At 45.4% G+C, this 253564-nt stretch overlaps 10 protein-coding genes across 19 annotated transcripts; 3 read left to right on the top strand and 7 right to left on the bottom strand.

The window, feature by feature from the left end:
* Positions 1 to 3632: 3632 nt before the first annotated feature.
* Trpv1 (transient receptor potential cation channel subfamily V member 1) lies at positions 3633 to 29629 on the bottom strand. Its single transcript, XM_027922654.2, has 15 exons — positions 29316 to 29629; positions 28395 to 28561; positions 28167 to 28319; positions 27528 to 27668; positions 27065 to 27363; positions 26115 to 26294; positions 22857 to 23015; positions 21352 to 21447; positions 19836 to 19906; positions 12632 to 12797; positions 12170 to 12236; positions 11165 to 11484; positions 10091 to 10218; positions 9530 to 9645; positions 3633 to 4513 (listed from the first exon to the last, which is right to left on the bottom strand). The coding sequence occupies exons 1-15, from the start codon at positions 29600 to 29602 to the stop codon at positions 4341 to 4343; spliced, it is 2523 nt and encodes an 840-aa protein (XP_027778455.1). The 5' UTR covers positions 29603 to 29629; the 3' UTR covers positions 3633 to 4340.
* An 11170-nt stretch (positions 29630 to 40799) lies between these two features.
* On the bottom strand, positions 40800 to 68351 carry Shpk (sedoheptulokinase). The gene is made up of 7 exons (XM_027922686.3): positions 68142 to 68351; positions 60242 to 60383; positions 54288 to 54471; positions 53558 to 53710; positions 52626 to 52801; positions 48294 to 48494; positions 40800 to 42435 (listed from the first exon to the last, which is right to left on the bottom strand). Exons 1-7 carry the CDS (start codon positions 68301 to 68303, stop codon positions 42023 to 42025), a joined length of 1431 nt encoding a protein of 476 aa, XP_027778487.2. The 5' UTR covers positions 68304 to 68351; the 3' UTR covers positions 40800 to 42022.
* A 131-nt stretch (positions 68352 to 68482) lies between these two features.
* On the top strand, positions 68483 to 86418 carry Ctns (cystinosin, lysosomal cystine transporter). 3 transcript variants are annotated; one of them, XM_071603362.1, is made up of 12 exons: positions 68483 to 69069; positions 70189 to 70268; positions 75164 to 75242; positions 76471 to 76555; positions 80792 to 80895; positions 81019 to 81150; positions 81838 to 81937; positions 82026 to 82145; positions 83508 to 83678; positions 84605 to 84722; positions 84998 to 85112; positions 85464 to 86418. In XM_071603362.1, exons 1-12 carry the CDS (start codon positions 69050 to 69052, stop codon positions 85579 to 85581), a joined length of 1242 nt encoding a protein of 413 aa, XP_071459463.1. In that variant the 5' UTR covers positions 68483 to 69049; the 3' UTR covers positions 85582 to 86418. The 3 variants fall into 3 exon arrangements, with proteins under 3 accessions (XP_071459463.1, XP_027778391.1, XP_027778390.1); XM_027922590.2 differs by lacking the exon at positions 85464 to 86418 and having other exon boundaries at positions 68484 to 68871; positions 84998 to 85431; XM_027922589.2 differs by lacking the exon at positions 85464 to 86418 and having other exon boundaries at positions 68484 to 69069; positions 84998 to 85431.
* A 1115-nt stretch (positions 86419 to 87533) lies between these two features.
* On the bottom strand, positions 87534 to 92774 carry Tax1bp3 (Tax1 binding protein 3). Its single transcript, XM_027922591.3, has 4 exons — positions 92630 to 92774; positions 89345 to 89464; positions 88849 to 88926; positions 87534 to 88544 (listed from the first exon to the last, which is right to left on the bottom strand). Exons 1-4 carry the CDS (start codon positions 92666 to 92668, stop codon positions 88407 to 88409), a joined length of 375 nt encoding a protein of 124 aa, XP_027778392.1. The 5' UTR covers positions 92669 to 92774; the 3' UTR covers positions 87534 to 88406.
* A 127-nt stretch (positions 92775 to 92901) lies between these two features.
* Emc6 (ER membrane protein complex subunit 6) lies at positions 92902 to 93780 on the top strand. Its single transcript, XM_027922592.2, has 2 exons — positions 92902 to 93026; positions 93213 to 93780. The coding sequence occupies exon 2, from the start codon at positions 93261 to 93263 to the stop codon at positions 93591 to 93593; it is 333 nt and encodes a 110-aa protein (XP_027778393.1). The 5' UTR covers positions 92902 to 93026; positions 93213 to 93260; the 3' UTR covers positions 93594 to 93780.
* Positions 93781 to 95677: 1897 nt separating this feature from the next.
* Positions 95678 to 111300, bottom strand: P2rx5 (purinergic receptor P2X 5). 3 transcript variants are annotated; one of them, XM_071603631.1, is made up of 13 exons: positions 110880 to 111300; positions 107843 to 107993; positions 107125 to 107196; positions 106800 to 106875; positions 106615 to 106711; positions 106257 to 106337; positions 105818 to 105950; positions 105154 to 105287; positions 104553 to 104646; positions 104367 to 104432; positions 102218 to 102300; positions 101286 to 101567; positions 95678 to 99885 (listed from the first exon to the last, which is right to left on the bottom strand). In XM_071603631.1, the coding sequence occupies exons 1-13, from the start codon at positions 111014 to 111016 to the stop codon at positions 99816 to 99818; spliced, it is 1476 nt and encodes a 491-aa protein (XP_071459732.1). In that variant the 5' UTR covers positions 111017 to 111300; the 3' UTR covers positions 95678 to 99815. The 3 variants fall into 3 exon arrangements, with proteins under 3 accessions (XP_071459732.1, XP_071459733.1, XP_071459734.1); XM_071603632.1 differs by lacking the exon at positions 107843 to 107993 and adding an exon at positions 107994 to 108158 and having other exon boundaries at positions 110880 to 110962; XM_071603633.1 differs by lacking the exon at positions 101286 to 101567.
* Positions 111301 to 117463: 6163 nt separating this feature from the next.
* Positions 117464 to 184857, bottom strand: Itgae (integrin subunit alpha E). Of its 3 annotated transcripts, XM_027922573.3 has the most exons (31): positions 184778 to 184857; positions 162587 to 162707; positions 154145 to 154227; positions 152857 to 152924; positions 152362 to 152479; positions 151989 to 152132; positions 151469 to 151584; positions 150758 to 150909; positions 149757 to 149910; positions 148698 to 148848; positions 148164 to 148231; positions 147146 to 147281; positions 146631 to 146773; positions 146204 to 146344; positions 145349 to 145573; positions 144175 to 144305; positions 143079 to 143209; positions 141654 to 141817; positions 140311 to 140439; positions 137266 to 137339; positions 133772 to 133904; positions 132011 to 132109; positions 130933 to 131012; positions 130191 to 130265; positions 129588 to 129651; positions 129398 to 129505; positions 125948 to 126001; positions 125567 to 125662; positions 123996 to 124091; positions 119092 to 119202; positions 117464 to 117841 (listed from the first exon to the last, which is right to left on the bottom strand). In XM_027922573.3, exons 1-31 carry the CDS (start codon positions 184830 to 184832, stop codon positions 117746 to 117748), a joined length of 3516 nt encoding a protein of 1171 aa, XP_027778374.2. In that variant the 5' UTR covers positions 184833 to 184857; the 3' UTR covers positions 117464 to 117745. The 3 variants fall into 3 exon arrangements, with proteins under 3 accessions (XP_027778374.2, XP_071459844.1, XP_071459845.1); XM_071603743.1 differs by lacking the exon at positions 125567 to 125662; XM_071603744.1 differs by lacking the exons at positions 151989 to 152132; positions 152362 to 152479; positions 152857 to 152924; ... (1 more) ...; positions 162587 to 162707; positions 184778 to 184857 and having other exon boundaries at positions 150758 to 150904; positions 151469 to 151565.
* Positions 126191 to 129149, top strand: Haspin (histone H3 associated protein kinase). The gene has a single exon (XM_071603746.1). The coding sequence runs from the start codon at positions 126191 to 126193 to the stop codon at positions 128519 to 128521; it is 2331 nt and encodes a 776-aa protein (XP_071459847.1). The 3' UTR covers positions 128522 to 129149.
* On the bottom strand, positions 182194 to 215041 carry Ncbp3 (nuclear cap binding subunit 3). 2 transcript variants are annotated; one of them, XR_011705111.1, is made up of 15 exons: positions 214822 to 215041; positions 212866 to 212931; positions 210636 to 210741; positions 199013 to 199138; positions 196698 to 196826; positions 196398 to 196474; positions 195164 to 195272; positions 192718 to 192817; positions 191996 to 192099; positions 190011 to 190308; positions 187773 to 187927; positions 186356 to 186517; positions 185399 to 185561; positions 184778 to 184940; positions 182194 to 184075 (listed from the first exon to the last, which is right to left on the bottom strand). XR_011705111.1 is itself a non-coding variant. In XM_071603747.1 (14 exons), the coding sequence occupies exons 1-14, from the start codon at positions 215002 to 215004 to the stop codon at positions 184832 to 184834; spliced, it is 1887 nt and encodes a 628-aa protein (XP_071459848.1). In that variant the 5' UTR covers positions 215005 to 215041; the 3' UTR covers positions 182194 to 184831. The 2 variants fall into 2 exon arrangements, 1 of the variants encoding a protein (XP_071459848.1); XM_071603747.1 differs by having other exon boundaries at positions 182194 to 184940.
* An 8474-nt stretch (positions 215042 to 223515) lies between these two features.
* On the bottom strand, positions 223516 to 249912 carry Camkk1 (calcium/calmodulin dependent protein kinase kinase 1). 3 transcript variants are annotated; one of them, XM_027922576.2, is made up of 16 exons: positions 249428 to 249912; positions 242819 to 243220; positions 241856 to 241903; positions 241362 to 241415; positions 240909 to 240960; positions 240536 to 240669; positions 240028 to 240064; positions 238813 to 238834; positions 237566 to 237654; positions 234161 to 234360; positions 231753 to 231806; positions 230829 to 230902; positions 228944 to 229031; positions 228591 to 228719; positions 228115 to 228218; positions 223516 to 225506 (listed from the first exon to the last, which is right to left on the bottom strand). In XM_027922576.2, the coding sequence occupies exons 2-16, from the start codon at positions 243176 to 243178 to the stop codon at positions 225434 to 225436; spliced, it is 1518 nt and encodes a 505-aa protein (XP_027778377.2). In that variant the 5' UTR covers positions 243179 to 243220; positions 249428 to 249912; the 3' UTR covers positions 223516 to 225433. The 3 variants fall into 3 exon arrangements, with proteins under 3 accessions (XP_027778377.2, XP_027778378.2, XP_027778379.2); XM_027922577.2 differs by having other exon boundaries at positions 249605 to 249912; XM_027922578.2 differs by lacking the exon at positions 249428 to 249912 and adding an exon at positions 244219 to 244236.
* Positions 249913 to 253564: the final 3652 nt, after the last annotated feature.

The raw sequence follows: 253564 nt of genomic DNA, 5'->3' as shown, positions 1-253564 counted from the left end.
GCAAAGATAGAGAGCAATAAACTTGAAAACTGCTGAGAGTAGATTTTAATGTTGGCACCACAAAAAATGGTAAGCACATGAGACGATACAACAAATAGTTTAATTTAGCCATTCTACCATGTATAGATATATCAAAAGATCATATAGCAACATAAATATATACAATGTACACTTGCCAATTAAAAATAAATGAATCCGGGCTGGGGAGTGTAGCTCAGAGGTAGAACACATACTTAGCATGCCTGAAGCCCTGGTTCAATCCCTAGCATAAATGAAAAATAAATAAATAAAATATTTAAATAATGCAGATACATAAATCAATAATAACATCGTGTAAAACAAAGATTTTTTTGTTTTATTTCATTCTTTTTGCCATTTTGCTGTATGAGAGTATTAGCAAAGAAAAAGCCCAGAAAATTGAAAAAGAACATGACCTGAGCAAAAATATAATATACTAAAATGTAAATACATACAACACATTGGCTACTCCTGTTAGATTAAAAGAAAACATTAAAGAGAGAGAGAAAAAAGAAAAAGACTGTTTATTTCACACTTATTAGAAAGGCCAAAATAAAAAATGATGACATTGAATGCTGGCGAGGATATGGAAAGAGAATTCCCATTTATTGCTGATGGGAATGTATAATGGTCAAGCCTCCTTGTAAGACAATTTGGTGGTTTCTTACAAAACTGAACACGCTCTTACCATATGACCCAGCCATGGTGCTTTTCCATATTTGCTCAAAGCAGCTGAAAATTTATGTTCACACAAAAACCTGGATGTGAATGTTTATGCAGCTTTATTTGTAATTGCCAACCCTTGGAAATAGTCTTTAAGGAGATGAGTGGAAAAATACACTGTGATACATCCAGATAATGGAATAACATTCTGTGCCAAAAAGAAATGAGCTATCAAGATACAAAGGAAACCACAGTGCATAATACTAGTGAAAGATGACAATCCCAAAAGGCTATATAGTGTGTAATTCCAAGTACATGACATTCTGAGGAAGGTAAAACTATAGAGACAGTAAAAAGATTAGTGGTTTCCAGAGGCTAGGGGAAGGAAGGATGAATTAAAGGAGCACAGAGGATTTTTAGGGCAGTAAAACTATTCTGTGTGATGCTGTAATGGTGAATATTTATACTTATATGTTTGCCAAAACCCAGAGAATGTACACCACCAAGGAAAAGCCTAATGGGCTTTGGATAATAATGATGCATCCGTGTAGGCTCATCAGTTCTAATGCAGGATGTCAATTATAGGGCAGGCTAGGGGGAGGGATGGGAGTACCTGGGAAATCTGCTCTTCTGCTCAATTTTGCTATGAACCTAAAACTGCTCTAAAGATGGTTGATTCATCTAAAAAGAAAAAAAGAATGGGCCAGATGCAAGTACATCCTTATTTAAATAACCCTAGATTTATACAAAACATTTTAATCATTCGTTTTGCAAAGGAATGCAATACAGGATTCCTTCCAGTGTGAGTAAGTCCAATTTGCAGCAATTTGTAGACATCTGACATCTACACATTTTTTGAGACAGGCCTACAGGTAAACACATCCGGGGTCCTTGCTCTCCCTTCTGACCCGGGCATCAGTCAGCATGCCCCAGGGGGGGCTGACACAGCAGTTTAGTCTGGAGTCAGGTTGCCTGGGTTCAGACCCAGGCAATGCTGTTTACTGGCTATGTAACCTTACTAATTGTTGGTGCCTTGATTTTCTTATCTATAAAATGGAGCTAATAATAGCTTCTTCGTGAGCTGTTATGAGGCTTAAAGGGTAACACACACCAAGCACTTTCCTCTGTGCTCCATACATGCCATCAGTCTCTATTCCTCCTCCACACACACCTCACTTCACCCACAGCACCTCAATGGGCAGCCCTCAGACTCCTCTGTGGGGCACCATGTGTAGAGCAGAGGTGACGCTGGAGATCATGGAGGAAGAGCCTCAGAATTTCCTCCAGATTCATCTCTCATGGAGTGTCCAAACCCAGCCCTAGCTAAAGCCATACATCCTTTCCTGAACCAATCAATGTCCACCAATTTCATATCTAAGCAGCTCATTCCACAATCCACAGATATTCACACAACACACACACATCTAGGATAGATCTCGCTCCTGGATCATTTGTTTAAGTTCTATCCCATAAAGGAAGATAATAGGGGAACACTTTCTGCTTCAAATATAAGCCTGTTGCTCTGCCACTGCAACTTATTTTAAAACTGATTTTTTTCCCTTCCTCTTCTCCATTTCCTCCTCCTTAATCATGGAGGAAGAAAGATGAAGTTTCCTCCACTCCTAGGCCAAGTTATCTGTCCTTCAGCTCACAACCCATGCACCACAGACCGCAAGAGTGAAGGAATGTGTATTTCAGCGCTGGCACCAGCAGGTCTGAAAAAAAACAGACTAAATTCAAGTCTACAAATGAATTATGATTCCCAACAGGGCACAGCTGGAATGTAGCCTTGTATCCCTTTGATAAAATCCCCATGTCCCCTGACAGTTCAAATCACAGCCTCTGGGACAGGCGTGCCCTGTGTTTCTCCTTTGCCAGGAAAGCAATGAAACTTCTTTTTCCTTTTTATCAAACCCTCAACCTCATTATTAGATAGGCACTGGGGACAAGACCAAGCTTTCAGTATCAGGAAGAGTTAGTAAACTTCATTATAAAGGGCCATATAATAAACTCATAAAGGATTTATGAGTCTCTCAGTCTCTGGCAAATACTCAATTCTGCATTTTTTGACAAATGCAGTCATAGATAGTATATAAATGAAATTTTATGAAAATTTATTCATAAAAACAGGTGCAGGCAATAGGTAAACTATGGAAGCAACTTAGGTGTCCTTCAATAGGTGAGTGAATAAAGAAAATGTGGTCTATATATTCAATGGAATAATATTTAGCTCTAAAGAAGAATAAAATATGGCATTTGCCAGTAAATGGATGGATTGGAGAATATCATGCTAAGCAAGATAATCCAATCCCAAAAACCAAAGGCTGAATGTTTTCTCTAATATGCGGATGCTAATTCACAACAAGGCAGGGGGCACTAGAGAAAAATAAAGTTACCTTAGTTTAGGTAGAGGGAAATGAAGGGAGGGGAGGGGGAGGTTTTGGGAATAGGAAAGATAATAGAATGAAACAGACTTATTGCCATATATATATATATATATATATATATATATGACTACAATATGATTCTACAACATGTGCACTCAGAAAAATGAGAAATTATATCCCATCTATGTATGATATATCAAAGTGCATAAATGTATTCTGCTGTCATGTATGACTAATGAAAACAAATTTAAAATTACATTTTAAACAAATTTAAAATTTAAAAAAAAAAACAGGTGCAGGGCAGATCTGGCCCATGGACCATAGTTTGCTGACTATAGTGTTTGTGAGGTAACATCCTTGCCCATGGGTAACAACTAAAGAAAGACAGAGACTCCTGCCATATGGGGTAGTACACACACACACACACACACACACACGCACACACACATGCATATTACATAAACAGACTACACAGAGCCGTGTACTGTGCCAGTCCAACACCTGGCACAAAGTTCACACTTGTTATAACACGTATGTGTGTATATATATATATGTATTTATTTATTTGATGGATGACAAAATGGATGGGGTGGAAGCATTTAGCATTGCAGGGGTGCAGGACTGTGATCATTGGAAACTTCCCTCCATGTGTCCCTTGGAACATGGTTCTGGGCTTTTATCTGAACAACAATAGAGCTAATATTTGGGGAACTTTGATATTTCACCCTAAAAAATAAAGACACTCTTGGGACATTCTGCTGGAGTTAGGAATGGGAGAAGCATTCCCCACCTTCTCTGGGGATCAAACAATATCCCCCAATGAGACTGCTCTGGGCGGGTGAGATATTAACACAATACAGAGAGTAAGAGCTTCAGCTTTCAACATCGAAGGAAATGTTCTGTTCTCATCAAAGGTGTTTTTATGGACTCCATTTATTCCCAGTAACATGAAGATCAAAGGCAGCAAGGGTCTAAGCTATGTCCAAGTACAGACTTACCCTTCACACTGTTTAATGAAATCAGTGAGAAGTTGAAAGGCAGATGGCTTCCTGTTTGAAGATTCATCTGGGACAGCGGTGGGTGGATGCATGTCTCTCCCCACACACCCAACCACACTTCCCACAGCAGGTCCAGTGCAGTCCTAGGAATGTGCCTGAGCAGGCCCTGAGAGGGTCACACTGCTGACAGGGCACTGGTGTTCCCTGAACAGCCCCTCAGTGGCAGTGGGGCATCAAAAGGCCCAGCATGGAGAGCACCCCAGGTGGGGGTCCCTCACTTCTCCCCTGGAGCCATGGAATCCTTGAAGACCTCAGCATCCTCTGGCTTAAGGGATCCTGCAAAGTGCTTCAGATGAACTTCCTCCGGCTGCGCATGGTGCCTATCTCGAGTGCTTGCATCCCTTAAAAGGGGAACCAGGGCAAAGTTCCTCCAGTTTCTCCCTGAAACTAAAGGATAAAACATCATTGCTACCTTGCATGCAGCAAGACAAACACACATTCACTTTGTGGCCTCACTAATCTCCAAACAGAAGGAGGTCTGGGCATGCTGATGCTTCCTGTGGTTCCTGGATCAGTGCAGTTTTCTCTTCCCTCAGCTGCTCAAGGAGCCTCGTCCATTTGGACAAGTAAGAACCACATGAGAATCCACCCAGGGAGACTCTGCCAGCTTCCATTTATTCCCTGCCATGGTGGGGGATAGAGGAGGCACCCAAAGAGCAACACGGGGCATGAGTGGCTCCACACTGGGTCAGCTCTACAGTAATGAACACCAACCAAAGGATCGGTATTTAGGGTCCAGGACTCACCAGGGCTTAGAAGATTAGGAACTATGCTGAGGAAAACATGTAACACTGGGCCTCAAATGGGGAACTCAAATATGGTCTGAAATCCCAGGGAGCTCCTGAGGAAGACCCAGTTGTCACCCCCATGGTCACTTCTACCCTCTGATCACCTCAGAGGAATGACAGCCAAGAAAGCCCTCTTATTGGCCACCTAGAATCTCACCTCTCTGGAAAACCAGCCTGAACTCACACATATCATCCTCAGGCCACGATGTAGGCCCCTGTGCTGGTATCCAACACTGACCACAGCTCAGAGGCATCAGGCTGCCAGAGGCTAGTCACACTGTGACTACTCCAATTGAAGTTTCCAGACCCTCAGGCTGACACTGGCTTGCAACCCCAGTCTGATCCCAGCACCAACTGCTGATGAAGGATTCTTCAGGGAACCCAGGCATAGAAGCAGGAGGTACATTGTAAGACAGGCCAGGTGCTGTGAGACAGGCCAGGTGCCATGGGGATACCATGGCTTGGTGGTGGGGACACCCAGCCTCAGCACTATCAGCCTAACCCCAGTTCCAGGTCCCTCAGAAGATGAATGGGCCTTCCAATGTTGCTTACCACATTTCTGATGCTAAGACCCTCCACATGTTTCCCTAACTTTTCTACTGGCCCTTCCCTCCTGCATTCCCTCACCCCTTCCTATTGCACACACTGTTTGGTGAGGAAAGAATCCTATTATCTGAAATAGTTGGCTATTCTCCTGCTACAAAGTAGGAAGCAAAATCCTCAAGGAATATTCCCTAATTAATTTTAAGTGGAAAATTAACCGCCCCCCATCTCTTCTCCAATTAATACAGATGTGTGCATCCCTGTCACAGGGTCAATGTCTTTATTAATATCACAGTGAATGTGCAATGTTGTAAACAGCCAACAATGTCATGCAAACACAATAAAAATCATCTGCAAAGTGAAATGCTGCATCTTCTAAAAGATATGGATTTCATGAAATCAATAAGAGTGATATTAAAAACTGCTCAAATCACATGCAAAACCATCTTCAAATAGCTCCCCAGCAAAATTAGTGCAGCTAACAACTGAAGAAGAGATAATCGTCCTAAGTGTTAGGATGTGACACAGGAAGTCCTTCCAATTAGACTCATAGGAACCTCACAGGACTATAGGAGACCTGTGGGAAAACTGATGAAGCACTTGAGTAGTTTTCCAAAAACAAGCTTTTCTTGAAATAGTTCTCTACTTCCAACTATAATGCAGCATCTTGTACCAGATTAGCCATCCTGCTGTAGACAACTATAAAACTGGGCAAATACATGCTGCAAAGGTGTTTGAGTTCGGACAACAGACAGTGAAAACCTGTGAACCTCGAGAGAAGTGAAATTCACAGGCAAGCACTACCATCGCCATGACTATCTGCTTAGAGACAATTTCCCCATTTACAGTGCAGTGAACGGCAATCCCAGCAGAACATGGAACTACCCCTGAGCTGAGGAAGAAGAAATAGGAGTTTGGGGCAACTGAATCAGGTAGACTCCAGGAGGCAGGCATAGGAGAAGAGGAAGAAGGAGTTATGGGGTGGAAGCTCAGAAGGCTTTGAGGTGGCTGGTTCCCCAAAAGTCCTTGGCTGAGATCTGGGCTGTGCTTGCTCATGAGCCTTACTAGAGAGTGGCAGCTTATGGGGTTGAAAGTGAAGCAGAAGTTGGGCGCATACCTTAATCCCAATCATTTGGAAGGCTGAGGCAGGAGGATCACAAGTTTAAGGCCAACCTCAGCAACTTTGCAAGGCTCTGATTCAAAACACAAAATAAAAAGGACTGGAGGTATAGCTCACGGGTAAAGTGCCCTGACTTCAATTCCCAGTACAAGGAGGTGGGGGCAGACAGAGATATTAAAGGTTGAGCAATCCTGGGGAGATATTGCCTAATACTAGGGGAGCCCAACCAGAGTGGAGAGGTCTCCTTACCTTCCTTTAAATACTCTGAGTATCAAGTGAAGACACAAGACAGGTTCCATTTAAAAGTAATGGCCATGATCTAGACTGAGCCTACTCAAGATCCATACTAACAAAATCTAAAACCAAGCTTTAACAAGATCCTCAGTGAAGACAAATTTCAGAGTTTGAGTCCTACGAGTTCAATGGGCTTAGAATATACTTTGGGATTTTCACAAGAATATACTTTGGGATTTCCACAGATCTGCCATACCAACATTTAAAATTAAGCCTACACAAATTCAAGGTGATTCCTTAGTAACTGAACCACTAACTGAATAAAAATTCAATATTCTTTAAATGAAGGTAATAGAATCTGGAGTTCGCACAGTATATTATCTACAATACCCAGTGTACAATTTTAAATATAAAGTATAAAGAGACAGGGGGGATGGAGAGTGGAGGGGGTGGGGAAGGAAGAGGAAGAAAAAATGTAGCCAGCCCATAGTCAGGAAAAATAGCAGTTAAAAGAAACTTACCCCAAGATAACTCAGATATTGGATTTTGCAGACAGAATTTTTAAAGAAGCTACTATAAATATGTTAAAATAACTAAAGGGAAATATAGTTTTAATGAGGGAATAGCTAGGGAATCTCAGCAGAGAAATGAGAAATATTTTTAAAAAATAGAAATTCTAAAACCAAAAAGCCCATTACTTGAAATATGGAATTCACTAGATGACATTAAATGCAATTTGGAGATGGCTATGGAAAGGATATTAAATGTGAACATGGATCAAAATAAATTATTAAATATGAGAAACAAAGAGGAAAAAATGAGTAATAATAAACAAAGCCTCAGATCTATAGGACAATAGCACATGGTCTAATACCCATGTCATTGGAGTCCCAAAAATAAAAGATAAGGAGAGTCAAGCAATGTGTGTAGTTTCTCAGATTTAATTAAACATATTGATGTACAGATCCAATAATCTCAGTAAACCCTAATCAGGAAAAAAAGAAAAACAGAGAAAATCATACTTACGTATACCTTAGTAAAACTGCTGAAAACTAAAGATAAAGAAAATAATTTAAAAGCAGTGGGGGATAGGGAGCAGGAGGGACATACTACATACCCGAGAACACAATCAAATAATGATGACTTCTCCCAGAAGGCAAGGCAAGTGAAGAAACAAAGTGTTGAGATAAAAAAATAAAAATAAAAACCTGTTAACCCAGACTTCCATATCCAGTGAAACAAACCTGAGGATGAAATAGACATTCTCAGGTAAACAAAAGCTGATAGAAAACAAATCTACACTGACAGAAATTAGACAGTTCCCTAGGTTGGAGAGGGTGAAATAGACTACCCAGAAGGTAGTCCTTGAATTTGAAACTGAAAGGACTTCAGGGTGCTTTCTGACATGATGGGAAGGCTCTATATCTGGAGTAGGGTGGTGGTTGACTAAGTGCGCATGTACGTTTGTCAAAACTTACAAAACTGTACATTTAAAATGTGCGTATTTTAAGCTGGGTGCAGTGGCCCACCTGTATAAATACAACTCAAACTTTGTTCTATATAAACTATGTCCACTTCATTTTTAAATAAATGTCCGCAGACCCTGAATTTGTTGCTTACTGTGAAGTGCTTACCATCAAACTATTAGATGGCTTTGCTTTCTGGTCGTAATTTTCCCCAGGGTTTTTGTTGGTTCTTTCTTTATTTATTTTTTTCCTCCATGTGTACCCTTTTCTTAACCCCGCCACCTGCCCCAGGCTTCTGTGTAAAGGAAGTGTTCCCATGTATCTGTCTGTGTCTTCTAGCCTCACAAAGCTGTGACAGCACACATGGGCTATGAGGAGCAGAGCCAGGGCATCCCTGACCCACTGACCATTCCAGGGAGTGGAAAGTGACCTGAGCTGCTTCCTCTGGGCACTGGGGACAGTGCCTGGGCCAGGCTGGCACAACCAAATTGCTGGAACACCAAGTGCTCAGCTGCACAGGCATATACCAGGGCATGTAAGAGCACCCACAGCTGAGTGTGTGTGGATGGCTGACATTTGGGACTGAGATAGGTGGGCTCTCAGGGAGACAGAAAAAGAGACCCTTAGTAGACACACATCCAGATTTAGTTAGATCAACAAAATACCACAGTGTATGTTTATGGCAGACCAACCAGAACAAAAAGCATAATCAATTTAAATGTCACCAGAGTCAAAGACCTACACAATATGTCCACAACTGATTTATGGCTAGACTTCTCAATCAATAAGAAACATTCTGAACCCCAAATAGCAAGTGATTCATATGGGATTTGATCTTCAAAGAAGCTTGCCTGAAAATCTGTACATTTTTTCCCAAAAGAATCATATATATCATCAGAGGACTCAACCCTGGACCCATCATTACTCTGCTCTTCTCTGAAAGGCATCCGCCCCTGCCTTTGGTGTGTGGATACATTTGCTGTCCTTAAATAAATCTTTGCTTGTGTCTTCTTCTAACATATTCTGGAATTATTCTCACAGCATAAATCAAGAACTCACCTGGGCTGAGTTCAGATCCTACAGCCTCCTTGGAGGGACCTCCCTGGGCCTCTGCACAGTGACAGGGCTGTTACAGAGCCCAGGTCCTTTGAGGGGGTAAGAAAGGCCTGCAAGGAGTAGGGGACCCACCTGCCCAACATCAGGCCACCAGCAAAGGGCCCCTCCACACACAGCATGGACCTGCATGCCTTACCTCTGCCTGACCTCAGGGAGAAGCTCAGGGTGCGCTTTACACCCTCACAGTTGCCAGGGTCCTCATTGATGATGCCCACATTGGTGTTCCAGGTGGTCCAGTTTACCTCGTCCACCCTGCAGGGGAGGAGAGAGGTCAGGGAGCTGGCTGCCTCAGGGCCATGTGCAGCTTCCGGATCCCAAAAACCCACTGATCTGAATGGAGTCACAGCTGGTGGAGAGGGCCTACTTTTTGGATAGCACCCCCTCCCTAACCATACCATGAGGCCCAAGGACTTTAACTATTGGATTCCTGCTCCTGGCCTTCCTCACTAGGTGGTCCCTTCTGGACATTTCACATTTTCTAAGATTTAATGTCTGCATCCCTCTTTGCTGAGATCTGAGGTGGATCTCCTATGCCCACTGCTAAGCTCTGGGGTCACCCTCATACCTACAGCTGGCCTACAACAGGTCCCAAAAGATCCTGAGGCAGCCTCTGTACCCACAACTGGCTCCAGGAGGGCCCCTGGCACCCATGACTGGTCCTGGAGCTCCATGGCTTTCACTTCTGCCTGGGCGTTACCTGAAGCACCATCTGTAGTCATCCTTGCCGTCAGGTGTGTACCCCACCTGCAGCAGCTTGCCTGAGCGGAAAGCCTTCCTCATGCACTTTAGGAAGCTCTTCTCCGTGTCCAGGATGGTGATGGCTCTCTGCAGGAAGACACAAAGTGCAGAGAGGCAGAGGGCTCATCAGGGACCACTCTGGCTGCCCATGCTGGATGCCAGGATTCAGCCCCTCCAGAGGCTCTCCCTGTCCCTGATGCCTCCAAGCTGGACCTCAGGGACCTTCTACACTAGGTTTGTCTCCATAGCATGGCAGGTGCACACTCCAGGAAGGGAGCTCAGCCTCCATATCAGGGAGCTGGGATATGGAGTGTCCCAGACCCTTCCCTGAGGAGCTCATGAAAGGACAACCTAGGGTGATAGTTAAGAGCAGGACCTCAGAAGCAAGAGCACCTGGTCTGAATCCTTGTTCTGCTACTTACCAGCTGTGTGGCCTGGAACACAAGTGGCTGACATCTCTGTCCCTCAACACCTTCACCCAAAAATGGGATAGTAATAGAATCCACTCCATTGAATGGGAGAATTAAATGAGATCAGGTGAGCAAAACACTTAGAATAGGACCTATCATTGGGTAAATTCCACTTAATAAGAGTGATTTTTTTTTTTTTTTTTTTTTTTTTTGCAGTAGTTGGGGAAGAAGGTGTGGACCACAGGGCTCAGACAGGAGCTCTTGGAGCTCTTCCCCATGTGAGCTGCACCCTGAGTCTGATCTCCAGTGTCTGCCCCAGATCAAGTTCCTCTGTGGTGGACACCCCACAGGTTTGAGCACTCCATCTCCTTCCCTCCAGGGCTGCCCCGTCCATGGCCAAACAACATCTATGAACACCCGCTAAGCTAACCCAATGCTGTGCAGCCCATGCTCAGCAGAGAACCCTGTGGGAAGGGCATCAGCTAAGGGGTGCCACTGCTCATCCCTGGCCTGGCTGGGCTTTCCACCCCCATCCCAAATACCACAGGAGCTCATGTGTTCAACTATGTGACAGCCAGCAGACAGCCACAGACACCTCCTAGCAGCACACCCCACTGACACACCTGCAGTTTCCAGATGTTCTTGCTCTCCTGTGCAATCTTGTTCACGGTCTCCCCCATGAGGGCGATGAGCATGTTGAGTAGGAGGATGTAGGTGAGAATCACATAGGCCAACAGCAGGATGATGAAGACAGCCTTGAAGTCGTAGTTCTCCGTGAACTCCAGGTCACCCATGCCGATGGTGAACTTGAACAGCTCCAGGCACGTGGAGTATAGGCTGTTGTAGCTGTCGGGTGGCCTGCAGCCAGGAGCCCGCCACCTATGTGATGTGTACTCAGCCGGCTCAGAGTAATTCTTCCCATCCTCGATCAGTGTTACTACCGCTGCAGGCCATGGAGAGAATGGGGGAAACTGGATGGAAGCCAAGTCCCCAGGTGCCCTGACATACAGCCCTTACCCCAGGATGGGTTTGCAGCAGGAATGCTGCTCAGCCATGAAAGACCTGTGTGTGTGGTTTTTTTAAAGTACTCCTTCTTCTAAACTATCAGAAAATTGTCTTAATATACTGCTTTGTTATAATAAGAACTTTATCATTATGTGCTAGAAAAATGTTAAATGTACAAATCAATGTGTACTTGTGAAACTTATTCTCGGGTTTTGAAGCGTGAGGTAGGTGTGTGTGTATGTGTGTGTCTGTGTGTGGGTGTGTGTAGGTAGATAGAGAGTGATTTTTAAATTTGGTAAAATTTGGGGGATCTGGGTGAGGAATACAGATAAGTTATTGGTACTATTCTTAAAACTTGCCATTAAGTATGAAATGAAAAGTTGGAAGAAATGACTGAACCAAAATGCAACGTCACTATAGGCAAACAGCACTTCCTTCCTCAAAAACTACCAAAGCCATCTTATGAATCCCATTTCCAAGTTCTGGGGCTCATTGTGTGTTCTTTGTCCATCCACCCTATGACCCACAGGCACACATCTGTCCATCCCACCCAGCCCGTGGCAGAAGCCTCAGGAAATCAAGGTGAGCTGGAGCCCTCCACCAGCCCCCACCAAGCCCATTACCTGTGGAAAACCCGAACAAGAAAACGAGGTAGACAAACATGAACCGACACAGGTCTCTGAGGATCATCTGTGGGAGACAGCAGACTTATCAGAGGCAAGTCCAGGCCCTGGGAGGAGGCAAGGGAAGGGCCAGGCCCTGGGAGGAGGCCTGGAGCAGAACCAGGGAACATGCAGGAGGCTTAGGCCTCTTTAGCTCAGGTGTCATAAGAGACTCATCCGCCCTTCCCCCCATGGCTGTTGCTCCAGTCAGGAGAGGGGAGCCTAGGATGCAGAGGGGTCAAGTTTCAGGGAAGCCCCGGCACCCAGGACAATCCAAACTGCTTGATTCTTCAAGGATGAGCTGGGAGTAAAACTAGCAACTCCTCAGAAGATACCAGGAGGCTGGACAGAGTCTATGGGACAGTATTTCACCCATGTGGTAAATTGGTTCTGAGGAGAAACCACTTGATTATGGGCACGCACCTTCTCGATCATGACAGCATAGATGCCCATCTGCTGGAAGCCACGGGTGTAGTAGAGCATGTTGGTCCAACCCATTGCCAGGGAGAACACCATGGAAGCCACATACTCCTTGCGGTGGCTGAAGTACAGCACCACAGATCCCAGCATGAACAGGGACTGCACAAAGCTGAGGGTGGAAGAATAGGAAGCTCTGTCTACAAGTAACTGGGAGGCCTGGCACCCCAAGAACAGAAGTCCTCAGGCTCCCTGAAGACTGAGACCACAGGTCATGGAAGGAGCTAAGGCAGGCTGTCCTGCTTCCTTTAGTCCATGTATTCTCAGGGGGAGCAATATCACCACCCCTAAGGGGCAAAATTGATTGGGGGTGGAGGGTCTCATCATGTATAAAGCACGGGTATAAAGTAGTACATATTTTCCTTGATTTGTGATGGGGTTGCACCCTGAAAAACTTGTCATAAATTGAAAATGCATTGAATATGTCTAACCTACTGAACATCATAGCTCAGCAACACAGCACACTGAAGAGTCATGGTGGTTTCCTTTTGTGATTATGGGTTTGACAGGAAGCTGAAGCTCCCTGTCACTGCCCAGCATCATGACAGAGTATCATATGGCATATGGATAGCACAGGAAAAGATTCAAATTAAAAATTTAAAGCACAGCTGGATGAGGTGATGCACACCTAAAATCCCAGCTGTTCAGGAGGCTGAGACAGGAGGATCTCGAGTTCAAAGCCAGCCTCAGCAACTTAGCAAGGCCCTAAGCAACTCAGCAAGACCCTTCTCTAAATTAAAAAAAAGGGGCAGGGGATGTGACTCAGTGGTTAAGCACCCCTGGGTCCAATCCCCCATACTAAAAAAAATAATAATAATAAAAATAAAGCTCAGTTTCTGCTCAATGCATATGATTTGCATACCATCATAATGTCAAAAAAATTTTAAGTTGAATCACTACAAGTTGTGGACCATTCATATATAAACAGACACATAATAATGGTGTTAAAATTTCATGTGGGGGGTGGGAACTTAGTTATGAAAAATGTCTTCAAAAGCAATAATGGAAAAAAGCTGAGAAACACTGCTTTAGCACAACAATCTTCCTGCTTAGTCCCCAAGAACAAAAACCTCATGGGACAACTGATAACCTAAAAGCCTAAAGCCTATGAGGAGGGACAGGCCATGCTCTCCTGAAAACCCATAGCAGGGTTTCTGGCCACACCCTCAGACTCAGCAACAGAGCCAGAGAAAATGTCCCTCAGGTCCTTAGTCCAGTGGACAAGGTGGAAGACATCTAGGTGATCCTGTCATGTCTGTTCTGTGGTCCCTTCTTTCTTATTTATCCCAGGTCTCCTTGTTCCTCATGACCTTCTCCATGAAGTCCTCCTGATTGCACTTACACAAAAGACCACAAGGACAGCCTCACCTCCCATGTGTGTGAGAGAACCCAGCAAAAAGTCTCAACTGTGCTGAGATGGGTCTGCTGAAAACTGACATCCATAAAGAGGCTCATTAAGTGGAATCTGTCTTCTAGTTCAACTGCAAAGAAAAAACATTCCTCAGCATTTACAGAACCCTGGGCCAAATGAGAACTGATGCCAGAGGAAATAGGTAAAGGATTGTCTCTGATGACAAATGGTTTTCCCACATATGGATATGAGGAGCTAGAGAGTCGTGGACAAATGGAAAGTGACTTAGCAGACCCAAGAACCCAAATACAAAGCCAGACATGAGAAAAGCTGAGGAACAACACTTTTAACCTTCAAAAGGAGTTTCAAAAGGCTTAGAAATCCCCAGAGGGGGTAAAGAGGGCCCAAAAATAAGACTGGAGGCCTAAGAAAATAAAACAAAGGGTCTTTGGACCCCAGTTCACCTAGCACCATTGAAAGCATTGATATGTTACCAAAACCAGGGATATTGTGAATTATATACAATACAGGTAACAGAAAGCCCTTTTTTCCCCACTCAGCTCTTGGGAAGCTTGCAGCCAGACTTCTTCCTTCCAGGTAAAAGATTAAAAAAAAAAAATGTCCTATGTGAAATTTGACAAAACCAAGAAGAAAAACTATTTCTAAATAGACTGACTTGTTATTCTCCAATAAATGGTTTGTCTGGATCAGCTGGCTGTGAAGCTCAGAATTGATACTCCCATCCAACATTAATAACTTTCAACCATGGAAGGGGTGGGGATCTCTTGAAAATCAAAAGATCAGTAGAGGTAAGAGACCAGGGGGTAAGAGGCAGTGAGGAAGGGGAGAAGTGCTGGAGAATGATATGGGCCAAATTATATTGTTACATTGTGTGCATGTACCAATATGTAGTAACAAATCCCATCGTTCTGTACAACTATAATGCACCAATAAAAATTGTGGAAAGAGAAAAAAATAGATTTAACTTTTTTTAAAAAGAGACTGCAACTACCTTTCAATTCTCCACTCTTAGTTATAAGCAGATGTCAAGAATTTCCAGATGTTCTGAGGACAATCTCTAATATAAAAGAGAGAAAAAAACCCAAGCAAACAAATGGAAAATAACTTTGAGTAAAGAAAAACTATAAAAAAAAGAAAAAAATTTTCTAAAACAATTTGTTTAATAGCCTCAGAGAAACAAAGAAGATATCACATCCATCAAAGAACAGAGTGCTATAAATAAGGAATGAACAGAATTTTTAAAAGACCACTTAGAAATTTAAAACATGATATAAAAATGATAAACACACTAGAAATATTGGAAATTAAAGTTAATTTGGATCTTCCGGGAAGTGGAGACAAATATAAAGAGAATGCGAAATTAAGAAAATTTAAGAAACCTAATTCAGAGATAGTTCAGGAGATTCAAAATATAAATCATAGGAATTCCAGAAGAGAGACCCAGAAATAATTCAAGATAATACCCCCAAGCAAGAAGACATAAATTTCCAGATTGAAAGATCCCAGTAAATTCTAAAAATACTAGATTAAAAATCAACACATCTGGGGTTGGGGATATAGCTCAGTTGGTAGAGTGCTTGCCTCACATGCGCAAGGCCCTGGGTTCTATCCCCAGCAACCCTCCCCCACTCAAAATCAACCCATCTGTGCCAACATTAGTTGCATATAAATTTATAATCAGTAAAAAAAGAAGAAGAAGAGGTTGGCACCATTGTCAAATGCTATAGAAAAATAAGGTAAATTAGAATTGGGGATTTGACAATTAAGTAGCAAGTGAATTTAGATCGATTTCAGGTAAGCATGGGTAGAAGTTGGCCTATATGAAACTGAGGAATGAGGCAAGGAGGTTGTAGCTTTAGAGTTGTAGAAACCCCAGTGTTGTATTACATATTTTGGGGGTTTGTCCATGATTCCTGGCTCATTAACTCCTTCCAAAAGTGGGTCATAAAAATCCTTATCTTCCCCTGCTTTTCTGTCTTAGATCTGGTCGTAAAGAAATTCTCCAACCTACCTTTCTCTGATAGTCATTCCAGAGGACTCCTGTGCCATATCCTGGAGAGAGGCCAAGAAGAATTTGAAAAGGCCCTTGCTGGCTTTCCCCATCTAATCTATTAGCAGTAGCAATCACGCCTATATAGTGAGGTCTCCCCAACCACCACCACCAAAAAAGGGAAGAAAAACTAAAAGATAGTGTTCTGAGTGCATCCATGAAGCCGAACACGTGGAAGCTTGCAAGAGGGCTGAGGAGAGTTCATCCATATGATGGGAAGGTGGTGCACCCCAACTCCAAAGAGATGAGAGCTCCCAGGCTCAGCCTGTGCATGGGACCCTTTCAGACCTTGCCCTGTGTATCGCCATCTGGCTGCTTATTTGTATCCTTAAAAGTATCCTTTATAATACACCATTAAGTATTAAAAAAAATCAACCCATCTAAAAATACATCATTAAGTTTTAGAACACTAGGAACTAAAAGAAGATGCAATCGATTTACAAAGAAAAAAAGCAAAAACATCTTAATAGAGGATCCAGAATGAGAATGGTTTCATCTATAATACTGGAAGCTAGAAAACAATGGAGAAATATCTTTGAGTTTTAAAGAATTTTATACCAATCAAATTATCGATCAACTGTGGTGATATAATGCAGACATGCAAGATTTAAAAGAAATTTTACTCCTTTCTTGTTCACCACATGCCTTCTCTCCTTGGTTCAAGATGTTCTCTCCTAAAACAAGGGAATAAACCATGAAAGAGGGAAACATAGGGTTTGGAAAATAAGAGAGACAATTTAGGAGAGAAATGAAAGGGCTCTCTCTAAGGTGACAATGAGAGAATGGGAATGATGTGACCCGAGACTCAGGTACATTGAGTGCTGCCATCTCTGTGTGTCCTCTACCATTATACCACCTTTTCTTTTTCTTTCTTTCTTTCTTATTTTTTTTTTTCCTTTTTTGTACTGGGGATTGAACCCAGTACAAAATCACACAGGGGTGATTTACCACTAAGCTACAACTACAGTCCTTTTATTTATTTATTTATTTTTGACAATGAGAAAGGCTGTGTTTATTCATATGCATTCCCTCATCAATTCATAACTCCTGCCTTTTAAACTTCGAATAATACAAATATAATGTTATTTCCTTTGGTTACAGATAATTCCTAAGACATTAGGAATACTTCTTATAGGAATTTTACCAGGGGAATGTCAGTGACTGAAACAGGAAGGCTGGGAAAGGCTTAATTTATATTTCACATACCACTCCATCATAGATGCCCTCACAAATACAAACTATTTACATATATATCTAGCAGCAATATCTAATATAATGTAAATTAATGTAAAAAGATCATTGAATTTATCCTCCATGCAGACATTCCCAAATTAACAGACATTAAAAAAATACCTACCAATATGCATAATATTGAAAAGTGATTCTGATAATGTGATTTATGGGACTGACTTTGAGGAAAATCGTACCAAGAGTCTTTTGGAGGTGTGGGAAGAACACACACACACACACACACACACACACAAACTGAACAAGTGAAAAAGAAGATCACTTTAGAAGAAGCAGAAAAAAGAAGAAATATTATGAAATATAGTAAAGCTCAATCATAAAGAATATTTACAGAGGCATAAAAATACAAACACTAATTACAACAAACAAAAAATTAAAACAAAAAACTCTTCTATAACCACACTGGAAGAATGGAAGAGGAAGCAGAAGGGAAGAAAAATGATAAATCCTTGTTGTGGCACTGACAGGTGTGAATGGTGGGAAGACACAAGATTCAGAGAATAATTCTATAAAATGGGCCCATGGTGCTGAGCCCCACATGCTTTCTTTTCCAAGATGCAATGTACCTGCAGCCCTGCCTGGCCTCGGTGGACAGGCTATGTCTCAGTCTGCAGGAGAAATGCAGGCTCAAAATAATGTTGATAAGAGGAAGCCAAGTTACCCCGAAGGAGGAGGCTTTGTGACCAGATCCTGAAACTCTGGAAGGTAAAAATAGTTCCTCCTAGCCATAAAACCTGTAAGAATGTATCACTAGGAATCCAATTAGAACCAGTCAGCATGGGCCAAGGTGATCTAGAGTTGCCATGACAGTGGGTACTTGAAAGTCTGATATCACCCTGCTGTCAGTCAAAAGTCAAAAGGTGGACATGGGCAGGACTCTCTGGAAACTTCTCTGGGATCCCCAATAAAACTGAAGGGCAAAAGAGGAACATTGTCCCTTTCCTCTCTGAGACAACCCACTCTCTGCCTTGAGACTGTTCCTTTTTCCTTCTCCTACCCCTTCAATAAACTCACTCCTGCTACTCTGAGTGACATGTCTGAAATCTTTCTGACTTGATTGCAAGAATCAGGTTTTGAAAAGGGGTCCTTGAGCTGCCTCCATTTCTTAGAAGGCCCCAGCTCCGTAACATCCTCATCTACTAGCTGTGTAAATGCCAGAAGAAGGAGCCAAAAGAATGGAACGTGCTTAGGGAAGGAGGATTACAGAGAACAAAAATTAGAACAAGAAATTCCTATATTAGATTATAAGCTTTTTGTACTAGTTTTTACCTATATTCAAGAGAAGATTTGATAAAATAAAAATGTTATACATATATATGTAATATATATTATATACACAAAATATTACATATATATATATATATACACACACAATGTGTGTAAACACACATACATTTATGTATTTTTTAACATAATCCCAATGGGTCTTTCTAGGAATAGGTTCTTGAGTTTATTGTCATAACCCTACATAGGAGAACATTACTCCTCTTAAGCAAATCAGTATTGTGCTAACCCTATAGACCTTGAATTTGCCCTTTGGGGCTAAAAAATAAGTATCTCAAGATTAGTGGGAAATAACAGAGTTTATGACCCCTAAGTACAAGCTAACTTACATAGGATTAGAAACCACCTCCTTGCTCTTGCCAGCTATGAAGTCAGAGGCCCCAGGAATGAGAGCAATTTGGGAATGGGAAGAGAGGCTGGGAGCTGAGATCCCGGGAGATGGGACCCTCCCTGTCCAAAAGGCGCCCACCCACCACCACCACCACCCGTGCATGCTGCTGTGTGGAGATTCTAGCTTATTTTATGAAGGAAAGTGGTTCCCTGGGACATCTACATTGTTTTATAGCTGCCTTTGTTTGTCCATCTCTTCCTAAAGCAGTGACTCTCAATAGGAACAATTCTGGCATGTACATCCCATACCAAATGAAGGGCCTTTGGAAATATCCACAGGCATTTTTGGTTGTCAAGGCTGGAGGATGGGGGAAGCTACTGGCTTCTAGTGGGTAGAAGCCAGTGATACTGTTCTGCAATGCACAGGACAGCCCATTCCCCACCACAACTGAGAATTATCTAGTCCAAAATGTCAATAGAGCCAGGTTAAGAAGATCTGCCTAAAAGATGTGATATTCCTTGAAGGCAGGAACCATATCTATTTCATCTCAGTCTTCCAGTGCTAACCCAGTGAATGGCAGAGGAAAGGACAAATGGTTGGAAAAGTGAACAGGCACATCTAACTTAGACTCTGTCATATGACACTGTCAGTCAATCTCAGTAACTGGTACTTATCTGGCACAGAAGGAAAACCCTTAGTACTCATTCATCCCACAAATATTTACCAAGTGCCTTTCATAATTGCTACAACATGTTTAGCAAGGCCCTACCTTTATGCCAGGCCAGGTGCAAGAAAGAGGATGAGTGAGAATGGACTTCTGTCACCTCAGGGACAAAAGAGGTATAAGAGTCAAAGTGTCACTTACAAAAGCATCTCACTGTAGCTATCCACAAATAAGGTCTTCATAGATGGTCGCCTCTGCAGGAAATATTGAATCTGCAAGTGAGAAGACAGAGCAAGGTCCCAGGAAATGTTAGATGTGACTCAATGAGGAGCCCCCAGAATGCTTCCTAAATGCATCATAATGAGACACTGGAGTGTGTTAAAACAGAGATTATGAAGAGTGGAACAGCATGGCTCAGGCTAATGGGGTGACATTATGTGACTTGGAGTGATTTGTTTTAAAAATATAGAGTGGAATTACAACTATACCTAGAAGTAAATTCAGGAAGGAAAAAAAAATCACTAAAATGATATCAATCACTGGGATTTAAAGGAGAGACTAGGAAATTTTTTTTCTAATTGCTTTTTTTCTTACTTTTCTTTAAATAAACATTATAGTTAAACTGTTCTATCCTGCCTCCAGTGCACTTTAATCACCAGATTAGCCACTGGGGCTGAGAGGTCCCCATGAGGACACACACACACTTCCACCTCCTCCCACAGCTTAACCCTCTGTTTGTCATGCTCACGCTCAATAGCTGCACCTGCTGCTGTGGCTTTATACTTTATTATAATACATACTCTGTGAGAAAAGAGAGAGTGTTGTTTCTGCAAAGACAAAGTCCAGTGGTTTGTAAACACTCCATAACAGTGCATCACCAATAAAGCAGAATATTTTAAAAGTAGATATAACTTAGACCAAAAAGACTAGAAGTCAAAAATTATAATCTCAAATTCTGCATTCAGATCTCTTGGTATGCATCTAAGCTCCTCTCTATTATGAAAACATAAATGATATTTTCATTATAGGTTTGGCTTTTGCAGGCACGGTGACATAAAATTCCAAACCATGGACCTGCATCCAAAGAAAAGCCTGCTGCTATGTGAGAATGGCCAAGGAATATGTTTGCATGAGTTTGCAATTAAAATAAAGTAGTTCTGATATATAAGTAGGTCCCCTTCATTGTTCTGAGCTTTAACAGACTGTTTGATGAGTTAGACTATCAGTTATGATCCTATTACTTAAAACATTTCCACCCTATACATGTAATTAAATATTATATTCAAGCTGGGTGTGGTGGCACATGTCTATAATCCCAGCGAGTAAGGAGACTGAGGTAGGACGATTGTAAATTTAAGGATAGCCTCAGCAATTCAGCAAGGCTCAAAACAACTTAGCAAGACCTTGTCTCAGAATAAAATGGATGAGGCTCAGCCCCTGAGTTAAATCCCCAATATATATTACATTCAGTGGGAGGCTGGCCAAGGAGAACCACTACCTTCTATCTCAACAGTGACTGCCCTGGGCCAATGGGGACAGGCAATCCCTGAACCCAATCATCAATGCCTGAAGGAACAGCTTCATATGCACACCCTCAGCAACACCAGCCAGGCCATTATGAATACAATAAATAAAAAGGTGAGTGAGTGATGAGCAATTCCTTTGGCTTTTCATCTCAGTGATAATGAAAAGTCACAGTGTGGGAAAGAATGCTTACCCCTCGGAGAAAAAAGTAGACTCCCCCAGATACAGACAGAATCTCTCCAGTGACTCGGAAATAGTCTCCAACTGTGTTTTTCAGCTTGTAGGGAGGCTGTGAGGTGCAGAGAAGTTGGTGACTCCATTCACTCATTTACTCGACAAACATTTACCAGGTGCAAAGCCCTGTAATTAAGACCCAGCCCCTGCCTGGGAGGCACAGCCTCCAAAAGGAGAGACATAAAGATAATGCATTATTATTATGGGGACACCTGCAAGGAGGCCTCCCTGTGGGACCTGATTTCTCCACAGTGGCAGAGCCCAGGTGCTAAGTGAAGCATGTGTACCATGCTCTACTGTCTCCCAGGCAATGTCCCTGCTCGGAGCTCTGCTTGGCTGGGAGTTGTGTGATGGGACATGAGGAGACATCTCACAGACCCAATGCCATATGAATCCTGCTGCCTTCACTGCCCAGGGTGCACACCTGGTCACCCAAGAGTGTCAGAGTTTTCCAAGGATGAGGAGAGAGAAACCATCCCCCACACACCTAAGTGTGCAGTTTCCACCATTTTCTGGAGTGGATGTTTGATAAGCATTATTAGTTCACTAACTTGTCTTATTAGTACATTTCTCCTTTCTTTTAAAATGAAGTCATTAATTGTTCTTAATAGGTGGATAGAAATCAGGCTTCACCTAACTATGAAACTGAATTTTAAAACTAAATTTAAAAGCAAGATGTCCCAGGGGGCTGGGGATGTGGCTCAAGCGGTAGCACGCTCGCCTGGCATGCGTGCGGCCCAGGTTCGATCCTCAGCACCACATACAAACAAAGATGTTGTGTCCGCCGAAAACTAAAAAATAAATATTAAAAATTCTCTCTCTCTCTCTTTAAAAAAAAAAAAAGCAAGATGTCCCAGAAATAAAAGCAGCAAATTAAGTGTTCTGGGTATTAAATGAGACAGAGTTTCAATTCAAAAACTCAATGAAGTTCATGGCTCTTGATAGAAGTAAAAAAAATATATATCTGGTTTTAAGCTAACTTGATGGATGGCCCAGGGCTGACCAGAAGAAGTAACACAACTGCACTTCTTTCCTGATCTAGGAAACAAATTAGGAGCCACAGAATGCATAAAACAGGGCAGACAAGCAGGGTAGCAAGGGTGTGAGGCCTTCTGCCATCCCAGGACCCTGGACCCAGTCCAGGGGTCAGCTGCTTCCTGACCTGCATTCTTTCTCAGTATCCCCCTCCCAGACAATCAGGGACCTTAGTGGTTACATGCTCAGCCTCCCAGGACCACAAGGCTAAAGGAGAGGTGCCTAGATAGGAAAGGAGTGGGTGCCCAGGATGGCCTGGGACAGGGAAGACTGAGCCCAAGGAAATAACGACCTGTGGATGATCCTTCCACCACTCCAGTGAGCCAGGAAGGAGTCCAGGGCAGGTTCTGGCCCAGAACATGAGGGTCTTATAGGAATGTCCACATCCCCACCCCGTTCCCACCACCAAGGCCCACAGTTAGGCCGCACCAAGCCATCCACAGGCCTATAGTAGGCAGCTGTGGTGAAGACGATCATATACAAGCAGTAGACAAAGAAGTTGAAGTAGAAAATGCGCTTGACGAATCTGTCCCACTTGTCCTGCAGGAGTCGGTTCAGAGGCTCTACCAGGAGCATGTCATGGCGATTCTAAAGGAGCAGAAAGAAGCAAGGGTTACTCCCCCACCAGGAACTGCCTTACACCAGCCCGTGGCACACTCACATCCATGTCACCCACTTCTCAGACCACCCAGCAGCTGAGGGTTACCAGAGGTCTGAACTAGTGGGCAGCCAGTGGGCTGGCTGGCTTTCCCACCCTTGTGACCTTGGTGTCCCCATGTGTACTATGAATGAGGTGAAAATGGACACAACCTAAGTGCTCACTTAAGGAGCCACAGCATTGCTCAACATTCTGAGTCCATTATCCCTGATGACTTATTCCCGAGACCCTTTATCCTTACTGTTCCCATAAAAATGGGAAGAAGCTGGTTCAGGCACAAGGCTTCTGGGGGGAGAGGCTAAAGCGGGGCGGGAAGGAACCTCTGGATTCTTCATTTCACACATTTCCAGCCCTGGATCAGGCAGGGGTGACAATTGCACAGGAAATGTGAAAGGACCTAGCAGACCCTTCTAATAGCAGGAGCCCCATGCCCAGATACTGTCGTTACAAGTATGCTTTGAGGCAAGTCTCATATCCAGAGACTGTTAAGGTTGAGGTGTCCTCAGGATATATGAGCCAAAATCAGTCATCCTGACCTCTCCCAGGCCATGGAGGTCAAGCCCCAGCCCAATGTTGAGCTCTCTCAATGTGGTCCCTGTTCAGTGTCTTCTTGAATACCTTTGGAAACAGAAAGTTCCCTACTCCCTCAAGAAGCCTATGGAGAAAAACTAACTGTAGACATCTATTTTTGGAGTAAAGTTGGCCTTCTGTACTTTCCACAAATGATCCCAGCTGTAGCTGGATGGCCCCAGGACAAGCCCGCACTCCTGGCCCCCGAGAGTCTTTGGAGACATGAAGATGTCAGAGGTAGCCCCAAAGCCATCTCTTCCCCAGGTCAAACTTCTCAGTCCTTTTTTGAAGCCATTTCCTCTCTGGACCACCTCTCTGGGAACTCTTGCATCTGAGACTCTGAGACAGAGGCCAGATCCAGCATGGTGGCCCAAGTGGGGGCCAAAAGGGCAGAGCAGGGAAACTTCACTTTTGCTGGACTCTGCTCCTATAAATATACCCTATGAGACACATGGCAGCCCTTCATTGCTGACAGCAGAAACTCCAGCCCCCAAGTCTGCTTTAGGAGCTTGAAGTATCACCTTAGAAAGAGGAGACAGGTAAGGTGGCTTTTCAAGGCAGTACACAAGATGGCATTGAGACCTTCATTTGGAACCAGAATAATTAAGCAAAATGCCATCCTCACACCTACACAAAGACATTCCAGATAAAGTGCCAAACATAAAATACCTATAAACAAGTAAAAAGAAAATATAGAAAGTATGTGTATAATCTTTCAGTGGAAAAGATCCTCCTTAAGTAAGTCACAAGAGAAGAAAAAGTCACTAGAGAAGAAAAAAGCTGACCAGTCTGACCCTATTAAAATGAGAACCTTTTATAAGAAAAGGATGCCATAAATTAAGTTAAAAGCCAAGAGACAGACTGGGAGAAAATAAAATACTTACAACACTTCCACAGAGAAAGGATTGATTCATTATTAAGGATAACATCTATAAACCAAAACAAAGGAAGCAAATGGTCCCATTGAAATTACAAAGGACTATGAATAGGAAATCACCAAAGAAACATGAAAGGTCTATAAACACATAAAAAAAAAATGCTCTAACTCATGGCAATCAAGAAAATGAGAATTCAGATATCAATGAGATAGCATTTTTGGCTCCATGGTTTTAAAACTAGCTTTTAAAAAAGATTGCTTAGCATGATGCTGCACATCTGTAATCTCAGTGACTCAGGAGGCTAAGGCAGGAGGATCAAAAGTTGCAGGCCAGCCTTAGCAACTTAATGAGACCCTATCTCAAAATAAAAAAATAAAAAGGGTTGGGGATGTGGCTCAGTGGTAAAGGACCCTTGGGTTCCACTCCCAGTACCAAAAGAAGGAGAAGGAGGAGGAGGAAGGAGGAGGAGGGAGGAGGAGGAGGAAGAGGAGGAGGAAGAGGAGGAGGAGGGGGGGAGGGGGGGAGGAGGAGGAGGAGGAGGAGGAAGAATGATGATGATAATATGCAGGTCAGCATACAGTTGTATATCTACAGGTGATAGACACATCCATTGATTCAGTAGCTATGAAAATATTAAGTGAACATACTTTTCAATTTGGCAATTCCAATTCCACATATCTTTCATTGAAAATATCTTAAGCCTATGGCCAAGTGGCCTGCAGCATTGTAGTAGCAAAAACTGCAAATAACTCAAATATCCTTGTATGGACATTTACTCCTTACCCCTACTGTGAATACTAGGCCAAAGTATAGACCCATATGTGCTAGATATAAAACTATCCACAAGACACAATTAAGTAAGAAAATTGTGGGGGGGGGGGGCTTTTCTGCTTCAAGATTATACACATATCCTTCTATACTTTCTTTTCACTCCTTTATATTTCATGTTTGGCATTTTATCTGGAATGTCTTTATGTAGGGATGAGGATAGGATTTTATTCAATTACATTTTGGCCTCAGTGCCAAAATGTAATTAAATAAAATAAAATGAATAGTCCATCCTGCCCACTGCTTTGAAAAGTCACTCACCTGCTTCCTATATCTGAGGTGATGCTCTAAGTTCCTAAAGCAGACCTAGGGGCTGGAGTCTGCTTTCAGCAATGATTTCCATTTATGTAATTAAAATGAAGCTATGTGTTTAGAAAAGGAGGATTGTTTCTACTATGCTCTTCTGAAATGTTCCTATTTTTCTGGTATAAAAATCATCAGGAAAGCATTTGGTAGAAAAGAAGGAGGAGATGAGGCTACAGGACATGGGCCCTGGGCAGTAGGTTTTCACCCTGAGAAACCAGGTAGAGGGCTGGGGATGTGGTTCAAGTGGTAGCGCGCTCGCCTGGCATGCGCAGCACTGGGTTCAATCCTCAGCACCACATACAAATAAAGATGTTGTATCCACCGAAAACTAAAAAATAAATATTAAAAAAAAAAAGAAACCAGGTAGAGCCAGACCAGGGCTAGAGTGAGGCTGGGTGCAACATAACTGGAGCCCTCCCTGGCTGGGTGTCAGTCCTGGCCACTCACAGGGGTCTCGCTGCTGCTGTAGGCGATCACTTCCAGCACTGAATTCTTCTCACAGGTATCGATGCAGGACAGGTCATAGAGTGAGGAGTGCACGGGCCCATAGGCCCACTCGGTGAACTTCCTGGACAGGTGTCTGCACTCAGGCTCCTGGATCTCCCTCTGGAGAATATAGGCCAAGACCTGCGCTGGGCGTAAGAACAGGTTAGAAACCAGCTGGGAGCCCAGCTCCACAAAGGCTGCAGCTCCGTGCAGTCAGTCCACGAATGCTGCTGGGAAAATCAATCTTTTCCCACCCAGGCAAGCCCCCACCTGCTCCTGACCACCACCAAAATGGACCTGCTGTTGCCTCAGACTCTAGTGGCAGCCACATCAGACCCACCACATCTGGGCCCCTAGTTCTACCATCCCTCAGTGAAGGACAGCCAGAAAAAAGAAAAGAAAATCGAAGAAATAAAACCAAGGGCATAAAGTCAGACTCCTATGAGGCTCAGACGAGCATGGACAATCTTGCAGAATGCCCTGGTATTGAGAAGCCCCTTTCCTCCAACTCCCAAGAGCCCCAACCCTTCCATCAGCCTTCTATGGCCTGGCATCATCTATATACCCCCATTGGATTTGGACTTGGCCTACCCGAAACCATCCCCTCAGGGCATTCCCTGTTACCATAAAACCATGCTTGCCATGGAAAAAACACCAACAGCAACTTTTTCTTTCTCTCCCTAGTTTCCGCCAACCCTATCCCAGTTAGGCCCCAGCCCCACCCCGACCCCAGGGAAATGGAGATACTGAAGAGTTGGAAATCAGAAACGGCCATGTCTGCTTTGCTGGTTTTGCTCAGCAGCTCACAGTCTCTCTGACTTACTCTAATAGCCCCATGGGCACACACCATCCTCTCCCACACCACCCACACCTTGAGCTGTCCCCAACTCAGGATAAAGTTCCCTCCCTACCCCAATCTTCCCACTGCTGGCGGCCAGAGCCAACGGTGTGAGCCCCTTCTTGTTGATGAGTTCCTCCAACTTCAATGTAGGGTGGAGCTTGGCTCCCAGGATCAGGATCTCGTTGTACATGCTCGTCACAAACTTGGTGTTGTCGGCCGTATTGTCTGCTACCTCCACCAGGGCGTGTAGCACCGTGTTGCCAACTGAGTCCCTGGCGCTGATGTCGGCCGGCTGCCAGGAATTCTGCAGCAGGAACTTCACAATGGCCAACTGGTTGGTGCACGCAGCCAGGGAGAGGGGCAGCTCACCTGCAGCCAACACGGAGCTCATGGTGAGACTGGTGGTCCCTGAACCACAGGGCCTCCAACTCCCTCTGCCTCAGCCTCTGACTCTGCCTCTGCCTCTGCCTCTGTCTCAAACATCCCATTAGCAAAAGTGAAAAAGCCAAGTGTCTGCCATATGGCATTCCTACCAAAGTAAAAGCCAGGTCGCCCCTTGGTTTTCTTGAAGAAGTCCCCATTTGCAGCAGCCTGGACATCTGCTCCATTCTCCACCAGGAGGGTCACCAGTGCCATGTTCCGCCTCTCAATGGCAATGTGCAGTGCTGTCTGGCCTGTGGAGGATGCTCACAGTTGGCTTTGTGATCATAGTCCTGTGGGGGCTGGGACAGGTACACCCAGGAAAGGGCCCTGGGCAGGCAGCAGCTGCTACTGAAGGAACAGGACAGAAAGTATGTCAATGACCCCTCCCCACCCCAGAAGACCAAGCCAGGATCCTCAAAGGAGACCCAGGAAGGTCTTGAGACAGGATAGAGACTCCTGAGAACAAGAAGTACCAGATTGCAAGGTACAGTTGTCAAAACTGCCCAGGGGCAAGGAATGGTAGTAGAGAGGCCAAAGGTCATGACTTCCAGGGCCAGGGACCACCAAATCAGCAGGAGGGAGGCAGGGACCCCAGGGCCAAGGGAGGAAACTGCAGAAGATGAAGGCAGCCATCAGAACCAGGAGAAACCAACAGTGGCTGGTACAGGGAGTCAGGAGCTCAGGGGAATAAGAGCCCCCCTCTGGTTCCAGGTGGACTGATCCATGCCCAACTCTGCCACCCTCCTCACCCTTGTAGTAGCTGTCTGTGTAGCTGGCATTAACAAACTCCTTCAGGCTGTCTGTCTGCCGGGCAATGTCCAGGAGCAAAGAGATGGTGTCATTCTGCCCATTGTGCAAGTTGAGCATGGCTTTCAGCAAACAAGTCTTTCCTGTCTCGGGGTCTGAAAGACAGACTGAGAGTCAGAGCAGACCTGGGCAAAGGGCCCCTCCCAGGAAGCCAGCCCTCTGAGGTCCACCTTTGAACTCGCTGTCCGTGAGGCGCTTCCTGCTCTTCTGGAGGAAGGGCAGCAGGCTCTCCAGCTCCTGGCAGTTATTCTGAGCAACAGCATCAAATATACTCCTGCGATCGTAGAGCTTGAGGGGCTTCTCAGCACCAGCAGAGACAGAGTCCTGGGACAGCTGCCTGAGGACAGATAAGGCCTTCATCACATACCTTCATGTCTCCTTGGTCCAGGGGCATTTGTAGCTTGCCAGGAAAACATGACCAAACCCCAAGGCAAACCAAAAGGAAAATATATATATATATATATATATCCCAAAGTCACACCTCAGCTTAGGTGACCTTCCAGGATTCCAATGTAGCAGGGACCCTTGGTGTATGTGTCTCCCTTCTGTCCCCACACTGTAGGTGTCATTGATAAAGACTTCACCACTGCCACCTCCGCTAACACCCAGCTCATTTGCTTCTCTGCTGGGGCTCAGGGGGTAGTAACCTGGAGGGCTCTGGAGGCAGGGGTTTGCATAGCCCCTGCTAACTATAAAGGCATCCTACCACTGCCCAGAAATCAGCCAGCCTGTGAGTCCTCCCTGCCTTGCTCTGGAGAATACAGGAGGGCTGATGAGCTTCTCACTGGAGCTTTTTTGTCCTAAAATCTCCTGACCTTGAGTCAAGTGTCTAGGGCTGGTAAGCATTCCAGGCCTGAATTCCTAGCCATCAACGGACAACTAGGATCAGCATATACACCAACAACAGTAACCAGGAGTCCCAGGGGTCTTAAGAGTGCAGACTCTGGGGCAGACCACCTCCCAAAGCTCTTCAGCTTCCCAGATCTGTGGCCTTTAACCTAGAAGTAGGACCACTTGACTTGTATCCATGATTGGGCCTGCTGCCCCTAGAGCTGGTTGGGACCCTGGCAGGGAGGGGACTCTAGACTTACCTGGCACAGGTGAGAGCATCCCCAGGCCTCTGGATGATGACAACTGAGCTGACTGTGATGGTTGGGCAGGAGGCCAGCTCACCTTCCTCATAAGAGCAATCCATAGGAGATGCTTCCTCCGAATCACCCTTCCCAAAGAGCCGAGTGCGGCTCTTGGTCGTGGAGAAAATGTGAGGCTTGGCTGGAGATTGCTTGGAGTTAGGGTCTCCATCAGGGGGGTCTGGGCAGGAATCTTCGTGGGGTGGGTCCTCAGACTCACCTGAGTCTACGTTAGCCCACTTCTTCATCCTTGCCAGATCCTCTGTGGATCAGTATGCAACCTGTGGACAGCCCCAGAGATGGGGTTTGTTTGCAGCTTGACTGCACATCCTCAGCCCCTACCTGCTTTCCTTATCAGGTTTCTTGTGAAGCAAGACATCCCAAAAGTTCAACCATTGCTTCCCCCAGCACCCCAGAACTAAAGATTTCGGGACTGTACTTCCCACCCCTGGACCCCAGGGTGAGCAGCTCACAGGCTCAGGGCTTGGGGCAGAAGGATCTCTCCTCTGGGATTCTCTAGGCTCAGTTGGCTCATCCACAGAATGAGGATGAGTACCACTGCCTGACTCCCTCCCCTGATCAGAACAAAAGCAGCCATCAAAGTGGTTGTTACCAACTACATTCAGGAAGGAGGTCGGTCGGTCATGAGGAAATCTCAGCCCCAAAGAGTCAAGTGGTCTGCATCCTGGAACAGGGTGACACCTACTCTCTGCACTAGGCATCCCTCCTACCTCAGGTGCCCAGGTGCCATATGCACCACCTGCCTCTGCCCTTCAGCCTGGCCGCCACAACCATTGACATAAGAAGGGGCTTGTCTACGTGTGTGCACGCACTCAAGCACAGGTTTTTTGTAATTTTGTGAAATTAGTGTATTTCAGGCATCCTTGCCTGCACTTTCAGACATGAAGTGATTTGGGGCTTGTGGGCCCTCCAGGCCTGAACCCCAGTAGATAAGCTGTCTGTTAGGGTCCACACATACAGCTGTAAGCAGGTGCTCATGCTCTTGTCTACCTCCTCCCTGCCTTTATTTCCCATGCTTCCTTCCCACCCAGCTGGGCATCCTACTCCCTGATATCCAGGCCACCCCATCCCAGGGGTCTTTGCTCCTATGGGGCCTCATTTGGGGTGCTCTTCCTTTCTTCTCCCCTCGCTCAAATCCTATCATCTCTTAGACAGACTCTCCCCTTGAGATATGGTACTGATACAGCCTGCACAAGACCTCCTAATCCCTGCATGGGTCATGCCCCTCCCGACTCCAGAGGGCCTGGTTCATTGTCCATTCATGCTCATAACTTTAGCCCAGTTCAGCACATGGTCCACAAATTCTATCTGTCACTGCTTTACTTCTCCTGAACCCTGCAGACTTCTCCTGGGCAGAGACCTTGCCTGATCTGTCCTGTTATGAAAAGGCTGTTCTGGTCTCTGTGGGAGAATTGAGAACAATTAGACACAGAGCCTCTTTATTTTTATTTCTGCAGTGAGTTGGGGAGATCAATATTCCAGCCATGTCTGGGAAATAGCCACTGAAGGACTAAGAGGCAGCTCAAGTCCTGCATTTTCAAGTGAAAGTTCAACAGTGAAAACTCAGAGCATGTGGCCAGGCCATAGCAATAAATCAGCTATGATCTGATGCCCAGATCATGTTAAACAAAGTGAGCCCGCCTCATTGCTCTGCAGCTTGTAAACAGAGCAGACAGCCGAAGACAGACAGTCCACTCTCCTTCCCCTGTGGTCTGCTCTCAGGAGGGCCTGAGTCTGTCCCTAACTCACCCATGAGATAGAACCCTGTAGCAGGGAGTGTTCCCTGCCACAGAAAGCCCCCTTACAGCCACTCCCCCACCTGTTCATCCCATCATTCAACCCATCTGCTGAGCCTCCTAGGGGCCCAGCTCTGTGCTGGTGGGTCTAAAAGGAATCATGTCCCATGGGAGACAGAAACCAGAGTCTGCCTGGGACAGGAAGGATGGAGGTGCTGAAGGAGGCTTTGAGGAAGAAAGACAGACAAGGTGGGCCTGGAAGGAAAGCAGACTGAACAGAGGCTGGGGAGATGGCAGAATCTCAGAGCAGCTGAAGAGCAAGTCAGAGGGACTATAGGGCAGGCTGTGGGTTAGAACCTGACGGCTGGAGGTCTCGAAGGCCAAGAAAGAGAATGTGGACACGATTGTGTGGATGACAGGAAGCCACCAGTAGCTTCAAAAGCATGGAGACCTGTGCTTTCAGAAGATAACTTTCTGTCAAGGACCATCCATAGTATAGGAAGCCTGTAGTCATTTAAAAGGCACAGGAGACTGAGAGTGTAGCTTAGTGGTAAAGCATAGTCTTAGCATGAGCAAGGACATAGGTTCAATACCCAGCACTAAATAATAATAATAATATATTAATAAAAATATAAATAAATGCAAATAAAAGGCATAGGAGGAGAATGGGAATAGGAATAGCCAGCACGTTTGAGCATCCTCCATGCACAAGGCAAATAGCCCTTCTATGCCCTTTACCTGCATACACTCAATTCTCCCAAGAGCTCTCAGATGTATATTTCACAGATGTGGAAGCTGAGGCCCAGAAAGGTTATGTTACTTTCCTGAGATCACACAGATAGAAAGAGGTGGAACCTGGATCTGATCCCAGCTGGCCTGACTCTAGAGCATCGCCAGTACTCAACCACCTCTTTGAAAGGCTTGGCATTCTTTCTCGAACATTAAACTCAGCCCCAGACCCCACACCAGAAGCTCGGGGCTGATCAGACCAGGAACTCCCACCCCTGGGGCCAGGTACAAGCCCTAAACTTGAAGTACTCTCCCACTCAGACAAGCATCCTAAGAAGCTCAAAACCCAAAATGCAAATAAGACCCAGGTCACATCCCATGCTAGGCTCTCCCTGGACTGTCCATGGTCTCCTCTTGGGTAAGGCTGGCTGCAAAAGAAAAAAACTAATCCCTGCCTAGCAGCACCTATTAGCAGGAGTCTCCATGAATCTTTCAGTGATGTTGTTGGTTAGGGGCTTTGTCTCTCCCTCTGACTTGTCCCAATTTAACCAAACCTAGTAAATAGGAAGCAGCCCATGAGGTACTGCCCTTCAGTCCATCATTTGTGATTATTCACAAACCATTCAATTGCTACTTGAAGCAAGATAAGCACCAAATAAGCACCAAATAAGCACCACACACACTCTATACATAATTTCCTACTGGAATCAAGCTTCTCCCAGGAATGAAAAGGAGCCACTTGCTATAGGGTGGACGGAGGAACAGGGACAGGATAGTCTCACTGCCTGGCCTGGGTGTGCCCTGCACATGAGTCCCACAGCAATGCACTTGTCACATAAGAACACTTGACAGTGATCACGGGGGGTTCCAACTGTGTTGTCTGTGGACACACGTTGGTCTTCTAATGGAAGTGGGGATTCTGGTTTATGCCAGATTCACAAATTCATCAAGATGCACTAAAAGATGGCCCTGAAAACCAACCCTCCCAACCAAGACCTGGTTTGACCTCTGGGTCTCCCTCACCTCCAGAGCCAGACAGGACACTGCCCCTCACCTGGGAGAAGACTCCCTTTCTCCATCCCCAACACAGGCAAGGCGTCTGAGCAGAGTTCTCCCACTTGTCTCTCTGCCCAAGTCATCCATCCATTGGGAGCACCTCCCTCCTACCACCTGTGACATTCTGAGAAGCTGGGACAACGCTGGTCTAGGACCCAGCACTGTCATCCTCACCCCCTCTTCTGAACTCAGCATCTCCCCAGGAGGGATGGAGAAGTGAAGGCTCCCTAAACCAGGAATGAAAAACAGAGGGGCTCTGTCAAGAACAAAGAGACAAGAGCCAAGACAAGACCCCAGCCAGACCTGCACCCCTCCGGCGCACAGAGAGGGCAATGCCCCGCAAACCTCCAGCCACAAACCTCCAGCCTCAGCAGCAGCTGCAGCCTCCTCACCCAACACAGAACAAAATATAACATTGATAACAACAGCGCTATCACTTACCCGGTGCTTACGATTAGCCAAGCTGAGTGCACAGTAATTTTACTTCAGCCTCACCGTGACCCCTGAGGATGCAAAAGAATAAACTAATCCCTGCCTAGCAGCACCTATTAGCAAGAGTCTCCATGAATCACTGCTATTATCCCCATTTTTTAGATGGAGTAAATGAGGCACTGAGAGTCTGGTTTAATTGCCCGTTGTCACACAACTGGCAAATGGCAGGGCCCAGCTTGGCCATTCTAAAAGCTAACATCTCCACTGACCATCAAATAACAAAAGGGACTTACCAGCTAGACTCAGGCACACTGCAGAACCGGTGGGTGCCAGGGAGCTCAGTGACAATTGCTACTTGAAGCAAGAGTTGGGCTGGTGTGAGGGTCCTTGGCTCCTCCCTGCCTCTGTGAGGGTCCTTTGGCCCCTCCCCAGGACGTACTGCAGGGGTGGGCCGTGGGCACACTCTGGCACTCAAGGAAACATTTCCAGCAATGGCAGCAGCTGCTGTTGCCACGGCTCTGATTCCCAGAGGATCCCAAAGCTTTTCCCATCATTTTTGCCCTTTTTCAGAAACCACTTAGCTATTGCCCCTCCTCCAGCCATGCCAGGGCCACAGCGCACTTAGCTGCCTGCAGAACTAGCCCTACAGCTGTGACCTCAGCTCTCAGGGAAGGAGAACACTGCTCCACCTCCCAAACCCACCTTTCCTGCATATAGTGGTCAGGGAAGCAGCTCCCCAAACGTACCATCATAACCAGTGGAGTAAAATCCAGCAACCTGAGTCTGCCCTGTTTTTAAAATGAAGAGGGAAGTGGCGACTGGGGAGGCTAAGGTAGGAGGATAACAAGTATGAGGTCAGTTTCAGCAACTTAGAGAGACCCTATCTCAAAATAAAATAAAAAGGGGTAGAGTTGTGGCTCAGTGGCAAAGTGTACCTGGACTCAATCCACAGTATCTCACACACACACACACACACACACACACACACACACACACAAAGAATAAAGAAAAAGGAATGGAGCCATCATGTTACCCATCACACAGCCCTGGCCTGGCATTTAGGGACCTGTCTTGAGATGCTGTGAAAATTTGACCCAGTCTCTGTTTCCTTTAGGTCTCTCACTTCCTGTGTACCTAAACCAAGGGTGGAGACTGGGGTTCGGGAGGCGTCTAGGTCTGACAGGTCCCAGCTTTTCTCAACTGGGGTTATTCAATGAACCCCAGAACACAGAAAACTATGACAGCCTGTTTTTTCACTTCCACTAGTACCATCTTAGATGCACAGAGGACACGTTCATGCATCACCTACAGTGAATTAAGAGAACAATTGGATGATTCTCTCCCAGAATCTGGCTGAGAAAAGCCGCAAAGACTTTCTGGATGTGCACACTGGCCACAGACGAAAATGCCCTGCTAAGGTCACTCTAGCAGCTGCCCTCAGGAACCTGATAGGACTCCACGGTCAGACATAACCTGACATGAGCAACCACATGCCTGTTGCAGCCGTACCTGGAGAAGCTCGAGAGCTCTGACCCCTGAGTCAAGGCATTAAAGTACACTCGCCCCCAAGGGCTCTACAGGACAGTTTACCAAGTGCTTTCCCAAACCTGCTCTCCCAGGCCATAGAACAACCCCGGACAATTAGAGGACAGAGGCTGTCATAACCAGTTTACAAGTGAGAAATCCGTGACACAAGCAATGAGACAATTTTCCTGGCCACACTGCTGGCCTGGGTGTGAAATCCAGGCCCGTGCCACCCTGCAAGGCTCCACACCTTGCTTAGACATCTTTTCCTGTTATATGTATCATTTCAGTTTCAATCCATATGATCCCCATAGGTAGTAACATACATAAAACCTAAAACTATATCAACCATTTTTAAGTATAAAGATGTGTGGCATTAAACACATATAGCACCCTCCATCTCCAGAACCTTTTTCATTTTCCTAAACTGAATTTCTGAACCCATTAAACAACAGTTACCCATTGTCCCTTCCTCTAGCCCCTGACAACCTCCTTCCTACTTTCTGTCTTCATGAATTTATCTATTATCCTTCTACAAATCCCACAATATTTGTCTTTTTATAACTAGCTTTCTTCAATTAGCAGACTTCATCCATGTTTTAGCATATATCAAATTTTTCTTCCCTTTTAAGGCTGAATAATAGTTCATTCCATACCAGTTTGTATATCCATTCATTGGTTGATGGACACTTCGGTTACATCCACCTGTTGGCTATTATGAATATGGCTAATATGAACATGGGTGCACAAATTTGGTTCCTATCCCTACTTTTGACCCTTGTGGGCACACTGCATGCCCAAAAGTGGAATTAGTACACACACACACAAAAAAGACTCTCCAGCAGTGACCCCTCAACTCACGGGTCCTCAGGATCCTTTTCCTTATAACCATATGAATCAGAGCAATATCCAAGGAAAGAGAAGTTGACACTTCTCCTCCAGAATCATCCCCTTAGCATCCAATGTGACTTCGGCCTCCACTGAAGACAGCACCCATGGCCCAACATGCACCCTCTGTTAACAGAGCCTTCAGATTCTAGCATATCTCCCAGAGTCTAAGGGCCCTGTGCACACTCCCAGGCCTGCAAGAGACATCCTGGCCCTCCTCCTCCCCTGGCTGCTTCTACTCTGTTTCCATGGACACCCTTCCCCATCATGATCTTCCTTTACACAAGGAGCCACCAGAACCAAGTCCTTCCCCTTATCTCCTCCCAGTTCACATGCCCTCCCTAGAAACCTTCCCTCCTCCCCAGGACCCATCTGACCTGCAACTCTTTCATCCAGGTGTCCAGCCCAGCTCTCTCCCTGAGCTCTCTCCTTGCCTTGTTGAATCTGCAGGTGAGGACCACAATCCCATTCCCTCAAGATGGACTCTTCCTCCATCCACGTTCAACTCCTTCTGAGCATCCTCCCTGCCTATAAAGGAATCAGCTTTCTTCTGGTCACCAAATCTGGTGTTCTTTATCACCTTCAACCTCTCTTCTCTGTCTAGGCTGTGTTTATGTGGCTCACATCCATGTCTAATTCTACCAAAATGGTGGCAAATATTTATTTGCATGTATAGAATATGCCATATTGGGATAAGCACTTTATATACACTATCTCACTGGACACTCATAAAAGGTTTTGTCCTCATTTTATAAATATGAAAATGAAACACTGGCAGGCCCCATGACTTGCCCAAGGACAGTAGTGGCTATACTTGTGTCCTCAGGAGCTTCCTAATGCTTGAATAGAGATTTCACCTCTCTGCTTTTTGTGGCATGCTGTTCAGAATCTTAAATAGCTCCAAGGCAAGAGAAGGTTTTCGTGCCACCAGCCTTCTCTGGACCTAGCACTGAGCCTTGCCTTAAGCAGAAGGCAGGAATTATTTATTGGTATGGCTTTATCTGAACAACACCTGCACTGAGTGGTTTCATTAGACTTCACAATACAGTTAGCATCTTAGCAATCATTGTGGTTTTGGGAGGTCATAATTTGAAACTTGGTGTTCTTGGACCTATATAACAATGCACCCTTAGAAATAGATCATGTTTTAATGATAACTTCTTGGAGGAGGCTGCTTCTCTAAGCTCAGGATTGATGGTGACAAGGGGCAACACCACAAAGCAACTAGAGGACACACCAGCAGATGGTTGGCCAGATCAGGTATGACAGATGCTGAAAGCCACTGATGACTACCATCCTCTTTTAGTGCTACCACCATGGGGTACATTGACCTACGCTGAGCTACTGACCCCGGTCATAGAAGCCAAATTTCTTTTCTTTAATCCATCTGGGTTCCTCTCAGATTTGTGGTCAGACTTTCTGACACTGTTAGAAACTAGCAAATTCCCATGTGCTGAAAAAGACTGATTATCACCAAATTGGCAACCTTCAGCCTGACATCTCCAAGAGGAGCCAGGTAGAACCAAGTGGTGTCAGTCCCAGGCCCAGGCAGTAGTTAAGACACCTTGGCAGGCGCCTCTATCTAACTGCCCAAGGACAGTGACAATTCTACTCAGCTTGTCTTGAACTTGCTGAATCCTGTATTGGGATTTAATTTTCCTGACTTTTCTTTTTTGCTTCCCAGATTTTAAACAACTTCAGGAGTCCTAGATCCAGATGGCAAACAGCAAATCTGGAAGAAAATTACTTTCCTTCTGCATTTGGTCTGTGTGTTATCACTGTGTGCCTATAGCATGTGTGAGGCCCTGGGTTCAATCCCTGATGCCAAAAAAAAAAAATGTTAAAGACCAAGTCAAGTGGAAAGCAGGGATCTGTGAGTTAGCATCCTCCAAAAGTAGATGGAGCTGGCCATCTGAGCTGGAGGGGATCAGGCACCTGCTCAGTACTGAAGACAGGGGCATTATAGAGCTGAGTCCCAGTGCAGGGACCAGAAATGAGAGGTAGAGGGCAGCTGGAGGGTCGGGGAATGGACTGAGATTGAAGAAGCCCAGCTGTGTAGGATGCCAGCTACATAAACTTGGGGTGAACCTGGCTGGTAGCCCCACTTCTGGGGCTACTTCTTCATACAAAAATGGGCAAAAGTAGCTGCCCTGCCTGGTTTGTGGGGATTTCTGGGGTTTAATAAGGATACTGAGTTTGAATGGGCTCTGGGAGCTAGTAGAGCACAAGGCAGGCAGGAGAGGTAATTGTTCTCAGAACTACATCTGCCGACTGCTGAGCTATATCCGGCCATTAGCTTGAGGTTATGACTAATTGTTTTTAAATGAAAAAAAAAACAAGATTTGTTTAATGTTTCATGAGTCAGGCAAGCAAGCATCTCTATAATGAGAATATCTCACCGTCAAAGATGGTCTGGCCATCTACCCATGACTGAGACAAGAGGTCAGATGGGACTCTCTTTCCTGAGGGCCCTCCATGTGCTTTGGAATCCCACAGCAGTACAATAGGGTGAATAAGATGGTCTCTTCTCTCAAGGAGCCCACAATGGGTGAGCAGAGAAGACCTGCACAGACTGGCTGACACCAGGCAAGGCAGGGCACTCAGTAGTTGGCACAAGCCAGGGGCCTGGTGCCAACAGTGAGCATTGACCAAGGTTCTGGATTCCAGTTGTAATCCAATGACAGATGTACCACCAGGAAGACAGTGTGCAGTAGGCAGATGACATTTGGGCATGGCTGTGGACAAGGTATAGAATTTTGCCTTGCAAGGAGGACATTCTAAACATCAACTTAAGTTAAGGTACAGGAGGACAGGGTAGAGAACACCCAATAGGGACTCTGCCCTAAAGGAGCTTTCAGTCCACTTTAAAAAAAAAAAAAAAAACATGAAAGCCACATAAACATGAAGTGGATACATTCAAAAGGGTATGTGTCATTCCAAGGGTGTGTGTCAGGGGAAAGGGGAACAAGCTAAATGGGCTGGAGTTCCACACCTCTGCTCTGTACTGGGCCAGGCTGCCCTTCTCTCTCCAGGCCATTTTATAGCCTCCTCTACTCGGCTTCTGCCTCCTCTAACACCTACCCTCCAATCCAGCACCCACACGATCAGTTACATTCCTAAAGACCTCCAAAGTCTGTTGATTTCAGGACAGTTTCAAAGCCCTCAACCTGACATCCAAGACCTCCTCAAAGTCTGGTCCACACTTCTAACCACAACTCCAATGACATTCTTTTATTTGCCCTATGAAAAATTTACTCCAGATGATATCACACCCTGGTCACGTAAATCCTTTAATATAAACACATTCAACTAGCCTGACCCTTCTGTCTAAAATGCCAAAGACAGTGGGCTCTAGGGTTTGACTCCTGGGGTCTCAGATAAGTTACTTTTAACTCTGTGTGTCAGTCTCTCCCTTTGAGAAATGGGGATGATAGTACCCACCCTCAGGGATTCTTATAAAGATTAAATTAATTCAAATAAGTGGAGTTTAGATCAGTTCCAAGTACACAATAGCTACTAAAAAAAAAAAAAAAAAAAAAAGGTTAACTGCTATTGGTGTCAATAAATTGAAACTTTTCAAGTTCTAGTTGTGTATCACCTGCATGGAGGATGAATTGCTCCTCCTTCTGGGCATTTGGGTCATTGACACAATGTTTCATCCCCTTGTAATAGAAATTCAACAACATACCTGCCTACTGGACAGAACACACAGCCCCCACTGGGTGCTCCATAAATGAGAGCACCTCAGAGCCCACTAGACTAGTCTGGTCTGTGTTGGGAGTAGTAGAGACTTCTTGGTCTTACTGTGGCTGTAGCAGTCAGGATGAACTAAGGTGCACTATTGTAACAAACATCTCCCAAAGTTCAGTGATTATTTAAAAGGATTATTTCTCACTCATACTATGTTCCCCTCATTGGTTGGTAAGGACCTGACACCACGTTGTCCTCATTCAGGGACCCAGCATGACAAAGCCTGCAGTCTCTGGAACACTGCCAGTCATTTGTGACAAAGAGAAGAGAGTGTGACAAGTAACACATTGGCTCCTAAAGACTTCTGCCCAGAAGTAACACCCCTCTGTTCCCATTTCACCACCCAAGCAAATAGGAAAGTACAACTCTACCAAGAGCCCTTAATACCAGGATAGTGAGGAGGGCACAGTGATGCACACCTGTAATCCCAGTGACTCGGGAGGCTGAGGCAAAATGATTGCAAATTTGAGGCCAGGCTGGGTAACATAGTGAGACCCTGTCTCAAAATTAAAAAAATAAAAATAAAAAGGGCTAGGAATGTAGCTCAGTGGTAGAGCACCCTTGAGTTCAATCCCCAGTATAGGGGAAAAAAAAAACACAAGGATATTGGCATGCAGCCCTAATCCTGAACAGTAGCCTCATTCATTACTTGAGGAGCAATGAAGAACAAGCTGGTTTCAAAAGCCTACTGCCACCTTCTGGGAATAGGGCAAAATCAGTAAGTGACTTTGGCTGGAGAAACAAAGCCCTGGCTTCTGTGCTCTATCCCTCTCCCCCACAGAGGACCCAGGCCACATGCAGTTGAAGGAGCAATAGGACTTTGGGTTGACAAGCCTCAGCCTTCAGGGGTAGACTGGACATGTGGTCTGGAAAAGGGAAAGAGAGTTCTATTGCCCCACTGGTCACAGAGTGGGCTGTCTGGGCTTACAAAGCACCCATCTAGTGCCTAATCTTATATGCTCCATCCATAGTAGCCTGAGCATACAAGACAGGCTGCCTCCCTGAGGTATGAGGACCTGATTCCTTGGACAAACGTCCCTCAGCTTCACCTTCTCTCTCATAAGGCCCTCGATGGGAGACCGGGTCTCACTCATCTGACCGAGAAACATGATCCAACTTGTGTAAGAGATCTGCACCCACCTGTCCTGGTAGAAGCCTGGGAGGCAAGGCTGGGGCAAGGCTGTCTAGAGGACAACCTAGAGAGGATACCCAGAGCTTTGTCATCCTCCTGAACCAATCTTTGTGGACATGCTGTAACATACACTCTTTCCAAAGCTGACAGATGTGTGCTTTATTAACAGGAAAAGGCTCTGAAAGAACAAGCTTTATTTAGTATCTGAAATGCAACAGTATCACCTGGCAAATTTACCTAAGGGCTTCTGGCAAGCATATGACTTGTAAAATGACATTTACAAAGAGACAACATGACTGCTTCCCAAAATCATGGTTGTCTGGTGCCTCAGAGACAGGCTTGCCTAAGACTGGGATCCTTTGGGAGTCTGGGAGTCGATGCAATGGCCCACTCCTAGAAGCCATTCCAAGGCCATCCCTTCCAATAATGGGAGGACTTAAGATGTTCTGTAGGGAGGCCAACTTGATCCTGAGAAAAGGCCAACTTTTCTGCTGAGTCAGGAATACAATGGGTCAGCAGGGTCCAAACCGAGGGAAAGAAGGATTGGGGCAAGCAGGATAAGAGTGTCCTCTCTAATAAAATTGCCACTCCCCTTGGACAAAAGCAAAAACATGTGGCTATATAGACACAATCCTGAGAAAGGGTCTTGCTGGAGCCTTGTCAGCTTCTTGGGGACAATGTGCCAGAACAGTGCTAGCCACAAAGCTTCCATCCCCCTTGCTGGTCATGCCATCTGTTTCTTCTTTCCTGTGATATATCTTCAAGCCAGTTCTGTTGTGAGGATTCGGGGCAATTCCAGGGTAGTAGGCTTTCCTGGGAGTGCGTGTGCATGGCAAGAAAACAAGCTCAAGCCTCTGCATCTTCATCCCAGCCAACCTGCTTCATAGTGGGTCTGATCCAGACAGTGAGACTGGGGGTGGGGCTTACAGTCACATCATACAACCCAGGAGGAAAGGACTTTTCCAACAGTGCAAATCTGACTCAAATCTGGACTTCGTGTCTCTAAAATCAATCCAAAAACTGGACATGAGAACAGTCTCCTTTGTTTAGTTGGAGCCATGACCACTAGACATTTTGGTGTCTGAAGGCACATGTGTTTTCTCTCTTTCTACAGATGATCACAGATGAGCCCCGCCCCTCACACATACACATTTACATTTTCAACCAACTCTCAGGTAGGTCTCTTTCAGAAGGTGCTAGTTTGGGATCTTGCTGGTGACTCCTGGCCACATTACTAGAATATGCCCTTGAAGGTAAATTCTTGGTCAAGATGATGCCCTGAGATGAAACAGTTTAAAATCTGCCCACATAATTGTCCAGGAAAAGGATGAGCCAGAGATCACATAGTAATGTTGATTAGGTAAAATTCACAATGGTCCTTTAGCCAAAGGGTCTGCTGATTAAGACTCTTTCTGGTGGAGGCTCCTCTGTAGCATGACCAGAGCTGCCCCAACAGCTGCATCCACGTCCTGCCCAAAGGACATTGGCAAAGGGAAGGCCCTCTGCACCTCCTGCTTCAGCACCTCGTTCCTGGACAGCGCACTCCCACTCCCCATCACCCGCTCCACGCCCCACTCTTTGAGCTGCTGCACTGGAAGCATGGAGTGCAGGTTCTGAACAATGCCTCTGCACAGGGCCCGGGTCACATGCCCCAGGGAGAGGTCAGAGGAGGAGATTCTGGTCACTGAAGCCAGCTGGTCTGGCAGGTGCCTCTCCCCCAACACTGTTGGGGTGATGTTTAGGCAGGTGTCTCTCTGCTGTGCAGCTGCCTGGATCATGCGTGAATACACAGTGGATTCTTCAACCTCCAGACCTGCCAGAAACAGGAAAGATCTGTGTGAGCTTATGCAGCCCCTGGATGAAATATAAAAGTTCCCAGGGGATAGGACAGGTCTACTTGCAGGTGTTCTTCTCACTGCAGCTGGAAGTTTTGGGGTTCAGGGACTCACACAGTTTGGCTAGCTAGACTCTGCCCTGGATTACAGCCAGCTGTCTCCCTGCAGCCGAAGTCAGACTTCAGGGAAATATCTTTTCAGTGTTGCTGTGAGACCTATCCCTAACCTGAGCATCATAGCCATCACAGAATTATGGAATCTTTGATCCCAAGAGGGCCAAATGCATACACTAATTAATAAGTACCATCAAAGCCATTGATGGCTTTGGAGCCATTAGCAACACCATAGCAATCCCAAGATCCCAGGCTGATCACAATCTAGGCCACCTTCAGTATATGTACAGGGTGCCTGAGGCCCAGGGCACCCTGGGCTTTGATCTTAGGATCACTTTGGGGGCTGCATTATAACTCAGCAGTACAGAGGTTACCTAACAAGCACAAGGTCCCAGTACCACAAAGAAAAAGAATCACTTTGCAAAATCTCTAAGTTGCCATTAAACCAGAGAATGCAAACCAGCTTTGTTTTTGTTGTTATTATTACTATTGGGGTTTTTGTTTGTTTATTTTTTAGGGGTTTTTTAACTTGTTCTAATTAGTTATACATGAGAGTATGATTCATTTTGACACATTATACATAAATGGAGTATAACTTCTTATTCTTCTGGTTGTACATGATGTAGAATCACACTGATCATGTAATCATATATGCACATAGGGTAATAATGTCTGATTCATTCTACTATCATTCCTACCCTCTTACCCCCTCCCCTCCCTTCGCTCCCCTCTGTCTAATCAAAGTACCTCTATTCTTCCCTAGCCCCACCTTATTGTGAATTAGCATCTGCATATCAGAGAAAACATTTGGTTCTTTGGGACTGGTTTATTTCACTTGTATGATATTCTCCAGTTCCATCCATTTACCAGCAAATACCATAATTTCAATCTTCTCTAAAGCTGAGTAATATTCCATTGTGTATCACAATTTCTTCATCCATTCATCTGTTGAAGGACACCTAGGTTGGTTCCATAGTTTAGCTATTATGAACAAACCTGGCTTTGACAAGAAGAAAGTTGTGCAGACTGGGGCTCTCTTCTAGTTTGGTCCATTGCAATCCCCTGAGAAGCTTTGAAAGCACTGTGGGCCTCATCTCCAGATATTCTGATGTAACTGCTCTGGGATACAACCTGAGCACTGGAATTTTTAAACACCTCCCAAGTAATTCTAAAAGGCAGCCAGGGTGGAGAGCCACCAGCCTAGACTTATAGGTCCTTTCTCCAAACACTTAGGGATCTTATTAGAATAGAATGCAGCTCTGACTTAGCACACTCTGGGTAGACCTGAGATTGAGCATTTGTTAAAAGCTTCCAGAGAAAGCAGGTGTTGCTAGATCTACTCGAGTGGTGCTTATCAGCAGACATAGGTATCAGAATCATGGAAAATGCCCCCACCCCTCACCCCTACCTCAAGCTAAAGAAGTCAGCATTTCTAGGCATAAGATAAGAATGTCAGTATTCTTTTAAAATTCCACAATTATTTTCAGTGTGAGGCTAATGCTGAGAACCACTAATCTGGAGAGTCACAATGTACTCACATCACCAGAACATTTAACATATACAAAATCAACTGCACACACTCAGGAGTTAGAAATGATTTCAATATCATAGGCAACTATTAAAACTGATCACCAAGAATCCTAGTTAAAGATGCAGAATGAATATAAGTATCTTTCCTCCTCCTTTAAGAATTCCACTAAAATATCATCAATTTTTTTTTCAGTGCTAAGGATTGAATCCAGGCCTTGGTGCAAGATAAGCACCCATTCAACCACTGAGCTACATCCCCAGCCCCAGATTTTTTTTTTTTTTCTTAATGAGAAAACAGAGGAGAAAAAAAGATGAGGAATGAGAGATGAAGACCCTTATTTGAGACAAGCAGATAACAGAATGAAAACTGACTGTAGAGCAGAGGGAGCTCTGGCCTGGGAATCTGCAAAAGGAGGTGCTAATAAGAACTAGTTCCTCTTCCATAAGAACTGGAGCCTGGGAGGCTCAAGATACTTCAGAAGGCAGAGGCACATCAGGGCCAGAACAAAAAACCCTTGAACCTTTCTGCACCCCAATGGTGACTGCAGCTCAATTATCCCCCTTGGGAGAACTTCATGCCCAAAAAGCCTTATCAGCCCACAGTTGAGAAGTACACAAAATTCAGGCCCTGGCATGGCCTCCAGGTGCTTTGCATACTCTGCTGGCCTCATCCTGTCCCACTCTTCCCAAGAGGTTATAGGCCCATGTATATGGCTCCAGAGACACCTAGCCAAGTGCTTCACAGTCCTGTTTGCTGCCTGTGGGCTGCACCAGGAAACTCCCCCAAAACTTACCAGGCCACACACAGTTCCAGTGAAAAAATCTGGTCCCCAAACCAAAACAAAGACTGGAATTTCTCAAATGCACATAGAGGTCATGTTTTGTGGTACACACCTATAAAACCATCATTATGGGAGGCAGAAGTAGGAGGATCACAAGTTCAAGGTCAGCCTCAGAAAGTTGGTGAGGCCCTCAACAACTTAGCAAGACCCTATCTCAAAATAAAAAGTAAGAGAAAAGGGCGGTGGATGTATCCCATTACAAAAAAAAAAAAAAAAATAGAGTATCTGTAATAGTTTAAGGTGACTACTTGTGAGGTCCAGGGCTGCAGTGGAAATAGTGGGACAATTTTTCCTCTATAAGTCTTTTTATATTATTCGGTTTTTAAAAATCATATTCATGGGGTCAGTGATAGAGTTCTTGCCTTATATACCCAAAGCCCTGGGTTCAATCTTCAGTACTGAGTAAACAAAAAAAATTTTAAATCATGTTTTTGGTGAATAACCTGGTAGGTATGTGCAAGTACATAAACTGTAGGCATGAGAACTTTGGAGGGGAACTGCTGGATCAAAAGAAATGAACATAATAGTAGAAATTTCATAATATTAACCTTCAAAGTGCTGCCTGTTTCATCAAAGTAACAGTAATATGCAAAAGAATCTCACAGAAAAATACATAAACATTACCACCTCTTTCAGAGGTAACCCTCAGGCATTGTACCAATTTATATGACCACATATAAATTGTAATCCCAGCAGCTGAAGAAGCTGAGGCAGGAGGATCGTGAGTTCAAAGCCAGCCTCAGCAATGGTGAGGTGCTAAGCAACTCAGTGAGATCCTGTATCTAAATAAAATACAAAATAGGGCTGGGGGTGTGACTCAGTGGTCGAGTGTCCCTAAGTTCCATCCTCAGTACCCACCTACCCCCCAAAAAAAACACCATAAGAGTAACAATCTCTCCACACCCTATAAACCATTGTGTGCTATAGCTTCTTTAAAAAAACAGATATAGAATGAAAAAAGAGCAGAAGGAAGAAAAAAACAAACCAATCCAATAGAAGGCAGGGAGGCTAAGGAGATGATTAAATGCAATATAGACTGGATCATGGAACAAGAAAAGGACATTAGTGGAAAAAACTGGTGAAATTCAAATAAAAAGCCTCAAGTTTAGTTTTATGGGATTTTTTAAGTCATGTGATTGTATTTCTTTAACAAAAATTTGAAAAAAAATTAAGGGAAGGTTAGAATATACACAGAGTTGTCTTCTTCCCTGGGAAAGAGGCCATGATCCAGGCCTTTGATCAAGGTTTGGCTACATAATTATAGAAACTTCATAAAAGGCTACATTACATAAAAATACTAACATTGAAAGCACTCCTGTTTCATCAAAAATGAGAGACATGAATATATAAAAGGATCTTACAGAGAAATAAATGAAAAAAATCAGCGTACTTTTCAGGGCTAAGAAAAATAGTCCCCTGCTCACAACTCAGTGAACAATTAACAGACCCAATCCAATTACACCAGTATCTAGATGCTGGCTCGCATGACTACATGACTGATTCTGCAACTTGAAAAACCTTTCCTGAGTTCTTTCCATGAAGCATCACTCAAGAGGGCCCAAGCAGGGAGAATTTCCCCTGTGATCCTAATGTCCCTGGCCATCCTGAAAGTGTAACCAGGACTTAGAAAGGCTGTCTTTGCTAAAAGCTCTCTTTACTTGGGCCTGCAGAGCCCCAAAAGGTAACTGAAAACAGGATAAAGCTTGGCATCTCTGCCTTCATTTTGTATTCATCTTAGGTCCCTGCTCAGCTCTGCATCTAGGAATATTAATCATTGAAGGAGTGTTCATCTAAAAACTAGTAATATAAGGTTTATTGGCCCTAAATTTACCTAACCTACCTCGTCCCCCTTCAAGACTGAGACAAGATTGGTAGCTACCTGTTGCAGCCCAGGAGTGGCACCTAGAAGTCTTCATTCCTTATCCTACACTGTCCAAGAACAGCAGGGGCAATAATCTAATGTAACTAAATTGTCTCCTTCCAGGATCACAGATCCTACAGATAAATATCCTGCACCCTGCAAAGTGTCCTCCCTCCGATGATAAGGACTTCTCCAGAGCCACCTGGCATAAGCAGAACTGAGAGAATAATTGACCAAACCACAGTTTGACCAAGACTGCTTAACTGTGCATATCTCTCACTCCTGCCCCAATTCTTCCTCTGTAGCTCCTGTTGACACTCCACAGACAGGGCTAGGATGCTGGATCCCATCTTTGCCTTCCCAATATGTGGCCATATTGAGTAAGTTCTTTTCCTGCATTTCACCATAACCTTTTGTTTTTGGTATTTGGGGCAAGTGGCTGGACCCAGTTTGTTGGGACCTCAAAGTCAGGCCTTTGGCCAAGAATTCCAATAACAAAGGCACAAATGTTAGTCAGTAGCATGTTGTACAACCAGGAGGAGCTTCCCATACACTCTCTGCTGCCTGGACCTTGCTTTGTTACTATGTTGGATGTTTCCTACTAATTTTGAACTCCTCCAGGTGACCATTACATCTGATGGTCATTATTTCCCTAGATCTTGATGGCTTATCAGATATGTTATATCTACCTTAAGTGTTTGCAAAGCAGACCTCTTGTGGAAGAATGAAGTTGCACGTGTCATTGTCCATTAAGAGCAGAGAAAGACGTGTTGAATTCTCCTCAGGAGTAAGAGAAGGGAGTAAGAGGGCTTCAGAGTCCCGAGGAAGCCTTCCAGAGAGACAGGAACTACTCACTAGTACTATGAAGATTTATTTTATTTTATTTCTGGTGCTGGGAATTGAACCCAGGAGAACTTTACCACTGAGTTACATCCCTAGCCCTTTTATTTTATTTATTTATTTATTTATTTATTTTTAGATAGGGCCTTGTTAATTGGCTGAGGCTAGCCCTGAACTTGCAATCCTCCTGCCTCAGCAGCACTGAGGTATGTACCACTGGGCCCAGAATAGGATTTTATTACATTGTCAAATACCAGGAGTCTTTTTGCTCGTGTGTCTGATCACTCCAGTTCAACTATCTGAAGTCATTATAAGGAAAACCTTAAATGCAACATATTCAGAGATTTGGGGGCAGAAAAATGAAGAAAGCAGAGCCAGGAGAAGCTAGGAAAGCTGTTATAATACTCCACAGTCAAGGCAAGAGGAAAGGTGCCTCCCACCTGCTGCAAAGAAGAGAGTAGGCAACAGCTGTTCAGAGAAGAGAGGGAAAGAGGCTGCAAGTTCAGAGACCCTAAGGCAGAAAGGAATATGCAGGAACCTAGATAGGTCTGGAACCTGAAGCCAGACGCTGAAACAGCACATTAAGCTCCAAGACACAGCCATACAAAAAAATGAGCAGAGAACACACCACTGTGTGGGCCACGCCTTACCTAGATCTGCCATCCACTGAACCAGCATGTGGACAAATGTGGCCAGCACATTGCCCCCATTGAGCGATGCTGCTACCCCCAGGTAAGTCCTGTCGAAGTATGGGAAGTAGGCGACTGGGGCCGCAGGGTCTGGGATCTGCACCGGCTGGAATCCTGAAGGCATGGAGGCCGCCAGTTGCACGGAAGTGCTGATATTGAGAACTGGGATCCAAAGAGAGCAAAGCTGAGGTCTGTTGTGTTAACTCGGGGGTCACAAATCATAAGAGGACAAAGGGAGAGTGTGGCGGTTTTAAAAATACATCCACAAATTCTTAGATACTCTTCAAGAGGTAGAGGCTGACTCCCCTCTCCCTAAGTGTGGACCTGGCATAGTGACTCGCTTCTGACAGGTAAAATAAAGCCAAAGTGACAGTGTGTGACTTTTGAGAACTAGTATGCTTAGGGGCCAAACTAACTGAGGTCAGCACTACCAGGGAGTCAAAAGCGATAATGGTATACTGGTTTTTAAAAGGAGTCACAGGAAGCTAATAAGCTTCACTTTTCGCTACAGTGAGCCTCCTACCATGACTCTAAACCAGAAGCAACATGCCCTCTACCCATGGAAGGGGATAGTGAAAGGATCCAAGCAACACTGCCCACAGACAGGTCACAGCTGAGCACAGGCCAGCAGCCGCAAGCTGGAACCAGAGGCTCCAACCACCTCAGGGAAGAGGAGGCCTTGCTAGGGTTTGAATGTCCCCACAATAACATAGGCTAGAATTTAATCCCCATAGTGAGATATTAAGAGAAGAGACCAGGGAGGGGCTTTACCATGTGATTGGATAATGAGGGCTCCATTCTCATAAATGGACTGATCCATTCGTGGGTTATGGAAGAAATGACTTTGTTATAAAAAAGAAGATCTCACTATGGCTAATTTGTTCTATCTCTCCATGTGATACCTCCACCATGCCATGACCCAGGAAGAAGGACCCCTCCAAATGCAGCTCCTCAATTTGGACCTCCCAGCCTCCAGAACCATGAATTGAAGAAACCTTTTCTTTTTTTTTTTTTTTGGTACTAGGAATTGAACCACCCAGGAACGTTCTATCACTGAGCTACATTTTGAGACAGGATCTTGCTACACTGATCAGGTTGGCCTTGAGCTTCAGAATCTCCTGCTTCAGCCTCCGGAATAGCTGGGATTACATGCATTCGCCACCATGTCCAGCTAAACCTTTATTCTTTCTAAATTTCCCAATCTGAGAGTCAATTGTAGCAACAGAAAACAGACTAATATGGGTCTAATCCTAACCTTCTTCCCATTGGACTAGCCTCCCACCACTTAGAAAGCACATGGGCATAGGGGACTGCCCTGTGAAGAGAGTACCGCCTAACATAAAAAAATAAAAAAAAATTAAAAAAAAAAAAGAGCCAGGCTCTTTACAGGCACCATCCCAAGGCCACAATTGCCCTATGAGAAAGGTAATGACTGTCATCCTCATTTTGGATAATAACAAATGCTCAGGGAAGAAACTCACTGTCCAAATTCACACAAGAGGAAGTAGAAGATCTGAACTCCAGAGCCTGTATGAGCTCACTGGGATTCTTGTTTTGAGAGGAAGGAATATAAGGCAAAGATGGTATATACTGGTTTAAAAAAAAAAAAAAGTCACAAGATAAACTTAGCATGTTTTCCTGGGGCTTTGATGTTGCTGAAAATTTTGAAGTAAAAAGGTGGTTTTGAACTTTTTTATCTGAAAAGAGTTTATCACATGTATGTACAAACAAAAGGGACAGTCTCCCCGTCAGCTAATCTTGTCCTTTTTCCATGTGCTGGCTATATTGGTAATAAGTACATCAGAATACCTTGCCTCAAAATGTCTGCATCTAGCCGGGTGCAGTGGTGCACACCTGTAATCTCAGCTACCACCCCATTCGGGCAGGCCCAGGTGATACCCTAAACCAGGGGATAGGCAAATTATAGCCCACAGGCCATGACCAGACAACCACCTGTTTTTGTATGGCCCAGCAACTAAAAATGGCTTTTCCATTTTTTAAATAATAGCTTTGTAGATATGTAAATCACACAGATTTACTGTAAAACCCACACTGTTTAATTTTTTTTTTTATTTTGGGGGGTTTTGGGGGGGGAATCAGTGCTGGGGACTACATGTAGAAGCTAATCATGTGTTCCACCACTGAAATATATCTCCAAAGTGAAGTGAAGTGGCACAAGCCTAAAATCCCCACAACTCAGGAAGACACAAGTTCCAGACCAACCTGGGCAACTTAGCAAGACCCTCAAGCAACTATCTCAGAGTTGAAATTTAAAAAAAAAAAAAATTGAGGGCTAGGGATGTGGCTCAAGCGGTAGCACGCTCGCCTGGCATGCGTGCGGCCCGGGTTCGATCCTCAGCACCACATACAAACAAAGATGTTGTGTCCGCCGAGAACTAAAAAATAAATATTAAAAAATTCTCTCTCTCTCTCTCACTCTCTCACTCTCTCTTAAAAAAAAAAAAAAATAAAAGGCCTAGGGATGTAGGTCAGTGATAAGGCACTCCTGGGTTCAAACTCCAATACCAAAATAAAAAAAATATTTTTAAATCCCCAACCTCAACCAAACATGTTAGTGCATGCCTATAATCCCAGCAACTCAGGAGGCTGAGGCAGGAGGATCACAGTTAGAGGCTAATCTCAGAAACTTAGTGAAGCCCTAAGTAACTTAGTGAGACCCTATCCCAAAACAAAAAAATCAAAAGGGCTGGGAATGTGGCTCAGTGGTAAAGTGCTTCTGGGTTCAATTCCCAGTACCAAAAAATAACAACAAATCCATCCTTTCAAAAGGTATAAAATTCAGTGGGTTTATTCACAATTGTACAATTGTGATGTTATGATATACATTTGGGGGTTTTCATCCACAGCTCTTGGCTCATAACTCCCTTCAATAATAGGCCATAGAAACTAGAATTAAAGAGTTTTTCATCCCCAGGGTGAGTGATAAAAACTCTGTATTTTCCACATTTCCCTGACCTACTACTGTGTCTCACAATAGATCATAAGACTTTCATTTCAGAAACAGTCCTGCCCAAACCTGGGAGCAAGGAATGATGCACAGAGAGACAAAGAAGAATCTGAAAAGATGGATCTTGCTGGGTTTCCCCACCTAGTCTCTAGCATTAGATACACATTTATTCTCTAGGGAGGGGGAAAAAAGGTCAGGTTCAAAGAGCTTCCAGGACTGAACACTTGGAGGTTCCTAGAGGGTGGCACACCAAAAAAGGGCATGGAACCTGCATGTCCCTTCCTCCGTGCCTCACCCTATACATCTCTCCATCTGTGATATCTTTTGTGTTATCTTTTATAATAAACCAGCAAATATAAGTTTGCTGTCAGCATTTCAAGGAAATTAATTGAACACAAAGAGGGGACTGTGGGAACCCCAGCCAGCTTTGCTGGGTCATATGGTGGCTCCATGTTTCACATGAGAAACTACCAGACTGCTCTCCAAAAGGGCCACACTATTTTACCATCCTGCTAGCATGTTCTCATATTTTTAAAATGCTTGAAAAGAAATCAAATGCAGAATATCTCATGATACATAAAAATTCTATGAAAGTCACATCTCAGTGTTTGTATGTTCCAATATGTTACTTGGAACACAACTGTGCCCATTCATGCTGTGTGGCTTCTCTGAACCCCAATGGCAAGGTTAAGAGATTATGTTGTCTACACAGAGGAAACATTTACTCTCTGACCCTTTTCAGCTTGCTAACCCCTGTCCTGACTACTACCTCCACCTCACTGTGTTTCTCTTAACCCAAATTCAGAAAAGATTGTGCACCTCTAATCAGATCTGACACAACTTTCACTGACAAACTCATAATAACAACAATCCTATTCTACTTATCTATTCTCTCTCTCTCTCTCTCTCTCTCTCTGTGTGTGTGTGTGTGTGTGTGTATATATATATGTATGTGTGTGTTTTACTAGAGATCAAACCCAAGGCCTTTCTCATGCTAAGCACATGCTCTACCATTGAGCCACAGCCCCAAACTTATCATCTATTTCTTGGCCATATAGTGCATAGAAAGTAGCCAATTAGAGAGAGCCACTTCCCTCACCAGGCCACAAAAGGTAAGCACAGGGATAGAACTTGCCTGCTGGCCTATAAGCTTCCTGAGCAGAGGGATTCACCTGCAAAGATGAGGGTATTTTTCATCTTTACAGAACAACAGGATCCCCTAGGATAATAAGGATGGTAAGTTATAGGCATCCCTCAGGCCCTTGCTCAGAGCAGGTGTTTGGGAAGCACCTGTGTAAGTTTAAGAAAACAAAAAGAAAACTTACCAGCATCTGTCCTTTGGCCCATGCAGGAGTAGACAGAGGCCTGTAAATCACCCATGGCCACACCCACCTGCGTCCCCTTTGGGATTTCAAACCAGGAGTGGGAAGTTCTTCCTGCCACACTGCCTGGCTCAGCAATGTTGGGGAGCATGTGGACAGGAAAGCCCGAGACCCTCAGTCTGCAAAACAGAAGTGGACACCTGTATTTACCTGGCTCTCAGCTTTCTGCTTTTTGTTGTTTCCAGGAGACTTATCAAGGGAACATGCTATAGGTCACACATAGGAGAAGGAAGAATGGAAGCCAGTATCATCACAGACTTCCTCTTGAGCTTTTTTTGAAACCATGAACTTGGTTTTTGTAAATAGGGAACAAAAGCTTGGAATGCACCTTCCAGAGAAGAAGAAAACAACCAGTTTAAATCACAGCCATCAAAAAGGATGCAATCAGAGCCAGATTTTATAGCATTCTGGCCCCCTGTGTTTGAGGAGAACACAAACCCTCCACAAAGGGAGGAGACCACAGTTTCAACACAAAGTTAGCGTTGGTTAGCACAGTCCAGACCAAAGTCAAACCCACCAGCCTCTTAAATGTCAAATGCATCCATCACTCAGGTTAGTGAATATAGGGCTGCCAAAATTTTATAAAACATGCTAGAAAGTTCTTTACCTGAACTACCAGGTACTTTTTGCTTTTATTTCAGAGCTCAGAATTTGGGCCCTGAAGGAAGTAAACCTATAGGCACCGGACTTCTGTACCTGAAAAGGTAAATGATTGTTGAAAAATAACTTAAAATGCATCCCTCCAGACTACCTCCCATTCTTAATCTTATTTTAAAATGTATCAAACAATGGAAATTCCAGGTAGAAAACTCCAAAGAAGTTCTCACTCAGGAGGTTCCCTTCAGCCTGGAGCCAGCCTTTGAGGTTATACTCACATCTCCAAGTTCCAGCTTTGGCCCTGGGTGTTGAAATATCCCCAGCTAGCAGCATTCTGATCAGACATCAGGGGTCTTGGCAAGCCACACAGCATGGCAACCACGTAGTCTTGGATGGTGCCAGCTGCATCGTAGGACTTCAGGAAGTCTGGGCTGTTTTCACACCAAAAACAATTCAACTGGGTCTAACATGGATGCAGAAACATGTGCTGCACCTAGCTATGGACATTAGAAACTGGATTTGGTATAGTCGAGGCATAGCCACAACTCTATGTGCTGTGGCTCATGTTTAGCTGGAGCCCTGGGGTTAGGACCTCCCAGCTGCTCCAAGCAAAACCACCCAAGTCAGCCCTAAGGGGGAGGACTTGGGGAACTTGGGTAACTGCTATGCCTAGGAAAGCAGGACATGGTCCTGCTTTATTTCAGGACCTGAAGCCCTGACCCTACTGTGAACTCAACTTGGCAAATCATTTGCCCTCTCTGTCCCCTCCTCTCCCTCTCTTGATTAGAACTGGATAACCAATAGTGAGCCCTCTGCAAAATGAGCCATTCTGGATCAGATCCAGATCTGTGACGGCACAGTATGCCAGGCCACACTCACCAAAGCACAGTCTATCAGGTGGAGAGATGCTAATCAGCAGGAGGTTCGGCCTCCTGTCATCCCCCTAGAAATCCGCCACTGTCATCCCCCCTAGAAATCCACCACTGATTCAAAGAAGAGTTGTCTTACCTATTTTTCAAAAGCCAGAAGATGGTTGCACAGCCAAACCCTGTGGCCACACTGAGGTGGGACTCTGGCTGGGGCAGAGAAGCCAGGAACTCACTGCTACACCGGCCATCCTGCCATGTGACCAGGTAGCTCACAGCTCTGGGCTTGAACACAGGAGCAGCCTCTCCCTCTGTCCAGACACAGCCTGGAACAAACAAGATGACCAAAATACAGAAAAGAGAACCCAAGTGGGCAGCAGCATGTCCTTGAGACGTCTCAGCTGGTGAGCTTAGGGTACAGGCACTTGCACCCTGTGGCAGTGCCTGGCTCACCCATGGCCCTGATATCATGGCTCTGTAGCCTTAAGCAAATGATGTTACTCCCTCCATTTGTCTCACTTCTGTTTCTTTTCCTTAATCTTTAAGTTGATATTATGTATCTCCCCACACCCCAAAAGTTGTTTGGTATACTCCCAAGTCCCCTGGTCTCCACAGTCTTTCCAACTCTCAGCATGATGATATTACCTAGTCTTGATTCTGAATGATTATCCTTTGATCTTAGCTAATTGATTTGGGGCAGGGGGTACTGGAGATGAAATCTAGAGTCTCACATGTGCTAAACACATGCTCCACCACTGAGCTACATCCCCAGTCCTGAGCTAATTAATTTTTAAACATCAAATTCCACTAAGAAATCTGACCATCTATTATACTTTGCATCTGGACTATCCCCCAAAAGGCTTGGTCTCCAGCTGACTGTGCTATTGGGAGGTGGTAAAAACATTAGGAGGCGGGGCCTTGTTGGAAGGGGTTGGTCACTGGAGGTATGCCTTTAAAGTACACATTTTTGTCCCCAGACCCTGCCCCCTGACACACTTATAGCTGCAATGAGGTGAGCACTGCCCTCTGCCACATGCTCCCTACCATGATGTTCAGCCTTACCACAGGCCCACAGCAATGGGACCAAATGGCCATGGACTAAAACCCTGAGCCAAAATAAACTTTTCCTCCTCTAAGTTGATTTTCTTTTTTTTTTTTTTTAGAGAGAGAGAATTTTAATATTTATTTTTTAGTTTTCAGCGGACACAACATCTTTGTTTGTATGTGGTGCTGAGGATCGAACCTGGGCCGCACGCATACCAGGCAAGCGCGCTACCGCTTGAGCCACATCCCCAGCCCCCTAAGTTGATTTTCTCAGGTATTTTATCACAGTGGCAGAAAGTTGACTAACAACACCAACTTTACTTCATTTATATTCTGAAACATCTTCTGGAATTTTCTCTGCTCTTATTTAAATAAATATTTCATCTAAAACTGTTTCCAGCCCAACTGGGTAAGGTGGCATACAACTTTTAAACCCTGTTGTTCCTTTATATAACTTTTGTCTTTCTTCTCAAATATGGAATGTTTCCCATGCCACCATGTAATATGAATACAACCACTGCTGCAGAACACTGGCATAAGGTGCCAGTCCAGAAAAGTTAACAGCAATTGAGGACACCCCAAATCTATTAGATGGAGGTAGGAATCTGGCTACCACTGAAAAATGGAGCCTGCCATGAGTCTAGCAGGTCAGATGTCACAGAAAGCTATTTTCTGGCTGTCTGATCTCAGATCCCAGATTTGGAAACCAAGGCTGTTATATTTTCCTGTAAATTCACTCACCAAGAAACAAAGAAACTTACCTGCCCCTCCCCACTTAGATCCAGGTCATGCAACATCCATTCATTCATTCATGCTTATGTGCCTGACTGTATGATATAGTTATTGAGTATCTAATGTATATTAGGTGCTGGTTCTAGGGTCTGAAAATATAACAAGGAAAAGTCTTCACAAAGCTTTGTCTTCACAAAGCTTATATGCCAGGGCTGGAGACAGAATATAAATAAGCAAATGTACAGTGCCAGGTACTTTTACTTTCTATGAAAAATATGCAGCAGGGTGAGGGGAGAGATAGTGATGATTGTTAGGGGTGGTCAGGGAAGTCCTCTCTGAGGTAACATTGGGGGAAGGAGAACGTGAATGGATTAAGGGTGTAAGTCTTTAAGAATAGCAAGGGATACTTGTTGCAGTTGAATGGAACAAGGAGGGTAAAGGACCTTGTCAAGCAATCTCTGGTTAACATTCCTGGCCAATACCCAGCACAGCAGGGAGGCATGTTACAGGATCTTGTACCTGCAACATCTTCTTGGTATCATATTAACTTTCACCTGGAAGCAGGGGAATAGGGTGGGGATGGAAACAGGGAAGGGGTCCTCCTGAGAATAATCTACCCCACAGCTGCATTTCTACCTAAATGTAAACCTGGGATTCTTTTTTTAAACCTGGGATTCTTATCCCAGCCCTAAAGCTGGATGTTTACAGTGTTTTTTTTTTTTTTTTCTCTCTCTCTATTTGCTTCCAAAACTCTTTTGATCCCATTTTTAATTTTTTTCAAACTATCATAAAATAAATAGAGTACCAGACAATGTTCAAAGCACTCAAAATATTAATTCATTTAATCTACATGATAACTTTATAAGACAGGATCATAATTTTCCCCAAATAAACAATGAAGAAAATACACATAAGAAAATGAAACACAATGTTTTCAAAATTTGCCCAAATTTAGATAGTCTATTCTAGAATTTGACATAATGGAGATCTCATTTTCTTTCTATATTTCTTTTCTTCTTTTTTTTCCTTGAATAGAATTGATACATTTTTAAGTTTTTGTTTGTTTTTGAAGTAGTGGGGATTAAACCCAGGGCTTGGCACGTGCCAAGCAAGTGCTCTGCCACTGAGCTACATCTGCAGCTCTTTTTTTAAAGTTTTTAATGGCAAAAGTGATAAATAAATACCATACTTATTGTTGTCCACAACATGTTCTTGAGTTCTTTGTCAATATGGCTTGAGTGTATTTTCCTCTTTTTAACTACTGCATATGTATGGGCCTACCGGCATTTATTTAATTTGTCCCCCAGGTAAATGTCACATTTTCACTATGGTGTAAAGGAGGATGCAGTGAAGGACCATGAGGGTGCTTCCTCGAGGACATATGTGTTCCAGAACTATTCCTGGACAGGTTCCAAATAGTAGAATTCCTGAGTTATAGCTGTTCCCTTATTTTAATAGTTCCTCCAAAATAGCTCTCCTAATTTATCCTACATCAGGATTTTTAAAAGAATTAGTTTTTCACTAGGCACAGTGGCTCAGGCCTGTAATCCCAGCAACTCCAGAGGCTGACACAAGAGGATCACAAATTCAAGGCCAGCCTCCTTGGCAACTTAGATAGACCCTGTGTCAAGAAATTAATAATAAATAAAAGGACTGGGGGTGTAGCTCAGTAGTACAGCACCCCAGGGTTCAATCCCTAGAACCTAAAAAAAAAAAAAAAAAAAGAACCAGTCTTCTAACCATTTTCACAATTTTTTTGGGGGGGGGGATACAATATTTATTTATTTATTTTTATGTGGTGCTGAGGATCGAACCCAGTGCCTCATGTATGTGAGGCAGGCATTCTACCACTGAGCTACAACCCCAGCCCCATTTTCACAACTTTTGATGTTTCCAAATTTTTTTATTTTTCACCATCCAATAGGTGGAAATGACTTCTCATTGTTGTTCTCATCTGCACTTCCCTAATTTATTAATGACATGGAGCATCTCCTCATATGTTTATCAGCCATCATATTTCCTCTTCTAGGAATTGCCTGTTGGGATCCTTAGCCCATTTGTCCTCTCTTTGTTATTGTTTCTTTATTTATACTGATATCTGTCCTTCATCTCCTCTATATTGGCAAATATTTCCTCCAGTCTGATGCTCGCCTTTTAGTTTTGCTTTATGATCCCTGTTGTTCTCCTGCTTTTACTGAGCCTGAAAATGGAATCTGAAAACAGGCGTAACCACAGGACTCTCAAGAAGATATTCATCACTCCCTCCCCTCCAACTTGCTGGCCTATGCCCTCGTGGAAGCACTTAGCTCTCTGCTCAAGTTACTGGTGCCCAACTGTGCTGGCTATGTTCTAGAAGGTAGAGGTTTCATCTGCTCATTTCTATATCTCCCTCAGGGCCCAGCACAGGGCCTTGTATGTTGTGGATACTGAAACCAAACTTAATTAAGGCTGCCACTGAACGGGAACAACTTGATCCCAAGTACAATTTCACTCAGTCCCACTAAGCAGGAATCATCACCACCAAACAATGTCTTTCCTCCTTCCCAGAAACCAGCAGCAAAACAAGGAGATGCTGGGCTGGCTCAATGAAATATTAAGAGTTCTTTCCAACAATGTGGCCGATGGATGGTTTGTGTGGTTGGTACAAAATCTAGGAGACGGGCAGAAAGGAAGATGTGCGACCAGACCACAATCATTACATCTCTGCTCTCTTCTTTGGGAAGGGTTTTAGTATTAAAAGGACATTTATTCTCATTAATGCAAAATTAAGGAGTTTAAAAAGCTTTTACAACCTAGACTCCCTCGGAGAGGTCGGCTCCAATGCCCTAATCGGCCTTCTGCTTCTGCCACAGCTTGGAGCCAAGTGGCTCCCATAGTTTCAAAGAGCCTGACATCAGGCACACTAGGAAGGGGAAGAGAGAGAGATTATGTTGGCTTCTACAGTTCCCCTCCCTATCCTGGGCAGTTATCAAAGGATGTCACTAGACCCCAGTCACTGACAGGCAAGTCACCAACCACTCACTCAGTCCACAGCCACCCTTTTCTGCCTGAAGAGTCAGAAACAAAACAACACCTGGACTCAAATGCTGATTTTGTTGAAACCAGATGATAGGTATGTGTTGGTTCATCATACTATTCTCCCTATTGTATATTATATAAATTGTTTTTAAAACAATTGAATGCCTAGCATAACAGGGAGGTCATGACTTTCTGTAGAAGTCTAATCCTTCCTGGGACATTCTGTTGAGAAATCCCTCCCTTTACTGAGTCATCATGTCCTCCTGGAGCTTTGCTCCTCCTAAAGGCCTTTAAAAGCTCAGTGCCTGAAGACAGACAGACCTGCATGCACAAAATGGAGTCACTGCTTGCGGCCATATGACTCTGAGCACATTATTCCAGCCTCTCTGAACTTCAACTCCTCATCTACACAATGGGGACAGTCACGTTCCATCATAAGGTTGTGGGAAAGATCGATGAGATCATGCAGATAAGGTCCTTAGCCCAGTATCTGACACGTGAAGTGCTTCTTGTTGCTTTACTGGCTTAGTTTCCCCCAGGAACCAAACAGGTCAGCCTCCTCTGCATTTTGGCAGACCTATATCAGATGATACACTGAATAAAACTTTGCAACTGAGCCCTTAAAAAGAATACTCCCTAGAATTTTTTTTTTTTTTTTAGAAATCATCAACATCTGTGGTTATGTAAAGAACAAAATCTATGCCCCAATTCTAAAGAGTTTCCTCTGTGTCTTGACATCTCACACAGTAACAGGTAATCTCTTGGTTGTTAGCACTAATGTTCTGAGACACCAACACAAATAGAGAGAGAGGGGCTGGGGATGTGGCTGAAGTGGTAGCGCGCTCGCCTGGCATGCATGCGGCCTGGGTTCGATCCTCAGCACCACATACAAACAAAGATGTTTTGTCTGCCAAAAACTAAAAAAATAAATATTAAAATTCCCTCTCTCTCACTCCCTCTTTAAAAAAAAAAAAGAGAGAGAGAGAGAGAGAGAGCTGCAGAAAATCCACTCTGCTGAAACCTACAAAAGAATCACAGGAGACTCATTCTTTTCTCCCTGTCTGTTCATGGATAGATAACGTGCAAATGACATGCAAGTGGACAGTTCACTTCATTATACATTTGAACCAAACAAAATGTACACGAAAGACAAGGAATATTATGTGCTATTCCGTTTTGAGAAGCAATAAACTATTCCCATAGCAGAATAACCTGATGCTGCTCAAAGAGGACTTCATAGCACTTTTCTCATTTGGTAAGTGACTATCAGCAGCAAGAGATCATCCCCTGAGCCCAGCATACCTTGGCCTGTTTTCCAAAATACGACGCCATGCATCTGTCCTGACACTCCGATGGCCCTAACTTTCCGAAGCTGCTGCTCGGGAAGGGCAGCAAGGCATTCATTTAGGGCTTGAATGATTCTACTCACATCCTGCTCCCGCCCCTGTAAACAGAACAGGACAGGTCAGGGACAGACAAAAGGTCAGGGGGAGGCGGGCAGGCCTAAAGGATTTCCTGGAGGATGGCTGCCCTGCTCATTCCACTGGGGTCACTTCCAAGACATGCTGAGCAGCCCTGGGTGAAGGCTGGGGGTGGGAGGTTAGGACTGCAGCTGGCAAGAAACCACACTCTGGCTTCACATATGAGACGCTGTTGCAAATGAGGTTTACCATATGGCTCAGGCTCTGCTCTTCACCATGGGTCAGTCTGAGCTAAGAAAAGCACTCCTTCATGCCATCAATAGGGAAAATCACAGAAGGGTCTTCTTTACAAGGCATATGGGGTGGGCTGGAGGATGCAGCAGGGAGGAGCCTGGCAGGTGTAGGAGCTAAGGGAAATTTCTCTTCCTTTCCCCTCCATTCCAGAGTAAATCGAAGAAAATGCATATGGATATGTTAATATGCAAAAGAGAAAAATCTCAGCGTGGAGGAAAATGATAGGAGTGAAAGTACCCATGAGCCCACCATGATTCAGAAGCTTGTGTACCCTTTTCCTATAGGAGAGGAGAGAATGGGAAATGCAGACAACTTTGAGAATTCTTAAATGATAATTAGGAGGCAGACAAAATTGAGCTTGTAAAGTGATTCTCTTTGGAATTTGAATGAGTCCAAGGGACAGACATTTTCTAGTGAGGTCTGTTTAGTCCTCAGTCTTCTTTTCTGGGATAGATGAGATTTCAGGTAGGGATGGGAGGCAGTTCTTACTCCTTAGCAGTCCTCTTGTTTGTCTGGTTGGTTGGTTGGTTGGTTGGTTTGGGGGGGTTTTGTTTTGTTTTTGAGATGGGATCTCACTGTGTTGTCCAGACTGGCCCTAAACTTCTGGGCTTCAATGATCCTCCCCACATCCTGCCTAAATTTTATACATCTTGAATCAGGGTTTGGGCAAGTTCAGATTGGGTCTTCAGAGTCATATGGGGAAACACATTTTGACATCTTAAAGCTAAAGAAAGGCCAACTCCAATCCAGCATTATATCCAAACGGTTGGAATTACAGACATCATTATAGCCATCATGGCCTATTCCAAAGTAGGCAATGAGGGGATGCAAACCTAAGAAATCTAGTCACTGTGACCACTTCATTCCTTTGAATTATTAAGTCCCTGTCAGACTGTGACCCCAAGGTCACATCCCATTCTAGGAGATGTCTAGAATACTAGGGCTCATGTTAAAGTGCTTTTAGTGCCTTGGGCCTTTCTTGACAGCATCTTTCCTAGTTGGGGTTCAGAGAACGATACCCCTAGATATGGCATTTGGGGGCATACTGAACAAAAAATGATCTAATTTGATCAAAAGGAAACAAGAAGGCCTTAAAATCAGGTTCAGAACTCAATAAATTTTGCTGGCTATGATGGCACACATCTGTAATCCCAGCAACTTGGGAGGCTAAAGCAGTAGCGTCTTAAATTTGAGGCCAGCCTGGGCAACTTAGTGAAACCGTGTTTCAAAATAAAAAATAAAAATAGCCTTTGACGTAGCCAGTGGTAAAGTACCCCTGGGTTCAATCCCCAGTACCAGGGGAAAAAGAAAAGAAAAAGAACTCTCTAAATCTCAACAACACATTCACTTGGGGAAGTAACCCAAGTAACATCATTGTTTTCTTGGTGAATAAGTAAATTTCAAAGTAGAAAGAGGAAAAATTAAATGTATATGCATGTTTAAAAGAATCATACCACCCAGTATGGTGGCACGCATGTAATCCCAGCTACTCTTTGCTTTTGCAACTTCTGAATCATTCATGCTCTACCACTGAGGCAAGAGGAATGTAAATTCAAGGATTATTAATATTTGTGCTTAAGAATCTTGGTGTACTTAGCATTTAAGTAAATTTATATTTTTAAAGGAATCTGGCCTTCATAATTACAATTTAAAATGTGCAATCAAGTAACTGATCTAGATTTGTGATTATAAATTCAAATCTCACTACTTATAAAAGGATTTGAAACATATAAGAACATTAAAGTTCACTTAGGTATATATCTAATTTATTCAATTTATAAGAATAACTTAGATATTCTGAAAATATTTAAGACAGACAACTTGTGAAAATAAAAAGAAAAATCATAATGAAAACAACATTGAAAAAGAAAGAAAGTAACATTGAAGGAGATTTCCAAAGCCAGACAAGAGGCCTTTGGAAACAGGACTTAATGTTCAATTTAAACTCCTGCCTATCAGTGGTAGAGTGCTTGCCTAGCATGTGTGAGGCACTGAATTCGACTCTCAGCACCACATAGAAATAAATAAATTAAATAAAGGTCCATCAACAACTAAAAATTGAAAAAAAAAAAAAACACCTCCTGCCTAGAATGACAAGTTGGTCACCTTCCCCCTTGTACTATAGATTCTATAACAGATAATTAATTACATTGTGTCCAGAGAGTCAAGATGTATACTGAGAGGAATTGAACTCTTATTACGTGGACCTTTTTACTAAAACATAATCATTCTTTTCTTTATCTTCTACCAGGCACCTAGCCCCTGTCATACAGCACTTGTTCTTCAATTTCAATAGAAATTCCCTAAAAAGGAATTTTTTTCTTCTTTGCACTGTCTGCCCATTGGAACACTGATTCAGAGCTGTGTCTCCTGAACTGCAATTCCTGTCACCCCAAATAAAGTCCTTTGATTTTGCAATTTCTGATTTGTTCATGCTCTACCACTGAGCTCCACCCCAGTCCAGTTTCTGAGTTTGAATTGTTCAACAAAAGCAGTCCCTCAACAAGAAAAGAGACCAAGTATATGACTGCAATTTAAAACATCTAAGGGGGCTGGGGATGTAGCTCAGTGGTAAAGCACTTGTCTAGCATGTACAAGCTTGTCTAGCCCTGGGTTTGACCCCCAACACCACACAAAAAAAAAAAAATTATATACATGTTTAAAATGTTCAAAAATAAAAATAAAATAAAGGAGCCAGGTGTGGTGGTGCATGTCTGTAATCCCAGCAGCTCCGAAGGCTGAGGCAGGAGGATCACAAGTTCAAAGCTAGCCTCAGCAATGGCGAGTCACTAAGCAACTCAGTGATGCCCTGTCTCTAAATAAAATACAAAATAGAACTGGGGATATGGCTCAGGGGTTGAGTTTCCCTGAGTTCAATCCCCAGTACTCACCCACCTCCCAAAATAAAATAAAATAAAGGGCTGGGGTGCAGTTCAGTGGGTAGAGCACTTGCCTAGCATGCGTGAGGCTCTGGATTCAATCCTCAGTATTGAAAAACAGAGTAAAGCGAAAGGTTAGACTTTTTTGTTGTTGTTGTTTCTTCGTTTTCTTTTTTTTTTTTTTTTTAATGTTACTTATAAAAAGAACTGATACATTTTTAAATGTTATTAGTGGAATAATCTTTACAAGCTAAATTTAAAAATTTAAGAAATAGTGTTCCAAATTTTATAAATTGAATATTTTTATCTCACTAAAAATAAACTGTTTCTGGCACACAAAAATTACCTCAAGTCACAAAATTAACTTATATTTAACAACTGGAAGGATCCATGGAAAGTTCAGAGAAAGGGAAGAGAAATGTGACTCAGCTTTCAATAAATATCAGTTCTTTGGGCAGCTGAAAAAGTCTATGATTTTGGAAAAGCATCCAAAGACCTTAAGCCCCTCAGGTCCCTCCAGGGAGTGCAGCCTTCCCCTCCTTGGAACAAACCTGCTGACCTTGGTCAGGGGCAGTTTTTGGCCCCTAATAAAGATGAACAAAGAACAAAGAAGGAAGTCAAGGAGGAGTAGGATGGGGGAAGGAGTAGAGAGGGAACACAAAGCATTTTCCTGAGGCACAGCCCCAGATCCTAACAAGGATCCTTTGTATATGGAAGGGACAACAGGCAAACTGGCAGAGAAGTGAAAGACAGTGGGACACAGAGGAGGACCATGGCTCTGCATGATCCCCAATGAGGAAGCAAAAGAGCAAAGGGGGAAGAGGAAGGAAGGAGCAGGAAAGAGACATTTGTTTAGTCCTACACTGTTCAAGAGGGCAGCCATTAGCCACATGTGGTTTGTCTGAATTGAGATCTGTTATAGGTATAAAATACACACTAAATTGCAGAGTCATCGTGAAGAAAAGAATGCATGATATCTCATTAATAAATTTCTATTGATTATTACACGTCAAATATATTACACACATTAGTTACATAAAATATGTAATTAAAATTAATTTCATCGGTTTTCCTTTTATCTCTTTTAACCAGACTACTCAAGAACTGAAAATTACCCAACATGGCTAACATTTGTGACTCACATTTCTATTAGGCAGTGCTGGTTTAAAGAGTCCCCACATGGCCATCAGATGGTACATCATCCCAAGATAGAGAAGCCACTGTTTAAAATGGGTCCAGGGTGGGTGAGTTGTGAGGGTGGAAACAGTGGAGGAGGGAAACAGGCTGGATGGGATCAACACAAGGAGACAGTGTTCTGCAGTTCCAGTTTTAGGGGTGAGTGTGCTCTGGGGGTAGCCCTTGGATAGACAATGGACACACCCAAAGTATAATGGAAAAGCCTTTGCCCCCATTTCTTGGTTCAGAATATCAATCTGTCCACGTCCACATTAAATCCTAAAACTTTTTTTTTTCTATACTGGGAATTTAATCTAATCCAAGGACACTCTTAACACTGAGAAGGACACTCTAACACTGAGCTACACCCTCAGCCCTTTTAATTTTTGTTTTTGTTTTTGTTTTTTTTTTCTTTTTGTGAGACAGGGTCTCACAGAATTTAACAATCCTCCGTGGCTGGGATTAGACATGAGCCACCATGCCCAGATAAATGCAAGGACTTAGAAACTTATTCAGACACACACACCCCTTCTGAAGAGCCTGAAGTCCAGAGGAAAAATAAATAAATTTTAAAAAATTTTTTGTAGTTGTAGATGGACAGAATGCCTTTATTTTATTCGTTTATTTTTATGTGGTGCTGAGGATTGAACCCATTGCCTCACACATGCTAGGCACACATGCCGCTGAGCTACAGCCCCAGCCAGAATCTCTGTATTTTGACTGGGTGTGGTGGCACACACCTGTGATCTTAGCCACTAGGAAGGCTAAGGAAGGAGGATCACAAGTTCAAGGCCAGCCTCAACAATTTATGGAGACTCTCAGCAACTTAGCAACTATCTCAAAATGAAAAACAAAAGGGGTTGTAATTATGTAATTAAAATTAATTTCATCCGTTTTCCTTTAAAGAGTCCCCACATGGCCATCAGATGGTATATCATCCCAGGATAGAGGTTGTATTTCAGTGGTAGAGAGCCCCTGGGTTCAATTTCAAGTAGTAGTAGTAGTAGTAGTAGTAGTAGTAGTAGTAATAATAATAATACTTGTGTTTTAAATTGTTAATACCTAAAATCCTGATCTTCACCACATAGCTGCCAAGTTTGACCTTGTTATACACAGTACTTAGTGATGAGTAAAACAGTACAGACATGCCAGGCAGTGGCACGTGCCTGCAATCCTAGCAACTCTGGAGGCTGAGGCAGGATTGCAAGTTTGAGGTCAGCCTGGGCAACCTAGCAAGGCCCTGTCTCAAAATAAAAAATAAAAAGGGACGGGGGTAGGGCCGGGTGTGGTGGCACACACCTGTAAGCCCAGGTGTGGTGGGAGGTGGAAGCAGGATGATCGCAAGTTCAAAACCAACCTGAGCAATTTAACGAGGCTTGCTAACCAATTCAGTGAGACCCTGTCTCTAATAAAATACAAAATAGGGCTAGGGTGGCTCAGTGGTCGAGTGCCTCTGAGTTCAATCCCTGGTACCCAAAAAAAAGGAGATGTGTGTATAGCTCAGTGGTAGGCCACCCCTGGTTTAAATTCCCAGTACTGAAAGAAAAATGTACCCACACACAAAAAAAAAAAATACAGCCATCAGATGTTGCTATAGATTGGTGGTTCTCACTCAGGGGTGATTTTGGTTCCCTGGGGACAACTGGCAATGGGAAGACATTTTTGGTTGTCGCAATGGGAGGGGGGAAGTGCTACTAGCATCTAGAGAGTTGAGACCAGAATGCTACTAAACATTCTAAATACATAGGACTGTTCTCAAAACAAAGAATTATTCAGCCCAAAATGTCCACATGCCATGGTTGAAAAACCTGCTGTAGACAAAATCCCAGCAATGCAGTTTTTCTCAGAGCACAGCTCATATGTGGAGGATGTATGGAGGGTGCTACTATGGACCCCTCCCCCAAGTGCCTCACTGAACAGGTACAACCTGCTGGGTTTGCCTGTATGCAGAGAACAGCCTGCTGAATGCTGTGGGAAAAGGGAAAGGTTTTTAACAAGTGGCCCTATTTCAAGAGGAAATGGCACCCCTGAACCCCTTTCCTGCAATCCCAACTTCACTGTCCACTCCCACAGGATCAGAGCCAACTTTGCCTCTATTTCGTAGTCCATGAAGTAAAATGATCATTCTAAAACACTCTGCTACCCCAACCAAGCTAGTTTTGAAAGCCCCTATAAAAACACAAAGTGCTCCTGAAATCCTTTACCCTCTGAAATGCGGCAAGCAAGAGCTTATGAAAAACAAAGCTCTTGGGGATGGGGCTTGGCTCAGAAAATTGAGGTTTCTGGCTGGAAGGCACCGAAGAGGTCACTTATTTCAATTCAGAGAACAAGCTGAGGCACGGAAAAAAAGTCAGAGGTTAGACAGAAAAGCTCCTTGATAGTAATTTCTACTGTCAATTGACTAGACATAAAGCTAACTTTTTCAGGAAATGGACAAGATCCAGTTTGGTTTGTTTTGGGTTTTTTTTGGGGGGTGAGGGATATTATCTATTTGTGGGTGTTTGTTGTTGTTTGTTTTTATAGTGCTGGGGATTGAACTCAGGGCCTTATGCCTGCTAGGCAAGTGCTCTACCACTGAACATCACCCCCAAGTCTTTTTTATTTTTATTTTTAAACAAGGTCTGGCCAAATTTCTGAGGCTGGCCCCCTGAGGATTACAAGCAAGTGCCACTGTGGCCAGTTTGAACAGGATCCAGTTCTAAGGACTGACTGATCCAGTTTCTTTTTTTTTTTTTTTTGATCCAGTTTCTTAACCCACCTATATATCCCAACAGAGCCCATTATCCTGTTTCTACCGAGTAACTCCCACAAGCCATTAGCTGTAGTTTATAGGTATCAAGCTAATCCTTTTAAAACAAACATTTTAATAGACTCGTCTTTCAGTGTCTAACTGCTCTGAATTCTTTTCTCCAGGTGTCTCAGTCTTTGGGAGCTGGGAGACTATTGCTGATAAGTGTTTTTGAGTATTTAAATTCACATTTGCTTTTACAAATGTAGGTCTGATTTCCAAAGGACAACCTAGACTCTGCCCTAGGCAATAAACTGATTCCTGACCTTGAGGGCACGGGACAGAGGTGAGGAGCAGAGAGCAGCCAGAGAAACTGGGACGCCCGTGGGTATTCCATATACACAGGAAAGCGACTCCTCGCAGGTCAGAAAGTGGAGGACAGAAAGCACAGATCCAGCGCCATAAGCAGGGCCCCCAGAGATTGCCAGAGAGTGGGGAGGTAGTTGCCAACAGGTGGGAAAGCTCCTGGGACAGGACTGCAGAGCTGCTGCAGACAGCGAGGCCCAGACAAGTCAGGCGGATGTCAGCCAGGCTGGAGAGGTCAGGGAGACTTCTTTGAGGGAGGGGGCTTCCAGGAAGGCCTTCCTGAAGAAGTGGGGTGTCAGGAGCCTCTCGGAGGCGGCGGCTCCAAGGCGCTGCCTCACCTGGGGCCCGGCCGCCTCGCTCTCGGCCTCCGCCCGCGAAGCCCGCGCGCAGCTCGCCAGTACCACGAACCCGGACGGGTGGCCCGGCGCGGCCTCCAACAGGGCCACCTTCACGGACGTGGTGCCCAGGTCGATGCCGAGAGTAACCAACCCAGAGGCCATAGCGGCGGTAACCCGGTGGCTCCAGTTTCTTAACCCAGGCTCACTCTTCACCCGGGAGGGAGGAGCCGGGGCGGGGCTTCGCCTGCCAGTCTTTCAGCCACACTCAACATGGCGGCCTCTTCTCTTCCCATTGGCCGAGGACTCTCACGCCCTCCAGACGGACCCAGAGGGTTCCGCCCTTAGGGCAAAGGTTCGGGGACTGGATCGTTGACCCAGCTTCTCTCCCTGAAGCAGCACAGAGTTCACCTGTAAACCATGCAGGCTCCGAGAGAAATGGCTTGACTTTCCTTCACACGGGAGCCCCCATCTCTGCCAAGGCCTTTCGCTGTCCCCTTAACCCTTAACCCAGCTCTGGCCTGCTGAGACGTAAAAACTACAACTTCCAGAGGGCCTTGCGCGGAGATCTGTCCTCCATAAGTCAGGTGGCTCAAGTCAGGTGACAGCTGGGCCCGCCCTCACACAAATTCTGAGCGGCCCGGGGAATCGGGTACCTTCCCAAGCGGCACCTGGCGCGAGGTTGCTGCGAACGGTGAGATCGGTCCCCGGAGCCTAGGAAGCTCTCTATGAGGTGAGAGTCGGCAGGACCTGGACAGCCTCCCATTTCCCAGGCGGACCCCCTAAGGCCTAGAGACTGGCACAGCACGTCAGCTGGACAGCCTGCCGCGGATCCAGCCCCCTTAGCCGCGCCTGGGTTCCATCTCCTGTCACCAGTCCTGGCTTGGTGACACCGGACAGACCTAACGTTGATGGGAGAACTCGGGTGGTGGTGAGCGGAACCTGGGACACTGGGCTGTCGGGATGGTGTGTGGATGACTCTACCTTAGAGTGCTTCAGTCCCCTTCCCCGCCTCCTGCTTCGCTGCCGCTTGAATCTGGGTGTGCAGATCGCTTGAAGAGGGCAGACGCTGAGGTGACCGTTCCAGGAATTCCTATTAATTTGCCCAGTGCTAGTCTCCGGGGCAGTCAGCAGGAGGAAATCCCGACCCTGCCCTCTGGGGTTCTCAAACTGAAGGAAGGGAGGACAGCTGAACCCTTGTGAGAGCTTGCTAGGTGCCCTAGGGAACAGTAGTAATTGCTTTACATCATTGTTTCTCAATCTGTTTACCCTTGTCAACCCACTCCCACCTTCAGATTTTTAATTGTGCTGATAAACTGTACTTGTTTATATATTATGGCACTTGGGAGGACCAAAAAGCAATGCATTATCTTAGGGTTGTTTGTTTTTTTTTTCAACATCCCCAGAAACCAATTGTAGCCCCCATCGAGAATTCATGCTTTACATCTCATATCATTTAAATCCTATGTGGTAGTGAGATTAGATAGTTAGATTATCAATCTGACTTTTAAGCATTTTAATCAATTTATCTATCAGTGTCTTTTTGTCTTTCCTGGAATCCTTCCTGCTGAGTGTCTCAGCCTTTGGGGATGAAGGACTTTTGCTGACCAAGTGTTCAAGACAGTCTGTGAAATGAGGAAGAAACTGGGTTTTTTTTTTTTTTTTTTTGGAGGGGCGGGGGGAGCAAGAACCCTAAAGACAATAAAACTGAATTCTTTCTTTCTGTTAACTAGGTTGCAAAAAGCAGTTGAAGAGGGAAAAATTAAAGTCTGTGTTCACTTCCTCAGGGTGGGACTTTACATAACCTTCTAAGCTGTTCCGAGCTGGTTTCCCCATATATCAAAGAAAGATAAGTCCTCTTCTTTCTTCATAGAAAGAAGGATCCCCTTCTCTGAGGTTGTGGTGCAAAACCCATGAAGTCAGAAATGTGAAGTGAAAGTCCTTTTATGGGCCATTCCATGCCATGATTGTGGGAGCATATCATCTTCCTAAAGCTGAGCTGATTCATCCTTAACATGATGTTCTCTTACTGTTTGTTTTTTCTTCCTAGTTCTGCAAAATCAAAGAACATGATAAGGAATTGGCTGCTTATTTTTATCCTTTTCCCCCTGAAGCTTGTAGAGAAATGTGGTAAGTTTAAAAATGAGTCATCAACTTTTAAAAAAGAGAAACAAACAGTGAGTAACCTGTCCTCTTTGTCACCGAAGGTCTACTATTGTCCAGGCCATGCATATCTGCCTGCCCTTCAGCCACGTGGTCTGCTCTGGGGCCCAGGAGTTTCACAAAGAGCCAGATGTGTCCACAAATAATTGTCCTTCTTCCCTCAGGTCCCTGTTCCCTTTTCCACATCACTAAAGTCAACAGTTGGTTCTTAAAGTCAGATTGTACAAGTGGTTCTCAAAGTCAAACTGTGGAGTTCCAACAAGCTGAGATAATATCTGTGAAAAATGACTTAGGTTTATACCCCATGGACCTCACCAAGAGAGTCAGGTGTTCTGGGAGACACTGGGGAGCCAAATGACATGGCCACCTTATTGTACTTGATCCTTCCAGATACAGACACCTGAGGAGTCTTCCTGACATTACCTTGTAATAAACTAAAACCTTTCCCTTAGAGAGGATCAGAGGACCAGGGAATAGCAGCTAACAGGGATAGGGGGACCACAGAGAAGCAGCTGGTATCAGGGTTTGCATGTCTTTGTAGGAGGGACCTTCGAGTGCTGTGTCAATTCTAGCTGTTCTCCCACTATGCAAAGCATTTCTGAAATTCCATCCAATGAAAAACTCTGTTTAGCACTCCACGGGTGCCAGTCCCATTATTTTGATCATTAACTTGGCTGTTGTTAAAAAGCAAATGCATCTTGGGGCTGAGGTTGTAGCTCAGTGGCAGAGCACTTGCCTAGCATGTGTGAGGCACTGAGTTTGATCCTCAGCACCACACACAAATAAATAAATAAATGCAGATGCATCTTGAAATCCCTGACTAAAGGGGCTGAGGATATAGTTCAGTGGTAGAGTGCTTGCCTAATATGCACAAGACTTTGGGTTTAATTCCCAGCACTGTGAAAAAAGAAAAAATCCTTGACTGAAGATTTCAAGTGAACTGGTACAAACCATGCCAACCCTGCATGTATTTTCTTAGAGCTATGCGTAATGGTTGTACCATTAAAGTTATCTAGCCTTTTAATCTCTGAGGAAACAATGGTCATCTGATCAGCTTTGTTAAATATTGGTCATGTTACTTTGTGGTCACATCTTGTTGATAATTTGTGAAAAGGGAAAGGTCCCTCTGATCATGAGGTCCATTGTTTCTCAGTAGGGATGCCAGAGCCTCACACCAGCCATATTGAGAGAATGGCTCTCTGGAATTAAGGTTAGAGTGTGAGTGCATGTGTGCATGCACATTGAACCTCCTTTTGGTAATGCTAGTAAATTCCCTTAGCTAAGAAAGAAGAGAAAATTAAGCTTCCACTACTCCAGTTATATAGAGGGGAAACTGAGGCCAAGACAGAGTAGAATTCAGAGCTAGAATGAAACAAAGCTAAGACTTTGCTAGGATCTCTACTCCATTATATCACTTTGCCTCCTTTCCTGAATGTCATTATGAAAGAATAGTGTGAGTTACCATAAAATCAAGCACCTGGAGCTAGATTTCTAGCTGATTCTGCTGTACCCTTCTTCTGTGCTTTGAGGAGTGATCTTAGGACTATAGATGAGATGAGTGATCTCCAGAGTATTTATCTCTGACTTCTTTGGGTGGAATCTAAGGCAGTGCAGCCTAGCAGCAAGAACCTGAGCTTTGGATCCGACCATTCCAGGTTTGACTCCTGCCCCCACCATTTTTAAACTATATGGGCAAGACACCTTCCCTCTGAGAATTTTCAGCTTTCTCATATCTAAAGTAGGACTGAAAAAATGCCTACCCCTGACTGGCAATATAGCATAGTGGTATATTGCTTGCCTAGTATGCACAAGGTCCTGGGTTCAATCCCCAACACGACAAAATCAACAAATAAGTAATTCCCTTTTCCACATCAAAAAATAAATGAGCCGGGCACCATGACTCATGCCTATAATCCCAGCAACTTGGGTACCTGAGACAGTAGGATACCAAGTTGGAGGCCAGCCTCAGCAACTTAGTGAGGAAGGCCCTCAGCAACTTAAAATATCTATCTCAAAATAAAAGGGCTGAGGGTGTAACTCAGTGAAAGTGCCCCTGGATTAAATCCCTAGTACCAAAAATAAATATATAAATTAATTATATTAAATGCCTGCTCCTTGTAATAATTACAAAATGGGAGTTAAGAATATAGTGGACTGGCTGGCATGAAATTAGATGAAGAGCAGGAGAGGTCCCAGTAAGTATTAGTTTAAAAAAAAAAAAAACAGAGCCTGTTTAGTGAAAACTGAGGTGGATTCACTGTGACTCCTTTGGTAATTATGATATGGTGTCTAAAGGCTCCCACCCCAGAGCGAACCTTAAGATGTACTTTTCCAGGTTATGGTACCAGCTTCCTGGCTGCTAAAATGTCCTGGGCTAAAATGTCCTGTAGTTTCAAAATGATGATGATGATAGTAACCAATAATTATTTCATATGCAGGTCAAGTGGAAAGCATGTTACAAACATTACTACCTTTTATTTTCACAGTGATCCTTTAAGATAGGTCTTGCTATTTTCCCCCATTTTACAGATGAGGAAATGGAGACTCAGAGAGATTCAGTACCTTACCCATGATCACATAGCTAGGAAGAGTCAGAGCCATGGTGGAACTGTGTGATTTCAGAGTGTTAAATACTGCTGTCTTTTGTGGTGCTGAGTGAGGGGGACATAAACATTCTTGGATCTGGTTCCTTGAGAGTTCATAACTTCCTCCTTTTACATGCAAAGTCTGTGAAAAATCTAAGGCCTTGTGGATCTCCCACTCACTCTGACCACTGTTCCAAAAGAACCCTAGGTACCTAGAGGTATGGGTGGCTGCCTGATGTCATTTTTAGTACCCCTGTCCTGAGCAGTGGCTCTTTATGGGACTTGGTTATCTGGTGTGGTCCTCAGTTCTGGGTAAAATGAACTGCACCACCCCAGTTTGCAAGACCAGAATAAAACCTCAGATAAGTATCAGAGCATTGGTGCTCCCTTCTGCAGCACATATACTAAATTGAAATGATATCAGAGCAGTGAAAATGAAAACAAAAAGTGGGACAGAGTCACCAAATTGCCTCCAGGTCCTGAGGCTATAGTTAACTATGAGAGGGACCTCCAGGCATTGTGGTGCACACCTGTAATCCCAGTGGATCAGGTGGCTGAGGCAGGAGGATCATGAGTTCAAAGCCAGCCTCAGCAAAAGCAAGGCACTAAGCAACTCAATGAACCTGTCTCTAAATAAAATACAAAATAGGGCTGGGATGTGACTCAGTGTTAAGTGCCTATGAGTTCAATGCCCATGAGTTCAATCCCCAGTACCCAAAATAGAGAGAGAGAGAGGGAGGGACCAACATACTATGAGCAGCTTGGCCTCTACAAGGACCTGAGGGAGCCAGGCAAGAGGATACTGTAGATCACAGACAGTGGGCATCTCAGCTGGGGGATTTTCAGACTGGAGGCAGCCTTCATCCACATTCCTAGATGAAGGGCTAAGAGGTAGAAGTAATCTCAGATGTGATCAGAAAGGCTCCAGGTAGCAGAACTGGACCCAGAAATGTGAGTTTCAGGTTGCCTGAGCACCTTGGAGAAGATGAGATGACTCTCCCTGTAGGTGTCCAGGCAGGGGAAGAAGAACTACCAGGTAGGAGTATTGAAGAAGGAGAATCAACAGAGGAAGCTGAATTAAATTTTAGTTCTCAGTTCTTCATTATCTGCCTTTAAGGAGTCTGGGTAGAGGAGACCTGGGCCCTGCTTGCAGGCTCTACCCCTACAAGAACCATCTTCATCAGAGTTGAGCACCTGCTCTCCCGTTTGGGTGCCATTCCCATCCCAATTTAGATTCATAATCATGACCTCTGGACTGCATAACCCTAAGGTCTGTGAGACAGGAAAGGTGAGATGGGGAGGTTATGGCATAATGTTTTAAGCACACCTGGAGTGGAGGTAAGGGCAGGGATGAGGAGGTGGGCTGCCCAAAGAACACAAGAAGAGCTTGAAGAGGCAAGTTTGGTCATGTTCTGAGACCAGGGTACCCTGGGGTAGTTGACCTCCCAAGGTGATTTTTTTGGTTGTTGTTGTTGTTTGGTATTGGGGATTAAACCCAGGGTCTCCTGCATGCTAATCACGTGCTCTACCATTTAACTACACACCCAGTTTCCCAAGGTGATTTTCTAACACCCAAACGGGCTTCCTCCCTCATCCTGGAAGCACCTATTTGTCTACCTTATCTTGAGTTAACATCTTAATGCCAAGAAGAAATCCTTTATGATGAAAAATGTGTATCTTTAACTATTCTCCAGTCACTACCTTATCGCCAGCTTCAGGAGGGGGATCCATGCATGGGTTAAGCTGAATCAATAAGGGATTGTAAAAGGGTTCTTTAAAACCATGTTAGCTGGGCCCCATGCATGTCTTGAGACTGCAGAGAGGGGCTGGACCAGTTCTTCAGGATTATATAACCTTATAAAGAAGAGACCCCTGTGTTATCCATCTGAAGAGGTGGTTCCCATTCACCATTTATAATCCCAAATGGTGGCATGAATTCCTTTGTGGTAATTTTGGAGCTCCGTGCTTGTAAATTGTCTCCAGGTAACTAAGCCTCAGGCCCTCAGAGCCTGTCAGAAGAGGAAATTGGGGAGAAAGCTCCAGCATTTCCTGCTCTGGCCTATGGCACCTTCTGTCTCTGTCTCTGGCAACAGATGTGGAAGGAGCATAATGAGGCCCATGTATCCAGTCCCCTCATGGAGCCTCCAGTACCTCCCTCTCTTCACTTAGAAAGTAGGATGTCAGTGATCAGATGTCAGGGGCCCTTATGCCTATTTCTTCTCATGGGCGTGAACACTCTGATCTGATGACTCACATCATTGACTTGGGTCCTTCCAGAATCGACTGTCAGCTTCACCGTGCCTCCTGTTGTGAAACTGGAAAATGGCAGTTCAACCAACGTCAGCATCACCCTGGGGTAAGTTGTCAGGCCCATTTTTGTCCTCAGCCCCACTTGTATGGGCCCTACAGTTAGGTCAGGGCTGACTGGTGGTTCAGTCTATTCATATTTCAGAGGTGACGCTTTTGCCTCTTAGTTGGAGGACAAGCCATAGAAACAACAGTGATACTAACCCTGGGCTACAGAGTAGCATCTCAGTTGAACCCCCAGACTGAATCCTTCCACTAGGAGGAAGAAGAAGGGGTGCTTCTTACCAGAGACACAAGCTTTTTCTCCCCATGTGGAGAGTTCTAGAGTAATGAACAATCGATGACAGACTTCAAGACCCTTTCCAAGACTAAATACTTGAAGAGATCCCTGAAGGTCAAGGGGCAAGAAGCTGAACTACTGATTAGTCCTGCTGAGGTTACTTCCAAAAGCAGAAGTGACCATATGGCATAATCCCACTCCTGCAATGCTCATGCTTGGCCTTTGTCGGAGACTCTTACTTGATGACCCCTTCAAATTTAGGCACAGCGGTCTTGACCTAGTCTAGACTGTGCCAGAAAGCCCACCTCTCCCTTTGTGCCCTTAGCTACTTCACCCTGTTCATGCACCCCAGTTGTGAGGATGCCCTGAGTTGAAGATCTGGAACCCTGTCCTTTTTTCTTTACCTTTCCTGGGAGGTATGGCTCCCAGTTTCCCTTACAGCCCTGCCATTTCATTTCCAATTCCTATCATTCCTGCACGTCCATACCTTGTAAATGTCCCAAGTCATCCTTTAACCCCAACTCACCCCCTCTAGAGTCCCTGAGTGGCTTATGGCTGGCCTCTCAATTAACTCCAAGCCTCTACACCCAGATTTGAGGTCCCTATGGGCTGTTCCCCAAGGGCCCTCATTTCCTTCAGTCAGATTCTGACTTTGTAACCAAATCCTGCTCAGATCTGACCCTTTCTGGGAAACCTTTCCCACTGCCACAGGGAGCCTCTATCTTATCCATCTCTGGATGCCTCCCAAATCATTCACAGTCAGTTTGCTACCTTCTCACATTCTCATCCTACCCTGAAGGGACATCTAATTTTCTGGTAAAGATAGAAGACACCTAAGGAGCAGGGATTCCACCTCTCTACCCCTCAGGGTTGAGCACGTAGCATTTCTTATTCCTGATTACTTGAGAAATTAAGACCTGGTGCAAAATCCAGAGGGTTGGTTGAGATTTCACAGTGTCCAATTTCTCAGCAATAATCAGACTCTTGTCCTCCACAGGCAGCCATTAAATGCAACCTTGGTGATCACTTTTGAAATCACATTTCATTCAAAAAATATTACTATCCTTGAACTCCCTGATGAAGTAAGTAACAAATCTAACTAATGGGAAATGCTAAATAACAAAACATGTTGTAATTAAGAGTTTGTGGCTATGGGTCACCTAGATTGTCCCTGTTTCATCATTCCAAAAATCTGTGACTTTTGTTTTCATCAGTCTCTTTGGGGATGAGCATTTTATGCTATATAACTTTGATTAAGAAGGAGATAGGAAGAAGCCAGAGGCAAAAGTGGTTCTGAGAATTAGAAGTTCTTAAGATAGTTTTCTAAGGCCTTACTACTCAAGAATATTCATGAACCAGCAGCATTAGTCTTGTTTAAAAATCTTTCAGTTGTTCCAGGCATGGTGGCACCCACCTGTAATCCCAGCTACTCAAGAGATAGGAGGCCAGCCTCCACAATTTAGCAGAGCCCTAAGCAACTTAGTGAGACCCTGTCTCAAAAGTAAAAAAATAAAAAGGCTGGGGATGTGGCTCAGGAAGGAAGGAAGGAAAAAATCTTTCAGTTGCTGGGGCTATACTCAAGTGTTAGAGTATGTGTCTAGCATGCTGGGGCCCTGGGTTCAATCCCCAACACCACAAAAATAATAATAACTTTTTAGAAACATAAACTCTTAGGCCCTATCCCAGATTCAAAGTGTATATGTTAGCAAGGTCCCCAGATGATTGGGGTCCACATTAAAGTTTATGAAACTTTTTTAAAAAACATTAATTTTTTTAGTTGTAAGTGGACACAGTATCTTTATTTTATTTTTATGTGGTGCTGAGGATCGAACCCAGTGCCTCACGCATGCTAGACCAGCACTCTTCCTCTGAGCCACAACCCCAGCCAAGTTGTTCATAACATGAGGCACTATGTTCAATTCTCAGCGCTGCATATAAATAAATAAAGTCTGTTGACAACTTTTAAAAAAAAGTACATTTACTCTTAAAAAAAATGTTTATGAAACTCTCTTCTGAGACACTATTGAGTGGATATCATTTGTAAAACCCAGTTCCAGAGGCTGCCTGGGATAATAGTAACAATTATTCAGAGCTTTATGTATTTATCTATTTGTATGTACCTTGTTTCCTCCTTACCAGGGATGTAAGCCAGTTGCCACTCAACTAGATAAGAATAGGGAGGCAGCAAGCCAGGCGTCTTAGCTCACGCCTGTAATCCCAGCAGCTAGGGAGGCTGAGGCAGGAAGATAGGGAATCCAAAGCCAGCCTCAACAACTTGGTGAAGCCCCTACCAACTTGGTGAGAACCTGTCTCAAAAAATAAAAAGGGCTGGGAGGTGGCTTAGGGGTTAGACCCCTGGTACCAAAAAAAAAAAGAAGAAGAAGAATAGGGAGATAGTAACTCAGGAGAAATAAGGGTTTAAAAATAAATTAATTTTTAAAAAACAAGATGAATACAAATCAGTTAGGATGAATAACTTCTGGAGATCTATCATGACTATAGTTAATAATAAGGTATTATGTATAGTCGTGCACCAAATAACCTGTTGGTCAACAGAGGACCACGTAAAGGACAGTGGTCCCATAAGATTATACTGTATATTGGGCTGGGGATGTGGCTCAAGCGGTAGCGCGCTCGCCTGGCATGCGTGCGGCCCGGGTTCGATCCTCAGCACCACATACAAACAAAGATGTTGGGTCATACAAAGATGTTGTGTCTGCCGATAACTAAAAAAATAAATAAATATTTAAAAAAAAAAAAAGATTATACTGTATAGTGTGACAAGTTAGCCATCTCAACTCGTATTTATCCATTCTATATTGTTCATATAATTATAAAATTGCCTAATATGTTAAATCAGAGCATACCCCATTATTAAGGAAGTCATGACTGTGATGGAAGACTGTTAAGAGATTTTAAATGTTTCCACCTTAAAAAAAAACAAAACAGATTTACACCATAAAAAAAGGATAAGTGCGGGTATGGTGGCACACACCTATAATCCAAGCTACTTGGGAGGCTGAAGCAAAAGGATAGCAAGTTCAAGGCCAGCCTGGGAAACTTAGTGAGACCCTGCCCCAAAATAAATAATAAAAGGGCTGGGGATATGGCTCAGTGGTAGAGCACCCCTAGATAAATCCCTAGTATCACAACAAGAACAAAAAAAAGGAGGCTGGATATGTTAATTAGCTAACATTGTACATATGTTCAATTTTTATTTGTCAGTCATACCTTCACAATGCCAGGGAGGGATGCAGGGCTGAGCTGGAAGGCCCTGAGGCCATGGCGGGGAGGTGTGGAGGTGGACAGCAAAATCAGTGGTGAGGTCCAGTATGCAAACAGTAGTGAAACATGATCAATCTCAAGAGTTGGAGAATCTGGCAAATGCAGCACTGCTGAGAGAGGGGCTTCAGAGTGTCCCTTTAAAGGGATCCTATGTGAGAGGAGACCTTGATCCCTTGATAAGGCATTAGCCTGTGCCATTTCTCACAGCTTACTGCCACCAAGGGTCCAGGGGCAGCAAGCAGTACAAGAAGAGCAGCTGGTTCCAATAGCAGGTCTGAGCAGCCCTCTTCATCCACAGATCACGTTTAGACTCTGGGAGGAACACACTACTTAGTTTAGGGCAAACATCTACATAAGAGTAATCCTCTTTTAAAAGTAAATGGAAGCCACACAGTATCAAGCTAAAAAGGCCGACACAAAAATCATGGGCTGTCGGATTCATTGTATATAAAGTACTAACAAAGTGACCATATGGTGTCAGCGGTTACCCTTGGGGTCAGGAGACCAAAGAAGCGGGTGGTACAGGGCTTCTGGGGTGTTGTTTCATTTCTTGATCTGGGAGCTGGGTACATTCTGTCTGTAGACATTTCATCCAGCTGTGATGTGTGTACTTTTCGGTATGCGTGTTACAGTTCAGTTTATTAGGAAAAAATTCACAGTAGGAGTCAAACAAGCCATTTGTATCAAATGACCTTTGGACACTTTTCAGACTCTTGCTTCACTGGCCCCTCCTCATCCAGCTCTTACCACTCCTGTCCATTAGAAGTGACATTAGAAGTCATTGATTAGAACCTGGGAGTTGGGTTATCTAGAAACCTGTTCTGTGAGCCTTGGATAAGGTCATTCATCAGGACACAGCACAAGATCGTTTATAATGTCTGACTTGACCACACTGTGAGGATTAAAAGCAATACCAGCAAGTATAAAATATCGGGCCTAATCATTTCAGTCTGCCTTATTTTGGTTGATTTCTGATTCACCAATTTCTCCCTGCCTAGTTCCAAAGGGATTTAATGACCACTTACAAATATATAAACAGCACTGCAAATGAAGTGACAGGAAAATAAAAGAGCTAAGAGCGGTGCATGTCATCAAATTTCCATTTCAAAGTCAAACTCAGAGATGTAGGGGGTTTGAAATGGTTGTCCTGCTAAAGTCCCCTGATTTCTGGTGCTAAAACCAAAAAGCCAGTGCCTCAAGGGTCCTTATTAAGGAGCCATTATCAGCTAACATTCATGGAGCTGTATCTCCATGGAACCAACTATATGGGTTGAGGGTAGACCATAGGTCTCACCCAGGGAACAAACAGATTGAGGACACAGGAGACAGTTTGGTTCACTAAAGATATATCACCCTGTTCCCTGCTACCCTGGGATGGGGGGATTGAGAGCAGATGTTGCAGGCAGGCCTCCAAGTCCATTTTCCTGGAGCAGCACATTAGGCAGAAATGTGGTTAAGAACCTTCATGTTTGTCAAGCATTTGATTTGTTCACTTGGCAACCAGGCAAGGGGTAGGACAGACATCCTCTTGTGGATCTTGAGGAGTCTAATGATGATGGAAATACATGTAACACAACTGTCAGAGTACAGCATGAAAGGAAGCACTCACTGTTTGCCATGTGTCAAGCTTTGTACTGGAAGCTTTGTGGACATCATGTCATTCACAGAAACCCTGTGAGATAGTCACTTATGTTATTCCAATTTATAGATAATCAGACTGAAATCAGAGCATAAATAACATGAGTAGTGAGAGAAAGAAAGTCATCCCACCCTCCCTCAGAATTGAGCCCTGGAAGGCCCTGAGGACCAGTCCATAGTTCTGCTCAAAGTCAAACACAGAGATGTAGGGGATTTGAAGTGGTTGTCTATCTCAACATTTCTGCCTTTTTTTTTTTTCAGCAAGCTCTTTGAAGATAGGGACCATCTATGATGGACCTTCTCCTCATTCCCTCATTTGTAGGCTGGTGTAAGACACTTGGTGAGACCCTAAATAATTATATGTGGCCTCAGATCAAATTAAGTCTTTCTAACAGGTTGAAGTGCCTCCCGGAGTGACAAATTCCTCTTTTCAAGTGACTTCTCAAAATGTTGGACAAGTGACTGTTTATCTGCATGGAAATTATTCCAATGCAACCAGGTAGGCTAGCCTCCTCCCTGGCCACATGGGCCTTGAGGAAAGGGAGGCCATGCTGGGCAGAGGGCAGAAGGGCTTTCTTCAGAAGCCCAGCCTTAGCTCATCACATCCCAAATCCCTTTCTAGCCCAAGGATACGCTTCTTGGTGATCCGCAGCAACACCATTAGCATCATAAACCAGGTGATTGGGTGGATCTACTTTGTGGCTTGGTCCATCTCCTTCTACCCTCAGGTGATCAAGAACTGGAGGCGGAAGAGGTAACCTTCTAAGCTTTGCCTGAGGCCTGTGGGGCAGTGAGAAGGGGCATTCCAGTGAGGCTGCAGTTGGTGCTGCTTCCCACTCTTCCCTCTGCTCTTCTCTGTCTGCCTTCTCAAGAAGGTTGTCCTGATGGGAAAGTCCTCTCTAAGAGCCTAGGTAGGAGTCCAGTGCTGAGCATTGGTCCCTTAGCCAGTTCAGTCCCTCCCTGTGGAAGCAACAAGATGGGCTTCTCAGCTAAGAATGGACCGGGTAGGGGAAAAGCCCACCCAAACCTCCAGAGCCCTGGAAGACTGAGGTGTCAAGTCACTCATCCTTCAGTCCTGGGGACGAAGCACTCCCACCTGATTTTAAAGACAAAAGTGAAAGTGGGCTTGGGGGTGCATCTTCATGCAGCAAGGACACAAGCTCTGCTGCAGTCACCCTAGCCATGGGAGCCTCATAGCAGAGAGTCAGCAAGGGCAGAGGTACTTCTGCAGGAGGCCTCCAGGATCCCCTGTGGGAGCCAGGACTGGAGGAGCAAGTGAGGGAGGAAGGGAATCGGCACCCAAGAGGACAGGGGTTGGGTGGCATTGACTGTGGAATATTAAAGAACCAAAGAACAGTGCTCTCCTCACACTTCACCCGCTAGGAGCTCCGTCCCCTCCCAGGTCTCACCCTTCCCTTCTGCATCCCTTTGCCCTTGGCAGTGTCATTGGTCTGAGCTTCGATTTTGTGGCCCTGAACCTGATGGGCTTTGTGGCCTACAGCGTGTTCAACATCGGCCTCCTGTGGATACCCTACATCAAGGTATGACACTGCCTGTCCCCCACGGCTTGTCCAAGCTTCTTGCTGACTACCTGCATCTCACCTCCCAGCTTCTCCCCACCCTCAACAGGAACAGTTTTTCATCAAATATCCCAATGGCGTGAACCCTGTGGACAGTAATGACGTCTTCTTCAGCCTGCACGCAGTTGCCCTCACCCTGATTGTCATCGTGCAGTGCTGCCTGTATGAGGTGAGAGATAGGGCCTGGCAGCCAGGCCCACCAGGAGCTATCCCAGCCAACACCTGTCCCAACCCACCCACATGCCACCTGCCATTCCTACCTGCCACTGGATAGAGATGCAGAATCCTCAGAAAGGAAACATAGTCATTCAGCATCTACTTCCCAGGCCTGGATAATGGATCAGGCCCTGTGCCAGGCACAGAGAACACCTAGTGAGTTCAAGCCCACAGGGCTCCAAAATCTTTTATGAGGGACACAGAGAAAAGCAGTGACAAAACATCAGGCTGAGAGCTGTGTGGATCAGGGAGCACAGGAGGCAGAGTAGAGGCCCAAAGCCAGCCAGGGAGGAAAGGGAAGGAGGGTGATGAGGAAATGATTCTTATTGCGGTTCCAGGGTGAATGACGTTCTGTGTTATTAAAGGGGAAGATGGGGTTGTCATTCCCCATGAAGGGACAGAACTTTGGAGGCTGAGGAGCATTTGAGAGGAAGTATAAGCAGATGGGTGTGGCCAGGGCTTAGGGTGCCAGCTGGAGAGTTGGCTCCACAGAGGTTAGGAGGAGCCTAGGATCAGCCTTGTTGGAGGCCCATTGGAGTCTAAGAGTCTCAGCAGGGAAGGGCACAAAAACCCCTGAAGTGACAGCTTTGTTTTCATTTCCCTGTGGTGTGTCACCTCCTTTGGTGAGTTCTCTTTACACACTGTTCAGGGCCCACAGAGGGGCTGTGTGGCCCCCGTCTTCACGAACCTTCTCAGTTTTCTTATCCTTGGCTGTAAAACTTTGGTGAAGAAGGCCCACTTGGCACCATGTCTGGAGAAAGGCTGGGGTCAGGGCAGATTCCGGGAAGAAGGGAATGTCCAAGCAAACCCCACTAGACCTAGGATATTAAAGAGGTTCCATCTGGTCATAGAACAGGTCGAAACCTGGGCTAGGATGAGTTGCTGGGCTTCCGGTGTTGGAATTTACATCTTTAACACCCTTCACTCCTTTTGGAATGAGCTTAGAGGCCACCCAGCTTTGCAAAGCAGAAACAAAAAGTAGATAGAAACTGGAGACTGCAAGGTAAAGTTGGTGCTGGGGATGGGATCTCACAGCCTGGCAGCTTGGGACCTCATCCCAGCCCAAGTGTCAACTTGTTCCATGTCCCAGATGGAGCCTGAGGATCCCTGGTATCTTTCCTACATCTCACCTTTCACTGAACATAGCCTCAGTGTAGGCCTCCCTCACATGGGCTATGTCAATGCCAGGCTTCCATCTCCAGCTCTCCCCTTCAGCCCACTCTGCACCCCTCCTTCATGGTCATCCCCTCCTGAGATCCTGCAGCAGCCCCTTGTGCCCCTATCTACAGCCCCATCCTCTTTGTCTCATCCTCAGCGAGGCAGCCAGCGTGTGTCACGACCCGCCATCGGCTTCCTGGTACTCTTGTGGCTCTTCGCCTTCATCACCATGATTGTGGCTGCAGCTGGGGCAACCACATGGCTGCAATTTCTCTTCTGTTTCTCCTACATCAAGCTTGCTGTCACACTGGTCAAGTATTTTCCACAGGTACTCCATGACCTTGCTGCATTATCATAAGGCCGATAGTGTGAGAGGTGAGAGGTCCTAAGCTCAGGCCCTGCTCCCAAGGCAGCTTTTGCCAGGGCATGGAAACCAGGGTGGAAAACCTCAGTGGAAACTAGTGAACCCTGGGAGGTAGGGAGCCCCAGTGGAAGACATTTAGGAGCATCTGGGACTGCATAGGTAACAGCAAATATGGACCCTGACTGGGAGAGGACCACCAAAGAGGCCAAGACCTCCCTCCCATGTGGTACCAGTCAAGGAAGCCCAAAGAGCACCACGGGTTTGGAGGAGGGCTATGGAGCCTAGGCAGGAGGAAGAAGGGAATGTCCAAGCAAAACCCACTAGACCTAGGATACTAAAGAGGAGCCCCGGAAGCCCAGCATGGCTCAGATGGGAGTTATTTTCACTCTATAGATGGGGAAACTAAGGCAAGGAGAACTCGGTGATTTGCCCAAGGTAACAGCTCTGATGATGGAGCAGGTATTCCATACCAGGAAGCCAGGCTCCCAGCCTGTGTTGTTAAGGCACAGCACAAGTCCATGCTGAATACAGGGACAGCTTCATTAGAGATGGGAAGAAGAATCAGAGTTGCTGGAAAACCAGGATAGGGCTTCATCCATGGGTAGGAGTAGAGAAGGCAGCGGCTGTTCTCCCTCCCTCCCTCCAATGAGTTGGGAGGTGCTGGAGTGAAAGGAAGGACTTCAATTGCCGTGCCTGCAGATGAAACCCCAGGACCACCCAGACTGTTCTTTTGGCTGAGGCTTGTCAGAGCCTAAAGGTCACCATGTTCCTTGGAGCCAAGGCTTAGGCACAAAAGTGGGATGAATCAGAGCCACCCTTGTTTAGAGTGGCAGACATAAGGCATAGCCATCCAGCCCCCTCACAGCCCTCCATCTGTCTGTGTGACCCAGGCCTACATGAACTTTTACTACAAAAGCACTGCGGGCTGGAGCATTGGCAATGTGCTCCTGGACTTCATAGGGGGCAGCTTCAGCCTCCTCCAGATGTTCCTCCAGTCCTACAATAATGGTGAGTCAGCCAACAGGCTGCCCCCACCCAGTGGGTGTAGACACAGGGTAGGGTCAGGCTTTGGGACCCACTGCCCCCATCCCCAAGCCATAGCTACTCCCAGCAGCCTGGGGATTCCAAGCTCATCCCAGCCTACAAGGACAAACTCACCCAGGGGCTTTGCAGCTAGAGAATTTGCAGTCCTGGGCAAATGGGGACCCCCAAACCCCACATGTGCCAACTGCCACAGGAACTGCCAACCTAAAACCAGATTCTGTCCCCTTGACTATTAACAGACCAATGGACATTGATCTTCGGAGACCCAACCAAGTTTGGACTTGGCGTCTTCTCCATCTTCTTTGATGTTGTCTTCTTCATTCAGCACTTCTGTTTGTACAGAAAGAGACCAGGGTACGAGCAGCTGACCTAGCACCCAGAGACCTAGTGTAAATGGCCAAGACCCTGGGCCCTGGTGGGTAAGGCTGCACCCAGCAAACACCAGAGAAGAGGTTGGTGTGCAGGGCTGGCTCGGATGTGCTGACAGAGGAGAAGTGCTCTCTTCCTCAGGGCCAGTGCCTTAAACTCAACCAGCCTGCCTTCATCCAGTTCTCTCTGGGACAGACACCAGACTCTGCTCCAAGACTGAAAGCTAGACCTCAGGCTGTCCCTCCCAGCCTCCCCAGAAGTCTCAGCCCCTCCCAGGCCTCAAGGGCCAGGCATCTGGCCTTCCTGCATCTTGATGCTCCATCTTTTTTCTTTAAGGCTTCAGGCAGCATACACAGGTCCTGACAGCCATCTCAGGTGGAACTGGGTGCAGAACTTGCAGCTGAAGGCCTTTCCCCAAACAACCAATGTTTCTGGGCGCACCTTGAAGGGCTGACCTTGCAGCCAGGAGAGCCAAGGGCACTTTGCTGCCACTGCTGTGTTCCCAGAGACCAAGTAGCCAGGTGCTGTGGCCAGTGGACTCAAAGGTGCTGGTGGCGGAGGGGAGAGGATTTGGGGGTTAGGCCTTGGGGTCCTTTGTCTGAAGGTCCCCAAGACTCTCATTCTACATAACTCAGATTCTACAACAGCAGTACAGATGGCCCCAGCCAGGGCCTGGTGAAGAGGATTTCTGAACCTTGAGATGCCTGCCAGATCGATTCTGAAGTGAACTGATGCCCAATGCCCTCTGGAACTTTATCATACAAAGTCAGATACCACACTAACTCCATTCAGGTTTTTTGAAGGGATGTTATGGAAGTGGCATACTTTCTTTTGTCCTCTCTCCTACCTCCACTTTTTGAGTCAGATGGGGCTCCATCTGAACCCACAGTGCTCCTAACCCAGCACCTGTACAACAGGACACACTCTACCGGCCTGTGCCTTAGAGGCCTGTCAGACCTACCAAGTGGTAAGCATATTTCCCCCAAGGGGAGGGCAGGCCCCCTTCCCTTTTCCCAGGCCCCTGAGATGCTCTAATTTGGGGGCTTCAAAGTAATTGATACTATCTCACACAATGCTTGTGGGCATAATCTTAATCTCAAACCTCCTTCCCTCCCACCCCAACCTATTGTCCTTCCTAGGGCAGGAAGGGAGGGTCCCAGGATGTGCCTTGAGTTTGCTGGCCCACACATTTTTTACTACAAGGCCAATGTAAGCGGCCTATATCCTTTTTGTTTTCATGGTGCTTGTATCCTTAATTAAAACCTGGCTTGTTTCTTTCTGCACACTCAAAGCATTTGCTAGATGCAGAAGGCTGCTCTGTTGGCCTTTAGAGCTAAGCCCTGGGGGCTTAGGGAGTTGGCCTTACTGACCTCCTGTAAAGAAATGTGTAGGGCCTAGGAGATCACTGATCTGAGGTGGCTGTGTACTGACCCTGCGCTTCATTGGGTATGCCCTCTTGGGGATATGCCCACTCAGGGCCAGGTAGGTATGTCTCGTGGGTCTCATATGCCAGTACTAAGGTACACCAGCATGTGCAAGCTGCAGATGTGGGCAAGGGTTTGTTAGAGGTTTTTAAGGGCATGACTTCACTGGAATCAGGGAAGTAAAGGTCTTATTTTCCAGATTATTCTATCCAACTGTAAGGAATTTAAGGTCTTGTTTCCCTAGAGCAGAAAATGTAGCCCAACCAAACCTATAGACCGGTTTTATTTAGGCCACCCAGAGATTTTTATAAAATATGTCCTTGGGTATTGCACTTTAAAAATAGGAGATTTCAAATTCTGGACTTTTCTTCACAAATCTGATTTGGCAATATAAGGTGGATCCAGAAGTGGCAGCACCTTCTCAGAGCTAGTAGGCAGAGGACTAGACACTGCTTACTACCTAGCTAGCTCTTGACTTGCGGAAACATCCAGGGTTATGTCCCTGGCTGTGGATCAATACTGTCTAGAGTCTCAGGGGCAGATTCTTTTCCCATGAATCCTAGAGTGCCCATGAGGCCCCTCTCAGGTGGGAACTGAAGATAGGTTACACTGAAGTACCCCCAACTTCCTTTATGTAACCTAGCTTCACAGTGACACCCCAGGTTCCCCACCTTAATTGCAGTGAAGGTATACCCAGACACAGATGTGGCCTTTGCCACATACAGGGTGTTTCCACTGAGGCTCCACCACCCATCATGGTATTAGAGCTGGGACCAGGGCTTCCCCTATGCCAGGAAGCACTTTACCACTATACCTTCAGCCCTCACTAAAGCTTCTAAGGCAACACCAGCCACACACTTTCCCGGGCAGGTGGGCCTAAAAAGAGTTGGGCTTTGTCCCAGAACAGTGGGAGACATGTTAGCCATCCTTAAAACCAAAGCACTTGTCCCATTCCACTCCATGTCTCAGCAAGGATCCCTCATGAATTCCAGCGTTCTTTATTGGACATGAGATGTTGGGTGTGGGGCAGCATCATACTGCCCCATTTCCATGGTAACCAAAGTAAGGCTGTTCACGTGCTAAGAGTAGTTGCTCCCACATGTGAATTAGTAAGCTAGACTCAAAACTACAACTGGCATCTCCAAATAGTAAGATAAAAACGCTGTGTATCAAAGTTGTGATTAAAAAAATACAAAAGTTAAAACCACGGGCATAGAGAAAAATGGCAATCCTGAGAGCTGCCCTGAAATGTCAGCTTGAACCTCAGCTAAATCCTGTAAGTAGGCAAACCCTGGGGAGGCCAGCACCCTTCAGGGAAGTGAGGGTGCATGGGAGGCTACCAGCTGCCATCCAGATGAACCTTCATAGTGCCTCCAGGAGTGTGGGGGTCTAGCCCCCCACTGGGCAATGTCGGGGTGGACAGCATGTGGCTTGGGCACTGTGGAAGTGACATAGGAAGGCAGGGCCAAGCCCTGCAGCCAGGGCAAATCAGGGAAAGCCAGCCCCGAGTGGCATTTCCCAGCTTTGGCAGCTCTCAGAAAGTGGTGTTTTCTGCTCACCCAGGCACTGCTGAAACAGCAGTGGGCTGAGCTTTGGTCATCGCAGACTGGCTTCACTCAGCTCCAGGCCCTTGTTTCCAATCCTCAGTATCCCAGAGACAGACCTGGTCCCAGAGCCTCGGGCTAGAGTGGGAGGGGAAGCAGGGCTGGCTCAGGCCTCTGGGATCAGCTGTCGCCCTTCTGAGCTGGAACCCAGCACGCAGCAGAAGCCAGGATGGAGGAGCAGAGAGAGCGTGGAAGTGGTGTCGCTGTACAAATAGGCAGGTAGGCACAAGGTAAGGATCACAGGAGGGCTGCTAGGACAGCATGGACTGCTGCACAGCCTTCTGCAGCGACTGCCGCGTCACCAGCAGGCGCACCACCTCCTCTGAGCGCTTAGTGAGCCGTTTCCGGGCCTGGTCATGTGTGACCATGGTCATGTCCCAGCCATTCACCTGATCCAGGGAGAGAAAACAGCCCACCTCAGTTCCTTGCTTCCAGGATCAGCAAGCAGAGAACTATGGTGTACCCAGGCCACCCAAGCAGGCCCCCAGACCAAAATCTCCAAACATGGAGATGTCAAGCACTAGAACTGAGTTCAAAGAAGAGCCTTTTGTCTGTGGGCCATACCAGCATGACTTCCAGTTGGCTTCGGTGAGTCCCTCTCTGCAGGAAGGCTGGGCCAATCTCTCCTAACCCCATGTGCTTCAGCCCCCTTGGTCCAAACCTTAATCTCTCCTCCTCTGGGTCACTTGTTACCTGCATGATCTTGTCTCCAATCTGCAGCCCAGCAATTTCAGCAGGACCTCCTTCAGACACACGTGTGACATAAATGCCCTGAAAGAGGGAGCCCAGGTCAAGACCTATGGTCACTGGACTTGCCCCTTATCCACAAGGCAGAGCCTAACATAACATACTCCCAGCCACTCCTCTCCCTGGGCCCAGCCTGCCCCCAGCACATTCCACCAGTGTAGACTGTGCCAGGACAGCCAGGGGGAAAGCATGGCTACCTAGGGATGTTCCAGCCCCTGCTGATGACCACCTCCTACTTTTCCTGGGCTGTCTAAGCAGGCCTTCCTAGGGCTGAGAGGCCCACTCCCCATCCCAACCCTTCCTTTTCCCACCATATCTTGACCTCTATCAGGATTGTCTGAGAAAAAGATCTGCTCCTTCCATACAGGCCCAGGAAGCAGAGACCCACCATCTCAGGCCTGTATGCCCCATGGAAAGGTCACAGGACCTAGTTCCCTCTCACCTTGTCTGTCTTATCTTCTGAGAAGGGATTTTGAGAGGGATCCTGGTCAATTCCACCTCCAATGCTGAAGCCCAAGATTAAGTTCTCACCTTGACGCAGCTTGTGAATTTCAACTCTTTGCTGGCAAAGGTAAAAAAAAAGCATGATGGGGTGAGTGGAGAATGAATCTGAGTCGGAAGCAGCAGCCTCAGGCTGCTGGGTCACCTCAGAGCTATGCCAAGGGGTGGGGCCCAATAGGGCTGGGCTGCAGATTGGAGATAAGATCATGGGGCCATCAATAGGAATCTAGCTGGTCACCAGCCTGGGAGGCTGGAGAGTTGGGACTTAAAACTTGGCAACATGGACCCACCCACACAGCTCTCTGCCCTGTCTTCCCCCTACTTCCCCAGCTTTGGTCACCATGTGTTCTAAACCCATTCTGGCCCAAGAGTCAAGGGTGCTGTGGCTGCCATGGAAGAGAGGTCCAATTTCCCAGGGAGGGGACCCACAGGGCAGGAGAGTCAGGCACAATGCAGGTACAATAAGGCAGCTCAGGTTGCTGAGCCAGCACTGTCAAAGGCAAGACATTTAGGTGCTCAGGAAAAGTAGAGAAGATCAAACTTGCACCGAAGGGAAAGGGCTTCCTTCCTAGCCAAGGGAAGCAGACCAAAGGCTTGAAGGTCTGTGAGACCAAAGAGTACAGGATGAAGATGTGGAACTGCGAGGTAAGAGGCTACAGCCGGACCAGGACAGCTGTGGGATGCAGACCTCTAAGACTATTCCTAGATGGGAGAGGGGGGTCCCCCCGAAGCCCCAGATCTTGCTCTTGTGCAGGGTTGAGGATAGTATTCTAGCCCCCCCCCCACCATACTCAGCTCCCCACCTTTCAGAGCCCTATGCAGGTACCTTCCAGTCACTAGATCCTGGGGACAGAGATTAACCAAAAGTGGAAAGTTCTGGGGAATTTTTTGTTTGTTTGCTTTGGTACCCGGGAGTGAATTCAGGGGCACTTGACCACTGAGCCACATCCCCAGCCCTATTTTGTATTTTATTTAGAGACAAGGTCTTACTGAGTTGCTTAGCGCCTCACTTTTGCTGAGGCTGATTTTGAACTCGTGATCCTCCTGTCTCAGCCTCCTAAGCCGCTGGGATTACAGGCGTGCACCACTGCGCCCAGCCCCAAGATGTAAAGTTTTAACAGGAAGAACGGGAAAAAAAGCAAATGGCAACTGGATCTGGACCTGGACCTGGAGAGGCTTCACAAAGGGATCATTTGTACCAGGCCTTAAGGAGGTGATGAGCATTGTGGCCACCTGACCGTGAACCCACTGGAGCACAGAGAATTTAGGGAATAGGGCAAGGCATGATCACATTTGATGCTAAAATGGCCACTTAGGTCATAAGTAGGAGAATGAATGTGTTGTGTGAGGTGGGTAGGGTGAGCATAGAGGCCAGAGGACATGAGCTACTTGGAAACTGAAATCCATAGACTTGATGACTGTTCATCAGGGAGAGGAGTCGAGCATCTAGCCATCTAATCTGGCTGAACACAACTATCATTTCAGATGGGGATCTAGGAGGAGAAGATAAAGTTTGAGTGCCAGAAGCCACCCACACAGGTGCCCAGAAGACAGGGCTGTGAAGCCTTTGCTCCACATGGGCAGAGGAGGGACCAAAATGGCTGTAATTCTCAAAACTATATGGGGGGGGGGGGGGGGGCGGAGGGCAGGACTGGGAGAAAAGCTTCCAGAATCCTTTCCCAATCCAAGACATAGCCAGAGAGGTTAAACCCCACCCACCATGTTCAGGCATGCTCCTGGTGTTAGAAGAATTGGACAGTTGTGGTCCTACACTTTGAGGAAGAACCTAGAACCAGGCATGACATGAGGGAAAAGGAGCAGGAAACACTATCCCTCAGGCACATTCACCTGGATCCTCAAGTCTAAAAGTGTGAGCTCCTCCAACCCACCTCCAAGGTCAGAAAAGAAACAGAAACCTGTCACTGACTTGCTGGGAGAAGTCAAGCAGTTAAGGTGGCTCTCTGGCTCCTCACTTGTGTTCCCTGTTTTCCAGCTAAGAAGCAAACCTGGAACCTTCTTTCTGGGGAAACTAGGGATCTGGAAAAGTCAAGCTGGTGCAGGGTAAAACTAGGACAGCTGGTCCTGCAGTCCAGGCTTGAGTTGCTGCTCCAAGTTCACCCTCACATGCTATCTTTATCAGTGGCTCCTTTGCCCCACCCTCCTGACTACAGAAGCTCTCCAGCACACCCATCTGAGATACCACCTCCAGTCCCTATGACTCCAAGGCTGGAACTTTTACTTAACTCCTTGCCTGCCGGGAAGGCATTTCTTCCCATTTTCTGAAACCTCTGGGAAGCAGGGTGGGAGGGCTTCCTTTATGGCTGGGCACGACCGGACTTCTCTCTAGGATTCGATTTCCCCACCTCTACCAGGGAGTTGGCTTCCAGGATCCAGTCAGCCGGGAAGCTTGTGCCCAGGTCTAGTGTCCCAAACTTCCTTTCTCCTTCTGCCTATTCTAAATGCACCCAGCATCCAAGACAAGGCAAGGAGGTGGCCAGAGGCCTGGGCTGAGTCCAAAGGGTGGTCTCGGGCCTCCAGTATCAGGTGAAGGACCTGAACTTTGCCCCAAGGGCTGAGGTTCCAGGGAAAGTTGAGAGAAGGATCAAGCCTGTTGTATGAGTTTCCGCTCTGGACAAGGCGGCGGGTGGGTCCCAAAAGCGAGGCTGGATGGGAAGGGGTAAGGGGCTGCTACTGGAGGCTCTGTCCAGCCCCACCCACCAAATCTCCCTCCCATGGGAGGCAACCGCGGAGCCAGCTGGAGCGGAGGAAGCGCTTCCTCATTCCAGAGGCTGCGACTCACGAACATCGGAGCCGGAGCCGGCGCCCGCCCCCCGTGGCTGCCCAGCTGGGGACAGGGAGGCCCGGGAAAGGGTTTTGGTTTTGGGTTGTTTTTTTTTTTTTTTTTTTTTTTCCTCCAGACTCCGTTGGGCGAGGTCTTTCTACTACTAGTTCTCTCCACCCCGGTCGGCTGAAAGGAGTCCGCCAGACGGCGGCGATGCACAAGATTTGGCCTCTACCTAGGTTTTCGGGAGGCTCTTGAGTTCCAGCCATGTTTCTTGGCCATGGGAGGTTGCAGCACCGCTCCGGCAAAGCGAGGGCCGGAGCTCTGGCCCGCTATTTGCAGGAGCCCCCGGTTCGATGCTTTGTCAACCTGTTTGGGTGTCAGTTTATCGCTCTGAAAAAATGAGGTCAGACCAAGCTGAGGAACCCGCGCGAGCGCACTCACCACCACGGCGGTGACCGGCTGGCCCGGGATGTAAGACATCTCGACCCGATCTAGCAACGAAGTACAGCTGAGAGAAGCCCGCAGTGAGAATGCCAGCGGCCGCGCCCTCTCTGGTTAACAAAGGCAGCCCTACTTGGTCCGCCCCCTCATGAATTGTTAAGAAACCTCCAGCCAATTACCCACCCGAGCGCTGTTCGGCTGTCGGAAGTCCCGGTGCGTACGTAGAGAAGCGGAGAGAGGGCGGAGCGTGGCCGAGGCGCAGGCGCAGGAGGGCGGGCGAGCTGTGTGCGCATGCGCAACCTGAGCCATCCCAGTAGCCTCCAGCACAAGATGGCGCCACGGGAATCTCTACCTCGACCTGTCTGAGGGAACGCTAAGTAACGCCGCCGTGTTTCAGGTAATTGCGAAAGCCTGGCCGGGGGATGCAGACGTGCTACCGGCCAGAGCCGTTAGTCTTCTCGGCGTCTTTTGAAGGTCCGAAACTCACAAGTGATGCCGGGTCTCGGAAGCCCGGGGGTAGGGGGCGGTGTGAACCCAACTTGCCAAGCTTCAGGCGCCACTAGTAACTTGGTTTTCTCCGCAGCTCTGCCTTGTTCCACGAGAAAGCAGAGGCTGAGCCCCGGCGGGTGCGATGGCCGCGGTGGTGGCCAAGCGGGAAGGGCCGCCGTTCATCAGCGAGGCAGCCGTGCGGGGCAACGCGGCCGTCCTGGATTACTGCCGGACCTCGGTGTCAGCGCTGTCGGGGGCCACTGCCGGCATCCTCGGCCTCACCGGCCTCTACGGCTTCATCTTCTACCTGCTTGCCTCCATCCTGCTCTCCCTGCTCCTGATCCTCAAGGCGGGAAGGAGGTGGAACAAATATTTTAAATCACGAAGACCTCTCTTTACAGGAGGCCTTATCGGAGGCCTCTTCACCTACGTCCTGTTCTGGACATTCCTCTATGGCATGGTGCACGTCTACTGAAATGAGGGCAGGGGTGACTTTTTTAAAACATCAGATTGGGAAGACTGTTGCCAGAAATTAACACCGTGTAGACTTACTTAGTTTTTAAATTGTTGAATTCGCTGCTTGTTCTGTAACGTTATAAATAATTTATATCTGAAGACAGAGAGCCTGTAATATTCTTCAGATTAAATGAAGTGTGAGACACTTTGTGAAGTTCTTTCTTGTCTTAATGTATAGTTTACCAGTGGTGCAAAAAGTCGCCAAGATTGACTTCTGGAGAGCAGGCCTTGGGCCATAGTCTGTAATTTCCCTGCTTACATGTAGGCATTTCAGAGAGGGGCTACTAGGGCTACTTACTGTTAACATCCTGAGAACGGATTAACAGTGTGTTTTTGTATTTTTTATGACCTTTATTTCATTTAATTCTAGCAATAACATGGAGGTGTTACTGTTTTTCCTGTTAATGAAAAATAGGCTCAAAGAGGTTAAATATCTCTGCCAGCGGAGGCTCAGCTAGGAAGAGGCAGAGCCAGGATTCAGATGCAGTTCTCTTAATTTGCTTTTGCAGAATTGGATGAGTATTGAGTATATTTTTTTCACAGCCCAGTATTCCCTCCAACTAGCCACTCCTTCCAGATATGAATGGAGTCATGTCAGTTCAATTTCACCTAGTCACAGCTAGTTGTCTTTCCCATAAGAAAAAAATAAATTCATGCATTTTTTAAAAGAATACGTCTTGTGAGGATTAAACAGATTGGACTTCCAGCTAAACTCTGGGGTTGTTGAGGGTGTAAACGCCTCTGCCTATGTGCTAATCCATTATTATTCTTTTTAGGAGAATTTTGAAATATATGTCTAATTGAGAAATAAATATTGCAGTGGAGTTTTAGTAATGGACATGTTGCTTGTGGAATTTATAGTCTAATTAGGGAAATTAGCATTACCTAATTTCACAGATATTTAAGTTAGGTAAGTGCTATGAAGAAAGTAGATAGAATCCCCAAACCTAGCCCAGGTTGGGAATGATCAAGGAAGCCTTCTTTAAAGGAATAACCTTACATCTGAGACCTGGAGGTTGAATGTCAAAAAAGGGGGGGGGGTGCTTTTACAGAAAAGAGTCCTGGGTAGACAGGAAAGTATGACCTAACTCTGGAGAGGAAAAGAAAAGGCCCTGAGGTAGACCTGGAACAGATCCTGGAGCTCCTTAGTGGGCAGTAAACTGCCTGATCATAAGAGTAACTGTGGAGAAGGCTTAAGCTTTAATAATGATGTGATCAGATTTGGGGTTTTTTTAAAAAGATCAGTTTGAGACCAGAAGAGGATCCAAGAGCTTGAATCCAAGACCTCTTCTATAGACCATAAGTGGCCCATGGCCAATAATGGAAATGAATCTAGGACTCATACCTGAACTCCATCTTGGGTTCCGATCACTTACTTGAGCCCCAAGCCAAAAAATTGAGCTACAGCTTTGCTTCTCTCTTCCAGTGAGCCCTCTCTCTGCCCATCACTGAGAACCCTCACACTCATGGTTTGTATAGCCCAGTCCTCTCAGAGGCTTCTCTGAGTGAGAAGGGAGGGTTCATTCCTGATGTAAAGTAAGGAGGAAGCAGAGGGGTCCTGCTGTTGGAGGAAAAGAGAAGGGATGAGGGATCTGTGGGCTGGTTTACTTAACCATTTCCCTACTGTTGGGCAGTAAGTTTGTTGGAAGTGTTCACTATTAAAAGAAATATTGCAGTGAATTTCTTCACATTTAAGTGATTTGGGGGGAATTTAAGCTCCTAGGACAGAAGATAACTTGATTCCAAATGCTTTCCAGAGTTTTATCAAATTGATGAAAAGTACCAGTTTTATTAGTGCCTTCCTAGTCTTAATGTTTATTCTTTTAAAGAATTGCCAAACTTTCGTTTGAGTTTCTTTGCAAGATAACAAGGAGCATAATGTATTGCTTACTAACTTGTTTCTTGTATCTGCCTCTTAATCTCGCCTTCTCCTTACATTTTCCCCTAAAACATGGGTAATCGTGAAGATATGAAGGGAAAAAGAATCAGGACATGTTTAAAATTGATACTTTTTATTGTTTGAGAACCAAATAAAAGTGTCAAAAATACATATATTGGGCAGGTCCCGGAAGGTGCTTACCACCTTGCCCCTTTTAACTCTGTCCAGCCTAAAGGGAAACAGCTGGCAGTACAGTATAGTCTTTCGGAGAGAAAGCGTTTCTGGATGCAGTGAAGAGTTTCCTCTGAGGAAACTCGCATCGCTTGGGAGGTAGTGGATTGGAAATGGGTGGAGCCCTTTTCCATAGACTCAAGATGTCATTCCAAGTAGGGTGATTTTAAGAACTCTACAGGGCATAGTAGTCGATCACTGAGGTGCTCAGAGATACCTAGAAAAAGTAACATTCTCCCTATAACAACTGATTCCCCCACTGAGAACAGAAGAACTGATGAGGGTGGGTGGGGGTAAAAAGGCAGCCATGACTGTTCAGTGTTAATGACCCCCAGCATCAAGAATGGAGGGACTTCGACCTTTCCTGGCTGATTCCCATGATGTCACTATTAATAGCTCCCAGTGTGTAACTAGTATGGCGCTCCCAAAGGCATGGGATAATAATTGTTAGGAAAATAGTTGATGAGCAAGTTTAAGCTAGGACCTAGAATATCAGAATAGGAAGGAGCTCTCTTGGACCAGGGATATAGCTCAGTGGTAGAGTGTGTGCTTAGCAGGCACAAGGGCACTGGGTTCCAACACCAAAAAAAAAAAAAAAGAAGAAAGGTCTTAGAGCTTGAACTCTCATTTTTCCAATGAGGCAACCAGTGCCTAGAGAGAGAGGGATTTTCTCAAAAGTTTGGAAGGAGCTCAACTTCCTGCTTCACTTTTCTCCATTTAAAAGCACATTTCTGTAAGATTAATGAGCCGCCAACTCTTACACCAAGATTATGCAGAATGTGGCAAGCCAGAGTCTGCAAAAAGCAAGGCAATTCTGGCAGGAATGTACAGTGATGTCCAGAAGCTGTAATGGGCTCCCTGGTCTTTCTGAGTATGGGCCCCCTGAAGTGTAGCCATTGAGGCCGCCTGGACAGCTTTGCTGGCCTCTAAGAAACAATTAGGTTGAATTAGTCCTTTTAAGGCAATAAAGTGTAATGGGGCAATCCTTAGAGGTAAAGAAAGCCAACTTGAGCTGGGGATGTAGCTCAGTGGTAGAAGACTCACCTAGAGTTCAAATAGGTCCTGGGTTTGGTCCCCAGTACCACCAAAGAAAAAAATCTGCCGGGCATGATGGCGGCTCATCTGTAATCCCAGCAGCTTGGGAGGCTGAGGCAGGAAGATCAACAGTTCAAAACCAGCCTCAGGAACTTAGCAAGGCCCTAAGCAATTCAGGTGTGACCTTGTTTCTAAATAAAATACAAAGGGCTGGGGATGTGGCTCAGTGGTTAAGTGCTCCTGGGTTCAATCCCCGGTGCCTCCCATCCCCCAAAAAATTAAGGCCAATAACAGGAAAGCCTCACAAAACCCTGTGCAGCTACACTGCCTTCACGCATATCCTCAGTTGGCTTCTTCCTACTTATGTGGTTCCTTTACCTGGACCGCTTCCTTCCCCACCCAGTCAGCTGCTCCTAACCTTTCAGGTCTCAAATAATATGTCAAAATTCCTTGGAGAAACTTTCTGACTACTACTAGTTAAAAACCCTCCAAGCATCTGAGTCTGTGACTATAGGTGTGACCCCTTGGTTAAGGTCCAGCTCCCACCAGCCAGGAAGGACACGATGGCAGGGACCCTATACGTTGAACACAACTGTATCTCCATCATTTACTCCCAACACCTTACACATAATAAAGACTCAGCAAATATTTACTAACTGAATGACTGTAGGCAGGCATTTATACTCCAATATAAAATAGTATCATTGTCCCCAGGTTATTTGACTGTGACACACCATTTCAAAATCAGGTTAAAAGGAACCAGATCTATCCCTAAGCAGCCACAAGTCCTGCCCCTCTTACCTCCTCCCAACCATAAAAGTAACATGCTAGATTATAAAACCCAAGGGTTTGCTTTAGTGAGGAAGTAAGACACTTAAATAGATCACCTAAATTTTCCACTTTCTATTCAGAGTGCAGGTTCACTCATTGACAGGTCCCCAGACAACCCAAGGTGAGGGAGCTGCTTGCTTTATAAGGAGTCCTATTCTGGGCACCATGCTCCTCCGCCCCAGTGTCAGCCTCACCAGTAACCTCCTGCTTGAGACTATTGTCCCCAAAGGCTCCTGTGGAAGGAGGCTTGCTGCCCCCTTGTGTACAAAGACCATATCCCCTTCCAAAGAGGATGTTCTCTGGTATGCTTCCTGGATGCTATCCGGTTCACCCAGCCATTCCTCTGATGCCATGGGATAGGGAAAAGAGCTAGCCAGCCCCCAAGCCAAATACTTAAGCATATTTCATGTCCCATCTCTGACACAGGAGCATCTGCCTTACAGGAAAAGATCATTTCCTGAGTCAGTGCATAAGTAACCATGTGAACATGGATTCTTAGCAGAATAAGGAAGTTTTCTGGAATTGGTAACTGCCTCCAGAGAATGTGTGAAAAGAACCAACTTTTTACTTCTCCTTTTTTTTGGGGGGGGGGGGTTGTATACTGGGGATTGAACCCAGGAGTGCTCTACTACTGAGTCACATTCCCAGCCCTTTAGATTTTTTTATTTTGAGACATGGGCTTGCTGAGCTTACCTAAAAGCCCTTGCAGTTGGCTTCTCCCCTTAAGGGCCAGCTGCCTCCCAACTGGTCCAGTCCTTTCCTTTAAATTTATATCCCATGGAGAAGACCAAGTGTCCCCCTGGATGTTATACAAAGGCTTTATCCTTTGGATAAAAGGAGAAAGCCTTTGAATAACATCATTCTCTACAAGGATTTGTGAGTAGAGGCCTCCCTGCCTTCCCAGGCTGACCTCAAACTTCCGATCCTCTTGCCTCAGTCTCCCGAATCGCTAGAATTATAGGCATGTTTGAATCAGAAATATTACCTAGTCAAGATATTTTAATTCAAACAAATTGAGCATAATGCTGCTTTCAGGCTGGAGGTGTGAGTGGGAGAGGTATCCCGGTCTCAGGAGGTGTGTCTAGAAACTAGCTCCTTCCAGCCAAGCTGGCCTTCTCTCCCCTCACAATCAGGGTTTCTCAAGCAATAATAATGTGCTCGCAAATCACCTAAGGGGAAATACGGGTTCTGAATTGGTAGGACAAGGGAGGGAGCTGAGAATCTGCATTTCTAACAGGCCCCCTAGTGATGCTGGTCCACGGACCCCACTTTGGGGGTGGGGAAGTGAGGGCCTCCCTAACAACTTGACACCTGCTAAAAGAGAATCCTTTACCTGGTTAGCACTTAAGGAGGGGAAGCTAGCAGGGACACCCAGCCCCACACAACAGCAAGAGCCAAACCACCCAGGCAAAAGCATCTCACATCTGGGCAAGTCACTATTCTTGGGGAGGTGTAAGTGGGAGACATGGTCTTGCTGAGCTTACCTAAAAGAATGGAGTAGAGTCCTCCCTGCCTTCTCTTTCCCATCTTACCTTAAAGCCCTTGCAATTGGCTTCTCCCCTTATGGGCCAGATGCCTTCCAACTGGTCCAGTCCTTTCCTATTGCCTCTTTGGCCACCTTTAAATTTTATCCCATGGGTAAGACCAAGTGTCCCCCTGGATGTTATCTAAAGGCTTTCTCTGAGCAATTGTCATTCTCTACAGGGATTTGTAAACTTATCAGCTAGAGGCAGGAAGGCAGCCAGAGTAGCTGGGCAGTAATGTCTCTGTTGGCTTGAAGGTCATTATATGTGTGTCTACCCCATTTCTGAAGGCCAGGTCAGTATCTCATTTAAGCATCTCTTATATAGGGCCAAGCACACAGCATGCATCAATAAGTATTTACTGCATGCATGGATGGATGAATATGAATGTCCAGTCAGGTTCTCAGGAAAAATTAAAATAATCTAGTATCACTCAGGCTCCTGGCCTGCCCTGTTCCCTGGGCGCCTGCCCCAGGGCCTCCTCTTCTGGATCTGAGCCAGTCAGGCTGCCAAGACTCCCCTCCATACAACATAAGGCTTGTAGCAGGATCTCAGTCAGGGGAGATGGCTGTTCCTGGAAGCCCCTGTCCCTTGCAGACACATGCACATCTCTTCTCAGTTCAGAGCTATGGGTGGTTCTGGCCCCAACATCCTCAAGACTGCTCTAGGCCACCAGCTCTAGCTACGTCTCCACTGTCCGCAGGTTCTGCAGCTGCTCAGCATTCACCTCTACATTCTTCAGAAGGCCAGACCTGTGGGCAAGAGGGTGGGAGAGGGGCATACAGAAGGCAGAGAGGACTGTCAGGAACTCTGTGGATGGGTCACCTCCCTAAAGGCAGCGACATGCAGCAGCCTCCACCTTCCACTGACAGCACTGCAGGCAGTCAGAGCATGTGGAGAAAGGAGAAATCTGTCCAGGTTCCTGGCTGCACCCCAAACACATGGGGATGCTCAAGCTGAGTCCTCAGGAGCCGCCAAGCACTGAGAAGCAGCAACTGTGGTGGCAGCCGGAGCGTAGGCCCATGAGCATGGAGCCTCCCACAGCAACAGGCAGGCTGGGCCAAGACAAGCAAGGCGGCCACTCTCTCCCGCTGCAGGGTAAAGCATTTAGGCAGGCGCCCAGGAAGTGATGGTCAGCTCAGGGAGCACGTAAAGGGCTGCTGGGCGCAGACCTGCCCCACCCAGGTCCTTAGACTCTAATGCCACTGACCCCACTGCTGCAGACCCTAGCCTCCACCTTTCTCTCCTCACTCTGCTCCATCCCAGACTATTTCTCTGGCTCTTTTCCAGACAAGCCCAAGCTCCCATTTGTAAGCTGCCAAATCCTGAGTCTGCAAGGAAAGAAAGCTGGGGATTGGAGGAAAGGCCATCCCACGTCTGGGAACATCCCAGCCTGACCAAGTAGAAGAGGGCTCTGGGTCCAACCCCTACCGAGAGGAAAAAAGAAAATAAGGCCAGAGCAGGCCTAAACTCAGGTCACCTGACTCAGACTAGAGGTCCAGCCCCACAATCTGCTGAATAAAAAGCAGGCTGACCAGGACTTCCAGGCAGTGCCCAGGGGAAGGGCAGCTCCAGAATGTCTACATAGAAGAGGGATGCAGGGGAGTGATCTGATGGGAGGTGGGGCGATGAGGGTCTTTATCAGGCAAGATAACCCACTAGAGAACTAGATCCTAGAGATACAAGATCCCAGACCTGCTGAGATTCAAATTCCAGCTCTGCCACTTATTAGCTGTGGAATTTGAACAAATTACTTAACTGTTTTGTGCCTGGGTTTCCTCATTAGCAAAATAAGTCACATCGGTGTCCACCTCTTTAAGATACTTAAATGAATTAACATATACAAATGGCCCAGGGCAGCATAGGGAAGGGAAAGGCGCTGGGTGAATGGGGGTACTCTTGCTGCTTTAATGCTGGGACAGCAGAGCAAGATGTTTGGTTTGCACGTGGATCCAGGGGGATTGGGGCGCTAATGGAGGCTCATGGGGGCCTATAGAACCACCAGCAACCTCTCTCTCCCAAGTCCTGCTTGGAGGGACCTTACGAGTCCTGGACATCCTGCCGGGTGTCCAGGCCAACCTGGAGCGGGTGTCCTAGCGGCCCCCCTCTGCAAGACTGGATCTTCAGCCGGCTCTGCCCAGCAGCGCCTCACCTGGCTAACTCGGGGAACTGCGAGCACACACTGCCGTTCCCCTTCCAGTGGCTATGGCTGGGCAGCGCCTGGGGCTGCTCCTCCAGCAGCTCCTCCTCCAGCTGCCCTGGCTGCACCACCTCGGCCTCGGTCTCCAACGCACTGCCCTCTCGACCCTGCCCTGTACGCGACTCCCCAGACATAGGTGGAGCGGGCCGAGAAAGGCAGCTGCCCTCGTTCCTCCAGCAGCACGGTCTGCGGCCAGGTCGGGCTCCTCGCTGCTGGGCTGGGTTCAAGCTGCGGCTGGAGTTCAATCGAGGCAAACCACTCAGGCAGACCCTGCGCCCGCCCGCCGTCCTAGGTTGTGGCGGGGCTGAGGGAGCTCCGAGGTGCCCGTCCCAGCTCCTCATTCTGATGCCAGCTTCTCCAGAAAGCCTTTCCCAAGACAAGGGCTATCCCTTCCCCCGACCCCCATCACGATTCCCCCTCACACTGGCTTCTGCAAACGCGCACACACAAGCCAGTGGTCCAAGAGAACTGGAAAGAAGCCCCTACAGATTTCCTTACCACCCAGATTCCCTTAACCCCAGCCCACTAGAACCTTCAAGCCCCCCAAATCCCAAAATACTAGTGCTAGAAGGCACTCTATGTAAACCAACTCTCATCTTGCAGATGGAAAAATCAATCGAGACCCAAGGACACCTGGTCCAAAATCATAGGAAGAGGCTGTAAACCTGCTCACCCTGCCAGCAGCCTGGGAAGGCCTCTTCTTTCCCTGGGCTGCTCTGAAGCAGAATCCAGTTCTATGGAGCAGGTATTTGAAAGACCCCACATTCCCCATGCCTTTTGGCCCCTGCTTCCACACCCCAAACCCAGTACCCAACCAGGCAAAGGCTCTAAGCCAGTGGGGCCCATGGGGCTCCACTTGGCTGCAGAAAGGAAGCCTAACTGACCTCACTTCCTCGTACTTCTTGTCACGGTAGAACTCTCTCTTCTTGATGATGTAGATGAGCACCAGGTCACAGAAAAAAGCCCCCTGCAAAACAGTTGCAGGCCCTAACTCAGAACTCTTAACTTGATTCTGCAACAATCTGCAAGGGGTCCTCATGTCCCCCTTTAACACACAAGGAAACTGTCTAGGGCCGCAGAGTTGGTCCATGGTAGACACAAAGTTAGACTGGAGCTCTGCCACCAGATCCCACAGACTAGGAACCACCACCCCCCCATACTACTCTGACCCATTCTGTCAACATACATTTGCTGAGCACCCACTACAACCTGGGACCACACAGGGGTGCAGGGAGAATGTAGACCAGAGGGAGCTTCCAGGGACTCTCCCTCTGCTAGGAGACAAGCAAATAAATTATGACACAGTGATGTGTCTTCTAATGAATGGGGAGAGGCACAGGAGTAGACAGAAGACAGGGCTTCACTCAGGCTAGATGGGGTGGATGACTGGGCTAAGCCTTGGGGCTAAATAGGAGTTTATACAAAGCCTGGGAAGGGCATTCCAGGGGGAGAAGAAAGCTTGTCATGCCTGGGAAATGCCATATGGCCTGTGGGGGAAGGGTGATGCACTTCTGCACAGGTGGATGGGAATCATCCTGTCTGAGAATGTTCTTGAGGCATTCATCCTAATCCTTGAGGTAGAGGGGATACTGTCAGAATTGCAACATTTTAGAAAGTCAGCATGAGATTGATTGGAGAAGGTTTATACCTAACAAAGACATGACAGCAGTGTTCAGGGTAAGAGAGGCTGCCTGACCTAACCCATCTGAACCCAACTGACCCCTAAACACAACTTCAGACCCCAGCAAGTTGTGTGTAATGTCCATCTGCACCACTAAAGGGTGATGCAACCCACAGCCCAGGATTGGGCATGAGGTTCCTGAGCACCAAGACCAGTATGGCTTGATGGATAGTTGAGCCTGGTTCTCTGACTCTGAACACTGCATATCTATCTTTCCCAGATGCCAAAAAATGTCATTTATCAGTTCCTTAATTCTCCTTCCTCCTTCAGCCTCCACCACCACCTTTTCTCTGCATCATTGTCTTTATTTCTCAAGGAGGTCTCCTAGATGTCCGTATTTTATCCAAAATGTAAGAAAATTGCATATATGTACACATATCTAGAACTCCCTAGCAACAATGTTTCCAGTTAGAAGGAATCCACTTGGAGCCCTCTGGTATCAATCACCTCTCAGGTGCATGGCCTTTTTGAGTTCTGAGTTCTGTTACAAGGCACAATTTTCCTGATCTTAAGAAAAAGTCAACCCAAGATCCTGACTGAATCTGCCAATGAGGCTGTTTGGGATTGTCATGCAGAGGAACGAGGGAAGAGGCAGCTGGAAACCTTGGAAAGGAACTTGCTGGCATGGGCAGCCACCCACCAACTCCCATGTCCTTAACAACCCTCCCAGAAGTACAAAGGGCATTACAGGCACTCAGAGGCAACTTGCCCAGCCCTCCAGTCACAACATCCTCTCCTATGAGCCTCTCTGGGCTGACTTAAGAGCCACCTAGAGGAAGGATTACAGGGCCATCTCCCCAGCCTTCATCTCCTTGGCCCACTGATTCTCAGCCAGGAGACATTTCTGAACATCACAACTTCAGAGAAGGTGCCATTGACATCTGGTGAGTAGATACCAGGGATGCTCCCAAACATCCTACAATACATAAGATAGCTCCCAAAATGTCAATAGTGCGGAGGTTGAGAAACCCCGTTCATAGGGTAATCCTGCCCCCTTTAAGCAGAAGTGGAGATGGAGACTAGAAGTTCGGGGGCTGACCCAGGATCCCAGAGACCCAGCCCACACCATGGCTAGGGGATGACCTAATTCCACCCCCAGCCCACCTCACAGCTCCAGAGCTACAGGCAGATGCCTCTTTGGCTCTAAAAAGAGAAATTCCAGCTGTCACTGCCATCTGGGGGCAGCTGGCATGGTGTGAAATCCCAAAGAGCCCTCTTTACCCATGTAGGTTCTGATCTCACCAAATCTCCTGCTTTCTGGGGCACTGGGGCACATTCCTCCTGAGCAGTCAGTTACCTCCCTCTCCCTGCTCAGAGAATAGAAAGTGGGGAGGGAGGAGGAAGGTACTCACAGCACCCATGAGCGCCACCCCAGAGCCCACGTTGATGATTGTGGGGATGATGCTGAACTTTCCTGCCTGAAAGACAAGAGACAAGACAGGCAAGTAAGGCTGGATGGATGGTCAGATCCCAAGGGGATCTCCAACCTCCCACACCCCACCCTACCCAACCACAGAATGGGAGGACCACCCACACACCTTGCCATTAACTATCACATCAAAGCGGATCCCATAGGCTTTTATCAGGGTTCGGAACTCCGCCCCGGCCGAGTCTCGGTAATATCTGGCAAACCTAGGGGAGACAAAGCCCAGGGGAAGCCCCAGCCTGCCTGTGCCTTCCCTCTTTAGCAGCACAGCATGGACCATGGTTGCTCTGGGGATTTATCAGCACCCCCAGGAGACTGACTCTCAGCAGACCTAGAAGAGGGCTGCAGACCCTCTCACTGAGCCAAGTATAAAAGATGCTTCCAGGCCTTTGAAATCTAAGCCAGGCATTCTCCCAAGGGCCAAGGCTTTCCCACTACACTCTAGGTTAACCCCTGGGCCAACAAAACATGGATGAATTTGATCCAGCAAAGAAGTTGAGCCTTATCAGTATTATGGCAAGAAAAGACATATCGTATCACCAGACAGATACGCTCACAGGACGGTCCCCACCACTCTGCTGGGATCCTCTCCTTGGCCATCTCTCCCTGCATCTATTACTCTGACACCCATCCTAGGGGTAGCACAGTGCTGGCACCCAGGGTCAGATGTGAAATGTGGTCAGAGTCACAAGGTGGCACAAGGTAACAGTTACCTGAAGTTGTACCCGGAGGAGACAGACTTTACATGGTTGTTGTCCAGGCGGCTAAAATAATAGCGAGGGTTGCACTCGGAGGCAGCTTTGTCAAGATCACAGTCCCATTCAATATTAATTGCTATCACACCACCCTTGAGACAAGAGACAAGGCTCAATACCCAGAGCCTTCTGGAGAGGGACAGAAGTCACATATAGAGAGCTGGACAAAACAGATAAAGGGCTCAGGCTAGAGGTCAGTCCTGGGGACAGCCCTCCAGGGAGGTTCTATCCCCACCTCTGGAACAGAATGGCTGAGAATGTCACATTGCTATAGCTACAGTATGGACTCTCTTAACTGTTCAGGAAAGAAAGGGGCTAACAATCCAGAGAGAGCAGCTTTCATAGACAGGCACTTTACACATGGCCAGGATGTGCCCACGGGACTCTTTCTGACTCCCTTTCGCCCAAAGGCCCAGAGGCTGAGAACTATGCCACAGGGGCAAGTCTGCCCCTCATGAGCACCAGACTCTGGCCCAAGCCGGGCACAGCTAATTCTGAAAACAGTGAGCTCATGGAGGCAGGTGACTTTGCAGGGTCATTCCCGACCTATAGGTCCCCCTCCACACCTGCTTCATGTGGTCCCGGGCCCCTATAGAAGGCTCCCTGATCATGTACCACCCACCTTCATGGCTATGTCCTGGAAGTCACTCCCCGCCCAGCGGATCACAGACCCCAGTCGGAAGATGGGGCAGTAAAGATTCTTGGGGCTAAAGCGACAGGATTTCAGGAAATTCGTGTCCTCCTGCACATTGGCCCTGGGTGAAAGCAGTGGAATAAGAATGAGTGAGACTCACTGTTCCTGGGCCTGACCCAAGAGTCAGTGGGCTCCTGCCTGAACTGACCACTCCCCAGCTCCTACCCCACTCCAGTCAAGAACAGAGCCCACCCCCATAGCAGGCATACAGGAGCCCCAACATCACCCTGAAGTTCATTCATATGCAGACACCGTGTGCACAAAGGCCCATGCACAGCCACGGGGAGGGCCAACCAAGGCCTTCAGAGGGCTTGAGTTAAGGCCCCACCCCATGAACACCCCCTGCCCATGGCCAAGCCCCACATACTTGGAGAAGTTGAATTTGGGGAAACGAATGAAGTTCTTTATGTAAATGGTGAAATCTTCAGCTTCCTTCAGGAATGGTTCCCTGAAAACAGTCCAGGACCGACTGAGCAGAAGGCCCTGCCATGGCCCCTCCAAGCCTCCCTAGGCCTGTGGCAGGGCTGAGACCTGTTCCCTGGGTCCCCTGGAGATTTTGCCAAAGACAGTTAATTTGCTCAGTTGGGATGGTCCTCAGGCTTCTCTGGGATGTCCTGACATCTCCCTCAGAACGAGAATCTCAGAGGGGACGTGTCTCCATCCAAGCTGGACCCACAGCATGGGACCCGGCAACTCCTCAAGGGACAGAGGCTGGAGCCACTCACATTGGCATGGACTGTGTCTCCACTGGGCACCAGGCGAAGATCTCACAGGTGCCCCTGGTTGAGTTCCCCACACGCAGACAGCGGCCAGTTTTCACTCCTGCAGGGTGGGACAGGGATGATGCCAGGAGCCTCTCAGCTCCAGGTCCCCCTCACCCCCACCTCCCCTGACCATGCCAAGCCCTCACCATTTCCAGCTATAACAGTCTCCCCAGCTTGGCAGTCATGGTCCTGAGAACACAAACCATCAGGGACACCTTCATACTGCCAAAAGAGAAAGGCGCTGCATAAGGATGGCCTCATTGGGGCCACCAGGGGTTAGAAGAGGTCTTCTTCCCTGGCCTGGGCCCACACACCCTCTGAGAATCTGTTTCTTCCCCAAACTATGCAGACACTGTTCACCAGGGCATACAGCCCACAAGGATCCTCAGAGCACACAGAAGCCCCTGCTTCAGGAGAGGGGTCCACCCCATCACAATCCCACCCCTCCCCACTCCCCACACCAAATCGAACCTCAGCACAGGTGCCCTGCCGCTGGTTGGTAGTCACAATCAGGTTGGTGATCACAACGAAGACACTGTCTCCCTGAGGAGCCAGAAAGGCATTGAGGAACCTTCTCCTACCCTCTTAGGAGGACTCTCCTTCCCAGGGCTTCCTGGCAATGTGAGGCCTCTGCATGGGTGTTGGAGGAAATAGGGCCACAAAACTGGTGGATTTGATCCATCATCTCACTGACCTACAGTTCCTGAGAAGATGTTCTTTTAGAGGTCCTTCCCAGGCCCACAAATCCCAAGTGCCCTGCCCATGAATCCCTATTCTAAACTCAGCCACTGGGGTCCAAGCCCAGACCTCAGAGGAGCAGAGGCAGTAATGGGGTTGCCCTGGCCCTAGGCCACGACAATTGTGAATAGGCTGAGGAGCTGTTCCCAGGGTAGTAGCATGTAAAACAGGGGTTCTCTGTGCTGGGCCTCCTGACTCACAATGACCTGAAGGTTTTCTGGGCCCCCTTTGGTCTCAACAGACTCAGAGTTCACTGGGAAGAGAGCACTCACACAAGGCACAGAAAACGAAGGCAGGGGATTGGCATGGGAAAAGGATCTGGACAGGGTCTCTAGCTGGGTGAAGGAGACAATGGATGGAGTTCCTGGGACAAACCAGCAGCTTCCCATGTGACACACCCTGAACCAGGGCCTGCCTGCCTGGGGCCCCAGTGATAAGCAGGGCTTCAGACCTGGGGTGGAATGACATAATCAGCAACATCCCAGAGCCGCTCCCCAAGCTCAGAGGTGTTGGTATAGGCCACGCCCTTGACTTTGGTGACAACAGCACTCTGCAGGGAGGTGTCAACATCTTGGTAACTCTTCTTCACCACAAACACCCACCTGTGGGAAGGGGAACAGCAGGAGGGTGTCAGCCACATCACTGCCTTCAGGGATGTTTGCCCAAGTCCAGGCTGGAATGGGCATCACAGCAACTCCTAGGGCTCCACCTGTTCCAACAGCTCCTGGGTAGGGCTCACAGCTCCCATGGTTGCCTAAAACTCAGTCCTGCAAGCAGCAGAGGTGACAAGCAACCCCAAAGGAAGGAATTCTAAAGAGGCAAAAACCACTGCTCTCAGGTGCTGAGGCCCCAGAGCAGGGCAAGCCTGGGCTGAAATCTGCTCAGCCTCATACAGGCTGTGACTCCAGGCAAGGCCATTCACTCTGGGAGCACTGGTTTCCCAAGGTAACACAGGGATAATAATGCCTTCCGTCAGGGATAAAAGAGAGGGTTAAATGAGATAGTGCGTAACCTGAAACTAATCTAGGAAATAAGAGCACAAAATCCTGTATTCTTTGAACCAGAAACATAAGCAGAAAAAAAAATAGATAAGTAGGGCTTCATCAAAATTGAAAACTTTTGCTGGGCACAGTGGCACATGCCTATAATCCCAGCAACCTGGGAGACTGAGGCAGAAGGATCACAAGTTCAGGCCAGTCTTGGCAACCTAGAGAGACCCTAAGCAACTTAGTCCCTGTCCAAAATAAAAAATAAAATGGGCTGGGAATGTGGCTCAGTGGTTAAGCATCCTTAAATTCAATCCCTGGTACCAAATTTTTAAAAATTAAAAACTTTTGCACATCAAAAGACATTATCAAGAAAGTGAAAAGACAACCCACAGAATGGGAGAAGATGTTTGTAAGTCATATACCTGGTAAAGGACTAGTATTTAGAATATATAAATAACTCTTACAATTCAGCAATTAAAAAGACAACCCAATTTAAAAATGGGTTTAAAAACATTTTGAACATAAAAATGTTTAAAAACATTTGATTAGACATCACCCTCAAAAAAGATAAATTAGGAAAACATAAATAAAAACCACAATACGAGATTCCACTTCACACTAAAAATAATAATTTTAAAAAACTAAAAAAAAAAAAAACACGTGTTGGTGAGAATGTAGAGGAATAAGAACCTTCAATATGTTACTGGTGGGAATGTAAAATGATGTAGCCACTGTAGGAAGTTCCTCAAGAGGTTAAAAAGGGAGTTACAATGACCGTGGAACTTCACTCCTAAGTATATACCCAAGAGAACCCAAAACACATAGTCTATAAAAAAAACTGTGCAAGAATATTATTAGCAGCATTATTCTTATCAGCCAACGAGTGGAAACAATCCAAATATCATTAACTGGTGAATGGATAAGCAAAATGTGGCTCATCCATATAAACACAAATGAGATAGAACATATAAATTGCTGAGCACAGTGTCTGGCACAGAAGAAGAACCCAATGAATAGAACTCATCACTTGTTGCTGTTGCTGGTAGAGACAGTTCAGGTTGACCCCTCTTGGTAAAGTTGGGGCAATTGAGGTTGAGGGAGCAGGAAGCCGCTACCGCTTACATGCAGTAAGTGGTGGGTCCCAGGGTCCCAGTGAAGGTTCTCAGTGTGGCAGACGCCAATGTACATGCATTCATCTCACCTCTGGGACAGAGCTAGGGTGCCCTGGATTCTAGGCTGCCACGTCTCTAAGGAATTCTGAGAGGGCTATGACCCCCCTGAGCCAACCAATCATTTTAATAAGGACACCCTTGGCCTGGCCCGGACAGAAACATGAAGCAAACACTCAAAACACATTTTCATTCATTCACTCATTCATTTCACACCTGTTCCCTAGTGAGGTGATGCCAGGCCCTACTACCCTCATGGCATCCCCAGACTGGCAGGGAGTCAGAAATAGATACTGAAACAACTGTTCCCCTAAATTAGCTGCTAATTATACCATAAGAATGCCAGGGAGGAAAGGAGAGGGAGTAATTCAAGAACCCAGGTCTGGAGAATGAGTGAGTACTAACTAAGGAGGAAAAGCATGCCTGGCTAAGGAATAGCATGTACAACAGCCCTGAGGTGGGAGGCATCCAGGTGCCTTGGGGATGAAGTTCAGGAAAAGCTGAGTGCTTGACCTCTAGGACTGAGTAGGGCAAGGCCAGGGCTGTAGCCCCCGAGGAGGAAATGGGAGAAACTGCACAGCATTTACTGAATGAGTTCGAGAAGGCACATTCCAGTTATCCATGACTGCTCTCTCTCTCCACCTGTTCCCTCCTGTCAGTCAGGGGTGAAGACTCTGAACAGTGCCTGATGAGCAACCCTGAAGAACTGACCCCTGAGCTTGTGGCCCCAGCTCCTGCTGAGTGGGAAGGGGGTGGGAGAAGGGGACAGATGAACTTGGGTATAGAGATCTCTGGGCAAGACCCCCAGCTGGATACCAGAGAGGCTAGGTGAGGTGAGCTGACAGGAAGGGAGTTCCCGGACATGCCAAGCTGATGAGTTGCCCCAGACCAGAGTAAAACACTGACGCTCAGTGATTAAAAATAACTTGCCTGATGCTTGGGCCAGCTGTCAGGCCAGGGCCCAGGGAGGCCTCTGGGAAGAAAGCCACAGCCCAGCCCCCTGCATCCCTGCCCCCTTCCCGTGGCCCTAAGACTGGGGGCTGCAGCACTAGGGAAAGGAGCTGTCGGTGGACAGTCTCATAAACCCAGGGACCCAGAAGCCCCAGCCCACATCTCCTCACTTCCAGAGCAGGCAGGGGAGTAGAGGGCTACCTTTTACCCACAAGAGCCCAAGGTCGGCCTCTCCGCAGGCAGGGAGCACAGGGAAAGCCACGTGCACACGTGCAAATTCCAGGACCCTGGAGAAGACCCTGGCTACTGTTCTCCATCCTCCCAGCTGAGTCCTGTCCCCGCCCCTCCCCCAGCTTCCCGAAAGCGTCTAGGAACTCACACGACCAGGTACAACAGGATGGAGAGCTGCAGCAGTCTGTAGAGCAATCCCACCTTCTTGTTCTTGGCGATCACATACTTTTCGGTCTTGTAGTCGAACAGCGACAGGCAGAGCCCCTTCCAGCCCGCCTGCCCCATGCCGCCGGCTCACCGGGGCTTCCGGAGCGCCCAGCCCCACGTGTGCCGCATGGGAGCCGCCGCCGCCCGCTGCTGGTAGGCCGGCGGTGAGCTCTGCGTCCGCGCTGCCGCAGCCCGAGGACGCGCAGCTCCAACCCGCATGGGCAAGCGTGTGCTTGGGCTGCTGGGCGTAGAGCGCGAGGCGCGCCGTTGGGTACCTGCAGGGTTTGGAAAGCCACGGCGTTGAGCTGGGCTGCGGCCAGCCTAGAACCTCCAAATGCGACCTTGCAACCGCCTGACACCACCGGCCGTCCTCCCCAGCCACTGGTCTGGGAGGGCCCTCAAGAGTTCACAGTACCGCCCTGTGATGCTGGCGGCTGGGCAGGAGTGAGAAGAGATGAAAATAGGAACGCGTATTTTTTTTTATTTTTATTTTTTGGAAATGGGGATTGAACCCAGGGGTGCTCTATCACTGAGTTAGACCTCCAGCTCTTTCTTATATTTTATTTTTTAATATTTATTTTTTCATTGTAGTTGGACACAGTGCCTTTACCCTTTATTTATTTACTTCTCTGGCCCATCTGCCCCTCACCTTTTGGGTCTCCCACCTACATTCTGTCACTGCAAGATAACAGAACAAAGGACAGGAACATCAACAGAAATGCAGGAAAGCTGAAAGATAGACCTTAGCTATAAAAGAGGGAAGATCTCCCCTTTCCACGGATTCCACCTCTTGGGTCCCCTTCTTCCTCCGGGAGAAGTCTTTTCTGCTGTCCTTTAATAATTTAATAATAATTAAATAATTTAATAATAATTTGCCTCGGCGTGCTTCTCTGGTGTTATACTTCAGCATTGGGGAAGCAAGAACTCCTCACCAGTAAACAGCGTTAACATGACCACAGCTCCTCTCCTTATCACTAGCCTCTTCCCCTAAATTAGAAGCTCCCTTCCTGGAACTGGAAGGTCTGGGAGTAGGAAGGAACCCTAAAGCTCACAGGGTGTGATCCTCCCAAAAAGGTGTGATCCTCTCAAAAGACCCAGGGGAGAAGTTCTCCAATTTTAGCACGCATGGAATCCTTTAGAGAAGAAAAAGGCAAATTCCTGGGTCCTGCCCTTAAATTTTTTCATTCACTAAGTCTCGGATGAGACCTGCAGATCTGTGTCTTGCTCCCAGTTGTTATTTGGTAAGCATGGATCTTTAATTCCTTTCATCAATTTCAACACAAATGCCATTTCTTCAAAAATGTTTATTTTTATGATCATACACCAAATACACCAAAAGTAGTCCTTGCCCTCACCCCCAAACCCCTCCCCCTTGTACTGGGAAATTGAACCCAGGAATGCTTTACCATTGCATTATATCCCCAGTCCTTTTTACTTTTTGAGATAGCCTAAATTGCGCAGGCTGGCCTCAAAGGCCTCAAACTTGCAATCCTCTTTCCTCAGTCTCCCAAGTAGCCTGGATTATAGGTGTGGGCCACCACACTTGGCCCAAATCACTTTCTACCCCATTACCCATCTTTTTTTTAAAAAAAAATATTTATTATTTTAGTTGGACACAATATCTTTATTTATTTTTATGTGGTACTGAGGATCGAACCCAGGACCTCACATGTGCTAGGCGAGCGCTCTACTGCTGAGCCACAACCCCAGCCCCCCCCCATTACCCTATCTTATTCCCATAAAACACTTGTCATTATCAGAGATGATCTCATTAACTTATTGACTGTGTCCCCCCACCCCCCCATGAGAAGCTCCAGTAGGGAAGTGACCTTGCCTTTGGACATCTGTGTATCCCATGCTCACCCCTGTGCTTGCCACATTATTGTTCTGTACATATTTGTTGAATGAATGAATAAACCCAGCCTCTTTTTTTTTTTTTTTTTTTAATAGAGAGGGCTTTTGGAACTGCCACCCTGTCCCAGTCATGACAGGGAAAGCTGCCAGCCTCTCCCTCAACCCTCCCCCATGTGGCTCTCCAACCCTCGGGGAAAAGCAGCTTCCATGCAGTCACATCACTCCTTATGAACCTGAGGACACTGCTGCAGGATAAGGCAAAGAGGAAGATAGACCTTCCAAGCTGGCAGGAGTCCCCTGAGTTGCATCTGGCCTAGAGAAGCACTCCAGAGGCTGGTACTGGGGATTGAACCCAGAAGCACTTTACCACTGAGCCGCATCCTCAGCTCTTTTTATTTTTTTATTTTGAAACAGGATCTGGATAAGTTGCCAAGGCTGGACTCAAACTTTCAATCCTCCTGAGTCACTGAGATTACAGGCATTCACCACCACTCCAGGCTCTCGGGAAGCACTCCAGAGGCTGGAAAGCACCCCACAGGACCACTCTTGTACAAGTGGCACAGAGAATGGCACTTCATTGAGTCTCTCCACTCCCCAAAGGGAGCTGCAGGTTTTGTGACCAGAGCTGGTTTGTTCTGTGGAGGGGTCTCCAGAGACCAGAGGGGTAACTGAGGCTCTGAGGGCACTGAGCCCCAGTCCAAGAACCTCTTCTGTTCTTGGTTACTCAAACCTTTACTGAGCTCATACTGTGTGCTGCTGGAGAGGCTGGAATGCCAGATACTAACCTCTTAGCCTGTCACAGCTGCCACTCTGGCTTTGGAGAAAGGGCTGTGCTCTTACTTGTCCTCCAGGTAGGTGGACCTCCCTGAACTCCCACGCTAACCTGCAACTTCCTGCAAAGCTTTAGAGATTGCATGAATGGCATCCGAGGAGAACGAGCTGCCTCCTTGTGGGGGTCCCTGACAACACAGCTGGTTAGACTATGTCCAAGATTTCCTGGTGAGTCACAACATTGATTTGCTAGGTTACAACTAGAATTTTTAAAAATTAGAGCATGTTTAAGAAATGAGGATAGGCATTATTTAGTAAAGTTTTTGTTTCAAGACTGTCTGTCTGTGACATTATGACATGGAATATATTTCTGTGGGTGTGAAAAATGTGTACAAGCTATACCCAGAGTATCTGTATTTTATCTTCACGTGGCTGGAGCTAACTCACCATCCCAATATACCTAAAAAGAGAGTAGAGGAGAAGAGGGTTTTGGGGTTTTTTTTGTTTTTTTTTTTTTGAGACAAGATCTTGCTGTTAACCCAAACTGCCCTTGAACTCCTGCGCTCCAGCAATCCCCCTGTCCAGTCTCCAGAGCATCTGGGGAAACAAGCCCGTGACACCCCTTTGCTTTTTACATTTGCATCATTAAAACTCTGAGTCAAGGACATTTCCAAAATCAAGATGAATTCTCCCTGTGAGAGAAAATTGGCTGCTACTTTTGAGTGCATTTTCCTTGATTCTGCCTAGCCCCATGTCAAGTCTTAGAGCCTCATAGTGCCTGATGGACATGACCTTCACAACTATTACCACAGTGAACACTTCTTAGTGCTCGCTGGTTGCAGAGTTCTGCTCTAAATGCCTTACATGGAGGGACCTATTTAATTCTCATGACCACTTCTGTGGTTGGTACTGTCATTACCCTGACCTATCCTAAGAGGTCAGATGTGCCCACAATCCACACCCTTAGTAAGCATCTGTGCCAGAACTGGATCCAGGAAATCTGGCTCCATAGTCCAAGCAATCGCCTCCATTGTTACCATGAGCATGATGCTTTATAGTTTCCACATCGCCTCTCTTCACTCACTCTGTGAGAGAGCCAGAGGTCACGGCAAAGCCACTTCACACCTGCCGAAACAAGGTCCAGGGATCTCCTGGCCAGTCACTGGGGCTTTCAGCATGTCCTCTAGGAACTATGGCTTCTTCTGGAGGACACAGAGTGTGTAGTGCATGCATCCACCCTATCGCTGTGAGGGAGGCCTCTGCTGGGGCCAGGATCCTGCACACCCCTCTTCCTATCCTGTCACATAGTGCTCCTTGGAAGGAAATGACTCAATTCTTTGAGAAGAGAAGGTCAGTCAAGAAAATGGGCACCTTCTGCAGTGGTTCCCACTGACACAAGGGCCAGGAGCACCATCCTGGTATGCCAGGAACTAAATTCAAGCCTATAAACTTCACTGTAGGGGAAGGAGACAGGGGTGCATTGTCAGTCATCAAAGTAATCAGAGCCCTGTCCCTGCCTCACCACCCCTTCACGTCACCTCCCTCCCCAGAACACACACCCTGCCTTACTAGGATGAGTGCTGTCACCTGAAGTAAAGGAAGGGATTAGCAGTGAGCAAACCATTCTCATCTTGTTCATGAGCCTTTGACTGGTGGGGTGATTTAAGGTATATGTGATGCAAAATAATTACAAAATGGATTTCTAAAGGGCCTTTCTATATCATCTCACTTGCTCCTATGACTTGCTGACATTTTTAATCTATTGTTCTGTGTGGTTTGGACCTACTCCTGGGACCATCTTGCTCTGCTCAGCCTCTAGTAAAAACCACAGTGGTGCCAAGGCCTTGTCCCACCCCAAGGTCTTGGACGGATGTTCAGATGTTACTTCTGCCTAGTAAACTCTATTTTCCACCTCAAAGGACAGGGAAGGCCTGGAGGTAGATTTGAATCTGTCCTAGTGCACAAAAGTCATTACAAGATGACCGGGCCTTCCTTCAGAGCCTCGTGTACCCTGGTAGTCCAGAGACAAGCATGGGACAGCCACAGCATGGAAAGGTTTCACCAATGGCCTCACAAAGAAACCTGTCTTTTAATTTACCTTTTGCTCCTGCTATAACAAACACATTCCATTAATAGGCATTTCTGATCCACATAAAAACTAGCAGATACATTATTAATGTTGTTTAAATATAGTCAATAGGAAAAAGGAAGCTCCAATCTGTGGGAAGTATTCCCGCATCCATCAGCAGCTCTAGGGACCCATCTTAATTGATGGGTTGGTACTTATTACTTTGCTCCCAATGGGGAAAAACTTTACAAAAGTATCAAACAAAAACAGTAAAGCAGGGGTCTGCAATTCAAAGCCAGCCTTAGCAACTTAGCAAGGCCCTAAGCAACTGAGCAGACCCAGTCCCTTCACAGAAAACAGTGAGGTGTCTGTGGCTTCCCATTTAGTTCCTTGTACATAATTCTTATGTAGATTTTTTTTTTTTTTTTTTTTTTTTGGCAGGGGGAGGACAGTACCCAGGATTAAATCCAGGTGGGGGTCTACCTCTGAACTACATGCTTAAACCTTTTTAATTTTCTATATTGAGACAAGCTATTGCTAAATTGCTGAGACTGGCCTCAAACTTGCAAGCTTCTTGCCTCAGCCTCCCAAGTAGCTGGGATTACAGGCATGTGCCACCATGAGGCATGTAGATTCTTACACAATACACTGTCCTCACCTCCCATTCCAACCTCATATTCCCCAACCCAGCTTCAGTGGAATAGGCTTACATGCTTTATCACATCCTTCATTTTCTAACCTCCACAATTCTCACCTTAGTCCTTTGCAGGCAGCTTCAAGGTTCAGCTTGCAGGCATCTGTCTCCTCCTAAATTCCCATTGGTCTGGATCGTTGCTTTTTCTCTCACTGTCACATTTGGGTACACATCTGTAGAATAGAGCTATGAGGGCAGGAAAAGGCTTCCCCAGTCTGAACCAGAGAACTTTAATGAAGCAGATAGTTGCCAAGGCTTGTAAAATAAAGAATGAATTAATTAAATTCCTTTAGCCCATACACTTAAAGTGTCTGCGGTAGAGTGACCAAGCCTGAGAAGGGGTCTCTCAACTGTCAAAAGGGTCTATAACACAAAAAGCCAGAAACCTCTGCCGGGAGGCACTAGCCAACCTTAAGCAGCCAGCCAATTCACCTCGTGAGTTCTCTGTCCAGGAGATACTGGTCCGAAAGCCCCAATGTCCTAATTCCAGTTACTGGCAGCCTTTTGCTAGGTTAAGAAATCTAAAACATTTGCACAACCAAAGTGGGCCATTTTTTCCTACCCTGGTACTCCAACCTTAATCTCAGACCACACGGCTCTAAAGAGAGGAAAGACAGCACCCAGAGACCCAAGCCAAGGGCCTGAGATCATCTGCCAGTGCTCTGGGTAGGGCTAGTCCAACCCATTCCCAGGCCCTGGAAAGAAGAAACCACCCCTCAGTCCCCCTGACCAATGTGCCCCCAGGACTGCAACAACTGGATACTAGATCCCAGAAGCTAGAGAACCAATTAAAAAGCTATTTAGAAAACACAGCTCAGTAAAATGGCTGGATAAATATTCAAAACAACCAACTGTTCTAAAGACAAACTCTAATCAGGGGAAGAAAAAGATATTTTTCACTATCATAATAGTAACAAAACTATATATATATAGCTGAAAATAAAGGTTTTCATAAGTGACCTTCATAAAGGTCTTCTTTCTTTGAAGAAAATGATAAAACCCTGCAACAGAAGTGTTTTTAAAAACCTCAGCAAGTTAGAAAAATGTTGTTTTTCTAAGGAGGAAAACAATATTGGAAACATATCAATGATCCCCAATTAAGGCTATACACTTAAGATAAACCAAGCAGATATAAAAATTTATTGCAAAGGGATATTTATTTTAAGGTATATTTACAAATTAAAAGCACTATTATAAAGGAAATAGTTCAACTTTATTTAATAGCGGATGTTTCCCAAGTTTACTTTTTGTACAATACACAAACATTTGGGGGACAATGTGTGGTTAAAAAATAATATTCTACAATTTGTTCAATGCTGCTCTAGATTATCCTAAGGAAAAAGTAATCAGTACAATGCCAAATCTCTAGAAGTTCAAGAATTAGCTGGTTATTCTCTCCCAGTGGACAAAGAAGCAGGTCCTAATCTTTTTCCAAGAGTAGACTGTCCGATTTCAGCTGGGCCTTCCTTATGCTCTCCAAGTTCAGTTGTTGATATTTTCTTTTAAAAAAGCCACACTGAAACAAAGGAAGAGAAGCCCAATTATAGGCCTAAAATACCTGTTTTAGAAAACGTACTTCCAGTTGTTGCCTACATAGCCCCTAAACAATTCTGCTTCTTATACTTGTATTCCCTTTCCCTTCTCCTGAGTCTCTCCCTGATAGTCAATCCTCCTAGACTCTTTGATGCTATCTTTCCTGGTGCTCAATCCTCAATTGGAACTGACTTCCCATCTCGCTCTGAACCCCCAGAATTTAAACCTTTCTTCTAACTAATTCTACAAAGTTGTACAGTTTGGGCTGCACTGGATCTAATCTTACTTATGTAATAGTCAGTACAGCCTACCATGCTGAGGGTAGAAAGAGATCAAGTACAGCCTCCTACACCAAGCTCAGAATCTAGTAGGAAAGGAAAAAATTACAATATGGTGTGACAAATGCCATGTGAAAGTGTTTCCAGAAGGGAGCTCACAGGACAAGCACAAAGCCCAACACAGAGGAGCCCAACACAGAGGATCCAGGAATCTCTGAGCTGAGTTTCAGGGGAGAGAGTAAGCAAAGTGAAAAGGTGGGAATGAGCACCCCTGGCAAGAAGAGTAGTCTGTGTTCAAGCAGAAAGATGGGCACCTATTTCTAAACAGCTCTATTTGTCTTGGAGAAGAAAACAAGACTTGGGCATGGGAAGAGAGGGGTACAGGCCAGAGAGCACAGGATCTTGAACAGCAATTAAAAAGTTTAGACACTCAAACAGGGAAGACAAGGAAAGGATTTAAAAAGGAGAATGACCGTCAGTCTGTTTTAGGAAGATCTCTCTTCAATTAGATCTTTATTCCTTCACACAGAAACCAAGTTTCTCATTTGCCTAAATGGGGTGTAAGGTTGAAGCAAGAGGAGAAAGTGGCCACAAGGCCAGGGTAGCTGCTCTAAGTAAGGACTGGCTATCCTGGGGGTACAGTGCCCAACACCACAGCCAGGTCCTATTCCCCCCCCCCCCTTTTTTTTTGGTACTGAAAATTTAACACAGGAGCATTTTACCACTGAGCTACATCTCCAGCCCCACCCCACCCCCTGTTTTTTGTTTGTTTGTTTTGTTTTGTTTTTTAAATTTGAGACAGGTCTCACTAAATTGCTAAGGACCTTGTTAAGTTGCTGAGGCTGGCCTCAAACTTGTGATTCTCCCATCTTAGCCCCCCAAGTCACTGGGTTTATAGGCATACATCACTGCACCCAGCTTTATCTCATCCTTATTGAATACAATGAGAACTGACCTTGAACAGGATGACTATAATCACAACCAAAACCAGAAGGCCAGCAACACTGCTTCCAATGATGAGAGGCAATGAATGGTACTCCTCATTTGTTAGGAAGATGACCGTGATCTAGACAAGACAAAGAGATGGTCCAATAAATCAGGTACAGCAAAGAAGGAAAACAAGTTCTTGTTATTTTAAATAGAAAACATGAGGACTTGGCAACATCCTGGGCACTGATCAAGAGTGCTGACAGTAACATCCCCTGATGCAGCTTTTAGATGATCTAAAATCATCTCACGACCAAAATACCTTATAAGAAACCACTGTAGCCTCTTATCTAAAACTGCTGTGTCAGAAGAGTGTGACCTTGAGTTAAAGATGCTCTAACAGTTGGAAAGAGAGTCCCATGGCATCAAGACAGAAAATCAAGATTCTACAAAGCCATGTTCCATGTGTCCTTGAGTCCCACACTAATTATCTTCAAAGTGATGATTTATCTTAAATGATCTCCAAGTCCTCTCCAACTCAGTTCTCACAGCTTTTTTAAAAAGTGTTTTTAGTTGTAGATGGACACAATGCTTTATTTTATTTATTTTTTACATGTGCTGAGGATCAGACCCAGTGCCTTACACATGCTAGGCAAGTGCTCTACCACAGAGCCACAATCCCAGCCTTCACAGCTTTTTTTGATCTTGCATAAATCCCTTAAATTCTTTGGCAATATAATCTCCTTACAAGAAACATTTGACAAAGGCACTGATCTGCTCTTCACTAGACTGAGGACATATGTTCCTCAGGGACATGATAATACATGCAAAATTGTATTCATGTGTAGTACTTGTGGGGCTCTTCTAGTATAAATTACCCCTGTTTTTTTTCCAAAGGATCTCTCAATTTCAGGTATCTAATCTCCTCACTAACAGGGCTCAGCTAGAAAGCGCGAGGTATGTGCATCCTGATTGAGACCCAGCCCTCCCAGGTTGTTGCCACAGCAAGGTGCAGGACTGAAGTGGAGCCAGAGGGCCATCAAGACTGCTCTGCCTATCCAAGACAATGAATTTCCTTCATGCATATGTTTAAACAGCAAAGTTGGGGGTGTTCAGAGAGATTTCTGTATGGAGTACAGAACCACACAAACTTACCTTTGAGGCTTCTTCCAAAAAAGTTAAAGGCAATTGACTTAAGATTGATCCTCCAGGCCCTAGTTAACTCACAGGCAGCTGAACTTAATAGGGCTTAAGTTCTGGGCCTTGAAAGTAGAGAAGTGTCAAAGCAACAGAGTAAGAGAAAAAACAGAGGTGGCTTTTTTTTCCCCCCCTTTTTCTTTTTTAAGCAGAAAGTAGCAGAACTCAATAACCTGGGTTTAGGAAGTACAAGGAAATTCCAAGGTGATGGTGTTAGAATCAGGCCAGATTTGGGTAGAAGAACCACACCTATTTTTCTTTTTTTTTTAAAGAGGAGAGAGAGAGAGAGAGAGAGAGAGAGAGAGAGAGAGAGAGAGAGAATTTTAATATTTACTTTTTAGTTTTCAGCGGACACAACATCTTTGTCTGTATGTGGTGCTGAGGATCGAACCCGGGCCGCATGCATGCCAGGCGAGCCCGCTACCGCTTGAGCCACATCCCCAGCCCATACCTATTTTTCAAAGCCTTCTTTCTTTTTCCTCTTTGAAATGCACAGGTTCCCAAAAGGGCCCCAAAGCTACCTACGCAGAGGTTAAGGGAGAAGCAGGATACAGGATATTCTCCTTGTGGCAAACATTGACAGTGACCTACTCAATAGCCATTTTCTCCGTTCAGATGTTGTTTAGGAATCAAGACTGATCTAAGATAATCACAACAGAACTATCCTCTTTTTGCCAGTGACTAAGATGAAATCCAGTCCTCACTAATAAAACTTAAAGGGGCCTGGGTTTGTGGCTCAGTGTTAGAGCACTTGCCTAGCACATGTGAGGCACTGGGTTCTATCAACAACACCACAGAAATATAAATAAAATAAAGGTATTGCGTCCATGTAAACCTAAAAATATTAAAAACAAACAAACAAAGATATAAAGGGATGTCTCCTGGGAGTTTTTAGAGAAGTTTCCTCTCTGAAAAGGGAAGGCACATAAAGAAAAATGCTTTTGGTGACCTCTTGCTTCCTAGTTTGTATTCTGTCATGTGAAATACAAATTGAGCATTCCTGATCCAAAAATTCAAATTCCAATATGTCCCAAAATCCAAAACTTCTGAGTATCTTGTTGCTACTCAAAATGTTTCAGACTTTGGAACATGTTGGATTTCAGATTAGGGAATGAATGACTGGTAAAGTCTATTAAATATTCCAAAATTTTCTGATATCTGAAATATGTGAGGTCCCAAGCATTTTGGATAAAGGATACTCAACCTTATGGCATTTGGAGATTGGCAACTTCATGCTGGACATGAAGAAAGGCATTATCTAACACACAAGGATTAGGGAGGCAGGCCATTAAGCAGGGCCTACATTTCTTCCTAAATAAACAGTACATGCCCTTCTGGCACATTAGCTGAATTTTTTCCCCAAATCTGTAGCTAAAATGCATCTGGATACACAGCTATTTATTCTCATAGATTCACTGTAAGTCAGGTGCTTATTGGCAGGAACTACTTAATATTTTGCTTAGGATACTGAATTTAAAGAAAAGGATTTTTGGGAATCTATGCTATAGAAATAAAAGCATCAATAAGAGGAAGAAATATATAAGTAAATTAAGAATATACACATAATGAACTATTAATAATAATTCTTTTTGGAAAGAGAGTTAGGGGCAGGAGAAAGTGAAGGAAAATTTGTTTCAGTTGGTACCTTTCTATAAGGATTAGATTTTATTGCTATTTTATTTTTAAAATTCTAGGCAGTACAATAATGAGGCACTTATGTTTCTTTATTATGTCATTTTCTGTATTGGAAGAACTTTAAAAACAGCCTGTTGTCTCAGCTACTTAGGAGGCTGAGGCAGGAGGACTGCTTGGGCCCAGGAGTTCAAGAATAGCATAGTAACACAACAAGACACTGCCTCACAAAAGAGAGAGAGAGAGAGAGAGAGAGAGAGAGAGAGAGAGAGAGAGAGAGAGAGACTGACTTTGAAATAAAAGAAAATGTTTATCTTACATATCTAGAGAATTGCTCCTTTCCCCTCCTCCAAGAAGGAAAATTGAGTACTTATATTTAGCAATCCAGGCTCACTCTATGAACATTTGCTCTAGTGAAGAATCATGCCTAACTCAAAAGCTCATTGATAACATCATCTCTGAAACCAGGAGCATGTCCTGGCATAAGTCAACAAGTATGAAAATGCAGTGTTATGCCAGGGTTTACTGAAGGAAAACCAAGGGAATAACAGCTGATAGGCATTGGTTGTTTGCCATGTCAAATAATTTCTAGAACTAGATTTTGGTGATGGTACACATAGTGAATAATGAATATACTAAATGATACAGAACTGTACTTTTAAAAATAGTTACAAATGTAACTTTAATTTTACATGTATTTGCCAGAATACAAAATGTATTGTTTTTTTTAAAGTATGTATTTTTTTATTTTTATAGTTGTAGATGGACAGCATGCTTTTTTTTTTTTTTTGATTTGTTTATTTTTATATGGTGCTAAGGATTGAACCCAGTGCCTCACATATGCTAGGTGCATGCTTTACCACTAAGCGATAGCCCCAGGCCTATACTGAGTTTTTACAGACTTATATAACTGTTAAAGCCCTAGCCAGTAAAATAGGTCAATAAATGATGACAATTAAATAAATACTATGATTTTTTTTTTTTTTTTAATGCAGTGTAACACACACAAGAGTACTTAACCCACTGACCACAGAGGTCAATTTAATTTCTGGTCATACTTCTGAAAATCAAATTCCAAGAGTTCCAGTACTGAATCTAAGTCTTATTTTAAAAATTATGCAGGGGCTGGGGTTGTGGCTCAGTAGTAGAGCACTTGCCTAGCTTGTGTGAGGCTCTGGGTTCAAGTCTCAGCACAGCATATTAACAAATGAATACAATAATGGTCCATCAACATCTAAAAAAATTTTTTTTAAATTATGCATTCATGAGTACTGTAACTATTTAATACTATAACTAAACACTGATATACACAGTAGAAAGACAGTTTATATATGCAAAGAATAATTTCTCAGGAAAAAAATTTTTTAAAGTCAATGTATGTGGAGAGCAGTGACCCAAACCATGGTCCCTGATTCCCTCATGGCTGCATCTGTGCTTGGAAATTCCTGTGCAAAGGTACAGGCCAAGATGGCCTAGTTGCTATGGTGATGCCCACCCAAGGAGGCTTTGTGCAAAGGTGCCCAGCTCTATCAGTTAGAATCTTGGATTCAGACACCAACTCCCAGGGGTAGAGAAAATTCTAGACATAACCTTGATGTTGAGCAAGTTTCGCTGCATCCTTCAGGCTGCCTGCTTTGCTAAAACTTTCACACAAACAAACTTCTGTTGAGAAAAACTATATAATAAATGTGCTTAGCTAGCTCTGATGTCAGTCAAGCCTTACCAGGCCCCAGGCACCTGGCCCTAGCTTTTTTTCTATGTGTTTGTCTTTTTTTTCATCCCCCATCACCCCTCAGGTTTCTGAATTAATGCCATGCTGGTTGCAGCAAACATTTTTAAATCAAAGTATACATTGCTGTTGGATCTAAGCTAGTTATTTCAACTTAGACCTCCTCAGCTTAGGCCTTTTTACTCAAGTCCTCATTTGATAGGTAAAATTGAGGCAGAAGCAGATTCATTCAAGATCACAAAGACAGCATTAGTAGCAGAGCCAAGAACAGAAGTGATAAAACTGAAAATAGGAAGAGAGTAACAAGGGAGTGGCTGTGCAAGGACTCAAAAGCTACACACAGTTCTCCTACCCAGAGAACAGCCAGGGATTACCTTAGTTCTGTGGTTCTCTGCATTCAGCCCCTCATATAGAGATTTGTTGAAAGATATTTCACCAAAAATCTGCAGTTCAGTTACATCTCTTAGTAACTATTAGATGAGGGGGAGGAAGAAGAGAAACAAAACATATTAAGCATGGATTCCTTGTTTCTGAACAGCATTCACCACCTTTCCCTTTAAATGTGTACCATCTCCAGTATTCTTTAGTCTCATTAATGTCCCCAGCATCCATTCGGTTACCAAACAAGAAATCTGCAATTAATCCTTAAATTCTTTTCCTTTACCCTCTATCTCATGCCACTATTCCTAGCCAAAGTCAGTTAACAATTTTTTTTTAATTCTCTCTTGCATATATTCCTTTTTTTCTCCACCCCCATTTCCAGTTCTTCAGTTTATACCTCACTGCTCTCATCTGGATCACTACAAGATATTAAACTTGATTACTAGTTCCCACATCAGAATAAGTGATCAGGGAAGGCCTCTCTAAGAAAGTAACATCTATATTAAATACAAGAAGAAACCACCCACATGAACTTAGCAGAAGAGCAATGTTATGCAAAGAAATAGCAAGTACAAAAGTCCTGTAACCATAGTAATATTGGCAAATTTGAAAGGACAGAATAGCTGGGTTATAAGAAAGGGACAGCAGGAGAGAAAAGAGAGTACTAGGAGAGAAAGTTGAAAAATTAGCCAAGACCAGACCATGTACCTTGCAGGCCATGGAGGTGGGGGGGAGGTATGGATCAGAATCTAAGGGTGTTCAAATTTCACTTTTTTTTTTTAAGCACAATCTAATGTGGATGGATAGTGGTTAAGTGAATTATTTATAGGTGTGGGAAAAGCAGAGGCAAGGAGAACAAGTCCAAAGTTACTGCAATTGCCCCAGCAAGTGACAGTAGCTGTAGAGATGGAGAAAGTAAATTAATTTAGGATATATGCTGGAAGTGAAATAGAGTTTGCTGGTGGAATGGATATGAGGTATAGGAAAGGAGCAAGTCACAGATAATTCCTAGAATTCCTAGTATGAAACAGGATTAAGAATAGCCAAGGGGGCTGGGGATATAGCTCAGTTGGTAGAGTGCTTGCCTAGAATGCACAAGACCCTGGTTCAATCCCTGGCCCCACAAAAAAAAAAAAAAAAAAAAAGAATAGCCTGAGTAACTGGCTAAGGAGCAGGCTGGGACAGAAAGTCATCAAGAGGCCTGTTCTTGGGCTGTGGTTGTAGCTCAGCGGTAGGAAGCTTGACTAGCGTGTGTCGAGGCACTGGGTTCGACCCTCAGCACCACATAAAAAAATAAATAAAGAGGGCTGGGGCTGGGGCTAGGTGGTAGAGTGCTCCCCTGGGACGCGTAAAGACACTGCGTTCGATCCTCAGCACCACATAAAATAAAATAAAGGTATTATGTCTATCTACAACTAAAACACACACACACACATTAAAATAAATAAAGATTAAAAAGTGGAGGGGGGGGTGCTGTTCTGGACATGTAAATGCCATTACAGTTTCTAAGGGAGATGGCCTAGAGCTGGATAATCAGATCTGGAGAATTTTGGTCTCAAAATACCTGCTCGGCGTGACTCAAGGATATCTCTGCAGCCACAGTTACATTCTCTTTATCTGATGTGATATTACAGCTCACTGAATACCATTCGTCCACACGCTGCAAAAAGAATCTCATTAGCCTAATCCCTTTACGCGTGGGAAGGGTGAAATTTTTAACACTCAGGTCCAGAATATTTCAAGGTCCCAGAACAGGGGGTGTGAGCAGTTTGAGCGCTCACTTTGACTCAAGTAAAGCACCAACCCTGGCAAACCCAGTGAGGGGAGGGAGGAGGGCCCTGACCGCCGCCGTGCATTGCCTTCAGGAGGAATCTTGGAAAAGTAGCATCCTGGCTTCTCCCTATCACGTGCTTCAATCCCTCCCTCTCCGGGAAACCACGCTCACCTGAAATGGATCGCTCACACAAGCGGGCTGATTCTCGGTGCACCCAGTGTAAGCCTGAAACGAAAGCCATTCCAGGGACGCACTCAACAAACCAATGCTCCACGGTTACCTACCCCCTCACTCCAGTAAGGCCGGGTGTGATGCGCACTCGTGCCGCCGGGCACTAGGACCCAAAGGGCAGGCGAGCGCACCACGCGGAAGTCTCGCGGTGTTTGCATTTGAACTGCTTGGCGGGTGTCTGCCATGGCGGCGTCACTCCGGAGATCTGAGATCCGACTCTTCCGAACGTACGGGGCAGCCGGTGGCGGAGGGCCGCGGCGGGGGCCGGGCCGGGCAGCGGCGCAGTGGTTTCCACCGCAGAACCGGAACGGTATCTTCAGCAGCGCCAGCAGCGACACCAGCAGCGGTAGCCCGTCGCAGTCTGAGGCTTCCGACGACTCTGACGACCCGGACTTCCCCGGCAGCCCCGTCCGCCGACGGCGGAGGCGTCCTGGCGGCGGAGTCTCCAAGGAGCAGCCCACCCTGATCGCGACCCCAAGACGCCTGAGGCTGAGAGCACGGCCTCCGCTTAAGTGCAGCACCCCCTACTGGCCGCTCCGACCGCCGCCCTTCCCCAGCAGCCGCGGGGGCCGTCTCAGCCCCGACTTCAGTGAATGCAGCCAGCCCAAGGACCACGAAGAGCTGGGCCTCAGTGCCTCCCTGATCAGCCCCCGGCCCTCGTCTGCCCCCGGACCGCCAGCGCCAGGGGATAGTATCATCTCCACCGGTCCTCCTGCCTCTTCAGATGCAACCTCTGCAAACTCAAGTGGTTTCCACTTGCCATCAGCCTCCCTGAACCTAGCATCTCCCCCACGCTCCCAGGAAACAGCAACAGAAGGAATCTCGTTCACTAGTATGGTCCACCGAGCTCATACCAGCCTCACGTCTGCTCTCTCTAGCCTTATGGACTCGAGATATCCAGTGGATCGTGAGTGTGGGACACACAGAAAAAACACGGAGTCTTGTTGTAAAAGGAAAGTGATGGGAAACAGACTGGAGGGCACAGGTAAAAAGAGGGTCACAGGCAGAGACTCATCTCAAAAGAGAGGGTCTCAAAGGGCCACCCTGATAGACTCTGAAGAAGCCACTGGTTGCAGAGGCCATATCACACCTAGGAAAATCAACAGGCCTAAGAGGACTAGGCCAAGGCAAAAGAGGAAACATCAGGAAGCAGGGGAAACCTCTCCTCTCCATCACCACCGATTTAAAAAGAGCCAAAAGATGGGAAAAGATTCATTCCTATCTCAGGACCTGACTCATTTACCCAAGTCCTGTTCTTGGACCAAAATCAGGGCCTCCTTCAATTTCCACAAGAAGAAAATTGTGACTGATGTGTCAGAGGTAAGCAGCATCTATACCATTTCCAGTTCTCCCTCTAGGTCTTTTGTATCAGAATATTCAAACCCTCCTGTCTTAAACACAACAAATACTGCTCTGTCCCCACGGCACTCCTCTTCTTTGCACTTGCTAAGCCCTTTAAACATTGTACATGTTGCCGACAAAAAGGCCTCTGAGGCTGAAAAAGTTTTTTGGGAATGCGGTCAGGAAGGACCTATCCCCTTTAGCCATTACCTTTCCACAGAAAAACTGGAACGCTGTGAGAAAATTGGGGAAGGGGTGTTTGGTGAAGTGTTTCAAATGATTGTTGATAGGAAACCTGTAGCCCTAAAAATCATTGCTATTGAAGGATCAGATTTAGTCAATGGATCCCATCAGAAAACCTTTGAGGAAATCCTGCCAGAGATCATCATCTCTAAAGAGTTAAGCCTCTTATCTGATGAGGCGTACAACCGCACAGAAGGCTTTATTGGGCTGAACTCAGTGCACTGTGTTCAAGGGTCTTACCCTCTCTTGCTCCTCAAAGCCTGGGATCACTATAACTCAACCAAAAAGTCTGCAAATGACCGGCCTGACTATTTTGAGGAAAATCAGCTCTTCATTGTACTAGAATTTGAGTTTGGTGGGATCGACCTAGAGCAAATGAAAACAAAGTTGTCCTCTGTGGCTACAGCAAAGAGCATCATACACCAGATTACAGCATCCCTTGCAGTGGCAGAAGCATCACTGCGTTTTGAGCACCGAGACTTACACTGGGGGAATGTGCTGTTAAAGAAGACCAGCCACAAGGAGCTCCGCTACACCCTCAACGGAAAGACAGGCACCATTCCTACCCGTGGGTTGCAAGTCAATATCATTGACTACACCCTGTCACGCTTGGAGCGGGATGGGATTGTGGTTTTCTGTGACATTTCCATGGATGAAGAACTATTTACAGGTGAAGGTGACTACCAGTATGAGATTTACAGGCTCATGAGGAAGGAGAACAACAACTGCTGGGGTGAATATCACCCTTATAACAATGTGCTCTGGCTACATTACCTCACAGACAAGATTCTGAATGAAATGACCTTTAAGACTAAATGTAACACCACTGCCATGAAGCAAATGAAGAGAAAGATCCAGCATTTCCATAGGACAGTGTTGAACTTCACCTCCGCCACTGACCTGCTCTGCCAACACAGTCTATTTAAGTGAGCTGAATGTGTCTTACTGTCCCAAACTGAGAGAGCCCTGGTCTTAATGCCTTCGGTCCTGTTTTCAATCTCCATCCCAGAGCAGGGTAAAGTAGAATTCCATTCTTATATGTTTCCAGTCAACTTTTCAAGCAAGAATTTTGTTTTCAAGTGGAAACTGAAATATTTGTTGAACTGATTAAACTTGCTGTTAACAAATGTTCTTAAACTACATGTAAGAACAAGTATTTACAACTTATAAGTCCTGTTTCTAATTGTCAGCAGAGTCCATTCTGTAAATTCCACATTTTCATTTTTGAGCCTTGAAATTGTTATATAATCTGAACCAAAAAAACAAACAAAAAATCAAGAAAGCCTAGGTAACAGCTGTTAGAGTGATCAGAGCCTGTTCCTTTAAGTAATAAGCCTGGTGTTGAGAACCACATTACAGATAAGAGGTCAAATAAAAACAAAGAGGCTATATAGCAAAGCAAAGACCAAGAGGGAGTGGAGGGAAGGAAAATGAAGACAGATGGTTTGTAGGGGGCAGTGTGAGAAATGTCACATTTATCAGTCTCACTCACCAATCACATAGAAGCAGAGGCAGAGTTTATCAATTTTCAAAAGGAAAATAAATGTCTCCATGGCTACAAAAATGTTTGAATTTTTGCTTATTTTTCTTCAAGGAGAGGAAAATTGAAATGCTGCTTTAAGGCCTGAGTACTTGATATTCCTTCTGAACATAACTGGTAATTCACTCCTAATGTTTTCCTGTGGCTAATCTTGTTTTACTAGATTAAACAAGATCTAACTTTACTCCTAAGGCTCCTAGTTTTTATATCTTTGAGAATCCATAGTCACTCTGGAAAGAAATGTGATAAGAACTGCCTGTGAATACCTGGGTTTTTGTCACATTCTTCACTCTTACAATCTGGAGACCTTGCAATTTGATTGGGATGCAAATTTGCAACAGGAATTTGGCTCCAAAGAGATTTTCCCCATGTATCTGCCAAAGAAAATCAGAATAGGAAGTCAAAGCTTAGGTTGCTTTGCCACCTGTAGCTTTGCAATAAACACTAAGCACTTACACTGAAGAGGAATTCTTTGTGGTCAGAAAGCCCCTGGCTTGTGTTCATGTACATCACAGATGGCCTGCAATTGAGAGGACTTGTTAGACCTCAGAGTCCCCTTTTAACTTTGAATGAACTTGAATGTTTTCAATAGGATACACTATGACAGAGGGCACCAGATCCTTAAGAGGAATCCAAGGTAAATATCAAAATGTAAAGTGGTCATAGGGTAGTTGAGAGGAGGTAGAATATTTGCATTCTGTATAGTTGAGCTGGTTCATTTTCTAATTACAACTCCTCAGATTAGCCTTACTTTTTACCCTTTTTGCTTCCCAATACCACAGCCCCTGTCTTTCCTCCAGAGTTCCTACCCTCAGTTCCCTTTTGTAGTAAGACCAGCTGGCACTGCTCCTTCTTTGATGACCACCATAGGGTTTTTAGAACCCAACTGTGAGTACCATAGAGATTAGTGCTAGAGCCTAGGTTCTAAGCAGCTTCATTCATCTCAGAGAAACACAATGTTCACATCCACCCTGATTACCAGTTCCATTCACAAGAGAGAATGCCTGAAGCTGTGCGCTGTGGGCAGCCACACAGGTGTTAGCCCCATGGAGTACTTACTTGGAGAGAACTGCAATGAAGGCATGTCTGAATCGAAGGTTGTGGGTTTTTCTGGCCAAAGACCTTTGGTTGGAACTGAGAATAAGACTGTTAGTTCACAGCACAACTTCTTTGTATCCTGGCTTCCCAGTGTCAGGGTACAAAGGTGGGGGTATCAGGTAAAAAAAGCTTCTTAGAGATAAATAATTAGAATGCAAACGAATCATACTTAAGAGTAATGTTGATTTTAAAAGGATTTCTCAGCATCAATACTGTTGACATTTTGGGCCAGATAATTTTTTGTTGTGTTGTCCTATACATGGTATAATGTATAGGACAACATTAGATACCAGTAGCACCTCCTAAGTCATAGCAATCAAAAATATCTCCAGGCATTACCTCTGGGAAGCAGAATCACCCCTTCCCAACACCATACTTCATGCTGCCCCTAAACCTAGAGGCTTTGCAGATAATAGTTATTCCAAAGTTAAATAAATCAGAACTAGAACTTGAGTCCAAAGCTTATTCCACCAGACTATGTCATAGTTTTACTTTGTGAGAAGAAAAGAACACTTTAAATAGCTTTGATTAAAAATAATAATAATAACCGAATCACTATGGGGGGGACAGAGGCCTCTATGGGTTCATTAAGGTTCCCCTCCTCCCTTGGCAGTAAGGAAGTCACAGTTCTCACAGCATGCACATGGGAGGGAGATTCCTTCAAGGCCATAGCCTCAATATGCTTGATACAGGCACTACTTACTTGGAGATGGTCACAGTGATGTCTGCTGTCTCGTTTGGAAAGGCATTCTCCTCTAGCTGCCAAACTACTGAAATGTTTGCCTAATATTTTAAAGGGGGAAAAATGGTCACTTGATTCTTGTCTGTACCATTCTCAATTCTAACTGCCTACTACAAACCAACCTAGGAAACAATTTAAATTTCTTACATTTTTGTAGCACAGTGTACCTCTCCATCCATTATTTTATATAAGCCTTCCATGCAAATATAGAGTAAGCAGAGCAGGCAGCATTACCCTATTCCCCTTCTACAGTTGAGATTTCCCATGGCACAAAAATAATCTCTACTGCCATTCGGGTTATTGCACGCCTGTAATCTCAGAGGCTGGGAAGGCTGAGGCAAAAGGATGGCGAGTTCAAAGCCAGCCTCAGCAATTTGGCAAGACCCTAAGCCACTTAGCCAGACCCTGTCTCAATAAAATATTTAAAAAGTACTGAGGATGTGGCTCAGTGGTTAAGCACCCCCCCACCCCGGGGTTCAATCCCCAGTATCAATAATAATATAGTCTGATGTCCCTTCCGTACTACCCCCCAACTTCACACTTTTCCTGGGATTAATCAACACTGTCTTTGACTGACTCCTTTCAAAGCAAGCTTAGCAGATGTAAGCCCTGCTACAGATTGACTGTACAGTAAAGAGAAGCATAGAGACCACAACTGAGAGGTTCAAATATAGCTGAGATGTAAACATCACCAACTCCAGAGTTGTGCAAAGAGCCAACCAATCAAAACAGACTCATAGGGGGCTGGGGTTGTGGCTCAGTGGTACAGCCCTTGCCTAGCATGTGTGAGGCACTGGGTTCAGTTCTCAGCACCACATATAAACAAATAAATAAAGGTCCATCAATAATTAAAAAAAGGGCTGGGGATGTGGCTCAAGCGGTAGCGCGCTCGCCTGGCATGCGTGCGGCCCGGGTTCGATCCTCAGCACCACATACAAACAAAGATGTTGTGTCCGCCGATAACTAAAAAATAAATATTAAAATTCTCTCTCTCTCTCTTTAAAAAAAAATAATAATTAAAAAAAAAAATAAGACTCACAGATGACCTCTTGAATATGGGGTGACCAATCTTGCAGCTCATGACCAGGGCAAAAGCAGATGGCTTAGGGTCATCACACTGAATGTTTGGAGAAGAAGGCTGTGAATACAGAAAGAAATACTTCTTAAGGAGTAAAAATTAACCCAGCCAGGAGCTATAACAAAATAAGTCAGACTTGGTCTATTTTTCTCACAAGCAGGACTGGTAGGCTCAGCAGTAGAGTTAAGAAATTTAAATCAAAGGTCTAAGGGTTGGTTCTGCAAGTGAGGCAGAGAACAGCAAAAGAAAAGATGAATTCCAACTAGGAGGACCCTATCCTCACAAGGAAGGAGATAATATGAACTGGGCTGTGGACCAATGTAAATGTCACTGCTTTCTTTCTTTTTTTGATCTCGTGTAAAAGATTTTAAAAATTTTGATAATTTCATCATTCGATGTAACCCCAGATGCCACAGTGCCTGCAACTGTGACTGCAGCTGTGGCAGCAGCTCTAGCTCTGTGGATCTGGGAGGAGAAAGAGGGGTAGGCGGGTGGGAGAGGAAGGCCAGCATGGGCTCAAGCACTGCTATGTAGCCTTTCAACCATGGTTCCTCATCTGGACTACTGAGTACAGAAAACAATTCTCCCACAAATAGTATATCACTAGATCCATTCTAGGTGCATAAGAAAGAATTTTAATTTTTCATATACTGGATGCCATCCTTGCCAAATAGCCTAAGAGTGGAGAAAACCCATAGTTCCAACAGTGAACAAAATTACACTGTGGTATATGTCACCCAACAAAGGAAAAGACAGAGGATGGATGGAGTTCAAGTAAATGTAAATAAATCAGTTTTGATAGCCTCAAAGCAAATCAAAGCGGAGTTAAAGGGTCAATCAACAATGGGTCTGGACTTGACCACTTCCTTGGAAATGAGTAAATTAATATAGATGTAAAAGCTGTGTCCAGAAATACTTTATCTGAAGCTCTATATCTCAGATAGAAATTGAAACTGCTCTTTGTCAAAATGATTTAGATTGATGGGCGTGGTGGCACACACCTATAATCCTAGTGGCTCAGGAGGCTGAAGCAGGAGGATTACAAGTTCAAAGCCAGCCTCAGCAAAAGCAAGGCACTAAGCAACTCATTGAGACACTTTCTCTAAATAAAATACAAAATAGGGCTGGGGATGTGGCTCAGGGGTCAAGTGCCCTTGAGTTCAATCTCCAGGACCCCTCCCCCTAAATGACTTAGGTCTTCCAGGCAAGAGCAAGATGGTTTCACAGTTATTGATTAAATTTCAAACAGCAAAGTTTCTGGCCATCTGTAAGTTTAGAGAATAAAATTTCTCAGTGCTGTGATAATTCATAGTTGTAGGTGTCCTTGGGAGAAAGAATATTTCCTAGTATCTTTGTACCTGGCTTTGTATCTGTGATCCCAGCTTGGTGAAGGGCTGGGCAGAATTTCATTTTCCTAGCCCAAGCTAATTTTTACTTTCTCAATGCCTTAGGGTATTTATCTCTCAAAGCCCTGGTTAAGAAAGGCTGCAAGCAGAGAGGGCTAATTGTGCAGCAAAATGGAGGCCCTGATGGTATTTAAAGCAAAGAAAGAATCTAGTACAATTGGGTGGGGTAAGACTCACCTAGTTACTAATCAATTATTGGATGGACCAGAAGGAAGCTGGAGGCAGGGAGACTAGTAAGGACGTTGCAAGAGAAAAGCAGGTGTATGACAAGGGAAATGGTCGAGTGGCATGTTTCTGAAGCTGCTGTTATAGTTACCTTTTGTATCCTCTTAAACTGTAAGTTTCTGGGATAATTCAAAACCATCCTTGTCATATAGGAATCTTCCCCAGAGTTAGTTAGGCTAATGTTCATGGCCAGCTCCTTGGTGAGACCCACCACCAATTCCTGCCTGCACAGGCAAAGATAAAAATGTTGCCAGTTTATTTAATCTGTACAAACTTGGATGCAATAGGACAGCACATCCTTAACTACCTTCTCAGATAAACTGCCATTTAGCCTAGATTTTCATCCCCTCAACATAACTTGGACTGCCACACTTATTTTCATTGCTGGGTGAGATTATAATGCCTACTACTTACCATGTGCCAAGGACTGTGTTTCACATGCTCAATTAATCCTCATAAAAACCCTGTGAAATGGCACAATTACTCTATTTTGTAGAAAAGGAAACAGAAGCCCAAAGAGGCCACTTGGCCTGAGGTCTAGCAGCCTTCAAAGAGAAGTAGGGAAAATCAAATCCAAATCCTCTTTCTACCACCAATTAATTCATTTTGACCCTAGGCAAGGCACTCCATGGCACACATTCATCCATTCCACAATTATTTACAGATCTGCTCAGCACTGGAAAGCAGGACACACATAACTCTACCTTTGAGGTCCAGACTGCCGAACAACCTCAGTAATTGAGATTGACTAGACATATAGTAACATACAAAAACACTTTTTAACTTAATTGAGATTGACTAGACATATAGTAACATACAAAAACACTTTTTAACCATGTAAAATGTCCAAAGGTGGAATAGACAGGTCTGGTAAGTGATGCAACATATGTTTTGTTGTTCTTATTTGGTCCTGTTTTTAATTTTATCACAGCTGAGAAGATGTGGATTGATTGGAGGGAAAGACAGGAGTCAGAGACAGTTAGAATCTGCTGTGGAAATTTATCCATCAAGTGATAAATGCCTGAAATAAGACAATAGTATTGGAAGCAGAAAAAGGGAAGAGAGGAGTCAAAGAAGATAAGGGAAGCAGAGAGGTAGTCAAGGGTGAATTCTAAGTTTACAGCTTGGCTGGCCAAGTGATGTTACCCTCTGAGGGAGAGAACACAAGAGGAAGTAGGATGGAGGAAGATGAGTTCAGTTATGAGAAGAGGTGCCTATAGGATTAAAGGTAGAGGTGCTGATTATTAGTCAAACATACTGTTCTATAGTCCATAAGAGAGCTCTAGGAGTCAAGACTTTGGAGTGCTTTGGAATCCGGCCCAAAAAGCAGACAACTGTTTTCAACAGGGAATTAATTACAGCCAAGAACCATCTAGGATATTTAATAGTGTTTCTTAACCTGAGTTCCAGAAATAGTTTCTGAGGGCCCAGAAACTATTTATGTATGAACATGTAGATTTCTAGGGAGAGGGGTCCATAGTTTTCATTAGATTTTTATTTATTTATTTATTTTTATTTTTATTTTTTTGAGAGTCTATGTCTGCAGAAAGGTCAAAACCACTGAGACAGACTCAGCAACTTTTGAAATAGAAGCAATTGCTTGACTTCTTCGCTAGGGGGTGATGCAAGGCAAGCTATGCATGCTTTATCTGTTTCACAAGGAATTGGCTGAGTGGATGGTTCTTGGCTGTAAATAATTCCCTGTTGAAAACAGCTGTGTCTGCTTGTTGGGCCAGATTCCAAAGCACTCCAAAGTCTTGAATTGGGTCCTTAGTGATGGGCAGCACTAAGCTGTCCACATCTGAAATTCAAGAACTACAACTGTCTATGAGGGGCTTTCCAGGACTCAAGGAACACCATTCTTCCCTACAGATTCCACCTCCAGCCAACTGACTGTCAGTATCATGATACACACACAGCACTAGTAACCAGGGAGGACATGAATTTAAATTTAAATACCCAATGGGACTAGTGGCTAAGATGTTAGATGGTATAGTTCTAGATGCTCAGGCTGTGACTACTCTTCTTCACTCCCCACATCCACTCTGACAGCAAATGTTCTCACTTTCTCTGCTATCACCTGGGTGCAAGCCACCCTCATCTATCAACTGCATTATTACAGTAGTACTTACTTATTGTCTCCCTGCTTCTTCCTTTGGTTCCCCAGTCCATTCTTAACATATAAGCAAGAATTATGTTAATTATAATGTTAACACACACCCATGTTTATAGCAGCACGATTCATAATAGCCAAGTTGTGGAACCAGCCTAGGTGCCTATCGACAGATGAATAGATAAAGAAATGTGGTAATATATACACAATGGAGTTTTATTCAGACATAAAGAAGAATTGAAATTATGTTATTTGTAAGAAAATGGGTGGAACTTGAGAGCATTATGTTAAGCAAAATAAGCTTAATCTAATGGCAAAATAAACCAGACTAAGAAAGTCAAGGGTCCTATGTTTTCTCTCATATGTGCAAGCTAAAGAGAAAAAAGGAAGAAAAAAAAAGTGAGCGGAATCTCATGAAATTAGAAGGGAAACCAATAAAAAAAGGAAACCATCAGGAGGGAGGTGGGGAGGGAGGCAGAAAGGGAAAGGGGAGGTAAAGGAAAAAATGAAATTGATTAAATTACATTATGCACATACACAAAATATATGTATATATACATATATATGTAATATATTACATATTACATATATATGTATATATGTGTATTATATATATATACACATACATACATATACACACACACACAAACACATAAACTCCTCTGGCCTCCCAGTTTACAGTGAAAGCCCTTCTGAGGACCTAAAAGCCCCACTGATCCTCCCTACCCCTTTACATTTCCCCAGTCCCACTTCCATACCTCACTATAATCACACCAAGCCCTTGTCCTACCTTCCACCTGCTGAGCATGCTCCCATCTCAGGGCACTGGCAGTTGCTCTACTCCCAGGCACTCACATAGCTCATTCCCCCACCTCCTCCTCCTATAAGTGCCAAATACCACCCTCCCTGACTACCCTAATTAAAACTGAAGCCCAACCCCCACCCAGCACTCCCTGCATTATTTTTCTTCATAGTACATACCATCAACTTAGAGTTTACTTAATTATTCTCCCCCTAAAAGCATCAGGAGCGCAGGGATTTTTGCCTGTGTTGTAAGGTTTCCCAGTGCCTAGAATGCATATCACAGAGTAGACACTCCAGAAATACTTATTGAATCAATTAATGAATTTGGTCAAGAGGTGAGCCAGGAAAGAAGTTACCTCTAGCCAAAGTAGCCCTAGTAATGGGGTATATTGAGTTATGAACATAGCATCATCCAGGATGTTAAGAGACCTGGGTTCAAGTTCACCAAATGACCAAGGCTCTCAGTTACTAAAAGTCTGTTTCCTGATCTATAAAACAAAAACACAAATCTCTGTCTTGTCTCTTTCATATGGTGACTGAACAATCAATGTAAAGACCTTTGGGGGAAGGAGTAAGAAGTGTGCCATGGATCCCCATGAGGAGTTTGTCCAGGTAAATCTTTAAAAGGAAGTTAACTGCAGAAACTATGACAACTGGATCCAACTCACTGAGAGATGCTGGTGACCAACTGCAATTCAACGATGCAAAACAGTTTATTCTTGCAATTCTTCTCATAGGGCAGCTGTAGGCAGACAGAGAGGGGCAGGATCAGTGGGGAAGGGGCCCTGCCTTCCCTGGCAGCCCTGCTTCACGATCATCTCCTTAAGAAGCTTGGACCTGCCCTTCCTGCTTACTCTGAAAAGTACAGTTAGAGAGAGGTAAAGGTTCGCTAGCTGGGATTGTGCCCATAGAGTTGTGACTGATATCCCTGGATCTAGCCTGTAACACAGGCACATCATGATCCAGAACTCTGGCCAAGGTAAAAAATGGGATGACCTTTTGGAATGGTGGGTGTGCCCATCACATTCATATCACGTGAATGAAGCAGCAACACTCTCAAGCAGCTCACTATTTGAAACACTTGGGAAGGGAAACATCTGTGAAGGAAAGCTTCCTTAGCCTTTCCAAATGTAGGCAGGAGAAGCCAGGGCAGGAATGGGGCCACCTAATCAAGTAATGCCAGGTCCAATTCTTGGAAAGGTTCTCTCCCCTACAGCTGGTCTTCTCTGTAAACTAGCTATTTCCCTAGCAAGCTTGCCTACACATCACAAACTAATTCAGGAAGTCACATTTGGTTCAAAAGAACCCTTCAAGGTTAAAAAGCCCCAGTTTGAGTTGAAAGATAAAATTTTCCAAAGTAGCGGGGTCTATTTTTTGTAATGAAGGAAGCACAGCCAGCTCCTTAGCTGGGGGAGTCTCTGCATTTATGTCCCCAGCAGCCAGCAATCATCACAGCAGACTTCTGCCAGACTGTTACCATGGTGTGGGGTGGGAATGGGAGCCCAGAGCTTGAAAGGAGACTTTCTACTTCCTGGAGAAGGGAAATGCAATTTACAAAAGTCAGAGCGTGGAGCTCTATCTAACTGGGTCAACAGTTTTATGCAGGGTTCTTTTGTTTTGTTTTTTATATAGCCAAATGGCCTGTTCTCTTTCATCCAACCTCAGTGAAAGGGAACAGGGTTAAACCCAGATAGAACTCATTCTCTGGCAACATTTATGTGCCTGCACCAGAAAATTTTTCCTTATTCTTTTTATAGATAGAATAAAAAAAAATTTAATGTCTTTCCCAAACCATCATAGCAATGACTAAGGTAAGACTGATAAATAGATGTTAAGCAGATATGTACATAATCTCAAAGCATCTCACCATAAATATTTATCAATTACAAAGGCAAATAGCACTAGTAATGGAACTAATCAACATTACATGCCTCCTGATGTGATATTCTAAGGACATACTTTACTCCTGTGATATTCCTACCAAAGACACATTTGACCTGAATCAAACTATGGGGGAACATCAAACAAACACAAACTAAGGAACAGTCTATAAAATGACTGGCCTGTACCCTTCAAAATGGTTAAGTTAATTAAAGACAAGAGAAGGCAGATAAATTGTTCCACATTAAAAGAGATGAAGATAAATGACAAAAATGCAATAAATGATCTTAGACCAGAACTTTTTTCCTTTTGCTACAAAGGACATTAATAGGTCAACTGGAAAATTTGAATACATTTGTAATTATAGTGATCATAATATTTTATCAGTAATTTCCTGATTTTGATCCTTGTACTGTGCTATCTAAAAACAATGCCCTTGTTTTTTAGTAAATATATACTAAAGCATTCATGATAATGAGATAACATATCTGTAACTTATTCTCAATGAATAATGCTCAGGGATATTCATTTTGTTTTGGTTTAAATCTGTCTTGCCATGTTGCCCAGCTGGCCATGAACCCCCTGAGCTCAAGCAATCCTTCCACTTCAGCTTCCCAAATATCTGGGACAACAGGTACATGCCATCATATCTGGCTCTGAACTATTCTTGTAATTTTCTGGTAGGTTGAATATTTCAAAATTAGTTACCCTAATTAATGGTAATATACTTATCACCAAAACTCTATTACATTAGCTCTCTCAGTCTTTTCTGAATCATCTAATTTATTGCCAATACCAAATTTTTAAAATTCTACAAAAAATAAGTACACTTTTATAAATTTAAAATAAAGTCCCTTTGCCTAAAAAGTTAAGAAGACAATCTTGCTCATAGGGAATCTCCCTTCCTGGGCAGATGAGCAATAGGAATGGTCACCAGATTATGTTACTTTTCCTATTTCTATCATTCCTCATGACTGATATGTTAGGTATTGATAAAAAGCAGAGCTAAAAATCTATATGATTTAATTAACACAGAGCATGTTTTGTTCAAAATACTGGACAGCCATGAGTGCCCTATGATTAACGTGGATATATTCCTCATTGCCTGAAGATTTCTGTACCTGCATGAACTAATTTTGACTTGTTTTTGAAGGCTGAATTCACCCCAACTGATGATAACTATTATTTTTTAATGTTCACCTTGACATTTCTGTATCCCTGCAGATTCTCCTAAATTCTCTAAATGGAAATTGGCAGAGCACGCTGGGAGTCAGGGCCTAAGTGAGATCTCATAGGATTGGGAAACTTGACTCTTTGTTGCCTCCTCTGACTTCTCTTAGTCATGAAAAAAGTTTCTGTGACACTACCTGCTTTTCTTAGCTGCACCAAGGGAGACAGTGGGGTTTGGTGGGGCCAGAGGTTCAGCCTGAAGGCTCTGGGCAGGGCCTGAATAGGCAAGTATACCAAAGGCCTTCCTCTCTTGCAGCTCAGGTCAGGACAGTTCCAATCCACCTCTCTCAGGAATATCCACCACACCATCCTCGGAAACCTTTACCAAGTGAGGATCTCAATATTTTAATGTAGTCTATGCTTCATTAAATCTGTAGTGAGTGCTTTTTGTGAACTTAAAGTGGGTTGAAGACCTGTTACCCACCAATGAGGCCCTGAGCAAATGAACACCATCTTAGTCTCCACTTCCAAATCTGTGAGGAACCCAGCTGCTGTCTGAAGACCCTCCCTCCAACCTAGCATTCTTTGAAGTTAGGCTATCAGGTGCTTTTGTGGGCTGGCCTCTAGTAGGGTTGGGTCCTAGCTGTTGTAGGCAGAGTCACCTGGAAAATGGTTGAGGGCTCCGGAGGGGACTCCAGAATGGGGCGGGAGTGGCCCTTCCATCCCTCTGGTATCTGGAGTTGGTAGTTGATTTTGACACTGATGTTGGAGAAGCAGTCCTCCTCACAGAGCTGCAGGGACACCGAGGAATGCAGGATTAGATTTGGATTTGGAGAAGGTGACAAGGAGAATACTTTTAACTTTGCTGTACCCATTAAGAAATAAACGTTGAAAGTGGTGAGTCGGAAGTCCTAAGTATCTGCCAAATAATCCCGTCTGAAGGGAAACTTCCTTCAAAAAAGTTGCTAAGAGCTTGGGGGGAAAATCTTCATTGATCTGCTATGGCCTCAGGTCTCATAGCTCCTCAGTGTTCTCACCCAGTTACAAAGGGATTCTGTCCACCAGGGACTAAGGACTGGCTCAGACTTTACTTGGAAAGCAAATGGAAGCGATATGAGGGAAGAGTCATGGTCACATATAGATCTTTCCCAAAGCAGCACAGAGGACATATTAGGTAAAAACTAAAAATAAGGATACTGCTGAGGACACTATTTGCCATTCTTTTGTTTAAATGAACCTCTTAGCCATGAAAAGGACTTTGAACATGCGAGAGGAAACAAGCTTGACTCCCTGGTGGAAAGGGTAGTTATGCTTTTATTTAAGAAGACCATAGTTAGGCTAGAAACTCTTAAACCAATTAACAATCACCTTAGGAGAAGATAGTAGTCTGAAACATAATTAATGAGTTTGTTTATTAGAGTAAATTACCTTTATAGGTCCTGTTAAGCTCCAAGTCCTGACAAATATTTTCTTCCATATCTCCAGAGAGATATGGAAGATATAATTTTCTTCTGGCAAAGGAGAAAATCATTCTGAATGATAATTTCTGACTTTCTATTTCTATTCCAAAAGTTGGAATTAATCAATTTTTCTGATGTTGACTCATATGAGGGCCTTCAGCCCACTGTTATTACCAAGAGGGTTAGATGACATAATAAACACTCCTAATTTATTACCAAGAAAAATACCACCAATTAGAGCATCCCCCCTTTAGTCCAGCTTCTTTTCTTTTCTTTTCTGCAGTGCTAGAGATCAAACCCAGGTCCTCATACATGCAAAACACATGCTCTATCATGGAGCTACATCCCCAACCCAGATTTTTAAAATTTGGACTTCTGGTAGAATTATCTACGTCTCCCATGCCATTTTGTGGTTCTTGATCTTTTATAATTGTTTTAATTGCCTTCCTCATATGTATGAGTTCATATCCTGCACTGCACTTAATTCAAAGCTTTTCTCAGTGTCCTAGACCTTTCTAGATGTCTATATTACTTCCTCCACTTACCTCTTCCTCCACGGGGTTGAGCTGGAGGGACTCACAAAGATGGGACTGATTGCTCCACTCCCTGAGGTGGCTCAGACAGTCCCTCGAGTTAGAACACTGCAGCCTCTTTCTCGGCTTTTCCATGTCCACATCCAGTGTGAATTTAAGCGATGTCCCTCTGAGGTCTGAGGATGAAGACCAGATCTTCCTGGTGAGGCTGGGATGGACATGGCCCAGACAGAGAGCCTCCAGCCTGCCCAAGGATCCTGTGACCCTTCCTGAACAATATCCCATGCAGCAAATTTCCTGGAGCTCAACTTTGAGGGTCTTTATTTCAAAGATGCTCTTCTCACTGTCCCTGGAACCTGGTGAAGGTCCATTCAGCACTCCAGCCCTATACCCAGGTACAGCATATTCCTAGGACTGAGTCTGCCTTCCTCAGGGAAGAAGGCTCTCCAGGAGGATGGGACCAAGGGGAAAAAAATGAGGAGGAGGAAGAGGAAGAAGAGGAGGAAGGGAAAAGGTGGTGGAATATAGAGAACAGAGGGAGAAATCACAGAGTAAAATCTGAGCATAGCAGGCCTGGAAGCACCTTAGAGATTCCCTGGGCCAACAACTCCTTTACTGTACAAAACAGAAACCAGGGATCAAAGAGGGAAAGATACCTTCCTAGTAGCACACAGCCCTCAGCAGGCTCTGTCCTGGAAGTGACAGGTCTATCATTTTCTACCCTCAGGTTTAATCAGAGGCCCTAATCCAGGATTCTGCTCTCTGACCTGCAGGGAGCAGGGAGCCATCGCAGAGTTTCTTACTGAGAGTTTCAACCTTGGGGACTACTGCTGAGAGGGCAACAGTACTTGCATTGGCAGTAGACACAGGGACTATGGGAACCATGCCCGCCTTTTCTTTCTAGAATTAATCTCCCAGTGAATGTCAGATAAGGGGATGGAAGAGAGGCTAGGTCTCTAGCAGATTATTTTTGGCCAGGGGGATACAATGAGGGAAGAGGAGAAGATATAACTCAGAAGAAGAGGGAGGGCACTTCTCAGAGCCCCTGACACAAATGAACAACATACATGCACACACACACACACACACAAACACACACTGGGAGGAGGCCGGGGAAAGCAGCAGATGAAGAACGAGATGGAGCTGCCTTTCTGAGTCTTCTTTCAGAAACTCAAACCAGCATCTCTGAGAAAAAGAGCAATGCCCCTCTCCCCAGTCCAGTCAGTAAAGCTTCTCTGAGTATGGATGGAACATCAGATCTTCCTGGGGCAGTTCTCATTTAATAGAACTTAATGTCACAGGAGCTAAGATCTAGCACGGGATCTTAAGCATCAGAACCTCCTACCAACCCGCTACCCACAGTCCTCTTTCCCTGCCCCCCACAAAAGCCAATAAGGAATGGCCACAACAACCCAGGGCTGCTCTGCTGCCTATTACCTGTCTCAGCCGCTGAGGTCAGAGAGCTGATTTCAAAACACAGATGTACATTCACACTGCCATTGAAGCCAATGGGCAGTGCACTGGGGGTAAAGTTCATGGACACCTTCAGCCGAACCACAGGTAGTGAGCTAAACAAGACAGCAGAGAGGACTGTGAGAAGTGACCTTGGGGTTTCTGGGTCAGTGCACTCATTTGGGCATTCACATGAATACCTCTACTATGCAGGGGTGCTTGGAGTCAGGGTACAATAGAGAAAGAGACAAGTCCCTGCTCTAGTGGGAAAACAGACAAGCAAATAAATAGGAACAAATAAGGAAATATTATATACTGGTAATGCTATAATGACACAGGATAAGGTGATGGAGACCAAGGGCTACTCAGATTAGGTGGTCAGGGGTTGCCTCACAGATAAGGAGGCATTGAGATGGAGATCTATTAATAAGGAAGAGCCAGCTCAGTGACGATCTGGGAAAAGAACATTCCAGGCAGAAAACAGCTACTGTGAAAAAGGCCTGTGGCAGAAATGAGTCTGATTTATTTGAGAAACACAAAGATCAGCATGACTGGTGCATAATTAGTGAGACAGAGGGTAATAATGGGACATGGAATTGGAGGGATGGGCAGGATTGGGTCTCAGAGACCCCTGGAGACCATGGTGAGGAATTGGGGGGAGCCACTGAAGTGTCTTAGGCAGCAAAGTAAAGGGATGACCAGCTGCTGTTTGGAGAATGGAGAACAGGGAGAGGAAGCAGGGAAGACCGCCACACAGTGGTCCATGCAGTGAGAGATGATAGCACCTTATACCAGGAGGTGTTTCTATCAAGCTTGTTGATAGAAAGAAAAAGAGGAATCAACAGTGACTCCAAGGTTTTTGTCCTAGACTTTAGTGTGAATGATGGTGCCCTTCCCTAAGACTGGAAGCCTGAAGGAGGGGTGGACTTGGGGGAACAGTGTTTGAGAATAAGAGCTCCATTTTGGGATGTGTTCACTTTGAGATGCCGGTGAGCAGCAATCAAGTCTGGGCTTAATGAAGAGGACAGGGCAAATGGTTGAGGTGGGGCTTGGGACCCCAGAAGGCAGGGCAGACCCCTACCGCAGCACAACTGCCCGGCCCAAGGTGCCCACGGTGATGTCAGCGAGGCCATCGCCACTAAAATCTAAGCCACCAGCCACAGACGTGCCGAAGTAGCGGAGTCCCGGGGCCATAGCTGAGGCACTGATCCGCTGTGAAGAGAGAAATACAAGGTGTGGAATGGAGAAGGGGAATAGAAAAGGAGAAGTCCTCTCATGTTCTATTCCATTCAGCAGCATCACTACCTCTCTGCCCCAGGGAGTCCTCAATCTAGGAAAGGAAAGAGGGAACCAGGTTTCCTAGGGGAAATGGAATTTGAATGGCTCCTTGAAGAGCAGGTGGATCTTAACAGTGGAGATGGAGAGAAAAGAATGAGGGATCCAGAAAGAGCAGTTTCCAGGAAGCTGCCAAGGGCCAGTGAAGGAGGATGGGGGAGAGGGGCTAGGGGTGTCAGAAAAGCTTTTTTAAAGACGTGATTACATTTTAGAAATACCACAAAAGGCATGGGGTGGAGATGGGCAGGAGGCAGGAGCTACTAGGGTTTGAGCCCAGGGAAGGGATGATAAGACCTAGGCTGGTGTGATGGGGATGAAAATGAAGAACTAGATTTGGGAGAGAACTAGAATCATTAGGAGGTAGGGACTAACCCTACCACCTAAGGTACCAGTGTCAAAGTACCTGGGATTATGCCAGGTTTCTGGTATGGGGATGGAGGGGTATGAGGACCCAGGAGAGCCCTTGGTTGAACAGTGTGTGAGAGTGAAGCCTGGGGGTCATGAAGAGTGAGGTTCTCAGGAAGCTGTTAGAGAGGGGGAAAGTGCCCATCAAAAATATAGCCTGACTGGCAGTGGAGCCTGGAGCCTGAGAGGAATTGGGTGAAGGACAAGAGCCAGACGAGGGACAGAGAGGAGGGAGGTACCTGAAGCAGGCCAATGGTCAGAAAAGGCAAAGAAGGAAGAAATACAAGTCAGGGAAGTAGACAGTGTCTCAATCTCTCTCCATCTAAAGGATCTGGGGGAAGCCCTGGTCTGAAGCCTCCTTCACCTGGCCTGGGTGGGTTCTCTCCTTCACTATGTACTCCCAACCACCAAGGCCAGTCCTGAACTTAGGAATGGGCCTGATTTAGGGCTCAGGTCATCCTACTGGGGGACTTCAGAGTCCCAGAGAAGAGGCAAGAGAGAGCCCCACAGGTTACCTGTGGTTTTTTGTCAGAGAGGCCATTCCAGTGTCCATTGTAGATGTACACACTGCCAAAGCTGGCACCATCATCTGCCTCAAAACCCTCCAAGGGAGCTCCGATGGCCACATCTGTGAACGTATCCTGGTTGATATCCCCCACAGTTGCCATGGCAAAGCCAAAGCGGGCATGGGTGAATCCAACAAGCCCACTCAGTGTGCACACCAAGGAGAAGGAACCATCCTGCAAAGCAAACCAGTAACTCAGCCCTCAAGAGAGGAATGAAGGATGTCTACCTCAGTGCCACCTGGCAGGGTGCTCACAGGGCCTCTTGATTCTGATTCTTCAGCAGCAGTCTGGACTTGGAAAAATGAGGGACCTTCTCAAGACCTCACAGTGAACCAGTGGTAAATTTGGGGTCCTCCTGTTTTGAAGTTCAGTACCTCAAGTCTGCCTCCTTCTATTCCCATGCAGAGGAGAACTGGATTGGCAGTTGGAAGGCCTGGATTCCAGTCACTCTCCCACCTACTTGCTAGATAACTTGAGCAAGTCTCAACATCACTGAGGCTCACTGAGCCTCAGCTTCCTTATCTGTAAAATAGGAATGACAGCTACTTCCTATAATTACTGTGAGAAACCAGGGAGATCATGGATGATCCTGTCAACTTGAAACTATGAGAGATGTTATCAGGATGTGAAAATAGGGGATGGGGAGTAAAGCAGCTGCCCCAGCTGGCAGTCACTTACTCTGAACACCTCCCCATTACTACCCACTGCTACCAGGCAGAGCCAGGCCTCCCCAGCCTTTGCTACCTCTTGCCAGGCTGAGTAGCCACAGCCTCAGCAAGCTCATGGAGATGGAGACCCTCCCACCTGCTCATGCAGACGGTACATGTAAACTCTGCCTTCTTCTTTATGGATGTGGTAAAATGGAGCAGCCACCAGCAAGAAGTCCGTGGTCCCATCCATGTTGACGTCCACAGGGCACAGCTCAGATCCAAAGTAGGACCCCATCTACAGCCCAGGAGAAACTTAGCACTGGGGAAATTCTGGGGAGGTCCCTCCTCCACCCCTCAGCAAGGCTAGACTTCTGTATATGCTTTTCCCAGATCACCCAAATGCAGTTGTTCCAAATTAATTTGATAGTAACACAGGGGACTGGGTGGGTAGCCCAGTGCTCAACAATGGAGGATTCACCCTGCAGACACGTAGAGCCACCGAATCCTACCCAGGAGCCTGAGCTTTGCGCAAGCTGGGCCCATCCCTTTCCCTAGGAGAAGGGGGCTTTCCAAGCAAGTACCTGCTCTCCCTCCAGGACCGGCACAAAGGTGGCCTCTCTGTTCTCCTTCTGGAGCTCAAACATGGCCCCACGCTGTTTGTACCGTGGAGCCCCGGCCACATAGAAGACACCACAAGTCTTGTGTAGCACTGCTACTGAGTAACCTGGAGCAGGGGAGTGAATGTAAACAGGCTGTCCCCACCAATCCCTGGAGTCCCACCTACCCAGCCAGGCCTTCACAATCAGCAAGCATACTTATGCACAGTCACTGGTCACATAGGTGATACACACACATAAGGGGTGAGGGGTGTGAGGCGCACCCACTGCTATTATTCATAGAGCAGTCTGGTCCTTCCCTAGGCAGTCACCCAAGGCTACTCTGCCTCAACCCACACTTCTAAACCTCAGGTTCCCTAAACAGGGCCCACCCCATGTGACCCAAGTAACCGATTAGTGCCCGCCCCCACCCTGACCAAGAATCATACTGTGTAGACAAGGGTGCCGCCTCAGAGTCCTAGTCTTGGCCCTGCCCTTACCCAGGTAGCCGTATTGCGCAACATTGGAATTTGCCGCTGTCTGATTCAGAAAGCGACCCCTGCGGCTCTGCGTATGGTAGAGCAATGCACCTCCAGACCAGTTAAAGGCCCCCACGGCTCCAAGCAGCACCTGTCCCTGCAGGAACAGGGACGGGACTAAATTAACAGGAGGAACACAAAGGCCAGTGCAGTGAACCTCCTCACTGGGACAAGGGGGACTGGTAGCATGCAATAATCTAGCCAGAGAGGCAGGCAGGAAAGTAAGATGGCAAATACTGGGTTTCTGCCTTGTATCTATGACTCTTTCAGGGCTGCTGTGTCTCCAGAAGCCCCCCCAGGGGCCCAGATGTTGAGCACTTTTAAAAAGTTATGATTGGTGGGCATGGCGGCTAATACCCATAATCCCAGTGACTCTGGGAGGTGGAGGCAAGTTTGAAGCCAGCCTCCACAACTTAGCAAGACCCCCTCCCAAAATAAAAAGCCTTAGGGATAAAGCACCCTGGGCTCAATCCCCACTACCAAAAATAAGTCAATTAAATTAAATACAAAATATGATTGAGCAATAGAGTGCTTATATCCTCCTCAGTTTGCCCAGCCGGGGCCTGGCACTGGAGGCCCACTGTGTTTAGTGGATGTGAAATGAGCTAACTGCATGAGCTAACTGTGCCACCACCATGGGTGAGGATGGTGTCCCCACCATTTCTACATCTTTTATCTGTGGGAGAAGTAAGCAAGGGATTGGCTAGCTCACCTAGCCAAATCTTGGTTTATTTGCATGTCTAAAGGGAATAATTCAATCCCTGAACACACACAAAAAAATGATCTCCTGTAATAAATATGGCCATCCTTTGGTCTATCTCAGTAGTCCAGTGAAGGAGAGTGAGCAAAATTGTCCACCTTTATACTAAATGGCTCCTTCAGCAGCACCACCACAGGGCCTTGTACTGTGAGCTGGGAGCCTAAATTCCCTGGGTGTTGCTGAGGCCCATCATCTAAGGGCAAGCCCAGGGCCACGAACCTCATCCAGGATCTGAGCGCTAAAGCCAGTCTGTGCCAGTTGGTAGTGAAGGGCATCTCCAACTGTGCCTGGAAAACAAGAAACCCAGTTAGACACTGCTGTGACAGGGGAAGGGAGAGACCATGTCAGGGAATGGTCTGGCTTGGCCTCACCCCCACCCCCAGGAGGATGATGTTAAATATAATGGGGAGAGCATGGGACTGAGAATAGAGACCTGGGTCCTGCTTTAATGACTACTAGCTGAGTGGTTTGGGAAGCTCACTCCCTCTTTCTGGACCTCAGTGTTCCCATTCTGTGAGTTCCTGGGAAGTCATCCTTGTTTCTCCAGCACCAGTTCAGTTCATGGAGATTCTGGGAGTTGAGGAGGGCTGGGGATATTGTTGCCTTTTTAGAGATGAACACCTGAGGCTCAGGAAGTGTGGGAGAGGTCTGAGGTACCCCCAGGAAAGTGGAACAGAGCTGGGCTAGAACACAGGGTTTCTTGCTGAGTGCTGAGGGAGGCTGCCATAGGTTGGGGGTCCCTGGGGTCCTCACCTTCCATGTGAATGATGTTCTGCTGCAGTTTCCTCAGCAGCCCATTCAGTGCTGTGTAGTTGGTCACCTTGAAGGCATGGGTCTCTTTGGGATCTGAGGCAATCAGTTTCAGTTCCTTGTCGGTCCTATCATTCTTGAATGCATTTCCCACCTGCAAAGAGGCCCAGGCTCAGGAAGTTTTCTATCACTTATCTCCTTTCTGATCTCTCTTCTCCCACACATATACTGTGGACTGTAGGGGGGCACCCTAAACAGGAGCTATGCACACACCTCTGAGTAAAGCGGTACTGGACTGGTATTGCCCCTATTGCAATGCAAGTGCACTTGCCTCTGCTCGGATAGAAAGGTGCAGCTCTGGGACTGGGCGTTGCCCAACTGGAGTGTGCTGCCTCCTTGTTCCTTTGTAATCCTACCCTTTGCCCTCTTTTGGATAGAATGTTCCATGGAAACTCCCCTTGTGTGTCCCCTATCTAAGAATAAAGAATTCCTGTGGCTCTCTCTCTCTCTTTCCACAGATCCCTAAGGTTGCAGGTCCTCCCTGGATTTTGAAAAGGTACTTCTGTGTGCTTGCGTGCCTTCTTCACTGTTTTCTTAAGCAACTGAAGTAGTCAGATTTTGTGAAACCAGCATAGGTCACCAGCTTGGATAGATGGCAATACTGGACAAAAGTCCAGTTTTACCAAGCTGAATTTGTTTTCTTAAGATGCCAGGCTCCTTCTCATCTCAGTACATGCTGTTCCCTCTGCCTGCAGAGTGCTCCCCCCACACCCTAGGCCAGCTTCTCCTGTTGGTCCTCCAGGACATGGAGCCCCACCACTTCTTCCAGGAACCTTCTTGTGGGCTATCACCATCATACTCAGCCAGGGAGCTGTAACCATCACTGGGAAATAAGCCCTCTGTAGGAAGACCCAATGGGTCACAGCACATGGGACCAGGAGAAAATGAGTGTTGGAGAATAGAAAGCATTTGGGCACACTGTTTTCAGAAGCCCCTATCAGGGGCTCCTTCCCACTCAGGCTGTTCAGGGGAAAGGAATACCTCCTGGCTCCTGGCTCTTACCCCAATGGCAAAACGCTCAACACCCTTCATCTTGGGGGAGTTGATGACAGTTGTGAGGTTGAGGGGATCATCAAATATGTCACCATCAGTGAGCACCACCATGACCTTGGATGCCTTTTTTCTGGAGCCGTTCTTTGGGACGAAGATGTTGTCTCTAGGTAGGACAATCAATGAAGAGAACATTGTTAAAGGGATGACTGCACTCTGGGGGAGATGTTATTCACTGATCAGTTTTAGAATTGAGAAGTTTAATAAGCCCTGCCAAGTGGAGAACCAAGACCCAAAGAAGGGGGGGTGATGTCCCTTATGCTACATAGCAAGGCACCTGCAACCATGTATCCTTGTTCCTCACCTACTTCTGTCAGAAAGGGGCTAGACAGCACTTGAGTTTGTCCCTTTTATGCGTGTGCAGGAATAGTGTTGCTATTACATGGTAGACAGTACTTACAAAGCACTTATCATGTGCCAGGCACTGTTGTGAGCATTGTACGTGTTTTAATCCATTTAATCCTCACAAAATCCTATGAGGCAAGGACTATTATTATCCTCATGTTAAAAGTAAGGAAATTGGCTGGATGTGGTGGCACAAGCCCATAATCCCAACAACTCAGGAGGCTGAGGCAGAAGAATCACATCACAAGTTCAAGGCTAGCCTCAGCAATTAACAAGACCCTGACTCAAAAAAAAAAAAAAAAAGTGAGGACATTGAAGCACAGAAAGGTTAGGAGGCAACTTGCCCAAGGTCATATAAGTATAAGCTAGAGTTGAGATTTGAATCTGGGTAGCCTATCCACTGAACACTGTGCTCTACTGTGTCTGTCTTATGGGAGGAAGTCCTTGGAAAGAATTTTGGAAGATGGTCCTGGGATGTCATCCTACATTCCCTCAGCTAGGAAAGAATGAGAACCCCACTTCCTCTTCTCAGTTTTGTGCAGCCACCTTCTCTAGGCATGATGCTACACAGAGCCTCTGGTGGAGCTGCTAGTTGGCATCCTACTCACAGGACGTGCTGCATGGCTGATGCGGTCTTGGTAACATTCCCCACTTGAGTGACTTTCTGGACTCTGGCGAGGGAGGCCATCACATCCTGGCTGTCTCGAAGATCAAACTCAGTCTGGATCACAGCCCCATATTGCACCAGGGCAAAGCTGCACTGGAAGGGAGGGGTAAGGGGACGGAGGATGTTGGCAAGGTTGCCATGCACAAGGCCATCCCTATCCCTGAGGTGGCTCCCCCTGGAAACACTGGAAGAATCCTCTCATCCACCTTGTCCCCCTTCCCAGAAGGAGATTTTAATTACCAAGCAAGTAGGTATAGAGGAACATATGACGGTCATGAAACCCAGTGTATCAGATTTCTCCCTGAATTCATGTTCCTGTGTAGACCCCCTCCATATTGAGTTGGGATTGGTTGTGTGACTTGTTTTGACCAGTAGGACATCAGCAAATTCATGCATTGAGTCCTTCCTTCTTGGAATGTTACTGCCACAGAAATTTTGGGCTGAGCTTCTGAAGACACATGGCCCAGACAATCCAGGTCTGAGGCAGTCAGGCAACCAGGCAGACCCATAGAAGAACCACCCACCTGAGCCCAACACAAATATCTGACCCATAGAACTATGAGCAAATAAAATGGTGGTTGTTTTGAGGTCATTTTCTACATGGCAATAGATAAGTGGTAAACTCCATGAGATCGCTTTTAGGGACACCCACCTCAAAACACTTCTCATAGAAGTTCCTCATCATGTTGGAGATGAAGTCTTTGGCTCTCTGGAAATCTGGGGGATCAATGCTTCCTGAGCCATCCAAGATGATGGCAATCTCAGTACCTGGCCAAGACAATGCAGCAGGTCAGGTCAGATGTGGAGTGGGCATGAGATTAGGGGCAGGAGTGTGGGCATATGTCCTGCCCTGCAGGGCACACACCCCAAACAAGCCCTGAGGACTCAGCTCAGGAGTGAAGCTAGGGAACCTCCTGAGAGTGAAGCTCTTATCTCAGAGGCAAAGAGAGCTAGAACCTGCTCTGCTTCTGACTTGCTGTGTGAATCACTTCTGTTGCTCTCACTCTGGGCCTCAGTTTCCCCATCATAAGATGGAGGGAGAAAAGCTGACACTAGCCAAGTCTGTAGAGCACAGCCACTGCCCTCCATCTCCCAGACCTGGGCACATCTCACCCCAGGAGGCTGCTCGCCTGGGGATTGGCTCTGGGAGCCCCACATCTGCCTCTTCTTACCAGCTTCCTCTTCTTCTTCCTCCTCCTCTGCCTTCTCCAGGGCCCTGCGCCTCCTGGCTGTGTTTTTATCCTTCCTCCAGATGCCTCTTTTGTTTCCATAGCAGTCCCCTATGTCCACATGTTCTTCTGGATCCAGGATATTTTCTTTAAGAAACACACGAAAGAGCTCAGAATCAAAAGGCTCCATCTTCCCCTGAGGCAAGCTTATACTCAGCTCCGCCCTGATGATTCCTTTCACATAGGGTCCTGAGCCTGCCTTGTCCCACTCTTGGCCTCAGTGCTCCTCTGCCCCTGCTATGGCTGGTGCCTCTCATTGGAGAGTAGAGAGGATCTCTTTAAAGCTGCCCAAGGCTGGAGAGCATGCAATTTTTACCAAGGTCAGAGAAGGAGGCCTGAGCCTGGGGGCGCAAGTCAGGGGCCAGCAGGCTGCAGGTGCCTGTGAGTTCTGAGCTGAGGCTGTGGAGTTGCCGGGCCTGAACTTGAACACATATCTGGGGGGACGAGAAGAAAGGGAGAAGAAAGGTTGAGTGAGCCCCTGGTGTTCTAGTCATAGCCACACTATAATCCTCATGGTGGAACTCAGTGACTCAACCAGTCAGGTGTCACGGAGACAGCAAGCTCACCCCTCAACAGGGGAGGAGTTGGTGCTGAGGTTCAAGCTGAGGTTAGCACCAGGGTGGGTGTGCCAGGCCACATGGAATACCTAGGTCAGCCCTGGCATGAGCATAGTTAGTCAGAGTATGAACAGCCCAGGGAATGCACCAGGAAAACAGAACATCAGTCAGGACTGGTACAAGAGCAGAGTCGCTCACAGGGGTCAGCACCAGCCTCCTCAGGGCCCTGCATCCTCCCACTCATGCATACTCACCAAAACACCCTGGTGGTTCCGAACAACTGTCACTCCATGGTACCTTCCTTTTGGGATGGGGACATGCTCTGAAATAGTTCAACCAGGTAAGAAGGTAGAGATGCTGGGAGGCAATCCTACATCCAAGTTCTAAGGGCACAGGGCCATCTTTGTAAGGGACCCTGAGCAGTACCAAGAGGCTGGAATTGGGGTGGAGGGCTCCAAGGACAGGCCTGGACATATCCTGGATGCAATGCCTTTCCCTGGCCTCATTTACTACCTCCACAAATGCCCCTTGATGTCTGCTCTGTACCCAGCCTTGTGGCTGATGGGGATCCAAAAATGATTGTGACCTAGGGCTTTTCCTCAAGGGGCTCCTGGTCTGGAGTCCAGGTAAAAAAGCACTACTAGTGGGTATGTGCAGTACCAGGTGAGTGTGCAAGATGTTGTAGGACCACCTATGAGGGCCAGGGAAGCTTCCAACCTCAAAAACCCTGGAAATCTTACTGCCCCACGACCCCAGAGGCAGGAGTGAAAGCTCCTCCCTCCATCTCCCTGCTATGGCCTCAAGATACTCTTATTTTTGAGTCACAGAATCCCCCAGCCCTCCTGCTGGACTGTGAACTTATCTTGGCAGAGATTGAGTCTGTACAACTCAACACCTCTCCCAGAGACAATGATTCTACTTCAATGTCTGTCAGAGCCTGGGTGATGTAAATTGCATTGGGTGGGAAGGTAGATCTGGTTAATGAAGAATCACATTCCTTCCTTCCTTCACGCTTCATTTGAATAGCACTTACCACATATCCTATATGCCAGACCCCATGCTGGACCTTAAAGAAGGACATAGTGAGACCAGATGGGAGGGCTGAATTCCTTGGAGGTGTGAGGAATTGGGTTGGGTTGGGTTGGGTTGGGGTTTGGAATCAGCTAGAGTGGGGTTTGCATCTGTGGTACCACCAATGACAGAGGTGTCACTTTAGCCATACTGGCAACCAAAGAATTTAACTTCTGTGAACTGTAGCTTCCTCTCCTGTGAATGGCACGATTTGGAGGATTCAAAGTGAACGAGGCACTCAGCAGGGTACCAGGCATACTGTGCACACTCAGTAAATAGAGGACAGAATGGGGGAAGGTGGGCAGGTGATTGGGGCTGGGTGCAAAGGGGTCTGGGTGCTGGATGGGAGGTCACTGTGGAGATACTGGCCTGGATTAGGTGGAATTGGGATTGCAAGGGTTTGGGTTGGAATGAGTGGGACTCCTAGAAAAGGGGATCTGGGGAACATTACCTGGAGTTGGGTTGACTTACCTACTGGTTGGCAGACAATTTCATCCTGGCTGAGGGAACACTGATGTAGGGGTGCTGCTGTTCTAGGGCTGGTGATCAGGAGCCTGGAGGCAGGGTGGGCAGACAGCAAGGCTGAGCCAGCTAAGGACTCCCTTCTCTGACCAGGCATGGTCTTCCTGTTCCAGGTCCACAGCCTCCCTGTCCATCTGGCGATGGAGAAGGCCCAGACCCCAGGAGAAACAGGCAGAGTCCTAGCCTAGACATCAGCCTCTGCATTACAGAGAAGGTATTTTCTCAGCCTCTACTTCTGTTCAGCTCTGGGCAAGAAATGGTTAGATGTAGCCCCTCTCTGCCTGCTGTCCACCCTGACAGAGTTTCTGGTGATAGGTAAAGACCCAGTTCTCTCTTGGGAACTAAGTTGGTGATAGGGATGGGGATGGGGGTAGAAGGAGCCAGGAAGCCACCAGCAACACAGTTGGTTCTTTGGGGGGCACTGCTGGCTTCCTGGTTACCACTCAAGGGTAGTATTCAGAGACAGCGTTTCCTGAGAAGAACATGCCAGTGCCCCTATAGGTCAGTCATCACTGGAGATGTAGGGGCCTGATGAAGCCATCCTCAGGAGATGTGATTCCTGGTTACATTTTCCCCCCACCCTAAGCAGACAGGGAGATGGCAGAGTCCAGTATCAGACTAAACCTTCTCACTTTCCATGTAGTCCAGGGGAAGGCTGGGTTTCCCTGAGACAGAGGGCGAGCACCTCAGGCTGAGGGCTGCAAGTCAGGACTGGTGGGAAAGGGATCTGAGGAGGTGTGGCTTAGTAACAGTGATCCAACCAAGTTCAAAGTCTTCCTGTTGGGAGAAGTGGGAAACCATGGAGGACTTTATAAAGGGGAAGCACATGACTAGTCTGTGCTTTTGAAAGATCATGATATGCAGGGGACAGACTGAGAGCACAGGATGAGGAACAAAAGTGAGGTGCTGTCTCTACTTCCTCACCTCTTATCACAATACAAGGTTTTTATTATAAAATATATTCACAGATTTGCATGGTTTACAGAATAAGAAGTCTACATCTTTGCATGTGTCCCACCCCAGGTGAACCTACCAGGCTTACTTCTGCCTCTACTACACTTCTTGTCAAGGTTATCAGTATCTGGTGGATACTGTCCTCATCTTCCTTAACCTCTCAGCAGCCCAGGATGTAAGTGGCCCTCTCCTCTCTGATGCTCTTTCTTCCCATTTCCTTGCTCTCTCACTTCTCCTTCTGGAACTCCTTCACTGGCTTATTTGCCATCTGACCTCTAAATGTCACTTGTTCCTTGTCTTCCTAACCATCACACTCTCCATGGTGACCCCTTCCCAGCCCATGGCTTCAGTGCTGAATCAATGCTCAAATTCACACTTTCACATCTGTGGCCTCAGCGTCCCTCCAGCAGACAGATGTTAGACCAGCCAGCTGTGGCTCTGTGAGCAGAATAATGGCTTCCCAGATGTCCACATCCTAGTCCCCAGAATTTGTCCATATGCTAGTCACCAGAACTTGTGGATAGGTTTCCTTTCACAGTGATGGGGACTTTGCAGACATGATTAAATTAAGGATCTTTGAGATGGGGACATGTGATTAAATTAAGGATCTTGAGATGGGAAGATGATCCTGGATTATCCAGGTGGACATGGCTAATAGTTCTACTATTAGCCCTTTTAAGAAGGAAGCAGGAAACTCAGAGTCAGAGAAAGATCTGAAGGGCAGTGGGCCGCAGCCCACCACCCCAGACATGGCGGCTCCACTGGGTGGTATGTTTTATTCCTTCCTCTGTCTTGTGGGTTAGTGAATGGTATCTTTTTTTGTGCCCCTTGCTGCATTGTATGCTCATGGGAAATAGGCATTACTGCTCTGGAATATATAGGAATATGTATTTTGTACCCACTTTGTGTATATATATTACTCATTTTGTTTGTGAGCTGTGAGGATGATTCTTGGCTTGTGGACCTATGACCTGTGATGACTAGCCTGAGGCCAGCATATCTCCCCTTGGTTGGAGTGTGTAGATCAAAACTTAAAAGTTATTTTTTACTCATAAGGGTTTTAACTTGGTCATTTCATGCCATTTAGAAGCTCTGATTGGCAGCTTTAGATTTCTTGATTAAAAACGTAAATAAACGCCCAGTGTGATGGCACACACCTGTAATCCCAGTGGCTCAGGAGGCTGAGGTAGGAGGATTGCAAGTTCAAAGCCAGCCTCATCAAAAGCCAGGTGCTGGGGCTGGGATTGTGGCTTAGTGGTAGAGCACTCGCCTAGCACAGGCGGGACCCGGGTTCGATCCTCAGCACCACATAAAAATAAAGGCATTGTGTTGTGTCCATCTACACCTAAAAAATAAAAGTTAAAAAAAAAAAAACCCAGGTGCTAAGCAACTCAGTGAGATCTTGTCTCTAAATAAAATACAAAATAGGGCTGGGGACATGGCTCAAGATCAGAAACTATTCTACTTGGTGCTTAATGAAAATGTTTTGAATGAATGTATATACAAGTTATTGTCATTTCTTTATTAATTTCAATATTGAAAAAAAAAAGGTCTGAATATGTGATATTACAGGATGTAAGGCGGACGAAAGGGACCATGAACCAAGGATATGGGTAGTGTCTAGAAGCTATACAAGGCAAGAAAACACTTCCTAAACCTTCCAGAGGGAATGTGGCCCTGCTGACATCTTGATTTTAGCCCATTAGGACCTGTGTCAGATTTATGACCTCCAGAACTAATTGACCCTCAATGGAACCTGCTAGTTCCCCTGTATCTGGATCCATACAGGCCACCAACTGCCTGAGACCAGCGCAGCCAAACTAGCAGGTTCCATTTAGGAAAATAAAGACTCACATATGCAGATTTTTGAAGATAACAGCTGGGATTGGGTGGAACACTGCTTTCTGATGGAAAAGCAGGTCTAAAGAATTATGCCAGCAATCTTTATTATATTTGTCTCATAGATTAAAGACTATGCAAGCATTATTCTTTGTATTCATGAAAGTTACAGAGTTAGCAACATTATGCAGTTTATTCCTCAGTTACATTTTACAGTTGCAATGTGCAATGTTAGGAGATTGTGCAGCTTCCAAGAAAGTCCATTGTTTAAAGTTACTGTTATGCAGGCAGGTTCAGGAGCAACAGAGCTGGTGAAACATTGTGGTTGTCTAGCAAAAGAGTTCCTTTATTCTCAGGAGTTGTGTGCCTGAGATCAAGGTCCAGGCTGATAAGACTGTAGCACAGGGCCTCCTCATGGAGGGCATTACCATAGAAACTAGGCATCCTGTACCTTTTCACAGAAACTTCCCCAGGCACCAAGCATGTCACAGCCATGAAATCATCAGGGACCTCAATTTCAGACACTGCTCTCCCATTCACTATCACCGCTCTCTACACCCACACACTTTTAAAAATGGTCAAAACCTCTAGCACAGCCCACAGGCTTTGCAGTCTAGACCCTCCCTGCCTTCCGGGCCTCCCCTGTCCCCTAGACAGCCTCTGGTCCTTTCCTGCCTCAGGCCCATTGCCTTGCTATTCCCTCTGCCCAGAACCTTCCACTCTTCACTAGTTTGGTTCTTTCTCATTCCTGTGCCTTGCTTAATGGTCTCTCCTCATAAATGTTTTCTCTAGCCAGCCCCACCTCACAGCCCTGTTAACTGCTACATTACCCCATTTTATTTCCTCCTCAGAACCTGTTGCCACCTAATCGTATCTGGTTTACTTGATTACCTGTTTATTCTGTGTTTCCCCACTAACCAGTGAGTTCCCTAAGGATTGTCTCTAACTCATTCACCTTGTAATTCCCAAGGCCTGACACAGAGCAGGGGCTCAGTAGATCTTTGTTGAATGACATGAATGACAGCCCAGGCAACAGCAGAGGGAGAGGAAGACCGGGTGCAGCTGAGCCCCCAAATTAGGTCACCCTCAGCAGCCCTGCTGCTCTCCCCAGACTTCTCCCCAGCCTAAGCCTCAGCCCTGGCCCAGTACTTTTTCCCCTGCTCCCCACAACAGGTGGGTTCAGAACATGGGCCACATACAGCCCTGGACCAGTTGAGCTCTCTCCTCTTCAGGCCTTGGCCAAACTGTTTTCTCTGCCTTCCACTTCCTTCTCCTGCAGAAGAATTACCCAGACACCAGTTACTTAGGAAGCCCTCCTAAAAGAAGGTGAAACTTGATCCCCTCCAAGGCCAGTAGGTAGCCCTGACTACTAGCCTCCCTTCTCATTCCTGCCCTCTGTTCCCATTTAAACTGAGTTCCCAAGAGACTACCATGTACAGCTATGCAAGCTGCACACTGCAGATCCCAAAGATTGCCATTTCTATCACAGTCATTCAATAGCATGATTTGGGGCCCAGTCTGAGCTGCCTCTGCTCCCCATCCCATTTTTCCCCCATGACCAGTGATCCCCAGTGACTGATAAATCCACTAAACACTGACTGACCAGCAGTGACAGAGGATCAGCCATCCACTAACAGCTACAGGGACCCTATTCCATTGAGGGCTGGCTATAGCCCCGGCACCCCTTGTCTATCTCCTGCCTTCTTGCATATCTAACCTATCTTTCTTGGAGTCCGTTTCCAAGTCTCTCGGGCAGGGGGGAGGCCTGCTCTATGTCCCACTCCATATCCCTTGCAGCAGCCGAAGCCCAGGGTGCTGCCAGCCCTGGTCTGTTATATTTTAGAGAGAAACAGTGTGAGGGAGTTGGTGGTAGGTGGTAAAATTTTGTTTAGGTAAAATTGACTTTTAGGTAAACATAGACTTTTAATTCATTTGGTAGTAGGGCAAGCACAGAAAAAAAACCAGTGATCATCATGGGGAAAAGACGTGCAAAAGGCAGGATGAGGCAGCCTGTTTTATATGGCCCAACTGGCCAACCAGTGCATTTCCTGCCCGTGGTCTTGTGGACTATCATCTGTGGCAGGAACTCAGAAGTGCCTCTACCACATCCTCCTCCCCAGCATGTGAAACCCCGTGAGCCCCCTCTGCTTAAGTAGGTGTTCTGGGAGGTTTCATGAGCCCCACTGAGTTCTCCCCCACCCCTGAGCAAGCTTTGAGCCCTCTGTACCAGGAACTTCAAACAGACATCCCTCATCTACATGGGCCTTTGGGGTTCTGGGGCAGGGAACATTCTGGGAAGGATCCACTGGAGTAGTAATAGGTGAACAGGAGATGGTCACAGATAACTTGGACTTTGATGCATTACAAACAGTTTGGAAAACTCAGTGCTGAATTAATGCATATCCATGGTCCAGCAATATTACTCATGGGCCCAATGAAAATAAGTACACCCATCCGTCAAATGGAAGTATGCAAGGAAACTACCCACATGCCCACCATTAGTACTGTTCACACAATGGAAAAATCTAGCAAAGGGTATGAGAGTTATAGCCACAGGCAATACCATGAATGAGATTCACAGACCTTATGCTGAGTGAGAGGAGCCAGACAGAGCACATATTGTATGCTTCATTTATATCAAGTTCAAAACCAGGCAGAACTAAACTACAGAGACAAGAGTCAGGAGGAGGCTACTATTGGCAGGGGATATGTCTCTAATTGACCATGGGGCTTCCAGAGGTTTCTACAGGCTGCTACAGTCCTTTAGGTCTGGACTTTACTTGCATAGGCAGCTTAGCAGGATGAGCTTGCATGCTTTTGATGTGTGCATTTTTTTTGCACATGGCATATGTCAATCAAATTTCACCTAAACAAAACACCGTAAACATAGGCTTTTAATTCATTTTCCCACAGCCCAAATCTCCCTGATAATCTTCTCACTATCCATCCCTGCTTAGTACCCTTCTAGCTCCTTCAAACCCTCTGTGCCTGGTGACAAAGCACCACCCACCTCTCCCATCAGATTCTCCTCACTCTCAGCCTCAGCCACATGAAGTTTTCTCAGTCCTTCATCTTGCTCAGGCTGTTCTTTTTGACTGAACTTTCCTTTTCCATCCTTTCTCACACAAACTTCTACTCATCTCCTGAGTTCTGTTGTACGTACTGAAGAACACAGCTGTCTCTATGTTCCTGGGTACCCTTGATGCCCCCACCAGAGCTGTCATTATCTTTGCCATTGTCCAACTTGTCTGTTTCCCTCAGGAGCCTGGTAGCCCCATGAGAACAGTGGCCATGTCTCCACTATCTCATCCCCCTATGCTGACCCTGAATATAGATCCTTGCTGAAGGAGTGAATAAATAAAAGAATGAATGGCACCTTCCTTTATCACTTAAACCTACTGATTAAATCCACCAAGCAAGCCTCAGGCCCAGCTCCAGGCTCAAGCCCAGCCCTTAACATCATAGTTTTATTATTATAGGAATGGAGGTTGGACCAGCATAGAAAAAGTTTAATTTATGGTAATGATTTTATGATTTATAAGCCATTCTTACCAAAATAGACATGGACTATTTCTAATTTTAATATTGATATTGCAGTTAAAGTTCTTGGTTATAAACAACAGAAACTCACTATTAACAACATAAGCAAGATTACACCAGACTGTTCACTGTACAAAGAAACTAGGGACCAGAAAGGGACCAAGCCCACCTGATTGTCAGGGTCATAGCCCATGTCCCAGGGCCTATGAGGCTGCTATAGGAGCTTCTACTGCCCACTCAACCTCTACCAAGCAGAGCTGCTCTATTCTGCAGAACCCTGAGTGCCTCACATGGCTCTAGCCAAAATCTGTCTAGACCATAGGCTCGTATGAGCTAGGTTTAAAGCCAACACTTGACCAATGACTAGAAACTAAATGGTGAAAGTGGACAGAAAGAAGAAGCCTGGGGCTGGACCTAAGCCTGGCTTCGTGGTAGGACAAGCACAGAAAAAACCAATAATCATTATGGGGAAAAAGAAAAGTGGGGGGAGGCAAGAAAGGACTGCTTTAAAAATAGATTAGAAAGACACAACAACAATATGAATCACAACCAGATCCTGCTTTAAAACAACACAGCTATAAAAGCCATTTTGGTGACAACAGGAAGCTTCTCTTAAATATAGATATAGTCCTACCCTAGCATACCATCATTATCACCACATAATAGAAGACATATTTGACCTATTTATGCCCTGCCAACATGTAAGCTCCCCAAGCCTTGGGGGTTTTGTTTGCTGTGCTCACTGCATCCCTCAGGCTTGGCACATTAGTAAGTGTCCAACAGATATTTGTTGAGTAAATGACTATTGCATATTTAATTCCACAACCTGCCCTTTGTCATCTAACAGTATGTCTTGAGGTTGATCTGCGTTAATCACCAAAGTACTAGTTTCACTCATTTAACCTGCTTTTAGAACTGCTTCACATAATACATATTATTTTTCCATTTTCCCAGTGCTGAACCTGTCTAGTCTTTCACTATTACTAGCAATGTACAATCAACAATTTGTAAGAGCTGGGGGTCTAGCTGAGCAGTAGAACATTTACAAGGCCCTGGGTTCAATCTCCAGCACTCTGACCCTGTACACACACACACACACACACACACACACACACACACACAATGGGCTAGGGACATAGCTCAGTGGCAGAGCATGTACTTAGAATGTATGAGGCCCTGGGTTTAATTCCAAGAACCACATTAAAAATGTGTGTGTGTGTGTGTGTGTAAATTTTTTTTTAATGGGAGTGTCTCTAAGGTTGGTATCTGGGGTACAACTGCTGAGTCAAAGGCTACGTGCATCCCTGATTTTACCAGATATGGCAAAATTGCTCTCCAAGGTGGTGAAACCAAGGTACACCCCACTACAACCCTGTTTCACCACATCCTTACTGCACAGTGCTGTCAGATTTTTTTCTTGTCTTTTTTTCTGGTACTGGGGATTGAACCCAGGGAGCATTATCACTGAGTTACATCCCCAGTCCTTTTATTATTTTATTTTGAGACAGGGTCTTTCCAAGTTGCAGAGGCTGGCTTCAAACTTTCAATCTTCCTGGCAGCCTCCCCAGTTGCTGGGATTATAGTAGAGATGTGACACTGGGTCCAGCACATCATAGCCTGCCTCTTAATCACTAGTTCTTGGGCCTCATAGTTTCAGTTTTTTTCTTTTTTTTTTTTTAACTTTTTTTGGTGGCCTTCCAAATTTTCTATGTTGAGCACATGTTACTTTTTAATATACTAAATTGTCTATGTTGAACACATGTTGCTTTTATAAGAAACAAAAGAGCCATCATGAACTTTATTCTAAAATAGTTTTTAAGTTCCCCTCCCCCAAGCAGTGGAGCAGAAAGAGGACTGAAAGAGGAGAGGGATGGGGGCTCTATGGACTCTACAGACCAGCTTTGGGCCCAGGCTTCTCCTGCACCTTTTGTTTCTGCTGAGTATCTTTCCGAAAGTGAAGGGAGTTTCTGTCCAGACTACAGGGGTGAGGTGTTGACACCATCTTGGGATGCCTCTCAGGCTCCCCAGAAACCCACCAATCTTCACCCTTCTACTCACCAGGTCCGGTTGGTGCTAGGGTCTTGGTGCAGAAGGGAGCTGAGCACGAAATGTGAGTCTCCTTCAGCTGTGATCCAGGGCCGGGTCACATCCACATTGAAGGCCTCCAGGAGAACCTGGCCTATGGGGATAAGAGGAACATTTGATGAAGGAGTCTGGGCCTTTACCACCCATTATTTCATCAGATCCTGTGGTGTCATTATCCCCCCTTTCACAGATGAGAAAAGTGAGCCCCCTACCCCCATGTTTTTCCCCCCATGGGAGTAAGACTAGAGGAAGGTAGCATCTGACCAAGAGCCTCTGATCCCCTTTTATTTTTCCTTGTTTGAATCTTAATATGACAAATCAACTGTTAAAAGACATTTTAAGACAGGGAAATTTTTATGTGGCCAGCATATTAGATGATACCAAAGAATTATCATTAATTTTATTAGTTGATGAGAACACTATGTGTAAGAAAACATGCTCTTCTTCATAAATGCAGTGAGGGGTGAAATGACATTACTACATTTCATTTGTGATTTGCTCTAAAGTAATGCTCCTGAACCATTAACGTGTGAATGAATCATTTGAGAATCTCATTAAATTGAAGATTCTGACTGAGGAGGTCAGGGAGCAGGGCTGAGATTCTGTTCTAAAAAGCTCATCAGTGACGCCAATGCTGCTACTGGTCCTCAGACCCCATTTTGAGTTGAAAGTTTTCAAAATATTTTGGAAAATGAAACAAAAAAAAGGAGATGGGGCAAAATAAATGCAGAAAGTATGGTGAAATGTTGATAATGGTGTCATCTAGGAGATGAATGTATTGGGTTTCTTACAGTTGTCTTGTTTGTGTTCACACAGGCTTAAGATTTTGTTACTGAAAATCTTTTAAGGATTGGAGTGGCAATCTTTTAAAGGGTTCTGAGGGCTGGTCTGGATTTCTCATCACTCAATTTCCAGTTCCTCTCCCTGAGAAGAAATAAAGTAGTGAGAAGATACAGGGAAAAACTCAGTTTCTCCTACATTCTCACTACTCAAAATACTTCTGTGACCCCAGATGCATGGGAGTTTTCCCATACACACCAAACAAAAGTCCCTCAGCAATGGATACCAACTGGATGACCTCTAATTTAGGTTAATTCTGATACCCTCTACTGGGAGACCATGTCAGATCCCACAAGATGAGGGCTCAGTTCCACAAGACTGTCCCACCCTCCACCATGCTTCTGATACCAACAGTGAGCCCCAAGTTGTTTTTACCTGTGCTTCTGACCAACTGGATCTAAATCTGCATCCCATCACCCCCTCCTTGGGTTCAATTAATTTCCTAGAGTGGTTCACAGAACTCAGGGAAACAGGTAAATTTCTTGGTTTATCATAAAAGATATTATAAAACACATGGAGAAAGAGATGCATAGAGCCAGGTATGGGGGAAGGGGTGTGGACCTCCCAAGCCCTCTCTAGTTGCACCACCACCAGGAACCTTCTTGTATTCCACTACCTGGAAGCTTTCTGAACCCTGTCCTTCTGGAGTTTATGACATGATTGATGACATCATCCGTCAGTGGTAGTCAACTTCACAACTTAGTCCCTCTCTCTCTTCTCGGGGATTGGAGGTAGGGCTGAAAGTCCCAATCCTCCAATCCTGCCTCCATCTTTCCCAAGAACAGCTCCAACCTGCTGCCTAGGGGCTGCCATCAGCCATGCATAGAAAGCCATGTATCACTTTGGAGAGTCCAAGGACTTTAGGATTTGTATGACAGGAAATGAGAAACAAAGACTAAATATATATTTGCCAATATCACAGTAGGCATCTATATTCTATTTCTTTTTCTTTATACTTCTACCTTGCCCAGAAAATTTTGTGCTGGCTCATGAAAATATATAATATGGTAAAATAAAAGTCACAATTATAGGGCAGGCAAAAAAAAAGACAGAATAGAAATAGTGGTTTAAGAAAAGGAAAGAAGGGCTGGGGATGTGGCTCAAGCGGTAACGTGCTCGCCTGGCATGCGCGGGGCGCTGGGTTCGATCCTCAGCACCACATAAAAATAAAATAAAGATGTTGTGTCCACCGAAAACTAAAAAATAAATATTAAAAAAAAGAAAGAAAAGGAAAGAATCTGCCTAGTGCAGTGGCACACGCCCATAATCCCAGCAGCTTGGGAGACTGAGGCAGGAGGATCGCAAGTTCAAAGCCAGCCTCAGCATAAGCAAGGTGCTAAACAACTCAGTGAGACCCTTTCTCTAAATAAAATACAAAATAGGGCTGGGGATGTGGCTCAGTGGTGGAGTGCCCCTGCATTCAATCCCCAGTACCAAAACAAAAAAAAAAACAAACAAAAAGAATCTAATCAGACAGGAAGGCGGTCAACTGACATCTTATATACATATCGACCAATGCTGGCACTTTCTGTGATGACCCCACTTTTTGCTGTAAACACAGCACTAGCACTCAAGAGAAGCTTAATAAAATTATTCATTGGATAAATTCATACATGAATGAAATAAGCTTTCTTGAAGCCAACATAAAGATGAAAACGATCAGTCAGCATCATTCACAGTGTCCACAAAATTGGAGAAAGAAATTGTTCTGGTGAAGCACAACTAGTCCTGTTATTCAAGCCAGAAAATATTTCCCTGGATTTCTTCTTAGTGAGAACACTGAACAGACCCCAAATCTCATTTCCCAGAGCTGTGATTCATGCTCTCCCTGCCATTGCCCCAAAGTAGAAAATAACATACCTATTTGGGGGTCAGGGATACCTTTGAGAATCTGAGGCAAGCATCAGAGCCCTTCCCATCCCCTTATGTAGACCAAAGGGCTCAAGACATACCCCCCCAAGATATAACTGGAGAAGACAAGAAAGTGTCACCCCTAAATTTATTTCTTTGGCATAGTTTGAGCTGGTTATTCTGAAAAAAATTGAGGAGTAATTCTGAAAAGCTGTCCTGTTGTAAGAGAAATTTTATCCATAAAGGAAACCTAACTGGGTGTGGTGGCACACACCTGGAATCCCAAAAACCAGGAGGCTGAAGCAGGAGGACCTCAAGTTCAAGGCCTCAGTAACTTAGCAATACTCTCAGCAATGCAGTGAGCCCTATCTCAAAAAATAATAAAAGGGCTGGGGATATAGCTCAGTGGTAAAATACCTCTGGGTTCAATCCCCAGTGTCTGCCTGTCTGTCTCTCTCTCTCTCTCTCTCTCTCTCTTTCTCACACACACACAAACACACACACACACACACACACACACACACACACACACTAGTAATCTACAGGAAGAGATTACTTTCATTACCTGAGAGATATTATCTGTATACCAAGAACTTTATTCACTACTCAGTTCCTCCCGGACCCTCCCACAAAGCATGTCTCCACCCCCAAAATTCCTAAGCCCCTATTTCTTTCTGTAGCTCAGGATGCTACTCACCTGACACTGCTTCTGATCCTTTTTATCTGTTTTCTCTTGTTAAGCTGCCCTATGTCAGTTCAATTGGTAGCCCAAAGAACCCAGAAGGCTGAAGGGAAGTCATTCTTCCCTTGCCCAGTAAAATATCTTCCCTTAGCTGGAAGTGCTCTTCCCTCAGACTGCTTCCCCAGGTGGCTTCCTCCTCATTCTCATTGCTCACCTCCTGGCACAGGGCTTTCTTGCTTTCAAACTCCAGTAGGCCACTCTATTCCCCACAAGCACTGACCATTTACCATAATCTGGATTGACTTTGCTCTTCTCTTGTTTACTTATTATTTTGAGTGTCTCCTCCCCAGACAATGACTTCCACAAGGGCAAAGATGTGCAACTGCCTGGCTCACCGTGCTCTCCCAGGGCCTGGCTCAGTGGTCTACACTTGGTTGCCTTGGATGAGTGGACCCCTGAAACCTACTTGTAGACCCTCAGGGTTCCAGGCCAAGAACTCCCAGGTCAGGAAGAGGGTGGCACTGTCCTCCAGAGCTTAGAGGGAAGATGTCTGGTAGGGGTTGGGACAGTCTCCTTGGCCTCTTTCAGGTGGAGCACTGTGTTATACATGGGAATTCCCAGCTTGCTACAAGTGTGAGTGCAGGGCCTCCCCTGTTCCTTTACTGTCTACAACTGAGACCCGAATTGAGAATAGTCCAGTGTGTCACTTGGGCATCTGAGGCACCCCGCCTAGTGTATTCTCAGCCTGGCATGCTCTGGACCTGCTACCTGCACACTTCCTACCTCCTCTGCCCAAGCTGTTCCCTTCATCCACATGCCTTCCTCATCAGTCTCACCCCTCTGACAGCCTAGCCTTTGAGACCCTACTCAGCCAGCCAGGAGTAAGGAGCCAATGGTGACCCTAGCAGAGGAGCTCACTGGTCCCTGAGCCCAGTCAGCGACCTGTGGTGTTTCTGGCTCTCCTGTCTTGATCAGAGTGACTGTGATTAAATCTGTCTCCCATAAACCTGAATCATCCACCACAATCCCCAACTGTAGAGCCCAGCTGAGCACAGGGCCAGACCCAGAACAGCTGTCCTGAAAATGTCAAAATGGTCCAGATACTCATGTTCCACATCAACCACACCCTCATTTTTGCTGTGCTCAAGGGAGAGGTCTTGAAGGGGTGGGAATAGGGAAGAAATGAGCAGAGAGACAATCACAGCCATCCTCCCAGAGTACCTGCTATCTCCCAGGCACCTCACCATGCTACATGCTGAGGCTCAAAGAGGTTGAGCATCAGTAAATTAAATATTTGTATCTGGGGCCCAGGGTTGCCTGATTCCAAAGCTGGAAGCATTGGGGAGTTGGTAAACAAAGTGAGCAGATCACAAAAGTGCCTGGAGGAGCTGGGCACTGCCCCTGCTGGGCTCAGGTTCCTGTTGCTCTGCCACTCACTGCTAGGATAGAGCCCTACCTTAGAGATGGTGACTAGGTTGGTAAGAACACTGTGAAGGAGAATGGCATGAGAACCTCTGCGTGTGTGTGTGTGTGATGGTGGAGTCACCATATTTGCTGAACTTTCCCTGATAACCATCTGGTGCCTATGTCTGCCCAGAGCCACTCACCCTGCTCCACCATAGGGCCCCTGACTTTTTGCTTGGGCTGCCCCTATGTCACGCAACCCTTTCCCTCACTCTTTCCACTGAGACTCAGAGAAAATAGCACAGGCCCTAGAGGTAGTTCAGTCCTGAGTTCAAATTCTTGCTCTGCATAGAGTCACTGAAGGACCTTGAGTTGTCACCTCACTTCAGTATCTGCCTCTGTAACCCAGGGCTGTGTGGAGGCCCAGCATGTGGATGCTGAGGGTACAGAACTGTAACCACAGGTGAGGGTCTGTCACAGCTTCACCCACGCTCCACCACAAGCCCCCTCACATGCTGTCAGGCAGGAGAGCACAGTTAAACCAGTGTCTGTCACCACACTACCCACAGGTCTGCTCTCCACGTGGGCCTGTTGAGTCAGACTAAGAGCCCCTCCATCCTGTCAGCCCCACTGCCTCTCCCTTTGCCCATTGCACTGAACATTTTTTTTTTTTTTTTTTTACTTTTTGTGGTACTAGAAATTGAACTCAGGGGTGTTTTGCCACTGAGCTACTTCCCCTAGCCCTTTTCATTTTTTATTTTGAGAGAGGGCCTCAAACTTGAGATCCTCCCGCCTCGGTCTCCTGAGTAGCTGGGATCACAGAAGTGTGTCACCATGCCTGGCTTGCTTTGAGCATTTTAAATACACATTTTTGCAGTACAGTGATCATTGATATTCCCAACAAACCAAAGCCCAGGGGACATGGTTTGCCCAAATCTATGCAATGAGCTGCATAGCTCATAGCTTCTAGAAGTGGAATTAGATTCGGGTGTCCTGACACCTGGCCCAGAATGCCTAGAAAGGCTTTGGGAGAAGATTACACCTCAGAACAATCTGCAGAGAGCCTGCCCAGGGGAGCCGCCCATGGACCACATCCTCAGTCCATTCCCTTGGTCTTTCTATCATCTTAACCTCAAACCTTAGTCACCTGAGGTCACTGGCTCCCTCGCCCTCCACAGGCTAGCTAGAAACAATAGCCACAGGTCTTGAGCAACATTGTGTGTGGGGCACTATGCTAAGCACCTGTTGCTGTTCCAGTTGTCCTCCTATTTCTCATGAGTGCCTCCTCCTCCTCATGCCTGCCATCCTCAGCACCTGTGGACTAGACGATGACTGTAGCCTTCTTGCTGGCTTCTCTGCATCCCCTTTCTTCTATACTCCACCTTCCATACAACATACAAATCTGTCAATGTATCCCTGTGTCACACAGACTGACTGAAGCAAGGTGACATTGTCACTACCCTGCTTGAGGCCTTCCATGGCTTCCTATTCCCTTTCCAGTGAAGTCCAAGCTTTCTCAGCCTAGCATTCTGGGCCCTCCACACTCCTTACCCCCATCACCATAGACCTCTCAGGACTGGCTGCCTGTGTGTCCCCATGAGCCCCATATACCCCATATACTATACAAACCCTACACACCCATGTACACCAATGCACACACACATACCCATATATACCCCATATACAGTAAAACATACCCCATGCATACCACACACACACACCCTACCCTATGCACACCCAATATACATACAGCAAATACACTTCATATATATCCTTATACCCCATATACATTCCCATACAACCCCTACACCTCATATACCCCAAACACCACCCACACATCATATATGCTTTCCTATATATCCCCCACACATCTATACATTATACATTCACACATACCCTATACTCATTACCTGCACCCTATATACCCCATCTACAACATATATACCCCATACACAATATGTATTCCACACACAGCACACATACCTCATAACATTCCTTACCCCATATATATCCCCCCTACACTATCTGGCCCTCATACACCTCACATACATATGTACACCCCATACATTCCCTGTATACATTCTGTACACATCATGCATACCCCATACACACCATATATGTTATACACATCCCATACATACCCCATATGTACCAAATACACTCCATACACACCTCACATACCAAGCCAATTTTCCAGAGGGCTCCACAGGGCCCATATTCCACCTGGTGCTTCTAAAGCACTGCCCTTCTCTGACATTTTTCTTTTATTTCTTTCTTTCATTCCACCTCCACAATACTGAGGATTGAACCCGGGGTGCTCTACCCCTATCCCTTTTTATTTATTTAAAAAAGTTATTTTGGGTACAGGGGTACTTCACCACTGAACCACATCCCCCACCCTTTTTAACATTTTATTTAGAGACAGGATCTTGGCTGAGTTGGTAAGTGCCTCATTATGTTGCTGAGGCTGGCTTTGAACTCTCAATCTTCCTGCCTCAGCCTCCCAAGCTGCTGGGATTACAGGCATGTGCCACTGCTCCAGGCTCTTATTTTTTGCCACTGCTTCAGGCTCTTGTTTTTTGATAGGGTCTTGCAACATTAATAAGGTAGTCCTCCTGCTTTAGCCTCCATAGTCACTGGTCACCATGCCTCGCTCTTCTTCTTGGCTTGGGCTGTCCTCACCCCCACACCTGAAATGGCCTGACCCCTCCCCATCAAGTCCTGGGGGCACCCTTGTTAAGTCTTCTGATGGGGCTAGAGAGGTTATTGTGTGTGCTATCTTTTCATTACACAGGAGAGGGACAATTCCCTTATCACCAGGTCCAAGATGTTCTGATCTTGGAGTGGGACAGACACAAGAACATACAGTCTTCTGGTCCCACACAAACCTCACCCTCCATCTTCCACACACCCAGGTTTCCATCCCCGGTCTTTTCTCAAACCAGAAAGCCCCTTGTTTTTACCAGACTACTTGCTAACAACCTCCCCAGCCTCCAGGGCCAGCTGAAATCACAGTTCTCCATGAGGACCAAGGCTTTCTCTCACACAGTTGTTTATTTATTTTTTTGTTTTTTGGTTTTTTTTTTTTTTTGGTCCTATGGATTGAACCCAGGACTTTGTGTATGCAAGGCAAGCACTCTATCAACTGAGCTATATCCCCACTCTCTCTCACCAACTTGTACACAGATTCAGGGCTATGCCAGGCAGAGCCAGGTCTCTCCCCTCTGTCCCCTGGGCAGAGCCACAGGCCTCAGCCTGAGCTGGTGTCAGACCAGAGCAGGCCCTAGACTCTGGTTCCTTTTTCTTCACCCCCATGGTTTCGTAGGTCAATAGCACAGTTCCTTCTTCACACGATGAGGGAAGTAGACTTAAGTTCTGAGACCTTGGAGGGAGAAGTGAGTTGCTGTGGCCACAGAATGAGTAAGGGCTGAGGAGTGACCTGGGGTCTTCGGGGGGCCACATGGAAGCAGGGTATGCTGGGGCTGGGGACTCAGGTGTGGGTGGCTCCAGGTTTCAGGGTGTCTGTTTATTTGTGCCTCTTTCCAAACCTTTAGATAATTTATATCATCTGCTCCCAAGAGTGACTAGAAGAGGACATTGCCACAGCAGGTGGCCTGGAAAGGGTAGAAGGTCAGAGCCAGGCCAGAAATAGTTCTGGATTTGCTTTAGCCCAGGCCAGCCAGGCACAGAATTTGGGGGTGGGCCTGAATTCATGGCCTGAGGGGTTCTTCCCATCCTCCCTGGTACCTCCCTGCTTCCTCTCCAGATTCTTTCCAGCCATCAAGACTCTCAGAACCAGTCTTGCCTTCTCTGGGAAGCCCCCCAAGACTTGTTTATCCCCAGATCTCAGGGCCTCACAGCATATAGCAGGACTGTCACAGCATCATTTATCCCACTCAGACTGAGTGGCTGCAGCCCTGCTCTCACCCATCCCACAGTGTAGATAAGCTGTAGGCTAAGAGGTCTTAGTGCTGCCAGTCTTCTCCTCTTGTTCTCTGCTGTCCAACAATGTGGGAGACATGCCTAGGCCTCAGAAGGGGTCTGACAAATGGTACCTGTTGGTGAAGATTCTTAAGTGACGGTGGTTGTCTGAGGAGCAACAGGAGACAGATGATTAGGAGCCCAGAGTGAAGATGCCAGGGTTAGCATCCCAGGCCATGGGAATATTCTGGAGCTCAGAGACTACTGGGGCCTAGGCTTGAGCCCTGTCTCATTGGTGTTTCTTGCTACCCTGGACAGTCACTGTCCTGTTCTGGGCCTTCATCACGTCCTCCATACTAGATGAAGGTGAACCAGAGTCTAGTCTAAATATCTCCAGACATTCTTGGTGATAGAGCATCAAAGCCATAAGAAAGGTGAATCTGCTCCATACCCTGTATATAACAAAAATAAAGACAAGTCTAAACCATGCAATACGAAAAAGGCAGTTTGGGCTGGGATTGTGGCTCAGTGGCAGAGCACTTGCCTCGTAAGTATGAGGCACTGGGTTCAATGCTCAGCACCACATGAAAATATATAAATAAATAAAGGTATTGTGTCCATCTACAACTAAAATAATATTAAAAAGAAAAAGAAAAAGGAAGTTCAACAAAGGTTTGATCTTTCCATAATGACTACTCTGATGCTTTGAAATATCAAATATCAAAATTTGTTCCAAAATGGGGCTGGGGCTATAGCTCAATGGTACAGCACTCGTCTAACATGTGTGAGATACTGGGTTTGAATCTCAGCACCACACATAAACAAAATAAAGGTACACCAACAACTAAAAAAATATTTAAAAAAAAATTTGTTCCAAATGTATGTTTGCTGGTGCTACAGCAAAGCAGAGCATGCTCTGGTCTGTTTCTTGAGTGATCTGGCCCATGGAGGATGTTAATCCTCTAAGCTCTAAGCATCAACTTAGCTTTCAGACACTGACATTCACTGGCTGGCCTGGCCTGTTCCAGGGAGAATGCAGGCTCCTAGGAGCCTTTGCACTACCATGCCTGAGGTCCACCTAATTTTTCTGCCAAGCTTTCGACCAGGTGAAGATCCCAGGTCTGCTGGACCACTAGTGAGGATCATTTTTCTTACCTAAACAGCCTCCAAGGGCTCCCTGACCATGCTGTCCTATCCCCAGGGACTCGTGGGCAGACTCGGGACTTGGCTTGCCTAAAGTATCTTTCTTGAGAGGTTTTATTGTTTTTAGAGACATGGTCTGGCTGGCTTTGAACTCCTGGGCTCAAGTAATCCTAAGAGCAGTATAAAGGCCCCTAGGAATCTACATTCTCCCTAAAAAAGGCCAGGCTAGCCAGTGAGCTAGGACTATCGGTACACACAAGCACAACCAGACTGTGAGGAATTTAAAGACCAGAATGGGACCCCCAAGTAGCAGAAGTGCCTCCCTACCGCCACCCACACACCACAAGAACAGGAAGCAGTCTCTTGCTTCCTAACACACTCACCCCAGTCTCTTGGTGCTTATATTCCCATAGGGTCCTCACCTTCAACAGCAAAAGCTTTGTTCTGTAACATTAGGGTGCTTGGCTGGGTGGAGCTGGGCTTCTGCCCTTTGATCAACTAATCTGGCAAAGACCTAAGGACCTGCCCTGAGTGGGTGCCCTGGAAAGAGGAGACTGGCTGGAGATGGAACTGGGTGGCAGAACGCTGGAATCCAGAGCCACAAACTATCAACATGGTCGAAGCAGAGCACCATAGGTCCTTCTCAACAAGCCCGGAGATTTGACCCATCAAGTGAGAGCGCATCCCTGGGGAAACTCCTGCTTTCTCTAACACTGGCCCTGAGCCCCCAAACAAAAGGCTACATGCTGTAGACATCAAGCTGGAGCTGAGGCATGGGATGAGACTGACTTACTGGTCATGCAGAGCAGAGCGTGGAAGAGCCACATCCTAGCTGGAGCAGAGGCAGGTGCATTCAAGCTGAGCAGTTGAGTAGGGAGCTAGAGATGGGCCAGGCCAGGCACTCAGCTTCCCCTCCTTAGCTGAGGCTGGGAGGCGGGGACAGAGGTGCACACACAGAGGCAAGGACCCACAGGCAGATAGGCACTTACAAAGAGCCACAGTCACTCCTACGTGTGCACAGTCAGCCGTATGGTTTCCTCAGCAGCTGTGGGCTGGGTCCCAGGAGCTTAGAGACAACTGTCCTCCCACTCCCTCACTCACGCTTACACCCCACTTTCTTGGAATGGTGAGCAGAGGTTTGACTGGGGTAGTGGTTCTGGATGTTCTTGGCAGAGGAGGTGCAGGAGCAATAACAATCCAGTCCATTGTCTGTTGTCTGTATCATCCACGTGAGTTCCCAGCCTGTCCTGCCTCAAAATCTACCACCAGACAGCTCAGCTCACTCCCAGCCCAGGGTCTTTAGTGGCAGTTGTCTCGGCAACTGGGACAGGGATTCCCCTCCCCAAGGAAGTGCCCCCACTGTTAGAAACTGGGCTCCTGTGCCTGCCCCTGCACTCAAGGGCTGGGGCTACAAGGGGCCAGGTGAGTAGAAAGACCCCATGCACCAGCTGACATCACTGCTCCATCCAATTGCCTAGAATTAAAAAAAAAAAAAAAATTTTTGGCTAAGTCACCCTGATACTAAAACTAGTTTCACAGGGCTCTGGGCTGTCAGTCTAGCACAAAAGTGTTTCAGTACACCTCTGACCCATCCCAGCCTTCCAGAAACCAAATTACTAATAGCTTCCAATCATATTTAAGGGCCAACTTCACCTTTTGTCAAATTTGCCCCTGTGAAAGTCTATCAGGGAAGGAGGCCTCTCCACACCACAGCTCCTCAAGCTTCAGGAAGTGCAGGGAGCACAGTCCAACTTAACTCTGTGCAGAGGTGGAACTGCTCTGGACTGCACTGTTCAACTCAGTAGCCATTGGCTACATGTGGCTACTGAACCCTTAAAATGTCATCAGAGCAACCCAGGGATTGAATTTTATATTGTACTTATTCTTTTTCTTTTTTGGTACCAGGAATTGAACTCATAGGTTCTTCACCACTGAACCACATCCTCAGCCATTTTTTATATTTTATTTAGAGATAGGGTCTTGCTGTGTTGTTTAGGGTCTTGCTAAGTTGCTGAGGCTGGCTTTGAAATCTTCCTGCCTCAGCCTCCTGAGCCGCTCAGATTACACGCATGAGCCATTATGCCCGGCTTGTACTTAACACTTAAGTTAAATTCAGAAAGACAGGGTTGTCTCTCATCTATTATAGGAATGTCTGCAGCCCAGATAGTACTTTGAAATGTTAGTGTATTAACAAAGTAGGCAATGGTGTTGACTTAATGACTACATGAAAATCAATTTTATTTTGTTTCTCATATTGAAACCTTGTTTGGCCACTGTTTTGTGAAGATTCAATGACACTTCAAATGTTTTTGCACTGTCTGCTTTGGTCTGATAAAATACTTGACTAGATCCTCCATGTGTATCACTCAGCAGAGAAGCTAAAAAGCTGAAAAAAGCAAAGCTTCAGGTCTGAGGATCTAATCTGCCAGCCAGGTCAAAATGCAGATCATCCTAAGGTTGCTTAACCTTGTCACAGGTTGTGTTGAGGCCTGCAACCTGCAGCCCACCTTCCCATCATTCCAGGGCTCAGTGACTTTCCTTTCCCCAATTCATCCTGAGTTCCAGTGGCACTTAGTAGAGCCACACAGGAACTCTTCTTCCCAGCAATGGCCCAGAAGGAAAGGGAGTATCCCCAAATCAGAGCAGATCCTTTGGTAGGCAGGGCTAGAAACCATGGCTGCAGCTTATTCAAGACTTCCGCAAAACTTCGTGTTTGGAGTGTGATCTTTGGAGCACCTCAGGAGTCCAGGTAATGATGACTGATGCTGGAAAGGAAGCAGGGCCATTTTCTGCATCTTTGTAGGCCTCTAGAATGCTGACTCATCTTGCATCCATCCAAGATATAAGTATCCAGGCTTGTGAGTGCCTCCAGGCACAAGAACACAGGGGGTCCCTTCAGCCTACCTGATGGAAATACTTTCCCACAAACCCAAACTTAAGGTCCTCAAGTTGGGACCAGGCTTTGTCCCTCCCTCACAGCATGCAATACAAGGTTGTGTGTTCAGCAAATACATATTTATACAAAAGAAAAGGGAAAGTGGTTTCCTAACTCATTTTACTTTAAATGAATGTTAAGGGACCAACTGAAAGGATATTCTACATCAATTTGACTGTAATCTTCAAAACAAATCAATGTCAAGAAAGACAAAAAAAGGCTAAGGAACTTCTCCAGTTTAAAGGAAACAAGAGAGGATTACTAAAAGCAGGAAAGTCCTCCATGCTGAATTGGACCCTGGACCAGAAAAAATAAAATATTTTTTAAAGTACATTATTGGGCCAGCTGACAAAACTGAGGGATGAACTACATAGAAATAAGTAGCTCTCATATAGGCCAGAAATTACATATTTCCTGAATTTGGTAACTATGCTATGGATATGTGAGGAAATGCCTTTGTTCTTAGGAAACATACACTAAAAAACTCTGTATGGATGAAGGGGCATGATGTATGCAAATAACTATTAAATAGTTCATGGCTCAGAGAGAAGGGAAAGAAAAAGAAGGAGCCCAGAGGATGAGGAAGGAAAGAATGAATAGTAAAATGTGGCAAAATGTTCTGTTGCCCTTGACACTCTATTATTCTGAAATTATTTCATAATAAAAAGCTCTTTAAAATAATCCAGGGATGGAAGTATGCAGCATGAGGTGGACCCACACTGTCTTGAAAGTGGAAGGGGTTGGTCCCCCAGCCTGTCCCTAGCCTCCAGACACAGGAAAAGGTTCTAAACAGGGCTGGGGTTGTGGCTCAGTTGGTAGCGCACTTGCCTAGAACATATGAGGCACTGGGTTCGGTTCTCAGCACCACATAAAATAAATTAATAAATAAAGGTCCATCAACAATTAAAAAAAAAAAAGGTTCTAGACACCCACCTGGATTCTGAGTCCTAGGAAGCTGGAAGAATAAATTTATTAAGGGTGCAAGGGAGTCGGGGGCAGAGCAATGGTACTCACCACCACTCACTGAATGCTCAGTAGGGAGCACTGAACTCAGGGCCAAGGCCTTTCAGGTAAGCCCTCTTCCGAGGGTACCCCAATTTCACAGATGAGGATGCCAACTCCCAGAGAGAAGTTATGTACTTTGCCAAATGCCACATGATTAGTAAGTGGCTGAAGTGGAAATCAAAGAGGTCTGTCTCCTTCAGAACCAGGACACTGAACCATTATAAACCTCCTGACTTCAAATACACGTGTTTTGAACTTAAAAAAAAAAAAAAAAAATTAGGAATTATGGGGCCAGGGCTGGGGCTCAGCGGTAACGCACTTGCCTGGCATGTGTGAGGCACTGGGTTCACTTCTCAGCACCGCATATAAATAAATAAAAAATAAAGGTCTATCAACAACTAAATTAAAACAAAACAATAGGGACTAGCCCAGCACAGTGGTACATGCTTTTAATCCCAGGGACTCAAGAGGCTGAGTCAGAGGAGGATCTCAAATTCAAGGCTAGCCTCATCAATTTAGCAAAACTTAGTCTCAAAATAAAAAGCACTGGGAATGTAATTCCTCTGATTTTAATCCCCCATTACCAAAAAGAGCGGGGAGGCTCATTCCACAAATATAGATTGGCATCATTACATCACTGGGTGCAGTAAATTGAATAGCATTCTCTTCCAAATTAATACACTGAAGCTCTAACCCCAAACATAGCTCTATTTGGAGACATGTCTTTTAGGAGATAATTAAGGTTACCTGAGGTGAGAAGAGTGGAGCCCAGTCCTAGTCCAATAAAATCAGTGGCATTTTAAGGGTCACATGCACACTCAAAGGAAAGGCCCATGAGCTAGGAAACCAGGAAGGCCCTCACCATGAGGCACCCTGAGCTCACTTTCCCAACCTCCAGATCTAACAGAAAATAAATATTTGTTGTTTAAACCATGCAGTCTATATATTATCATGGCAGCCTGAGCAGACTGATACACTGGGCTACCTACCCAAAACAAGACTGAGTGGGATTTGTATGGTATGTCTACACACATACATGTGCATGTGCTAAAAGTCAGAGGAGTGGCAGAGGGAGCAAGGGAGAGGACTCTCTTATCCTTTCATAGCTGAGGGGCTAGGAAAAGTGCACTGGGGCATGGGACCAGGCTTCTTCCTTGCCCCACCTCCTTCCTGTCTAACTTGCAATTCTCAATGCTCCTTGGAAAGTACAGCAAGGGGTCCTAGACATACATTAGCACCAGAAGAAAACTTGAAGATCATCCAAGTTGCCTGAAAGACAAGGCAACTAAGGCCCAGAGAGGACGGAACTTACTTGGTTTTTCCCAGTTGACTATGAGGTAGAATGAGTCCCTAGGGTCCTAGCCCCAGCTCCAGCCACCATCTTATTTGACTTTCCCCAAAAGACAGTCCTCCTGAGCTAAATATGCTGCCAGTTGTTTACATGCCCTCTGAGGAATACACATCATGAGATCAAACACTTCCACAACAACCCTATGAAGAGAAAAACAGGAAGACCATGTCTTCTCTCCTGCCAACATATGGGCCTCTTGGTCCTCACTAACCTACACTGGTACGGGGTTGAAGGTGACAAACAGTCTGAAGTACCTCTAAGTCTTAACTACATAAGAATCTGGGCATCTAGAAAGGGCCTCTGGAATCACTCAAATAGATGAGTAGTGAACTCCCCAAGCAGAGTAGTGACTTTGGTAGGTCAAATATTACCCACACTCTTTTGAGTTTTAAATACAGTACAGCAAAATCCTACTTTAATGCCTCACAATTATTTAAAATAGGCTTTTGAGGCAGCATTTCCCTAAGATCTCCCAGGAACACTGAAGTTCTGTAAAATGCTCATAGAGTTTCTTTGAGGTAAAATAAAATTAAAAAAAGCATTACAGTATTTTTTCTTCTAACATTTATTTTATTTTATAAACATGTAAGAAAAGTAGATGTTTATTGTTGGTCAAATTATGCAATCACAATCTTCCTTGAAGCAAATGTGCTATTCTCAAGATTACAAAAAGCACTCTCTCCTTTTAGTTCTTATCTTAAAGAAAAAAAAAAAAACGACTTAACTTCTAATTTACTTCTTGTTATATAGATTTAAAAGTAAATACTCATGCATCAAACTTGCTTCTTACCAGTTAATTAATCTGTGAAGCCACAATTTGCTGTTGACTGTAATCCAAAGTGCATGTTAGCATTTCATCATGACCTTAAAGGATGCTCGGCATAATAAGTTTGAGGAATGTTGCTTTAGGCCACAGAGCTGCTGCTGGAATAACTGTTTCTTCTGCTGCTGGAATAAACTGTTTCTTGTCACCTGTCTGGATGGCTGTCACTTTCCTCACCAACAGGACCAGAGGCTACAAACTGACTCAGCAGGCCCTCTTTCATGCCTCTCACCCGCCAGCTTCCTTTCCCTCCTATCCCAGGGCAGAAGAACTGTTTTTCTAAAAAACAGTCTGAACTATCTGCATTATTTCCTAGCAAATTCTTTAAGGAGGTGGGGAAACTTCAGCTCAGATATAGCCCAACCATCAAAATCTGATGTTTACTGAGGTCTATGTAATGAGAACTTTTTTCTTATACCATTGAATAATTTTCCCCTTTTTGTATCTGGTGGGCTCATCTAGAATAGGCTAGACTGCAGATAATGGTGATTCATCTGGACAGGGTTATAACAATTATTTCCTGAACACCTGTAAAGCACTACTTACTCTGGGCTCTCCTGGTGCTAGGCTACAGAGAAAACAACATGAAGACATGTGCTTTGTTACAAGCTTATAGGCTAGATGGAAAACAAAACAGGAAAATAAGGCATTGCACATCCATGGCAGAAATGTGAGTAGCCTGTAAGAGGATGGGCCTCAAGGATGCAGCTGTTTATGGAAGACCTGCTAGGTGCCAACCATGATGGCAGGCACTGGGTAAACCCTGATGAACAAGCCTGACATGGTCCCTGCTCTCACAGAGCTTACAGTCTAGCAAAACAGACAAACTAAGAATAGGAAATTACAGTCCAGTGTATAAGGGTGCTGAATTGGGGCAGTAGTGATTTTGCATTATACGTACACTTTTCACTTAATTAACACAATAGTATTTATCCGAAAAATAAAGTTTAAAAAAAAAAAAAAGACAAGAGATTTCTTGGAAAGCTGGGAATGGAGCCACCATTTGACCCAGCTATTCCCCTTCTTGGTCTATTCCCTAAAGACCTAAAAAGAGCATGCTACAGGGACACTGCTACATCGATGTTCATAGCAGCTCAATTCACAATAGCAAGACTGTGGAACCAACCCAGATGCCCTTCAATAGACGAATGGATTAAAAAAATGTGGCATTTATACACAATGGAGTATTACTCTGCATTAAAAAATGACAAAATCATAGAATTTACAGGGAAATGGATGGCACTAGAGCAGATTATGCTAAGTGAAGCTAGCCAATCCTTAAAAAACAAATGCCAAATGTCTTCTTTGATATAAGGAGAGTAACTAAGAACAGAGTAGGGACGAAGAGCATGAGAAGAAGATTAACATTAAACAGAGATGAGAGGTGGGAGGGAAAGGGAGAGAAAAAGGAAATTGCATGGAAATGGAAGGAGACCCTCAGGGTTATACAAAAGAACATACAAGAGGAAATGAGGGGAGAGGGAAAAATATTACAAGGGGGAGAAATGAAGGTCAGTAGAGGGGGTAGAGAGAGAAAGGGGTGGGGAGGGGAGGGGAGGGGGGATAGTAGAGGATAGGAAATGTAGCAGAATACAACAGACACTAGTATGGCAATAAGTAAATCAATGGATGTGTAATTGATGTGATTCTGCAATCTGTATATGGGCTAAAAATGGGAGTTCATAACCCACTTGAAGAAAAGTGTGAAAGATGATATATCAAGAACTATGTAATGTTTTGAACAACCAACAATAAAAAAAAAAAAAGAAAAAAAAAAAAAAAGAAAAAAAACAAAAAAAAAAAAAAAAAAAAAAAAAAAAAAAAGACAAGGAGAAGCCAGGCGCTGTGGCACACTCCTGTAATCCCAGCGGCTTGGGAGGCTGAGGCAGGGGGATCGTGAATTCAAAGCCAGCCTCAGGAAAAGTGAGGCACTAAGCAACTTATGGAGACTTTGTCTCTAAATAAATACAAAATAGGGCTGGGGATGTGGCTCTGTGGCCGAGTGCCCCTGAGTTCAATCCCTGGTACCCTCCCCCAAAATAAGACAAGAAGAAAGAAAAACAATTTCAAGTGGCTTGGCCATTCCATCTTTCTCTCCTTCCCTCAGTAAGCCCAAACACGCAGTACTGCCTGGGCAAGTTTTTGCCTCTGTGGCCTGCCAAAGTTTCAAGCTCCTCAAAAGTGACCTTCTCACTTAGTGTGATTCTAACACCTAAATATCAGTGAGTTTGTATAACATGGCTCTAACTGCAGGTCAACTATTTCAAATGTTACTCAACCAAAGGAACAGCGATCTCTTCCCATACAGACAAAACTGACTGCAAGCTGCAAGGAACCTTGTGATAGTGGTCTTCAATGTGGCACTTGCCTTGGAATTTCAATTATATTCAATTATGATCTTAGATGCTGATGACTTTTTCCTTTCTTTTTTTTAGTACTGGGATTAAACCTAGGGGCACTTTACCACTAAACTATATCCCTAGTCCCTTTGATTTATTTTAAGACAGGGTCTCGCTAAACTGCTAAGGCTGGCCTCAAACTCATCATCCTCCTGGCTCAGACCCTCAAAATGAATTGCTGAGATTATAAATGTGCACCACCACACGCAGCTTAGGTGCTGACTATAACCTAACCCTGGACTCAGCTACAACTCCTTTGTGGCAATATCATGGGACACACAGAAAGAGCCTGTACTTTGGCTCTGGAAATTTAGGCTACTTCCTGTAAGAGCCCCTAAGACCTCAAGAATAAGGGGAATAAAGAAGGCAAGGCTGAGGCAGGAGGAGGAGAAAATGGGGGTAAACATGTTATGGGGTAGGAGGGCAAACTGCAGAGTCTGGAAGGCTGGTGAGATCCAGAGAATTAGTAAGCAGAAGGCAGGGGAGAATGGGGAGAACAGGACAGAAATAATGCCAGAGGCTAGATCTTGACCAGCTTTATAAGCTATCAAAGGACAAGAATTTATTCCAAAAGTAATGGTGAAGCTCTAGAAAGATTTCAAGCAGAGGAAACACAGGATCAGATTTATATTTAAGAAAGTTCATTCCACGTAGGGTGCAGTGGTACGTGTCTGTAATCCCAGCGATTTAGGAGAATGAGGCAGGAGGATCAAAAGTTTGAGAGCAGCCTCAATTTAGCAAGACCTTGTATTCAAATTTTAAAAAAGGGCTGGGAATGTAGCTCAGAGGTAGAGCCTTCCTGGGTCCAATCCCCAGTATTCCTCCCCACAAAAAAAGTTCATCCTGAAGCACATGAAAAATTGCCCAATATGATTGGTCATTAGGAAAATGAAAATTAAAACCAATGAGACAACATTTCATATTGGAAAATACAAAGTGTTGGCAAAGATGTGGGGGTAACTGGAACCCATATACATTGCTGGTAAGAAAGGAAAAGACACAGCTACTTAGGAAAACAGCCTGGCAGTTTCTCAAAAAATTACAGAAAGTTATCATATGACCAGCAATTCCACTCCAGAGTAAAAACCCAAGAATAAAGAAAACTTATATCCATGAAAACACCTATACATGAATGTTCATAGAAACCTATTCATAATAGCCAAAAAGTGGAGACAACCCAAATGTACATTTACTGATGAATGGATAAATAAAATGTAGTATATCCATACAATGAAATATCATTTATCAATTTAAAAAAATGAAGTGCTGATATAGTGCAACATGGATAACCTTAAAAATATGATAAGCAAAAGAATATATGACTCCATTTATACAAAAATGTCCAGAACAGGCAAATCCATAAAGACAGAAAGATTAGCAGTTGCCAGGGGCTAGGAAAGGGAAAAAAATGGGAATGACTACTAAGAAGTACAGCATTTCTTTTTTGGTGATGAAATGTTCTAAAATTTATTATGCTGATGGCTAAACACTGAGGTATATATACACTGTAAATGAGTGAATCATATGCTATGCATATCATATCTCAACTAAGCTGCCAATAACACGTCTACCCCAACTGCAGTGTGCAGAATGGAGAGGGACAGTCAGGCAGAGGCCAAGGAAGAGGGAATGGAATACACAGTGAAACAAGGAGACCAGATTTATGGAAATAGACTGGGAGGAGTGGGTGGCAGGGGAGGATAGTTTACATCTCGTGGCAGGCTCTTAAAATTCTCATGGGTACCTAGTACTTCTCCCATGAGGGAGAGTGGTAAACTGAAATGAGGTATCTGCAGTCATTATCAAGCAGCAAAATTGTATTTAAAATATCCTACATGTAAAGACTAAGAGGAATACAAAAAGCATGTAGCCCTACTGTCTTCATGTACAGAGAGTGCCCCAGAGAAAAACATGCCAGAGTGCTCGCCAATCTGTCCCCACTGTCCTGCCCATTTTTGTTTTTGTTTTCCCCAATACTAAGGATTGAATCCAGGAAATATTTACTGCTGAGCTACATTCCTGGCACAATTTTTTTATTTTGAGTCAGGGTCTCACTAAGTTGCTAAGGATGGCCTCAAACTAGGGATCTCCTGCCTTAGCCTCCAGAGTCTCTGTGATCACAGAGGTGCACCAGGCCCATCCTCTCACTCCAAAGCTCCAAAGATAGGGCTGAGCATCCACGGCACACTTGGGACACTGCAAGACCTGAGTGGCTGTAGAGTGAGAGAGGCAGAGAAGCCAGTAAATTTAGGAGATTAAAGAGTTCTAAACAGCCATAGAGCAGACGAGTTGAACTCCTATTGGGAAACAAAAAAAGGAAAGTCTCTGAAGGGGAATTTTCTAAACCCTATAGAGACCATGTCAGTTAGGAAACCACAAGGATATCATTAACTCATCAGTAGAACCAGAGACTATGATAGGATAGGGATAAGTCCCTATCCACAACCTCATGGCTGTCATTGTTTCTTTGACTCTTTGGCCACCTACAACACAAAGCAGTACTGAACAGTCCACTGCAAAGGCAGCTTTGGGAAGAGTAAAACACCACTGAGATGCTCCAACAAAGCCAGAAGCTCATTCATTTGCTAGGTGTAAAATTAAGGCCCAGGTCCATGGAGCAGAGCCAGCAGTTGGCACACAGGTATCTGACTCACAGGCCTTGCACTTCTAACTCTACCAATCCCCCAAACCCTGAAATCCTCTTCCTAAGAACCTGGCTCTGAGCTGAGTGCTTCACAAGGCAAGTAGAGTTGAGCTGGGAAATCACAGAGGCCTGTCTCCACTGACAAAGAAGTCAGAACCACCTCTTTCCTAGAATCCTAGGAAGCCGAAATATGCCTTGGTTATATGATCTCATCTTTCTAAAGGGAGGAAAAAAAGCAGATTAACCAACAAAATATAGTATAATACAGTTTTCATTACAGCCCTCAAGACTCACAGCCTTTACTCTCTTTATTAACAACACTGTTCTGCATTTATTAGCATCACAGTGTAATCAACTACCAATATGACATCAACTCAGCCACAAAATCTCCAGGATCCAGGGTTGCACTGGGTTTGGAACAATCCCAAGTTCTAATGAAGTGAAGTGAAATGCAACTTTTAAGCCTGTAGAAGAATATGGTATTAAATACTTCAACATAAAAATCAGACAGGAAGACAAAATAATCTACCTCCTTTTTATGGTAAAATAATCTGAAAGGAGCTAAAAAATAAACTAAAAATTTCTGAAACTATTATCTTATTTGCCAGTTTTCAAGAAGTCTTCAGCCACAACTTAGAGACAGAAAGAATAAATTATCAATGTTTCACTTCTAAAGTGATAATAAACAAGATCCCATCTCAGATGGATGGATTTTTTTTTTTTTCTACAGTGGCCAAAAAGCAAGTTAAATTCTATGTACAAAAAACAGACCATACACTTAGGATCATTTAAAAATAATGAGACTCCTCTCTTTGTCTTCTTCTAAAGTATATAATATATATTTAACAGCACAAAGAAGACACCACTTGAACTTCCCTGTAGCCAACAGGAGAAACTTCCACATATAAAAATTAAAAATTTAAACTTTTAAATCATTAATATTTTTAAAACATAATACAGACTTAAAAAATTGTTCAACGTTAACCCATGACCCCACCCCTAGCACAAAAATCAACCCCAAATCCAGAAGTCACAGTTTTTTGTTCCTAAAAATCCCACAGCACTGAACTTTATCTTCACATCAAGCTGACAGCCAGTAAGAGGCCTCTAACAGAAATTCCCAAGGGAGGAACGGAAGCGCGATTGATGCTGCGTCTCTTATCTACCTGGGCGGCACTGGTGTACCTCTGAGGTCAGGTCCACGAGATTCGACCCCCACATTACGGTCCTGGAAGGGTGAGCTGGCAGTTTCCCTCATCTTCCCCCTCGGAGGCTGTCCAATAAGCACCTGGGAATTGACTTTTCTTGGGAAAAGGGTGCTGGTAACAGCTGTCAGGGCCAAGGCAATAGTGAGAAGTTCAGTTCTCTGCTCTTTGGATGAACTGTGTAAAACATTTCTTTTTAAAAGACACAATGTTAAAAATATTAAGAAAAACGTCTACAAAATCTGCAGGGCTGCCTTCTTCTCAAAGGGTAAAGCTTGTGGGGTAGTGGAGAAAGAATTGAGGGCCCAAAACTATAACTGCAGCAAAAGAGAGATGCCCTTCAAAACTTGTCACATTCTTAAGAAAACTTGCTGAAGCAGCAAGAGCTGAGGGTGACTGTATGAGTAGGAGCAGGGGGGGGCACCAACTCCTGCAGGGCAGGTTCCTACCACGCACCCTACCCTGCGCAAGAATGTCAGGCTTTAGGCAGCTGCAAGGCCCTGGGGGCATCAAGACTCTGCCTCTGAACCAGAGCTGCTTTCCCGACTAACTTCAATCTGGAGAGATGGTAAGTTATCTAACCGGCTCTTCTTTTGGCGAGACTGTTCTTTCTCCTTAATCAGAGCCCCCCACGCCCTTTGTAGCTCGGAGTCATCTTCCTCAGTGCCAGGTGACCTGTGATCCACTTTTTTCATATTCTTTTCTTTGGTCTTGGGTGCAGATCCTAAGCGAGTCCATAAGCTACCTGTTTGGGTGAGAAGGCATTTTAGTTTGACAGCCAATGCTGAGATCCAGAGTAGTTCTGAGGAAGCAGGGGCACTGACAAACCCCTGACATGCAAGAGATATTAATGTCTGTAACACTTGGAACCACTGTACAGCCAAGGCTTAAAAAAAAAAATCTCACTTCCCTGGCTGCAGCAGCTCCTGCTTGCAAATGAAGGGGTCAGGACTGAATGGGAGATCCTTACTGCTAGGAGCAGGTGCCCCCATGTCCAGCACATGAGAGGCTATTCCCTGCCACACCTGCCCGGACTGGGTGAGACTCACCACACTGTGTGCTGCTTCACTCTGCCAGGAAATTGTAGCTCTAACATTCTGCAAATTGAGGGGGGCCTGTAAACTATTTTCAGCATATGTCCATTCATTTTTTAAAGTATACTTTATTAAAATCTAACAAGAGAAAAATACGTGTTTAGAATTTTATCATGCAGATACTCTATAAAGCAATTAAAAGTTTAATTTATGAAGAGTATAACAATGTGGAAAAATGATTACAACAAAATACCATATAAAAAGAATAGGATATGTATATGGACAAGACTGGAATACATACATGAAACTAAAAAGAACTGTGCTAATCTAAAAGAAGCAGGGGTATGTATTCTTTTCTACTCTTGTTAGCCTTATGATGATGATGACAATAACCATGACCACAATGATGATAATGGAAGAGAAAAATAATTTATTTGTAGCAAGTGATGCTCCTTCCCTCTACTCTTGTCCAATTCCCATTCCCATCAGTTTTAAGGTTACCTACCTGATTTCTTCTCCCGAGTATCAGAGTAGAGGCCTTTAATATCTTGCCTGGGAACACCTAGCCTACTATGTACATCTGAAGAGGGCTCTCTCCGAACCACTGGGTTACTACTAAAAGCCTTTTCTGGAGAATATGGTCTTTTTCCTAACCGCTGTCGTATATCTGGAAAAAGAAAAAAGTACTACAGTGATCAAATGTGCGTGTTTCATTACTTGTACTGTTAACCTAAAATTTCTTATAGACCTGGTACCAAATCTCCCTGAGTGAGGACATAGGACCAGACATAATCAACCTTCCAAAAGACTCTTTTCTTCATAATTAATCTATATTACTTTGCTAGGGAATTTCAGAGGCAGGTGCTATGATCGGGAAAAATCTCAATTCAGAAAAAAATTTCTGAAGCAGAAACACCTTTTTTTTTGGCAGGGGGGAACCAAGCAAGACTAAATAACTTATGAAAACTCCAAGTTCCCCAAGGGGAGAAGCCACACTCTTTGAACATATAAGTTGTTCTCGATAAACTTATTTCATTTAACCAGTAAACATAATAAGATTGGCAAAAAGCAAAGGATCAAGGCCAGATGTCCCAAGCCGAATTTGTTTGTTTTTCCTCTTACCCCTCCTCACAAAGCTATTTGAACTGGTTCCCCCTAACAGCAACAACACTAGTGACATTCATTAGCAAAAGCCTTGTGCTGGGGCTCTTGCCCATTTTACTTAAACTGCTCCCAGAGAGAGGCACCCATTTATCTCCCTGATCACTCAGGCTGAGCCCCCTCTATGTTTCTCTGCCTTTTCCCCCTTACTTCCCAGCACCAAGTCTTCCTTCCCAAGACTGAGAATAGGATGTTCTCACCGTTTCTGTCTCTGCTGTCCCTGACCTAGTTCAGGTTCTCATTATTTACTTAACTCTCTAACCCACCCTACTCCACCCTCAAGTTATCTTTCTAGAACACATAAACCATTTCCTCTAAGAAGCCTTCCACAATTCTCCCAGTAGATCTATGATGGTTTTGTAGTTTTCCAAAGATTTCTTACATGCCAGCTTCTAACCCAGGCCTGACAGCAAGCACAACTGCATACCTGCTATATGAATGCATGCATAAATGGTCTAGTTTAAACTCTTAACTATTTATAAAACTACCCAATTTAATTTCTACTATTCTTGCATACAATGTATACCAATGACATAAAGAGTAAAATAATTATTTTGGACAAAAATATTAAAAGCTAGTTTTGCCAAAGTCCAATTATTTTTCATGTCCTGAAATTCCAATATAAAACCAAAATTTTGACATGATGAACAGAAATTTAAATCAGTTCAAAACAGCAAAGTTTTATCGAAAAACCTATCCTTGCTCCAGTTTGCTCTCTGGAGCTCAGAATGAAGCCCAGGAACATAAATGAAGAAAGATACCTGATTTAGTACTGCTGACTGGTGGCCGTGGACGGGAGTGCTGGCGTTTTTCATCTAACAGGTGTCTGACATCTGCAAATTTCTCAGGTGGCAATTTGTTACCAATTCTGTTTTTTATATTGCTCGTGGATATACTATCTGCCCTCATGGAGTTCCTTTAAAAAAAAAAGTAAAGTGCACAGTTAGTCAACTTCAACTATGAAATAAAGCCCAAGCAATAAGCTCATACTCTAGAAAAAACAACTTAAGAGACGCAACCCAATATGGCCAACATTCACTTACAAATACCACATACGATTATAACTTACTAAGGAAAACCAAGATCATCTTGCTGTGAAGAGACTAGTAAGGGTGAGCAGAATGCTGTTTCCCATGGTGAGTTCCACTCATGATACCCATACACTATCACAGAGTACATAACTATAAGCACCCTTCTTCTGGGACAAACAAATGTTAAGCTGAGGCCTTCAAAGAGCTTCTGCTCACCTAGAATGTGATCTGGCTGTAGTCAACACATATAGAGTCTATAATCCCCTTCTTTAAAGGGCAGACTTCTCTGTCAACAAGTTCTACTACCATGCTATGTACCAACATTATTCTGCCAGTAGCTCTATTAGGAAGTTCTATGAAAATTAAAAATAATGATGTGAATTCAAGAAGAACTCAAACTATCATTATTTGCTAACATGATTCTATACTTAAAGGATCCAAAAACTCCACCAGAAAACTTCTAGAATTAATGAATTCAGCAAAGTAACAGGATATAAAATTGATACCCATAAATCAAATGCATTGCTATACATCAGTGATGAAATCTTCTGAAAGAGAAATTAGGAAAACTACCCCATTCATAGCAGCCTCAAAAAATAAAATACTTGGGAATCAACTTAACAAAAGAGGTGAAAGACCTCTACGATGAAAACTACAGAAGACTAAAGAAAGAAATTGAAGAAGATCTTAGAAGATGGAAAAGATTTCCCATGCTCTTGGATAGGCAAAATTAATATTGTCAAAATGGCCATACTACCCAAAACGCTATACAGATTCAATGTGACTCCAATTAAAATCCCAATGTCATTCCTTATAGAAACAGAAAATCAGCATACTATAGTAACGCAGCCACACCAGGTTCATAGCAGCTCAATTCACAATAGCTAAACTGTGGAAGCAACCTAGATGCCCTTCAATAGATAAATGGATAAGGAAACTGTGGTAATCACACAAAATGGAATATTACTCAGCAATAAAAGAGAATAAAATTATGGTATTCACAGGTAAATGGGTGGAGTTGGAGAACATCATGCTAAGCAAAGTAAGCCAATCCCAAAAAACCAAAGGCTGAATGTTCTCTCTGGTAAGTGGATGCTGATTCATAATGGGGAGGGGGGATGCATGGGAAAAATGGAGGAACTTTGGACAAAGGGGAGGAGGGTAAGGAGGGTGCATGGGGGTAGGAAACATGGTGGAATGAGACGGACATCATTACCTAGGTACATGTATGACTGTATATATGGTGTGACACTACTCGTGTACAACCACAGAAATGTAAAATGAATCAAAATGCATTCTGCTGTCATATACACCTAATTAAATTAATTTAAAAAATACTAATGATGTGAACAAGGCCATACAAACAAATCAATCAGCTTTAAAGGTCTTTCTCCCTTCCGCCAAATGTATCACCAAGAACATCATAAACCATCCCTAGAATTTAACTCTTGGGAGTTTTAGATATACTATCTGCAGTCACTGAATATGCTCATCCCTAATAGTAAAAAAAGTACACATTAAAATAACTATATTTTTTGTTCATAAAAGATTAGGAAAAATGGAATACCTAAGGTTGGTGTAGATATGGGTAATAGGTGTAGTGTGGGTACAACCTGGAAGGAAATCTAGTATAGTAATTAGACTTTGAGGAATCTATCTAGTTAATAAAATAGTAAGAAAATAAACCTAAATGCCCATCAATAAGGAATTAAGTGAATCATGATACTTTCAAACAATAGACTACATGTGGTTGAAAAAAACAAGATGTCTATAATATATTAAATGGGGAAAAGCACCCTGCAAACAATATAAATACCATAGCATCATTTCTATACAAATATACCTATAGTTTCATTGTATATTATGTATATGCATAAAATAACTAGAAGGTTATTCACTTAACTGCTAACAATTGTTATCATGAGGGTCTAGGAATACAGGGAACTTTTACTGATAAAACACTTTTACCTAATATTTTTCAGTTGAGATTCTACTTCGTCAGCATACATAGTCATTTTCATGCTTTTCTTTGGTGAGGGAGTGGAAATCATTTTCAGTTCTAGATCATAGTCCATTTCATCTGAGTCTGAGCTGCTGGCACTGGACCGCCTAGACACACTCCGCTCCCGGGTCTGCTTAAGAGCTGGAAGCTCCTCATGGTACTCTACCACCACCCTGTCATCTGCATCCATGTCCTGGTCTTCCTCCTCCTCCTCTTCCTCCTCTTCCTCCTCCTCAATAGGTTCCTCAGGAACATTCACTAATGCTGAAGAAATTTAACCAAAAGACATTAGGAAAAGCTTAGCTAAAACTAGTAAATGTGATTTTCTATTCTACAAAGGAGAAAAATTCCCACCCCTGAGATTTATTGGAGCATTATCTATAACAGAGCCAAACCAGACACCATTCTGATGTCCAGAAGAGAATGGTTGGGTAAAGTAAGATCTAGCAGCTTAATGGAATATTATATATAAAATTATTTAAATTACAGTCAATTCTCATTATTTACAAGTTCTGTATTTGCAAATCTGTCAAAATTACTTGTAACCCTAAGTCAATATTTGGGGTACTTTCAAGGTCATTTGCAGACACGTGCAGAGCAACCAAGAAATTTGAGTCACTGGATGAGTTTGTTTCCAGCAGAGGTCAAACAAAGCAACACTCTACTTTTTTGTTTCATCTCTCATACTGTAAGAAACATCCTTTTTATAGTCTACTGACTGTCTTATTTTTCTGCTTCTTATGCTTTTTGTTGGTGAAAATGAAACAGCACAGCATTTTTAGTGTTGTTGTTAAGTGTAAGAAGGCTGTGATATGACTTAAAGAGTAAATACATGTGTTAGATAAGCCTCATTTAGGCCTAAGTTAAAGTACTGTTGTTGGCTGTGAATTCACTGTTAATTAATCAACAATATATGTAAACTAATGTATCTTTAAACAGCTGATGAAAATAGCGTGACCTGAGGCTTCGTATTGTTAGTATTTACTATTTTAATGTTTGCAGTGACTTCATAGCACACAACCACACCAATTACTGAAAGTCAATTATTAATTTTAAAGTTTATGGAAAAATGCTTATAATAAGTGAACATAAAATATATATTTATAGAATTATAAATATTTATTATGAAAATAAACATGGGAAAAATATAAAATGAAATCAGTTGTTATATTAGGGACCAGAATTAGGGGCAATTTACTTTTTAATTTCTTTAGCACAAAGAGTGGATATCTTAACTGAAATTGGAAAAGTATAATAGAAAAACATACGCATTATTAATACTCAGATTTCAAACTCATTAAGTAAAAATATATAGACTTCACCTCTTCCTATCCCATTCCAGTGATATAAGTGTACATGTTTTTCTGTTTGTATGATGACTTGACTAGTTCTATAAACATGTAGAAGATTCCACACATTAAGTTCAAATAAAAACAAATCTTCATAAAACATTAAGAAAATGATTAATTTACTAAATAAGCATGAAGAAAAAAGAAAGAGAAAGACCCAAGTCATGATATCCCATTTTTCTGTGGTACTCATGGGCACAAATCAATAAGCATAAAGCACTCAACATAACAGCCTATTTACATTATCAGAAAAGGAACAATAAAATCTGCCCATTTGATCAGATAATTTAAAAAATTATTTTTCATGCAGTTGTTGATATTAATAGTAGAAAAATTAGGTTTCTAAGAAAAGTTTTATTTAGCTTTCCCTATGTTACATTTGGCCTTTTTTGTTAGAACAGTTTTATAAAATCATTTGACCTCTTTGCACGGGCAATTTAAAAATTAATTGTGACATGACTTACTTTCCTATATGTTGGCAGAGGGTGAGGGCAAGGAAGAGAGGATGATAAAGTGTGGAACCTTAAAAGACTGTATTAAGAATAAAAATATGATTTCGAGAGCCAAACATGTGTCTACCCAAGAGCTGAGCAGGCAACTACCGGAATGTCGGTGTTTATATGACGTCAAGCCAACATCATCCCCAATCAGGGCTCTCTTCTTGATCACATCCCGCTGAATGCGACGGGAATGATATCTTCGCTTCCTGGAACATTGCCAAAATAAGCACATAATCAGAAATCAAAAGGAAGGATTCTGAAATCTACTAATTCATTCCAACTACACAATGACACAATAGTAGGTGCTGAAACAGATATTTTATTTATTTATTTTTTTATTTTTTATTTATTTATTTTTTTTTGTTTAGTTGTAGATGGACACAATATCTTTATTTATTTATTTTTATGTGGTGCTGAGGATCGAACCCAGGGCCTCACACATGCGAGGTAGGCACTCTACCACTGAGCTACGACCCCAGCCCTATTTTTTTATTTTTTAATATTTATTTATTTATTATTTTAGTTTTCGGTAGACAACATCTTTGTTTGTATGTGGTGCTGAGGATCGAACCCGGGCCACACGCATGCCAGGCAAGCGCGCTACCGCTTGAGCCATATCCCCAGCCCTGAAACAGATATTTTAAATGAAACAGCACAGCATTCTCGTATCATTCACCACAGTTAAGAAGCTTGAATTCTTTTTTCTCGTCTTCCTTTTTCAGTCCACAAAGGGTTTTTACATTTCGCTACAGAATACCAACTGAACGATTAAGAAAAGCTTAATTACTATATAAACTACTGTATTTTAAAGGTTTGGGACTCACCAAGAATTGCTAAGAATTCCTTTCATGCCTCCGTAATTTGGATTCCCATATTTCATGTAATACTGACTTCTTCTGGCTGCTCCAAGTTCCTTTTTGTCATCTAAAAATTAATTAAAACAGTTAGCTAGGAATTCCTGGTCATAAAGGCAACGTTGAATGGTTTTTAAAAGTACATGTTTTCCCGTAGCTTGGATCTGATCAGTGCAATCTCCAAAAAAAAAAAAAGGGCAGAGCCCCTATAAACTATAAACATTTGCTCTCTGAGTGTTCACTAAGGCAATGCAAGTGTGGAGGAGGTGGAGTAAAATACACAGATGGCTGAGGTTAAGCTGCTGTTTAGGAGCTGACTAACTTGGCAGAAGAAATACTACAAAAAATAAACAAGATACAAGATACAAGGTTCTAAGAGGCATGAGAGGTTTCTTTTAGAAGAGATAACACTTTTGTAGTCCTTAGAGGGATGATATTCATTTCTGAATGACAAACACTTCAATAACACAGAACAAGGGTTAAAGAATAAAACAACATAATTTCACATATTTTTTTAATATTTATGTTTTAGTTATAGGCAGACACAATATCTTTAGATCTAACCCAGTGCCTCACTCATGCTAGGCAAGCGCTCTACCTCTGATCCACAACCCCAGCCCATAATTTCACATATTGAATAAATCTTTTTTTTTCTAGCTTATTTTTATTTTCCTCAAACTGACTTCAAGAAAACAAAATTAAGTACCAAACATTTCAAATATATTCAAAAAAACATTCAAATGAGTAAATGTGGAAAAGATCACATTTGTCACATTAAAATGCTAGTTAACAGGAAAGGAAGGTGGTTGGTCAAAGCAGTAATATAAAGGCCTTCAACAGCTGCTTGGGCACTCTGATTGCAAAGGACAAACAACACTGTAAATGTATCCAGTGCTACAGGAAAACGGGACATCATCTATCAGTATGTGTACTTCCCCCATATTATTCCCCAGAAGACCATGCGAACCAGCTCCCTGAAGAAATGGCTGATTTCAGTTCCGGGAAGGTGAAGTACAAATTAACTCTTGAAAAATAAGATGTTTTGTTGTATTGCAAGTAAGCAAGTGCTCAAAGAACTGTGGGAATATCAAAATACAGCTTGAAGGAGCTTTAGTGGACCAAATCCAAGACAATTTGTGAAACAAAATAATGACAGCTATGGATTATGGCTTATTGAATAAAAATCCGAGTCTAAACTGATATGAGTAAATAAACAAATACATAAACAGGTAAAAAAGAAAATTCTTCCCTAGAGTAGACTGCCAACTAATAAAGAAATAACCATTAATGGATGCTAAAGCTACTGCATGTAAGTGCAATAAGCAACAAGCTATTCATATAATCTCAAAGTATCTCTCCACAACTGTTTTAATTACAAACAGAAAAATAGTTAACTTTACAGTTGGAAAAACAGGAAATCATTACCTTAACTAAGTAAATAATGTTAATATCTTTGAGAATGGGAAGAATAACTTTCATGTACCTCCTCCTATACAACCCACTAAAAATGACACATAATCACTTCTGTAGTATTCTTGCCTCAAAATGATATGAATTTAATTGGAAGAAAATATTAAACATATCCAAACTGGGGGACAGTCTATAAAATAATGAGCCTATATACTCTAAAAATTTCTCAGTCAAGGAAAACAAAGTGAAGGAGTAGTTCCAGATTAAGGGAGACTAAAAAGACAAATGACATACCTAAATACTCCATCTTGGAGTGGATCCTAGATCTGTGGGGTTAGGAAATCCATGAAGGACCTATTTTTGGAAGACCTGATGAAATCTAAACATGGACTATGGATTAGGTATTAAGTATGGTATTAAGTTAAATCTTCTGATTTTTGATAACTGTGCTTGTAGATTAAGACAATGTCCTTATTCTTCAGAAATACATATTGAAGTATTTAGAGGTAAAGAGATGTTAATGCCAACTTGCTTTCAAATGATTAAAAGAACATATATGTGTATATATAAATATGTACATATACATACATATTTTCTAATTCCCACCAAAAATCATTGTGCAAAAAGTCTTATTAGAGAAGAATCAGAGCTGAAAGGCATATTAGTGATGTCACCAGGATGTTATTGCTATAATAAGCTAACAGGATAATTTTTTAGAAGTTTTCATAGTTCAGATAACTGGCTGAAAAGCACACAGGGCAAACCACTTTAACAGAAAATAACTTACCGTGGCCAGAATTCACGAACATATACAAACAGTTGATTTTCACTTTGAAAGTCAGAATTTCCTTTCAGCTTACAAACCATTTTTCATAAACACAGAATACCACAGTGTACAGGGAACCTTGAAATGACTTGATCTAACTTCTTTTCAAAAGAGAGAGATGTCATTCAACAATAAATCATTTTTGATTGAAGGTAAAAATGCCAAAAAAATTTATTTTACCTTTTGTAGCAAATCTCATGAATAACCTATTTCCTTTAGCAAGTTTGTTAGCTGGACGAAGATCATTTCTTAACAGAGACTCTTCTTCTACCTGAGACAATGTGTCCAACTTAAGAAAAAAAAGACCATTTTCAATGTAAAAATAAATCTTTTTTATATTTATTCAGTTGACAATTAACCAGTAAAAAAAGCCTTCTACCTTTAATACCCGTCAACCTTGCAGCCTAGCTCCTCTGCAGAATTTTAAAGTCAGAGGTCGTCTCTGAACATTCTGTTTAAAACAATAGTCTCCATCACTCTCTATTCCTTTAATCATTATCTTTCTTCATAATACTTATTACCTTCATGTATGTATCTGTATTGTCAATCTTCCCCACTAACATGTAAGTTCCAAGAGGGTAAGAACTTTGTTTTGTTTGATGATGTATCTCTATTACCAAGAATTTGGTACACGTAGACATTTAAAATTTAAATATTTATAATAAATACACTCATATTTCTAATAGTATAAAATCCATTAGGGAATATACCATTTCTTGCTTTTTCTTTTTTGTGGTGTTGGGGATGGAACTCACAGCTTCACACATACTAAGCAAGTACTCTACCATAGAGCTACAGCCCCAACCCTACTTTGCTTTTCCTTAATTTTATTTATTAAATAACACTTCAAAATATTTATCAGTAAAACCATATTTTTTCCAGTATGGGGAATTGAACTTAGGGACACTCTACCAGCTATATCCCCAGCTCTTTCTAAATTTTACTTTGAGACCGTGTCTTGCCAAGTTGACCAGGCTGATCTCAAACTTGGGATCTTCCTACCCCGACCTTCCAAGTAGCTAGGATTACAGGTGTGCACCACCATGCCCGCTAAAACCATTTTCTTTCAGGCAGAAATATGAACACTATTCTAAGATCTCAAGATAAACTGTTACAACCACATAAGTTAAAGGCCAAGAGTCTGGTGCACCCTCAGAAGGTTTCATGGTAAAAGCTAGATGAAAAACACAACAAAGTCTTTAAGAATTAAATTTAAAACAACAATAAGTAATTTTTTTTTTTTAATTGTGAATAGGTCTTTATTTTATTTATTTATTTATATATGGTGGTGAGAATTGAACCCAGTGCCTCACACATGCCAGGCAAGTGCACTACCGCTGAGCCTCAGCCCCAGCCACCAATAAGTAATTTTTTTACAATAAAATCTTACAGGTATCTTTGCCCTATTACTAACCTCTACATCACTTGAGTTCTCATCTTCAACTTCTCCTTCTTCAGCCTCATCATCATCTGAACTGTCTTCATGCTTGTCTAAAATGGAATGTAAAGGACAAGATGAACCTTAACATAACGCCATCTCATAGAACTTTTAAAGTCTAGTATTTTCTACTCATGTTTACTGCTGATTCCAAACAACATAGTTTATCTGAAAAACATGGGTTGATGATATACCATATGATATTTCACTTCCCAAGGACTGGACTATGTAAAGAACAGGACTTTCATGCCAAAGTTCCCTCCTTTGTGTTGTTACCTTTTTTACTTTTCTCAGATGACTTGTCTTCACTGGCATCCCTGCTTCTGATCTTATCCTGGGCTGGCAGAGAGCTCATATTGATAAGGGCTCGTGTAGCTGTCATTTCATCCAGCCAAACCACATTACCTAAAATAAAATGTTACAATGCATCCAAATGATTAAGTTACTTGAGATCAGATTCTGCATCATATTCATTGTTACAGCTTAATCTAGTTATAGACAGTCATCAGTAAATAAATATACATATCAGCTAATGAAAAGAAGTATAAAAGTAGTGAAAAAATCTCTTTGATGGATTTAGCCTAAAGCTATATTCCCAAACTGGGTTCCACAAAATAATTATTAAATATTCCATGAAGAAGAATTCTGTATTTTAAAAATAGAATATTCCAAGTGTTAGTCAGTTTCTTTTTTTGAGATGAAATCTCACTGTTGCCCAGCCTACCCTCAAACTCCTGGGCTCAAGCAATCCTTCTCTATCAGTTCATAGTAGAGACTATAGGCACTGATCCAGCTAAATGTTAGCAATTTTTTTTTTCTTTTTTTGGTGGTTCCAGGGATCAACCAGAGGGCCTTGTGCATATAAGGCAAGCACTCTACCAACTGAGCTATATCCCCAGTCCTGTTAGCAATTCTTGATGATGATGATGATAATTGTCAAATAAGTTTGGATTATCCATTATACTATTGCCCCCTGCTATTCTTTATTATCTAGACATGCTAAATGATGTTCCCCCATAATAAAGTGTGGGTAAGTAAGGTATCCATGGGATGTGTACAATGGAGATATGACAGCCACTTGGCTTTGCAGCAACTAACTTAATTTACCCCTTTAAGAAAGAAAATTAACCAAGAAAAAGGGTTTGAAAAGTCTTGTAGAATAAAGACCTCTTTAACTGTTTCAAATAGCACTTCTCAAAATTATGTTATCCCTGTATCTTGGTTTGGGAAATTAAGGCTTAAAGACTTTCACTTATGTCAGGCTACAAAGCCTTGAGCAAACAATTTCCTTTATCTATTTTTCGGTTTCTGATGCACAATATGAGGTAGCTGAACTGAATAATTCCAAGGATCCCTTTAATTCTAATATCCTTAGCTACAGATTTAATGACTTAAATCAGAGTTTAGCAAACAATAACCCATGGGCTAAACCCAGCTCATCATCTGTCACCTTTTTTTTATAGTTGTAGATGGACACAATACCTTTTTTAAAATTTATTATTATGTGGTGCTGAGGATTGAACCCAGTGCCTCACACATGCTAGGCAAGTGCTATATCACTGAGCTACAACCCCAGCCCCATCATATGTACTTTTTATATTTGAACCATCTTTATTAAAGAATAATTAATGTACAATAAATACACACCCACTGCCCATTTTTGTAAAAAAAGTTCTATTAAAAAACAGCCAGGCTATGAGTTTTTATACTGTTTACAACTGCTTTCATGCTACCACAACCGTTGAACATATGTTACAGGGACCATATGGATATAAAACCTAAACTATAATCTGGTCCTTTCTAGAAAAAGGTTTACTGACCTTGAATTTGGATACTGTAAGTTAAGTAAAAAGAGAAAAGGAGGAAACCCTTGACTCAGTCATGTTTCTTTCAATGAAAACACTGAATCAACACCTTTAGCTGAGAAACTAGATGCCATCTAGGGCACTGCCTAGTAGGTCAGCCAGCTGGCAGCAAGTAAAGCCAGACTAGAAGTAAGTCAAGACAAGAAGCCAGTAGTTACCAGAGGTCAAGTCAGACTTGGCATGGAAGGCAAGTTAAAAATTACATTTGGCTCCCAAGCCAACTCACAGGTTAGGGCAGGTGATATTCCAGAAAACACAGTACAAGGCAAGTAGAGGTGAGACATCTGTCAGAACATTCTTGTCTAGTTCTAGATCAGAACTGGAGCAGATTCAACCCTTTGAATAACTATGGCAAGTAGCAATGCCAAAGTTTAAAGCCTTAAAAACATAGCCCTGAAACTATGCAGCTGGATCCACCCCTTTGTTGGGAGACCATGGGAGAAAAAGAGGCCTTAATCAAGTATACAAGACTCAGATGCCAGTAATCAATTTGCTACAGCCTGGATCTCTATGAGTTGACTTGGAATACCCATGAAGTATGAGTTAACAGACTGGTTAAGGCATGCTGATTCTCATCGATGGGCAATATTTTTTCTTCTAGGCTAAGGACAGAGGTTAGGCATAAACAAGGAGTTTGGGCCATAATCATTTACCATTTTAGACAGCAAGAATTCTTAATAATTCATTTTTAAAAGCATATTCAACAGAAAACTTGGGTGTACTTACAGGAGGTATCATCCAACCATTCAATGTGTGCTGGAGGATATTCTTTAAAATAGGAAAAGATATCCTGGGTACTCATCTCATCTACTCCACAAATGTAGATTGTCTCTAGTCTCACTTTGGGAATTGCTATAAAAATAAGACACAGAAAAGATGACAGAATTTTCCCACCTGCAATCACACATTCCACTAGTACTATTTATAAAATTTTAGAAAAGAAATATGCTGAAAGAAAGATGTTCAAAAGAACACAAGATGGTAAACTAAAATGTTTTAATTTTTATCAATGAACACCAGCATTAAACAAATGATTTAATTCAGAAAAGGGATATTAGGCTCAGAATATGATGTTAGTAAAGCACATGATACCTATCCCCACATTAACCTGCAGGAAAGCAATACTAAATTCAAAAGGATTATTCTATACTTGACAATCTGATTCTAAAAGTTTTAAGTACATGTCAAAGAGAGATGTACAATAGTGGAGATAATCGTGAAGGATAAGAAATTGCTGCTGAATATATAAAAGCACAAAACTAAAATAATTATAGAGCGAAATCAGGTGCAGTGGCACATGCCTGTAACAGGTGACTAGGGAGGCTGAGGCAGGAGGATTGCAAGTTCAAAGTCAGCCTCAGTAACTTAGCGAGGCCCTAAGCAACTCTGCAAGACCCTGTCTCAAAATAAAACATAAAAAGGCTGGAGACATGGCTCAGTGGCAAAGAGCTCCTGCGGTTAAATCCCCAATAACAAAAAAAAAAAGAAAGAAAGAAAAGAAAAAAAAAATTTTATGGCATGAAACTAGAAAAAAGAAATCCTCAAGTCATTAAGAAAATGACACTCCAAAATAAAAATGGGCAAAGGACATAAACAGGCAATTTATACAAAAGAAACTACAAAAGGCCAATAAACGTGAAGAAATGGGCTAACCTTTCTTCTGTTAACCAGGAAAGTTCACATTAAAAAGAAGATACCAATTTTCACTGAACAGATTTTATGCATTTTGGTATGAAGTGTTGGCAGTGGGTGAGGAGTTACTCCCCTTGCCAGTGGGAGTGTGGAACTGGCACAGCCACTCTGAAGGACAAACAAGGATGTAATTTAGCACACACCCCTAGAAATTCTAGTCCTATCTACCTTAACACACAGACTCACAAAATAGCTCACACAAAGATGTTTAGGGCAGCACTATTTCTAACAATTAAGTAGCTGCAAGAGTAACAAATTGTGGTTTATCTATATTAAATAAAGCACAGTTTATCCATATTATAGAATATAATACAGTAAAAAAACAATGAGAGCTGGGTATGGTGGTAGACACCTGTAATCTCAGCTACTTGGGAGGTTGGGGCAGGATGATTATGAGTTTAAAGAGAGACTGGGCAACTCAAATTGTCTCAAATGAGGGGAAAAAAAAAAAAAAGCTGGGAATATAGCTCAGTAGTAGAGCACTTGCCTACTTGTTTAGCTTGCATAAGGCCCTAGGTTCAATCTCCAGCAAAGAAAAAAGAAAAAAAAAAAAGTTGTAGAAAATTAAACAACCATCCACTCTCGAGATAAATATATTTGTATACACAAATACCTAGAATAAAGCCTGGTATGAGTCTCACTATACTGATAATAGTTGATACCTCTGAGGAGGGAGAAAGATTCATAGCTGTGGTCAAAAAGGAAAGTTAGCCTCATCAGAATTCTGTTATGTATACACAAAATACTTCTAAGAACATTATATCATTTAATCTATTTAATTTCAAAATATATATAAACATATCATAAAAATTTAAATACCTATATGTCTACTTCATAATTTTAAGATTAATTTCTTAAAAGATCAGACAAGAAAAACATTTCGTGTAAAATGGGGGCCCCTGTAATCGTTCCACATCCCCCTCTCTCTTCCTCCACTGACCATATTAATGGTTGCTATGTGATGTTTAAAAAAAATTATATATATTTACATTTAAATCAGGTTCAACATATCTCTCCTCAAATAAGTATGATTTCTTTACGGTGAAAACATTCAAAAATCTTTTCTTATAGATTTTTGAAAGATACAGTACATAACTGTTATATATATTCACTCTAGGGCTGAGGATGTAGCCCACTGAAGATAGAGCACATTCCTAGCATATAAGAGGCCCTGGGTTCAATTACCAGCACCACAAACAGATACATAAAGTCATAGCTTCTTACTCCTAACTGTAACTTAGTCTCCTCTGACCAGACTTTTCCCATCCCTCTCTATCCCTTACTCTCTTCCCAGTCTCTGATAACTGTGAGTTCAACTTTTTCAGAGTCTCTGAGTTAAGATAATGCTGTCCTTGTCTTTCTGTGCCAGGCTTAACATAATGATCCATACATGTTGTCACAAATGATAGGATTTCATTCTTTTTTTTTTTTTTTTTTTTAATGTTTATTTTTCAGTTTTCGGCAGACACAACATCTTTGTTTGTATGTGGTGCTGAGGATCGAACCCGGGCCGCACGCATGCCAGGCGAGCGCGCTACTGCTTGAGCCACATCCCCAGCCCTCATTCTTTTTTTAATAGCTGAATAATATTTCAGTTTAGGGACTGGGGTGTCGTAGCCAGTGGCATAGCACTTGCCTAGCATGTGGGAGGTACTAGGTTGGATACTTAGAAACACATCAAAATAAACAAATAAAATAAAGGTATTCTGTTCATCTACAACTACAAAAAAAAAAAAAAAAAATTCCAGTGTATATATGTACCACACTTTCTTTATCGATTCATCAGATGAAGGACACTTAGTTTGATTCCATATCTTGGCAACTACACATAGTACTGCAAAAAACATGGGAGTGCAGATGTCTCTTTGACATACCAACTTCATTTCCTTTGACTGTATATATATATATACACACACACACACACACACACAGTAGTGAGACTGCTGGATCATATGGTAATTCTATTTTTAATTTTTTGAGGAACCTTTGGTTGTTTTCCCTAATGGCTGTATTAGGGCTTGGTCTATAACTCACGGATAGAATACTTACCTATCATGTGTGAGGCCTGAGTTCAATCCCCAGCACCATAGGGGGAGTGGGGATGACTCTAACATAATGGCTGAACTAATTCACATTCCCACCAACACTATTCAGAGGTTCCTTCTTCTCCACATTCTCATCAGCACTTGTTATCAACTCAAAATAGATTGAAGATTTAAAATGAAAGACATGGCGCTGGGGATGTGGCTCAAGCGGTAGTGCACTCGCCTGGCATGCGTGCAGCCCGGGTTCGATCCCCAGCACCACATACCAACAAAGATGTTGTGTCCGTCGAGAACTAAAAAATAAATATTAAAAAAAATTCTCTCTCTCTCTCTCCCTCTCTATCTCTCTCTCTTAAAAAATTATTAAAAAAAATAAAAAATAAAATGAAAGACATGAAACTACTAAAAGAAAACACAGGGAAGCACTTCAGGATGCTAGAACAGGGTAAAGATTTTCTGGACAAGACTCCCAAAACAGGGGATATAAAAGCTAAAATATATAAATGGGATTACATCAAACTAAAAAACTTCTGCACAGCAAAGGAAACAATCTGCAGAGTAAAGAGACAATCTACAGAATGGGAAAAAATATTGGCAAACTATATAACTGACAAAAGGTTGTTATCCAGAATACACAAGGAGGGCCAGGCGAGGTACAATGGTGCACACCTGTAATCCCAGCAGCTTGGGGGGCTGAGGCGGGAGGATTGAGAGTTCAAAGCCAGCCTCAGCAAAAAGTGAGGTGCTAAGCAACTCAGTGAGACCCTGTCTCTAAATAAAATACAAAATAGGGCTGGGGATGTGGCTCAGTGATCAAGTGCCCCTGAGTTCAATCCCTGGTACCCCCCCACGCCCAACAAAAAAAAAAAGAGAGAAAAACAGAATATAAAAGGAACTACAAAAACTCAATGGCAAAAAAAAAAAAAAAAATTACAAAGTGCACAACAGATCTAAATAGACATTTTTCAAAAGACATACAAATGGCCAACACGTATGAAAAAAATGTTCAAAATCACTAATTATCAGAAAAATGCAAATCAAAACCACAATGGGGTTGTGGCTCAGAGGTAGAGCGCTCGCCTACCATGCATGAGGCACTGGGTTCGATCCTCAGCGCCACATAAAAAATAAAATAAACATATTGTGTCCACCTCTAACTAAAAAATAAATATTAAAAAAAAAACACAATGAGATATCACCTCACTCTATAAGAATGGCTATTACAGGGCTAGGGATATGGCTCAAGAGGTAGTGCGCTCGCCTGGCATATGCGGGGTGCTGAGTTCGATCCTCAGCACCACATAAAAATAAAATAAAGATGTTGTGTTCACCGAAAACTAAAAAATAAATATTTAAAAAAGAATGGCTCTTACAGAAGGAAAAAAAAGAAAAAAAATGGGATGGCTATTACCAAATACTTTTTATATGCAATATATTTCTTTTACTTAAAGTTAAAATACTTATGAATACTTATAAATACAAAAAAATTAATGTTTGTTTTGTCATTTTATTCTGAAGAATAAGAAATGTGTTTAGCCAGGCATGGTGGTGCACACCTGTAATCTCATCAGCTCGGGAGGCTGAAGCAGGAGGATCACAGGTTTGAAGCCAGGCTCAGCAAACTAGTGAGGCTCTAAGTAATCTAGTAAGACTCTGTCTCAAAATAAAAAATAAAAAGAGCTGGGGAATGTGGCTCAGTGGTTAAGCATCCTTGGGTTCAATCCCTGGTACTAAATGAAAGAGGGAGAAATACAGGTTTAATGAGTACCCATGTAGGTATGACTAAATCAGGTGAGGGGTTTTTGGATTTTTTTTTTTTTCTTTTTGGTACTGAGGATTGAGCCCAGGGCCCAGGCTTTTTTATTTTTTATTTTATTTTGAGATGGTCTTGCTGAGGTGCTGAGGTTGGCCTCAAACTCACAATTCTCTTGTTTTCAGCCTCCTAAATTGCTGGGATTACTGGTGTGCAATACCATGCCCAGCTCAAGAGAGTACTTTCTTGACAGTCCGGATACATGAAGACATAGACGCCCTAAAGATTTATGAACTCCAGCATGTCCTCATTGGAGTCCAGCAGTGCAAGAATGAATAAAAGCCCAAATGCACATAGGAAACAAGGGTTGATTTTGCCCAGGTAGACTCCTCGGTTCCTTGAGCAGAAAACTATGATTCTGGAAGAAAAAGAGCCTTTGAGAAGTCAAGAGATGGTTCCACAGATGGTAAGGAAAAACAGGAGGGCACCCAGTGATAGGAAAGGAAACAGACTGAAAATTAGGGGAAAAAAAATTTCAGGTAGGAGACTTGGTGAACTTATAAAAAGGACTTCACTTTAAATAATACATCCAGAGGAGGAAAAAAAAAAAACAAAAAAATGACAAAATATTTAAGTACAAAAGAATGTAAAGAACAAAACCTCTGTCAGGTACAGAATAAATAAATGTTTTTAATATTTTAAAAAAGAACAAAACCTCTGGACACATACATTTACTTTTATTCAGACAGAATGGTATACATATCAAGAATTGACCCATGGACAATTATGTTCCAAAGAAGTGGGTAAGGAGTAAGGGGCGAGCAAAAGCATTATCAATGCAGAGACAGGTCTCAAAATTATCTCGTGGGAAAAAAATATATTCTTAAAAGAGAACCAAATTGGCAGTGGCAAGATCCACTATAAATGGGAACTTTGTTAAAAATCAAGATTCTATGGAAGACTGACAAAAAAGAAGGCCTTTACCCTGCTAACAGTGTCACCAAGCAAAATAAATCAAAGCAACAAAACAGGCTGCTAGGCTTATTGCCCAACCAATCAGAAAGGGCTAAATATTGAGGGGGCAATGAACAGATGCACCAAGGGATGAGATCTGAACATTTACTATGTGTCAAGTACAAACCAGGTGTTAAGGGTATTACCTTAAATGTTCTAACAGGGAAAGTTTCTTTATATACTAATATAAATATTTTTATATTCCATTACCCCAACAAATAATGGGGTAATAGTATATAAAACTCAAAGTCTTTGGAGAATAAGTTATCAATTCTAAGGCCTCAAATCAGAATTATCCAAGAAGTCAAAAGACATTAAATCCAACAATTCAACATGAAAGATGGCCCCAAGGAAAGAGAAAGCAGCAAAACTTAGGTGAAAAGAACACATATAGGAAATGGATAAAGGGTAAATTATGACGACAAAGAGAACAAGAACAGTACAATCTGAGAGACTGATGTTACACTATACAGCAATACAGAAAACACTGATGATAAACCGTCAAGTGAAAATGAAAAAAGCAGTATGACAAAAAAGGGAAAAAAGTCCGTGCCCAAAATAAGATTTAAAAGTAAATACACAAAATGCTGGCAATGAATGAGAGTACAACTGTGACCACTTTCCTTCCTATTCTTTCTAAATTTTCTTTGGTGAGTATGAATTGCTTATAAAATACCTAATGAAGAAAAGGTTGTAGTCCAAAGTGAACAGGTTCATCAAAAGTGCTGGTGACTGGGCTGGGGTTGTGGCTCAGTGGTAAAGCACTTGCCTAGCATGTGTGAAACACTGGGTTTGATTCTCAGCACCACATATAAATAAATGAATAAAATAAAGGTCCATCAACATCTAAAAAATATTTTTAAAAAAGTGCTGATAACTTTCTTTTTTTTTTTTAAGTGTTTAGAGAAATACTGCTATGGGAAGATGATGCAAGAAAAAAGGCAGAACTGTTGACTTATTCTACTATTCTACTAATCAATAGTAGAACAGCTATCATTAAATAAGCGTCAAAACCTAAGACAGAAAACAATAGCATAAGAATTAATTTTAATAGATTTAAACCACCCAATCCAGAATTTTATCCCAATGTACTGACTTAAACATGAAGTTGTGGGGCTAGGATTGTGGCTCAGCGGTAGAGCGCTCGTCTAGCACGGGTGGAACCTGGGTTCGATCCTCAGCACCACATAAAAATAAAGGCAATGTGTTGTGTCCATCTACACCTAGAAAAATATACATTAAAACAAACAAACAAACAAAAAAACCATGGAGTTGTGATTTAGGACAGAAGTACCTGAAAACCTTTAGAAGGACTAATCCTGTACCAATTCCCCTAAGAGGAAAAGAAAAATTCCCAAAACTACAGATTGGAAAGCTTATCAGTCTCTGAAATTTAAAAGAAAGTCACTTATTAGATAAATCTATGATTCTTTAAGAAACTAAGTCTTTCTCAAAGGAAATGACATGAAAGAAGAAAGTCACACTAACCTCATTTCTTTTTTTTAAACAGGTTTACTAGGTCAAGAAATTCAAAGAATATAAAAGACCATGTTCCATCTTGAGTTCATTAAGGCATATAATCCAGTTCTTCCTGACAATAAAATGAAATGTGGGCCTGACGATAACAAAGAAAGACTTATAATTAGCCCATTTATGATTCAAGGCATGATACAGGAATATACTATTCAACATTCTCTGATAACTAGATGAGAAGCAGAAGCCAAACATATTACGGTGAAGAGGACACACAGGAGTAGCTAAAAAGGTGAAATTAGAGTTAAAATGAAAATTAATAGCCTAAAAATGGAAGCTTGAAATCAACAAGATGTAATTTAACAGGAATAAATTAAAAAATAATTTTTAAAGTGTCTCATGCACAATATGAGAAAGATTATTTGCTTGGAAAATTTCTAAGTGAAGACCTGAGTGCTTGGATCACAAGACAAGTACAATACTATGAATTAGCTGGACGGAGATGAAAGGTAGCAATAATTCTGCCACCTTCCATGTACCCAACCACACCTGCAATCTGTATCTCATCTATCCGACAAGATGTTAGGGAAGACATTTAGAAGCTGAAAAAAGTAGGAAAGGAAGACCAGAAAGCCATGCCACATAAAGGAAGTCCAGGGAAGAGGCAGTAAGCTTTCCATCACATGAAGGGTTATTATGTGAAGGAAGAAAGGACTTAACAGTGTTGTTCTAAGAGTCACACAGCAACCCTCAAGACAAAATTTCCTAGAAAGTAATGCTCAACATGAGGAAGTGTTCAAAGAGAGAGTTGTCTGCCTCATTACTTGATATTCAGGCAGAGGCCAAAGGACCATTAGGAACTTTGCCAAAAAGCCTGCAGTGGCCAGCAAGAGGTTGGTCTAGATGACCTCTAAGGTCCTTCCAATCTTCCAACCATGAGAACTTTGATCTTGGAGATAGGGAGACCAAAGCTGTTCAACACCTAGCCATTCAAAAGTAGCAAGTCACTTTTTTTTTGCAGGGGGTGGAAAGTGGGGGAGTACTGAGGATTGAACCCAGGGGCACTTAACCACTAAACCATATCCCCATATCCTCAGCCCCTTTTAGTTTCTATTTAGAGACAGGGTCTTGCTAAGTTGCTTAGGACCTCACTAAGTTACTAAGGCCAGCCTCAAACTTGCGATCCTCCTGCTTCAGCTTCCTAAGTCACTGGGATTATAGGCATGTGTCACCACATTCCGCTAACAAGTCATTTTTGAGGCAGAATAGTCCCAATTGCATCCCTGAAGCTGGCAGAGTGATTAGGACTACATGCTTCTATTAGATCAGCTTTCAGTCCCAGCCTTGCTACTTACCTAGCTGTGGGACTTTGGGCAAGCTTCTCAACCTCATAGCACCTTAGTTTTCTCATAAGTAAAATGGAAATGATAAATACCTTCCCCTCACAGGACTCCTAAAAGTAAGTTATCCACATATTAGAGTAAATGGAACACAGTAAGCATTTAACAAACAGTATCTTTTATTATTTTTGTTAACACTAATAAGAAATAATTTTGATGCCTAATATGGCTACAGAGGAGTCAGGATACTTAACCAACTTCCCCACTCTCCCAAGAGGCTGGGTTACTTAAATGACTGCTTAGAAGAGAGAGAATGCCAGATAATGATGATAACTAACATTTACTGAATACCTACTATTTGCCAGGTACTCTCTAAAAACTATAACATTTTATTAGAGCCTCCTAACAACTCTGTTTAAACTCCTAGTGTCTGCCTTTTCAGATGAGGAAACTGAGGTTCCTAAAGGATAAATAACTTCTCCAAAGCCACAGAGCTAAAAAGTGACAGGTTAGGATCTGAATTCAGGCAGTTGGGCTGAAAGCCTCTACTCAAAACCACAAAACCAAAGATTATCAATCCTGGCTGCACATTGAAACTATTCAGGGAAATACCTATCTTCAAGACTTATCTAACTCCACTCACTCACAATTCTAACTTAAATCAATTTGGCACTGGCAGCAAGATTCCTCAGAATTCAGGAACACTGTCTTAGGTCATTCAGCCTAAGACACATTTTTAGCATTGTGTCCAAAATGAAGAACTTTCCCCAGATGATATCCCAGACAGGCCTGTTGCCTTTTTTATAAGTATATTCAGAATCATGAGATCAGGACTGCTTTTAAAAAAAAAAAAAAAACTTTTAAGTTAAAATTATGCAAAAGAGATCCTATTAAGATAGGTATCCTACTCCCATTTTACAGACAAGGAAACTGAGACTAAAAAGGTTCAATAACTTGCCTATCACAAAGGAACCAAGACCAGATTCCAGGAGGGTTTGCCATCCTAAAGAGCTCCATCAGAAGCGGGGAAAAAAACTCCATGTGATCAGGGATGTTTTGTGGAAGAAGTAACATCTGAATCAGATGAGGCATGGGGAAAGGAAGGGCAAATGAACAGACTAAAAGGCATGGATAATATCAGAGACTGGAGCTAGACACCAACAGGTGTAGTGATGCTATCGGCTGCCTGATAAGAAAGGACTCAAAAGTCTTGCAGGGTTCCACAGTGCATGCCTGTAATAGTGCATGCCTGTAATCCCAGCGGTTGCGGAGGCTGAGGCAGGAGGATCGCAAGTTCAAAGCCAGCCTCAGCAAAAGCAAGATGCTAAGCAACTCAGTGAGACCCTGTCTCTAAATAAAATACAAAATAGGGCTGGGGATGTGGCTCAGTGGTTGAATACTCCTGAGTTCAATCCCCGGTTCAAAAAAAAAAAGTCTGCTCAACCAGGATTGTGCAGGTACAGGAATGCCAAACTGCATAGCTGTCCTGGAACTTCATAGGACTTTTCCTAAAACAGAAATCCACTCAAACAGATCCTGGAATAGCAGCCTGCAAGGAAAGCAAGGTCATATCCCTAATATGAACTCATGATGTGGGAAAAAGAGTAAAGCTGCTCCCAGAATTGAGCTTCTCTGACCACCCAGTCAGATAAACCTGGTTTGGAATCCTGACTCTACTTTTTTTGTTTGTGTGATGCTGGGGATTGAACCCAGGGCTTTGTGCATGCGAGGCAAGCACTCTACCAACTGAGCTATATTCCCAGTTCCTGACTCTACTTTTATTAACTGCATAATCCTGGGCAATTTATTAAACTTTATTAGAGCTTCTTTCCTCCATTATAAAACAGTGAAAAAGATATATATCTCCTTGCTAGTACGGTGGCACACGCCTGTAATCCTAGCAACTCAGGAGGCTGAGGCAGAAAGAATGCAAGTTCAAGGCCAATCTGCAACTTAGTGGCCCTAAGCAACTTAGCAAGACCCTATCTCAAAATAAAAAATCAAAAGGGTTGGGGATATATCTCAGTATGGTAAAGTGTTCCTGGGTTCAATCCCCAGCAACAAAATATAAAATAAGATATTCCTCATAGGGTTGCTATGAGAAACAAAAAATAAATATGTAAATAATAAATATGGTAAGAAAGCTAAGCTCCCAAAAAAGAATAGTATTTATTCTTTCATTCATTCATTTACTGGGCTTTTGCTTTTATTAATAACATAAGGCTGAAGAAACTTACACAGCACAGCACAAACCTTCAATAGGCATCCAGAGGGCTGCCTTCTGAGCCCTTTGTAAACACAAATTTGCAACTCAACAGAGGGAGACCTTTTGCATTCACGATTTTATATTAGAGTAGAATAATAAATAAGGATGTAGACTCACTTAAAAGGAATAATTTTCCCTTTTATTTATAAATTACTTTGTAAGACTGGGCAGATTACCATACATGATAAGTCAAGGTGAGTTCTGGGGAGCAAAATACCCCAATAAAACACAAAAATAAAATGAAATAATGAGTTCAACTATAGGAACAGGTTTAAAATCCAGGGCAGGATTAGTTTTGCTCTGACAACAGGATATTAATGTGTGGTTTGTATTTTCTACATATTTATTATCAATGAAAGTATTAACAGCTTTCTCCCACCAGTCCCTACATTGCTCCAATTCCAGAAAAAGGTCCCACTGTGATACTTTTCCACTACATTTAAAAGCAACCTCTATGATAAAAGCAGAAAATGAGCAATGGTCCATAGAAACATAGGTTCTCATCTCATCTCTGCATTTAACTATTCTTTCTCTGGGCCGCTTTAAGGAAGATAATCTTTTTCCACCTCTAACATCTGAGACATGGTTGACAGCATCTCAATTTTTAACAGGTAACCTTAGAATGGGAGACTTCACAAGTTCCTTCTGTTGGGAGTACTGGGGTGAGAAAAGGACATACAAGACAAAGCCAAAAGCATGAGGCAATGTCAGGGAAAAGCCACTCTCTAGAAGAATGTGAAAAAATTGCCCCCAAAACACCCTGTACCTTTTTTCATCATGTCTCGGTCCAAGGCTACATTTCTTTGGGCAAGATTTACTTCTGATCGGAAATGAAAGCGCTTAGCTCGCTGTTCTTTCTTTTCAATGGCTTCCTAGAAAGTCCAGAAAAAAAAAATCAAAGAGGTAAAGCATAGAAACAGAAAGTTAAATCACAAATACATGATGCATCAATGACAACTCTAAAATAAATCAGAAGAAATAAGCAACACTGCACATTGAATGAGTTTTGCAAAAATCAGACATTCACATTTAGAGGGTATAAAGTAATACTGTTATAATTTATAATCACCTCCATCCTAACACAGTTGATTACTATGCCTGGGACATAGCAGGAATTCAATGACTATATGTTTATGAAGTTTCATCTATTATTGGCAATCACTCCAACAAATTACAATTAAACAATCTGAACGTTTCAATTTTCCAGCTGCAGAAACTGAGGCATAAATGAGTAAAAAAAAAAAAAAAATTGCTGGATGTACTTTTCCTAGCTAAGGGGGCAGATCTTCTAAATCCAATGCTATTTTTAAGAGCACTCCCTGCCACCACTTCACATTTTATGTGGGCACAGTAATCACACCTATCACCCTCTTTCACATTATGTTTGCCTGAAAAGTCCACTCCCTAAAGCTAGTTTCCTGTTTAAAAATAACACTGAAGCAAAGAAACTCCTCTATTCCACCCTTAAGTCCACAGAATTGCTTGTTTTCATTTTTAAGTGACAATAAGCACTGATGCTTTACTGAAAAAATAATCAGCTTTGTAAGTGTCTTAAAAGAGCTAAAATAATCCAGGTCCAACTGTGGCTGGCTCTTGGGAACCCTTCATTAATTGTATATTGACTTTGTCACACTAATTGAAGGTCTGACTATAGAAAGCTTATGAGGATTGGTAAAGCAGCAACACTTCTGTTATTTCCCAATAGTTATGCTAATTCTTTTCACTAAAGTCTTCCTATTACAAACAACAATCTACTTTCCTTTAGTAACAATTTAGATACTAACTCTGGGACTTCTACTCTTTCCCCATATACCTGTTTCATATAATGGCAAATGATGTAGAATTAAGAACAGTCTGCTTCTTTCTCAAGCATAGTAAGAAAACACTTTCACTTTATGTATTATTATTTGGGGTGGGGGGGTGCTAGAAATTGAACCCAGAGCCTTGTATTAGGCACGCACTCTACCACTTAATTATTTTTGTTTTGGGGTTTTTTGGGGTTTTTTTTTAGTTCTGGGGATTGAACTCAGGGGCATTCAATCACTGAACCACATTACCAGTCTTTTTTTTTTTTTTTTTTGTATTTTATTTAGAGATAGGGTCTCAGTGAGTTACTTAGTGCTTCACTTTTGCAGAAGCCGGCTTTGAACTCAAGATCCTCCTGCCTCAGCCTCCCGAGCTGCTGGGATTACAGGTGTATACCACCGTGCCCCGCTCTACCACTTAGTTTTAATCCAAGCCCTTCACTTCGTTCTATTTTCTTGTCTGTCCAGAAAATGATTAGTTCTTTCTTTTGGTCTTTAAGTAATCTGAGACAGAAAGACGCTAGAATAGCCTGAGGTTATACAGGGAAGAAGATACAAAATCAGGACTCAGAACAAAACCTGACAAGGGGCACCCTCTGGAAGCGTAAGCATGCCCTCTTTCTCAATTAGGGTCTTATTACAAACATCTGTGGTAAATCTTTGCTCTCAAGTATTGAGAATAATTTAGTTGATTTAATCTTCAAAGTTTAGACAGGTACACAATTAGGAAACTATTTTTCTAAGTTTGCAACCAGTGAGGAATAAAAACATTTACTAAGGGCCTATTATGTGCTAGGTGCTCACAGGTCTCTGATGGGTGGAGCCCTCAGGAAACAAAACACATTTTATCAGAATGGACACAGCATCAAAAATAGTGCGTGTCCACCCTCACAAAAAAATATAAATAAGTAAATAAATCCCAGTGCAGCACTCTTTCTTGGAAATGATTAAGCACAGAAATCTAGATATAGTGATTTCATCTTTTTGTGGATGCAAGAATACACAAATGCTGCCTGAATGTTTCAGGATTCATGAAGACACCATTGCATGACAAGAAATTTAAAAATTTAATCCAGCAACAAATGAAAAAAGGGGATAAGAATATTTACTGTTCTACAAAAGTCCTAGGGACCAAGTTCATTAAATTTACTCACTTGTCAAACTGAATAAATAAATCATGGTCTGTCTCACCTTGGAGGTAACATCAATTCCGGTGATGAAGCTGCCAGCCTTATTTTCATATCTTCTGCTTGTGTCCTAACACAAAGAGGAAGGGTGAGAAATTCTGATAGCAATGGAGGAAAAATCCATGATAAAAGGCAGCCTAACAACTGCTTCTTTTTGAAAAGTCATTCTTTTCAGCAACCTTTCCCTAAACCCTGACAACCCCTTATTAAGAAGACAATCCCCTGACTCCACAGTAGTAAATCAACCACTCTTAATAAGAAGTATTTTCTAGATCAGAGACTGTTCAAAATCTCAAGTACCTTTATCAATTGAAAGTACATATGTAAATGAAAATCTAAAGGCTTTTGTGAAAAGTGTTAAAGATGAGGCAGAGTCACTAATCTCCTCACCCCAGACAGGACAGATTTCCCACATTAGGCCACCAGGTGGAGCACAAACCTCTACCAAAATGTAGAAAGCCCAACCTTCACTTAAAACTCCTGGGAAAACACACAGTGCAATGAAAGGATGGGGGAAGTCTCAAGGGTGACTTTCACTAATTACATTATATCGTACAACTTTGACTTCTCTAGGCCTTTTCCGTGATATATGCCTATCTCCTAACCTCTTTTTCTGTTCTCCCCTTTGTGCTATAGAACTTAACATTTCCCCAAGAAAGCAATCTTGTTCCTATCTCAGACCCTTTGTGTTTGCTGTTGCCCCTGTTAGGAATGTTCACTTCCACTGTGCACATGATTGGCCCCTTTTTGTCATGTAGGGTTCAGCTTAACTGTCACTGTCTCAGTGGACTTCCCTGACCATCTTATCACATTCTGCTTTATGTTCTGCACACCCCCCTGGCCCCTGTACTATTTCATTAGCATATTTTTTTCCTCAAAGCATTAACACTAGTGGAAATCATTTATTTGCTTGTGTCCCTACTAGAACACAAACTCTAGGAGGAAATCTGATCTTGATCTAGCACATAGGACTATGCCTGGCACATGGTGGGGGCTGCATAAAATGAATGAAGGGATGATACTACCTATCCAACAACTGCAGTTATTTTTAAATGACATAATGTAGTAACTGTCAAATATCATTATGTTGTTACCATGGTTGTTATTGTTGTCCATCACTAGCTATCCTACCTTAGCCTTTTTCCATAACTCACGTAACTTCAGTTTAAAAGCAAGACTTGCTGACATGCAGGGTTTTTGTTTTGTTTTTTCAAATAGTTCATATTATGTGTGCAACTAAGTCATCTAGACTTGAGACCAGATCTAAGAACCAGACATATGACTACAAAACCACAAGCAAAACACCACTCACCATCCCCGCTGTGGTAAAAGAGACCAAGGACAAATGCTGGTCCCTGATCATTTGATTTCATTGCAAGTGAGATGCTGGGGCGACGGTGGAGGTGCTACAAGGCAGTGGAGGTGCTCGGGGGCAAGACGACCCTCAAGTCACAACAGCAACATACTGTTTGCTGCTGACAAGCACAGTCCTCGCAAGAGAAAGAGCGAGTGCCATGTTTAACAGACACCAATTCTACCAGAGCGGGACCCACAGGGAGATCTGGATGCCGGCGCCACCTCACAGTTCCCTCTGGGCCGCTCCGGTTGGGTTCCCGCCCGGGACTCCCCTTTAATGTGGACCCCAGTCTCTCCTCACTCACTCCCCCGCACAGTCTGGCTCCGAGGGGCAGCAAAGGGTGCGTCCTCAACTCTCTCTCGGCTCTCCCCCACCTCCTCCAGTCCTCTCAACACCCATTTCCGGGCGCCCCGGCGTCCGGCGTCCTTTCTCTAGCTCAGGGTCTCTCCTCACGCCTGGCCCCCCGCCCGCCGGCGCTCGCGCCTCTCTCCTCCTCCCCTGACTTCCCCCGGCCGGCGCGCTGGCCGCCTCCCCTTCCGGCCCCCTCCGGCGCGGGGCACTAGCTCCGCGACCTCCTCCTCGCCCCCCACCCCCCGCCCGTACCGGGATCAGTTCCTTCAGGGAGCGCCGCACCGGCACGATCTCCAGCTCGCCCTCCTCCACCTCCATGGGCTCCGGCTCGCCGCGTTCCAAACCGGACTCCGCCTCAGGCGAGGGGAGCCCCAAGGCCGGCCCCGCCGGGGCCTCTGCCTTCACAGACACTCGCAGGCCGCGTACGGCCGCCATCGCTGCCTGCCGGCCGCACCACTGACAACCCGCCCCGCACACCCGCCAACTAGAGCGCCGCCGCCACTGGCCACAGAGGAGTGTGGTCGTCACCTAGAGCGTCGCCTGCTTCTGCCAGAAAGCGGCCCTTAGCGCCGCCGCCCCCCGGTGGCGGGAGGGAACCGGGCCGGCTTGGGGTGGGACCCAGCGAGGTGAAGGCGGGACCGAGTAAGGGCGGGGGCGGGGCTTGGAGGAGACGTCTGAAGTTACCGATGTTGCACACCGAGGACTAAACGTGCCCTAAAAGCTAACTGCAAATGGATCACAGTGTGCCAGACGCTTCCAAGTGCTCGAACCCTTACAACAATCCTAGGTATTAAGTCTTATTTTTACTTTCATTTTCCTTGTGAGGAAACTGAGGCAGAAATTTACCCAAGATGCAGGCTCTTTAAGAGACAAAGCCTGGATCCCACCCTAGTCTGGCACCAAGAGCCCAGAATGAGCCCTGTTCTATCACCTCTTAGTAGACTGTAGGTTTACAAAGTTAACTACCATGTAAACCCTTGTCTCTTTCTTCCATTTCATGTATTAAGAAATTGAACGATGGGTGTGGTGGCGCCGGACTGTAACCCTAGCGAGTCCAGAGGCTGAGGCAGGAGGATCAAGAGTTCAAAGCCAACCTCAGCAACTTAGCCAGGCCCTAGGTAACTTAGTGAGACTCTGTCTCAAAATAAAATATAAAAAGGGCTAGGGGTGTAGCTCAGTGGTCAGAAGCCCTTGGGTTCAATCCTCGGTGCAAAAAAAAAAAAAGAGGCTCCAAGAGGGTAGTGACCCACCCAAAGGTCAGAGTGTGGACTCCAATTTCTGATTCCTGAGGGTTCCATCCATCAGAGACCTGTGAGCAAAGATTTACCACAGATGTTTGTAATAAGATCCTAATTGAGAAAGAGGGCATGCTTAGGCTTCCAGAGGGTGCCCCTTGTCAGGTTTTGCTCTGAGTCCTGATTTTGTATCTTCTTCCCTGTATAACCTCAGACTATTCTAGCCTCTTTCTGGGTCTGTCTTCCCATTTGAGAAAGAGGTGCCTGGGACCGTAGAGTCTCTGAAGCGCTACCAGCTCTATTCATGGAGGGACAAATAACTGTAAACCAAGGAAGCACATGATCAGAGTCAGACAAAACATGTATGACCTTGGGCAAGCCACTTAACCCTTAAAGCCTTAGATCCTTCATCAGTAAAGTGGAACCATGTTACCTCCAAAGAAGGTTGAGAGAGTTAAATGAGATAATTATGTAGATACAGGAGCCAACAGAAAGTGGCGCAGGGGATAACCCATAGGACAAACACAAGATGGAACTTTTTTTTTTTTTTTTTTTTGTCCCAAGGATTGAGGCCAGGGGCGCTTAAATATTGAACCACATCCCTAGTTTTTTTTATTTTTTATTTTGAGACAGGGTCTTGCTGAGTTGCTTAGGGTCTTGCTGAGTTGCTGAGGCTGGCTTTGAACTTCTGATCCTCCTGCCTCAACTTTCCAAGCTGCTGGGATTACAAGCATGCGAGCCACCATGCCCAGCTCAAGATAGAACTTTTTAGAAAACTGATTTTGCTTGATGAAAAGGGCACAAAATAGTTACAAAGTTGGATTGAATACGTAGAATGCATTTGTGTGCATTTTAGGGAATATTTCAAAGAAATTTTGTGCTTGGGGTTGCCAACTTTGGGTTGAGGTCAGAGGCCCCACCATTACATTGGAAACCAGGAGGGTAGATCATAGGGACTGCTTGGGGAGAGAGGTTTAAGAAGAAATTGTCAAGTTGGGGTTGTGGTTCAGTGGTAAAGTGCTTGGCTGGTACCTGTGAGGCACTGGTTGTGATCTTCAGCACCACATATACATAAATAAAGTAAAGGTATTGTGTCCATCTACAGCTAAAAATATTAAAAGAAGAAGAAGAAGAAGGAATCGTCAAATACAAGTTCACAGTGAAATCTGACTTGGGTCTAGAGAATTGTTAGCCGTTGGTGGCTTTGAGGAGACCAATGTCTGTGAAGGGAAGGCAGTACCACAAAAATAAATAAGAGGTAATATAAGCTTCAAAGGTGAAATCAGATGCTGCTTGAAGGCCGCTAAATGGTCCCCTGAGGTGAAGCCCAGCTAATTAAGCAGAGATGCTCCTTAACACAGTTTTAAATCAGGCACCTATAACTCCCTTACCCCAAACCCTCCAGTTCACTTTTATCCTTGTAACATATGCAGGTCAGCAATTAAGAAAGAGTTTCCACAGGAAACGAAAAGGTCATGAGGCCAATGGCCCCAGGGAGGGAGCTATGTCCATGTCCCCCACCACTATATGGCTAAATTCTTGGAAAGACTCTTCCCTCACTTTCTGTATGGCCTTCACCTCTCTTAATTGTACAGTATCATGGATGCCACTGGCCACTCGTTAATTTTTGAAACCATATGCATCCTTCTGTAATAATGCTGTCCCTGGTTCTTTGATCTCAATTGCTCCTGTCGCAGTGCCTTTGCAGGTTCCTCTCCTCCACCAGCAGGGACAGTCTATCATGGCTCAGCCCTGGGCTCTCTTTCTTCTCACCCCATGCTCACTTCCTAACTTAGCTCATCAATACATGGCTTCCAGCTCTACTGCTATCTATACCCTGAGGAACCCCAGGTCTCCATTGCCCATTCTCATCTCTGAGCTCCAAACCACCTGCCAGCTGCCTATTGAATGTCTCAAGGCACCTCAGACTCCACTTGGAGGTCCATTCATGGGTTCCCTACCTCCCTGGTAGCACAACAGTCAGTCCAAGTAGGCAAGCCTGGAAGCTAGGAGCCACCCTTGACCCCTTCCACTCCAATCCCCATAGCCCGGCCAGACAGTCTTGTCAGTCTGGCCTTGTGCGTATATCTTCATATCCGTGTGCTTCTTTCCATCTCCTCAGCTTCCACCCACCATGGTCACCCTTATATCACCTCTTGTCTGAACACTGCAGTGGCCTGCTCACTGATCTCTGTTTTTCTATTTCTTCCACTCTGATCTTCTACATGGTAGCCAGTGATCTTTTCAACACACATTACCCAGCTCCCATCCAGCTTCATCTTGCACTGCTTTCTCCTCATTGCCCACATCACCACCTCAGTTCTTAGAAAGTGCCACACTCCCTCCTACCTCAGGGCCCTTGCATTAGCTGATCTTTCTGTTAGGGACTTTCTTCCCCTACCTTCCCCACCCTTAGCCTAGTTAATTTTTCCTCAACTTATATCTCAACTGGATCTTTTCTTCCTCTGTGGAGCCTCTCCATCTGCTCTCAAAGAGCCATCTACCATGAGCATTTTCTATAAAGTGCTTATATCAGTTCAAAATCATCTGCACGCATGCATGGCAACTTGATTAGTGTCTGACTCCTGAGATGGACCAGGAGAGCCTTGAGAGCTGGTGGAACTGTGTTGGTTTAATTCAGTGTCCAACTCAGTGCCAGGCTATAGAGGGCCCTGGACAATATTGGATAGATTGAGCAAAAGGAAACGAGGCCTCTGTCCACACTAGATTTAGACGCATAGAACACCAGATCTACCCCCACCACCCCCTACCAACTTCAAATGAGAGCTACTCTTGTCAACTGCTGTTCTTTAAAATTACCTGGATGCGCCACACCTGGGTGTGTATGATTCCAACTGTGTGACATTCTAGAAATGACACATCTATGGAGACAGTAAACTGATCCATGGTTTGGGGGTGGGGGAGCAGCATTATAATGTCAATATGACATTATAATGGTGGGTGCATGTCCTTATACATTTGTCAAAACCCTTAGAAGTTATAACACCATAGAAGTTATAACACCAACTGTGATCCTAATGTGAACTTCGAACTTTCACAGCAATAACATATCAAAATCGGTTAATCAACCAATACAAGATGGTAATAATAGGAGAAACTGGAAGGCAGGAAGTGGAGGTAGGGACTGTCTGTACTTTCTGCTCAATTTTTCTAGAAATCTGAAACTACTTGGAAAAAAACCTGAAATCTATTCATTAAAAAAAACACCTGACATCCAGGCATGGTGGTGCATGCCTGTAATCCCAGCAGCTTAGGAGGCCCAGGCAGGAGGATCACAAGTTCAAAGCCAGCTTTAGCAACTTAGCAAGAGCGTGTCTCAAAATAAAAAAAAAAAAAAAAACACAAAAATGGCTAGGGATGTGGCTCAGTAGTTAACTGCCCCTGGATTCAATCCCTGGTACCAAAATCTAAAAATTAAAAAAAGCTGATACCCAGACTACAGCCAGACCTTTGGATCAGTCTCTGAGAGGGAGGCCCATGCCTCAGGACTTTTTAAACCCTTCCCAGGAGATTGTAACACATTGCTAGGCTAAAATCTTATGCTCAGACTGAATGGGAATGGAGGGGAGCAGGCAGACCACAGGGGGAGCACTTTTTCAGTGTTGGGGTGGGGTTCCCAGGGAAATGGGTAGATATGGCCTTAAAGGAAAAGGGAGCATCTGAGAGCAATGTCTTCTCCCTATGAAAGCTTCAGTGACTTAGGCATGGACCCTCCTGGACTCTGGAAGACCAAGTGAGGAATCATTTAGCAGATGCCCACAGTGTTGCAGTTCCTTATTGCTTTGAGCTCTGATTCCATTCCTTCAGTGTAGACTTGCGCAAAAGCCGTGAGTGTTTGCGGGGGTGGGGGGAACCAAAGGGCTGGGGGTCAGAGTACAGAGGGCATCTACCAACCACATGGACCATGGCTAGTACAAATAGTTACCAGTCCTGCCGGGGATGGGACAGAGAGCCCATGCAGAGGGCATCTGAGAGAGGACAGTATGCTGGAGTACAGGGAAGCTGCCTTCAGAAAGCAAAAGGGACAGAAATGTAGTTCTTACTAAGATCTGAGCATTGTAGGTTGAGGAACAGAATACAGAGGACCAGAAAAAACCAGAGGTAAACAGGCAGAGAAAGGGCTTAGTGGGGATCAAGTACAAAGAACAGGATTTCCCAAAAGAAGGCCCTGTTCCGGCAGTTCGGCTGAGATGCCCTTCCAGTGATCTTCAGCAGGGGGAAATAGTAAGTGGGCAGGGAGAAGCTGGGAAGAGGGCTCAGCCAATGAGTGAGGCTGTGGGCAGAAGCCCTGGTCCCAGTCTTGTGAGAGACAATGACACCAGATTACATGTCACAGATATGGCCCAGGGAAGGCTTCCTGGAGGAGGTGATTTGGAGATGGTAGAGCCTAGGCAGTGGGGAGACCAGGAAAGCTGACCACAAAGCTAGGATGGGCTGATGACAAATTGGTCAGCACAGCGTGGGTGGGGACAGGCAGCGCCTGAAGGTCAAAAGGACCCAGGCTTCATCATCCTAGCTGGAAAAACAGATGTGTCTAAGGTCTCAGAGGTAGAATTGAGTAAGTGTGTATGGGGGAGGGAATGTCACTGAAACTGGAACCCAGGAACACAGTTGACCTCAGAGGCCTTGTCCAGCAGGGGCCAGAGTGGCACAGGGAATCAGTCCTTGCAGGCCAGGGGCTCTGTCAGTGGTGAGAGGGAGGACTGACTCCTCCCCAGATATTCCTGGTCTCCTCCTGGGCCTCAGTGGACCCCAGAACCCAGCGCCACCCACTGCATGGCTTCCCAGAGAGACAGCCCAGTAGACAGGTCAACTTGTTTGCCCAAAGGGAGGCTGTGTGAGTATGTCTGCCTGGGCGTGGTGGGAGTGACCCTGAAACCTGAGGGGTGTTTATGTGTGTCCCTTGCAAAAGCTGGAACTCTTGGTGGCTCTGAACACCCTTCCCTCTCCTCCCCTGGCTAAGACTGCCATGTAGGCTGAGAGGGTCTGGGGTGGGGGTCAACCAGACATAGGATCTGTGGGCAATCAGGAGCCCAAGATACCTAGAGTACCTCCCAAACCTTCAGCTGGGCCCCCTATTGCCCAGCTCAGCTCCCCTGTATAGTGAGTTCTAGAAGAGTATCTCTGGCCAGGCACAGTGGCATATGTCTGTAATCTCAGCGGCTCAGGAGGCTGAGACAGGAGGATCATGAGTTCAAAACCAGCCTCAGGAAAAGTGAGGGGCTAAGCAACTCAGTGAGATCTTGTCTCTATATAAAATATAAAACAGGGCTGGGGATGTGGCTCAGTAGTCAAATGCCCCTGAGTTCAATCCCCAGTGCCCCCCAAAAACAACAAGAACAACAAAAAAGAACACAAGTGTCTCTGTCTCTGATCCTCTCAGATGTGTGGGGCTCCCAGTTTTTCTGACAGCTGGTGTAGGAAGGCCTGGGTGGAGGTGGGTGTGCAGGAGACAGGCTCTTCTCTGACATGCTATGTGTCACTGGGCTAGTCACTGCTCCCTGGGCTTATTTCCCTACGAGGTGCCTCTTAGAAGGGTTGTTCTCAGAGGTAATGACATTAAGCATCTGTGTTCCTTTGTAAAGCTCCCACTGTTACTGGGCATGGTGGTGCACAACTGTAATCTCAGCAAATTGGGAGGCTGAGGAAAGAGGATCACAAGTTTAAGGACACCCTCAGCAACTCAGCAAGGCCCTAAGCAACTTAGTGAGATCCTCTCTCAAAATTAAAAATAAAACAGGCTGGGATGTGGCTCAGTGGTTAAGTGCCCCTGGGTTCAAGCCCCAGAACAAAAAAAAAAAAAAAAAGCAATTTGGAAGTTCCTACTACCTAATAGGCCTTAGAGGGTGGGGCCACCTTTGACAATCAAAGGCAGGGATTGGGGAAGGCCAGTGCCCTGGAGGAAGGGGTAGGCCTGAAAAGCAGTGGGTAGGGCGATTGCGTGGATGGAGCCTGAGTCTGGAGAGCAGACCCAGAAGAAAGCCTACTGATCAGCCCCTGAGAGGGGCTAGGGCCTGGCCAGGTAGGTGCTTAGCAGCCTGTGAGGGCCAGGATTGGAAGGCTGATGGCCACAACCAGGAGAACAATAAAGAGGTGGGAGATGTGAGGGCTAACATGGAGAGGCAGCAGAGATGGGCTGCCAACACCCCTTCTGGAGGGAGCTGGGGCAGCCCCTCACTAGATGGCCAGGAAGCAGACAAGAGCAGCCTGTGAAAAACCAGCCTCTACCTCAGAGCAAAGCCTGTCCAAGGAAGGGACATGACCTTTGTCCTTGGAAAGACCCACAGAGCACTCCTAGGCACATTCCCACCCTGCTAAGTTGTTTATCTACAAATAACGAGAGATCTGCTGCGCCAGGTGTCCCTGACTCAGTCAGGCTAGGTGGGATCCATAGCAACCCCCTAGCAGCCACCAATCAGCATGAGACAGGGAAATACCTAGGATGCCAGATGACCCTCCCAGTAGTTTATGGTGGTTGATAACGTGTTGGGAAAACATGTAGTTCAGCACGAACACCCCTCTTGGCTTAAACCAATCAGTTCAAATGAATCCCCCTCTTGTAGTAACCAATCACCCCTACCCAACTTGTTCCCGCCAGTGAATGTGCTAATCATGTTTAGAGTTGTTATTTGATTTTCCCGTGGTGTGTGATGATTTGTTAAGAGATGCTATGATGAATGTGGGGGTCCCTGCCTTCTCCAAAGAGTGTATAAAACTGCTGCAAACCCTGGGCTTGGGGCCTCTCAGCGTCACCAGTTGCTCTGTGTGCGCAGAGGACCGAGCTACTCGCAATAAACACCTCTTTGCTGTTTACATCGATCTTGGTCGGTCTCTGGTGGTCTTTTGAGGGTCCCAAATTCGAGCATAACACCTGGTCTTTGTTTTTCAGATGGAAAAGCTGATGGCCGTGCTGGGCAGCCTCTGGCTTGTTCTCCTTCTGGGCATTCAGTGCCAGGCCCTGTGGTCTGTCTCCAGCGTCACCCAGCTAGAAGCCCCACGGCTGGGCAAACACCAGTCATGCAGAGCACAATGTGTCCAGGGCCTCCATGTTTTCCTTTTAAGGGTCTCATTTGCTGAGTACTTACCTTGTGACAAGCACTGTGCCAGGTGTTTAGCACAAGGACTTCATTTACTGTCACAAGAACCAATTATAACAGAAACTGAGGCTCCTCCCGTGACTTGCCAAAGGTGACACAGTAATTTGCTATTTAGCAAAGCTTGGGTTGAGGCTCAAGCCCATCTAACTTTAGCAGTGACTCATCATCATTGCCTGGAGGGCCTTCCTATGGACAGGTTACTGGTAACCAAGGCTAAGGAGGTACTGGGAGGATGCTGGGTCTGTGACCCATGAGAAATTATGGCAGCTCCCACCTGAACCAGACCTTGGCCTCTTTGTCCCTGTGAAACAGGCAGGAAACACCACGGGGAGCTCACCAGCTCCCAAACACCCAATTCTTCCCAAAGGAGGGGCCACAGCATCTACTTTGGAACCTGAATTGCATCCTGAATGGTCTCCCCTCAGCCTCCCTCACAGCTCTTGCTCCCTTTTACCTTCTGCAACTCTTCCGTTCAGGGATTTAGGATGCCTCAGAGCATTCTAGAAAAGCAAGCCAAGCCAGCTGGTCCAGGTGGTGAGAAAGAACACATCCAGATGCAGAAAATGCACAAACAAAGCCCTTTTTTTTTTTTTTTTTAACTCAAGAAAGGGCTTTTATTATTTTTAACTCACTTCCTGGGAAGTTAATTTTTAAAACACTCTTACGGAGTCTGTTCATCATTTGTGCTACATTTGAAAACAATGATGTCAACCCAAACCCTCAGTAACAGGTGAGCACTCCCTCCACACTCTGCTGGGGCAATGAAGGGCCCCCTCTGAGCTTTTTCACAGGTGGGTCCAACCCATGAAGCTTCCTAAAGCCCTGGCCCTCCAGGTGCCAGCACAGACCCCCCAAATTTTTTTGAAAACCTGTTGATCAGTGATTGACTTTCAACTTGCCTCCATTAACTCTATAAAAGTGTTCTTAAAGATAGTACAGGATTATTTTTTTAAGCCCCAGGTCACACTGACTGCCTTAATGCAGAGGAGCTAGGGAGAAATGTGGGCCCATTGACAACGGGCTGCATTCAGCTCCTAGCCTTAAATAGACATAGAAACTATATTACAGATGCATGTATTGGTGCAAGACGTGTATGTGCTGTGTGCAGCAGATGGGCACGCACATGCATGTGCGTGGAGGCGCAACGTACACCACAGGCACAGAGATGCAGCAGGGTGCAGGCCCTCCTTCTGCCCAGCCTCCCTCTCCTTCTCCAAATGAGCCCTTTTGCAATAGGAAACCCATACAGGTGGCTGAAACTCCTTGCGTGGCCCACATTTTCAGGGGCAGAATCTGAGTCCTGCATTATTTCCCTTCAGGAGCCTATCTCTCTGAGCATTTGGTCAGTAAACATCAAGCTGGCCAGCCAGTATCAGATCCCAGAAAGAAGATGAAGCCTACTCCAGCACAGCATGTCCACAGCACACCCGTGACTGTCCTGGGAGTGAGGCAGTTGGCACAGGGGCTGCCTGCCACAGTGCACACCCCTATGGGGTCCCTCACCTAGCAAGGCCTCCAATTCAGGTGGTTTATCCTTCATGGTAGGAATGTTCTGGATGAGCCAGTGTAGGATCAGATTGAATTCCAGTTATTTCTGCATGTGCTAGTCCACGGCCCTTGGCCAATGACATTCCTGGTGTCTCTTCTGCAGCCTTGGCTCTGGGGAATCATGGTGGGGGAGGGGATGAGGTGGGCAGACAAGCTGTGCTGCTCCTGGTTCAGGCCTTTGCTCTGAGCTTGACTCAATTCAGTCCATTTTCCAGATGTGCTGAGTACAAAACAATCCAGGAAGGTCAGTCCAGGCTGCTTGGCTGCCAAATAATGGTGGGTATCTGGGACATACCCACAGATGTGGGAAAGCTCATTAGATGCTCCCCAGTAACTTCGCCACTCCCCTGGCCCCCAAGTTAAAATAAAAAATAAAAGGTAACAAAAAAAAAGAATCTTGAATTCTCCAATACCTGCCTCTCCCCAGTGTGGCCTGGGCGTACATGAAGCGGTCAGAGCCTCCATACCTGCATTTGGAGTAGACAAAAGCTCTAGCACCCCCACCCAAGGTGGTGGGGGCGCATCCCTCCGTGTGATGTGACAGCTGAGCCAGGCCTGCCCAGCCCCTAGTGGGAGGTCCCTGAGCTGCAGTAAGCCAGGCCTCCACCTGCCATCTTGGTCTTCTGCCCCGTGCCCTGGGCCTTGCCAACCAGCCAGGTAGGGTTTCTGAGGTTCCATGGACCCCTGGCTTCCTCACAGGATGGGTTAGGCCAGGAAGAGCCAGGGCGAGAAGGAAGGCACCATGGGACCCCTACTCCCCCAAATCCCAGATGATACACATTCCAATCCTGTCCCTGGACGTGCATGCGCGGAGGTCATGCAGCACGACGGGGGAGGGGGACCGGGAGAGGGGCCACAGTCCCCAGCCCCCTGCCCGCAGGGGCGGCTGTCGCATAAGGGCGGTGGGCCTCTGGAGGCGCGGGATGAGCGTGCTGCCTGGTGGCCCTGGGCACATGCAGGAACTCAGGATGCAGCCTCATCTTCTTGAACACCAGGGAGCTCCAGGCTTTTGCCCCCTTCACCACACCCTTCTTTCCTGTTTAGGGGACACCAGGGCCAGAGGGACCTCAGGAGTCAGAACAGGTACACAGGAACACTCTCACACACACACGAGCATTTGTATCCCACAATCTCTCAATCCCCCTCACCCACTTCCCCAAACTCAAGCTCGGCTAGGACCTCCTTGTCCTGGCAGTCACTCTCCTGGTCTCCTTACCCTCAGCACACAACCCTCTGTGGCTCCCATTGTCTTAGATACAATCTAAACTTCTCAGTCTGGCCTCTGCAGTCTCTTATATCTGACTAGTTGATTTCCCTGCATCCTTGGAATATCACCCAGGTCAAGGGCCTTCCACATTGACCTTCATCAGCCCCCAGCAGACCTGGGTAGAAGGGCTTTCATTTGTGTATGTATGTGTGTGTGTGTGTGTGTGTGTGTATATATATATATATATATATATTTTTTTTTTTTTTTTTTTTTGCCTTCTTCACAGGGCAGAGTACTTATCAGTCTTGGGATTCTGTTACATATTCAGTGAATTCCTATATCTGATTTCCCCCACTCCAGTACCTCTTCTTAAAAAATAACCAGTGAAAGGACCAATCTCATTTAACTCCACTCTAAAGTTTCAACAATTATCCCAAAGTGTAAAAACCACATACTATCAAGAACAAATGCTAGGACTTGATAACATGAAATCTGCTTTCAGAATTAAACTTGAGGGCTAGGGTTGTAGCTCAGAAGTAGAGCACTTGCCTAGCATGTAAGAGGCCCTGGGTTTGATCCTTAGCACCACATAAAAATAAATAAAATAAAAGTATTGTGTCCAACTACAATTAAAAAATAAATATTAAAAAATAAATTAAACTTGAGCCAGCCAGGCACAGTGATGCATGCCTGTAATCCCAGCAGCTCAGAAGGCTGAGGCAGGAGGATCACAAGTTCAAAGCCAGCCTCAGCAAAATCAAGGCACAAGCAACTCAGTGAGACCATGTCTCTAAATAAAACACAAAATAGGGCTGAGGATGTGGCTCAGTGGTCAAGTGCCCCTGAGTTCAATCCCAGGTACTAAAAAAAACTGAACTTGGGCCAGGCATGGTGGTACATGCCTGTAATCCCAGCAACTTGAGAGGCTGAAGCAGGAGAATCAAAAGTTCAAGGCTAGCCTCAGAACTCAGCAAGACCCTATCTCAAAAATAAAAGAGGGATGAGGATATAGTTCAGTGGTAGAACATCCTTGGGTTCTACAGAAAACATTAAACTGGGGTCACAGAATTGTAGAATTTTATGGTTGGAAAGTACTGAGCCCAGTCTTTGCAAATCAGTTTGCAGGGCACAAATGTGTCCTGGGTGCCAGGTGGGCTCTGAACCTGTGGTGGGCTTGTCCCACCACTAGGGGGCACTAGGCCACAAGCACTGAGCTGGAGTGACCAAATGTGTGCAGGTTGTAGTGCTGAGTCCGCCTGTTGTCCTGGCATAACTATGCCTCTTCTTCCACTCTCAGAAGTGGTTCTGTGTAGAATGTTAAGTTCCATACAATTCCGCCTACACTAAGCTCAGTGCCAGCATCTGGGCCCTGAGACCTAATGAGCAAGAAACCCCTCCCATAAACCAATAGCCTCATTGAAAAGATGAGAAAACCACAGCTTGGATTTCAGGCGTCTCTCAGACTCTACCCCTCATTTTGTGGGCACATCTTTGGAAGGACACAAGTCAAAGTGCTCCTTCTTGAAAGCCAGGGCACCTGGACAACACCCCACACTCACTCTCTGGAGAGCGCGCCTTCAGCCCAAAGCAGGTCAGAAGGCACCTGTCAGCCCTGCAGCCCCTATCACAGACCAGAGGAAGTAGCCAACACCCAGAACCGCATTCTAGCCCAGGATCCTTCCTGGTGTTCTCTGCAGATCTGGGCACAAACTCCAGCAGGCCCTAGTGGCATCCCAAGCTGACTTTGATTACAGTGGAAAAACTGAGGACAAAGTCACAGAGGTTTGGGAAACTTTTTCTGGCCTCTCCTAGGAGGTGGTGAACCCACAAGTATAGTTCATACTAGGGAGCCCTCAGCAATGGTGGTTCCTCTCTCCTGGCCCTGTCAGCTGGCCTGCCCACACTGATCAACTAGGTGAGCACTCACAAAGCTCCAGCTGCAGGTGGCACAGGCCACTAAGGAAAGCAGCTAACACCCACCCTGGGCCAGGGAAAGTGGGCAGAAGTGCACGTCCCTCTATGGATAGCCCAGTCTCTACAAAGGGAAAATGGACAAAGGATTGTCTGCAAACCTCTAGAATGCCAAGGGCTGAGGGAGCTGCAGATTTGAAGCCAGAGGGCTGAGGTGCACCCAGTGGCAAAGCATGATAACATCAAGCTTCCATCACAGAGAAGGTTCTTCATGCCCCATGGAGGGATCAAGGGAGATATCATTCCTGGCAGTGTAAGCGAGGATACTGGGCCCAGACTGCAGTAAGACTGGCCCAATAGTTTGGAGAACTGAGGTGCATATGGGGGCCTATTCTGAAACCTGGCTGTCCCTAGGTTCTGTGACACCTGCGCAGTGCCACTACAGTGCAAGTGGGGAGATGTGCTTCATTCCCCCCCATGTCACCTCAAGGAGCACCCCCAAAGACCTCAGCCCACCAGTACTTACATCAGTAAGTTTCCCGGAGCAGACATGGAGCGCTCTTCTCTGCGTGCTTGGGGCTCAAAGGGGTTCCCAAAGGATCGTTTCCTCAGCATAGACTTAACCAGAATCTGGGGAGCACAGGTCAGTGTGAGGAACATAGCCCCCGGGTGCCCAGACATGCCGGGGCAACTTGAGGAACGTTTGGAACAAAGGAAAGGCCTCCTCCAGTCACAGTGAATGCATCTCTCAGCAAGGCCTGCGTATTTCTTTGTTATTCACTCTCCTCACCAAGCCTCCTTATCTCCCTGCCTGAATAAAAGGACCTCTTTCTGCATGGGCCCCCAGCAGAAAAGTGACCTCTGTGGCTCCACATTGTTGCTGGCTGACCAGGCAGCCCTCTGTTCTCCCCGCAAAGCCAAGCACAGAATAAGTCTCAGGCAACAGACACGCCCTCTTCAGGCTCTAAGGGACAAGGGAGCCTTCACCCCTCACCCTCTTACCACTGTGGTCCAGCTAGGGATGAGCTTCACTGAGTTTTTCACCTCCTCCTCAGTCACCTCCACCATACTGCAGTGCTCCTCCTCTGAGGGAAGGGGTTCCTTCCCGTTCTTGGTCACCCAGGGGTGCAACTGGGGAGGCCAGAAGGGAGGGAAAGGTTAGGACCACAAGCAGACACCGGATCAGCAAATGATTCTAGGCATCCCATAGCAATGTCCTACAAGGGGTCCAAAGCCCACAAATCCTGAAACTCAAACCCAATATACCTATATTCTGGCATGGGTCTCTCCAGAAGGGAAAATCGAGGCCTGTTTTCTATAACCCAGCCCAGCCCAAAGACCTCTTGTTCCCCCACCTTGATGTCTGGAACCCCAATTCTTGTTTCGGGATTCTTATCTAGCATCTTCAGAATTAGGTCCTTGAGCTCCTCGCTGACCTCTGGCCTAAAGCAGTGGAAGGAAGGAGATGAGGGTGAGAGACTGTTGATGAAGACCACTTCCTGCTCTCCTCTGCCTCCCTGCCCTGGGATCAAAAACACACCTAACCCACAGATGGGAAGAGCAGGAGGGCCCCCCAAGGCCAGAAGGGAGAGTTTCAGAACAAGTATGTGGATCTCCTTTCCTGAACTGAAAGTGAAGCAGTCTTCCTCTGGAGCAGAGACCACAAACAGAGCTCCCGGGGGACTACATACACCCTCTGGCTGGCAAAGACAATGAGGATAGTCCGAAAAGAGCTACTTTAGGGACACCAGGGTCTTCACTCCCACTCGCCATCTTATCCTTCCTCTACCTGCTGGGTGGCCAGGGAAGATCCTCTCTCATTTGACAGAGGGGGGAAACTGAGGCCCAGGGAGGTCAGGAGGTGGGTATGTCACCACTGAGAAGTGAGGACATGGATGGGAGACTGGGGGAGAGGCATGGCATTCTCAGCCTCAAGACAGCCTGGACCGTCTCGGCCTGAATTCCAGGCTTCTTTGCTAGTGATGTTCTTGGTGCGCCCATCCTTCCAATACTGGGGAGGAAGAACCCACTCTTGGGATTAGGATGGGTTCCTTCTGCTGTCTTAAATGCTTAATCTCTTTAAAAATTCCTAGACTACAGAATATTCCTGGTAGGGGATATAGCGGGGAGAGGTGAAGAGCCAAGAAATTAAAAGAATAAAGAGGGAATACTGAATCCAGTTGGCTAGTGCTCAGAGGGAAAGAGTGATATGGCAGCCAATGAGCACCTAGAAACTAGAGGCCCTTGAACGCCATGGCCAGGTCATGGCCTCTGTCCTGCAGGCTTTGGGAAGACTTGGGCAAACTTTAAGCAGGAGATATGGTCAGATCTGTTGTGTTTTTATCAGAGTAGATCTGGCCTGATCATATAGGCTGGACTGGGGAGAGTACAGAGAGCAGAGAGCTGGACAAGTCTAGGGAGAGGGGCAGAGGCCTGAACTAGGCAGGGGGTGCAGGTGCAATGGGGACCCAAAGATAGGTAAGAGGTGGACACAACAGAGGTTGGGGACCATACAGGAAATGGGTGCCAGAGAGTTGGAAGTTATGGGTATTTCCTATTTCAGTTTCTGTCCCACGCCAGTCAATTGAGCAGATGATAGAAGGACCCTGAAAATTGAGGCACCAAGAACTCAGGCCACTGCCACAGCAGATAAGCCTTAACTAGAAGCCCCAGGGATGAGCAGGGAGGCCTCTCAGACAGTTCTCCTGGGATCAAAGACCTCCTGTGGCTCAGTGGTTGAGTTCCCCTGGGGTCTTTGATCCCAGGAGAACTGTCTGAGAGGAGTAGAGAGGAAAGAATAGCTTCAAGCCCCACCCCTACTAGTAACTCTCCTCAGGTGCCTCCACTTTTCCATCTGGGAACTGGGAAGCATCTTGAACACCACCACTGCCCATCCCATGTGGGATTTCCCCATGGGTCCAGGGACCCATGTGTGGGGTTGGTACCGCTGATCTACAGTGAAGGAGTGGTGTGAATGTATGACTGGGGGTCATCCATGCCCAACTCTGGGCCTGGGTGGTCCCTCTACACAATGCCATCTGACCCTGATGTCTCAGACACTGTCAGTTCCATGGTCCCACCCCTCCATCTGCTCAGGGCCCCTCCCAGGGAATAGCACCCCCCACCTCCAGATCTACAGGCTGGGTTGGGGCCCTCAAACGGCAAAAAGCTCGCTAAAGTTCAGACACCCCTTCTCAGGAGTGAGTGGGACCCCCATGGTCCCCTGGGTAGACAACTCACTCCTCAGGAAACACCACGGCCTCATTCTTGATCTTCCTGTGCAGGGCCAGGATGTAATCGTCGATGAACGGGCACTGTATGGGGGAGAGGCAGACACAGGATGCAGGCACAGGGCCTTGAGCCATGCCAGGGATCAGCCCCTAGCATGGGAAGGATGCCATCTAACTTGCTTAGGGCCTGGCACACAGCAAAGGCTCAACAAATGAGACTGAACAACCAAGTCACTGAGGGAGCTATAAGGCTGGGTATACCTGCTGGGTCACCACCACCTGCAGCAATGTCTCCACTCCCAGGGCCTGGCATTTGGAAACGTGTTCACTGAGATTCCCTTCTGCCCCTCCGTGCTCCCCTGAGTAGAAGCACTTGTGGGCAGGGATCTAAGTCATGTGAGTGGTGGGTGTCCTCAAGGCCCAGTATGATCCAGAACAGAAGTGAAGGGCAATTTACTGAATGAATAAACGATTGAGTGAATGCATGGATGAATAATGAATGGCATCAAGGGACAGAGGGACAGGGAGCACTCTGGCTAGAAAGGAGGAAACAGCACCACTGACATCTCCCTCAGACATCTGCTGTCCAGGGTCCTTCACGTTGATCTCTCCCAAGGGGAAGAGAGGAAAACAGAAAAAAAATCTCTTCTCCTTCAGCCTTCTCTGAGCCAGGTGGGCTCTTTCAAAATCAAAACTTAAGGGGCTGGGGTGGTGGCTCAGGGGTAGACTGCTCGCCTAGCATGCATGAGGCACTGGGTTTGATCCTCAGCACCACATAAAAACAAACTAATGTATCCACCTAAAACTAAAAGATATATAAATAAATAAATATTTTTTAAAAATCAAAACTTAAGGACACAAAAGAAGGACAGTATCTGTTCCTAAGTTTGGCTCCCTAGACCCAGCCCACAGTGCCAACCTCCCCAGCACTCACCTTCCCATACACAAAGCAGTACAGTGTGACCCCAGTGGCCCACACGTCCAAGGCCTAGAAAGAAACATGCTCACATCAGCACCCCAATAGGTACCACTGCCCACCGCACACCCAACTCCACTGGGCTATAGAAAGGGCCTGTGGGGACTCTCCTCCCGCCACCATGTAATCACTGAACAGACACTGCAAATGCTTATTCCATGCTGGGCCCTGTACTGAGCACAGGGGACCCAGGGGAGACCAGAACAGAGCTGCTGCCACTCAGATGTTCCAAGTTTCCTTGGGACAGGCCCAAACCAGATGTATTTCTAATTCAGCAGGTGCACAGCTTCTTTCATCCATAGGATCAGATCACATTTGCAGCCCCTATGACATAGATGCATCCAGAAATAACAGTCTGTGTTAATTTATACTCATTAAACCAGCTCTGGTGCCAGGCACAGTGGCGCACGCCTGTAATCCCAGTGGCTCAGGAGAGTCACAAGTTCAAACTCAGCCTCAGCAATGGTGAAGCACTAAGCAACTCAGTGAGACACTGTCTCTAAGTAAAATACCAGAAAGGGCTGCAGATGTGGCTCAGTGGTTGAGTGCCCCCGGGTTCAGTCTCTAGTACCAAAAAAAAAAAAAAAAACCCTACCTTTGGCTTCAAGGGGTCATTCTATATCCTGCTAATCCAGTGGAAAAGCCATCATCCACCTCCCTTCCTGACACCAGATGCACCCCCTGCCACAGCAAAGCCCTGTCCACCCTGTGCACTGCTACCACTCCTCCCAAGCACTCACTGGGCTTCCCCTGCCCTGGATCCTCTTGTGTGCTCTCTCTTCATTTCCCTCTTCAGACTCCACCTTCCCTCTTATAGGAGTGGCTCTCAAATCTCTACCTCCATATCCCTGCCACAGATGACTCACTGGAATCCATTCAGGGAACATGAGACAAATGCAAACCAAAACATTTTACAATTTTACAAAACAACAGATTTGTTCTCTTCAAAAATGCCAAGGTCAGAAAGCTGGGGATGTAGCTCAGTGACAGAGCAGTTGCCTAGCATGTGCAAAGCCCTGGGTTCAATCCCCAGCCTCATATACACACATACAAAAGTCAAGGTCAGGAATGACAAGGAAAAGCCAGGGAGCCAGCAAAGACTTCCAGACCAGAGGATGTGAAACAGAAAAGACAAGTGAGTGAGGCAAATGACCCTGGATTGTATCTGGAACCAGAAAGAGTTCCAAAGGTCAACATGGAGAAAACTGACAAAACATAAACTATAATAATTGAAATTTATATTACAAATTATGTAAGTCTTATCAGTGGTAAATTTCCTGATTTTGATAATTGCATTAAGGATCTATAAGAAAATATTCTTGCTCTTAGGAAATATCCTCTAAAAATATCCCCCACCAGTGTCCTAACTTTCTATAAATTTAAAATTATATCAGAATAAAAGGCTTTGGCTCGGTTGTTTTTCTTTTCTTTTTTTGGTTTGGTTTTTTGTTTTGTTTGATTTTGTACTGGTGCTCAACCACTGAGCCACATCCCCAGCCCTTTTTTATTTTGAGACAGGGTCTCACTAAGTTGCTCAGGGCCTCACTAAATTGCTGAGGCTAGCTCTGAACTCAAGATCCTTCTGCCTCAGCCTTCCAAGCTGCTGGGGATTACAGGCATGCACTACCATGCCCAGCTGTTTTGGGTTCTTTTGATCAGACTTAGGATATCACACATGCTACCACTGAGCTATATCTTGTTCCTCCCCAAGTAAAAAGAAAAGAAAAAAAAAAAAAAGGAATGCTACATTCCTGACCTCTGAGGCCCAGGAGGCCTCCACCCATGTCCAAACTTTCTCAGCCCTCTCCTCTTTGGCAGCTGCAGTATGGCAGTGCCCAGGGGGACACAATGGCTGCAGCAACCCCTCAAAAAGCTTTCTTACCACCTCTCTCAGATGGCCCAAATGACAAGGTACTCTAAAACCTGCCCCTACCCCCATGCCTCTCAGACCTCTGGAACATTCTCTGGGCTCCACCTCTTGCTCAAATCCCCCTGTTCTTTGAGGGCCAGTTCAGTCCCTGCAATGCCAAGATTTGGACATGGCCTCTACCTTCCCCCCATTTTTGAGTTCTTCTGACCTTTTCAACATGCAGAAGTTGGGAAGCAGGGCTATTTTGACTCTGCCTGTTCCATAGCCCATCCCAGAACCCAGCACAGAGCAAGTGGCAGTAAATATCTGCAAGGGAGGTATGGAACCATTCTACTGGAAAATGAGAGGAAGTCAAGGTTGGGGGACATGTCAGGATCTAAGGAAGAGACAAGGATGTCACTCTATAGATGCAAGAACCCTGGCACCCTCAAGCTCTGCTGCAAGCTGTTCTGCTCCTCTACCTGAATCGCCACCTGGCCCAGACCCTGGGAATCACCTTCCCACTGAAACTCTGGCCAGAATCAGAAATGGCTTCAGGGGCCATGAATGCTGGGGTCCCCGCCGTACTGGACAGTTGAGCGTCATTCCCCTCAAACTGGTTGCTGACACCAAAGTCGGCAATCTTCACATGCCCGTCATCTCCCAGGAGCAGGTTGGATGGCTTGATATCCCTGTGGACGATCTTCTGGTAGTGCACTGCAAAGAGAAGCAGCTGGAGTGCTGGTCTGGGAGGCCCCTGCCCAGGAAGCCTCACTGGCCCTGCCCAGCCAGGGAGGCCAACTGGCATATCCCAGTGTGGAACCCCACACTCTTGTCATGTGAGGACCATCTACTTTACTATGCAGGTGAAGATGCTCAGGCTCAGCCCAGGATATTAGCAGCAGAGCCAGGACAGGATTCTTAGGAATCTTTGGACTCCAAGTCCAGTGCTCTTTCCATGACCAATAAGGCATCTATTGCTGAGGAGAGGAGGTCAGAGGAAACTGGGTAAGAGAACTTCTCCATAGGCTGTCTGTACCCCTCCCACTGAGTACTGTCTACAAACCCAAAGCCCATGCAAACCCTTCCCCAGTTCCATCACCAACCCAGCCCTGTCAAAGATGTCCCTACTCCTAGGATTAAGGGTTGGATTTGGGGGACTGTAATGTCCTATAGATATACAGTTTCAGCTCATGGGATCTGGAATGATGAAGTTTCACAGAGGAAAGGCACCCCAGGCCTTGGGATTATCAGGATGAATATGGCTCAGATGAGGGTGAAGCCAGAATGAAGCCAGATGAAGGATGAAGTCAGAATCAGAAATGGCCTAGAAGATGGGCAGCCTGCCCTGCCTCCTGTCCATCCCTGCTAGGAAAGGATGGGTGGCTCAATTTGAGATGACCAGAGGGAAAGAAGAGGTTCTGACCCCATCCCACCACATCAACTTGTGGCCTCCCTCCTCAGTAAGACCTTCAATTGGACCAAGAGTGCCCGGGATGTTGGAGAAGGGAGAAGATAAGGAGGGAAGAAAGAGGAAGGGACAGGAAGAGGAGAAGGCTGGGGGCAGAAGGAGGGAGTGCCATACTCCAATAACCACCAAATCAATAACCTACTGTGTGCTGGCACACAAAAATCCGGCCCACATCCATGAGAGCACAGAAGCTCAGGGATCTGGATATTTGACCATGGAAAGTGGTCTCAAAGTCTTATCTCAAACACTAGCCTTGCCTTCAACTCCAAGCTCTTTATCCAACAGACATGACAGCTCATTATGTATGTCAACATATTGCACTAATTCAGAACTTGATTTCTCACTGCAAACCACACTACCACCAACACCAAACAAAACATAAAACCCCAATCCCTTTCCTGTGTTTCCCATTCCATTAAAGCCATATTACTGTTGCCAAAAATCTTGGGACCATCTTTAACTCCCTTCTCTCAGACCTCACATCAGCTATCCCTGTGAGCTCAAGTTCAAAATGTATTCCCCATGTGACAGCATCTCATTACCTATATTGCTATACTTGCCCCATTTACTGAGGATCAAGCCTAAGCCTCTCTGACCCCGGAGTGCTCTCAGGGCAGCCTCGACTCTCTTTTCTTTTCTTTCTTTCTTTTTTTGTTTTTTTGGTTTTTTGTTTTAGGGATTTAACCATTGAGCCAGATACCCAATCCTTTTTTTGTATTTTATTTAGAGACAGGGTCTCACTGAGTTGCTTAGTGCCTCACTAAATTGCTGAGGCTGACTTTGAACTCTCAATACTTCTGCCTCAGCCTCCTAAACTGCTGGGATTATAGGCATGCACCACTGTGCCTGGCTGGACTCTCTTTTCTTGAGGCCAGAATCACATGGCAGGTCTTCAGCCCTCCCAGTGCCTCTGTTCATCTACCTGCCAGCCCTAGCACTAACCACCCTACTTCACTCCAATCAGAGGGTCCTGACCAGGCTTTCACCAAGAAATAGATGAGATCAGTTTGCTTTTAGGAGAAAAGGGATGGCAGACAACAGCCCCTCAGTTGGTGAGAAAGGCTGAAAACTGGAAAGGGGGCAGAGCCAAGGCCAGGCAGAGTTGTGTCCTCCACTGACCATACTAGCTGTAAAATGTCCCCTTCCTGTCTTATGCCTGTAGGTCCTTGCTAGGACTATGTGCAAAGACTGCCCCTCTGTGTGCCTCAGTTTTCCCACAAGTACACAGACTGAGGGCAGTGGGGGTTCAAGCAGGGTAAAGGCAGTCCTGTTCCTGTCACTGCAAGTCACACCTCAGCTAGGTTCACACCCTGTTCCCCCAGGGAGAATATGCTCCAAACAAACCAAGCCAAGATTTTAAGAGATAGGCAGCACCCTTGGCCCCCAACTCGGGCAAGAACCCTAGGTCTGGGGGCCCTCCCCTCATTAGACCAGTCAGCCACCCCTTACCAGCCATACCCTACCCCCTTCACATCCCTCCCCACTGCTACTGACCTAATCTAAGTCTCACCATCTGTCACTTGAGCTGTAGAAACAGCCTCCTCCCTGCCCAGCTGGCCGTGTCTCACCCTCAAATCCAGCCACCACACAGCTGCCAGACAGAGCTTTCACAAATCTCATCACACCCCTCCCCTGCTAAGAGCCCTGGGGGCCTCAGCATGCTGTCTGAATGAAGTCAGGAAAGTCCTCCTGGAGGCACTCCCAGCCCTCTTGGTGTGGCCTGGACATTGCTTCCAGAATTACTGTTCACTAACCAACCTCCTCTGTCCACTGGATGTTTCAACCAGATTGAACTTGCCCCATCCTTCAATAGCACAGACCCACTCCCTCCTGCCTCTGCCTGGCGTTGCCAGGCATCACCTATATTGTCTGCCTGCTTAGGTCCCTGCCCTTCCGGGGCTGTGAGGCCCTTGGAGTCAGATCTGGGTCTTTGTCCTCTCTGTGCCCTCAGCTGGCACTTAATAGGTAGTCATAAATTAAAGAAGTGAGTGAAATGTATGAGCAAATGAGTAAATGAATCCCAGGCAAACAGCCTAAATTAACATCTTCCCTCCTGAGTTCTCACCACCTCAGGGCCCCTCACAAGTTGAATCTACCCTGCCACCACCCACCAGCCCCATACTAGGACACACTCTTCCCCAAGCTGCTGGACATGGATCCCTTCCACCTTGTATCTATTGAGGCCCCCGTGGAGAGGCTAAGCAGAGGAAAGATAGAGACAGAACACCCCACAGCGCACACATAAGGGGTGAAGACCAGCCGCTAAAGACCTGCACATGCTCAGTGAAAAAGGCCTCGGCCCCGCCCATACAGCGATGCCCCGCCTCCACTAAAGCTGATTGGCAGATCAGTGCTGATGGACAGGAATGGCTCAGGTCCCGCTTAGCCTACCCTCTGTACCCTTCTGCATCCCCTAGCCCCAGTCTCAGCGACAGGCAGCCCCTCGCTCACAGTACTCGAGGCCCAGGATGATGTCCCGCAGATAGAGGCGAGCTTGCTCCTCCGGAAAGGGTTTGTCGCAGGGCACTTCCATGACTGGCCTGTGGGGAAGGAGAAGGGAGGGGTGTTCAGCCGGTATCAGGGTGAGTAAAAACTGCGGCAGGGGAAGGGAAACATAGGTTGGCCATTCAGGCCCCTAACGACCTCCAGGGGGCCCTCTGGGAGCACAGTCCCTAGGAACCAAGCTATGACCTTCTCCTCCCGTATAATGAAAATTTAAAAACACACAGACACAAATATCCCTTTTCAATTGCAATTCAAATCAGTTTTATCTTAATTTCCATTGGCTGTATTTCTTCTTAGAAGCACTTATCTACAATCAAAGAACTATAAAGATGCCATTTAAAGCAGTGTCTTTCTGGATCCAGATCCAATAAAGGGTGATGAAATCACTTTAGCAGTGACAGTTTTTTTTCCCCCCTAACAAAGTAGAATGTACCCCATGTAATGAAGATATTTACTGTTCTGTAAAACTTTGGTTTCAGTTACAGATATGGATAACAATATAAACATATATTTTTTGTTTGAATCGATGTACAAATGTTGAAAGCCCCTGAATCTTAAAGGAACACCACTCCATGACCCCCTCCCCAAATTGGACCCCAGACAGAGTCACAAGCCACAGCTTGGCAGTGAAGGGTCCCTGTACACTCAGCCTCATCCCCACCACTCCATGTCAGCTATTCTACAAATACCCCAGAAGTCAAACAGGGCAGACATGTGTTAGAACCCTATGCTCCACCAGTGACTTGCTGTGTGACCCTAGGCAAGCCATTTACCCTCTGACCCTCAGCTTTCCCTCTCATCAATGGAAGGGAATAGAGTCCCACCGGCTCAGTTCCCAAGCTTGTCATAAAGCTAAAAGAACCCTTTGTGATCTGAATGCAGGTTGCAGTGAGTCCTAACAGTAAGCTTTTGCCTGAAAATCACTCCTTTCTTCTCCCTCTCTTCCATCCAAATCTTTTTTCAGTTTTTTGAGGCCTGATTCAAAACCCAGTTACTATTCCAGCCTCAGTGACCCCCACCAGCCTTCTGAGAATGGTCCTCCTGATCTCTTATTTACTTCTGAACAGAGCTCCTGAAGACAGGGCCTAGGTCTCTGATTTCTCCTCTAGTGGCTAACCCTTGGTCTGAGGGATGCAAGGAGGGAAAGGGAAAGGGATTAGAATTGACCTGCCTGCTCAGGATGGGGAACTCACCCCTTTCTCAGGAGGTCAAACACTGAAAGAAAAGAAAAGAAGGTGAGATGTACCGCGCTGGCAAAGCAGGCAATGCCAAAGTCCCTCCCTGTTCAGAGGGTAGGAGGTGGGGCAGGCATGCAGGTGTACTCAAGGGACATGGTCTCAGGATGTCAGAGGAAGTAAATGGATGAGAGTAGAGTCTACTGTGGAACTGCCTTATCTGATCCTTAATGCCAGGTGAGGACCACAGAATGAAGCCTTTTATGTATTTATTTATTTTTATGTGGTGCTGAGGATCGAACCCAGTGCCTTGCACGTGCTAGGCGAGTGCTCTACCCCTGAGCCACAACCCTAGCCCCAAATGAACCCCTTTTAGAAGGAGAAACTGAGGCTCAGAGATGTGGCAGAAATATTCCTAATGGTCCGAGCAGACAGGCAGGGTGTAGACGGCAGACTCAAGCCTTGACCTCTAATTCCTGAACTGGTCCTCTGCCTCATTTTTTTTTAAATATTTTTTTTTGTTGTAGATGGACAAAATATCTTTATTTTTATTTATTTATTTTTATATGAGGCTGAGGATCGAACCCAGGGCCTCATGTGCAAGGCACAACCACTCTACCACTGAGCCACAACCCCAGCCCATGCCCCATTTTTTGAGAACTCCTCTAAGACCAGTCCTAAAGCAGGCATGAGGAACTTAAATAATAACATTGGTATTAATACATTAACATTAATAATAATAATATTAAGGATATTAGTATGTTCTGCATATAGTAGCTCATTGCCTTTTGACCTCAACTCTATGAAGTAAATGCCACCATTATCTCATCTTTGAAAAATTATTATTATTTTTTGTGGGTGTGGTGCTGGGGACTGAACACAAGTCTCACACATGCTAGGCAAGTGGTCTACCACTAAGCTAAACACCTGCCCCTATTATCCCATTTTATAGGTGAGAAAACTAAGGCAGAGCTACTAGACAGGGCCTGGGAACCCACATAACTAGTTCCTGCCTTAACCTGAGTACAGAACCCAAATCTGATCCACTGTCTTGCCCATCAGTGGGGAGCAGGGAGTGGGGGCTTAGAGATATTTTGGGGGAACCCAGGGCTTACAAATGTGTTTTCCTTCTACCTTCAGGAGGTCAGTATATTCACATGGGTCATGTGCATCACCAGGGGCCTTAGGACTAGCCCAAGGTGAACTGTTTTGGTAGTGAGCTGGGTCACTCACCCAAGTAGAGATTGTCCTCAGCTGGGTCATCCAGGACCTGGTTAGAGGGAACAGACATGGGGATAGGGCTTGAGAAGGCATGGGGTGGAAAGCTCAGGCCTCTTTGACCTTGCCAGCCCCAGGACCCCTAGTATGCTCTGAAGTCACTTCAGACATACAGCAGGAACTATACAGGTGCCAGATAAGAGGGGTCTCACCCATCACTGACCATCCACCATCCTGGCCCACCACATGGCAACCAGCCCTTCTTCCTTGAGATGATGAGGGGCTCACTTTTTGCCTCTGGGGCAATCCCTCACCCTCAATGAGAACATCCCTGACTAGCCAGAGCTGGGCCTTGATGCCTCCCTGGAGTCCCCACCCCAAGTCTGGCCTGCCCTCGGAGACTTCAGTCATACCTGCTCCCTTAGTGGGACCTGGGTCTGTGCCAAGCACCTCCCCCCACCCACCAGACGCTACTCACAGGAGATAGAGCATGCTGGTCTCCCCATTGGCTACCACCTCCTACCTCGATCAGCTTGACCACATTCACATGGTCCAGCTTTTTCAGGATAGCAATCTCCTGGTACACCCGCTCCAGGGGCAGAAGCTGCTTAGCTGGCCCTCCCTGAGCAGCCTGGGACCCTCGTGGGGGAGGGCGACCTATGACCAGAAAAAGGAATCAAATCTTACTTCTAGGAGCTGGGCCTCTCCCTGGCCCTGTAACCAGCCTCAAGCAAGACTTTCACATGACCATGATCTTGTCCCAACCCACCAAGCATATTCCATCCCCAGGCCTTCAACCACACTGTCCCCACTCCTAACTGAAACTAGCTGGGGACCATGGTCTCCTCTGCCCCCGGGCTAGCAGCTCCCAAGGACCAGACCAGATAGATACATACGTGGAAAGCCATATTGTTTCAGTAACTTCTTTTTAGAAAGAACTTTCATTGCCTGAGGAGAGAGGGACAGAAATGTGTCACTCAGCAATTAGGAGCTAGAAGAGGCTGGTTACATGTGGACTGAGGAGGAGAAGGGCACACTGGGCATCTGCCACTGGCACTGAGCATGTGGCTCAGGTATGTGTCAGACTGGGTAAAAAGGGTGGCTATATCTGATTCTAGGCCTTCCCCCCTGCTCCCTCAACAAGTCTTTCTGGAAGTCTCCCCTCAGAGGAAACCAGCCTCTGTTTGCACACCCTGAGAGTCAGGGAGTTAATTCCAATTGCACACCCCGAGGGATAAGGAGCTCACTCCCTTACCAGGCAGCCTGATCCTCTATCTCCCCAGCTTCTGCCCTACCCTCCAGGCTTTTAGGCCAACTTGCCAACACCTCCCTCCTATCCCCAGACTCACATAGTGTCTGTCTTCACTTTCATTGTAGGCCAGCCTCACCACGCCATAGGCACCCTGCAGACAGGAACAAGTCAGCTCCACTTGGACAGGGCAACCTCCCCCAGGACCAGCACAGGAAATGGCCAGCCTGATAGCTCTGGTCCCCTCCCCTGTATCCCAGCTCCATCCCCAGCACCAGCTGGCTCTTTAGCACACATTTCTGAAAGACAGGGAAGGTACTTCTGTGCCGTGGGAGCTGCTCCTCAGGGCCCAGCACAGTTCCATGCCTCCCTCAATCTCTCTTAGTCATCCATGATGCACCCTGGGGGAGCCAGGAATCAGAAGTCATCTCCCACCTCCCCTTGGGAATTTCCCACAGATGATAAAAAACTTTCTTCACATTCAAGCTAGAGCATTCAGGCTCTGTTTCCCATTCTCACCCACAGAGGAAAAAGAAGAGTGACAAGATGAGGACCCTGAAGTATCTGCTGCTCTTCTCCTACCCTCAGACCTACCTTGCCAATCTCACTCTGTAGCTTGTACTGGTTCAGTTGCACACAGTCCTGGGGGGAAAGATGCAAGTATCAGATACAGCTTGATCCAGACCCAAGACCACTCCTACTTCAGGAGTCTGTTCAGGACCAGCCCTGCCTCAAGGTCCTAATTCCCAAATGCCCAGGTCTCACCAACATTTCAAGTTCCAACAGGGGAAGCTTGGTGGTTTCATAGCCACCCTAAGGGAGAAGCCTCAGATAACGTTTAAAAACATGGATGTGAAGCCCTGGCTATGCTCTGCTCCCTATGGAGTGAGGGGATAATGCATCAATTCCTGCTCAACTCTGGGTCTGGGAGATTCCAAACTGTGAAAAAAAAAAAAAAAAAAACCAACCCAGGAGCAACTACTTCCAGAAGCAGCTAAATGAAAAGGTCTAAACTGCAGAGGCAAGAAATATGGGAAAAGCGCTTGGGGACAGAAGACAGCCTTGGTTCAGGCACAAAAAGCTCAGCCTCTGCTATCTGCAGTCAGCTCGGTACCCAAGTTCACTTTCAGATAAAAGTGGCAAGGACAGGGCCAGCAGGAGCCCAGAGGCTGGGAGCATGCTGGCAGCTTCTGAGTCAGAGCAGACTCTAAGAGGCAGGATTAGGGACGGAGGGAGGCAGTGAGCTGGAGAAGACTTAGGGGGTGGAGGTACACATCATCTATTTTTAAATCTCTAAGAGGACTTCTTAGGGGACAAGGGAGGGACCTATTTCCTAGGGGTGGGATGGTAAGATTCATAGGAGGCCTTTAGCTCAGATGGAGATTCCCTGGGTAAGAAGAGGCCATACTGTTAGGAAATGAGCTCTCCGACTCTAAGGGTATGCCAACTAAGACCATTTAACTATGCGGTACAAGATGGGGCAGAAAGGGGCCTTCATGGAGGCCTACGGGGTGGGGGTAGGGGCTCATGAACAGTCCCTAGCTCTGCCCCACCAACCTCTGTGTCTGAGATGGCCACATGGTGGGACTCGATGGTGGGCCTCCGCCAGGCTCGAGGGGAGATGTGGCTGGCAGGCCCTGTGGCATAAGGCCCAGGATGGGCCTCCAGGCTGCTTCCTGCTGGCCGCTCCTGGAGGGAGAACTTCCTAGCTGAGAGGCTGGGCCGCACTTGAGGGGGTCTAGAAGCACTGCCAGGGATCACAGAGGCAGCTCTGGCCCGAAGCGGAGGGTCCACACCATTCCTGGCAGGCTCTGGGCCTCCATCTGTCTCTTCCAAGTGGGTCACGTCGATGGCTGCTACTCGTTCCACCAGCTCTGCTCGTGGGTCCTGGCAACACACGGCTGGGCCGCCCTCCATTGCCTCAGTCCAGGGGATCCTCTGTGTCGCCTTGTTGGGAACCTGAGAGAGAGGGTAGAGAAGGCTTCACTTCTGGATATCAAGCCAGCCATGGACAAGGAGGCCAGACCGAGACTCTCTCCCACTGCAGCCACAGCCCTGCAAGGTCCCACCTCTATTCCTTTGCCCTGGCTGCTCTCTTTGCCTGGGTTGTTAGTGCCCACTCTCAGGTCTGTTCCTACTAGCTGAATCCCAGGACCTCATCTGGCTGTGCTGCATGCCAGCCCCCTAGACCTCAGTGTCCCCACCTGCAAATAGACAGTTATTTCTGCCACGATTCACAGGGAAGCACAGTGAACCTGGTATTCTGGAGTCAGAATAGACAGACACGGGTAGAACAGTGGCCCAGCAGCACTGAGAAAGAGTCCAAAGCAGCTGGGCCCCACCCAGCATGCAGTCCAGTGACTCATCAGTCCCACCCCTTGATGGCAGAGCATTCCTGCCCCTGGAAGCTGGGCTGGGCTCTAGTGATGCAGAGGCTTCCCTGGTGCTGCAGGCCCAGCTACCTCCTCCAAGAGGCCCCCTTGATGTTCCAGCCTCCATTAGACCCTCTCCCTGCTTCCTGGAAAACTTCCCTAGAACTCGTGCCTCTCACTTCCGCTCCCATCTCTAGGACCATACAGTGAGACTGGTTATTCCCTTCCCTGCCCCAGCAGAGCCTCCAGTCCAGGACAAGTTCTGTCAGGGGAGGAGGCTGCCACTTGGGTAACTGTCAAGTGAGACTTTATTGCACTAAAAGGTCATTCCATATTTCTTCTGATTTTTCCTTCCAGCTGGTTCATGTGGCAAAAATGTGTGCCACATCCGCTCAAGCCAAGATGTTCCCTGGGCCCAGTCTCATACCCACCCTGGACCTACTGCAGAATCCCTGGATCCTCAAGCTAGGTGAAACAGAAGCCCCAGCTCAAGCCCCAGTCAACCTCCAGCCTCAGCCCTATCCCTTACTTCCTGCCATGATCTAAGCTACATACCCTACCCCCAGGTTGAACCCCGACTCTCACACTCAGACTTCATCTTTGCCCCAAGATGCATACGGACCCCACCCCAGCCCAATGCCCCTCTCCTTCCTGTGCTGGACTCAATATCTTCTCAGGAAAAGGAAGTGAGCAGAATCCTGACCCTCTGTATTTCCTGTTTGTTGGTAACTTCCTCTGTCCCCCACACTGACTTTGAGAACTTAAGTCTTTGGGTCTTATGAGTGTCATGCTTCTCTTTCACTCTTCACGTTCCCATCTCCTTGCTTTGATAAGGGTGTCAAGGAGGTGGGGCTGACCGGGTGTACTGGACATGGAGGAGCCTGGACTGGGTTCCAGTTCTGCCTGTCACCCTATTACAGGGCCATAGATACAAGTTCTTTGCAAATTTTAAGCCTCAGTCTCCCCGTCTGTACTGATACCACACCTTCCTCAGCAAGGCTTGGAGGGAGACTGTGGGTAAGGACACAGTCCAGCTCTTCTGCCTGACATTAGTGTGTTGAATGAGTAGAAGCCTGGAGGTGGTAGAGCCGATGTCGGCATGCAGAAGGGAAGAGGGAAGGAGATCCAGACTGACAATAGGAAAAGATGTGGAGGCTGGACCTCGAGAAATGATGGAGGGTGTGAGGCCTCCCTGGAGGAGGTAAGAGAGGCAGGAGTGATGGGACTGGAGCTCCAGAGGCTTTGGAAACCAGATCGCTTGCAGGAAGGAGGAGACCAAGGATGAGAGGAGATTCCATCCTGGCCAGGTGACCCCTACCCATCCCCCAGCCTCTCCCACCAAAATGCAGGCTCTACAAGATAAAGGCTTTGTTGAATGGATGGTTGCCATAGTGATCATTACAGCCCAGGCCCCATTACACAGAGGGGAAAGCCTCAGCAAGGGAACTCCAGCAGGCCCCAGGCCACACAAGGTGGATGGACTGTGGCTAGGAGCTCTGCTTCCCTGCCCCAGAGATGAGACAGGCTGCTCTGGTCCACAAAATTTGCATATGATTTCCCTAAGGTTGCTATCCTGCCAGAGGCCACCCTCCTTTAGCTCCCTTTCTCCTTTTTCTCAGATGGGAAAAGTGAAGCACAGCAAGTTCCTGCTCCCCAAGTGGTTATGAGGTGTAAAGGAGCTGACACCCACTAGGGACTCAGAACAAGCTTGCCTAGAAGGAAACTCTGTAGAAGTGAGCCATTTTGATTGCCTGGGACAAGCTGGGTCCCAGATGGATGCGCTGGCGGCAGCAGGAGGTGGCTGTAAGGGCTGACGTCAGACCCTCCATCCATCCCTCCCTCCAGCCTGGATCAAATTCAGGTGACTAAGCACGTCGCAAGGGAGACAGCCAGGGAGACCCGAGGTTCCTGCCGCGTGTCCAGGCGACAGGGCTTGTCGTCCAAAGCTGTGTGTGTGAGCGAGTGTGTCTGAGCATGAGAACGTATTCAAGCAGGACTGTGACACTCGCACACTGTGTCTGAGTGTCCACCCTTAGAAGTGCATATGCATGGAGACCAAAAGCTCTCAGTGTGGTCTGTGCGTATACAAGTGTGTTCATATGTACCAGTGTGCCTTTAGGTCTACATGTACACAGGCCCCAGGACTGGGGGTAGGGTCAGCACCCCCTGTGGCCATAGGATGCCCAGCTTAGAAGGTAAGTCTGGACTTGCCAATCGGTTCTGTCCCACTCGCCTGGAGCAACCCACTTGGCTTGTCCATGTCTCCCAGGCAAAGCCCCATCCTCCCTCAGGGGTCACCCAGGAGGTCTCTCAAGGGCCTTCCCAAGTTGGGGCCTTAGTAGACACTTTTGTAGTAACTGACTCAGCAGCTAACTAACTCAGCCATGTGGGCAAACAGAAAACTGGACAGGTTTTGACCAAGGCCCAGCAAGGGCTTCTATGGTCAAGAGGGACCTCCCAGCCATTGGCCAAGTGCTATGGCCAAGAATTCCTGTGTTGCCTGGGACAAGACATTGGGCTTCCTGGAGACTCAGTTTCCTCATATGTGAATCAGTCAGATGGCCACCGTCCTGCCTACTACCAGGGCCATGGAAGGAAGTCAGTGAGGTTTATAAACAGGAACGGTCTGGGACTGAGCAATGTGGGGCTTATGTGTCTGCGTCTAAAGGCCATTGAAAGAGAGCCCTCATGTGTAAAGTACAACCCACATCAGCCTCCTGACATAGGAATGGCCTGGCTTATACACACTCTTAGGCTTCTCCTCCCAGGCTGTGTCCCAGACCTCTAACCATCTGCCACTTCCAAGCATACAAGCTCCTGGTTTCAGATTCCTGCTTGACCTGGCCACCTCCTCAGAATGTGCCCCATTCAACTGGGTCCCTCACCAGAGGCACAGAGAACAGAGTAGACAGATCCTGCTGTCATCCATGTGGGTTCAAGTAGCCTGGCCTCAGGTGAGCACAAGTACCCAATCAAGCATCATTCTGAGTTTTGAAAGGATACTCTGAACCCCTGTGCCAGGCTGAGGTATGGGACTAGCCTCTGCCCAGGCAAAGGATGAGCAGCTCTGCCCAGCATAGGGCTGGCCAGAAGGGAAAGTTGCAAGTGGGTAGTAACCACCCTGGCCAGACACGAAAGGTACCTATGAACTGCCTCATTGGAGCCCTGTTTATGTTCCTGACAAGTGTCTGATGGCCTTGGCAATGGTGCCCTCCGCAGTTCCCACCCCCGCCTGGGATGACTCAGTCCCCTCAAGGAAGGCCCAGAAGTCTGGTGCCAAGTCATGCTTGAGGATGCCTGCTGTGAGGATGTGCCCTCCCACTACCCCTGGGGAGCTCCCAATTACCAATATGGGCTCTGTGTCTCATCACAACTAACCTAGGGTATCCCCTTGGCTCGCCCCAGGAGACTGACAGTCTCCAGGCCTCACTTCTCCCTCTGCCCTTCCTCACGCTCCACTCCTGGTCTGTGACTCTAGCCTCTCTTTCCATATTGCTGCCTCCTCCCCCTCCTCATTCTTGGGCAGCTCAGCTCCAACAGGGCCCTGAATCAACTCAGCATCTTCCCCCAAACCTGCTCTTCCTCCTGTCTCCATTGAAGAGGTGAGAACCACATCCTTCCAGTTGTTACTGGACCCAGGCCAGAAGTCAAAAAACCACAGGGATCTGCTCCCCATTCCCATCCTTGTTCCACTACCTCACACCTACTCTCCACTCCGGCTGCGCCACACAACTTGAAGCTTCCCAAACTGCAGATTGTTCTGCTGCCAGCCCTTTGTACAAGCTGTGCCTTCTGCCAGGAACACACCTCCCTCTCCTTTGCAGCCTGGAGGACAGCTCAGACATTGCCTCCTCTGAGAGCACTTTTTGATCTCTCTACTGCTGGCTGGGTGAAATCACCAAGTTAAACCCCTTAAAAAGTCCAGATTAAAAAAAAAAAAAAGTCTAGTTTCTGACCTCCTTTCTAACTGTCCTTTCACTGCTTCTGCCACATGGGTCTCCGTGCTTCCAGGCTCACATCCCCATTCTATCCCATTTCCATCCTTCACACCAGTTGCTAAAGGAAGGATTTCTAATATGCAAATACAGCCATAGTTCTTTCAGACCTGGCCTTCCAGGAACTTGGAATCTGGGGCACAGAGGAACAGGAGACCTAACTTTAGACTAGGGCTTCAGGCTGGGGCACAGCTGGGAACACAGGTTCCTGGATTGCAAATCCAGTCATTCATTTATGCAATAACTGTTCATTGAACATGTGCTAGGCACGATGCTAGGTGCAGGGAGATAAAGCAGTGAACCAAAAAGACAAAAGTCCCTGCTTGCACATAGTTTAATTTCTAGGAGGGACAGGATATAATAAATAAGAAACTGGGTAACTAATATGCGCTATGTCAAGTGGCATGTGCTGTAAAGAAAGCTACAGCAGTAAGGGCGATCAAGCCTAAGGGACTGGGGAACACTACTGATTCAGTGCAGTTGGGGAAGACCTTGCCAATGCAGGACTTGAGTAGACACCTGGAGGAAGTAATGGAGCAAGCAATGTGGTCACCCAAGAAGAGCACTTCATGCAGAGGGACCAATGAGTGCTAACTCCATGAGATGGGACAATGCTTGCTTTTTTGAGGAATAGCAAGGAAGCTGATGTGGCTGGAGTGAATAGGTACCTGATGTCATGAGGATCTAGATCTGGAAAGAAGGCACAGTCCACTGTGTTAGCCTCAGCGATGAATTCCTGAGGAGATGATGCTGAAACTCTTTTTTGATCAATGAGGATTTTTTTTTTTTTTTTTTTTTTTTTTTTTTTTTTTTGGTACCAGGGATTGAACCCAGAAGCACTTATCTACTGAGCCACATTCCCAGCCCCTCCCCCCTTTTGGAGATTGGGTCTTCCTAAATTGCTTAGGGCCTCACTAAGTTGCTGAGGTTGGCTTTGAACTTGGAATCCTACTGCCTCAGCCTCCTCAGCCACTGAGAGTACAGGTGTGCACCACCTGGCCAGCCAATGAGTTGGATTTTAGCAGGGGATGAGAATGGGAATTCATGCAGCACATAACAGAAAACCCTCCCCTGGCTGGGACTCTGGGCTTGCTAGGGGTGTGGGGAGGAGCTTTGTGGACAGCCACCACCAGGCATCCAAAGCCAAGGAAAGGTTTTGAGGAGAGGAATGACTCAGTTGGATGAGGTTTAAAATGACTCTGGCTGCTGTGGGGACTAAGGATGAGAGACTGAGCAGGCAGAAGGTTCCCAAAATGTGGGGGCCTAGGACACAGTGCTCAGTCTGTATGTGCTGAATGAAGGAGCCCAGGGCTATGGGGTACACAGGTGCCTCTTCCCAGGAGAACCTCAAGGACATAAGATGTATACTTCTCCCACACTTCTGAGTCCACCTGACAGATGCACAGTCCTGGGGAAACCCATCTTGGCACAGTCCTAGGATCTGTGGCCTGTGACATAACCCTCTCGGCACACTCCTGCAACACCCTCAAGACGTGCACGCCCATGTCCGCGTGACTGGTCCTCATACGCCACTCCATCCTGAAATGCATCCCCCTCACACACAGGCACACTCCCGTGTCCACGTGACACACGCATACCCGCCTCCAAACACCACACACGGCTTCCCGCGCACGTGTGCTCCCTCGGAGTCACCACTCCTGTGCCCACCCGGCCCCAGAAACCACAACGCCAACCTCCGCCACTCGCCTCCCCGCCCCCGATCAGGGGAAGACTGCGCAGCTAAAGCCGCATCCGTCCCATTCATCACCCCCGCCCCCAGCTGTGGAAGGAAGACTCACGGGAGGGCCGTGGGAGGAGCGCTCCGCGGAGATCCACACGTGGGTGCACGCGTCTGGGCCCACTCGGCATAGACACGGCCTCCACTAAGAACCGGGGCAGGGTAGACAGTGCGCGGGCTGCGGACGCAGTCCTAAAGACAAGAGCTGGGGGAGGGACGAGGATGGCAGGGCGCCCACCTAGATGCGGTCCTGGCTGCGGGTTTAAATAGAAGCAGGCTCCACGAGACACCCCGTAGACCCAGCTCCGCAGAGAGAGGGCAAGGATCCCTGAATGGGCAAGGTCCCAGCTGTCCTCACAGTCACAGCCTTGCAGACACCCCTCTCCCCAGCAGGCTGGGAGCAGACGATCGTTCAGGTGTTCGAATTCCGGTTCCCTGCTCCAGGTACCCTTCTCACCGCCCCCTACCTCCGCCGTGGGGCACCAGTCTCTGAGGCCCGGCGGGCGGCCAGGCTCGCTCCCGCGGCGCGCGTCCCGCCCCGCCCGCCTAGCCGGGGCCGGGATCGCGGAGCTCAGACCGCCGGCGCCGCAGCTCCAGGCAGCGCTCGGTCCCCCGCCTGCCGCCGCGCCCGGTCGGCGCTCATTGGTCGAGCTATACTGCCCCCCCCCAACACTGCCCAATCAGAGTCCAAGACTCTCGCCCCGCTTCTGAAGGGGAGGGGCCGCGGCGGGTGGTGGCTGGGGAGGGGCCCTGTTGCGGAGCCAAACCGCGTCACGCCCCCGGCGCCCACAAATAAGCCGCCCGGGTCCCCCGAAATCCCTCAGGACGTGTCATGACCAGTTAACTGGGCCTGAAGGGTACGGGTGCTTCCCCAAAAACGCTTTGTTCCCTCTCCCCAGTCCTGGCCTGCAAGAGCAAGAGCGCCCCCTCCCTCTGGGGGTGAGGCTTGGTGCGTGCTAGGGAGGGGCAAGGCGAGATTGGCGAGCAGAGAGGTGGCTAAGGCCTGAGCTGAGGAAGAAAGGCCTTGAATGGCATCCTCAGGAGTTTAGCCTTCTGCTAGATGGGCAGGAGGTGGATAGGGAGGCCAGAAGGAAGTTTAGTAAAGAGTGCTAGGGTCCAAGTGGGATTCTTGTTTGGAAAAGGACTCTGTAAACAGACAGCAGAGTCCTTTTCCAAATGAAGGGAACCCAACAGGACCAGGTGACCTTTCCAATGGTTATACCTGGGGACTCAACCCCTCACCTCTTCCCCAGGGAGCTCACCAACTCTTGGTTCAGTGCTGCTAAGTTTGTCACTAGTGAATCCCCACAGCACTACTTGCTTCAGAACTCCATATCATTACCCCAAACCTGGCTTCTTGTTTCCCTGTCTCAAACTGGAGCCAGGAACCTGCCAGTCACTTACAGCTTGTTTCCTGCCCCAACCAGTATAGCATCAGCTTGGAATCTTAAATGTATAATCCCTGGAATCTGCCCATTTCTCTCCACCCTTCTGCCCCTCCCTTGGCTCAGGCCACTACCACTGTCTTCCACCTGATTACTGCAGCATCAACCTTGCTGGCTTCCCACCACCATCCAGACTCAGTCCCCACTTGCCTTTCTTCACCTGGCAGCAGAACAGTCATTCTGAAGTACAAGTTTAACCAGTCAGCTCCACCTGAGGAATCTTCCATAGCTGGCCATTACCCTGAGAATAGTTCCAGTCAAGCCCTCTATAACCACACTCCTAACCAGCTGCTTGCTTAAGCTCTTTCTGAGCTCAGTTCAATGCCCCTTCTGTCAGGACACCTTCCCCATGACCTCTTCACTGCCCAGCTTGGTTAGCATCCCTTCTTAGGAACTTTATTGTACCCTCCTGTTTGCCTGCTTGTTCCCTATCTGAACCGGGAGCTTCTTGAGGGAATGGGTTGTGCCTAATAAATCCAGCACAATTTGAAACACTCAAGGGTGCTCAATAGATGTTTGATGAATGAGCAACTAATTGGATACGGCAATTAGGGAATGGAAATATGGGGCACAAGTTCAGGAAAGAGGACTGAGCCAAAGAGACACCTTTTGGGTTTTTTTTTTTTTTTTTTTTTTTTTTTATGGATGCTGGGGATGATCAAACCTAGGATCTCACTTGTGCTAGGCAAACTACCACTGAGCTATACCTCTGGTCCCTCAAAGAGACAGGTTTGAGAGTCCTCAGAAAGGACCCGAAATTGTTAATAGAGCCATGGGAAAAATATCACAAGCACAAATAAATCAAGCACGAAGGACAAATCACTTGCTTTTAAGGGGGAAAGAATTCTGTACTAGGTAGAATCAGAATTCTGACCTAAGTAACAAATCCAAACACATAAGCCTCAGAGAAGACAGGCCCGGGCTGATAAGGCAGCTCACTTCCACAAAGCCCTCCCAGGTGTGGCTTTCTCCACTCACTGCTCCGCAATCTCTAAGAGTGGCTTTTGTCCTCATGGCTCAGAATAGGGCTCCAGCTATCACATACATATTCCAGGTAGTGAGATGGAAGAAAGGACGAAGAACGGAAAGGTTCTGCACCAATTCTCTTTGAAGGAAATTTCCCAGAAGTTGTCATATGACACTTCCCCATCTACCTCATTACTTTGAACTTAATCACATGACCAGACCCAGTTGCAAAGAGACAGAACCGGAAATGCAACTTACATGAATGCCACCTACTAATGGTGGCCACATGCCCAACCAAAAATCCAGATTTGTATCACCGTAAGGAAAATATATATCCAGGGACAACTGACTGGCTCCAGTATCCAATAGGTGGATAAATCGAGGGAAAGAGCACTACTGTATGCCAGGCTCTGTGCTACAGAGCCAGGAACCTGCTCTGTGCCTAGCACAGAGTCTCTCTTACCCCTACCCTAGCAGAGGCTATTATTATCCCTGAATCACAGAAGAGACTTGGAGAGTTAAGCAACTGGCCCAAGGACACCTAGTGAGCTCTGGCAGAGCTGCATTTGAAGCCCTGAACATCAGGCTGCTTGGGAAATCAGGACAGGGTGGATCCAAGGAGCTGTGGAGGGAATCTTTAGACAAAGAGGACTTGGGCCATAGCATCAGATGCCGACAGGCCAAGTGTCTGCTTGGATTTGGCAACAAGGATGCTGCTAGTAACCTTGGCAAGGTTATCGAGAAGTGGTGGGGGTGGAGGCCAATTGCAGAGGGAAGTGCCATCTAGTCTTTCTGAGAAGGTGGTGGTAAAGGGAAAGTGGGCAGATCTGCAGGGAGTGAGGGCCTGGAGGAGGGAGAAGAGGGGAACAAATCCAGAGATGGTATAGGGAGGAGGCGGCTTTTGCCAGGAGATCTCTGGGCTGGTAGAAGGCTGGATGCAGAGGAGGAGCCCTTTTCTGCTCATTCAGGAGGGAAGGGAGCAGGAGGTACAAAAGCAGATAGGGAGGAGAAGAAAGGGAGGGTGGAAGAAGGAGTTCCAGTCCTGTAAGATCTGCGTCATGGTTCTTGACTGGGGAAGAGGGCAGAAGGCCAAGGGTCCAAGGGAGAGGGGAGGGGCTGTCCAAATTGGTAGCCACTAGCCATGTGTGGCTATTTAGGTGAATTAAAAATAGCCAGATGAGGTGGCATTGGCCTATAATCTTAGCAACTCAGGAGACTGAGAAGGAGGATGAAAATTTGAGGCCAGCCTCAACAACTCAGTGAGACCCTATCTCAAAAATTTTAAAAATATCTTAAAAGGGCTGGGGATGGAGCTCAGTGGTAGAGCACTCCTGGATTTAATCCCCAGTATCACAAGAAAAAATAATAACAAAGTAAAGACTGCCCCCAGGGTTGCACTGGCCACATTTTAGGTGTTCAGTGACCATCTGGGGCCAGTGGCTACCATAGTGGACTCACTATGGTAGAATGTGTCCATCATTGCAGGAAGTCCCATATTGGATAGCAGGAGATCTCTGGGCTGTAGAAGGCTAGACCCAGCAAGATGGTGTGGATGCTTTGAGACTCTACCTGGCTGTGAGTCAGGACCTGGAGGGTCCACAGCAGGGCCCCTGGGGATCCTTCCACTTTGTTTACAGTCAAGGCCTTCCCTCCCTCTTTGGGGTTCCCTAGGTAGCCATCCCCTTCTTCATCCCCCATTTCATGAGGCCACTCCTAGGGTTTTCTACTTGTCCCAGTGTTAGGCCTTTCACAGAAGCCGTGGGAGGAGCTTGTGGTGGGTTAGGAAG

The sequence above is a fragment of the Marmota flaviventris genome, chromosome 17 (assembly GCF_047511675.1).
Source record: "Marmota flaviventris isolate mMarFla1 chromosome 17, mMarFla1.hap1, whole genome shotgun sequence".
NCBI lineage: Eukaryota > Metazoa > Chordata > Mammalia > Rodentia > Sciuridae > Marmota > Marmota flaviventris.
The sequence above is the reverse complement of the archived record's forward strand: the minus strand, read 5'-3'. Positions and strand labels throughout refer to the sequence as shown.

Excerpts from the sequence above, each read along its gene's own strand:
- Trpv1 (XM_027922654.2), bottom strand. The coding sequence starts at position 29,602 with ATGAAGAAGTGGGCTAACGTAGACTCAGGTGAGTCTGAGGACCCACCC. Across the intron at positions 19,907-21,351 it reads TCTACTTTTTTCTCCGAGGG|ATTCAATATTTCCTGCAGAG; the intron begins GTAAGCATTCTT and ends TCTCACTTGCAG. Across the intron at positions 12,798-19,835 it reads AGCTACAGTGAGATGCTTTT|CTTTGTGCAGTCCCTGTTCA; the intron begins GTAAGTGACACT and ends TTCCACCCTCAG.
- Shpk (XM_027922686.3), bottom strand. The coding sequence starts at position 68,303 with ATGGCCTCTGGGTTGGTTACTCTCGGCATCGACCTGGGCACCACGTCC. Across the intron at positions 54,472-60,241 it reads ATTTTGGAAAACAGGCCAAG|GCTGTGTCTGGACAGAGGGA; the intron begins GTATGCTGGGCT and ends TGTTTGTTCCAG. Across the intron at positions 53,711-54,287 it reads TTCTGGCTTTTGAAAAATAG|CCCAGACTTCCTGAAGTCCT; the intron begins GTAAGACAACTC and ends GTGTGAAAACAG.
- Ctns (XM_071603362.1), top strand. The coding sequence starts at position 69,050 with ATGGGAGAACTCGGGTGGTG. Across the intron at positions 76,556-80,791 it reads TCCTTGAACTCCCTGATGAA|GTTGAAGTGCCTCCCGGAGT; the intron begins GTAAGTAACAAA and ends TCTTTCTAACAG. Across the intron at positions 80,896-81,018 it reads AATTATTCCAATGCAACCAG|CCCAAGGATACGCTTCTTGG; the intron begins GTAGGCTAGCCT and ends ATCCCTTTCTAG.
- Tax1bp3 (XM_027922591.3), bottom strand. The coding sequence starts at position 92,668 with ATGTCTTACATCCCGGGCCAGCCGGTCACCGCCGTGGTG. Across the intron at positions 89,465-92,629 it reads AGCCGGTCACCGCCGTGGTG|CAAAGAGTTGAAATTCACAA; the intron begins GTGAGTGCGCTC and ends TACCTTTGCCAG. Across the intron at positions 88,545-88,848 it reads TTGGAGACAAGATCATGCAG|GTGAATGGCTGGGACATGAC; the intron begins GTAACAAGTGAC and ends TCCCTGGATCAG.
- Emc6 (XM_027922592.2), top strand. The coding sequence starts at position 93,261 with ATGGCCGCGGTGGTGGCCAAGCGGGAAGGGCCGCCGTTCATCAGCGAG.
- P2rx5 (XM_071603631.1), bottom strand. The coding sequence starts at position 111,016 with ATGGGGCAGGCGGGCTGGAAGGGGCTCTGCCTGTCGCTGTTCGACTAC. Across the intron at positions 101,568-102,217 it reads AAGAAGTACGAGGAAGTGAG|CCGCAGCTTGAACCCAGCCC; the intron begins GTCAGTTAGGCT and ends ATTGAACTCCAG. Across the intron at positions 99,886-101,285 it reads CAGTTCCCCGAGTTAGCCAG|GTCTGGCCTTCTGAAGAATG; the intron begins GTGAGGCGCTGC and ends TCTTGCCCACAG.
- Haspin (XM_071603746.1), top strand. The coding sequence starts at position 126,191 with ATGGCGGCGTCACTCCGGAGATCTGAGATCCGACTCTTCCGAACGTAC.
- Itgae (XM_027922573.3), bottom strand. The coding sequence starts at position 184,832 with ATGTGGGGGTCGAATCTCGTGGACCTGACCTCAGAGGTACACCAGTGC. Across the intron at positions 148,849-149,756 it reads TTGAGCGTTTTGCCATTGGG|GTGGGAAATGCATTCAAGAA; the intron begins GTAAGAGCCAGG and ends GCCTCTTTGCAG. Across the intron at positions 145,574-146,203 it reads TGTACCGTCTGCATGAGCAG|GATGGTTCCTTCTCCTTGGT; the intron begins GTGGGAGGGTCT and ends TTTGCTTTGCAG.
- Ncbp3 (XM_071603747.1), bottom strand. The coding sequence starts at position 215,004 with ATGGCGGCCGTACGCGGCCTGCGAGTGTCTGTGAAGGCAGAGGCCCCG. Across the intron at positions 196,827-199,012 it reads ATGGTTGGATGATACCTCCT|GTAATGTGGTTTGGCTGGAT; the intron begins GTAAGTACACCC and ends ATTTTATTTTAG. Across the intron at positions 195,273-196,397 it reads AGAACTCAAGTGATGTAGAG|TTGGACACATTGTCTCAGGT; the intron begins GTTAGTAATAGG and ends TTTTTTCTTAAG.
- Camkk1 (XM_027922576.2), bottom strand. The coding sequence starts at position 243,178 with ATGGAGGGCGGCCCAGCCGTGTGTTGCCAGGACCCACGAGCAGAGCTG. Across the intron at positions 241,904-242,818 it reads TGGCCATCTCAGACACAGAG|GACTGTGTGCAACTGAACCA; the intron begins GTTGGTGGGGCA and ends CTTTCCCCCCAG. Across the intron at positions 240,670-240,908 it reads GAAACAATATGGCTTTCCAC|GTCGCCCTCCCCCACGAGGG; the intron begins GTATGTATCTAT and ends TTCTGGTCATAG.